This window comes from Falco cherrug, chromosome 2 (genome assembly GCF_023634085.1).
Source record: "Falco cherrug isolate bFalChe1 chromosome 2, bFalChe1.pri, whole genome shotgun sequence".
NCBI lineage: Eukaryota > Metazoa > Chordata > Aves > Falconiformes > Falconidae > Falco > Falco cherrug.
In genome coordinates this window covers 74,801,090-75,022,165 of record NC_073698.1, presented here as the reverse complement: position 1 = coordinate 75,022,165, position 221,076 = coordinate 74,801,090, and the positions used below count along the sequence as shown (strand labels likewise).

At 42.0% G+C, this 221,076-nt stretch overlaps 6 protein-coding genes and 1 long non-coding RNA gene across 12 annotated transcripts; 3 read left to right on the top strand and 4 right to left on the bottom strand.

Annotated features, from left to right (window-relative positions):
- Positions 1–2,272: 2,272 nt before the first annotated feature.
- Positions 2,273–42,881, bottom strand: EVA1C (eva-1 homolog C). 4 transcript variants are annotated; one of them, XM_055702486.1, is made up of 8 exons: positions 42,418–42,879; positions 27,263–27,459; positions 23,722–23,845; positions 20,523–20,675; positions 9,956–10,099; positions 4,964–5,035; positions 4,096–4,185; positions 2,273–2,805 (listed from the first exon to the last, which is right to left on the bottom strand). In XM_055702486.1, exons 1-8 carry the CDS (start codon positions 42,542–42,544, stop codon positions 2,414–2,416), a joined length of 1,299 nt encoding a protein of 432 aa, XP_055558461.1. In that variant the 5' UTR covers positions 42,545–42,879; the 3' UTR covers positions 2,273–2,413. The 4 variants fall into 4 exon arrangements, with proteins under 4 accessions (XP_055558461.1, XP_027660188.1, XP_027660185.1 ...); XM_027804387.2 differs by lacking the exon at positions 42,418–42,879 and adding an exon at positions 37,767–39,017; XM_027804384.2 differs by lacking the exon at positions 42,418–42,879 and adding an exon at positions 30,704–37,079.
- Positions 42,882–53,227: 10,346 nt separating this feature from the next.
- URB1 (URB1 ribosome biogenesis homolog) lies at positions 53,228–106,797 on the top strand. The gene is made up of 39 exons (XM_055703310.1): positions 53,228–53,391; positions 53,723–53,862; positions 55,233–55,384; positions 57,449–57,581; positions 60,020–60,116; positions 61,563–61,648; positions 63,374–63,499; positions 64,277–64,407; positions 65,547–65,742; positions 66,932–67,069; positions 67,451–67,624; positions 68,196–68,343; positions 70,879–71,001; positions 73,143–73,255; positions 74,447–74,566; positions 77,911–78,027; positions 78,694–78,832; positions 79,653–79,823; positions 81,041–81,237; positions 81,803–82,027; positions 82,553–82,732; positions 83,784–84,636; positions 85,845–86,046; positions 86,255–86,432; positions 87,603–87,661; positions 88,409–88,602; positions 90,301–90,411; positions 90,503–90,566; positions 92,342–92,513; positions 93,088–93,190; positions 97,531–97,691; positions 98,056–98,167; positions 99,144–99,250; positions 99,759–99,902; positions 100,664–100,773; positions 101,946–102,122; positions 103,010–103,251; positions 104,789–105,391; positions 106,018–106,797. Exons 1-39 carry the CDS (start codon positions 53,265–53,267, stop codon positions 106,221–106,223), a joined length of 6,831 nt encoding a protein of 2,276 aa, XP_055559285.1. The 5' UTR covers positions 53,228–53,264; the 3' UTR covers positions 106,224–106,797.
- A 3,009-nt stretch (positions 106,798–109,806) lies between these two features.
- On the bottom strand, positions 109,807–126,786 carry LOC129735461 (uncharacterized). The gene is made up of 2 exons (XR_008731139.1): positions 126,698–126,786; positions 109,807–111,286 (listed from the first exon to the last, which is right to left on the bottom strand). It is a non-coding gene; the product is annotated as an uncharacterized LOC129735461 (long non-coding RNA).
- An 18-nt stretch (positions 126,787–126,804) lies between these two features.
- Positions 126,805–132,187, top strand: MIS18A (MIS18 kinetochore protein A). Its single transcript, XM_055702746.1, has 6 exons — positions 126,805–127,201; positions 127,298–128,148; positions 128,230–128,296; positions 128,594–128,716; positions 130,600–130,693; positions 131,407–132,187. The coding sequence occupies exons 1-6, from the start codon at positions 127,053–127,055 to the stop codon at positions 131,482–131,484; spliced, it is 1,362 nt and encodes a 453-aa protein (XP_055558721.1). The 5' UTR covers positions 126,805–127,052; the 3' UTR covers positions 131,485–132,187.
- A 22,924-nt stretch (positions 132,188–155,111) lies between these two features.
- Positions 155,112–168,747, top strand: LOC102056268 (arylsulfatase D; the record flags this gene model as incomplete). The annotated part of the gene is given in 9 exon segments (XM_055702745.1): positions 155,112–155,277; positions 155,950–156,090; positions 157,495–157,620; positions 160,352–160,430; positions 160,432–160,500; positions 161,563–161,666; positions 168,321–168,439; positions 168,441–168,504; positions 168,507–168,747. Coding segments are annotated over 9 exon segments (1,107 nt in total), but the record flags the coding sequence as incomplete, so codon positions are not given.
- Positions 168,748–172,952: 4,205 nt separating this feature from the next.
- GYG2 (glycogenin 2) lies at positions 172,953–194,818 on the bottom strand. 3 transcript variants are annotated; one of them, XM_055703120.1, is made up of 9 exons: positions 194,483–194,818; positions 188,701–188,842; positions 186,808–186,982; positions 185,380–185,542; positions 184,688–184,814; positions 183,560–183,782; positions 181,247–181,387; positions 179,459–179,569; positions 172,953–177,541 (listed from the first exon to the last, which is right to left on the bottom strand). In XM_055703120.1, exons 1-9 carry the CDS (start codon positions 194,487–194,489, stop codon positions 177,380–177,382), a joined length of 1,251 nt encoding a protein of 416 aa, XP_055559095.1. In that variant the 5' UTR covers positions 194,490–194,818; the 3' UTR covers positions 172,953–177,379. The 3 variants fall into 3 exon arrangements, with proteins under 3 accessions (XP_055559095.1, XP_055559096.1, XP_055559097.1); XM_055703122.1 differs by having other exon boundaries at positions 177,416–177,541; positions 179,459–179,583; XM_055703121.1 differs by lacking the exon at positions 179,459–179,569 and having other exon boundaries at positions 172,954–177,541; positions 194,483–194,815.
- Positions 194,819–198,109: 3,291 nt separating this feature from the next.
- XG (Xg glycoprotein (Xg blood group)) lies at positions 198,110–210,417 on the bottom strand. Its single transcript, XM_055702744.1, has 9 exons — positions 210,354–210,417; positions 208,224–208,265; positions 207,786–207,842; positions 203,971–204,006; positions 202,135–202,200; positions 201,169–201,225; positions 200,473–200,511; positions 200,068–200,187; positions 198,110–198,870 (listed from the first exon to the last, which is right to left on the bottom strand). Exons 1-9 carry the CDS (start codon positions 210,415–210,417, stop codon positions 198,854–198,856), a joined length of 498 nt encoding a protein of 165 aa, XP_055558719.1. The 3' UTR covers positions 198,110–198,853.
- Positions 210,418–221,076: the final 10,659 nt, after the last annotated feature.

Genomic DNA, 221,076 nt, shown 5'->3' with positions numbered 1-221,076 from the left:
CTGTAGGTGGTGAGCAGGGGTTTGGACCAGATGTCCTCAACCTTTCTGTGATACTGTGGCCACCCCTAGGACATGCTACTTTTACTTAAGCTTGAGCAAAGTGTAAGTCTGGTGGAAAGACTCACTCCCAGGTTTTGTTACGGTGTCAGCTTCAGGACTAAAACGCCGTGGAGGCTCACAGGTTGAGGAAAGCAAACACAAGAGATTTTAGTGAGGATAAACTGCCAGACAGGTAACTTCCAAAAATAGATCAGCTGGAGATCAGCTGAATTGTGGACCCCAGGCTCTTCAGAGGGAGTTTCACGGGGGTTAGTGTTTTGGGGAGGCAGCTGGATCAGGGCCCTGTGCGGGGGAAGGGGCAGCCCCCCGCCCCGAGCCCCTGCCCTCAGCCCTGCTCTCTGTGTGTTGGAGCCCAGCCCACTCTGCAATTGACGCACGGCCTCTTCTGAGGGTCACCAACAGGAAGAGAATCCGTTTTCGTACTGGTACGGGCTGTCAGCAGGGGGAATTGTTGGGATGTAGATCAATCCCCCTTTCTTTCTGTCCGGGAAATGGGTGGCACCTGCCCCCGTGAGTCAGGAGGAAGGAGCCGGCCCCTGACCAGAGCTGTCCCACACCTACCCGCAGGGCCAGCAGAAGGAAAACCTGCCTTCCTCCAGCCTCAGGACAAAGGCACGGGGTTTTTCCAGACCAAAACCTATCCATCAATATCGTGCAGTGGCACAGGTTATGATGACTTTCTAATGGAAAAAGGAAGAGTCGAGTCCCCGTGGGTGTGCAGCCAGGCTCCTGGGCTGTGCCAAGTGTTTCATGCAGTTTCCCCATGCCATGGGTGACCTCAGGTCTTCGGCCATCTCCTCAGCCCCTCTTCCTTCCGCTGATCGGATGCTAACTGCTGCTAAGATTTTTCCAGTTGAGCACGGGATTGCACTTTCGTCATTTGAGCAAGCCCCCTTCCTCCCTTTAAAGTTTTCCCATGCTTAATTTGACTGTAACTGTAGGAAATGACAAGTCATGTCACTTTTTTTCTTTCCAAGTGTTTCATACTACATCACGATACCTAGGCACGCAGCGTCTGAGCGGGAAAGCACAACGAACTCATGAAGAGTATTACCAATAGGAAGTGACATTTTTCCTGCCTTTGTTCAGTGAATTCCCTACGGACCACAGCTAAAGTATCGGAGACATTTATTTAAAGACAGGAAGGTTGCTTTTTCAGCTTAGATACATTTCTCATTTAATTTTCTGTGCAACAGAAACCAAATCAGACTAGTCTGAATAATTTTCAAGTGAAGATTGTAAGCTTCCAAAAAAATCCCGAGAATATAACCTTCTATCAAGTTCTGGCTCTATCAGAGAAATTAACACAGCACTTCACTTACTTAGGAAGTTTTCTTAGTATGTGTCAACTTCAGGAGTCTTTTATGAAAACAGCCATTTTCAAGCTTGTGCTTCACAGATTTGCCAGCTAGCAGCAGAGTTACATCTTGGGCAGGTATCTTCTGATGGTTGAATGGTGACCTTTTCCTTAACAACAGGGCTGAAAGTCTTGAATGCAGACTGATTTTTGCCCTTATGTCCATTCCTCAGCAGCGCATTTCCTCCTAGGGCTAGCCTTACCTGGTGGCTACGTGCTTTCAAAAAGAAGGGGTATACTTGGAGAGGTATTGGGAAATCTCCCTACACCAAGGGTGCCTGACTTCAGGTGCTGCTGTGTTAGAATCAAGAAGAATGCTACAAAGGAGACTAATTCTCAAGCCAGGAAAATTTTCACTGAAATACCAGGCACTTCTTCGCAGATTGGTTTCCAGACCTCTCAGCCCAAAAGAGACCCTTCTTTCATGTCTCTCTTCTAAGTGCATCAACTGGACTCAAGCGAGCAGAACTTAACTCCCTTGTAATCAGGATTGCTGTTACCAGAGGAACAGGATTTATTAGGGAAAGGCTGGGTTAAGGCAACAGCAGAAAAGCTTCAAGCCCTGTGTTTAATTATGCTTCGTCCTGCTCATGCTATTAATAATACTTGTATTTCTCATCAATAGAGCATGTTCTTATGTAACTTATGAGCTGCAACTAACTGGTCACAAGTGTCATATCCTAATGCAGAAGGTATTTCTCCGTGTTATGCTGCTTAAATATTTTTCTCCTTTTTAAATATTCCTTAACCTGCCGATCCCAAATTACAGTGAAAAGTAATCCATAACATATCATAACTTAAAAACTATGAAGGTCTGTAGAAGTGTTTTTTCACAGAACAATTTCTAGACAGTCAAGGGTTTTAAACTCTCCTTTTATTGTATAGATTTCTTCTTACTTTACAAATAATTATATGCACTGATACAAATGTTCCTTCACAGAAGGTACATTTCTTTTTTTTTAAAAAAGGGCTAGGGTGTCATCCAAAATAAGCCGTTTATTGTTCATTAATATAAAATGTATTCATATTTCTAGGAGGTGTCATATCCAAACCACTGTTCATCCAAATTTCTTGCATGATCTGCTCCCTGCGCTCTATCCTTTCAGCCAGTTCCGCAGCTTCTGTTGAATTATAACCTGAGTAAGAAGGTCTGTAAAGTCCCACTATCTCATCCCTGATGTCCGAATCAGAGGAATCCTCCTCCTCCTCCTCCTCATTTTCACTGTTCTCGTACACTCCATCACTTTCTTGCACTAACTGATCCTTCTTTTTGTGCAATTTCTGGAAGTCACTTGAGCACGACACACGGATCACCAAAGCACACAGTGTGAAGATTAACCCCACACAAACGCTGGACACAAACAGGAGAGCAGCTCTTTCAAGGTGATCTGAAATCAGAAAGCCAGTACTTAAACACTTCACAAACTGCCAAAACCTAGGTACAAAAAAAGTCCACTTCCATTTTGAAGTGCCCTGCATTGTGGAGCCATAATGGTGGGGTGAGCTTCGGGAGACTGGGGGTGAGGAGAGGCTTTTTCTGTCACTCACCAAAACCACCTTGCACTTGCAGTCTGAACACTGCCATCTCTGCCTCTTCAAATTACAGTGCAAAAACCCCAGCCTCTTAATAGCATCTCGTTATTAGCATCTTACTAGCATTCTCAACCAGATGCCAGAGGCATACCCCTGGGTTTTTATTTTCCAGCCACCCTGCCAAAACAGGCCTTACCCTTATGAAGAGGGGGCATGGGAAGAGCAACTCTGGGCTCCACAGAGCCATGGCAGCATCTCCGGGTCAGGCTGGGCAGGGAGCATTTTTCTTCCTTGACACAGTCCAAGATCACTTCTCAGTATAGCAACAAGTGAGACAGATGTGGAAACAGCCTTTCTCAATGGGCTGTAAAATCCAGCCCTGGCTGTTTGAGGTGCTGCTAGGAGGTCTCAAGGGTGGTGGGGTCAGGGGGTTTGGGGAGAGCTGCTGGGGGCAGCCAGGTACTGCTGGCAAGGACAGACTGTCTCGCTGTGCCAGCAGGCTGTGGCCACCCTTCGTGCTCCTTGCAAAGGCTGTGAGATGATGCTCAACAGCTGGGTGGTTCTTGGCATTTTCTAGAAAAGCAGCAATCTTAGCTCCAGAATTGCTTCTCAGCACCAGCATTTGCTCACTTCCAAAATTCATGACTTCTTCTGTGCTGTTAAGAGATCTGGTATCACAGATTAATTTGCCTGAACAAAGTCTGCCTTAGTGCTGCTAAGTCACAAGACTTGCCACGTCCCACACCAGAGATGGCTGGCTTTGGGCTGCTTGTTTGTTTTGCTGCTCCTCGATGATCCTTGTATGTATGCAAACCAACATTTCCAAAAACGGATGTCTCTAGCGCTGCTCCTAGATCAGGACCAGGTTTTCAAAAACACTGAGCAACCAACAGTCCCCATTGAAAATATTCATTAACAAATATCTTAGCTGCAGTCACTAAACGAGTTTGGATCCTTCAAGATGGAAAATATTCTATAAATAGCAATTATGCTGCGATTGCCCCATCCACAGGACTGCAATTTTGTTGTAATAATATCGTTACTATAAACAGGGGATTACCAGTTGTGACCTTCTGAGGTGATCTTCCCTTTTCCCAAAATGCCATGATCTAATGAACCAAACAATCTCAGCCTCATTTTCCTACCTCTAATGTATGCAAATGTAGCCAAGGAGTTGCTAACAATAATTCCATCTTTCTTTGGAAGTCTTGATTCCTTTGGATCAAGGTCGACACCTGTGACACGAGAAGGTAAAGCAAATTCAATCATATCATAGATGATGAAGCTACTAAACTGATATTTACCCAATAACTTTTAAACTAACAAGGCCACCTGAAACAGAGGCAGGCCAGCACTGTGTCATAGGAGCCTTGCAGAACATTAGCCCAAAAGACGGTTGACATATAAAATAAATATTGAAATAAAGTATAAATAACGAAGTATTGAAAATACGGAATATCTAGAAAATGGAAAATTAATTTAAAATAATCTATTCTTTTAATCAATGAAACCCATTGTCTACTCCCATTGAGGTTTCTGAAACAGTTTTACTTCGTTAAACTTCACAGCTCTCAAAAGGACTCCCCAGCCCAGTCACTGCAGTACACTCCCGTTATTGATCACAGCAAATATGCACTAGCCACATCATTAATTTTGTTGCCTTTAAGAAGAGCACGTGTTGGTGTAACTCCTGACAGTTAGACTCCGCCCTGAAACAACCGCAATTTCACTTTTACTTTTCCGACAGTTCAAAGTTAATAGACAACATGCTGGTTACGGGCAGGTCCGGGCAGGCCACTTGTTTCGTAGCGTTGCTGTGACAGCAGGACAGTGCTTGCACCAGTCCTGTCCTGCTCCCAGCCCATCACGCTGCCCTCTGGGGGGAAGGGCAGCTGTTTCAGCACGGTTTCCGTTACCTCATCCCACCTCCCTCAGACCGAGCTCTGCAGTGGGAAAACGTCCTATTTCAATCAAAAGACAGCAGCAAACTGTATGGTTTTTGATGGCACGTACCATCATTCTGTTTGACGGAAGACTTGCTATCAGTGACCACGGGGTTGACAGCCGTGAGGATAAATTTAGGAACTGAAAAGATGAAAGAAAATATACTGTTAGTTTTAGGAACCAGACCCTCGGTTAGTCACCAATCCCACTGCTAACTCTGAGTTTATTAACTGGGTTTCTGACGGTGGCATCAAAGGGATCGGAGGGGGTGGCTGTGTCCAGAGTCAGCGCGGGCAGGCGCCAGCCCTGCCAGAGTGCAAGCCCAGCCCCGACACTGCAGCCAGCCTGAGCCTCCTCGGCGGCCCGGAGATGCTCCATCGCGCCCAAAGGCCGGGAACGACTGCAGAGGTGGTGCATGGTGCTTATCCTCGCTGTACCAGCCCCGGCCGGGGCTGCGGCCGCTGCCTGCTGTGTCGCCTTGACTTTTAGGAACTGAGTTATACTCTAACCCTGATGGCTGGCAAATGCCTCAGGAGAGGCTGTGCCCGGTTATATGCCCTCCTCCTGCCACCACCACCCACAGACCTGGCGCACCGCGAAGCACAGCACCAGGATGCTGTGGCATAGGACAGTGGCAAAGAGCACGCTGCTCACAGGGTAGCACTGGGAGGGAGGAAAAGGAGGTGGGAAAGGAAAGAAAGTAACTGGGAAGAAGACCGAAAGCGATTTGTTTATTCCTATTCAACACCACTTATTCTGAGTCTCTGTAGCAACTTGAAGGACTACATATCTACGTTTTTCATTAAAGTTTATTAGTGTCCAGAGGAGAGCAACCAAGATGGTGAAAGGTCTCAAGGTCAAGACTTACGAGGAGTGACTGAGGTCATCCGGTTTGTTCAACTTGGAAAAGAAAAGGCTGAGGGGTGACCTCATCACAGCCTCCAACTTCCTCAAGGAGGGCAGCAGAAGGGAAGGTGCTGATCTCCTCTCTCTGGTGACCAACAACAGGACGCGAGGAAATGCAATGAAGCTGCATCAGGGGAAGTTCAGCTTGGACCTTAGGGAAAGGTTCTCCACTGAGAGGGTGGTCGGTCACTGGAATGGGCTCCCCAGGGAAGTAGTCATGGCATGAAGCTTGTCAAGAGTTCAAGGAGCATCTGGACAATGCTCTTAGTCACATGGTGTAATTTTAAGTAGTCCTGCAAAGAGCAGGGAGTTGACTCAAGATCCTTATGGATTTTTTCCAATTTGAGATATTCTATGATTCTGTGAAGGTGGGGTGAGCAGGGAAGGGAGATAAGGGCAACTGTGGCAGGAAGAGCAAGCCTGAGGGATGGGACACACAGGCAGAGACCCAGTGATTTTCACCTAAAGAACAGTGAAACACCAAAGGAGACAGGCAATACTGCAATTTCTTGCTAGGGACTAGTAAGGGCAGCTCTGGACCTGTGACTGGAGTCACACACCAGCCTGTACGGAGCTCCAGGAACATCAGTGCAGCTGCAAACAGTATGGGGACCTGCCCCTTGTTTTCCGACCCCTTGTTTTCCACCCCACAAGGGGTGTGCCAACCAGTGGATAGGAGACAATATTGGCCTATACATACAGGATTAACTGGGCTACAGTCAGATGCTAAACTGCATCTAGATACTGGGTTTGGATGAGTGTAATTCACTGTAAGTCTCGGAGAAACATTTAAAGTCTTGCGTGATATCCTCTGCAAAGCCTCTGAGATAAATGGTCACCAAGAAGGAAGGTGCACAGACTAGGAAGAGATGCACTGGGTGGGAGTGGGTTGCATCCTTCACATTTCATTAATTTTTTTCCCTTGATAAATTTTCCCACCCTTCTTAAAATAATTAAAAGAGCTAAAAGCAGATGCATCATGCAGACATTGAGAGTTCACATATTCTGTGTTAGATGAATGAGCCCTTCAGATACCCAGATCTTGGCACCTGTTCCCTGTACTATGTGAAGGCAGATTGACTGATTTTCAGACTGATGTGAAGCAGGGAAAAAAAGGAAGAAATTTCAAGTATGAAGCTCACCTCTATCCCACACAGAAACATATGCCAATAAATAGTGCTCAGGAAAGTTAAACGGAACAGAGGAGAATGAGGTTTGCAGCTTAGCATAGTTTTCATCTGAAAAATAATTAATAATAACACTTCTTTCTGAGCAGAACTTTTCTTTATGTGTGGGCTCAAAGTCATAGCTGTTTCCTTTCCTGATGAAGGAATTTTTTGGGGACTTTTAACTTCTGTTTGCAATAGAAGGCCAAGAGAGATAGGGGACAATGAGCTCATTTCTATTTTGGCTTGCACCTCATTGTAATTCTTAACAGTTTGCCAGCAGCAAAATATTTTTGCTGGTGCATGAGGCAGACAGTGAGCAGGTTGGTTTGTTCTCAGGCTGCACTCTGAATTTGCAGGCCTGGCTGGTATGAACAATGTGCATGTGTTATGAACAACATCCTGGGAGGACGCACTGTCCCTTGCACCTTTGCATGACCTGAAGCTCCTGTCACATGGCCTGGTGCCCAGGTCAGGGTTCCTTCACTTGTGCTGATGTTGCTCCTGCTCCCCTCTCAGGGGGGACTTCCCAGAGCTTTGCTTGCTACAGGACTGAATCCTTTCCCCATGGCTTCCCATAGGGTTTGAACAGCTGTTTAACATGCTATTCAAATACCTGTTGTAGGAGGATGCTTAATTCAAAATGTCATGGACAAAAAAAAAGCTCCTGACTGCTTGCATCATTAGTTTTCATTATGACTCCATTTCAAACACAAGGACTTTAGCCAGGATAGCCTGCATCAGGTCGATGAACAGCATAACTGGTACTAGCATGAGCATTTTTTATCAAGATAGTCACATCTATACCACAACTTGTGCCAGCACTGCTTTGTCAAGTAGGGTGGGAGTCAGTCACCTACCACAAGTTGCCCAAGGCAGCCCACAGACAGCCTCTGAATGGCATCCAGGGAGTGCAGATACAATGAAGGGGATCAGGAGCTGTGTTTCCTGAGAGAGGTTCCTGAAGTCCAGCCTCCGTGACAGCCAGGAGGTGTCACCTTGTGCAGACACGAGATGATGCGGAGCAGGTAATCGGGGGCACTGAGACCACAAGAAACCAGCACCCCCAGGCTCCTGCTTAAGTTTTTTACTAGCAGGAATCAACTGCAAAAATAAAAATGCAGCCAGACACACTAGCCCTAAATGGTTGCTGACCACTGAGGTGGGGACTATGATTTTTTTCACATTCCTGACCACGATGCAAATACTTTCAAGTATGGCACAGTCCTCAGAGAAAGTGGTCTGCTCTGTCATGCTCCTGTCATTTCAGGGGGAGGTCTGTTTACCTATCTTGGGAAGCATCAGGTTAGCAGGGATCTTCTAGTGAGGGGAAAGAATGTAAAATATTGTTTTGGAATATGCTCAAATTCTTCCCATGTTCACTAGATGATTGTAAAATAATTGGACCTGCAAATCATTGGCTAATGCTTCAGATTGCACAGCTTGGTGGGATCTGGCAGAAGAAAACAGTCTTCAAAATGTGCCAGCAGCACACAAGAACACTATTTATTACCCACGTGTTTTTGCAAAATGACTTCAGTAAGTAACACAATGCAAAACCTCACTGTAAACAAACTTATGCTGGTTTTCTAGTACATAGATGCGCAATAAAGTACAATCTGTTGTAATTATCCTTACTCTAATTAAAGAGAATTCCATTAACTCATTCATGAAGTTACTACAGCATGAAGGCAACTCCACAATAATATAACATAGTGCAAAGGCAGAGCTCCAGCTCTCTTCAACAACATAAAGCTGAATTACTGCAATGCCTCCCACCTGACAACTAACTCACGGGAACACTGGAAAAGAAAATCTCTCATGCCAGCAAGGAAGCAGCCGGGGCTCATTTTCCTCTGATCTTCAGGTACACGGTGATCTGGTAATCAATCCTACACTGCTGTTCGCAAAAGCACGTCTCAGATAACCTGTGCCCTTTGACCACTACTCACTAGAGATGCAGCGAAAGGACTCTGTGGTATGTCCCCATGGAGCTACTGCTGTGACTCCCTGCAGAGCAGAAAGAGCCAGAAAGGAGCAGGGCTGGCAGCTTTCCAAGCAGTGCACAGTAAGCAGAGCGGTAACTTGGTGAAAAAGCTTTTACGCATCCTCTGGTTGAAGCAGAGACGTGTGAGAGACGATCACCCCTGACCCTCATACTTCCACCCCACAGCTAGTCAGCAGCAGCAAGCAGAGCATGAGGAAATCTGTTCAAGGCTTAAGAAATGCACAGCCATTCCTAAAAATGTGCAATACCACAATAAGGCACTACGCTGAAGTCCTGCAACCACTTTTCTCTCACCTTCATTGATATTCCACTTTACTGCCCCGTGACCTTTGCTTTTGAGAAAAAGAATTGTAGGGAATTCTGCTTTCCCCTGATGTAAATGTATTAGTCTATGGTAAAGAATATGGAAAACTCTTCCCTCTTGTCTGAGGAACGGGCTGAAGTAGGCTTCAGTCCTGCAAAGGATGTATAACCACAGACCTTTACTTTTAGTGAGACTTTGCCCATGAGGAAGGAAATCCTTCTGTAAGGCCGAAGGCTGTAGGTATGCTCATGTGAATCAGATTTCAGGACTGGGCTTGTACACAGTGCTTCAATTATGCTGGACTGCTTTACCTGCACTGATGGCAGGCAATGCCAGGTTATTTTTCCTAGCTCTGCTGCAGGTGAATTCTGTAGAACAGATTCCTATTATGACAGTATTTCTCAAAATACTAAACCACATACTTGAAATTGTATTGTCAATTGCATTTTATAGAAAAAAACCAACCTTAATGCCTGAGTTAACATTAGGTGCAGCTCTGCCCATGGGATTGTTCACATATTCTGGTTGTTCTTGTATTCCTATGTTAAAAGGACGGGGAGATTTAGGAAGCCTCTGTGTTCATGCATGTGTGTATCTCCCCATGTGTGCACCATTTGGCATTGTTTTTCTGTACAAGCAGAATGAGGTCTTTAAAGCGATCGTGCATTTGGTCTTACCACATGCATAGCTGACGTTAAGGTATTTTGTCACTCCAGGTAGGCACGGACTTCCAAAATCCTGGCTAGTGACAATGATCTTGCATCTCTGTTTCCCATAACACCTTTTTGATAAAACTTCTAGCGCCGTGTAAGACAAACAGTCTGAAAGAAAAATACAATAAATAAACAACACCGGTGTTATCAGAAATGATAGCTGCTATATGCATGACTAGAGATACAAATTTGCTATTGATTTCAATTATATTTGCCTAAGCAGGATTTCAGAATTAAATATCGAGACTTGTCAATGCAAGGAAGTCAGCTGCAATGAAAATATGAACTTGCAGCAAGCTACCTCGTGCTCTTTCAGGTGCACACTAAGGTTGCAGTTAAAATTCATGTCAAGCTCTGAACAGGTGCCCAGTATAAGACCTCTATGTTCCCTTCAGGATCACTTGGAAAAAAAAAAAGCACGTCCAAATAGCTGTCCATTTATTCCATCTCAAGATGAGTGTGCAAATGAAGGGAGATTCAGTGCTGTTTGCAGGTCCCTGGGCTATCGAGATGGATGATTTGACTGGATGCCTAATTTCAGTTCAAGCCAGGTGAGAGCAATTTGTGTGTGATGCAATAGCTAGGGCTACAGTGAAGTTTGGTGTAGCTTTTGATTTCTTATGCCTGTCACTGGTAGGAGCCATTCTGCCGTGGCAAAGAGGTCAAAATGGGCTCAATATTTAATCAGGAAAACATCTGGCTGCTTCCCATACCAAATTTCAGGCTGCTCTAGTAAGGCCGCCGCTGCAAGTCAAGTTTGCATGCTTAAAGCAACCTCAACAGCATCTACGTTGCACTGTCCTTCACGCCCTAATTACATGAAGCAACCCACATCATTTTCAGAGCAGCCTAACCCACCCCCGACTTTATGCAGGTGAAGAGAGTCCACATTGCTGAACCTCTCTCTCCCTGTGGACTGAGCAGAACAAGAAGAATGCACCACGTGTGAAAACTTGCCTTGCTAATATCTACACTTTGATTTGGGATTTCTTTGTTCAAGACATAGGCCTTCTACCACACTTACTAAAACAATAAAACTTGATTAGCATGATTTTACTCTGAAGCTGAAATTACTTGAGCGGGAAAGTGTACGTGTCAAACTTTCAAAGATCTGCTTTAAAAAAAGGAAGAATAGATGTGATTAAATTCCCAGTATCCACATGTGCTAAACTCCAAACCACAAAGCAAAAGCACCCCTTAGTTTTGGTTTCTAAACAGAAACTATGCAGAAATGACAAGTCTGGAGTAATACTTTTCTAAAGCTGTCTGCTTCCAGTCAGCGTTACCTCATGCATTTTAGGACCTTCTGTGTATGATTGGTATTTCTTACTCTAGTCTCCCAAGGCAGGGACACTCCAGAGCTCTAAAAACATACCTCTCTAGGCATTAAAACAGTCCTCCTTCCTGTAATAAAGACATCTGGTCACCTTCCAACTGCTGAGGCTCATTTGTGCCCCTTAAGCGGAAGGAGAAACAGTGCTTGCGAAGACTCCAAAGGTTCCCCAAATCGGTCTTGTTTGAAAAGAAAGAGGAGGCTTGAGACTGGAGTTCTTGACAAGGAAGACTGCCATTTAGTATATGAAAATGGAGCAGATCTGTGATTTTTAGAGTTAAACCCCTGACAGAAGCACTACATAAGTCATATACTTGAGTGAAGCTCATCGGGAGGTATTGGGCTGACCTGTTTGCCAAAGGGCTTGCAGGTTACCTTTGGACATGGATTTTTGGGAGAGCAACTCTTCCTCTGTGTTTTCAGAGACCTAAAGTCCTCATGCCTGTGTGTCTTGGGAGACTGCTGGGCAGGCAGAGAAGGCTGACCTAAAACATTGGGTAGTTCTGATTAAGTAATTCAGATGTTTCCCTCCCTGGTGATTTCAGATGAGTAAAGATATATTTGGGTGGACATTTTAGTCAGCCAAGTAGCTTATTTTGGCAAGTACAAAAAACCCTGAAGAATCATCAGGACGAATTACCAGATGATTCATAAATGAATGGACTGGGAGCACAACAACGATATAGCAACTGAATTATGTTTCTACAAAATTTCAGCTGTTGTGCTGATGTTTTCTACAAATTCAGTGATATGGTGAGTACATGTTTCATTTTGCCTTTGGTAAATGTTTGTTCATGTTTCTGTAGAAGTTAATAGTTCTTTATCATCTATATTCATGTTGGATTTGGCTCCTCTACCTGAGGAATCAGTCGTCATATGCCTACAGGCTCTTGGCAGGCGAGTTTTTGGAGAACTTCCCAAAGCTTGCCTGGTGTCACAGGTGAGTAAATGCAAACCAAGGCTGGCTTGCTTCTGCAGGACACCACAGATGTTAACTGGAAAGGCCTATAACAAAACCCCCCTATTTAACAGCTTCCTGTGGTCTAACAACATTTTGGCTTTTAGTGATTCAGTCAAAAAATGTTCAGTTTTTTTCTCTCTGGATTATATGTGTCCTTGCTATCTCCCCACTAGCTCTTCCAGCAGCTACAATGCCAGCTGAGCAATGATTTCAGCTTGGAAGAATTCTGTGTATTTTGTACCGAAGGCCACTTTTTCAATGTCTGCAACTTCATCTGTACAATCTCCCACAAGCAGACATTACAGAAGTGTGTCTACACTGAAGTCAGAGGAATCTGTGTGTGCTCAGGGGATGCTGAAGCTAGTTGCATCCAGACTTGCTTGGGGTCTAACAGCAATCCAGCTACAGCAACGCAGAGCTGGCGCTAGGAATAACTTATCCTCCTTCTGGTCCTTATGGTACCTTATTGCAGTACCTGAACAAGGAGAGGATTCAGTCAGTGCCGCGTTTTGAGTAAATGAGTGAATGGTCCCACTGAACGGTCCCAAAGAAATCACCGATCAGGAGATGAACATAAATATGCAATATGCCTTCTTTCTGATTGTCTAAGTAACGTCTGAGCTACACACATGTTCCTGGGGCTTGCTAAATTGGTACCATACGTTTAACATCAACTGCCTTTTGAAAGGCACGTTCCCAGCATGCTAGAAGGCTGGTGGCATCCAGCAGAAAAGGCAGCAATGTGTGACTGGGAAAACACTCATTCTTCATGCCTTTCTCCCAAAGTTGCCTGTTACACACCAAGACTCTCGGTGGATCTTTTGAAACAGACACTTACATGGATGGCATGGAGATACGGGTGTCAAGAAGAGGTTCTTAATGCAGTAATAAACTATCAAATCTGACTGCAACTATTTAACAGTTAGGAGTAGAGAGCCTTGTTTCTGGAGGAAAGGCTTTCAGCTGCCTGATTAGCTTTGTTTAGGAAAGTTTTGGCATGCAAATGATATGCCATAAATCATGCAGGCTTTAATGAGAAGCAATTTGTCTTCTGGTTTCTTAAAGCTTCTCTCAATTCAGACAAGAGGAGCTTTCCCTCCCTTTCTTTCCACCCTGCCACCCAAGACCTGCAGGTGATGGAGCAGCCAGAGCCGTCCTGAGCATCTTGTGCCAAGCTCTGGCAATAGCATCCTGTCACATCCTCTCCAAACGTTACTAATTGCCGTCTTCTCCCACATCACTATGCACAGGGTGAGCCTCAAGAATGTGGTGGGTAAGGGGATGTGTCTCAAATGTAGATCCGCATGACATGAAAAGTAACATGCTGGTGAAGGACCAGGGCACCCAAAAAAAAAACCCCTTCACAATTTGTCACTCCAATACCGGAGCCCAGTTGCTTCTTGCTTTCATCCCAAGCTGCTGGCTTACACTGCTTTACGCTTTCTGGGCTGTGCCTCCCTGCAAAAGAATAAGGAGCTTGCTTTTAAAATCAACTGAAAGCAAAGATTTCACACTACCAAATCGGGATGGCTTGTGCTTTGTGGAGCCCATATTATCAGCTCTGGGGATAAGAACTGACAAGGGGAAACTATGGCATTCTGAGCAAGCTAAGGCTGCAGATTCCTAAACAAAGTTACCATAATAGCATGGTAATTTATGCAAGAGCATGGCACACAGGGTCCAGCCTATGCATCAGAAAAGGGTCATTTGAACCGCTGATTCTAGCAAAAACACACAATATGATCAGCAGGACTTACTGAAAGTGTTGCTGATACCTTTATATTCCGGGTCCAAGTATTGTCAGTAAACAAGGCAGTATGATACACTAAAAATACTACTCACTGCTAGCACAAGCCATTCCTTGGAAGTGAAGACAGCACCCGGGCTTTCTGAAAAGCTGCACCCTCTCTCTCCCTCTGCAGTGCTTGTTGCGATGCCCTTGTAAGCCTGCATGAGATTAGCCCATTGCTTGGTTTTATTTACTAGCGTCTCTTGAGTTCAGAATTCAGTTTGTATGTATTTTGGACAAAAAAAACCCAAACCAAACCAAACCAACCTGGTCTTTCTCTCCTTCTTGCACATGCATATGCACAGAGCAGGGGATTCATCTGCCAGCACAAATACAGAGGGCAAGAGACAAGTGGAACCCCATGCTGGCTGGCAGCAGCAGGAACCAGATTCCCTCTGCTTGAATGCTCATTGCTTTGTTTTGCACCATTTGGGTACACATGTACCTGCATGTACACAAGCAGGACAGGAGTTCTTAGGCTTATTTTTTAGACTTGAGTGCCAACGGTACTTTTCCAAACAGTTCAAAAATCTAAGCTAGAAAAAATTATACACCAGAACCCCCCTGTATTCCTAGGTAAGAAAACATTAATGGATGAAGTGATGTGTGTCTGAGTATGGTTGAAGCAAACTTCAAACATCTGCTCAGCCAAATGTGACTTTGCCTGTTCATCTCAGCAGAAAGTTAACTGGACTCTAAAAACGGTGGCTGCTCGCTTCTTCCCTTCAAACATTTGCTTCTCATCCTGCCACTGCTTTAAACACGTTCTCTTTCTAGGGAGCTTTGTCTTGACAAGATTTGTTGGGGCAGAGGTTGCAATAGCTCTTACTGGCACTTTTTGGGGCCCAAAACACCTGCTAAGCTTCGCAGTTTTCTCAGGCTGACATGGACAAGGAACTTTTCCTATCATATCTGCAACCAGAGGCAGTTGACTCTGAGTTGACACAGAGTTGACTCTGCAGTTTTGCAGTGGAAGCAAAATCCAACAATTTTATCCTTACTTTTGTACCCATAAAATTCAGTTGACTGTTGTCTCCCACACCCAAAGTCGCAAGGCACTAGTGGCAGAAGCTGCAAAGGGAGACATGAACCTACCTCACAAGCTTGAGCCCTGGTCCTGCTACAGAACACTGCCGCTGCATCTGCCCTGCTCAAACCATCCCCCTGCCTTCACAGCCGGAGCACATTTGCTCTTTCATGGTGTCCCTGTATGAGGTCCTATCCTGTGTTAATAAAATAACTGTTCTGCAGCCTCAAGTTTCCTCCATTCAGGAGCCTGCCACTTGCACAACTGCCTACAGGGCCTGTGTTTGACCCAGTTACCTAGTAAATATATGCTAAACAGATGATGCTCAGGAATGGAAGGGCATACCCAGGCCTTCAAACAGTGACACCTGCAGTGTAGAAAGGACTTAATCACCTTCTCTGTACAAGCTCAGAGCTACAAGCTTTCTTCTTCCCACAGCAGAGGATTGGGCTCAAGTGTTCCTGGTATTGACTAAGTGGTCTTTGAAGTGTCTGTGCTTCAATATCCAGCATTTCCTAAATTTTGGCCAACATACATGGTTAGTGTTTTATGGCACCTAGAAGTCTATAGCTAGCACGAACCTAATAACTTGAGTGTGTAAGCATTTCCAGATCTACCTATAGCCACCTGTACCTTTACATCACTTACATCTGCTCTCAAGAGACTTACACACAGGACTGGCTCACACTATGAGTATACTACATCTCTTAGTAAGAGAAAGCAACCAAAAGCTTTTCAGTCACTCTCAGTGAGTAATAGATGTAAGACCTCTGAATTATCCACAATATTGATTAAAAAAAAAAGAAAAGAAAAGAAAAGGAATCACAGTAGCACAAAATGCTGTTACACAACAAAATCATGACGCCTTGTTGGGCTGGAAGGAACCTAAAGGATTTTGGAAATCTATGTGCTTTGCTAACATCCTTTCTTCTTAGCTGAATGCCATTCCACTGGGAGGAGATTAGGACAAAACCCAGCCCCAGGGCATGTCATGCCGGTGCAAACTGTGATGAGAGTGCCTGAATTCTCCACTTCTCTCAGCCTCCCAAAAGTGGGAACAGGTGAAAGAGAGGGCTATGCTGAAAAGGACCCTACCTTCCAGCAATGAAGACATGCAATTCAGGGCTCTGCTGGTCATTAGTGCTCAGGGGAATGCACATCTGGCCAGCCAGTGCATATCCAGGTGAAATTTCTGGGAAGGACATTTTAGTGTTCTAGCTTGCAAGTTGCAGCTAGACGCAACCCACTACCAAGCCTTCTTTCAAGTACTTTCATGTATTAACAAGAGTAATTTACTACCTGAGAAGTGTTTGCTGACCTGAATCTTCCTTGTATTCTCTATGGTAACCTGTTTGGGCAGTAAGTTTTCCTCTTTCCTCACACACATGTTAGTACAAATATAGAGAATATGCCAGAATAGGCAACAACTGAAACAGCAACAAACTGCTACGGTTTCCTGCTTTGGTGCTGGGCACAACAGATTCCTCTAAGCAGAACCATCTGCTACAAAACCGTACCCAAAAAAAGTTTTAGTTTTCTTGGGATGTTTTTGATAATCTTAGTAAAACAGGGAGGTTACCTTCTGTAAATTCTGTACAATCCTAACAGTGCCAGTCATTTGAACAGCTGCAGAAGCAGGACACTGCTTGGAGTTTTTTTTATTTTCCTGCAATGATCCAGAGATCTTATAATGGAAATAATTCCCTGTGCTTCAATTAACTCTGTCACTTATGGTAGGAGCTTACTTTGCAGAAGAAACTTTTCCTGAAGGCAAAATATCCTAAAATGCCTGGAGACAAGATTTTACACACTGTTCCTTGAAGTGGGCAACGGTGACCGCTCATTGGAATGAACAGCCCTCACGACAAGTCAGTGAACAAGAACTGAGACATGTAAAAATACTACATTTCACTTGGAAGCTGAAAGTGATAAAAAGCAGGAAACATGTTTTATAGCTATCTTACATGGAAGTTTCACATTCTTTGACAAATCCTCCCACTCCCCCAAGCTGCAATGAGCAAGATGAGTTGTTCTAAATGCAGCTTTTTGTTTCTGCTCATTTTTAAGAAAAGCAAGAAACATTCTGAAATGAAAGGTGCAAGTCACACATATAATTAGGTATCAGTCTTGGGACTGAAGTAGTGCTGTATAGCTATGGTACACATTAGAGAGCTTCTTGTACTCAGTAGTTCAAATCTTTACCCTGACTCAAATCTTCTCTATCTGAATCAGAACAAGGACTTGAATGTATGTTTCCTCATAACCCATCCTGTGTGGGCTTTTCAGTTAGCTTTGTCTCGTGCTAAAGCCGTTCCATTGCCTAGGATAAGCAAGACTTAACCCGACCAGAGGACAACTCTACTGTAAAGGCTTTATCTAGCAGGCATGACACCATGATGCCACTGCTCTTCTTCCACCTTTGTATGGAAAATGGCACCTAACTTACATTATTAAACTGGCTCAGAAAACTAGTTCCAAGAGGAGGCAGTCATGCTAAATGTTGAGCTGAGCCTCAGGATCCTACAAGTGCTCCAAGGCCACACAGATATCACAAATACCAGAGATGGATTTATATATTCTATTTCCTGTACAGGGAAGAGACTTTATGCTAAGGAAATATTACATCTTCCTGTGTCCCCTTTGAAGCAGAGCTCTGAAAATCTGCCAGCTGATTTCATAAGACTCTTCACAGAAAAGTGATAGTTAGGAATACATCTGTCTCAGTTCAAAGCTGCTGTTTCTCATTAATTGCTTATCAGCTATATTACATGTAACATGATGTCACCAAGCTCCAGAGAAGTATCTAATTAATTCAATACCCAGTACTCCTAGCAGGACCATATGAAGTATAGATAGATGTAAAACTCTTGAGCTCAACAGAGGATTCCTATACTTGTCATTAGGACCTACAGATGACTTCTCTTCTGCACGGTACAAAAAAACACCTCACAGTTTCCCTGTGATGCAGTGAAAGAAACAGAAAGGCTTAAGCACTGCCTTTAGGCTGAGATGCGCAAACATGGGTAGAAACCACAATGGATGTGTGCTGAAGCAGATTTAGCTTTTGGTGCAAACATACACAAGTATGTGTGCTCTCAATTCAGGAATGAAGAGCAGTGGAACTAAGTTTTCCAAATTGTCGCAAATCGTTAAAATCACATTGACATTCAAATTACCATTGCTCCCTGACAGAAAGGTACACAGACATTTAAAAAGTCTAACCATGCACCCACTCACATCTGTGTGTGCCTAAATAACCACATGAATAAGATTTAAGCTTGAGATGCACAGATCTGGAGTCAATTGGATTTGGCTCCTAAATGCTAAGTCTTTTGTGGTAACTGAACGTGTACTCCCAAGCCACATAGATGCTTTTGAAAATTATACTCACTGCAGAGGGTTACTTGTACCAGGCAGGAAGAGGCCAAGCACTTTAATTAAGTAACAGGAAATCTATACAAGGATCTGCCTTCTGTAGATCTACCTTGTGTTTGTCTCAGGTTTTATGCTCTCTCCTATTACCACAGTTTTAGGTTGCTTTATAGAAAACAAAACCCACACCAGACAGGGTGTTGCTCCAGAGGTGCTGGTGTGCAGAGGCCACAGCAGAGAGTTTGATACTGTTGCAAATTCTTTTTCTATTTATACTGGGAAACTTCATCCAGTTGGAAGGGTTTGCAGTATTCTACTATGAACTGTAAGTGCTGACATTAGAGACAAGTGAGTGATCTCCAGGGGTGAATGAAGTGCAAGAAGTATGATGGCAGCTCTTCTCAATCAATTTAGCTATCCCTGCTCTGCCTTGTGTCATACACTACCACCACCCTCATGAAGGGTATATAGCTCTGTCAGAAACCCGTTAAAATGTTTCCTCCTTAGAACAGATAGGCAGAAATATGCTAAATTGTTTCCTCCACAGAACAGATAGGCGCAAGTCTGTGTGAAGGACCACACAAGATAGCCAGTGTGAAACATACACCTGGCAATTTAAAACAGATTCTTGTCTAAGAACAGATTACGATTTTCAGCCAATACATTTTCAATAAAATCTCTATCACTAAATAGAAACATTGGCTTGCAGACAAATGGCTTTTAAGGCTAGTTATTGATCTCTTCCTGATGTTCAGAGATGTTTCTCATAGATTACACTTGCAGCATGTTTCTTAGTAAAGTTCAGCCTTTGCACGGGGCTGGCACATCAGCTCTAGAAGTCCTTCCCTGCGTGGTACCGAGGGACTTCAACAGCACACGTATCTTGTGCTGGCCTTCTCCATGGCCTGAAAATTTACCTTCACACCTTCAGTGTCACCCACTGAACACATTATTCACACAAGCATCAAGCACCCTCACAACCACATACTACTATAATTTTAGCGATTTAGTGATAAAATGTGAGTCGTAAGTCATTAATCATACACCAGCTGAGTCTGTAACAGTGAAGTCAATGACTGGTTATCGATGTAGACCATAAAACTACTTACAATGTTTTGGGTTCTTTTTCCTATTCAAAAAGGAATGATCTGTGCCTGAAAGCATTCACAGTCTGAAAAAAGGAATATCAATCTTATAGAAAAAGTAATATATTGTTTATATATTAATTATATATATATATGTACATGGATGCACCTGTACTAGTAAATCAGCAGTGAGAGGGCATGTTTCTGGCACTGCAGTGCAGTGCTCCACTCATATGTGTGGTCCCTGCACCCATCTGGCATGGGCCAACAGCATCCTCTCAGCAACTCCCCATCACAGCTGAGGAGCTAGCACAGGCCGGGGAGCAGCCACAAGAAGCAATTTGCATGCAGTCATCCTGCTTTGGAGGGTGAGTTTAGTACTGCACACATAGGATGTTCCTGCCTTCTGGACTTGGTGCCCGAGAGAAGTCCCAGGCATATTTAATTTTCTAGTATACTACCTCAGTCTTGGAGTCTGGTCATACAACAGCATGTAAAACAATGGATCCTGACCTATGGACCCTATCCTTACAGCCTGCATTTAAGGCAAGGAAGAGCTCGCAGAAAACAGGGGCAAGAGAAGAAGGTAACAGTAAAACAAAGTGTCATGACACTCGGGTTGCCTAATCCTTGTCAGAAGTTGGAAAAAGAAGAGAGGCACACAGCTGACATTTAGTATACATCGCCTAAGTTCAAGACAGCCAACAGAAATGGTTTTTTATGTTAAGCATACTAAGGACTGATGAACTGTATGAAAGTTTATTACTTTGCTGCATTTCTTACTCTACATTTCTCCCTCATACTGGGCAATTTATTTAAGTTTTAGAAATAAACTTTCCTCTATTTCAAGCACTGGTGCTTTCAAAATGCCATTGCTCTTGCACCTGATGTTTTCTCCCCATTTACTTCCCATCGATCCTGTGCACCTGCTTGGAGAAGGTCTATCAACAGTGTAAAAACATACCAAAGGGAGGGACGCGCTCCACTTCTGTCGAGCAGATGTTCTCCTCATGTGCCCATCTGCCATAGGTGGCAGAGTAGATGATAAGGAACTTGGACTCCTGACAGTGGAGTTTCAGTTCCTGGTTTTCACATGCTGATTTGGTTTTGTATTCAGCTAAAATAAAAACAAATAACAATATGGTAGCATGAGGCAATTTACTCTACTGGACTGTTAACAGCAAATAGCAGCATGATAACAGCTTTTCTGCAAGTCCTGTTGCAAGTGACATGTGGCACTGTTACAACCAGAGACAAAGCAAATAGCAAAGTGGAGTGTTTCCTCCAGCTGAATTGCTTCCATATGACTATCTAAAGCCTCCAGCTCCTTTTTGAAAGGAATCAAAAAGTTAACTTTTGCCAATCTCCTCTCCCACTGGAACAGCCTCCCCCCTTCCTGCCTCATTTCCTGGCTTGCTTTCCACCACTGCTCAGTAGGAGAAGCCTTGTCTTTTCCTTTTGTCTCTCCCAGGACAATGTTGCATTCTACGCCTACTTCAGATGCTCGTCTGAGTGCTGAGAGCCTCTGACCATTCATCAATCATGGGCATGGCTGGCATCACCCAGTGCCACTGCATACACCGAGTGACTGCTGAAGAATGGGAGGCACAAAGGCATGGGGATGGGCTAAGTATCCTGAGCCAGCCAGTGTTCTCAGCTGTATTTGCATGGCTCCACCAAGGTCAGTGGTTTTCCCTGGGTGTGACTATCTAGCATAGACTCATTTGAAAGTCTTGCTGACAAAGCAATGTGAATCAGGAGCCTGAGAAAAATACACCCTCTCCCTTTCTCATCTGGCACAGGCACACTGGCAGCACTCTCAGCACAGAGGTAGGGAAGCCAGTGAGACCATCCTCCAGACAGCATGGCTTATCCCTCCTAGGGAACTGGTTAAAATCTGCCATCTGGCCAAGGAGGTCCCTTGCTGGCCTAAGCAGCTGCTCTGCTTGCACCATTTTACCGCCCAAATCTTCCTGGTCTAGGTATGGTGGCAAATTTTTTTACTGCAGATAAGGCCAGGCAGAAGAGTTTATTCTGCTCCAGATTTTGTCCTTTAAAAATGTAAAAACAGGAAAAGGAGGTTCCTGAGCTGAGCAGGAGAAAAGGGAAACCTTATTGTTATGGAGTGGTATCCCTGTGAGTGGAGTGTGGGTGTTGGTGCTAGGGGAACTGGAGAGAGAAAAACTTATCTATTCAATAAAGAAAACATTATTGTTTCACTTAGAACAGATTTAAAAAAAAGGGTTAATGTTCTTGGTAATAGTCCAGTTTCTTCCATTTGAGCTCCTCAGCAGTCACAAGTTTAAGTTTAAAAGGAGTAATTTTTAAAAAAAACAGTTCACCTGCTGCAGATTGTTACTTCTGCAGAAGCACCTGCCATACAGTACACCCATAAGGATCATGCCAAGAAAACAGAGCCTCTGATCCAAGGGCTGACAACCTAAAGCTGGGCTCTGTGTCTGTACAGCCGTGTTCCATGGTTGCTGGAGGAGCTAAGGAAGTACAGACAACAGAAACAAACCCACAAGTGCTATAAGACAAGGGTAAGAATACAACAGAGACTTCTGCAGAGATACAGCAACAATATTTCTGAATAGATGAAAAACTAAAGGATTCAGGCAATTGCTTAAGTGCCCACTTGAAAGCAAGGAGAGCGTAAAATATACTTGAAGTTATGCTCAAGTGATTTCTTGAGTAAGGATGTTTTCCACAGTCAAGCCTAACAATATTGATATCTTACCTATAAATACAAATTTCCTGTCACATGAGATCATGTAATTTGCACTGAAACTGGACTATTCCTCAATTCTGAAGGCAGCCCTTGCTGTTAAATGCAGTTTTGACCAGCTTTTGTAAAATTCTGATCACAGAGAATATTATATATTCACAGTAGCTCATTTCCAGTGGGAATAACAAGTAGCTTTTGAATGTAACAAACAGGATCCCAATTGACTTTTGATTAGTAAAAAGAAATTTCTACTGACACAAACACAGCTATGATAACAATTCAATCTACTATTAATAATGCAGTAATTTAAATATGTAAAGAAAAATTTTAACTATTAATAAACCAGATAATTTAAAAATCATTAAATTTTTTTAGAATTTAATTTTAAATTTCTGGTATTTTTTTCTCCTGATGATTGGCCCACTAAATCTCCTTGGGAGTTCTTGTGTCAGTGCTTTGCCAAAGGTAACATCTGCCTACTCCATTCCGTATCTCTGCTCTTGACTTCAATACTCTGCATAAATTGGCCTTCCAGCTTGCTTGCCACCCCTGTTCCTATTCCACCAATTATGTCTATCTTAATGGTCTGATTAAAGACAATCCCTTTTGTGCTTTCTCCTTTAGTTGTGGGATGGTATTTCTGAGTTGGCTGCGGAACCTAACCATAAATCATCACTCAACTATTTTCTTTGGGACCCATTTCAGCCACACTGGGGATTAGCTGCCAAAAAAAGCTGAGCCCCCGGGCTACCAGGGCTTGTTCTCATATACAATAGCAACAAGAAAAACAATTAAAAAAACCAATAAATGAAACTTCATGATGATTGACTTAATCTTTCTTACACTTTTCTCACATTTACAAAGCGCATTCTCTTTGAGGCAGGATTTGTCCCTTTACATATCAACATCAATTACCTGCATGGAACACAGGTGACTCTACAATGAGATTCTGTAACAAAGTTAGCCATGCATATGTATCTTCCAGCCACTATTCTATAAATAGCAGGTAGTAACAGAGAATCTTTGAAAGCTTTGGTCCCACCTCCTCGAGCATTTTTGCGTATTTCTTATTATAGTATCTTCTTCATCAGTTGGATCCTTAGCCCAAGCATCTGTTTTTGCTGTTCAGCTCTGTCTTTCTAATATGACATTATCATTGCCATCTCTTTAAAAATATTTTCCAAAACATTTTTCCTTTCTAGTCTGATGTCTGACATCTGACTGCCAAACTACACTGCTCATTAAATTGGCAGCAAGCATATTGAGGTTGCGAACACAATGGAGAGCTAAGGTAAAGTAGAAAAAAACAATTTGCTATTAATGTGAGTCTCAAAACTTCACATGGATTTATGCAAAACCTTGTGCAATTGCATTTTAACCAAAACAAACAACAAAACACAAACAAAACCACATTTGCCTGATGTGGATTACTTACTAGGTTTGCATTTAAAGGAGACAAGGAGGAATTTAGTGGTCCCTGGACACAGATCAGGTCCAAAAACCCGACTATTGACAAGGAGTTGGCAGGATCTCAGGTTTTGGCATTCATCCAGTACTTTCTAGAACAATGGGCAAAAAGGATAGGCTTGAAAACAAGGTATGAAGCTAAACAGCAATGAGAACACTTAGTTGTACTTTGTTCTATACAGGAGAGAAATCATTCCTTCACAACTTTTTGGCTATAAACATGTAAGAAACATTTGTATCATTGGATTTAGGCCACATATCTACTGGACTCTGAGTCACGGCCAAGTTTATGGGAACACATTAATCACAGCGATGCCCATGGCAACTTAGGATGTTACCAATCTGCTGTTGCTTGTCACTCTTCCCTCTGCCCCTAGCAGGTCTGCCAGATTTCACTGTGTGCCACCACAGCCTCTGTGGTGCTTGGGACTCTGCAGAGCCCAGAGCAAGTGGGAACATGCTCAGCCCCCAGTCTCTTCACTGCTGAGCCTGAGGCTCTCGCACATTCCTGATAGCATTTATGGGAGTGCAAGGTCCAGGTGAAGCATGGCAACTCAAAAAGATCTTTTTAACCATTTCATCTTGATCTACTTAAGTTTACCTGATCATGCTCTGTAATATCTTCACTTGAAGTTCTAACTAATGACTTGGTGTGCTGAGTGATACTTAAGCACAACTCTAGCTTTAAACCATATGAAGGACCTTATGTGAGGGGCACTTCTTGCTTGCAGTTACACACATTATCAGATATTTACTTGACTTGCCACTTGAACAAATTTCCGAATTGCTTTGATTGGATAGCAGAGATGTGCCCGTCTATCCTAAGCCTGCTTGTATATTATTTTTTTTAATGCTCTTCTAAGGCTGTATCTACCCCAGGTTTTTTGGCCCAGAAATATACCATGGTTCTTACTGTGCTTTTTCACTACGAGTGGCAACAGAGAAGGACTATAAAAAGGTCAGCAGCATTATATGCACAGGGTCATGCAGGCCCACTCCAAGTCCAGCAAAAGAACCGAGTACTCCTAGTGCTCACATTAGTGTTCCCACTTCATCAGTGGTTTTGGAGCTGTAGTGATAGAAAATAGGAAGACATTGCCCAAGATGAGTCTCAGTCTAGTTTTTAAAATAGTCAGAAGCCAAAGCACCTAAAAAAAACCAGTTTAAATGCAGCAGTGTACTCAGGAAATTCTTATTCACCTTCAAAGCCTGCTTTAGAGAGGGCTTTCTATCCACCATTTTCAGGTAGTCTGTGGTGTTGTGCTCAGGATTATTGATGTTTAAAATCACAGCAGGCTGCGATAAGGAAGGTGTTGTCCCTAGGTCACCCCACTCTTAACAGGAGTAACTGTAAGATACCATTCTCTGATAGTTTTAGGTACTCCCACAAAATCTATGGGAACTTTTGCCTTGCTTCTCACCAGAAGGGGTCTCAGTCATACCAAGAGGCCAAATCACAAATTCACCACTGTGATAGCAGAAGCTGCATTCTTGTTTCCAGACTGAGAGAGTTGGCAGTGGCTGAATCTCTCCTGTCATCCCTGGAAGCCATCCCTCCCAAGCAGAAATGATACACATTGGCAGAGCATTGCAGTGATCCTATAACAATCTTGTCTTTTTGTTCTTGTTGGTAGAAGAGGACTTGCATCCAACACTTTTTGACCGTTAAGTGCACTCTAAAGAGTTTAAAAAGGAAGGAAGAGCATAGCAGACTTAATTTTATCAGTCAATTCATCTCTTACAGAGCTGCAAGTCAAACAAATAGCTCCTCTGTAATTGGGATGGTTCTGGAACAGGCCAATGAAATAGTTATGTCCTTAGTAAGTGGAGATAGCTGTCCCCTATTGAGTCACCTTCTGTTTGCACCTGAGCTGAATCATCTCCTGTGCATCTGTTTGTGTTTTCTCCCACTTACTGCAAATAGCAGTTGCATTTCCTATCAGGTTGCTGTGCAAAAGCATATAACCACAAAAGTAAATAATAATACTCATAATGAGATAGCACTGGGCTGTTAATACCTTGAGACAGATTTAACTTTGCAGTAATCCTTTTAATAAGAGGTCACTGTAAAAAATGCCTGTTATGCTTCCTCCTGGCTGCAGGGTAGCATCATGCCCAATTATGCAGACTGCAGATGCGGTTCCAAAGGGAAGGGGAGGAGGGATGAGATCACTGGTGCTCTTTTCTAAGAAATCAGTTTACAGGATGTATCTCTTCTCCTTGACAGAAACGAAACTCCCTGAGATGCAGAGCATTTTGTGTATCTCATGTTCGTGGCCTTGTCAAAATGCTTTCATGCCTTTGATCAGTGACAGCGCCTGAATGATGATTATATTATCCCATCCGTGTGTTTATTATATTCCAGGGTGAAACTGCCCATGGAGACCTCACAAGGGTACTCACAAGCCCAAAATAGTCATTGGTGTCACTTTGCTGTAGTCAGTAAAATGACATCAAGGATGCATCTGGCCTAGTGGTTTTGGTGGAGAAATGTACTTTCACATGGCCCCCAGGTCATGTCTGGAATGTCTTCAGAAGTTGCAGTACAACATGGGCAAGCCACAGTTATAAAACTGCCTTAATACTGTTTCTGGATAGAGGATATTACTGCTGGACTACTCCGTAAAACTCTTCAATTCACTAGTGGTGGGAACAGACATTCCCTGTTGTCAAGAAGCAATGCGTCGGCTGCAAGCACAAATGCTGCAACCTTCATCAAAGCTTCTAGGGCATTTACAATACCTTCACCAACAGAATGTGTTCAGATTCCACTGACCACTCATTTTTGCAACGATTTACTGAATTTGGCCTAACACTGGGCATTTTCACTATGATGAAACAAGCCGTTGACAGCAGCGTAAGTCAGACCTTCTAAGACTTGTTTAAAAAGTCTTCACAGCAGAAAGTAATAATTCATGAAGTATAAATCATTTAAAGCTATATTTAAGTGGGCTCAGCAAACAAACTGTAGATATTACTGATACAAATCACATATTTGCAGAAACGCAGATATCTGCAGGAGTGCTTAGGATCTGCTGTTTAGCTGTCATGGTGCCTTTTCAGTGAGTGAAGATAGTCATGGAACAAGCCAAATGTCAGCCAGAATGCCATCTTATTCAGTGGATTTGTAACCCAGCTCTTTCCAATGTTTGCATCCTCTCCTGGGAACACAGAAGGCTTGTGTGATGGATTAAGACTGGTCTGCTCAGTCACGACCTGCCCTTGATTAGAAGGGAATTGATTACTGTAGGGAACTTTGAGCCTTGCTTTGGAAACCCCATTCTCATCAAAACAGAAGGCAACCTACAAAGCTTTTACAATCCTATGGCAATACCCTGCTGGCCAAACAAATTGTTTCAGCTGTAATACTTTTGATAGTAAACAGACACAGACAGGATGTAATTTCATTCAATGTTGTGGACACTTGCCATTTTCACACAGCATAGCTCACCACATGGAAACTGTCAAAAACATTCTTGTGCATTAAGAACCTTTACAACGTGCGATACCTGCAAAGAAGTGGGTGCCACACAGTTTACGGGTTCTGCCATCTTGGTTTCAGGCTCCTGAGTACTACACATGTGGTAGTCTTGCCCGTAAAATGCTGACTGAACACTTATAGTTGAATGCCGAGGACAGTGCAGACTCAAATGTTCCCCATCGCAGGCATAGGCAGTATGATTTTGCAGAAGTTTGGTTAGGTAACCTAGAAAATATTCAGCTCTGTTACAACTAGTACAGGAAATGACAAGCTTGTTAGATAATAAGAAAACCACAATCAGTCTCTGGAAAGGGCATTGTAGTCAAGGTTATACGCATGGCCTGCTGCCATACTGCATGGTTCTGTGAATGGGTGAACCTTTATGTGCTAGTAATGCTCAGGTCTGGAAAACAAGAGGTCGCGTGGCAGTGAGTCAGAGCCCTGCTAGCACTCCAGCAGCGGCACTATGTCGGAGATGTCATTTCACAGACAATAAACAGGCTCAGGCCCCCGCCAGTCCTGGTTGCTAACAATCCCAGGGTGTGTTTGTAGGAGTCGGAAAGGCTATTACTCATTTTTGCGGGCCAGATTCTTGCATTCCAGCTGGCTAAGGTACTCCTTACACCTTGTCTTACAGTGATGCTTTGTACTTCAGGGCTCCTTGGCAGTTGTGTTCCACAAAGGTGATAATAAAAGTGATTCCCTCTGCATCACCAAATCAGATGCTAGGATAACAGAGGAAAGGTGGTCCATAAGTGCTGGACACCATGGGTGCAGGACAGAAACTCAGGAGTAAGATGCATAAAAATCTATATTTGCTGAAGAGTTTGGCAGTGCTACAGGGAGAGGTAGGATCTGTATGCAGCTGTCCACCTGTACCATCTGTTTGCATCTTCTAATAAGTAAGTCCATGATCAGCAGAACTAATGACAGCTGGTTTTCTAATTTGTATTTCATCCTGTATTGTCTCTTAAGCCAAGATTTCTGTTATCACCACAAATATTTATAAACTGAATCTCCTACTGCCCTGCTCTCTGTTCTGCAGAATACTTTAATGGAAACATGCAGTCTGCTACCTTGGGCCATTACAAATCACCCATTGTGATGGGAAACTATTAGCACTAATTTAATTCAAAGATTTTCCTCACCTATGCTCACAAAGCTTTGATACCTCTACCACTCTGTCACACTTGACTGAAATTTATCTTTAAGCAGAAAAGATTTGTGGGTGACGGGGAAGAGGAGGCCTTAGGGACAGGACAGATAAAGGATACAAAATACCGTTCCACAAATGAAGCAATATCCTTCCTTATCCCTCATCCACGAACACATGGAAATTAGACCCAAACCCACTTTTTTCCCCATGAGTTTTATGACAACCCGATACACTACAGTCACAGCAAATCTGTAATTCTTCACTACTAGCCAAACTTTTTATTAATGCGCATGCAATAACTATATTTGAAGTTTCCTTTGTTCTTATACATGCATTAAATTCTGTATAATTCTCTCTAAAATAAATTCCCAACTTCTAGAACTTCATACACATTCATGACAAAAAAACCCAAACAAAATTCTCCAAACACAACATATTAAGTAATGAGAAAGCACTACGAGCTTCCACTGATTTGAAAAAAAGATTTGTAGAAGTTTTAAAACAGAGACCATGATTACATATGTATCTTTTTGATTTCAAAAATTATCTATCTTAGGCTCTTTTCCAAATGTATAATTGATCTAATTAAAGACAAAACCTAGTATCTTCTCCTCAGAAGCTTTACTTACTCCAGTGTGGTGACAGCAATATTACTACTGTTAATTATAATAGAAAAAAAAAACCCCACCCAAACCATGTTTTCTTGTTTTGGTGGCTGAATCAGAACTAGAATGACATGGGTTTTGCATCATTAAAACAAAAATCAGTTTTCTCAAAGAAAATATTGAAAAAGAGTTTGCTCGTGCTATTTAATTTTCACACTTTAAGCCTTTTTTGAACGTTTCACCAAAGACAATTTTTAAAAAGGTTTTAAAATAGAAATTTAAGTATTCCAAGTAATTGATATGAAAACGAAATATTTCTACTCCCTGACATCCTTTCCAGCTCCAGCTGTGCAACTGGCTAGGAAAATTCAGCTCCCTCACCAGTTACTATGTCTAGAGAAAGGAGAAGCCTGCTCCACTGTCGGCTGCTGTTTTTCATCTAGAGCCCAAGAGAGGACAGGAGTCAGCTAAGATGCCTTCCAGTGCAGCAAAGGTGTAGGTGAGTTCTTCACCTCATTGAACTCAGTCTGAGGCACTAAAATCAGGACACAGAGAATTTCATGCCCCATATTTGCAGTCTAGATCTCAAGGAAACCAGCCCAGCAAAAATCCCCACGGCTTCTCACAGGTTAAAAAACCCCAACCAAATCCATCTCCTACATTTTCTGTGTAATTGAGACCACAAATAATTGAGCTTTCCTGCCAGAGCCACTCCTCTGTCAGCCTGCTCCTGAAAGGTGCTGAGTATTGCCAGGAAAATGGGCCGAATGCCCGATTGCACCCAAGCTACTTTGCTATGGCCTGATACGGTAAAGGGGCCTCCAGAGACATTTACTGCCGCTGAATTCCTTTGACATCGCCATCATAGCATAAAGGACCACAGTGTAAAAGAGTATTCAGCCCAACATGAGTTGTAGGCACTCAACACCTTGAAAGATTTAGCCCGATATTTGTAATCATTTCAGTTCTTCAGGTTTTAAGTTACCTGGAGCCAAGACTGCTGTATACAAAACAGCCCAGTATTCCCTAAAGAATATCATCTATGTTGTGATTTGGATGAGTTCCCTGGCATCTTAACTGCTACTTTGATCCTACAAATTCCTAATCCAGTATCTAAGCACCTTTCTCCAACAATTACAACTATTCAATCCTTTTAAAAAAATGCCTTTATAAAAAAATTGCTCTGATTCTGTATAAGCAATATGGTTCACTTGTAAAAATGGCATTAGACAGACTGGGACTGGTGAAAACAAGACATTATACTCTTCGGCCTTCTACATGGCATTTAAACTGACTCTGCTGTTACTAAAATCTTTGTGTATTTGCACACAATAAAGGATAAAAATAGTAATGGAAATTGGCTGAAACCTAATGTTCTCTGATAAGAGAAGTGGTGACGTACTAGCATCTAAATTGTTTGTCTCACATGGCAGATCACAGAAACCTGCATTTTTTATTACTATACACACAGACTACATAGACACAGGTGGAGCCGTCAGCCCTTTGCAAAGAGCAGTGCCGACTGGGCAGCTCACATTACACGCAGAGAAAGAATTCCCACTCGAAAAATCATCATTTTCTCTTGCTCTTCCCTGAAAAATTCCAGTTTTTTTCCTCTCCTCATGCCAGCCCTCTTCACGTACCAGGGTGCTGCCTGCCCTGTGTTCAGCAAGGGAATAAAGTTTTCTCAGTAGCTGCTGCCTCTCACCTCAGTCCTCGAGTGGTGCTTGCACAAGAGGCAGCAATTTCCAGTTGATTTCTCTCCTTTCATGGGCAGCATGGCCTTGTAGTCACCCTGGTAGAAAGCTCCATCTTGAGACCACAAGTATCCCTGTATCATTTACCAAACTCTGTACAGAAGCACACTTCCCTCGAGGCAGAAAATTTAGCAAAACGACAATGTAAGGTTAGGGGAAAAATATGTTCTTATCTCTACAATTAATAACAGCCATGATTATCAGGAGAGAGGGCATTGTAACAGTTGAATGGGTCTGTCACTGTTTCTGAGGCATGCTTCCTTTTCTGCATTTCTCTCAAATGGCGCAATTAAATCAGGTCATCCAAAATAGACAGCAGGGTTGTGTCACCACCCAAATCAGGCAGCAAGACTGTGTCACTTTCAGGCACCAGCCCAGCACATCGGCTGGGCTACAGGCACTTCAGGGAACTATTTGTTGTTCAGAATGTCTCAGTTTGTATTTGTTTAATTAATCATTATGTTAGTTGCAAATACTGAGAAAACGTTTTCTTTTTCAAATATCTAATATGGGATCTAGAGGCTGTGCCTGGACTACAACATACCTCTACATTCTGGTCCCCTGCATGCTAGGGAAGTACGCACTAGCTCCTCTCCAGCCAGCACACGAGGAGATTCTCTTCCCCTGGAAAGCAGGGCACAGGGAGGGCTGGAGCACCACCACGGCTCACCCCAGCACGGATGGAGTGAGGTCATGGCTGTGTGTGCACCTGAACTGCAAAACAAGGTGACTTGTGAGTTATGGGATTTCTTACCCTAACCAAACAGAATCTTAAGCAGTCCCTATAAAAATCTTTAGATGAATAATGTTTAAACCTAATGTTGGGGGCTTTCTCTTTGTTTTCTGGGTTACTGGGTGATGGAGGGAGAGGTGGTGTTATCTACAGCAGTCACTTTTTCAAGCATTACTCTGCAATGAATAAGACTTTAGATTTCCTCTTTTTTCAAAAATATTAAATCTCACTCTTCTTTAAAACAATAATAAACTTCATTAAAAAAAGGTCAGCTACTGTGGGAATTGTCAAAATTAGAAAACTTAGCAATACTGCAGTGTCCCAGTAACATCTCTATGCCTCTGTGTGAAAGCCCCACTAGAAGCTTTCCCATTTATCCAAGACACACATTCATAAGCAATGTATGTGGTGCTCTGCATACAAAATCATGTACAAGGCCTTAGAGACTGGCTCAAAAGTTAAGCCTGAATCATACAGCAACAAACAAATCCCATTGATGTGAAGGCCAGAAGGTATCATCCCACCCAACTGTCTGCATAACCCAGACTACTCACTCATTGTAACTTTCTAGTGAGATTCAAAACACCAATGCAGAATCCAAGCGTAATCCTTTCTTCCAGAATTAGCCAAATTAGTCACAGCATCCACTGTGTTGACAAAGAAATTCAACTAAAAAAACATAGTACCATAAAACCACACAAAACACTGAGGCTAAGCAGCTGAGCAAAGCTTTAAGCCTTACTGATCAATTCTTGTTGCAAAGGAGGACTGATAAACTAGAATTACAACGACAGACAAAAAAACCCCAGTGGCCTAAGAGAGCAAAGGTTGTAAATAGATACCTCTGTGTGTGAAACAGATCTCTTAAAAGGTTATAGTTTTTATATGCAACATTGGCTCCTGGCATTACTGCTTTAAATAGCAGCAATAAAGGTAGTAATGAACTTGAAGGTATGAAAATCCAGAAAGAATTTTTTTTTTTCCTCTTAAGAACACTGAAAAACTGGGAACTTAGAAAGTTTCAGTTTGAACAAATATGATTACCAAAAGCTTGGAAGCAGTCAGCCAAGAGTTGTGCTACATCTCCCACATACAGCCCAAGACAGTACAGGGTACTCATATTTGCTGGACTCATTCCTTATGGCAGAGGATGCTAACTCAAGGGCTTAAGGCCCTTTTGCAGTTGTCAGCATTAGAGTAAAAAAAGGAATGTGTATATTCTGTCCAGCCTCACCGCACTGGCATGAACGTCACCATATAGAAGCATCAAAGAGAACTGCACTTCAAGCTATGAGTCTAATGGCTAGCACTTATTAAATGCAGTCTCAGTGTTGACTGATGTAATGTCTTTTTGGTAAGAAAGCAGCTTTGCAATGTAATATTTTTAGAGCCTGAAGCTCAGCAGCACACAGCCTACAAGGATTCTCAGAATTGGGCCTTCATATACAGATTTAGTAATATTAGTTCCTGTGCATCGTTCAATCTAGCTTAATTAGCACAGCAATTTGCTAGCTTATTTTAAAGACATACAAATCCATTTTAGACCAAAATAGATTGAAATAGCACATATATTGTTGTGGGAGTCCCAGAAGGCTAATTCATTCGGTAAATCTACATCAGCTCCCACAGTTTTATGAAGAGTTGTGCCAACAGTCATTAAAAATACACAAGCAAGATTGGCAAGTCTGAAGGAAGAGATCTTATGCGGTGATAACAGAATTGTTGATAAACTAACTCTACTACAAACACCATTAGAAGCATCACTTCAATATTTACTGGTATTTAGGATCCAGCTGCAGTACTTCTCCAGCAATATTTTCTCCATTGGTTTGTGAAGGAAGCATTGAAGAGAAATTAACCCCTGAGTTTCCTCCCCCATCTCCCCTGACATACTCTCCGCTGGTCTTTAGAGGCAGCTACACCACAGACTACACTGCTCAGGGTAACTGCATAATCACTACTCTCAGAGCTGAGCTTGTGCGTGTGGATATGACAGTGCCTATTTAGCTCCGTTCACAGAAGCCTCTCATAATTCTCTTTAGTCTCCTACCTTGGTTGTCTGCACGTTCTTGCTGTGGCAGCTCTTTTTGGAATCAGTAATAGTGACAGAGGGTAAAACATTAACCAGGAAAGACAATGTTTCTGAAATTCACACCACTATGTTTCTTGCCCCATCATTTTATTCTTTTTCATCCCAGTGCCTTGTAAGCATACAGTTTGAGTCACTCTAGCCAGACTTGGTCTTACAGCCTTTTATCAGTAAGAAATACCCTTAGGCAGAAGTAGTTTATTCTATTCAGTGTTCAGGAATGAGCGTAACAGCTTCACTCAGGAGATACACATAAAAATCTGTATTTTCTTAAAATATGCTTTCTTGCATAGTCACTAATTTGACTTAACTACCCTCCATTGCTTGGTTTTTCCAGCGTGCCTTTTTCCACTATTCCCCCAACACTCATACTCTTTACAAGTGACTGCTATCCTCCTAACTTCATCCTTTCACTTGTACTGCTGGAGGTGGCATGAAAAGCTGGTTTGCCATACAAGGAAAATAATTTTTGCATAATCACTGTATGTTTTATATTATCTAAACATTTTTGATGTGGGGTAGATGTTCACTTGGAAAAACTAGCAGTAATCTATTAGTGACCATTAAAAAAAAACCACCTTTCAATTTCTAAAAGAAATAAAGATCCTACAAGTTTCCCAAAACTGAAGCCTGAGCTGACAGGTCAACATAAGAACTGTCACTTCCAACTCAATCTAATTGACTAATGCTAAAAAGTCAACTGGCTGCTGAAGAGACAGCATACTTACACTGGAAGCTAATCAGCCTGCTGCTAATGGAGCAATTTGTTTTCACTGCCTTCACAGATGAAGGATTAAGCCTTCAATAAGAAAATACTTACGTTAAAAGTGAAAATGCTTTTGGGATTGTATGGCAATCAAAGCAGACATCAGTGATGAAGACACCAGTCAGGTTTTCCATGAACTGCTCTATCAACATGGCCGCTTTCCCAAGGAAATTGTCTTTAATTTTTTCCCCTCATCGTCATAGATCCTCATGGATCATAACATGGATCATAACCATCCTACTGACCCTAACTCTCACTGCTAAATCTGAGGGTCAGATTAAGCAAGAGCTTGTCTCCGCTTAAGCCAGAGAATGGACCAATGTAACCAGCAGATAATTCAACATAAAAACACATTCAGACTCCAGTACACAGATTTTACTCAGGGAGCAGCAGCACATGCAAGAAGCCAAGCCATAAGCTCTTTTTAGAAAAACAAGACCAAGATATCATGAAGTAAGTACAGACCTCCTGTAACTTTTTGGTTATGCCAAATGGGCACTGTTTCTCCAGGAACCACATAACCTCTTCATACCCATGCCACTCAGCTCAGAGTGCATGTGGTAGTTATGTGAATTAAATTTTTGCAGAGTGGAAAAATACATGAATCCCACACTTGCAAACCAGATGCCTATTCTCTCTCTCTCGTATCTTCCCACAGCTGTTCTCTGTTTCCTTCAGATCTACAGTTTCATATTACCTTGTGTTGTGTCCTAGGAGTGATGCTTATTTTCGCTGCATCCCAATGGCTTTCTGAGGAAATTGAAGAGATCCTCCGGCACTTTTTTTTTTGTCACTCACTTTCTCTTTTTATTTCCTTCTTCCCTTTTTGTGTCAGGAAGAGGCAAATTATTTCTGATCACCAAAGATTTTGGTCTGTAGTAAACTCCATGCTAGTCAGTTACACTTCTCTCAGCTATTCCATGAAGCCACAGGGATAAACATGTGTCCTGGGACTTAATATGGAACTATTACAGTAGAAAAGGAATATTTTCTCCTTCCTGTCCTAAAATGCTGACAAGAGGTACAACACTGTTAAGGGAGACTGATGGTCTTTTCTGCCCTTGCCAAAAAATCCTCTTTTCATTGGAGGCAGAGTAGCCTCTTCTACTGCCATTAACAAGTAACAAGAGAAAGGCTCAGCGGGTGGCAACTGCTTCTGGAGACAGAATGAGTGAATCATTATGCCTAAGAGACAGCAAAGTTATAATCTTCCCAGAGAACGCAAGCAGGAAAAACATCAGGCACTAGAGGAAAATATTTCTTTGAAAACTTGGATTTATGAACCTGAACATCCATACAAACTTGAGGCAGGGGGGGAGTACTGTTCATTGCCAGCTCTTTGGAAAACGAAATGCAGGTTTAACTTTGTAAACAGAACTCTGACTCAAACTCTGTTTTTTGTATTCCCATCTATATTTTGACACTCAAAAAATCACATAAATTGGAGATCAGACAATTTGCCTACTGAATCCCTAAGTCCATCCTCTGACAGCTCACTGATCTGCAATATTATGATGGCTTATAGCATGGCAAGTCCAAGCAGAAAAGAAAAAAGCCCCACCTTACTCTCATAGCCTGATGATTTTCTTCACAACATTTCACTGTCCTCAGTTCAGTTTTTGCCTGAAGAAAAGTCCAAAATTCCAAAATTGTTCGGAAAAATTAATTCTTGTCTTTCCATCCAAGAATAAATACAATGAAGAAAAATAAACAGATATTTGTGGGTTGAGACCCTCATCCAAAGCCCTGTGCAATCCTTGGGAATCCTTCCAGTGACCATAGGCTTTCAATCAGGTCTTATTATGAGTGATGTTTTAAAATTAATTCTAAATTAAGAGCCAAACATCACTGGTATTTAATTTGTTGCCAGAAGCCACACAATAGACCTTTGAAACAAAACTCTTCAAATGCATAGAAATTCAGATGAAATGACTCACCAGTGCTGAACAAATAAGGCGCAACCACGCCTCCTTCTGCTCTTCAGCTCCCTTTAAGACACTATTTTCTCTGTGTTTGGTAATATATCAAAATATTTCCATTTTAATTGTAGATTATGGTTGGCAGATGACAGAATTCTGATAACTGGTGACCGGTCAGACAGTGCTTTCTCTGTCTGGGGACAATTCCATCAAAATCTGAGTATTTACTTGGAACAGGTCTGTGACCCCTTTCTCTAATAAAGCTGAGACTGTCTGGAAGATCTGTCTTACTAAGAAGGGTATCAGCAGCAGATGGAATAGGAAGGCGGGGGGAGCTAATCCCTGGTATTTATTTTTAATAAAAATAACATATGATGTGTCAGGTGCCAGCAAACTGCACAGTGAGAACAAAGAGAGTTCCTGCCCCAAAGGTGTAAGAATCTCAAAGACAGACTCAAACATGTTCGTGTCTGAGCAGTGGAGCTCGGGAAGTCAGGTTTCCTATAGGTCTGTGTCTCATCCCTGATTTTCACAACATCTGTTGTAGGGGTAGGAGCATCACACTATGCTTTAACTCACTTGAGGAGAGCTTTTGGAACAGCATCCTTTCTTGGGGATGCTAGCTGCTTACGCTTACAAAATGTGTAGGAACTTAATAGGACCAAAGCTTTTACTTCTCTAACAAGGATGATCAGTGGATTTAACAAAAAATATTCAGCAAAATCCAATTCTAAAATGGAATTTCGTAAGCTACACTTCCTCAAGAAGCAAGAACTGCAGACATAGGCCTGAAACAAAACCTTGGATCTCAGCACCATGATCTAAACTAAGATCTCATTTCTGACACACATCTCTTTGTTCCACAGAACAAATCCAGATCCAAACCCACTCCACTTTGAGAAACTTTAAACCAGACTTTGAGGTTTAACTCTCATATTATAGTGGAAAATGTTTCTAAAATAAAATATTTGTCTTTAAACAAAACAATCAAAATTTTAATTTGACTTTTACAAGGCAGTATCAAGAAGATGCATCATTGACAATCACTCCTTTTAGCACCTCTTTAAATATCCTGGTCAAAGGATAAGCTCCACTTGCCACGGTGAGTCAACAGAACCGACTCAAGAAAATTTATACAGGATTTTATCTGACCAACACAAAACCAACAAAAAACCCTCTGCATCATTGTGGTTGGTCACGATTGATCCTGCCACATTATTACAAACAAAGCATTTGCTTGAAGCATTTGTTTGCTTTCCTTTTGCCTGGGGGAATCTGGGATGGGCAAATGCCACAACTTAATGGAAACTTTTAATGCAGAAAGGCCACAGGATCAGATTATATTTCTTGGGTGAACTGGTTTGCTTTTTCATTAGATCCATTTGTTTTCTATTGTTGGGTCAGAAGATCAAGTCTATGGAATTAAAGTAATGCCTAGTTCTGTCTGAACTGTTCTGGAAAAAGAAAGAAAAGCTGACACCAGCAGACAAAGATTAAAATGTTCTACCTAAGCAGTGGCTGCTTTTTCTGTTCACATCCAGAAAGTCATTCTTCAGTCCAGTTATGCAATCGCACAGTTACTTCATTTTTGATCTTCAGTTACAGCCACGTTTCTTGAAAGCTGCCCAGAAAACCTGGCTGGGACCAAGGTAAAGAAAGGGAGATTGACTGATGAAGTGAGCAAAGGAGGCCAGTTCAAGCAGAAAGCCTAAGCTCAAAGTAGCATGTAGAAAAGAAGAGGGAAAAAATAAGAGGCATAAGAAAAGGTAAATGGGTGTTCCTCAGTGCTGCCAGAGAGAAGGAATTTGTTCCCAGACATGTAAGAAGTCAGTTCACTTTTGCACCAGATGGAATAAAAGTGGGAGACAGAACAGGTCTAAGACAGAGACCCAAGGGGAGAGCCGAGCACTTTTCCCACTGCCACCAAAGAGGACAGGGGGATGAGATGAGGGACCAGTGACTCCTGCTATTGGGAAGGTATATGCTCCTGAGCAAATGCCACCATCTCCAGCAAAACCAACTCTCCCTCAGCAGCTCTGGTAGCAGTTTGGCTTTCTATAGCCCCACCAACCTATACAGTATAGGTATGCAAGTTAGGTATTAGTATATAAGTTTGCTGGTTTTGCCAGCTCCTTATTTTGCCTATTTTGGGAACCAGTCCTTGAACATAGAGGAGCTGTGAGGAAATGGCTGTCATGCGGTCTTGATCTATTGAAAAATGTTTCTCTCTTCACTTCTGACAGTCTCCTGGGAGCCCAGATTATTTAGGATTTTGGCTCCCAGGGACTGGAGAAATAGCAAAATTCACAGCAGTCTTCAGTCTGCTGGACTGGGACCTGATCTGAAATGTGAAAGCTGCATGTGATCACAGAAAAACAATGTGAGGACAGAGCTTTGTCAAGTAGGAATGAAACTGTGGACATGAATAAATATTTTAGTGAAAAGGCGGGTTTGATGTGTTTTGAAGACTAGGCATGAGGGGAAGAAAAGTCTCTAGCTGTAGGATCAAACAAATATGCATGAAGATCCAAGGAAAGAACTGTGGATTTACTATCTCTCTCTTCTTCCAAATCTTCAGCTTTCAGTTTCAAATTTGGGCATAAATGCTTGGATTCCACTTTTAAAAATTAATCACACGGAGGACTGCAGATCTCAGAGCAAACCTCCACTTTCAATCACCGGTGCAATTAATGAATATGTTCTTTGATGCCACCAAACTGCTAAAGGACAATAGATTATGCAGATCTTTAAGTATTGTTTATATCAAATTACTTTACCTCCATTATCTCCTGTTATTAAAAGGAGAAACTAATTTTGTTCACTGACACTGAGTCCTCCTCACAGAGTTTGATTTAGAACTGCTTCTGGAGTCTTGTTTCAGAACATTTTTCTCTCCAGAAAATACCAATTTGCATACCAGTTCTTAGAATGTTATTGTACAGTGAAGAAATGTCTCAAAAAAACCCACCAACAACCCAAAACAAAACCCACCAAACAAATATTTTTTGTCATAGTTAAAATTTGGACTGAAACCTATGAGAACAAGAACCTGCAGCTCTATATTCTATAAGGACAAGACCAGTAACAAGATCACAATAGCAACTGACCTGCAATAACCAAATGAAGAGCTGGCCCAGCAATAACCAAAGAAATCTGCAGCCACAGCTGCCAACCTCTCTCTTACAAAAAGGAAGTATAAATGCTGTACTAGTTTCACTGCTTCTGTTCGGTTAAATGATCCATAAAAAATGACTAGGGTTTTTTAAATAGGGAAATAAATACAAGTCAAACATAAAAAAAATAAATAATAACCCTTCACTATCCACATACACTGTTGTCTGCTCTCTCTTCCAATCTATCAAACAGATCCCAAGAGGGGTCATCTTTGTATTGTTACAAGCAAGCAGCTACGTCTTGTGATTAATGAATGGACTCCGGGCAGGTTAGAATTGCTAGCACCATTTAATACATACATAAAGCAAACAGCAAAGATTACACATGCAGTTGCGATCTGACAGCAGTCTGGGAAATTATTATAGCAGCTGTCAGAATGGGCGGCAGGAACAACATGACACAGAGAGTTTGGGCTGCTGAGGTAGAGATCTGATGCTGAAGACACACATCTGATGCTGGAAAGCAGAAAAGGCAATGACCCAAAAAAGTAGATGCCTGAGATTCTGGGTATAAAAGCCTGAAATCTGTGAAAAGGAGAAGTTTTAGCAACTGGCCTTCCAGTTCTCTGTGCACTCCTAAATTCCCAGTGCCAGATCAAATCACACAGAACACGCTCAAGGTTCAGAGCTCTGTTCCTTCTGCTACGACATGGGCTACACGCAGAAATCTATAACCTGCTGCCTGGAAGCTTTACTCTCAGAAGGGCAGGGTTAGACCTGATCCTTTCCAGAAGGGTGAAAGTGCAGGTAGTGGGTAAAGCAGGGGGAGACAGCTCCCCACTCCTTATCCCTCAGGGTAATCCCCCAGGAGCTGCCTGCACCTTGGCAGCTGCAGGGCACTGCCCCTTTAAACGGGGCAGATTTGTTTTCGTGTAAATTCAACTGAGCTTATGAAAAATCAAGTCGCTGTTCCTGCCGAGGAAGGGAGCAAATAAGGAAATTCAGCAATGCTAGAAACTCAGCTTGAAGCTGCTGTCACGGAGCTGCTTGTAATTCTTTTAACAGGTATTAAACTGGCTGGGGATGGCACTGGAGGGTGTCACCTTACGGCTGACAGCTCCTGGCCCACAGCACCTACTTTAGTAGGTAGCTAAAAACTTTTCTGTGTGCTCTGGATACCTTTTTTTAAAAGGCTCCAATAACATTTTTGTCTTTTCTGTCATTCTGGATTAATCTTCATGTTAAAAGTAAAAAGCAAATGTGAGCAGAATTTGTTCAGGCCTGGAAACTTACCAGTTTGGCAAGAACTTTGGAATCTGATTTTGTTTTCTGCATGTTATTTACTGAATTGACATTTTTAATACTGATACCTGTGGTGAGACAGAGATTTTTCCTTCGTCATTCTACTATTCGGAAAGTTCAATGCACAATGAATGCTGAACGCTGCTGGACTTCTGAAATGTATCTGGGATAACCTTATCTAAATAACTTCATTTGAAAAGTGAATGGACTTTTGTGAGAGGAACTTTCCTAGATAAACTAGAGGGATATTTTTTTTAACTCAGTGACTATTTGAAAGAGAAAATTTAAACATTTATTTTTTTTCTTGTTGAGAACTACCATGCGATTCCAAAACTAACATCTACAAGCCAGCAGTTAAGCCAAAAAAACACCAACAAATGAGATAGCAAGGATTTAAAAGCCCTCTACATGTGAAAGGAATCAAACAGGAGAAACACTGTTTATCCAAGTATACCATTCTGATCTTTGTATGTGGTGGTAGCTTGCTTAGAAAAGTTCAGGCTTATGTAGTTGGGCACAATAATAAAATCACAAACGGTATTTTCCTATTGCTGAGACAACAGTTTCTACAGAACCATTACCAGCATTTTGAACTGTATTAACATGACCTATATTAATATGCCTAACAACACGTTTGGACTATTAATTACATGCTAACTTTGTTCCAGTGCACTCAACTGGCTTTTGGAAAGCTCTGCTGTTTATTAAGGGTAAGGTTTGCTTTCTGACCCAAATGTAGTTCCTTAAGCTTGCAACCACCAGGAATATGCTTTGCTTACTGTGAAATATAGAAAGGAAGGACACTGCTCTTCTAAATAACTTTTTTAACTGCAGTGAGATGTCCTGGAGCACGAGAAAAGTTACAAAAGCAGTTTTCTCAAGCAGAAAAGCCAGACTGCTGCTTCGTTCTGATGGAACAAGGATATTCTTCCCGTTTTCTGCGGTCATTTCGGTTTGCGCCGATGCAGCACCCTCGCAGTGGTCGCGCATGTGACTTTTGAGGGACAGCTAGTGCCCCTGCTCGCTGTGGCGCGACCCCCTCAGCCCAGCGCGGCCAGGCGAAGCGCTCTCCCGGAGGGGCGCGCAGCGTTCGCTCGCTACCGGAGCGGAGGACGGCGCACTCAGGGCCCGACTCCAAGTCTCCAGGAGAAAGTGGGAATCTTTCCAGGGCCTTCCACGCACTTTTGGTCAGGCCCTGGCCGATTCACGCACGGCTTTCTCTCCGCGCAGCTGAGAAGCAACCGACAGCTCAAGTCCTCACGCCCGTTCCCCGCCGGACCTCTCTGGAGCCCTTACCCCTCGCCGCCTCCCTCCCCTCCTTCGCACCGGGCCGCAGCCACGGCCCATCTGAATCACGCGCCCCCGCCCCTCTGGGTGCAGGCCCGCGTCCCGGCCCCGGGACACGGCGTGCCCGGAGCTCGCCGGTGACACGCAGCTTCCTGCGCTATTTCGGGCGCGGGCCGCCACCGGGCCGGGGAGCGCAGGAGGCGGCAGCCCCCGCTCGCCCGCGCCCGGGAGCGCCGGCACCTCCCGCCCGCGCCCGGCCGGGGTGCGGGGGCACGGCCGGCTGCCCTCCCGAGGCGCCACGGAGGGCCGGCACCCGGCGCGCCGCCAGACCCCTGCCCGGCGGGCGGGGCGCAGGTGCCCTCCTGCCCCGGCGGCCGCCGCCGAGCCCCCCAGCTGCCGCGCCGCGCACCGCGTCCCGGGTGACCGTTAGTCGCTCCTGGCCCTCCCGCCCCGTACCTGAAAAGTCGGCGAGCGCCGCGACCTCCGCGCCGCACACGAGGATCACGCAGGAGAGGAAGCGGAGGAGCCGCCCGGGCTCTACCTGTCCCCGGCGTGGGTGCCGCCCCGCATCCCCTTCCCTCATGGTGCGGGAGAGGGCAGCTCGGGGCGGGGGGGCAGACCCGCCGCCTCACATGATGGAGCCGGCTCCGGCTGGCGGCACGGCCACCCCCGGCCCGCCGGGCGCCCTCCGCCGCGGGGCAGCGCCGGCTGCCCCGGGACACCGCGGGCGGCGGAGGAGGAGGAGGGCGGCGCGGCCCTGCCCGAGGCCGAGGCCGCAGCGCAGCCGCCCCCCGCCGCGGCGGGAGCGGGTCCCGGGAGGCGCGGAGCCCGCGCGGGCGGCGGGGAAGGGAAGAGGCTTCTCGGCGGCGCCGTGCCTGGCACTGCCCTCAGCGCGCATCGTGCGGGCCGGGCTGACTCAGACCCGGCTGCACCTCGCCCGCCCTCCCCCGGCTCTCTCCACCCCCCTCCGGGCAGTTCGAGGTCCCGGCACCTCCCTCTTGGCGAACAGGCACGGTTTTGACTTCGCACCCCCGAACGGCCTTCACTTATTTTTCCCCCTCGTTCCTGCTTGACGGCGGTTGGAGGGCTGTCACGGACTTAAAACACGCACCCTGGCTCATGTGACAACGCTTCCCAGCTTGTGTTTTTCCCAAGACAGGTGCAAGGTGCTCCCCATCGCTCCCTGTTCCCCACAGCGCAATCTCCCTACTTTTCCTCCTTCAGACCTCTCTGTCCCACATGCCAGACCCTGCCAAGTCAACAGCTCCAGCCCCTTATGTACCGGCTCCCAGGTGTCTGGGGGAAACCCAGCTGACAGCCATGCCTGGAAGGAGCTCTGGATTTCACAGGCAAACAGCTGGGTTAAGAAATGGCTCTGACTCCTTCAAGTTGCAAAAGAAACTTTCCCTTTCTTCGTTTCCTCTCCTCATGCTGTTGCCTGACAACACCTTATCGCAGCCCTTAGCTTTTAAGACTCACGTAGTTCAGCATAGCTGAGTTTGAAGTGGTGTAGGCTTGCTTAAAGCTTTCATTACAAAGTGAGAAAACATCTTGAAGTCACTTGCAGAGAGTTCACGCTGTTCCCTGAAATCTTTTCTAAGCCTGAAAAGTACACCAATGGGAAGTTCAAATTGTTACAACCTGCTAAGCCACCTTCAAATATAATTCAGAGCTCCTTTTAAGGTATGGGGGAACAAAGAGAATAAATCAGGACACACATTTCCTAGCTCCTGTAAGAGCTGCCCTCAGGAAAGAGAGCCTAAAAGCAACACTGGAAACAGGGCATGCAAAGCGTCTTCTGCCCTGGGGCTGTGCTTGGGTACAAAGTGGGTAGCAAGAACATCTTGCTCTTAACATCCTGGCAAGCATGTTCACACTGATTTTTCTCCTGAAAAAAAATCAACCATGGGTGAGTATGATGACGGAATCAAACTAATGTTGTTAATTCTGTTCCTCTCCTCCTGCTCCAACTGAAGTTGGATAGCATCCAGATTTGAATTTCCAAACTTTGGCACTTCTTTCTGGAGGTTACACTGAACTTTGACCAGTTTGAACTTCATGTTTGAATCTGAATCCACTTTCTTTCCTCACTCTCTCCCTCTTCACACACAACAACAACTGGATAACACATACATTATAATCATGCTTGCTTAGTCTTGGACAGATAAGAGCAAACCAGATTTCACATGCACCTGCCTGAGGTCAGGGACATGCCATCGATTTTTACTAAACTTGGATAAATGGGATCAAAGATGCCAAAAGAACAGGATAAAATGGAATAGCTCTGAAGCATCTTCAACTGCAAACGTGGATGGGAAGAGAGAACAGTAGCTCCGCCAGGTGTGCAAAAGCCTTCCTTTTGGCTGCTTCAGATACGGACAGTGTTTGCTTCTGAACTGAACCATTACCCTGTGCCTTCTGGCTGTGGTACCGGAAGGAGACTTGCAGGAGTCTTCTGCCAACTTTTCTCATCACTCCCCTTGATCTTGCCATACCTGGTCATTTAATCGAACATTTTCTGAACTTGCTGTCACAGGTTAGTTCCACCAAAGGCAGAAATTAATCCCAGGGGAATGTTGTAAGTAGCACTGATTTTTACCCTGCCATAAAAGATAGCATTTGGGGGCCATACTCGGATCCTCTAGAAAGGTGTTTAGATGACTACAGTGAACTTACTTGTCTACCCTAACTTCATACCTACCACGTCTACCATAACTACATATCTACCATAACTTCAAGTGAGTGCAGTCAGATGATCTGTGGCATCACAATGCAAGACCCTCATGCCCTTATGCAGTCAATGGAAGTATAATCTCACATTCAGGCCACCTGCTATAGGTCTAACAGGTTCACCTCCTCCTCTCTGAACTGCTCATTGATCCCTGAAATATAAATGTCAATGATGGCAAGTCAGCCTGATGTGCGTGACTCTGAGTAGACAACAAATCTGTGAAAAGTACACAATCAATGCAGAAGAATACATAAAACATCAAAAATCACTGAGAAATACCCTGTACTCATGCTTGAAAGGCTTTGAATCAAGTCTTATAATCGGAAGACCCCATGGGACTGTTTGCCTTATGAGAACTTGTGAATCTTCTCTTTCCAATGAGATAACATTGTTTTGTTCTATTCCTGCGGTGCTGTAAGGAAAAGACCATCCAGTGGTGGAGCCTGGTATGCTTTTGGCACCATGCAGGTATAACCTAAAGGCAAAGACGGTTTTCAAGTGGAATGACTGAACTGGGAGAGGTTCAAAACATTGTAGGTAACCTCCAGGGAGGTGAAGCAGTGAGAGCTGAATAACAACACTAGAGGCAGTTGACTGCTCCTATGTGTAGGAATCTGTGTTTTAGGAAAGCCTTCCTATGGGGGAAAGCAACTTATGGACATTGCTGCCAACAAGAATTGAAGACATGTTTTCAGTAAAATGGCACTGACAAACACCACCTCTCTCCATGGGGGCTACTTCGCTATTCAACGTTAACCTAAAATCTGTAATGTTTTTGGTAATCCCTGCTATTCCCTGCTACGGGTAGTGCTTAAATTGTAAACTTGGAGACAGCAGTGTAAAACACAAAGCTAAGAAGGAAGAAAGTATTACCCTGATGTACAGAATGTGTTTCTTTGCCATAGCCTTGAAAGCAGCTTCTACAAGCTGGCAATGTTCAGTAGTTGGAAGACAAAATAACTAATCCAGACATGTTCAGCATGTAGAATCTCTCAGCCTTGGCCTTTCCTTATAAGCAACATGAGTGAAGTTCATTTTTTCACCAAACAAAAAATGAAAGGCTGTAAGTTAGAATCCAGGCTAGATACCATGTCTGTTTCAAACAGTTTCTCTCTTTGGAACCTGGGGAGAAGAGAAATAATTTCACAATGTCAAAAATGCAGGAACTGTGGTGTTTCATGGAAGCTTTGCAAGAGCAAAGCCAGAATCTGCTTTCCTAATTTCTTTTTTCTCCATATCATTCATTTTCCTCCAAATTTCAGACAAACTGCCAGTATGAAACTCATATCATGGCTTGATGTATGGAAATTCAAATAAAAGTAGTGCTGTCAGTTAGGAAATAAACAATGTGAAATAATAGAAGATAGTTGAGTTAGATGGCCTAATTTTTTCTATTAGTCAAAAAAATCAAAAGATCTATAGCACAGTAACAAAAATAATTGGAAATATATAACCTCAGAAATACTTTTTCACATATATATTAATACATATATACACACACAACCATACATCTCCCCACTACACCTTCTAGCGCTTTTTCTTTCTCTTGTCTTCCCAGTAAATTCATTGGAAGCTGATACATGTAATTTTCATTCTCTTCCCCCAAAATAATAAGTTTACTAATTTTCTCTTTGGCTTTTGGGGTTAAAAACCAAAAAAATCTAAGTACAAAACCCCAGGCTTTTCCCACATTTTTAAATGCTTTATATTCCTCCGTTCTGACACAGATGAAATCTAGAAGACAGTTCAAACAAGTGGGCTGCTATCCTTTCTCTGTTTCTATGGAAATGAGTGTCAGAGCCATTAAAACAAAGCACAGGCTTTACAGTAATCACTATATGGCAATTATTTGAAATAACATAGCAGTTTTTTCCCAATTCAACTCCTATTTCTATGGATACAAGAATTAAGACAGTGGTAGAGAAGCCTTTCTTGTATGTTTTGAATTCTAAATGTGTTTTGGATGCTCTAAGTTCTCACGGGTTGCTACATATTTTAAGTTCCAACAAGATCTTCAAGTGTGCAGTAATTCTGCAAGGACCAAGTTGGGAAACATTCTCACGCATATAAGTAGAAGTCTGAATGAATACAGAGCACAGAACCTCACCCAGCAGGTTTAGAAGGAGGGAAATTATTTGTTATTTTCTGCCTTTTTTTTACTCATTTCAGAGAGAGCAAGGTTAGCTAACAAGTTTTGAGTTTTGTGGTCATAAGCTGCTTTCTGCATAGCCAACTCTTGGCCAAACTCATTATAACATCACAGAGACCCTGATCACTTCACAAAAGAGGAGGGTGTAACACATGAAGTTTGTAAAAGTCTCCTCGTGTTTTATTCCATCCAAATGACATCTGATTCCAGCTACCTCACCACATGTAGCAGGAAGGTCACTACTCACCCTCCTGCATGCTGCCAGTCTTACTGGCACCTCTCCTGTATACAGATTTTCTCTAGCAGTACACCTGGGCACTTGTATAGGCATGAATTAGGAGACATGCCCCATCTTAAAGAGCTTACTGCTGGAAACAAGAGAAAAAAGGATCTTAGGTGGAGAAAGAATAAGCACACCAAGAAAAAGCTTCTGGCTTTGTTGTTCTTGCCCTCTTAAAGCACATAAATCACCCCTGGTCACTTCCTGACACTAATCTGCAAAGACAGACTGGAAAAGACTGTGTGTCTTGCCTCTCAGTTTAAGAAGGACATTAGGACAGAGCTGTTGGGTGGACCACAGTCTTGGAAATCAGCCTGTTTACTTGTGAAAGCGCCTTATTATAGGTTTATGAGCCTGTCTTTTGGCTTGTTGTTGTCACTTTTTCTCCTTTAATATGTATTTAGGTTAAGATTTTCCAAAATGACTAATGATCTTGTGTACTTAAAATTCAAGACAGCAGCTTTTTAAAGCCACAGAATCAATGTCAAAGCACTGAAAAAGCAATGGCTTTTCCAAAAGCCTTGGAAAATGAGGTCTCAAGGTCTCTCGAGTTAGGTGTGCAAAGGCATGCAAAACTGGCAGTGTTTCAGAAAAGAGTAGCCCATATCAATATCTCATCAGTGAGAGTTAAATGGTTTTGAGATCCAAACCTCACACTAATTCAACCTGAGCACCCCAAAATTAGAAGCAAATAACAAATTTTGAAAATAATAGTGCATTGTTTCCAAGTGCTTGCTTTTTCTCTCAGGACCATAAGGGTTCAGCACTAATTTCTGAAGAGATGTTCAGTGACTATATTAAACTACCTCAGGCTTGATGCCGGTTGAAGATTGTTCCATGTGTAGAAGGTGGGAAGGATTTCAGAATGCATAGAAGATACCCTTTTTCCACCTCTGGATATAACTGTCCCATAGTGCCAAAGGTCCTGTTCTGTACATTGAACTAAAGAGTTTATTCAGTTTATTGCAAATAAATACCCACAGCTGCTTTCAGCTTATAGCTCTTCCCAGCCTGCTCACTGACCTTCCTGCTCTTCTGGCCTCTTCCCTTCTGTACTGATCTTTCCATCCATCTTCAGCATCTGGGCAAGCAGCCTGATTCCCGACTCATACCGCGCTCTGGCTCAAACCCCTGGTGCTAATGTATGTTTGTACTGCTGACGCCGCAGGTGAGTTAGGTCCTTTGATATCGATAGGGCTCTAGTGTAATGGTAGGGAAGATAAACTGTCATTAGTCAGGTTTTAAAATGCACTCCTTTAGCTATTCAGAGAAGTGCTGCTCCAGCTGAAATAACTAAGAGACTGGAGAAGGAGGGGTGATTTTGTTTTTTCAACAGCAAGAGCAAAAGTAAGTTGTGGTTTTACTAAATTGCTGTAACTGCTTATGCCAGAGTGGCATTGACATTGCAGGGCGGTTTCACTAGGGTTTATTGCCTCTGCCCAGCCTGCCCACTCAGTTCCTGAGTCTGTACACCATTCTTGACCATCACTGAGACCCCTTGTTTCTGAACTTCTGGAATTCAAGCTCTGCAATGTCTTTATCTCCAAGTGTATGAGCTGGCACTGGGCTGATCTGAGTGAGGACAGTGGGAGTGTGGGGCACAGAGCATTTGGACACGTGATGATGAAGAGCTGATAGTGTTGGGCTGTGTTGGGAGTTTTCCCTTCTTGCAAGGCTGTGTTGAGGAAGTGGTCCTGATGCTTAGCCCATCTCATGGCAGCATCCACCCTCTCTCCCTCTGTGATCCCGTGCCTTCAGGTGTCAAAGGCTGGAAAGAGGAAAGATCTGATAAACAGCTGTATCTCACACAGGAACTTTGAATTTTGGGAAAACTGAAGGAATCTTTTCTGTGAAATAATTCTGTAAACCGTGAAAGAACATTGAGAACAGCAGTTTTAAAGATGTGATTTTTGATGAAGTTCAGTTCCTAGGAATGCTTTCTATAATTAATTTATATATCAAATGAAAAAAACATGATAAGAAACTATTGCATTTCCTACATGCTCTGGACAAATGTTAGTGTGGAGTAGGGAATCACAGAACATGTATGGTCATTAAGTGATGGCCGTACTTAAGCACCACTGACAGCAGTGATGGTGCAGTGGTACTGTAACTGGCAGGGGCTCCAGTAAACCAAACAGCGGTTTTAAAGGTCAAGTCTGGTCTGGGTTTAGCATCGGCTGTTTAGGTATGGCTCTGTCAGCAGCCCTACTTATAGGGATAGTCACTCGTCTGTAGTGTGAGGTTGCAGGCCAGGAGGTCAGGCTGAATTTGGTAGGGCTCACCAGGACATGGTTAGGGAATGATGTAAAATCGTCTCAACTGACTTAAGCTTGAGGGCTGGCATAGAAAGTATTGCTGAGCTATAGCTAAAGGTTAGAGATAGGGGCTGGGTGAGCAGGACAGGAGCGTTTATGGCTGAAATCAGAAGATAGACCTTGATGAAGCTATTGGGTAAGAAGTGGCTTCATTTGCCAGGACAGATTTTGCCTTCAGGATTGCATGAGTGAGGATCCTAGAGTGAGGAATAACGTTCAGGTTTGGGAGGCAAGGGAAAACTAGGCAGGACTGCAGGGCTGGGGGATGTTACCTTGGACACTGTTCAAGCTGGTAAAGGCTTCAGAGGTAGGATTATGACTGATGCAGGAAAAGGTCACTTGGCCTAACTATTTCTGTTTGTATCTGGAACTGTTCATTGAACAAAGGCACGAGCTAAGGTTCATGTGAGGGATGGGGAATTATTTTTTGGACTTGCAAATGCCGAAGGGACAATGTGTATCTTGGATATGATTATATGTTCATCTGGCAAGAATCACAGAAGTATATTTCAATTTACTGAAAACTGGGAAGCTCAGAAATTAATACTTGACTCATTCACTGCTTACATCTGTTAATTGTGTAGGCATAACAGAACAGATGAAATTTGTCTAAGCTTGATGTCTCATTCTTTGATTGGGTCTCCATAATGGAGCTTGCCAAAGCACAGACTTGGGGGAGGAAAACTGTCATAGATACAACAGAGAAAGAAAAGGACAGGCTTCAAAGTACACTACAGCAAGAACATGGAAATAATCTGGCTTGAAGTGAAACTAAGTCTTCCTTACCATCCTCATTAAGGTCTATGACAGCTACTCAGGCAGCAAGAAGAAAGAATTGAATTTAAAGTTGTAATTAAAATAATTTTCAGTAGTATTTTGCAGCAATATTTTTATACTAGATGTTCTATGAGAAATGGTGTGATGACAGTGATCAGGCTTGTAAATCTGACAAACATGACTTTTACCTGGATGGTATCAGTATGGGTGCTTTAAGCCTTTTAAAAGCTGTGTGAAATAATATTTTTTTTTACTTCTACCAGCTCTAGTCTTCCTTTTCATCCTCTCAAAACCAAAACAACTCCCTCTTGAGAATGTGATTTACTTTCCATATTATGTGCCCCACAGTTTCTGGAATTGCAAATATATTTGTGTATCTGCATACCTTCAATTAATTTTCAAGAAAATGGTAAATTTGAAACAAAGGATTCCCCTCATCCAGAACAAACCATCAATAATGTCTTATGAAAGAACTGAACAATCTGTGCCTTTGCATAGATTTTGCTATACTATGGTGAATCTCAAATGAAACTGCCATCAAAACAAACAGAAAAATAGTTGAAATCTACTGAGTTAAAATTTAAGTATTTCTGGAAATATCATGAAATAGCAGAGTTTGGACTATGATGTAACTAGCATTAAGACACTTTCTAGACTTGTTTTTCTGTTACTTTAAAAAAGCCCTCATACCTAGTATCCAGTAATTCATATTTTCACATTGCCTTTTTTTTCCAGTCTCATGTAGTCCTTTTATTTTACCCTTTTATGCCTTTTAACTTCACCTTCTTTTATTTTACTGCACCGTCTGTTCTTAAAATACTACAGCATCTTCCATCAACCTTAAAGCATTTGTCCATTCTGAATCTTAGAATGGCTGTTAATGTTGCCCTCTTCTGGATCATTTTTTTTTTAACAGTATTTTGTGGAAAAAAAACCCCAACCAAAAAAAAAACCCAACCCAAAACCCAGACACCAGCAGTTTTAACAAAAACTTGTGTCAGGAAAAACAGAAAAATATTAATGTTGCTTTTATTTATTACTTGTAAATAGGAAAAAGAATCCATTTTGGATAGATCTCTAACTTGATTTTAATTTTCTTTTACTGACATAATAAAACAATTTCTTTCATCTTCCACTACTGTTTCAACTGTTGGCATTTCATATCTAACAGCTTATAAGAACAAGACTTCTTCCATTCCTCCTTATTGCTGCGCTTCTCCTGGAATAACTCTTGCTGAAAGCAAAACCTCCGGTTTCAATTTAAGCTTAGAGAACGATGCATTTGGCCACCTTGAGTAATGTGTTTCACAGGCTGAGGTGACCAGTACCCTCGTACAGTGTCTCATTATTTGCTTGTAATTGTTAGTATTTATGTAAGATGTTTTAACCAAATAAATTTAAAAATGTAATGGAAAGACAGCCTGTTAATTGGAAAGCAGTTTATTGCTATTGCTTTTGCAGATGACAATCGTTTTACCTTTTCCCTAGTATCTGAAGAAGTTTTCTCCTCCCCTGCCTCCTGGCACCCTGTGCTTTCCCCTGGCACTCCAAAGTTTGTGTCTCCTTGGTTCAGGACTGCATGGGACTGCAATCCTGTGAAACTGTGATGCCAGTGGAGACACAAATCTGCTTGACTTTTCAAGTGGTGATGGATGAGACTGTTGCAGGGTGCTGGAGATCTGCTTTTGAAGTCCCCCTAGTCCAAAAGCTTTTACCCCTCAGCAGTACCAGTCGGGACTGTGTGGCTGCACTTCAAATGAGATGACTGAAGCATCCTGAGAGAGAAATGGGAGGCAATAAAAGGTGTGGCAACTGTTTTTAACTCCTTTTGTCAACTTGGGCACTTACTGCTCTGACAATGAAACACACACCCATGCATCTGAAACAGCGTGGCCAACAAACTAAGGAAGGGATCGTGCCCCTGCACTCAGCACTGGTGAGGCCGCACCTGGAATGGCGTGTTCAGTGTTGGGCCCCTCACTGCAGGAAAGGCATTGAGGTGCTGGAGCGTGTCCAGAGATGGGCAACGGGGCTGGTGGAGGGTCTGGAGCACAAGGCTTATGAGGAGTGGCTGAGGGAACTGGGGGTGTTTAGCCTGGAGACAAGGAGGCTCAGGGGGGACCTTACCGCTCCCTACAGCTGCCTGGCAGGAGGGTGTAGCGAGGCAGGTGTCAGTCTCTTCACCCAGGTAACAAGTGACAGGACAGGAGGAAACGGCCTCAGGTTGCATCAGGGGAGGTTTGGATCAGGTGTTAGGAAGAATATCTTCGCTGAAAGCGTGGTCGGGTGTTGGAAGAGACAGGCCGCTCAGGGAGGCCTTTAAAAAAACACATAGAAGCGGTGCTTAGTGACATGGTTTAGTGGTGGACTTGGCAGTCCTGGGTTAGCGGTTGGACTTCATGACCTGAGAGGCCTTTTCCAACCTAAATGGTGGAACACGCAAAGGGGTAGTTTATGCTTTTATGCAGGTACACGTACGAAGTGGCTTTGCTTTTTGCCCCGGGGAACGAATGCCCCACGGGGGACGGGGGGCGGTTGGCTGACAGGCAACAACCGCACCGCACAGGGCTGTTTCGGGCAAGGAGGCACCAACTGAAATGTGTGACAGGGTCGGGTCCATCCGCAAAGGCGAGCGCCCAAGTGCCCGCGGCTCTCTCACAAAACTACCCCCGTGCCAGCGAGGGGGGGTGTTCGGAGCGGGGCCATTTTCCACCAGAAAGCCCCGAAGGGCAGGCGGGGCAGCGTGCTCACTACGAGCCGCAAGGCAGCTGGGGCAGCGGCGGGAGGAGCGGCAAGGCCGGGCGGTCTCAAGCAGAGAGATCAGCCCGGGACGGGCGGGGGCTGGAGAGGCCGCTGCTGCAGCCGGGCCTCAGCTTCTGAGGGCGGGAGAGCCGCGGCCCCGCGCCGCCCCCTCCGCTCAGGGCCCGGGCGCCCCCGCCCCTCGCTGGCAGCGGGGAGGCGGCCCGTTCCGCTGCCGCTTCCTGCCGGGGCGCGGCGCCGCTACCAAGGCCGCTTCCGGGGCGGCCCTCGCGGGGCGGCGGTAGCACCATGGCGAAGCGCGGCAGCGTGACCGCGGCCGGCCCACCGGCGGCCAAGCGAGCCTGTCTTGAGGAGGAGGAGTTCAACGGCGCCCGCTTCAAGGCGCTGCTGCGGGACCCCGCCACCGCCGGGAAGGGTGAGGGGCCGGGCCGGGCCGGGCGGGGGGCGGCCGGCGTGCCGGCCGGTGCAGCGCTGTGGCCGTGCCCGGCGGTGCGGTGCGGTCCTGAGGTAAAGGCGTGCTCCGCCGGCGCAGAGCGGCTCCGCGGGGACCCCGGAGACTTCTCCTGCCCCCGGAGCGACGTCGTGGGCATGACGGCGGTGATGATGGTGGCGATTGCGGTTACGGTACCGCGGGCACGTGCTGCTCCCGCGGGGCGTGGGCCCGCCGCCGACCGGGGCCCTGGGGGCAGCTCGTGGCCTGTCCCAGGCCGGGCGGTGGGTCCCTGCCTGAAACTCTCTCACCACAGGTCTGGAGACCTTCGTCTCTGTTGCTAAGACGCTGCCGTCACCTGAAATATATGATGTCGTGGAGGGATACCTTAAAATTTCCATGGAGTGTGCTGAAATATTCAAACTTCTGGATGGAGAAAGGAAACCTGAAAATGAAGTAAGTTTGCCGTGGGTGTTGTAGTTTAACACCTGTCACTGTGCATCCCGACTGGGAGAGGAACTGCTGAATAAATGCTTTGCAGCGTGAATAGCTCTGGTGATGTGGTATGGGTTGGTTTGTTGGTGTTTTTCCTCTCCCTGGATGTCACAGTGGCAGAAGCACTGATCCAGTGGGAAATGCCCTTTTCAGTGCAAAGATGGTCCTGGATTAAATGATATGCACAACCAGTAGTCTTGCCAAAACCAAGCTCTTGAGGTTCTCTAAATGTTATCAAAAGACCATCTGTGAAATAAGAGGGTCAACAGAAGCAGTTAAGCAAACAAACAAAAAAACCTAGTCCAGTGAAAGTAATTATTTTTAGATAACTAGACGTCTCCCTCATCAATATTTCTAAGAAGCCACTGGTGGAGTTGACCTCATATTTCTCATCTGAGCTGGGCACAGTTTTTGCTCATCAGAACATGATGAATGAATTAAGGAATTATTTTTTTTCCACTGTGGGGGGAGCATTATTAACTTAAGTCTACTTACAACATAAAATTGGATAGTGTTCTTAACCCCCACTTGTTGGTCCTTGCCTTAAATTATCATTTTTGTCTGTGCGATGACAATCTTTGTTATGTTTGATGACATGCTTGCTTCAAGACCCTTTTACTAAGAGGGGCTAATACATGTCATGAATACAGTTCCAGTGCCATGTGGACTCTGGATTCATCTAGAAGGACTCAATTCAAGAGTGAAGGAGCTCAGATGGTTTTCTCCAGCACGTTTCATTGTGCACTTAATAGCAGTTGTCTCTTAAAGCATTGGTTCATTAGCCCTAGGCCTTGGTCTCCAGCTTGAAAAGGGCCTTTAAGATCCATCAGCCTGTACTGAGATTTGCAGTGCGGTCTGTGTTTGCATCCCCAGAAGCAGCTGTTGTGCATATGTAGATAAATCATGCATATGCATGCAGGTCTCAATTCACAGGTGAGGAGGGACCCTTTTTTACATTCAGTTTATTTGTATAGGATTTTACAGGCCTTCAGTCAGCACGTTGGCTTGGTTTTCTAGCAGAAGTTATCCCTTCCGACTACTGAATTGCATGAGTTAAGCAACTGAAAAGAGGAGTCAGCTGACCTCCTGTGGTTCTCTGGTCTTTCATGTAGTATCTGTATAGGGGCTTCCTTGAAAATTTGCACTTTCAGAACTAATCCAAGAAGCATTAATTTGGGGGTGAATTCAGAAGCTAATTCCACCTTCATATGTTCCTCTTGTGGTGGGGTTACTCTTTTTTTTTTTTTTAACAGTTTACTACTGTTTGCTCAGCTAATCATTCAAACTGGACCTGACACTGACAGATACTAACGTATTTCTGTGTCTTTCAGATGCTGTTAATCTTTCAAGCTCTAGAAGCCATTTTACTGAGGACAGCCAGTGACCTCTCCCATTTTTCTGTTGTGGGAATGAACATAGTAAAAAAGTTGATTAATTCCTACATGAGATTGGTCTATGCTGCTTTGTATTCTGAAAATCACAGGTAAGGCTTCTCCATACTGTTTTGGAGAATCTCTTGTTAGCTGATCGCGAGGGGCTGTATGGCTCTTGCACACGTGTACAAGATGTTGCAATATTCAGGTTGACTTATTGCTAATAATCTACTTTTATTTAATGATGCTGATGACATTTCATAGAATAATTGCACATGAAAGTCTTTGCAAGGTGGAAGCTTTGGTACAAGACACAATCTAATGCTATATAATACTTCCCCGAGGCTGTTGTTTTCGTCAGTTGCGCCTGTCCTAGTGAGAGGTAAAGTGGATGGTACCTTGAGTCCTGTTATTTCAGTGCTGCTTGGTTTGTGAAGTGAAATGTACTACATGGAACAGATAGGAGCAGGCTTTCTCATAGTTCACAAGGCTGAGCAGTCTATCTTGTGATGGCAAGAAGAGCTGCTCTTGAGTCTTTTATTTCCCTGTATTTTTTGTAGTCAGATTTCCATGTTTATAGTAGTTTGCTTTTTTTCTTTTAGAATGGGTTTTCCTCTGATTTTCCCTGTCTCTTCAGTCTAAGGCCATTTAACCTGATTGAAGCACTCATGTGTTACTTAGTCCAGTCTTAAACAACAATTTTTCATGCTCCATGGACAGGGTTTGAGAAGTTCCAAGTGCCAGAGACGTTTTAATACAAACATGGGAGGAAGAAGAAGGGAGAGAAAGAAACAGAGACTGGAAATCACTTGTCTAGAGCCAATGATTTGTCTTTCAGTCTTTGAACAGGCCAGAATTAGAAAAGCGTTTTCTGTTTTCCAGTTCTTGAGCACAACCATGCTTCCTGCACCACTCAGTTTATCTTATTGTAACAAGCATTTTGACTGTACATAGAATCTCAGATATGGGTTGATAGGTATATTTTAAGTAAATTTTGAAACTATGCAAGATCTGCACTACTTAAGCATTTAAAGGTCACTGCTTTTGGAGTAATCCTTCCAGAACCTGCATAGAGAAGGCTTCAGATTTCTGATGATATTCTGATCTGCTTTTTTTGTGCTACCTTTTTGATGTGCAAAGGGATTTTATTGTGGTGGTATGTCCAAATGGGATCTCAGCTTTAATCTACGGCTTTCTTGCAGATTGTTCATGACTGCAACATGATGGACAGATTCCAAACCCCTTAATGGGTAGTGTAGTGGCTGTTCAGGTGATAGAGGTCTGCAGACTTGTACCTAACAGCTCTGTCATGTTCCCATTGAAATAAATGGCAAACTTTTAAGAATTTATGAGTTGTTAATTTTTGGCACTTTCTTCTTTTATCCTACTTTATAAGGTGAATATCCAGCCTCTCATTACAGCTTTATTTTTGGGAAGAATATAAATAGACATTCCCTTTTCCCTTCTTCCCTTTCCCCTTCTTCCCAGTTGCCATCACTGCCTGAAATTATGTTTTCTGTTATTTTAACTTCTCTTCTATTTTCTCAGGCAAATTTTCCCAGTGGTCAGTGAGCAATAATCAAAACTGAGTGTAGATAATGGAATTGAGTTCATGACAAGGCCATGCTTCATACTTCAACTGAAGAAAACCTCTGTCACGTAGCTAAAACACAAAAAATGCAGTCTTCAGCCTATGCTGTGGCATCTGTAACTTCAGCATTGGCTGTAGCTCCTGTGGACCTGATTGTGGCAGCAGACACATAAACATTTGCAGGACTGGGGGCTCTGTCCAAGACACATGCTTGCAGAAATAGACTGTTCACAAAGACAACTAAAGTTCTTTGTGAATAGAGGAATGACCTTTGTGTTTGGCCTAAATCTGTGTTGTGATTGCCATTAAAATGGTTGTTTACATATTCATCTAAAGCTCCCATCAACTGCAGTGAGAGCTTTGCAGGGATGCTTTCCTAATGGTTGTCTTGGTTGCTTGTGTTGGGACTGACTTAGAACTGCTTCATGCCTGAAACTCCTGAGGGCTTGGGTGGGTATTGGAGGTGGAGTGGGGTCATTTCTTTTACAGGAAAAAGGTCTAAATTTTAATATCTTGATTTGACTGGTTGTATAGCTGTCATCTTGGAAATAACCTGCAGGTTTTCCTCTGCATTTCATTTTAGGATGAGCCGACTGTGCCTTACCCTGTTGTCAGCAATGGTGGCTCAGGGGCCAGATTCAGCAAGGGATGTGTTTAGCCATTTCGATTTCAATAATAAATTTCTGCCTGGATTATTGAAAAAAAGATGTAAGAAGGTAAATCAAGTCACTGTGTGCCATGAAATGCTATGCCATGGCTCCCAACAGTTTTCTTCTGCCAAGTATTTAAAACTAAGCTGTTGCTGGTCTGCTGCATTTTTATCTGCGGTAACTTACCTCTTCCCTTCCTGTCCTGTGTCAGGCTGAAATGCTTCTTGATTGTTTCTAATTGGCAGCAGAACTGATCTGTGGGGAGAGAGCTTCCTGTCTACTTATATAAGAAATCTCCAGGGAATGTTTCTGAGTATCTGCAATAATGGGAGGGGTGGTATGCACCCTTGAGGTGGAGCTTGCTTCGTCTTCTATCCCATGCTGCTCTTTCTCATCTTGTCAGGGTGCTGAGCTTCTTAGGATAACCTTGTTTCTACAGTGCATTGTAGAATTACTGCAACACATTGAAGTGCCTTGACTGTTTCTAATAAGCTGTGGTGAAATATAAATGTATAGTTTCTGTGGGCTACCCTTTTAATGTCTGAAATGGAGTGAAAGTGATGGTAAGCTTTTGAAAACTATTCAGTGATATGTTTGAGAAGAGCTCAGTCTTTTTTCCAGTGCAAGGATTGGACTTTGGTCCCACTGAAATAAATGGAAGTTGGAGGTTCTGCAGTTGTTTTAATGGGGAGAAGATTTTGCCCAATACTAGTACAGTCAGAGTAATTGCATTTAAAAATATAACCAAGAGTTTTAAACAATCTTTTGGTGCAAATGCTGAAGGAGGGTTTGTGAGTGAGTAGAAAAACTCAGCTCTCTTTTTCCAAAAAGAACTTTATTTCTTGTTTCCTCTCCATTTGCTAAAAATAATCAGAGTTGACCTGAAGCAGTGTTTTAGAGCAAGAATATTTATAAGTTATTCCAAATACAAGTGTATGTATAGTAAGTCTGATATTTTCAATGCTGATAAATTGTTTCTAGGTTTTAAAGATGACTTGCAGAATGAGTGTGTACATTTGTGTTGGGTTTGTGCCATCTGCGGTAACAAATGAGACTTTATATATAAAGCAAACAAGTAGAAGGCAAAACCCCAAACACTTACCTTTTTCCCTGAAACCTTTTAGAATGTCAGATCTCACGTTTTTTGACCTTTCTGCAGAATTTGTCTTTAGGATTACCTCCACCCCTTAAATTTAAATGCTTGGATGTAGCCTTTGACCACAAACTTGTTAGAGTTTGTGTAGCTACTTGTAGCTAGTAACCTACAAGAAAGAAAGTTTCCAAAAATGGATTAAAGGTCTTGCTCAGCTTTCAGTGAAATGATGATATCACAACTGGCTATCAGAGGTGAATTTTTAATACAAAGATATCAGGCCCAAAGCTTACAGCAAAATCTTTTTTCTTTCTCTTTATTTATTCTTTCAACCCTTCATGAGTTGCTTCTGCCTTATGTTTAGGCTAGTCAGTATCTTCTTTCAGGCATTTTTACACACAATTCAATTTTGCGCAGTATGTTTCAAAAATTATAAATCGGGAGGGACTCTTTATCAGGGAAGGTAGTGATAGGATGAGGGGTAATGGTTTTAAACTGAAAGAGGGCAGATTTAGATTACATATAAGGAAGTAGTTCTTTACTGTGAGGGTGGTGAGGCACTGGCACAGGTTGCCCAGAGAAGCTGTGGATGCCCCATCCCTGGCAGTGTCCAAGGCCAGGCTGGACGGGGCTTTGAGCAACCTGGTCTGGTGGCAGGTGTCCCTGACCATAGTGGAAGGTTGGAACTAGATGATCTGTAAGGTCCGTTCCAACCCAAACCATTCTGTGACTTTTTGTTCATATTCTACGATCCTTCTCCAGGCAAAGTTTTCACTGCTTCCACTGTGCCAGAATTTGTAGTTTTATAACAATTAGCCCCTTTTTAAAGGGCCTTTTTTTAGCTGTTCTAAGTTTACCTGGGTAGCTCCATGCGCAGCTGTGATAGCTGAGAGACGTGTGTAATGTACTGTAGCTCCAAGATGGCAACAAGCTGCAAGATTCCCCAAGGCTGACGTTGCTCTGGAAGCCTATATAGTAAGAAATGGCAGCAGCGCTACTGTCATTACTGTTCTTGAGTATTTTTGTGAATTGTCCTGTGTACCCAGTAGTGCATCCAGAAGTGAGGATGTTGAGTGGTGTGTGTACAGGGTTTGGCAGGGAATTACTGTTAATGTTTTTTTAATTTATTTATAACCTATCTCACATATCGAGAATTGAAAAATATGTGAACTAGGATACCTTCCTTTTTAATGTTAACTAACAGACTGTGATCTGCTTAATGCATGAAGTTTCTTAAATGAATGTACTGTGGATGTATTACATGTAAGTGTGTGTGTGGCTGTGTCCAACATGTTTACATTATTTTTTAATTTACCTGTTTATGGTACTTAAAAGTATAATAAATTGTTGCGGTATTAATTTTGCAGTTGTGTACAATCTGTATGCTACTAGTGCCTCTCATCTTTTTTAGGGGAGAACTGATGTCCGTATGGCCTATATTCAGTTTGCTCTCTCCTTTTTAATTGCTGGTGACAATGCAATCTTGACACAGATGCTGGAACTAAAAGGTACTTCACAGTTGCTTGTGTTTCTTTTTTTAAGGCAGGGTCTTTTATAGATGATAATAAACATGAGGTAATGCAAATTGTAAATCAGTTAAACAGCACTAATAAGATAAAAAGTATTTCTAAGATATATTCTAAGATATTTCTAATCTTACTACCTGACAAGCTTTAAAACTTCTTCAGTATTCTAGTGAGTGCCTCTTCTTGAGAATAATGCTTGTTATTTGCAAACACTGCAAGAATAGAAAGCCATTGGTGACAAGGTAAATGTAATATAACTTTGAGGCCATAGAGTTAATAAGCAGAAAAAAATTCATGACCTCCGGCCTTGCTTGTAGCACAGTAACAGTGGATACGTTGCATTAATTTTTTTTTTTGAAGTTTTAAAGATTGTGTGTCCTTTCTATCCTCATGCAGGGCAATTGTTGTGTATTCCATTAGACTGCTCTTTGTCAGTGATTCAGGAGACCAGTGTAATGTCCTTTGCATCCCTTATGGAGGCATTACATGGGAGTGCAGTCCAAGAGTATTACACCAATATCTCTTAGAGAAGGAGTTCAAACTGGACTGACAAAGAAAAGACTCCAGAAAGTTGAATCCTACATATACGTATTAATACTTGATCCCTTATGTGCTGAAGATAATGTAAAACTTCTCTTGACTTTAGTGATTTGAAATCTACTGCTGATGTTTCTCAAGTTGTGAATTGCAACCCTTGGTAAGGTTTTGAAAGAATTCAGAAGGGATCTAGAAATACTTAAAAAAAAAATAAAAAAGTTGTCATTAGCCCACAGCAATTCATTTCTTCTACGGTGAGGGGAGAGAGAACAGGCCATAATTATTTACTTCTATTGTTTGTGCTACCCTGGGGGCTGTGGATTTCTTTTAATTGCTTGCAGTTGTTACGTTCTTTCAGGACAGGGAGTGGTAGCGCACACCTAGATCCAGTCAGAACAGCTGGCTTTCATTCCCATCTGAGATACTTAAGTTCTCTATAAACTGAAGTTCTCTAACTTTGGGATGCACAGGTGAGCCAAAAGATGATGCATGTAGTTGGAGATGTAACCTCCAAATACTTGAGAATCACTCAGCAGAACAACTGTGAGTCCTTCAATGGAAAGGCTAGGCATTTACTCGGGTTAAATACTGCATAGCACCTTGGGGCCTGAAATGTATTTGAAATTGACAGATACTGTTGCAGTAAGTGTTAATAACCAAGTTGGCAAATCAGCTAGTTACAATAAGAGTAGGTTTGGCAGCATTACTTGCTCAACACTGTAGTTACAGACTTGCCACCCTTCTGAACTCTGATTGCAGCCTTTTGGTTCATTCTTAAATGTAACAGGTAAATAATCTGACATTGAAGAGAAATGGGTATGAATTCCCTGAAGCATTTCAGTATGAAAATAGCTTTCATGTTTTCACTTAACATTTGAAATGTCTTCTTAGATTTCATTCCGGATATTTTTCGCTCTGAAATAAAGGAAGACAAAGTTTCTACCATCAATCTTCTACTTTCCACACTGAGAACTAAGGTACGATATACCCCTGAAACTGCATTGTCTCGTTTTTTATTTTCTTTGTTGCTGGAAACAGTTTTGCAGTAATTTTTCATGAAACATACAACTCCTTAAGATGTTGGTACTGTGCTGCCGCTGCTGCTGAAAGTTTGCCAGTGTGTCCATTACTGATAATATTTGTTGGAGGTTGATAACTTGGCTGTGTTATTGTTTCAGGATCTAAGCTTGTTATACTTTTCCAATGCCCATTTTTAAAGGAAGTCACCAAAATGGTGAGGTCAGCTAGGTTTGAGTAGGTTTGTTAGCTCTGAGCTAGGTAATGACATGCAATCTTCTTTCCAGGAGAAGAAAGATTTTGTGTGATTTTAGTATGGGGACTGTGACATGAAAAGGGGTTCCTAGGAGCTATCTGGTTGCAGTCGAAGGGTGCGTGGTACCATTCCCCAAACAGTCTTGGTGGGGCTCTGTTGAGGCTGCATCCTGTGGTCCTGGTTAGCTGTTCTTTGGACTTGCTTACCGTTGGGATGGCAAGGTTTCTGCTGCAAGAGATAAATTTGGTCAAAGGTATTTCACGGTGGAGGAGAGAAAAAGGAAAGTCTTATAAAACTGTCTTCCCAAGATCAGAGAAGTTTCTGTGAAAAAGAAAGGGTACATTCCACCTATCACAAAGTACTACTGGAGAGGTAAGTCTGCCCCACCTTGAAGTTTTTTTTTTCTGGTTCTTTCATAGCAGACAGAAATAACCTTGTGATACAGAGTGCTGAGACCAAAAATTTGAAAGCGGGAATTGCTGAAAGGTGTGAGAGTTGGTTTACTCTCAACTGCCTTTCCTGTGCTCTGTTGTTTGTTAGCTTCAGAGTGTGGCTGTGCCTCTTTCACTGTGATGCACCGGCTTGTTGCTGCTGTGGGTACAGCAACTAACCCAGAGATTTATTTTATTTCTATAAGAATGTTTAAAAAAATATTTTTAGTTCCAGTATCTATGATTTTTGAACTTCTGTTTTGAATTACTGTAGTGAACTGTATCAATGCTGCACATGCTGTTGTATGATCAACTGAGAGAATGAAGAAAAAATAGTTTCAAATTTAGAGTGTAACTATAAGAGCCTGCCTCACACTCAGGCTGTTCACAACTGACAATCTAAAGCCAAAAATATTTTTTCATTGTTCTGTTGCAATAACCTTAGAAGAAGAAAAAAACCCATTTAAATGTAAAATAAACCTCCTTGAAACTGTTTTCTAAATTAAGCTTTTCCCATTGGCAATCATACGTCATGTATGGATATGTTGTTGATGAAATCTAACACACTGTATGACTCCTTCAGTTTAGCAAGGAAAATGAGAAGTAAAAAACTGCAGACAGGAGAATGCAGTAGAACTGTTGAGAAGTTCCTGCACTGTGTTTTCCTTTTCATTCAAACATCTTTTGTAGCAAGTTCTACTATCTGCCAGCAGGTTTCCATGATCCTAGTCTGTGGCTGTGCTACTCTAAATAGGTTCTGTGCTCTGTAGTTGAACTTGAAAGTCTGTCCTGTCAAGTACGTGCAGTGTGTAGAAGTTGATAGAGTCCTATGGCTTCATCATGGTCCTACGTGTGAAAACAGTGTTAACAGGACAGGCAGCTGTAGTGAGGAGAGTGAGCTGTGTGTGTATGAGAATGGTGTTGCTAATTTGCCATTATTTAGTGATAACTTGCCATAACTAGAATTGCTTGTGGTTTTTTTCTCTTGTTGTTTTCAGGTGATTCAAAATAAAAATATCACCAAAACCCAGAAGGTGCGCTTTTTTACTGCGGAAATGTTGATTCACATTGCGTCACTTTACCGGTGGAATGGGATTACTGATGTCAGCCCTGGGGATTTGAAGGTCTGGTAATTTATTTCTTTGTAACTCCTAGTCCTTGTCCTGCCTTTCCACCCCCTGCGCCGCCCCCCCCCCCCCCCCCCCCCCCCGCCAGCTCTTGCAGCCCACAAGTTTTGAAACAGCTCACAGCTCCTGGTTGTGACTGTAATGGCACTGATGCCTCACCTTTCCTGGAAGTGTTGGAAGTGTTGGCATGTTCAGTGCATTGTCAGCTATCTGCCTTTCTTGCCTGATATTAAAGTTCCATCTTCTGCCAAACTGGCCCAAAAACCACACGCATGCTTGTTTCACATGCTTTATGCTGAAGGCTTCAGTGATTTTTTTTTTTTTTTTTTTTTGTCTTTTGGAACTTCCTTATAGTGAACCTGGCTTGGATGGTTGAAAGTTGGTTATTTCAGATTAAATACTAGATCCTTGACTTCGAAGTCCCAGGGTAGCCCTGCCGTATTTAAATGTTTTATATCACTACTTTTCTTTAGCTTGACTTTTCTCTGTCTTTTACTGTCTGACGACTTAGCAAATGCCCTGAATCAGTAATGCTCTGCAGGTAGTACATTTGTACCTAAATTTTTGAGGTTTGCTTTCCTTGATACCAGAAGTATTGTAATATTTAATATGTCTAATACAGAAATGGAAACTTGTTAATCTGAACAAAAGCCAAGCTGTTTTAGCATTTCTGTAAAAGGAGCTTTTTAAAATCTGGAGTGAAATTGGTGGAAGATTTTCCTTCTGTGATACCAAAAGGCGTACGCCTTTTTTACTCCTTTTTGATTTTTATAGGTGCCTCAAGGTTCTGAAGAGGTGGGAAGGATGATGGTACGGGAACTTGTTCATAATTTCTTAATGGACCTCTGCTGCTCCCTGAAACATGGTATAACTTTCTATGATCCAAGTCTTGGAACTTCTGGCAAGTAAGTCACCAGATGGCTGAGATTGTATGTGAGTTTTGTGCTAGGAACAAGAGACACCTCAGTAGTTATCTTGTCTGCCCTTCCCTTTGCAAGTAACTTTACTGAGTTCTGCTTCCATCTCTTTCTTCTGTGGCATACGGAAGAAATACGTTGGGCTTTTTGTTGTTTTAATTTTTAACTTCCTAAGATCAAACTATTGGATCTCCTTATACCTCAGTGTACTAGAGTAGAGAGCGCTCTGCCTGTTTGTAGGAGCTTAGGTGAAGGTTGTGTTTCTCTGAGCCATATCTGAGTATAAATAAATAGAAAGTCTTTTGTGATTTTGAAGCATAGATACTTATTTTTTTTAATGTGACAATAAAACATCAAAACTGCAATGTTAACCAGATGGTGGTAAAATACCTAGTCTAATTTACATTTTGTAGAACCAGGTGTGGTTTATTCTAGGTTTTAGCAAAATGCTGACGTGGATTCCAGTAGTGCCAGAATTTGGCCTGCAACCCTAATCTGGAAGCATCTGTTTACCCTACTGTTTCTATTTGCTAACTATTTAAAATATATGTGCACTAAGATTATGACTGCTAGAAAAATAATTGAGACCCTTGTAATTCCATGGAGGGATTTTCTTTGGGTGGGTTTGTGCTTCATTACATTAGCTGGGCAAAGAAGATGATAGATTGTAGTAGCAGGTACTGATACTGAGCAGTGCTAGAGCAGGTTGTTTCTTGCTTTGAGCAAAATTTTAACTGGTATTTGTCTGGTATCTGCAGTATTCTTACTTTGTTTAGGGACATAGAGATGAACACTTTAAAAATAAAAAGTGGTGGAAGACCACAGAAAATACTTCCAAGTCTAATATTAAAGTTTTAATTCTACATTTGTACCTTTGTGAAGCTTGGTTTGAATATTTCTGAAACATTGTGGTTTTAATTAAAAGTAATTAAAGTTTGTCATGCAGGAAACATGGCAAATTGATGTTCTTACTTTTCTGAGTATAAACTCAGAAATTATACTAGCAGTGTGAGAGGTCTTGCCTTGAATTTATCCCAGCAACAGTTAGAGGAGTTGCAGAGTTAGCATCACATGTAAAGTATTGAAATAACTATTTCTTTCTGAAAGTGTGTTTTTGTCTTTAATAGAGGAGGAAATGTGGTGCTTCTGCACTTTCTGCTTGGTTTAAAAACTGCAACAGAAGATGAAATGGTTGCTGATCTCATGGTGAATATTCTTAAAGTATGCCCAGATTTATTGAGTAGATACTTTAAGGAGACCCAGTATTCCTTTGTTCCCAGACAGAAGTCTGCCTGGATGGACAATATGAAGTTACTCAAAAAGGTAAGAGTATGAATGATGCACACCACCTCTCCACAGAAATATGCAATTCCAGAACTTTCCTCTCCAAAAATCAAAAGTAGTTTTTGTTAAACAGTAGTGCAGAATTACACAAAATTGGAATAGGAAAGAAGAAATTTCCATATATTCCTATAGAAAATTTGTTACAGTTGTTGGGTACTGTGCAGTACAGAGCCAGGCCAGCCTGTGGTGTGGCCATGTTAGGTATAAACTAACTCTGAATTCATTTATTTATCTGGGGTCTTCTAGTGCCAAAGAACAAAATTTCATTGATTTTTAGAGGAACTAAGCTGAGGATCAGGGAGTAGGTTTTTTTGGTTTTGGTTCAGAAGCAGCTGTTCTGTATCAGAGGAAACTCACATGTCTGAAGATGTATTGTGTTCACAGCTGTAAATGCACGGTGCTTTAGAGTTTATTGAAATCACTGGAAAGCAGACAGGCATAATATTTCATAAATGATGATTTTAAAAACAAACTAGTCCAGCAGTGGGGAAGTTAGGTGACTGAGGTTTAAGTGAGCTAAACAGGAAGGACTTAATGGTTCTGAAATAACACCATCAATTACCGTGGGTATGTTAGGAAAGAAGCAACAGGATGCTGTTAAATGTTGAAGATGGTAAATGGAGGGGGGGAAAATGGCATCCTGTTTTCTGTGGGTGCTGAGGATAATGAGCCATGGCTCAAAGCCACAGCTGCTTTAAAAAGTGTATACATAGACTGAGTTGGATGGTCTTTCTGTAAAAAGCTATACTTAGAGCAGGAGGCTGTATAAACATTTAACTAAATGGAGAAAGAAGGAATTGGTATAAGAAACAGTGGAAAACATCGTGATAATGTTTTTTGAGTGGCAGCAGCATTGAAAGTCAGCTAGAACTTTGTCCTTTCTGAGTGTTCCTTGGCCTCTTTGTTTAGCTTAAAATGGGCAAGTAGGATCTGTAGTCTTGTTTGTTGAAAAGGGGTGGCCTTTAGCAGGGATGCAGGTCGCGTACAGGTGTTCCATTTAGTTGAATAGGAGTCTGGGGCGTGCTCTGTAGCATTGCTGTGTAGAAATTGGTGTTTAGTGCTGTCATTACTTTTGACAAGTCAGAATGTTTCTGTGAAATGCTCCCCAGAAGAAGCTGTTTTCTACTGGACTATATCAATGTTGATTAAATTGTTATTTTTATTTCAGATCTATGAGGCTCAACCAGAGATCTCCAATTCTTTTAAGACTTCAGAGTTTATTCCTCTTCCCAGGTTGCTTTCTATGGTGATGGTAACAACAGTCCCTGCAGTGTGCAATAAAATAATGTTCACCCAAGGACTAAATGTAAGAGTAGTCTATAGTATGTCAGTGGATTTTTCTGTCCCAGTTAATATAGTTTAAGTGTGTCATCATCCAAGAAGTTTTTTAAGTTGGTTGACTGCATACATTTTATATTGTCTGTCCCAGCATAAATCTGGCTTGGGGAAGCACTGGAAAATTAATTAAACCCCATCGATACTGCTTCCAAGAGCCATTCTCAAGCACCAGTTCTGCCAATGCTCACTAGTTGTTTAGGCTGGGAATCTGAAAACCTACAGATTCTTTCCTGCAAGCCAATGTTTAGGAAATAATTTGTTAACAAATTTTAGCATATATTCATAGTACAGATTATGTGCAAAGCGTAAGAGAAAGCACTGAAATGTCATTAATTCGACTTCCTTTTAGTTACCCAGCACAGTAGTGAAGCACAGCATACTGTCACTCGTATCAATGGTTCTGAGAAGAGCCTTGAAGAATATTGAGTACTGTTTGAATGAAGAAACTTGGCAAAAGTCAGAAATCTTTACGCTGTCAATGATGCAGGAATTTGTACAGCTGTACAGAGAAGCCATCAGCAAGGTACAAAATAAAAAAGAAAATTGGGGTCTAACATGAGTTGTTTTGCAGCAGGTAACTACTTCTCTGCACTTTTTTCCCCAGTGGTTGTAGCCTGGGAGCCATGAGATAGTAGTATCTTTGGGCAAGGGGAGGGGAAGACTGTGGATTAAAAGGTGTTAATAACTAGTGTGGTAGTAGACTACTTTTCCTAACACAGCTGGCTGATGGAAATGCAAACAAAATTTTGTTGTGAGACAGATTTGTAACACTGACAGCTATTGAGCTGCAAATGAATTCCAAGAGCAGGCTCGGAAGCAAATTCTCTTCCTGGTTCAAGTAAATTGTCACCAGCAGATTTAGTTATTTCTAACTTAGGAGTTAGAAGTTACTAGACAAGTAGCACTTGAGTCGAAAATGTACCATGTGGATGAAGAACCAAACATAAACTGATTTTTCTGATTGCTTACAAGGTCAGTTACAACCTTTGTGAAGAGCAGCAAGTCCTTGTGTGTGTTGGTTGTGTGAATATTTTTATCACAGTAGCTTTGTGTCACAGAGGGGAGCTACTGCAGTTTACTATTTTTGCTTTTAGCTTTTACCAGACATGAACAATATAGTGGCAGTCTGGCAGTCCCTTCTGAAGCAAGGGAGACAACATGTTGGCCAAGAAGAGAAAAAGGAAAGTGATACCTCCACTACAAAGGCAATGACTGAGACAGCACAAGTCACTGAGCAGCATGGTAGGCAAAGCAAGGGGGACTTGCCCCTTCTTACATGTTTGTGAATGGGTGTTGTGAAATCGTCATTCCACGTAAGGTCATTAACTTCAGCAGGGTCCAGAAGTCACTTGTGCGTTTACTATTCACCTTTGCTTTGTTCCGTTCTTTGGGCAGTTTAATTCTGACCAGTGTCAGAATTGCTTAAGGACACAGGTTGACAAATAGGCTGCCGTTGCTACTAGGAGGTTAAGTAGTTTGGCTTTCTGCTATTACAAAATCACAGAATGGTTGAGGTTGTAAGGGACATCTTATCCAACCCCCCTGCCTAAACCTGGTTGCCCAGGACCATGTCCAGATGGCTTTTGAGTATCTCCAAGGTTGGAGACTCCAGCAACCTCCCTAGGCAGCCTGTGCCAGTGCTCAGTCACCCTCACTGTAAAAGTGTTTCGTGATGTTCAGAGGGAGCCTCCCGTGTGTTTCTTTTTGTTCCCATTGCCTCTGGTCCTGCCACTGGGTACCACTGAAAAGAGCCGGGCTGTGTCCGCTCTCCCTTCAGGCATTTGTATATATTGATGAGATCTGCCTGAGCCTTCTCTTCTCTGGGCTGAACAGCCTTCCCTCATAGGAGAGATGTTCCAGTCCCTTTATCTTTGTGAGTTTTTGTTGGACTCTCTCCAGCTTGTCCATGTCTCTTTTGTACTGGGGAGCCCAGAACTGGGCACAGTGCTCCAGGTGTGGCCTCCCTGGTGCTGAGTAGAGGGGAAGGATCGCCTCCCTTGAACTGCTGGCAGTGCTTTGCCTAATGCAGCCCAGGATACAGGTAGCCTTCTCTGCGGCAAGGGCACATCCATGGCTTATGTTCAACCTTGTGTCTACCAGGACCCCCAGGTCCTTTTCTGCCAAGCTGCTTTCCAGCTGGGTAGCCCCCAGCATGTACTGGTGAATGAGCTTGTTCCTCCTTGGGTGCAGGGCTCTGCAGTTCCTCCTGCTGAAATTAACCCTCCAGTCCTTGATATTCCTATGCTAAGAGATTTATTTTGCAGCCACACAATAGAACAGGCAGGGAAACAGATATGCCTGAAAAATAATTCTTTGAAGGATTTTTGTTTGGCCAAGTTATTTTACAATGAGATCATTTTTTTAGAAGCAGTTATTTACTATGGCTACACAAATGCTTGTGTTGCAGTAGCACAGGAATAGAAACATGCAAGTGCTGGAAGAGGTGGGCGAGGGGATTGCAGTTGAAGGCTTTGGTTTTCCTCTCTCACAAGCAGTGTCCCTCCTGAAGGAATTGCTTTCATAGTTGCACTGCAGGGAACTGAAAGTTTTTGATGGTCTCTGTGGCTTGGCTAGCAGCCTGCAATGTTTTGCTTAGAGACTGAAGATAAATCTGCACCCAGTTTCATGGCCTTCACAGGGCATATGCCACATATGCTTGGAGCAGAGAGTTTTTCAGTGTATGTTCTTCTGTGTATGGTTTTGGGCAGCAAAATAGTTGTCAGTGCTGACACTCCAAGCCTCTTCATTGGTGGAGTGCTTGCTGAAACCAATGGAGAAGCTAACCTCTAAAGTACTGTAGCTATCTAATTTCTCTGCATACTAGGATGATAATACTGTATCACTTACTCTCAGCTCACCTGTTATAGCTTTACTTGCACTATGGCTACTAGAGAATTCTTTTTTTAATGGGAGCTGAGACTCAGGCAAACAAAGACAAAGTTTATGCATGGCATCCATCCAGTTCTTCATAGCTCCCTGAGGGAGACCCGGTTAACAGGAAAAAAGTAGGTGTTAAAAAAATGTTTTGGCTGCCCTCCATTTATTTTGCTTCCTTTTATTAGTGATTGGATAACATGTAGCTTTTATGTGTCCTCATGTTATAAACTGAAGGAATATTTACTTGCTGAGATAGCTTTTCCTAAGAAGTAAACAGCTGCCTTAACTGGTTATGGTGTTTCTCTCATACAGGTATTTGTTGTCTTCCTTTTGCCAAGAGGTCACATTGAGGAAGTAGTATTTTGAAAGAGGGAAGGGAAGGGAAAGAAAGAAACCTTTAACTGAAGGAAGTAATAAATAAATAAATAACTGTACTGTCTCGTGCATTTTCCCAGTCAAACCTACCTGGCACTAGGTGACAATAGTGACCCCAGAAACCAGCATCATGACCGTATCCTTCCTTTTGCTTTTTTCTGTTGTTCAGACTTAAATTGAACAGCAGTGTGACTGATTGGATTCTTATTGTGAATGTTGAAGTGATGAGACTGTCATTTTATATGTGTGAGCACTTTCAAATCAAATTAGAAATTACAACTGTCAATTTAAGCACTGGGTAAGCTGATTCAGTTTTAAAAGTCTTCACGCAGGAATACTGGGGAAGGAGACTGGAGATTCTGTGGTTTTTTCCTGTTCTTGTTAATGAGGAAGATAACTGATCATTTCATAGGCAAGCCTATTGGAAATAGAATTATTAATTGTCATGTTGGGTAATGCAGCTCCTACAGTGTTCTCTCTTGGTATGAAGGAAGGAGAAACTAATCGTGTGAACACTTTGTTTAGGTTCAGATGATGCTGAGACACTGTTTCTGAAAGCTGCACTGCTTCAGGTCATATGCCTTTATCAGAAGGTTGTGCCCCATTTGGTAGCACGGAGCAACTTTGATTTTAGCAAGCTGCTAAAAGGTATGTGATGGGTATTTCTATTACCTTTGTTGTTTTTTCTGGCTGTTTACAAAGTCCACAGCAAAAGGGACTGTCTGCTCTTCTGTGTAGACAGAGCAAGAACTGTTTTCTAAAAGTAACCCATTTTAGTTTCTTCATTGTGTTGGCATTTATTGTTGTTATTTCTGCAGTGTTCTGGCACTCTGCCCTCTTAAATTCCATACACTTAGTTGTTTAAGTAGTAGGTTCTACTACAGTCTTCCTCTTTCTGTGTTATATTCTTGCAAATAATTGGCCTTTATGGGGTTTTAATTCTAATATTTCTGAGCAAGGTGTATGTCCAACTCTTAATGAGATTTGGGTGTTTTATTCTCCTAGACCTATGTCAACAATCCAACATAAGTAAATTATTTCTAAACTTGTATGAGGAATGGTACAGATTTTATTTTTTTACAGGATAGCTCACAGAAAGTTTGGGGTAGGGGAGAAGCAAGTACCAATTCATTGGTCTCCTCTGGAAAATTTTCTAACATTCAAGTATCTTTTCCCGTTTGCTGTGTTTTGAATTATTTTATCATAGTTTGGTGGTGTGTGGGGAGAAGAGTAGTATTCTGTATGGTATCATCTCCTGCAGAAAATCTATATCAGGAAGCACTTTAGCAATATTGTTGTATTTTTGTCTCTGATGTCATCTTCATGGAGGGTATTCCTCTTCATACAGCAGAAGTAAACAAAGACATTCTGTACCTGCTTAACGCAGCAAGGACGATGAGCCACAATTACGGGCTGTGGGCAAGATCCTCCAATATTGTTTGTGGTACAATAAATACAGCCATTTAAAATTGAGACTGGAGGGGACAGCAAAATGTTGTTTGGGCATCACTGCTGTCTTTGGGTCACCAAAGCTTGTAGGCCACCCAACTAGAGCAACTATTTGTGTTTTAGGCAGGTCTGGGATGTGTAAGGATGGGAGTTATGTAAATGCTTTAATTAAAGTCTGTCAGGGAAAAAAGGGGCTTTAAACAAAACCCCCCTCTAAATCAACTGTCTCATGCATGAGGTTTTTCCTCCCTCTGTCAAAGCATATTTAATTGGTTTGTATACTTGGTGACTCACCAAATCACACACCCTGTTTATCCCATTATTTCTTGCATTGGTCTGCTTTCTTCAAAGGGACAAAAGGCAGGACACCTTTTGTGAGTCAGAAATCTCTTTGGTGGTAGGTTTTGTGAATGTATGAAATAACAAAGTTGAACAGGCTGGAAATAAAGTATCATTCTCAAACAAATGTAATGAAGTGAGTCTGGATATTAATTTTGATGAAAGATGATGTGGTAGAAAATGATGGTGTAAATTAGCCATGAAGCTTCATTCTCTCAGATGCCATTCATTCCCCTTGCCCTGATCGAAACACATACTCCAAAGGCAGCATATTTTTCTACCTTGTAGCAATAAGTTGTTTAAACAGCTGGTACAGTTTTATTGTTTGGTCTTGCTGTTGGCTAGACTTTGTAGTGATTTTTAAAATTGTTCTCTCTCTGATTTGGACCACAGAGATGCTACACGGACTATGAAAAGCACACTGACAGCAAAGCTTTATGCAGCTGATTTCTGTATGTAACTTAACTGTAGTTAATGTGTGAGCAGGTCAATTTCTGGAGCACACTGTGAGGGTCTCTGCACAGCTTTGTGACTTGTAAGGTGAATAATTCTGAGGTTATGCCATAGCAGTCATTAGCAGATGATAAAAGTGATGTATGGAGAGACACAAGTTCCATTGGCTGTAGCAAATATTGTAATGTATAAGTGTTAAGATTTGTTACTGACTTAAATTTTGTATTTTGGTCTCCAGTTTAAGCATCCTCTTTACTTCCTGTAGAACACAACTTCTCAGGGTTGCTAAGACTGATAGAAGAGATTTTGTATTCCCATGCACAAGCAATGTGCCAGGGGCAGGTATTAGACTCTCCCTGCTGAGGGCTGGGTTTCAGCCTTAGGTTGGCCAAACATAATCGTAGTCTGTCTGGGAATGTCATGGTACGAAAATGTGTGGATTGCCAGCTTATCTCACAGTGGTGGTTTGAAACCCTAAATGATTAGTGTTCTGAGATCTCAGGAAGATATACCAAAATGAAGTTGATTGCATTGCTTTCAAACCTCAGGTATTGTCACTGAAAAGGGCCTCCGAGAGGAGGTCCCTCCTGTTCTGCAGCACCACATACTGAAAGTGGCTTTGGAACTTCCTGCAAATAAATTTGCCTGGTTCAGAGTACAGGTAAGAGACTTCAAGGCAGAGTTATGTTTCTTTGGCCCGTTGTCCTCAAATCTTTACAGCTGACACTGCCTAGTTTTAAACTAGTCCCAGTCAAGTCATTTTAGGAGATGACCCTCTTGTAAAACCAGTAGGAATTATAGTCTTAGCTTTAGTGAAGGATCCCTTCTGAGCTGAAAAGTTTTTCTGCAAGGACAGAAATTTTTGCATCCCTGACAAGAGCTGGACAGGGTTCCTTCAGCTCTTCTTATCTTTGGAGGGGGCACAAGTGAGAATTTGCTGGTTTCCACTTGTCTGGAACACCTGAGATTTCAGACCAAGGAAATGAGCTGCTGAGGGGAGCCATCCCACCTATTCCCAGGGAAGATTCTGTTATCTGTTAAGTCTGTCCCTCCATATTTACAGGAAACCTTCAGGGCCCCTGCTTGCTCCTTTACTGCAGCCTTGTAAAATAAGAAAGCTGTAGAGTGTCTGTTTTGCATGTCTAGAGAAAGAGAGTCTGCTTTGCGGGGAAGCAGAGAGACCTATGGGCATGTGTGACTGTGACCCTGCCTTGTCAGCTGTTTCCAGCTGGCCATAAAGGAAAAGTGAGGAGAGTTAAGAGCCAGCAAAGGAAAACCTGGAAACAGGCAAAGAAGCTCCAGTATTTTCTTGTGGCTTCTGGTATAGACAGGTTTTAACAGAAAAGATAGAAGCCAGATCTGGCAATATTACAGAGGGTTGCGGTTGTTAGACATCAAATGCAAATCAGGGAGAAAAGCAGGGGAGGTGGCTGAAGGATTGTCATTTGATGTTCAGGTAGTGTGCAGCATCCCTGTGACTTGCATTGTTTTCTTGTTCTTTGGGGATCCATCTTTTAAATTATTACGTTTCTTATTCAGACAGTACTTGTAGGAAATCTGAATTCCTGGGGATAATAGAAGTAGAATGGATGATTGAGGAGGAAGGTGTGTTTTTCTTGGACCCTTGTATGAGTTGGTGTTTCTGTTACTCCTCTCTTCTTCCACTTTCTAAAAAACCCTTGTACTTGTTTTTCCTGGCTCATTGAATGCAAAGTAGTATAAATGGTCTCATTAATTTCAGGCCCTTTTAGGCAGGTCTATAAAATAATATAATTATATTACATACCTACTTGAGTGCAACATAATCCTGTACAGTGTTGCTGTACCAGTAAATATATATATTTTGTTTTAGGATGTCTCTGAGACAGAGAAGGTATCTGGTGAAAAGTCGGTATTCTATTTACTGATGAAAATGTTTGTTACAAGTAACCAATGTCATCTGAAAATTGCAACCAAAAAACTGATCATCAAGGTAAGCACTTGATCTGAAATATCAGGATACTCACTATATCACATTGGTCTGAAATTTCAGGATTGTAAAATTTTTTCTTAAAGCAGATACCATTACCATATAGTTGTGTGGCCAACTGAATCTTCTCTCCTGCTTTTTGTGACTTACCGGAATTTGCTGTCAGATAACTATCAATGAGCTAAATATTCTATGAAGGTAAATGTTGTCAACTGCATTTGCTGCAACAGTTGATGAAATAGTAAGGAAAATGTCAGCCCACCCCTCTAGGCTGAATGAATTCTGATACTGTAATAAATCAATGTAGTTTGTGTTTGCAAAGGTCTGGACGTTGATCAAGTGAGATGATTTTTTTTATGCTCATTTATTTAACCCGTCCTTCATCACCCTAGCCTTCCTAAAACCTTAGCTTGTTTGCTCTGGCCTTGCAAAATAATCCTATTTGTTACAGTCTGATACAAGCAGTACTTCTGTCTTAAAAATGAATTAAAATCCCCTTCTGTGCATTTAAATAAGTTACCTGACTTTTCAGAAGTGCTGATCAACTACAAGTCTCATGAAGGCACCAGTGGCTGTTGTTTTCAGTATCTTTTTAGAACTGGGCATCTTTTAATTATCTAAGTAGGGGTAGCAACCTAAATTAAAAGGAAACCAAACCAAACTGTTCCCACCAGGAGAAAATCCAAAAAGCTGTTCTAAGCCCTGAACAGGGCTCCTGGTGCAGTGTCCCGTAGTAATAGCAGCATATAAGTTTGTATACAGCTTTGTGCACTTAATTTCTGTGTTTAGCTTCAATTGCAGGGTGCAATTGTAACATTCAGTCCACTAAAGCAAAGTTACAGTCATTGAATTAGGTTTTAGTTGCCCTTGATCCCTGCAAGGGATTAAATTCTGGTTAACTTTGTCACATAGTAATGAATATCTCAATCAAAAGCTACCCAGTACAGTTTTTCTAGTGTATTTGGATTCTTTTGCTGAGTGGAGACGTAGGCTGTCTGACTCATTCTTGTTTCCCATTTTAGATTCAGTCCATTTCATTTTCTCTGAAGAGAATACAGGAGCAGTGAGGTTAGGGCAGTTACGTCAGCAGACAGCCTGCTAAGAATAGATGTTAATGAGTGTGTTTTGCTTATTTTTCAACAGTGCCATATAATCAGAAAGCATGTTTTTGGATTTCACATTCTGTTCCTGCCTGTTTTCATGAGAGCTGCAAGTGTATTTCTATTTTGAGACTCTGCCAAAAATAGTTAATTATTTAAAAATTAATCCTTTTTTCTTTTCTTTGTTTTTTTCTTTCTTTAAATGAATTGGCTTGTCAGATTCTTGTAAGCAGGAGTGTTGTTTTTATAGCTGGAGGTGGTGTACACAGAGTAAATGTAGAGCAAATGAGCTGTGATAGTTTCCTTTGTATTTTGTGTGTCTGGAGAAACAAAAGCACAGATTCATTCTGTATAATTACAGTCATTTAACATAGGTGCCAGAGTTAGGAAGCTGGTCAAGCTTTCCTCTTGTTGAGAATGAGAGGCAGTTGGTTCTACCATCGTGTAGTTCAAGTCGCCTGTCATCTGGATTGTCCTTCAGACAGCCGTTCCTCCTTCTCTTCTCCCTCCTCCTTCCTTTCTTTTACAGACAGTGCATAGGGCCACCAGGTTCCTAATTTAAATGCCTCAGATAAGGGCTGGAATTTTGAGAGCATGAAAGTGGGCAAAAATGTCTAAATATGTTAATGCCTGTTACTTGACTATGGTAAAATTGTGTCTGCCTCACTACCCACAGCAGCTGTGAGTATGCCTACGCTTTTCTGTGGATCAGGCTGTGGTTGCGACCTGATGTTCATTTATTTGACTGTTTACCCATCTGCCCAAGTCTTTTAAGCACAAGTAGCCTGATTAAATCTAATTTACAATGATTTTCCTTTATATCAGTAGTTTTCAAAAGCCCCCCTACAGGCTGTTTTTAAGGGTATGGCACTTTTTTTTTTTCTTGCTGTAATGCTATAAAGATGTACAACCCTCTTAGAGCAGTATAGCCTGCTCCCCTGAAATTATAAAAGTAAGATTTACTAAGGTGGGGGGAACAAATCATTGGTGTCCAGGCAACTTTGACCTCAGTAGGATTTGTGCTGGCTGCTGACTGATAACAGGAAGGACTTGACGTGGTTGAACAGAAAGTCCTGTCAGCCTTTACCCTGGCTCTTACCTTTGGCTGTGCCTTAGGGGGACCTTTCTTGCCAGCGTGTGAGTCAGCGTTGTAGTAGCCCCTGTTACAGGGCACAGTTTCGGGCCGCGTTATGGGACAGGGGACACACCAGCTCCATTGAAAGTGTCCAACATACAAGGGTCTTTGCAGGCTGGGACGAGCAAGATGGATTGGCTGGGCTCTGTGCCATATCTGGCTTTCTCTCTGTGTGTCCCTGCACTGTAGGCCTGGAGCAATGAAGTGGCAGAGAGGCTGCTGCAGTGAGCACTGCTGCAGGTAGCACAACAGCCTCTAGGTCTGGTGCATACTGCCCCAGCACGTGCTTGGTTCCTGTGTCACAAGTTCTTGTAGAAGTCTTGTATTCCACATGCATGGGAATGAACATTCACAGTGAGGTCGCCATGTGCTCGCTGCCCAGTGCGGTGAATAGGTGTTTGCAGCATACTTGGAACGAGGTACATATGGGATCCAGCCCATACACGTGGTCAGTGTGAGGGCAAGAACCAAATGAAGTTGTACTGGGCTTGTGCTGCGGACAGCAGGTGAGAGGAGGAGAGGCTCTTTGAAGACAGGAGCAGAAGGAGGTTTCTTGCAACTGGAAAAATCAGCAGGGAGTGAGTAAGGCTACATTTTGCCTCTTACTTTGGCCATTCTTAAGAAGCCCTCCTTTCTCTGCCTCAGGACTGCTTTCCCTTTTCATACAGAGCCTGTGTGTGTCTGGCAGAGCTCGGTGGGTTTCATTCACCACCTGTAACATAGTCATGCCTCATCTCTTACTGCCTTTGCTGAGAGATCAGTAAGCAAACAGCCATGAGGAAGACACTAGGCCTTGGTCCTAGTTATGCTAAGGCCAGTTGATACAGTCTTGGGAGATTTTGTTTTAAAAAATACATTGTTTTACCCTTCGTTATGCAGTTAGAGTGGCACTGGAGAGTAGGAGTAAGGCCTCTTGAACTGGGGGGTGATGAGAAGAGAGTGACTAATAATTCTTTTCATCAACCTGCTTTTTTTTCTTTCGTTCCAAGAAGAAGAAAATATGAAGTTGCTATACAAAAAGATCTGTGCTTTTTATTTGTTTTGTATTTTAGTTGGTTTTGGGTTTTTTACACCTCACCCACCCCCCCACTCCCCTTTGGTTTTCTGGACAGGTTCTACGTGACAGCGGAGTGTTTGAGTACACGTGGAAGGAACTTTCGGTTTGGCTGGAACACTTGGATAATACAAAAGAAGACAAAAAGGAAGCAGTGATTCAGTTTTTGGAAAGGGTAACAACTGTTCAAATTAGCTGGATAAACAATGCCAAGAATAGCATTAATGGAAACTAATTATTTTGTTGCTATTCTTGAGAACCTTGTCAAAGATCAGTGAATGAATTCTGAGAAGAGCAGTGTTTGTAATTCTTTATACAGAACTGACGTTTTTTCTTGTCTTGGGTGGAAGGACAGTGAAATGATTTGTAGGAAAATGCAATCCAGAAAGATAAGTTGTTATTACAGCACTGTTGATAGAAGGGTAGAGTGTTGTGTGTGTGGGGGTAGCTCTCACTCCTCTTTTCTTTATGTGGCAATACCTGCCAAAATTATCAGACCTAAGTAAACTGTAATCTTTTACAAGAAAAAATGACATTTCCTGTTTACTTTTCAGGATGTTAAATGCCCAGTGCTTCATTTTCAATGCAATTTCCTCAGGGACTCTGGGTCTGTGGTAGCACTTTTGGTGCAAAATTGCAGTGGACTTTTCCTATCGGACCCAGTGTCCCATGTACAGCAGTAACCATGGGCAGATTCCTGCAGAAGTATATGGAAGTCGTCCTCGTAAAAAATTTTCCAGCTTCCAGCCACTTCTAGCACGTGGTCTTTCTTAAAAAGATAAGGTTCCCGAAGACATAATAGCCTGTGCACTTACATTTCTCTGTCAACCTTTGTTAACAGATCCTGTTGAAACTGGTGACAAATCCCTATCCATATACAGATAAAGCAGCAGACCTTGTTCAGGAAGCCAGTATGCTCCAAGTTAATATGTTTAAACAAGACTCTGATAATGTCAGCATCCCTGTCTCTCACATTGATGGTATGTGGCAATTCCCTTAACAACAGAGACTTCTAAGGCTTTGTAAATTTTCTAGCTCTATTCTGCAAACTGATAACTGATAGCTACAGAAATCCCACTGAAGTAAGGACCTACAGGATCCAGCCCTCCAGTTGTATTTAGTATCGCAAGTAGAAGTCTGAATTGCAAACTTACCATTTTACCCCCAAAAGTAATTTTGGATGCAGTTTGAATGGTATTTCGCATTTCTCTTCGGGCTCCTGCAGCAGCATTTTCTAACTAAAAAGAAAACTATTACCATTCTTCCTGGGGCTGCTAATATCTCTTTGTCCAGGAGGAATGAGCTGAGGTGCCCAGGGAACTTTCTTGCTCCCAGGCACACAGCTAGAATTTTGCTGCACCTGCTTTCTGGGACCAGTCGCAGCCCTACTGCAGACAAACTCAAGATTCTGCAGATGTGGACACCTTACTGTGTGCTAGCTGTTGTAACAGTCCATGTGTAGGATTTTGCAGTACATAAATGTAAGATAAATGAGGTAGTTTAACACTCAGTACCATATGGATCAGTTGCCTTGAGCTGACTGTATTACAGAGATGTAATGCTAGCACAGAATGCATGGTATCTTCTTTGTATGTTAAAGACTCATGACCAAGATTCGGTTCTCTGGCCATGTAGAGTTGAAAACCTCTTCAAGGACTGCTCAGAATGTTCTTTTAATGGGGAAGTGGCTGCTTCCTTCATACTTCCCCATACATATTTCCTGTCACTGTTATGTCCGTACTTAATATTGTTTTCTAGTTAGTCTGAACCCTCTGCTTACGTTTTTTCTTCGCTTAATAGATGTCCTGGATATGGTGGATGTCCTAATTGAGGGCAGTGATGGCTTAGATGAAGAAATTGGGTTCACTTTAAATGAAGACATGGTTATCCAAACATTTCCATTCAGTGCTGTTGTTCCTGCTGCATTAGAAGCCAGGAATGTACTGTTGCTTCAGACTGAAAATGGAACAGGTACAGACTTTTTTGTTTCTATGTATCGTCTGTGCTAGTGGAGTGGAAATGGGATCATTGTTACCTAGTGAGTTCCTTGGGACATTTTATTATCTTCATTGCAAGCAGAAGGAGGTGCAAATCAATGGTGTTCCCTGCTCAAGAGAGGCATTAAAGCTTATGAGGTGCTTCTGTCCTTTTTTGCTGACCCTGAAGAAGCTTGCTCTTGGTTTCTGGAGTAGGGAAAATAGATGGAAATGCAGGCATTGCACAAACTGCCGTTTGACTCTAGGGAGCTCTTACTGTGGGAAAACAAACTTGTCCAGGTTAGAAAAAGAGAGCTCACCTTTCCCCGATGAGATGCAGGGAAGTGGAGGAGGAGAATGCACAGTATAGAAGGGACTGAGGAGCAGTGCACACAGTGTCCCTGCATGGACAGTCTTGGCATGGAAGCAGTTGCACTTCAGTAACAGAGTGTTTTAAGCACCAAGCACGCAGATCACGAGAGGAAGGTGGTTTCAGTGCCTGTAGCAACTCTTCCACTGAGACCAGTCACTAGGGGAGGGAGGACTGGGCTGCTGAATAGAAAATGCACATGTTTTCCAAAGACAGCTTCAGAGATGAAGCTGCAGGGGTGAATGTTGCAAAGTTCTACTGCCTCCTTGAGGAAAGAACTTGGTGGAGTGAAGAGTCACAGGGGTAGCAGTTGGCCTCAGAGCAGGATTTGCCAACCCCACCATACCTCACTAAGTACTATGTGTATTTGGCTGTTGAGTATCATCTGGGGTGGGACTGAAAGTCCCAGTTCTGAAAGAAAATCCTCCATATTTATACCAGTGCATCTTAACCTGGCTGTGTTTCCCCAGTACAAATGAGTTCTCTTAGGTAGTCCTTGGCTGGAGTCTTTATCCACCAAACTACAGACAAGTTTAGCAGAACAGAGTAAAGGCACTAATTATGTTTGTCTGGAAGGAAACAGGCCAACCTGAGCATGGATCTTGAAGGGGGGTGATTATTTACTTCAACAAGGAGTACTGTATGGAGGATTTTTCCAGATACTTCCGTGGGTCAGGAACATGTGTCTGTCTTATCACAAACACCTTTTAATCCTATTCAGTTCTTTTCTAAAGGATGCTGTATGGCCTGTTGCCTAGGCTTTAAGGAAAGAGGGTGGCCCTCATGGCTGTGCTTATGCAGATTACTTCTGTAAACAGAACTTGGTTTTTTTTCTTTTCTAGGTGCACACATTGTAGAGTATCTTGTTGCTGTTTTCACTGACCTCCTGCACTCTCAGAGAGAACCCCTTGCCCTCTGCTTGATGTTCCAGCTCTATGATAAAGATCTGCAGTCCCTGAAAGTTTCTAAGTACCCTCAGCTCTACCAATTTAATCAGTACTATAAACTCTGGATACCCCAGCAATCTCAGGAACCTGTGGTATGGAATACCAGAACTCACTTGAGCTAGTATTACTGTAAAACCTCACAGTATATAAAGGTTACATTTTCATCAGAAAATGCTTTTACACTAAGCTAATTCTGTACTGCTTCTTGATCACACTGGGACACAGATTTGCTCAAGGGCTTTCCTCTGTTGACACAAGAGGTCTTTGTTGTGGTTGGGAAGTGAAGCCAGGGCTCAAGGGTTGTACACAATCACCCAGATTACAGCTCCTCATCAGGCACAATGTAGCATAATGTGTAATGGGGCCCAAGGAGCCAGTTTACAGTGGTTGGAATTCACCCAGGTGTGGGTTGGGAATGCATGGACCACCTGTGCTAGGTGTTGATGTGTTTTTCTGTTAGCCCAGCAGTGACCTTATGCAGATTCCCCATGGGACACCTTTGAATAGCTCTGTGACAGCAGGACTGTACACATGTGCTCCCAGCACTTCAGTCCCGGTTTCAGCACAGAACTCATTTCAAAACAAAGGTAGCTGAAGAAACTTTTGATTCATATCTATCTTTATTTTTCTCTTATGTTTTTTTCCATTTTTAAATAGTTTAAAAAACACAGAGAGAGATGCAAAGAACCTTTTGTGGCCCTGGACTCTGTATTTACCACTTTGCTAAAGAAAGCCTATGAGAGAGGAGGCAATACCTTACTGGAAGATGATATCCAGACAAAACTGAAAGACTTGGCGTCCCAGCTCCCACCTGAACAGCTTTTGTTAGGAGTAAAGCATGTGTTGCTATACCTGAAATCCACAGTGGAGAACTTTGGCAGTGTAAGAACAATATGATGATATTGTGGGTTGGTTTGGTTTATTTTAATGCAGAAAGTACAAATGATTTGGCTGTTAGAACTGAAGGATCCAGTTCTGCAGCTTTTTCATGTGCTCAGCTCTCACTTGAAGCTATTGAGCACCAGACAAACCTGCACCTAATTCGTACACAAATTTCTGTCCTTCTAACCGCTAAGGAGTCTTGAATTTGCTTTGCATGGGTTACCTTACTGATCTTTGCGTAGTGCAAATAAACTCCAGATTTTAATCCAGCTCCTGGCTCTCCATAAGAAGCCTTTCCAGAGAATGAAATTTACTGTCCTCTGTTACACCAAAAGTCACAGTATACGTGAAAACCTATAAATATTTATTTGGTGCCCTGACACCTTTCTTAGAATCAGATGTCTACAGAGGAGAGTGATTGAAAAGGTTGTAATCTAGGAAGTTCATAATTTTGGTTCCTGTTGGATATCGTTCTGCTCCCATCCTTCTCTTTTCTCAACTTCCAAGGTGTCTGTATTTTCACAGCTTAGTAAAACTTTTGGTCCTCGCCTTGTTGACCTCTGTGTGGACCTCCTGAGCAGCTGCTTGTGCCGGGGAAATCAGATTGAGTTGGATAATCAGCAGAAACGAGAAGAGCATCAGACTGAATCAGGTCTCTTTATGGACGAGGAATCTCTGATTACAGAGGAGTCTTCAAATGACAAGGTACCAAATTCCTTGATACACAGGCCAGAAGCTGACATTGTTAGTAAACTTTGGTTTGATATATTTTCTAGGGAAATAGTCGTAAGTTTTTCTGAACCTTTAATTAAAGCAAATGATCTTAAACATGAACAATTTTTGAGCTCAAATTAAGTTGATACATTTTCACTGATCACCAAAACATGAAACTGGCTAAACGTGACAGAGAACAGGGGATGTAGCCAGGATCAGGCTATGTGAGTGCTGTGACTTGGTAATGGTCATGAGGATTTCTGGGTTTTCAGTTAAGATTAAAGTGTGTCTGTCACATGCTCCCTGTGTGAGGTATAGGACTGAATAGGATTTTACTGCTTTGTAGAAGTATTACTGTAGCTTTTGCCACATCCTCAGAAGGGCAGGGAGTGAACACGATATCATGCATTGTGTGTTTCATGGAGTTGTAATCGAATGGAAACAGGTTGATGCAGAGAGATGCTGGTGAGGTCTAAAGGAGGACTTAGGAACTTTGAGCATGTGGTCCAGCAGTCACAAAACTACTGTCTGGAGATTTGACCAAGCTGTATCATCGACAGTCTCACCCCTGATCTGGAATACCATCAGGAGAGGTCCTGACATAGATCTCTGACCTTTGCAAAAGAAATTCTATTCCCTAAGCCTTGTATAAAGCCTGGTTGTGAAAATCATGTACTTGAAGGAGGGACTTTTTTCCCCTCCTTTCATCTGTTCTGTGGACTTGTGGAGATTAGAATGGTATTCTATTGACAACCCCACAATACACAGTTTTCCCTGTAAATGTGCTTAGATGTGGAGAACGTTCAGTGGAGGCATGCCTTCCACATCATAAATGTTGGCAGAATGGTATTTATGTGCTTGCAATTTGTTAATATTTTTATCCTCTGACCAGTTAGTAGACAATTTCTGTTCAGTAATTGTAATTAACAAGCTCCAGGAAACAGGCAGGTGAATGATTTTTAGACACCACCCCCCCACGCCCCCCTAAAGCCCCCAGCTGTAATTGTCTGTTCAGTGATACTGTTACAACCATTCGTTACAGACACTAGAAGATACACTCATGTTGATTTTTAGACATCCTACGCTGGAGAGTTGGTTCCTGGCTTTAGAACAACGTTCTCTTCCTCGGTCCAATTTAAACCCTGTCACTGTGAAGCTCCTGTCGGCTCACCTCAATTCTGGTGTGCTCCAGCTGTTGAAAACGGGTGCCCCGATGTTGCAGAGCATGGATCGCAAACATGTGTTATCAAAGTATTTTGAAGCTATTACAAAAAGTGTCTTGAAAGAGCTACAGGCTGCAGGGAAAGACAGAAGCCATGTCTCTTCCAAGAAGTCTCGCCAGCTGGAGGCTCTGGAGGAGTTGCACACATACATGGCTGCAGCTCAGCTGAAAGAGATCACTTTAACCATGCTGCAACTTCCTGAAACAAGCTTGACTACTCAGAAATCTGAAAAATCCCCTAAAAAAGGGAAACAATTAAGCTTCTATGGACAGATTTTGGTGCAGCTCCTCACAGAGAGCTACCAAATGCAGCCCCAACGAGAACTGCTGCTATCCACAGAGCACATTAAAGCTTTGGGGATATTGATGTCAGCATCAGCCAGCAAAGAGTTGGAGAAGGTTTTCCTTCAGGCTCTCCAAAGTGAGCCAGTCCTTGCACATGCAGTCAGCGTAGAGGTGCACGTTCACTGCCTTAACCAGAGGTCAGAAACCTCCCTTGCCATTGTGGGCATGCTGATAAAACATTGTAGGACTCACCTGCTGCAGTTCGAGCTGTGGTGTCTGAGCAGTGTCACCGGAAAGTACCTCAGAAAAAACATGGAGAGCTTTCTTCCACTCATTAATGTGTATTTGCAATGCAGAGACCACTATGATTTCACCCGACCTTCTTCAGGTAAAGTTACAACTAATCCCTCTTTGTGATTTGGGAGGCCAAATTTCCAGCATAGGCTCTGCTGGCCTTAAAGTCTTGGATACTCTGCACAATGAGTAAAGGTGATAAAATTTACCTAATAGCTAAGGATTCTCTTATAAGAACCTGTGCAGCATGAAAGGTAAGGAACTGTAGTGAAGGTTGACTGTTGGACTGAAGCAAAGTACTCTTACAGTTGTTGCTCAGTTTTTTCTTTTGAAGCCCTTATTTAATACTTAGTGCATGTGAAAAATCTGTCTTTATGCTTATCTTGGTTTACTACAGGAGGTTAAAACTTTTTCTTGGGCATAGATGGATTATCTGTGTGAGTGGAATGTGATAGCCATATGGTTTTGCAGAATTTAAGCTTTCACTTTAATGAGTGTAAGAGTCCAGAACTTTCTTCTAAAATAAATCTCCAAATATAGCTTCCTACAGTAATGCCTTCCTAAGCTGGCAGTCCAAAACTTTCCAAATCAATGGTGGCATTAAATTGACAAGGCTGTTAAATTTTCTACAAGTTAGGATTCAGCTAAACAGAACACGATCTCTTTGATTTCATTTCTCTTACTGCCTATAAATGTAAATAGCAACAGAAACAGCCTGACTGTAGCTGTTGGTGGAGAATGCTAGCTTTGTCTAGGAGAAGTTCAAGTAGTGAAAAGACCTTGTTGGCACACAGGAGAGGATGGTTAAAGAACTAAAGCTTTTCTCTGGCACCTAATGCACACCAGTGGTTTTGTGCTTGAACAGAAGGGGGAAACTGCTGTCTGGCTGACTTGATTTATAAGGTATCTGCGTTAGCTGTCTGTTTATGTGAGAGAACATTTCCTTTGAGCCCAGGGTCAGTGAACTGGTGAAGTTTCATCCTTCCTGAGATACAAGGACAAGGTTTCTTATCAGGAAGTACCTCTTTTGAAGGTCTGCATTGTTTGCCCTTGTCTAGTCATTTCAGCTGTGTAGCAAGCAATTGTCTGGTACATATGTTAAATACTTCCTAATGGCACTATGGAACAATACAGAGTGCGCTTCTTTATAGCAGATTAGCAGCTACTGCAGTATAATTTCCTAGAAACTAAGTAATCTGGGCCTTGATTAGGAAAGTGATTTGGGATTTTTGTAATTATAAGTCTGTTGTTGCTTAACACACTTCGATGGTGGAACCTATGTCCCCTGCTGTCTCCCAACAGTTGTCTCGGGGGTTAAACCTGTCTTGAGGAAAGCTCTGTGGAAGGAGCTTTGCAGTGTATTTCACGACACAGAATCCTTGCACGAGACCACTGTGAAACTGCAAGTTCTTTCAAAGTTGTTGCCATCTTCAGAAAGCAAAGGGCTGCAAAACCTTATTGATCAGCTTCCTGCTGCTCTTGAGAAAGCAGAAAGTAATGAGAGGTAGGCAAATCCTGTTGCCTTGTTTCGGAATTTGGTTTGTCTTATAAAGCGTTGTCATAGTATAGGCATGAATACAAATGTTGTGAACAACAACAACATCCTCTTCTCCAAGAATCTGTAATTTATGCTTTGGCAGCGAGACATCTTTAACGTATACAAAAAGCATGTTACAACGTTAATGAATAAATAAATAAATGTCTTGCTGCAGTTGGACAGTGGCAGATGCCATATCTAGAGTGCTTGAAAACTCCGAAGAGCTGCATTTCTGGAGGAGACGCCTGTTATCAGCCTGCATGAAGGGGTTAATTGTCATGTACAGCAGCAGTAAAGATGAAAGCAAGGGAGAAGCAGAGAGGTCCATGCTGCTGAGGCTAGAAGAATTACTGGTGAGACTTTTTTTTATCTGCATTGCCAGAATATGACTGTGTGTGTATATGTGTTATTATGCTCTTGTGTCTTGGGTAAACATAGATTGGACTTTATTTTCTATTTTTAATTTAATCTATTTTTATAGATTATGGCTTCTATGGGCTTTCAGTAGCTTTTGTGGAGTTAATCCTTTATAAGAAGCAATTTTGAGTTCTTTTTGATGGCTTTCTGCTAACAGGCTCCTTTTGAAAATGACAGTTTGAGGTGTTCAGGAGTTAAAAACCAAAGGTTGCCAATGGATGTTCTTATTAAAAAAAAAAAAAAAAAGTGATAGAGACACTTCTGACAAGACCCACGTGTCATACCGTCTGAAGTTTGTGGCAGAAATCTGGCTGATAATAGGTAGAAATCCAGACTGTGATCATAAAGAACACTACTTGATTATTCCCTCTGTACTAGTTCAGTAAGGTAGGCAGATCCATGTAAGCTATAAAAATGAAGGTCTCTGCAGGCAACAAATGCCTTTGACGGCTTCCTGGCTTCTGGTGAGACTCCCTCTTAGGACATGACTGTGCAGGACAAGAGTCTTGCAGGACCTGAGGGGCCACCTCATAGTGTTCATCCTGATGGTGTTCACAGGCCTGATGAGGTTAGCAGCTACCACTATTGGGACTGCCAGCACATGCAGCTGTCAGTCTTCTTAAAATTGATTGTTGTTTTTTGTGGTTTATAGCATTTCAGGGAAGATCACTTTTTGTCAAGAACATGTACACCCAGCCATCCATGTTTGCCACAAAGGCTGATTAGCTTAAGCACATATGGTAGGTACACAAAACCCTAGTACCTGAGTCTATTGCTTTGACTTGCCAGCTTTTTATTCCTTTCACACTTTGGGAGTGTGAAGTTTCAAGGTTCTGGCTTTTTTGGTACCTACAGAGCAGCTTACTTTTTAATTGCGTACAGCCCGTATACTCCCTTGCTGCCAGGACCAACAAAACAAGACTTGCAGTTTCATTTGAATCAGGAGGTAGGATTCTTGTATCCAAGACCTTTCTTTCCTGTTATCTCACCTGAGTGCTTGGCGTGCATGTTGTTAGTGTGTCTGTTGAACAAAAATTGCTGGTCTTGATCTGCAGAAGCTCTCTGTGCTAAATGTAAATACCTGTTTTTGCTTACTGTGTGCACAGTGCTTTGTTGAAGAAGTGGACCCAGATGAGTGGTACAACCTTGTGAAGACAGGACTCAAGTAAGTAATTTTGAGATGCACCAAAGGTGCCGTAGGAGGTGCAGTTCTGTTCACTTGGCTTTGTCCTGTGTTACATACTATCTCCCTTGAATCCAGTCAGATTTGACAATGCTCCTTGTTTCTCAGGATGCACTTCCCGTCATACTCGTGGCTTCATTGGAGCCTGAACCAGCACAACTGCAGGCATTGGATTTTGTGCTTTAGTTAGCATAACTAACATAGCTAACTGGATAGCTAGACTATCTTCTTTTCAACTGGCATAAAGAAGCTTTATGCTCATATAACTTGTTTTTATTTAAGGTATTTCTTAAATACAGTTCATATGAAAACAGAATCAGATCTTTCACCTTTAAATGTAAATCATTTAAATAAAAGAAATAAAAATAGGTTAGGGTAGTCTTAGCTTCTGTGGAGGTAGAAGTGTTAATCTGAAGTGTTAATCTGTTCTGCCTGACGTGTTAGTAGGCAAAATTCCAGTACTTTATTAAGATCAGTGCAGCCACAAGTGTGACTGTGTGTTGATTCTCTTTTATTGTTTATAATTGGATGTCAGTATAGCTTAAAAAGAATTAAATGAGAACGGCTCAGGGAAAAAGGTGCATGTATTTTCTTTTTTTGTTTTTGTTTTGATTTTTTTATGTTTGCTTTCTTTGCAAAGTTCTCATTTCTTAAACAGTTTTTTTTTTCCAAGAAGTTTTCCTTGGGTTTGGTTGGGATTTGATTCTTCTGTGATCCTTGCTTCTAAAGGTACCGCTACAGAGATGAAGCATTTTTGAAAGTCCTGAACATTGCTATTCAGTTATTATACAAGAAAGAATCCACACTTAGTCAGAGCTTAGTCAAGCTCTCCAAACTTCATATGATGGTCACACAGCACTCTCTATTTTTGTCAGCCATACTGAGGTCAAGAGAAGAAGATGGCACAAACACACAGACAAGAGGTATTTTTTTAATCATCTTTCCTTTAACTCTATTTAGTAATTTTGTCTTTCTCACGTTATATTCTGTCCATCCAGTAACCTATCCACCTACATATACTTGCAGAGCTATTGAATGGTTCTGGAATATTAGCGTTTAGTTTTAAATTCTACCTCTGCTTGAATCCAAATGTTGCATTAATTTTATTACTACTGGTTTTAAACATGTTTCTAAAACTACTGAAGAGATGGGTTTGGGTTTTTTTGGTTGGTTGGTTTTAGTTTTGTGAACCCTGTTGAAATCTTGAATTGGTTCTTTTGGTTTCTGTGAGGATGTTAGCATAAGATCACAGAAGTGCATATAGTTCCTGTTAGAAATGTGTGTGACCTTTAAACCTGTTTTAAAATAGGTTGATACAGAAGATTTTAAGTTGATTTTGCAAGCTGTATCAAAAAAGTTAATTTTAATGATGTGTATTTGGTATCGTAACCTTTCAAGAGAAATATCCTTTCATGAGCAATATAAATTGGGTGCTTGTTCACATGTACGATTGGCTTTGTTTCTTCATCTCTGCCAACTGATCTTGAAGTAATCATTTAATCTACATACACTCAACTTTGCCCACTGTATGGGGTTTTCAGATTCTGTGACTGGACAAGCTGTATAAAAAGGGGAGGAAATTCTCAGAGCAGTATGTTGATAACCAGTTTTGTGTATATCGGTAAGCAACATGTAAACAAACTTTAAAGTTTTAAATCATCTAAAAAGAGCAAAAAGCCCTTGTGAAGTCACAAATTTAGTGAAATTAAAACTAAGTAATAGATTTTACTGCCTGTTGTACATGTTTTACCTTTTGAATGTGTTTCTGTAGGGCAGCAAGATGGATTCTTTGAGGCTAATGTCAGTAATTCAGAAGCTTGGTGTTGAGTGCATTCATTCAGGCTGTTGTCATTATGATCTGTTTTGTTTTGACATTATGTATTCCTGTAGATACTAGGGGGAAAGGCCCATGCCTTTTCAGGTACAGGGAGTAAAGAAAACTGGATTCAAGTCTTGAATCTGCCACAGATGCCCTGTTTGCCTTTGAGTAACCTGATCACTTGATCTGTTTCTTAGCTAGTTACAAAACAAAGGTGGGTAATTTTTGTATGCCCCAGGGCAGAGTTCCTGTAGCTTGCTAACTAATTGGATTCTGCAGCGATGACCCCTGTTTCAATGCACAATGTAGAAGCGTTTTGACAAGTTACTGCGGCTGGGGTAAGAACATAAAAGTTCATGCTCTAACTTCTTGAGTAGCTTGGGGAGGTTGCTGAGATGTCTGCCTTTAGTCTGTGCAACTCCTGAGCTAACTTAAGATGCCTTCCTGGGAGAGGAGGGAGCTATGGTATGGTGGGATAGGGTATAGCACTTCTTTTTAACCAGAGAGCAAACATGTACACATGGAAAGTTTCACAATGACATCTGTGTCCAGCTTGGAAATACTTTTTTAACATTGTTAAAAAAAAAATTCTTCCACTTGAATTAAATGCATCGTAGTCATCCTTCAGTTAAGTCAGGGGAATGGGTTTTGGTATTTATAGAGGTAGATCTTGATCTAAAATACAGTACAGTACTGTGTGTGCATCTATTTAGAGAGGGCAGTATATGTGTGTGTGTGCGTATTTATATATGCACTATCTAACAGACAGAACAACAAAGCTAAAGCTGTGTGTTTATTTCAGAGGCCTTGGTGGATATACTGCTGACAGTTGTGAAGCTCAGCCCTTCTCTCTGTGAGAGCAGCCACCTTGCTGTGTTGCTGGGTGCCTACGGGGCTACACTGAGTGCTGTAGGTAAGTGTGTTATCCTGGAAAAGGTACTTCCTTCTAGATCTGGTTTTTGTCTTCATAGGTGACTGACTTTGGGGTTCATCTTGTTTTTTAGATCAGAAGATACTGCTACTACTTCGGTTATATGAGAAAAATAATCAAAGTCTTATAAATTCCAGGTAAGCTGACTACTTTCCTTTGTTCAATTAACTACACACAAATAAGCAGTCTCACAATTGGCATTTTTCCAGGGACTTATTTAACTGAGATAAGCAGCGAGCAAGGTCAAACCTAGAGGTGAATGCTGCTTTTGGAAACATTTTTTCTATGTATTTCCTATTCTTAACATAATTCTTGTGTGTTGCCCAAACTTTTGGTTGTCTGTAGGTTAGATGAGGGACTGTCTTATTTCAGTAATTGCTCATTCTCCACGGTAAGAGCCCACTATAGGGATTTCATCACAGATGAAGGCCAAAGCTAGTGTAGGAATTCTTCCCTTTCCTTGTTCCCTTGGGATACAGGATTTGGCACTCAGCACAGTCTTTGCCCTTTTCAATAATCTTGCCCCTGTGTGCATGATATTTGGCTCTGGTGTTTTGCTGGAGAGGAGAGAAATATGCCAGTGGAGGAGTGATATGTAATCTCTTGCATTAACACGTGTATTGTTAGTTTTGGGGTACTAACATGGTATCAATGCCGTCCTTGTCTTTCACCAGTCTGGACTGTAGCTCTTCTTACAGCGCAACCTTGCAATTCATCTACATGCTTCCTAAGAGAGAACCATGTATTGTTTAAAATAACCAGTTCCTTTTCAGGCCCTGTGCCCAAGCAGTCCACAGGAAAGTCTGTTGCTAACAGTTATTACATACACTGATGTTTTTGGTCTGCCTTGCTGAAATGCACCTTTCTGTCTTTGAGGTATGGGCATAAATATTAACAGCAGTGCAAGAGTACTGGCTCAGGCAGCTGGAGCAGGACTGGACTCTGAATTAAGACCCTCCCTTAGCTTTGTCTGAGAATATAGATAATCCTTGCAGCCTATAAAGGGGGACAGGAAAGTTTTTGTTAGTAGGGAATCAAAGAGGCTTCCAGAAGCCAGGGCTCTGGCCCTTGCCACATCCTGCATAAGTCTTCACTGAAGTGTTTGCAAATGGGAGGGTGTTAATGTGAGGAGGAGACTGATTTCAGAGGTAGTTAGATCCAAAAAATTTTGTAGCCTTTTTAAAGGAGAAACAATTTTATACTGTACCCTGAAGTGAATTGGTAGCCAAACACTTGGTTAGGTTTGATCCCAGCACTGAAGAGTTTGAGTGAATTTAGAGAACGTTCAGGAGTGCTGTATGTATAACCCAGCAGAGACCAACTTGTGTTACAAATGGGATCCTCCAGGGTCTGGATTATAAGAAGCCTAACATCGCCCCTCTAGCTGCTTCATTGACAGTGAGGCATGCTGCCGGCAGGACCCACATAAAAAATGACAGTATCATTAGCACTTCAAGCACAGGCAAAGTAAGGAGGGGTCCAAGGAGCAACTCAGAGGAGGAGAGTGAGGATTTGTTTTACTGAACCACTGTGATGCTGGTTTGAAATACCAATTGCTTTTGAGACAACCTTGTATGACTAGGTCTTCATCACTGTCTCTTCATGCAGCTGCTGTCTTACTTACCTGCATTTATAGCTTAAATAAAAAAGCATTTTTTCTGAGAAGATAAGTTCTGACTTGGATTAACAGAGTAGGAAATAGTTAATGATACACCATCAGACTGAATTTGAAAAGCTTTTGGATGGATGAAAAAGGTGTTGCCAGGGAAACAAATTCTAGTTTCAAGTTCCCACAGGATAAGAAGTACAAGTGAAGGGAAAGTTTAAATACTAATTTATATCCTCTGTAATTGCTTTTCACTCAGTGCTAGCAGTCTGTTGACTAATGCCTTTACTTTTAACAATGTTTAAGAATCCTCCTATGGGGTCCAGCAGCTGTGGAGCATCACAAGACTTGCAAGAGTCTAGGGAAGTCACTATGGCAGCAGCCAAGCATGGAAGAGATTCTGTGCCTGCTAGACCGAGAAAAGATGATGAAGACAATTCTGTCTTTCCCTCAGCATCGCCGTCTTCTGTCATCACAGGTGCTTTGGTTCACACTGCTGAATTACCCTTCTCTTGATGTAGGAAAAGAGCCTTTCACTTTAGTAATTAATTTCTTGCATTCATGTAATACACTGCAAATTGTTTACATCAGGAGAGTAATTTAAGCTCATATGAGGGCTGGAATTAATTATTTAGGAGCACTTTTCAAATTAATTGCAGTATATGGACCACATCTTGTTGGCAGGTGTGATTGTACAGCAGTGCTGAGATTGCCATGTGTAAGTGAGACCAGAATTTGACTTTTAAACAGTTGTTAAATTTGACTGTGCAAGGATCCACTGACAGTGAGCTCTTCCGTCTTTCATACAGTTTGATAATGTGCTTCTATACCAGTTAGTGCTAGTCAGAAAAAATAGTTTTGGAACCATGATAGTGAAAGCCAGATTTAAACACAAGCATGTCTCACGCTGTGTTGCATTACATTTTTGCAAGAGTTATTGTTGACTGCCCTCTCCCAGCCCTTTATAATGCCATGAATTCGTTGGGGAAGTTTGAAACCAAGCTGGAAAGTTGTGTTGTTCCTTACAAATGCTGGTTTGAATTTGGTTTCAGGAGGTACAGGAGTCACTATATAGAGATGAAAGTGTCAAGAGTCTTGATGACTTCTATGATCCTTGTTTCCTACTTCAGCTCTTCAGTGAACTGACTAGACCAGGTAAAGTGAATGTTCTTCTTTGATATTTAGTGTCATTTTACTGTGCTGCAGGAGCTGTCTGGCTCCTTGTGTAGCTCTGTTATTCTTCATCTAAAAGCTAGTACCACAAAGACATTTGTGCCTTGCTTTGGAGAGAAGAAAGATACATCACTTAACTACCTACTGCATTGCACTGTAATTTTCAGAATGACTTAAAAAGTAACAAGGTATAATTGGCATTAAACTTTTGGGTTTTTTTTGAAAGCACTTTTCCAAGTAATGCAATATAACTAGTGAGATTGGGCTACTTCAGAAGCAGAGTGACGTGGCAGCAGATGGGCATTCCTGCCAAGCTGCTCTTGTTCAGATGACTAGGTGCTCCCTCACATCTCTGTTAAATGTGGTGGGTTAACCTATGTAGAGGGACCGATCTACCTAAGATGAGGAGGGGTTTTTAAACTGGAACTGGAAACAAAAGTAGACAAAGATTTATGTTCTCTGATCTAGCATTCTGTATATCACAAAATCCAGCACAATGTAATAAGAAAATTAAGAGGGATCAGCAGGGAATATTCCGTACTGGAAAGTTGTATTTTTTTTTCTGGTGAATGTGTAGAGCTGTATACTGCATCAGCTGTGGTGTCATAGCATTTTGATGAGCAAAACAGGCATGGGAGAGATGGTACCTTCTGCTGCTACGTGCAGTGCCCCACCTGCAGCTGATAGGACTGCTCTGATCTGGGGCTGCTTTGGGGCTGAGTTTTTGGGAGCTGTAATCGGCTCCTTCCTTTCAGCTGTGTTCTCAGTGGGAACTGGGCAGAGGTAGGGTAGGTTGGAGAATGTGCCCTGCAATGTTGTGGAGTTCTCTGGGCATAAAGCAGAAACCACCGTTTCTGGTTGGATCACCCTGGATCATCAGCCAGAATGAAGTTGTTTCCTGACCAGAGTGAATCTCCACAGGGGTGCTGCTTTCTGTGAGGGGCACTGTGACTGCGTTGACTGGAGAGCTGGCCTGTTGCAGGCTGTGGTTGTAGTACAGGGAAGCTTCAGCCAACTCATTTTCCATCAGATGGAGATGCGTGGAGTTTGTCATGAACAGGCCTGTGCGCAGAATTGTTGGAAAGTTTGGTGAGATCAACACGGTGCTTGAAAACTAGTTGCGTAGCCTCACTTCTCTTGTTTGACGTGACCCTGATTCGCATATGCATATCTCTGCTGTACTTCACAGGTACACTATTTAGAGAACGCTTAAAGATCAAAGTGAGACAAGTATCATAAGGAATTTCCTAACCAGCTCCCTCCCTATGTTGATTGGTTATGGTTAATCACTATGTAATTATAGATGGATTTGGCTTTCCATAACAATAATATCAGAAGCAATTGGCAAGCTGGTAACTGTCTTTCAGTGAGATCATACTTACAATTCTTCTTTGTTCACCTGTGCACTTGCAGTACAGTACCTGTTTTGTGTGTTCTTAGCCTATACTTATTCATAGTTGTAAACTGCTCTGTATAATTTTGACAACAGTAAAAAGAACTGTGTTTTTGTCTCCTGAGGGAAAAAAGGTACCAGAACTATTTGGCATTTTGCAGTAGGAGGGATCTTAGACAATCCAGTTAATGCTTGATCTTTGAGGTTGGTATAGACGAAGAGCATGGACAGTCAGTGTCTTTTGAACCTGGGTGTAATAGTTGGAAAAAGTGCTGCTGTCATGTACCTGTCATCACCCTTAGCCTGGAGGCCATCACCTTAACTGGTGGGAGGGATTTGGTGGCTGCAGGTCGGCCTTAGCAGTGCTAGAGTCAGCCAGGGATGATGACCACTTGTGTGGGAGCAGTGGGGCTGAGGGAGCTCTTGCACATCGTGTTCTTGCAGAGCTGTGGAGGCAGTGGCTATCCTGACATAGGCAGACTTTAAAACTGGAGAGGGGAAAAATAGTTCCCTTAACTGCGCCACACTAAGAGTCTGTGTCCTAACATTTTTAAAGGGCCCAAGTGATTTATGAGTTCAAGTCCCATGGTGCTTCTAAACCATGTCAGCTGCTTTTGGAATACCCAATTCCTCTTTATTTATTTGCTCTTTGTACTGGCTGCACAGTGCCCTGTGCACAGATGTTATGTAACTGCTAAATTTATAAACACAGACTTACTGCACAGTGTTTAATGCTCACTGAGTAAAGAATCTGGAGTTGGGCAGATAGTGAGTTCTGTCTAACTTTAGCTCTGATAAGCATCTTGTGAAAAGCTTTTCCATCATGGTTCTCAAGGTACTTTAAACAAACCGTATGTCAGACATAGAATTAACTTTTTTTTTTTTTAATAATAGCTTGTTATTTTACGTTAGTTGATGAACACACTCTTCAAGGTCAGCTGGATGGAAAATATTTCCACTGCATGTTTTCAGTGAAAGAAAGTTTTCCAAATAAATCTTTCTGTGACCAGCATGAACTTTACTGCTGAAGTGACGACCTTGGATTTCATTATGTGGTACCACCCCATAAATTTATTCACTTTGTCTGTCTAGTTGGTGTACATTAGTGGTTCTCAAGAACTGAAGTCTGAAGGAGAGCTGTGTGGTGGCTTGCTGTGAAAGGGCATACAACGTATATTTGATTCTGTACTGAAGAGGGGATGTTGTACAGGTCAGGGCTATGTGTGAGATGTCCTTAAGCAATGAGGAAGCCTCTGCAGACAGACAAATTTTGGATTATCTTTGCATGTTCACTTAGGATTCAATAGAAAGCATCCATTTCCCAGTGCTTACCTTGCATCTTGCCTGAGGAGTGGGAGGTGTGGAGTTGCTTTGCCACAGGCAGAAGGTAGCAGAAGGCATAGATTAGGTGTCTTACTGGGCTCTGTTTCTCTTTCTCCTGCCCTGTTGTTGCTACTCCTCTCACCATTTTTACTTTGGTAGTCAGGAGGTGGCTTTGCTCAGTGTCTAGAGGTAGAGTGGGGGGTAGAGCTGTATCTGTGTGAGCTCTGGTAATGTGAGAGAGATCCCATGCTAACAAATTGAGGGATCTTTTTCCTCACTAGGAGAATGACTGAGGTGTTTTGCATTACGCCTGTTAAACATGATGTGCTTTGGTGAGGAGTGGTGTAGGGAAGTGTACAGTAATTGTTATTATTGAAATAACTTGTAAAACCACTTGCTGAAAAGATCTGTTATTGCAATTCAGTGATGCCTTTGCATTGGTCACGTAGCAGTGGGCTGGCTGGGGGGCAGTGCTGGGAGGTAGAGACCTTGCCACTGCCTGGCCCATAACTAGCAGAGCTGGCTATGAAACTGCCAGGCATGAAACAGAAGCAGAACTTCTGGCAGTTGAGGAGAAGATGAGAGAAACAGCCCTGCTGCTGGTGTGGGGACATAAATTATCTGTGTTTTTTACATAAATATATATATATATATATATTAGTTGTGTGTGGGTGTTGGTGGGGGAGGAAATCGGTAGGCCAAGTATACGTACGTGTCAGTAAGACTACAGCCTCTTCTTAAATAAGAATATGTCTCTTAGAAACGTCCTCTTGACTTTCAGTGTGAGTTACAAGAAAATATGTGAATATTGTTGCTAAATGGAGGACTGCAGTACATTTGCAGTTTAGCTGATAAAATACAACTGAGGTGCCATTGTATTCCATTACTGGTAAATGGAACAGAAATAGCACAGGAGATATTCTGGAGTTTTTACATCAAGCCATTTCTAGCCATCAGTGGGTAGAAATGGCACAAGCTTTTCAAAACACACAGACTTTAAATGAGAAACTCCATAAATTCTAATGGTAAAACACTATGGAAAATAAATGTTGGATTCAAGGGTGTGTTTTCTGTTTGGCTGGTTACTGTTCGTTGCTGGATTTTGTTTGTCCCAGAAGAACGTAGGGGTATAATTTAGTACTTTGCTTGGAACGTGCCTTACCAGCGGAATCACTCATGCCTGTGCAGTAACAGCTGGTGTGGCTAATGGCTTATTTATGTATTATTCTCCCGTACGCTTTTTTACGGAAGCTCTTTCTTTAGTGCAGATTGGCTTTTTGTTGGCTATGCTATCTTTCTTTCAGACACAGCCTTATCAATTGCCCAGAAAATGTTTTGAGGAGAATTTTCCCTCATGTTCTTCTTTGTACTTAATTTTTCTGAAACAGGTAAAAGAATTCCTGTTCAGAATGGTTTGTGGGATACCTTTGTTAGCTGAAGGAGCCTTCAGCTTGCGCTGTAATAATAGTTCGTAGGGGTAGATCTAGAAATTGGTGTTTATGAATAGAAGTTTTATTAAGGATTACAGTGCTGTTTTATTCTCTGTGACATGTCAGTATAATGCTCTGGGTGTTCTTCTTTCATTTTTTAACCTCTTCCCATACAGAGTGTGTAGTGGCATGTCACAAGTTTGTTGAAGTCAATGCCCTGGGCCTAACAGTAGCTGCCCTTAGCAGCTATGATTCCAACATGAGAGCAGTGGCGTATTTTGTCCTGGCTTCCTTTCGTTCTCATCTGGAAGGAGCTCGCTTTCGAGAGAAGAGTCAGGTAAGACTGAGCTCAATTTATAGTTTTGTCAGGTTAGACATTTTAGGTCATGGACACTTCAGGGAGAGTCCATCTACATACACACGGTGAAAGAGCTAAAAGAAACTTTTTATCCTCTGTTCCATTGTTTCTCCTCTATCGCTTTGTGTTTCCTTCTTTTGTAATCAATGGGCAGAAAAAGGCGGGAAAATGTGTTTTAGAAATTCTTGGGAATTCTGTTTGTAGGAATGGAAATCCTGATGGGATTGGTATTTGATTTATGGCTATGAAATATCCTAAAAGCTTATTTATGCATTCATGCTCTCCTGTTGTATATGTTTGGGTTACGGTTCAAGATTTTCTCCCCTGGGTTCTTGTGCTACAGTTGCTGTATCTCTTGGATACTGTGCAAAATGGAATCAGGCAGCCGAACCTCAGATTTACCTTCTCTTTGACCCTCTACATCGCTCGTGTGGCACAGCAGATTCTGAAGCCAGGTACTGTAACCTACTGTGCATGTTGTACTCCTGGGGTGAGTCACTGTGCATGGAGTAATGTCCTTGACCGATACTGAAAGATGAGATAGCTGTGACACTGGCAGGAGCCATGAAGTATGACTCTCCTGTGTTCCAAAAAAAAACTTTCAGTACTTGTGTAGACTGCTGTACTGGAGAAGTGGGAAGTGCCATTTTGATCGGTGTATAAAACCAGCCTGATTCATCAGGGATGAAGCCACTGCCTCCTCGTAGTTTTGGGTTGGAAGCGGACAGAGGACTAGATGAGTATGTGGGTCCTGTTCAGCAGATCAGAGTAGGTTGGCCCAAGTGTCTTTGTGTCCTTAGATGTTGAGTGAACGTAAGTCACTGTTGCAAAAGAAGATCATAGCACTGGGGAGTAGTTCAGTTTGGAAGGGACCTTGTGAGGTCTCTAACTAAACCCTCTGCCTGTGGCAGGGCCAGCTATAGAACGGGCCGCTTTGTGCAGGCCTTTATCCTAGAAAACCTTCAGACCTCTAGACTAATCCTAGAAAGCCTCCGAGGATGGAGACTGTATAGTCCCTCTGGGCAACTTGTTCTACTGCTCATTCAGGACATGTCTGGTCTGTAGGTTAAAAATTATGATTGCCTAATGTGAAATGCTGGTCTTGAAATGCAGAGAGATTTGCTTATCACTTTGCCATCGATTTCTGTTTTGTCAATGAAGTAACACTGGATTTGCTGAAATCAGTGCCATGTTGAATGTTTATCTTCTCACCTGCTTTGTGTGCAGTCTGAAAGAGATTTTCAGTTTGGGGAAGAGAAGAGGAGGGATGGCCAACAATATAATCAGCCTTAGAGCAGAAGGCGTTCTTGCTGTAATTAATGTACTGTTCTGACAGCTGAAACACTGGAAAATACAGGTTCCATTTATTTTTCTATGTGGTTGTGTATTGGGAATGTTGTCCTCCGTGATAACCATTGTTTCTTTTCACAGAGGAGCACATGTACATAAAGGTAAACAGATTCCTTCTGTCACACCAGTATTTGGACCTGAGGAAAGTACCAGGGTTTTTCCAGCTTTTCTACAGTTTTGATTTTGAGGTAATGAAAGAATTACACCTTTAGATATCCACTAATTCTTCAGAAAATAATAGAAAAAAGCCATTAAAATGCAATGAAATCTTATTCTAGAGGCATCTTTTTTGTTGTTTTATAATGGAATTAGAAGTCTTATTTCTGGGTTTCTTTTGTTGGTTTCTTAGTGGTAAGACATAATGAAATCATTAATTGTACTGTGTGTGCTCTGTAAGCACAAGCAGTATGTTCTGCCCTAGCTAGCTTACATTCATATTTGAGTTTAGATAATTAATGTTGAGTTTGACTGAGATATTTTAGAAACAAAGTTCCATTATCAGTGCATATTTGGGCTACAGAGTAACTGTTCCTGATGGATGTTATTGATTAAATTTGATAGGGATGAAAGTTGAGAAGTCCAGAAAAAGCTGTTAAACACTGTGCTGGCACTTCCAGGGAACCAGTTTTTTTGTGTTCTTACGAGCAGGCATTATTTCGAAGTGTCTGATGGTGGCATTTTTCTTATGGCTTCTAGTACAAAACAGAACGTGAGTGGATTCTCCGATTTCTTGGAGAAGGGCTGCGTGATAAACATTGCTATGAGCTTTATGACTACCAGAGGATTTTCCAGGTCATTCTTTCCTTTTTCAACAGTCCTTTGTGTGATGAGAGCTCCCAGGTAAGAATTAAAAAAACAAAAAACAAAAAAGACCCAAACATACAAAAGTTTGCATGGTTTGGAGATCTTAAACAAATGCAAAACAGAAAGGAGCAGTTAACTCTTCCCTTGTCCTCTTCAAGATCTGTTCCTTGTTGATCCTTGTGTATGTGTGGAGGGGGAAATAATCGCTTATGTCTAAACTGGAGTCACATCCTTGTCCACTGAAATTGGAACTGGTTCCTGCCATCATGGAACCTCACTCAGTTGCATCAACTGGTGGTCTGGCTCTAGTCATATTTCTACTGCTTCGTGGGAAATACTGCACATACGGCAGTTTTGCTCATAAGGTCAGAGCCTTTGCCTTTTTAGGTCTCCTTATTCCCTACCCAGCATGTTACCTGTACAGTGCTTTAGCAGGAAGAGGACTCACATGCCAGAAGCCCTCGTGTTCATAAGCATCCACCCTGAGAAATCCAGTCTGTTAAAAGTATCTCGGTTAGGTACCAAAATCTTGGACAAAAAAGAGAAAATTGTCTTGCTACCTTAAGACTTCTTTTTAAGATTAGCATCTGTGTGTATGAAGCCTTGAAATGAGAATGTTTTTTCTTCCCTGGGGTTGCTAAGAACATGCGGTGTTTGGTAATACTTTTTAACTTCAAGTTGATCAGATTCCAGCTACCAGTCAGATTGCTAATTATGCCCTTCTGAAAGGTTGGTAATAATTAGATCCTGACTATATTCTAATTTTGTAAAAGGACAAATTATATTTTCTGTTTCAGAGTCGTATTCTGGAGATATTACAAAATGCTGCCCGTGTCACCAGAGCTGCCTACGAGCTGATTCAAGATCACAGTCTCCTAACCTGGATACTGCACATCTTGGAGAAAAGGTAACTAGGGGAACACCCGTGAAATGGGAACAATTTTACTGTCCACAATAGAACAGTTATGCAACTGAGTATGAAAACAAGGGTGACAGATATGGAGATGGCCTGTCAGTGGTTGTGACATTTGGCACCTAGGATCATACTGGCAGAACCTGATGAACTCCAAAGCATTCCCTTGTTTTTCTAAAAATAAAATCAAGATGCTTTGAGGTTGTAGTAGGAGGGATGATGGGGGGTGGGGGCTTCATGCTTTTGATAACACTTCCTTGAAAAACTTAGAAAACAAAATGGCATCTTATTTTAGCATATGTGACTCTTTAATTTCAAATACTCACAATTCATAACTTGTCATAGGGCCTCCTGCACAGTAATTGGCACAATAATGAATTTGAGTGGTCTATAACATTTCTCCCCTAGCCTCTCCCTCACTTATGTGCACACATACACACACACGTGTGCATGCATGCACACACACAGAATCTCTTGCATAGATTCCCCTGGCAGGTTCAAGCAAGGTTTCAAGATCATCTACAGTGCGATTGGCCTGAACAGGTTCTCAGTACTGCTCCCCTGTCGTACACCTCTCTTTTGTACAGTTTGGTACACTTGGAAGTGAAAAAGCCTGGATTTGGCCTCTGGCACCCTGTCCTTATTTTGTGATTGTGCTTTTGAGAAGTATTGTTCTTTCATCCTGTGTACAAAAATGAGATTGCTCCCTCCTCCTCCTCCTCCTGTCCTTAGAATAACAAAGTAAATATGGCTCCTGATATTGTGCTGTAAGCATTGCTGTTATTATGTAAAGTCTTAGGAACATGAGGAACCAAGCTGTCTGAACAGAACTGCTCTAAAGAAATGGTGGCAATGGTTGCAATCTAATGGGATGCTTGGCAGAGCTGTGTAACGAAAGGTGCAAGTCAGACATTACTAGTCTCATGCAGGGGCCGCGATACACTGCTGTGTTTCCCTGGCTGCAGCATGGCAAGAGGAGGGCAGTCATCAGGGGCTTCAGAGGGGTGAGCTTTCATGCCCTGATGGGGTTCTGGCTGAGAGGCACCTATTGCCATTCATGGCTCCAAAAGCACACTAGAATATGGTCCCCTCTAGGTGATGGAGTGGTTCCTGGTTAGGCTCTGCCTTCTGAATGAGTGTTTGCTTCTTTTTTGTTTGTTTTTCAGGTTTCTGGAAAACAAGCTGTTAAATAAAATTATTTCCTTACTTCATACCCTGTGGCTAACAAATTTAGGAGGCAAGAGAGAAAGCAAGAATCAATCCCAGCAGAACAGGAAGTTTCTTCCTATTCAGCTTGTAAATGAATTTCTGTACGTTTTGATCACATTAATCAAACACATTCGGTAAGTTTTTTTTTTTCTTTTTTTAATCAGTCTGCATCTCATTGTCTGTCCAGTTTGAAATTTATTAAGGCTAGAAGAATTTCTTGATCTCTGGTAGTTTAATGCTTTTTTTTCCCCTTCAGTCTGAATGTTTAGTAGCAAATTTTGATGAGATTTCTTTGACTGGAAGGTTTAGCTGTTTAAGTATGTGGGGAATGAAATAACAGCTGATGCAGTTACTATCAAGTTCTACATCCTTAATGACTGGCTATTTTTAAGCTGCTATGTCTTTCATACTGTCTGAAGGTTTAGACTTTCTGTGTCTGCACCACACGTGCAAATTGTAGGAGGAGAAGCTGTGCAAAGTTCTACATGACAGCATTAAGAAGCGCTCAGTCTCTTCTCTCCAGGTCTAGAGCACTTAATCTGCGTAAGCACAGCAGTTGCAGCAGGGATATAGTAGAGAGCAAATGGGTAATCAGTTCTGTTTGGGTTCATAATAGCACCTGCAGCTTTTTGTGCAGACAAGTGTTGCCACAGTCTGGAGAAGCTATGTTTATTTTTATTTCCTCAAAATTTTGAAAATTCATGTAAGATAAAGAAGCATAGGTAAAGTTGCAGACCTTTGGCCTTTTCCTCGTGTGGCATCTGCCTTTCCTACTTATGGGCAGCAGGGCAAAGACTATGTTTTATGGTCTCTTCTGCCAAACACTAATGGAGCAAAGCACTGGGGATTCAGTGGGAATTGAACTAATTATTACTGGCATCCTGAGAAACAAAAGTATATGTCTAGAGAAGTGCAGGAGAAAACTATAGGAAGAGACTGTAAGGAGAAAAAACCTGTGCTAATTTTATTTTATTAATTAGCATGCAGAAAAATTCATGGCACTTTTGTTTTCTTTTCACAGGACTAATTTAGATCTAGCCAAACTGACTGAGTTTTTCAGTACATTCAATTCTGTGCTGGAATATCGTGCTATAGTTGTTGAGGCCTTCAAAGAAATGAGCCGGTTCACTGTGAATGACAGTGTTCTGTCAAACAAAGAGATCCTGCTGCTGCTGCATAAGTGGAGTGTCATCGAAAAAGACCTGCAACTGCAAGAGGATGTGCAGACTCTTGCTCAGAAATACCAAATCAAAGAATTGCTTAGTAAGTACTAAAATATTTTGAAAAGTAATGTTGTTAAGGCTGTTACAAGCTAAACACTAATAACTTTTGTTGGGCAATCTGATGTAGCGTGGGGGAAGAGGACTGTAAATGGAAAGCCATTTTTCAGGTCTTTGTTGTAGTGATTTCTAACTTTAACACAATCCTGGAAGCTTTGGAGGAACAGTTTTAAAAAGGGAAAGAGCTTTAAAATTAAGCTTAATTGCAGATCTAGTGTCAGGCCTCAAAAAATTGTATTCTTCTATGTGTGGATGGGGGATCTGAAAGTGAAATAAGAGTAAAAACCGTCAGTAAAGCAAGTGAAAATGAAATCGTTGATTTTTCTTATTGTCATCAGTGTTGAAAGAAAGCAAAAGTACATTTGGACTTGTATGACTTCTTTTGTTATCTCTGTGAATAAAATGTGCAAGGAACTTTGTAGTGGGAGGTGTTAAACAGCACTGGTTTCCCGCAAATACAACTGCTCTTGGTGTCCATAAACACTTCTATAGGTTTCTTTAAGTATTCTGTATCAGTTAAACTAATTATTAAATTCTTACTGTGTTTCAGGGATACTATGAGAGCTTCAGTTTTTCTGAAGTTTTTCATACCCTTTTAGTGTCTTTCGGAGGATTTTTAGAGCTACTATAGCGATGTCTGTAACTTACTGTATATGTGGTTTTTAAAAGTTACTCCAAGCCTCAGAAGCTTATAAAGCAGTTAGAAAAATGGATCCTTATCTGAAATTTTGTTTCTAAGGTAACAAGTCAGGAGTTGACCCCGTCCCCCACAGCGCCCGGGAAAAATGCTTAAATGCATTTAGTTCATTTTAAGCTGCAAAGTGCAACATAATTGACATTTCTGATAATTTTCTCAATGACTCCTCAGAAGCAGTTTGCCATAAAATGTTCTGTGTGGTATGGCGGTGGCAAAGTGGTATTGCTGTTGGGGAGCTTTGCTGCTCCCCATGACACGGGCAGCATCTAACGGAAGCCAGCTGGGCGTTACAAAGTTTGGCTCCCTGTGTCTTCCCTTGGGGTGCAAAAACTTGACGTGTCCTCGGTTGACAGCACCTCAGGAGGCAGACACATGGCCAGGATGTGGCTGTGCTGGAGGAAGGCCAACTGCACTGCTTTACCCTGCACTGTTCAAAAGCAACGTAGCTGTGCCGATACCTCCTTCCGTAGGCAGGTATGTTCCGTGCCTTCGCTAGCCCTGAGAGCAGCGGCTTGAGTGAGGCGGTGTAAATAATGTAGCCTTACGGGCAAAAGTGTGTCCTGCGCACCTCTGAAATGCTGCCTTGGCTTGGCCGGGCTGTGGGCCAGGCAACCCGGTTCAGAAAAGTTTCAGCCTGTGAGTCACTGGGAGCTGCCTGTAGCCCTTTTGCTCTGACATGCGTAGGCTCAATTAGGCTGCCAAATGAGGCTAGCACTTATCTTTTTAGCAACTGAAGCAACACAAGATACTGTCTTTCTTGCATAGTTTTGTACCAAGAAAATCCTTTGGAGTATCTGACGTTTGTTTTGGTGGCGTTTTACAGAAAATATTAAAGAAAAAAACAAATCTCAAGCCTCATCTCATGCATATCATCACATTCGGAAAAAGAATGAGATAGAAAGAGAAGATGACACTGCAGCAGACCTGAAAGTCTCTGAGCTGGAGAAATGCAGAGGTCATCTGAATTCCATATTTGCCCACTGGCAGCCTGTTTTCTCAACGCCACCTACCAAACGTGGAGGGGAGCCCCTCACGTCTGCTGATGTTGCGGATGAAACAATTGGTCTTACCTGCGCGTCCACTTACATAGTGACTAAATGGCTCGTAAAATCCATGGTTACGCACAGCCTTAATCTACAAAATGTTTCATTAACTCTGCGGTGGCTACGGAATTGCATCTTGCCACACCCAGCGGCAGTGCAGGAGATGCTCAGGGATGAGACACTGAGAAACGACATCTTCAAGTTTTACACCCAGGTCTGTGAGGCCAGCAGTGGGATGGCTGGACTTTTTGAAGAGCTCTGTTTGTTCAGTTTGATCATGCTTCACCTAATGGATGCTCAGGGCCTGACCAACAACAGCTTTCATGAACTTGTGAAAACGTTGTGCCTGTCAGCGATGACGGAAGAGGATGTGAACAAGAAAGGTAACTCGCCTTTTCCTTTTTGCTCACGTGACAAGGCAGTAATTTTAGAAAGTAGGTAATTCCATGGGGGTTTCTTAATTCATCAGTTTGAAGTTTGCCCGTGCCCACCGGTGCTCATAACTACACAAGGTAAAAGCTGTGTCTCCAGTGGTATGGGTACAAGGGTTAGTAGCATAGAACAAGGTCACACTGTAGGGGTTTCTAATCATACAACAGTCATACTCCCTCACAGAAAACTTTTTTTTTTCCTAGGACTAACATGGAGTTCAATGAAGTATAAAAGATAAAATACCAAGGGGAAAAATAGTCTGCAACAAACGAGTCCGTATGGGTATGGGTTCTGATCCATACGCTGTTCAATGTTATCATTTGATAGCAAAAGCTACAGGTCAGATTTCAAACTGAAAACGGTCAGAAGGTTGTTCTAACAAAAAACTGTTTTCTTTCCTTAGTGTGAGGAGGATCATTGGCTTTGTATGGGCAAAACCCCACAAATTTTCCATCTTGGAAAAGTTAGGAAACCATTTAAAAACATAGGTCTGGCACTAAAATGGTTTGGTTTTGTATTATTATGTGGAAATAGAAGACTATCTGTCCTGATTTTTCTCTTATTTTTTCTTCCACAGCTGTTTGTGTATTCCTGACTTCTGTTTACATTGGGGACATGTGGCTTGGAGCACAGCAGCCAGATATGTTAATAACCCATGTCAAATTGATCTGCGGTAGTACAGATGAGAAATTAAACAATGATGACTTGGAAACTTACAAACAAGGAGAAGAAACTATTATGCGTCTTTGCAAAACCCTTTACATGGCTACATTGAGGCAGTAATTCAGTGAACTGACACTAAATCTTCATTGTTATATGCTCTGCCATCATTGCTGCAAGCCATGAAACCCTCCTGAACTGTTCTCCATACAAATCTAACTTGTTTTGTCACAAAGATCAATATTTTATTACTGTATACAAACTCAGAGTGGGGAAATTTTATTCATCATCCCTCAGTGGAACACAGGCTATAATTTCCCTTTCCTTGAACAGTATGGGTTACTGAATGTTATTTTATATCAATTTTTATTACAGATGTTTTTAACTTTATGAAGAATCAAAATGGACTGATTAGTGCATTGCCTATGGACTGTATTTCAGTTCCCATGTAGTTAAAAATCCATCCTCTCTCCGATATAAGATGGGGAAAAAAGGCTGCACAACTTCACCACAATGTGGTATAAGTGCAAAGAAAGAACAGTCAGAGGTTTAGCCTCAATGACTTACTGTTTCCTGAAGAACACAGTTTCTTTCATAATACAATACTGAAACCAGTATCAATAAAAACTGAATGCTGGAATCATGATAGTCTGGGATTCTTTTTCGTTTTAAATTAATTAAAAGCATTTATCTCAGAGCTGGTCTGTTTTTATTCTCATTTCTGTTTTGGTTTGGGGTCTTTTTGTTGTTTTTTTTTTTAATTAAAAAAGGCCCTGACCATCACCACTGCTGGAACTTGCAACAAAGACCCATCTTCTTCTCCACTCTTAAAAGATGAGAGATAGAACTAAACCCCAAATGACTTGCTACTTATTGATTATACATGTTTTTGTTGGAAGTTCTCTGTGAAATCTGATAAATACTTCTTGAGTGTGGCCTTAAGGGCAGCTTAACATACCATTCCAGGTATGCAAACATACAGAGCCTGAACTTGAACCTTTGATAGGTAAAACTGGATTTGTTAAATTGACTCATGAATCTGTGCTGTGCCTAAGTACTTGGTACAAATTCTGTACAGTGGAAAAATCAGAAATGCACACTTTTTATGATGTTTATGTAGTTTGTGGTTTTTTTGTAAATAAATAAAAAAAAACATTAGATGCAAATAATGAGTGCTTCTACATATAAATATTTTTGTCCTGAAGAAGCCATAATATCAATATCAAGACTTCATTTAAAAATAACAAATATTTCTTGAAAAATCTGCAAGCCCATTAGAGGTTAAATTTTGTCACATAAAATCCCTAGGGTCTGACATCAGGAAGTCTTTATGATGAACAGAACTTATTTTACTTAATTAAAAAACCCCCACAAATCAACAGGCAAAATCAAACCAAAGGAGTCCCAAAACAAAAACTGTCTTCCCGTCTCATCTAACTTGAAAATAAGACTCATGACACATAGAGGAGTTTTTCAGCTGTCTTGAGGGACTGCGCACATCTAACAGTGGTTTATAGTATGATTTGCTTGAGAGAATTAAAGAAAGGAGGTGAGACCATTCAACCAACCTGACAGTAATGCAGAAATATATCTTAACTGGCAATAAATTAATTTAAATTTCCCCCCAAATGAGTCTGTTTTGCCCGTGATGGTAACTGATAAGCAAGCTCCCGCTCTTAAGCCTGACCCATGAACTTTTTCATCTTGTTTTCCCCCCTGTCCTGCTGAGGGGTAGTGAGAAAGCAGCTGGGTAGGCAGCTGGCAGCCAGCCACGGCGGACCCAGCACACCATGTAATGGGCTGTATGTGGCCCCTTCTGATCTCTTAATAAAGTAACAAAATCCAAATGCTAAATGCCACAACTTGGTTGCTACAAACTGTCCGACAAGTTGCAAGCCCAGAATGGTTTTGGGTGTGGGCTTGCATGCCTTGCGAGAGCCTTTCACATGCCCTTTGGCCCGTGTTTGCTTAAAAAAATAAGTTGTGTTTATACAATTTATTTATATCATGCAACTGGTACATGCAGGAGCAGAATTCATGTGTTGGAGCCTAACCAGTTGGAAGAGCGACTCTTGAGTGAGATCTGATTCTAGAAACGGGTACAGCAGATGCAAACAAGCATGCTAAATTACTTTATGCTTTTTCTGTGCTGTTTGCACACCGTGGTATTTTGCTCTGTGGCTGGAAATGGTGATTTCTGAATGCAGTTTTGTCACTGCTAAAATAAGAAAGGTAACTTTCAAGGCTGTAGTGGGCTTTAGCTAATGAGATGCACAGTGCCATGGAGGTGGAAAGTAGGAAACGGTGACAGCGACTAGGGCCAGTCATGCATGTCGGTAGGCTTTCCTTGCAGCAGTGCATCTAAATCCTGAGCAATGGCGCACAAATCCGCCCTAAGGGTTCATGCTAAAATGATGATTTTTCTGATGGCCTTAAGTATTCAGAAAGGCCCAGCAGTGAGTACTTTCTCCTCAGCTTGTAACATTTTGTTAGTGTCTCCAATACTATGCTATATTATTGCCAATATACTCCAGGTTGGGAGGAGAGGATTGTTCATACACACTCACTTTTCCTTTTTTTAAATGGTAGTTTGGGAAACAGAAGGAGAAAATGAATGCAAATGAGCTCACAATTTACTAGTCTGTCATGTAAAGGATACGTAGCTCCTGTGTGCTTATCAGTGAAGACAACGTAGCTGTGCATGTGGGAACTTAAAAATAAGGCTTCATCTCTCGCTGCCTCTGAGCATCAATATATTCTAGTAACGTGGCAATGGAAGGATTATTAGGAAGTCCTGGAAATAATGGTCGAGTATCTTTAAAAGCCGTAGATGGTTAGCAGTTGAATGATTTGTATATGTGAATTACTGCCAACATATTCAAAATGCATTTTAATAAATTCTATAGATAAAGTCATTATTTTAAGAAATTAGACTTGATTAAAATAAATTGTGAAGAGCGTTTGGAAATGGAAAACTTGCTCCATATATAGGCCTATGTTTTAAAACGAGGAGTTCTACTATTTAACGCATTACTCGCTCTGATGCTGTTGTGATGAGACAATGCAGATGAAGCTCCAGAGCGCTCTGCAGCAGGCCCAGCAGTCTGGGCTGCCCTCACAGAAATCGTTGCCAGGACAGGCCTTTTAAGCCATTTACTTAAAATTCACAAAACCTCAGTGAAGTCAACAGCCCAGAAAACATACTGAACGTACTGCTTCCTGTTGTCCCTGGTGTATAGACCGTGTACAGCTTGAGTTGCAGGTGGGGCTCCTCAGGATTTGAAATGGATCTCAGCAAGAGGCTGCTGGTGCCGGTGCCCAGACAAGGACATCTGAGATGTTGGCAGGAGAGGACTTCACACAGCGTGAACAGCGGGGCAGAACTATGTGGCTTTCATGGAGGCAGCGGTTTGGGGTAACATTTTTATAGAAGTCAACTACATCTTTGAACCAGCAGCATGAACTGATCTGGGTCGCCCTGTTGGTTGGTGGATGCAGCCCTTCAACCACCTGTGAATGCTGCAGAGCGTAGAGGGAAGGCCTCTGTTAAGGGAGGAGTGGGAGGGAAGGGGAAATGAAGTGCTCACTGTGGAGAGCAAAGCACTGGAAGGGCCTTGAGCTGGGCATGTATGGAAATGCCACAGAAGGAAATGCCTTTCTGTCTCCCCCGCTCCCCCTCTCCCAAGTTAGGTGCTATAAGATAGGCTTGCATTTTGCATATTATTTATTACTGTATATGTATTTCATGCTATATACATTCCATTTCCAGGTAATCTGGGGGTGGGGGGTGGGGGGAAGGCTTTTCAGTGGTTATGTACTTTGAGTCATGTTCCAGTGCAACTAATGAAGTTGTTACAAATGGGAGTATTCACATCTTCCAGAAATCCCCTTGGAATCCATGCATAGAGAAGAGGATCCTGAACAACAGGGCGATACAAGGCTGTCGTGAGCTGGGGAGGAGGGCGCTGGAGCAGGCTGCGCCGGCAGCACAGAGCTGGTGCGGGAGAGATGTTCTAGCTCAGGGCAGGCGGATGTTGCAGGAGGGATCAAAGTGCAGTTGCTGCATCCATGAGAAGGAAAATAGGTCTAGATGTTGGGTCCTCTTCAGGCTGTCTTTGGTGATACTGTGTGATTGCAGCAGGAGAGCTGGTGCCAACGGGGGAGCCGGTTCATGTCTCCTGCGGGAGCTACCCGAGCTCTAGCAAAAGGTAAAGGTATCTAAGGGGAGGGGAAGGCTGTTGTGGCCACCTGAGTTGCCTGGTGGAAATGGCTGGTTCTCTGATATGTCTCTGTCCATGTTGCACCTTCAGTTCCTGCAGCCTTTCCTCATTTTCTCCATCTGCCCGTGACTCAGTCTGACTCAACAGACTTTACACCTTGACAGGTTTCCAAACCCAACACTAGTAGTAGTCAGTTTGCTCAGAAAGCAAACTGCAGAAGTGTTTATCTCGGAGATCAAAAAATTTGAAGATTCAAACCAATCCCAACGCAATACAAACACATGCCTGGTGGTCTGGTCTGTCTCTTCTGTTAAAGGCTTTTTTAATGCAGCCCAACCCACCCACTTTCTGGTAACATCACAGCCCACGTTCCCTATACCAGCGTAAGGCTGCGCTGGCAGCACTTCACCATAGGAGCTCTTCCTGCCTGCTTGGGAACGTGGAATCTCTTCAGCTTCTCCTCAAGTTTCAAATGAGTTTTGTGTTGCCCTCAGCCCAGCAACTAGCTATATGCAGCCTTACATCTATTCCAGCTCTTGCTGCCTTCCTCAGCCCAACTCTGCAGTCCTGGTTTTGTGCTTCCTGGAGCTCTTAAGGGTTCCTCACCCTCTCATGGACCTTCGCCTGGTTCTGCCTGGGTTTGGTGGAGCTCCACAGGTGAGGAGAGGTGGAGAGAGCAGAGGCCCACAGAAGGGGGAAGGAGTGCAAGTGGCCCTTCTGACTCTGGTCCAGCTGAGCTAAACCCATCCCCTCCACCTCACCAAAAAGCTGCTGTGGCCTTCACGGAGGACTGTAGCTTCTGTTAAAATATTTGTCAGCCCCAGCTGAAAGCAGGCAACTCGTGCAGAAATGTGACGTCATATTTGTGGTTTTGCCAGCATTTTCCTTTCATATAAAAGACGGTAAACACACTTCTCTTTGCAGATGCGTTTCAAGATTGTTCAATATTAACCGGGTTTTTTTGATCTACCATTTCAAAATGGAAGCAAAAAGTAATTGGTTATTGATAGTGAAATTGTATTTCTGGGCAGTAGGTAAAGCTAACGACTTCAGTAAGACACTCATTTGAGATAATTAGTGATGTCATTAGCCTTTAAAGGCTGTTCTAGGTAAAACAGTGTTTTTAATAAATTTTAAGTAACCTAACTATTTTTTCAATAGAAAAGTAAATAAAAAGCATATTCTATCCTTGAGGGAACTGCTGAGCTTTAAGTTAGTGAAGCAAGTTATAACCCTTCTAAAAGCAAAGTTCTATTGTTGACATTGTGCATGACATTGTTGCTCATTTTTCAGAGGATGACCGAGTGGAGATGTCGCCAAGTTGCAGCTGATGAGTGTGATCTGAGGACAGAGCCAGAAACAGATGACTTGTGGCTCTCACGAAATATAAAGAATATTGGTTATGCTGCCTGTTCAGTAAGATCAACGGGGTGCTGCTTGCTTCCACAGCAAGACAACCCAGTGAAAAGTGATGCAGCAGAGACACCCCTGAGGATACCAGGACTTGGTGTGCATTCAGGTCAGCAAGGCAGAACTCTTTACACGACTTGGGGCGTAACTGGCATAAACTTTCTGCTGGAGGAGTAAACCTGCTGTCAGCCAAATGGCTCTTGCTGAGAACTACTCAACCGGCAGCACACCTTTCGCACCACGTAACTGGGAGAGGAGTCTGAGGCTGAATCCTTGCTTTAAAAAGAGAGAGAAATTTTACAGTCATCATGATCTAAAATGTTGATCTAAAATACTGATCAGGCAACTCCAGCCATGTTGCTCAAATACGGCCCTCAGGACTTCCTCTTAAGCATCCAGGATTTTACAGGTTTGTCCTTTGTTGAAAGACATTTTTTCTTCTCCTGAACTCATTCAGGTTTGCGGTGCCAGTGTTTAATAGGCAGTCACAGCACTGAGCTTTTTTCTCTGCAGTCAGCAGAACTGTACTGCTGGATTTGTTTAACCTGTTCCAGTTTTAATTCAGGCTCAGATCCTTCCATGAATGCCAGTTTCATCTGAAAGGGAGGTAGGTGTTTGAGAAGCAACCACATCTGAATACGGGCTACTGAGAGCATCGCAGCGAGGCTGTTCACCAGTGGAACTGCTTTCTTCTATCTGGTTCCCTACTATCACTTGTCTGTAATGTGTGGAGAGAACAAAAATGTAGTTATCAGGGACATCTGTCTGGAAGACAGATAGCAGCAGTTTCATAAGGAAGTACATTATCAACATTTAAAAAAATATGGAAGACGGTTCTTCTAAGACAAAAGACATTGAACCCAGCACGAGAGAGACTTGTGGACTTCAGCCCTCTTTATCCACCTTGAGAATCACATCCTTACCTGGAAATGGAGCATGACCGACAGCAAAAGTGCAAGCTGTGCCTGATACGTGGTGACTCCCCCTTTCCCCAGCAAGATGGGACCTTCAGTCCAGCCCTGAAGCTTGGTTCTTTAGCTGGATTTTTCAAGAGGGAACTAGAAACTTTGCTATGACCTGCTGTGTACTGAGGGTGAAGGGAACTGCCAAGGGTGTGCCTGGGGAAGAGAAGAGGGATAAAAGCTTTATGTGACTGTGAACGGGTGTCACTGGGGGCAAGAACAAGAGGGACGTATGATATTCGGGATTCTCTGACACTGGGGTTGGGAAAAGGCAAGACAGCTCTAAGGGCTAGTGGGGATCTGAGCAAGAAAATGGGACAGACCTAAAAAGGGCTGGGTAGGACTAGGGTAGAAATTTCTAGTGTACAAATGATAATGATACAAAGACGTATGGTTCTGCCACAAAAACTAGTTAGTGGTGGGGTGGAGGGGGCGATGATATGAGGGCAGCAGAGTGTACCCTCCTCTCCTGAGCCTCCTTCTCCCTGAGCCTCCTTCCCAGCAGCTTCCCAAACTTCACCCTTAAAAAATGAAAAGCAGATGAGTCCTGGCTTAGAAGCAGAAAGTTCCATCCAATATGGCTGAATGCAAGATCCCAAGTACAACTGTGTCCTTAGGGCTTCAAAGGTGGGGAGGAAAATTTTACTGGGAAGAAAAATGTAACCCAAAAGTGAGAACGAAAATGGAAAAAATTTGAACAGTCTTATTAATGTCTGGGAGCCATGGCTTCAGAGATGAGAAAGAAAACATCATTGACTAAAAGCTAGTGTTTCAGTGGCTAGATAAATGTAACGACCAAAATCTAAAAACTAAGGTAAGGTAAATGGGATGGAAAAGAAAATAAATATTTTTAATAATTCTTTGGAAAAAGGGAAATATAAACTTCAGAACTTCAAATTTTTATTGATTAATTGCTAATGAAAGCTTAAAATATCTGTGCCTGACAAGACTAACACAACAGGGGTTTTGCTTAAAAACCAAAACAAAACCCTGAAACCTCAGCAACAGGCCCGGCACAGGCAGGCAGATTTGGGGTTTTCTTTGCCATGATGCAGGCATAGTCAAGACAATGTCTCCTTTCACAGTTTGACAGAAGTAGACAAAAGTACTCATCAAAACAGGATGTTTTCTTTCTAGTCCATTAAGTATGTAACTATCGTCAGCTAGCTATCCATATTTCAAAATCAGCTGGAGAACTTGCATCCCAGAGCCGCAGAGACTGTCTGAGGAGAACTGTGGCTGGCTCCTGTTAATTGTTAACCATCCCTGGCACAGCAGGGAAGTTTGAGGAGGCTGGAAGAGCCCTAGTGTCCCAGCACTCTGAGAGCAAACCTGGTCAAGCCAGGTCACTGTAAGGCAGTGCAACTGACCTCAGCCCCAGGCAACACCATGGAATTAAAGCTAAGATAAGATACAACCGGAAAAGTATTTCAAAGGACAAAAAACCAAATTCCAGACAGTGTGGTTTTATAGAACGGCAGGTACTGTGATAAGTGCCTGATGGCATTTTTTGAGGGGAACACAATTTGGAGGATAAAGGTAGCTGCCTATATGTAGCTGTTTAAACCGCAGCAAGGCGTTTGACTTAGTATTCCACACTGCCTTCTTTAAAAAGAACTATACACAAGCCCCATTAACCAGGTGTTACGTGAAAAAGGCTTCTCAAAGAATAACTGGAGATTCACCTCTGACTGTGGCTTTTTCTAGCAGGGCTCCGTAAGCACCCGATCCTATTCAGCACCTTCATCAGTGGAAGTAAACGTAAAGTCGCTCTGAATGAAGGACACAGAAGATGCAGATACAGTGATACAAGGAGGAGCAAACAGTCATCTAGCGCAGACCGGGCAGCTAGCTAACATGGACCTATTCAAGCAACATTAATATATTACATTTAAAGCCTCAACTGCGGAAGTAATATTTTTCATTGAGAACTGCGGATTTTTCATAAACTGTTCTCCCTACAGACGGTGAATCTTGGCACACAGAAAAGCTTGAGATATTCAGAAAAAAAAGTAGAGAAGTTTTGTATTCATGGGTTTCTGCGGACAGACATGATCTTTGAAAGCCTGGAGTAGGTGACACTACGGTTCCAAAATTTCTTGTATTTATCACATTGTCTATCCACAGTGATCACTTTTTGGCATTCTTCATTAATGAACAAATATTAATATTTTTTAATGCAAATACATGTTTAAACCCCAATTTTATTGAAGAAGTTTATTGGTTAAGCCACAATGTAATGCCAAGGCATTGTGAGTTAACTAGGCAAAGAAATGAGAAATACTGACCAGAAATGAGAAATATAATAAATATAAGAACTTGTTTTCCTCTGCAGAGGTATTGGCACCTGGGCAGAGACTTCGGGAGCCTGCATCCCTGCCCTCAGTGGGCAGCACTCTCAAATCTCGTCCAATGCACAAGTTGTCTGTGGTTTGGTTTACATCCCTTGAGAGTGAGCTGACATCCATCTACCTGGACTAGGCATTCTGCACCCTCTGAGGAAATAAAGTTGAATTTGATAATATGGTTGCTCATAGGACACTATTTGAATGTATGGCTCAAGAATTATTTCACTCTTTTGACTGTCACTTGTAAATGTCTGTCTGGTCGCTATTAGATGGAAGCCTTTTTGTGTCATTTAAAACCATTTAACAGTTTGAAAACAAAAAGGCCCATCATTTCAGTTTGTAGGAGAAAGAGCAAGAACTAGGAAGAACTTCAGAAAGCAACAGAGAGCACCTTAATGCTAACACAGCCCCCCTGGATGGATGTTTGCCTGGCGGCATCAGACTTGGAGAACATCTGAGCAGCAGCCACAACAGGGCATGTTCTGACCTCACATCCAGCAAATGGTGTCCTCTCAACTGCAGAGTCTCAGTGCATGGGATTTCTGGAGGGACACTGGCTACTGGTAAGCAACCTCTATTCCTGGCTTTGATTTCACACAAGCGTTTACACAGTGGCTGGTGCTAAAGAAAACCCCAGCCCATTAGTTGTCACTTGGAGATGTGGTATCTCTGAACAACGCCAGCACCATCCTGCCAAGTGTGATACCAATCCCAGGCTTCTCCCCAGTGGCATGATACCTGCTAAAAGGTACAAAGCATGTTTCTTTAGATGACAGGAGTGAGAACACCTTCCTGTGAAGACAATTTGAGTTCTGCTGACCGAAGTCTTGTAACAGGCTTTGACAGCTCATGGTGAACCATTTTTACAGCCTCTGCTCCTGTGGGTCTGACAGCTGCTCACATCAAAGGGAGCTGGTTCTGTCAACACAAAAAGAGAACGTTCTCGTAATGATGGAGGTGTCAAAGACAGGTTTATCCCTTAAAACCAGAGGCTCAAGAATAGCAAGATTTATTACCTGCTGTTTGAGATTAAATTCAGAAACTGCATCGGGGAGAAAACCTGCTGTTTGAGATTAAATTCAGAAACTGCACTGGGGAGAAATTGGGATGGATCCCCAGGCACACGGTATATGGGAAGCCAGCTGTAAAGTCTTAGCTGTCTCAGCTTCTTCTGACACAAGGAAAGATGCTGTAATCTATGCAGACAAGTCATGTAGATCTCAAATACTGGTCTTGTGAGAGTACCAACCATGAGATTTAAGTACCCCTGAGAAACCAGGCTCTTTCTGAGCATTTAGCGAGTCTTGGCTAGGAAGTTCCAAGATACCGGAGTGTCAGAATACATGGTTATCTCTAGTGAGACACGGTAGGTAGAGGTCACAGTTGAGTATCTTTTAAACGACTTTATAGACAGACAAATTACTTTGATTCCAGGAAAGAGTCTACCGTGGTAGGGAAGAGAGGGCTGAACAAAGTAGAGAAGAGAAGCACCTGCCATGAGAAAGCAGAAAACAGGGTCATGGTCTGCTTAGCCAGATCATGAGGATCTTCTTACTATAGCATTGAAAAGGCCTTCCTCTCCCCAAAGACAAGGTAGCATGCCCAAGTAAAGCTATGATGTGTCTTAGTGTCATCTGGAGAAATATGGTGCCTTGAGGGTCAGAATCGCTGCCTTTGTGTACAGGAATTGGTACTTTTCTGTTATTGCAATATATGGTGGTTATATTATTCACTAATGATTATTACAGTCTTGAACATAAGCTAAAAAAAAAAAAAAGCCTTCTGAAAATTATCTGCCCTCACGTGAGAACTAGGATATTGCTATAGATTTTTTTTCTGTCCTAGGGACTAAAACCCCTGAGCTGTCAAATATCCAAATGAGTTCCCCAGTTCCAGGAATGAAGCAGCTGTTGCAATTGATCTGGACAGAGCAAAAAATTGAAAGAGCACATGGACATTGTACAGCCTGTCCACCAAATCAGTGGTCATCCGTCTGTCCGTGAAGGAAACTCACCTGCAAATAGAGAAGAAGGCTGGCTGTAGAACAAGTGTTTTGAAGCCAGCTCCTACATGTCCGGCAAACTGTATCCTCAGGCTATGTTACCATGCGCCCCAGAAATGTTGGGTAGAAGTTGGTGGTAGTCAGGGGAAAAAATGGACACTGGATTGAGTTTCTCATTGTAAGAAATCTGTCTGAAGCCAGCAAAGCTCATGCTGCCAAGGAGTCCAGAGTCCCTTGATTGAGCCTCTCTGAGGCTACTATGACAGCAAGAAATGTGGACAAGGGATAAGACATGCAGATCTTCCAAGTCTCTGGGTACCCAATTATTTTTTTTCTCTACATTACACTGTTTGATAGGAAAGCAAAGATTTTGGATGTCCACAGTGGTCTGAGTCACGGCTGTCAGGAATGCAGAGCCTCCACCGAAACGCATGGGAAACCCGTGTGTCCTCTTGAGGCGTCCAGGGAGAAACTTTCCCTGCCCCCCTTTCACTGCATGAAGTTTAAGCCTTGGCCGGGAACTGTCCCCATCCACTAATGCTCATTTTTCTGTATCATTTTGGATGGTAAAAAACACAATTGAAGCAAATGTTAATACTGGCTCTTGATTACAGCAGTGTGGTAATCAACCGCCTTGGCATGCTGTTGGGTTTGAAGTAATTGGTCCCATGGCCCAGACCTTTTTTTCTTATTTCTGTAGGCATAGCGTAATGGTGACAAAAGGAACTGGGACATGGATTCCTTGCTGCAGCTCTCTTGCAAGCATCAGCCCTCCCCCATCTCCCAGACTCACTCATCTGACTTGGCACCAAATTACTTTGTATTGCAGAGAAGACTGTGGTGCAATCAGATCATGGATTCAGGTTCAAGACATCTCAGTGTCTAAGGATTATGCTGTGGCATAAGTAATCTAGTTGTTGCATATGCCTTTCAGAAGACATTTTGACACTGACTTCTTTTCTGCGTGCATATGCAAGTGGAGATCAGCAGACAGTACTGTAGTGGGTGGCACACCCTTGCCAAAATAGTAAGACCTTGGTTTACACAGCAGTGGAAGAGATATAATTCCTGCCTGTTATGCAAGGCCAAAATGTAACCTTCAGGGACCCCACAGAGGTCCAGCTGACAATAAAGACAGCTGACATGGCAACGGGGGTTTGCTCGACAGCCAACTGAAGCAAGAAGGTGCACCCCTCTGAACTGCTAGACTTGAAAGCACATTCCTTTCACCAGGCGGTTGAGCAAGCTGGAAGAGTACACGTTGCCCTATATGCCCCTGGACTTGACAGATGGATGAGCACAGAACCAGTGAAGGTAAAAGTTCTCCAGCCTTGACCAGTGACGTGTATGTACGTTTGTAGGGTGAATGTATCAGAATTAATCATGGGAAAAGAGACAGGAGATTTCAATACAGAAATTAGATGATCGTGGTGCCAAGGGTAATGGATGGATGATGTAACAAAGGCGACGACAGGGGAGGATGGTGGAGGTTAACAGGAAGAACTTCTTTCGGACACCCCACTTTGTTTTATTCCTGGAGCTGGGGGAAGTGTAATTGCAGCAGGCGTTAAAAATCAAATGGAACGCAATCAAAAAGGGCAAGTTTTGCAGGGGGGGTCGGGGGGTAAGTAGCCTCTCCAGTTCTAAAATTGTTTTCTTACAGTATGTTTCAAGCCTAGAAAAATGGTAAGACAGGGTGAAAAGCAAATCTCATTCAATACTGCTTTCCATTAATGATTCCTAGGCTCTCCGCAAAACATTCCTAGACTTGCCTTGATCACAACAGCTCTTTTGATGAGCAAAACTGAACACATTAGGGATAAATATGGATATTTTAAATTCAAGTATTTCATTCAGTAACATGATGCAAAAGTGAAAAATTAAAAAAAATAATACTTTTGTTTAAGCCTTCCAAACACGCTGAGATCTTAATGTATATAGACATCTCTTGCCATCTTTTTAGGAACAGTAAACTAATGGGAACATGCCTCTCTGTTACCCTGTAATTTTATGTATTTTATGTTCATTTCCATGTGTTTCTTGTATTGCTCACTTGCCTCTTGCTTTGTGGTTTATTTGGGTGCGTTGCCTTTTTTATTGTTGTCACCTTTTGTGAGCATGCCAGAGACCTTAGGGTGCCAATAAATCAGAATATTAGTGCTTCTTTTTACTGCCATATTATACTTGATTCCCTCTGCTTGTTTGTGACCTAATCTTGAACCTCTGCCTAATCTGCTGAGCTGAATTTTCTGCATCCTGGTCAGATTAGGAGGAGCAGTGGGCAAATGCATCCTTGTTTGCATAGAACGTGTTTGCCAGAAAAACTAGCAGCAAACAAAGTAAACCAAATGTAGAAAGCTGCAAACGCAAACCTGTCCTTAAACAAAGTTCAAAATCACAGGCAGCGTTGGAATTACATTCCCATTCAATGTGTGGGGGCTGCACGTCAGCGGGCGCTGCATCTCCACCAGGCACATCCACTACAGCTACCTTCGCAGGACAAGGTCTACAATCTTTTCAGAGACCAGGGACGTGCCTGTCAACAATGCGGTGTTTATGCAGCCTCTCTTTTCAGTCATGGAGGTTTCAGACGGCAACACTCTACTAGCGTAGGTTAGCTGTTCCGTCAGTCTGCCACTGGAGGATATTTCCCTGTTTTGTCAAGCTCAGCTGTAAAAACAGTCTAGATGACACGAACATGGGGCTCTGGGATCTCTTCCTGTAGAGCCAGCTATGCTGCGTGCAGCCTGAGCCCAAAGAAGCTATTGCGATTTACTAGGCTACTCACTAGCTCAGACCCAACTTATCACCCTAAAGTCGAATAATACTCTGCTGAAATTTAAATCAAGGTACTCAAGTGAGAGTGACAGAATCACACCTGTAAAGTTTGATCACTAATGAAAAGGCCCGAGGCTAATTCCAGGAAATTCTACTCCAACAGAAAGCCCAGTTTGACCATGTTGTCTCACTCCTAAGCTGACTAGTACTGTGAATGCTACACACCCATGGCGGACAGGTGTTTCAAGTAATTTCACAACCACACTTCCAAGTGATTAATACTCTCTCCAAGTGTATGTGTAGTTTTACTGTGGGCTTACTGTGCTGAAGGACACAAGTTCAGATATGGGCCATCTTTGAGAAGGAAAGTACTGTCATACTCCTGCCAGGATTTGCAAAACAAAAACAAAGGAAAATTTGCCCACATCTTCAGCCAATTAAAAATCAGTAATTTCATTGAGTTAATTTAACCTACAAGAACTTAAAAGTGTCTTGGGACTGAGTGATACGCCTATTTCAGGCAAGAAAGCAGCTTGCCTAACCTTCTGCATAACATACCAGAGAATAACAGACCATAAGCTCTTCACAGTAATTTTTAGATGAATACAAATGCATGTTTTTCAGATGTTCAGTCATCAAGTCAAAAAAAGAATTAATCACAACCCATTTAATATTCTACTCTAAATTGTTCCAGTAAATCATTACCCTCACATAAAATATGTGGTACATATGACTTTGTGTAACATCATCAGCTTCCAGCCATTTCATTTTAGTACGGTGCTTTACTATTTGATGGTTACGGGGCTCTTGAATTGGACACAAGCATTCTAAAAGATGCAGGCAGTTCACAAGGAGCATCTTTGAGCCACTGCTCCTTGAGAAACGAATTGATTTGATTTCTCTCACTGTAGGATGTGTTCCTGGAACTCAAATCAGTTTTTCCTGATTCTTCCCAGTTTCTTTAAAACACAAGTACAACATTCCTGAGATGATTTATGCAGTGGCGTGCATACTACTGTCTTCCTGATCTCACTAATAGATTTTCTCTTAATTTGATCAGGGCTTACAGAATTGCTTTGGGAGCTTGTGTTCATCTGCTTTACCACCATGCTTCCTACTCCCTTCTGAAGGTGTGGTTTACAGGAGGTACTTTCCCATTCTGTGTGTAAAACACCCTTACTTCCATAGTATGCAACCTGGATAGCTGGCACGAGTAAAACGCATGCTTGTTTGCCAGCATAGGAAGCGGTTCAGACTGCTCTGCCTATCCTTGTGGTCTACTGTTCCCTCCGTATTTCTGTCACCCGCAAACCTCATCAGTTATGGATTTATTTTTATCCAGGTGATTAATACAAACAGTGAGTGAATAGCTGCGGGCTGAGACACTCAAACCAAATAGTGACATAAAAAGTGTCATCTCTGTATGCAATTATAAATGTTGTATGTAATTTCTGGATCACCTGAAGCAGTGAATGAATGTTTCGCGCAGATTATTTTATCACTGATCTATACTTACTTTATCTCTGGTTGTACTTACTTTACTGGAGTTGATCCAGAGCGAGACATATACAGTAAAATAAGGAAAAGAAACGTCACAAACGCAGCAAGACCAACCCAAAAGGCTATGACAATAGAATCTGTGGACACAACACAGTAATTCTGTCACTGGTACCGTAGCAAATATAAAACACAGCAATATAATTTATGATCTCTAAGAAAGGTGTGTCATTTAATTAATTCAATGAAACGTTTTAGAGAGTGGAATCTGAGTGCCAGTTCTTCAATAGTCTTCAGAGCCTCCTAGCAGTTTATTCTAACAGTGAATGGCCAGGGCTGGGGGAGAGGATCAAAAAAAAAAATCTAGTTAAGTGTGATTGTGACTAGTAGTGTGCATATACTGAAAAGGTAATACTGAGCACTCAGGATGGTTTTCACAGTTCCATCTCTTTGCAGAGGACACAGATCCTTTTACAAAATCACAGTGCAGTAAGCAGTGTGGTACTCAAGAATGAGCTGTTACTGCTTAGTGTACAGCCAAATCCTGCTCTTAAGTGAAAAAGTACAACAGCCCATGATCTTTAAGATGATCCTTTTAGGAAGGGAATTCTAGCCTTGAAAACATTTTTTACCAAGAGAAATACCAAGGAAAGCTTGTTGAGAAGTGCCTGTGACCCTTACAGCACATCAGTCCAGCGGAAGAGAATGTGAACCTTCCCCTGTTCAGCTGCAATGCTTCTGTAATCATCATAAAATAGTTCAAAATGAAGCCTACTTTATCAGGACCAAGTTGTTTGTTTAAGGAACACGTAAGTGGATTCCTAGCACTGAAATACGGGTTCACAACTGGTTTAAACCAACCTAAGACACTGCCACTGCTGTTATCCTTGATTCAGAGGAAAACTTCTTTTAATTAATAGGAGAAATAAAAGATGAACTGATCCCTGATCTGGGTGGCCAATGCTAATGGGAGCATGAGGTGGTTGGGGGAGAGAAGGGAGCTGGCTCTTTGATGACTGAAGGCTGCAGTGCTGTGCCAATTACTGCACAGTTACAGGCTCGCTGCTAGATGCCATGAATCTGCTCCTGCCACAGTGGCACATTTGATCACTGTTTCAAAAATGTTCCTTCCTGGGACCAGTGTGGGGGTCATGAATGTCCAAGTTAAAGCCTTGAAAATGTTGGGTGTTCTGCAGGGCACAAGTCAAGAAACGCCCTGAATTCATAACCAGTTACTCACTTAGACTGAGGAGAAAAAGAAGGGTCATTGACTTCAGAGACAAATATTGACCAAGATAAAATAAATCTTCCATCTGAAAGGACAGAAAACATTGTGTTCTTTGAAACGGGTCCAATACGTTTGATTAGGTGTTTCTTTGTGAAAAAGTTCAGAACGTGTTGTCATCAGAGCCACAAAAACATTAGGGGGAATTATCCCAGCTCCTTTTAAACCTAAAACTAGAGCTGACCCAGCCGGAGTCTTACCAGAAAGCGGAGTTTTGTCAGGGCTACTGGGAAATAAGTATGTAGAGTGTCAGCTTATTTTATTCTTCCTATGTTAAAAAGGCTTTACTGAGCTTTAATTCAGAGGATGGTAAATTAGCACGTGAGGGCCAATATTCTGACCTGCTCTTCCCAAACTTATTATGGGAAAAAGCAGTGGGGTGCTACTTGTCTACCCCAACTCCTCAAGGCAGAATTAGGGGGCTTCTCTTAAAACAAACAAGCTCACAGTCAAGGGATATTTTCAAAAGCTTAAAGTTTTGAAGTGTTCAAAGCCATCGGGACAGAAATGAAGACTTTGTTTTTATAGAATTCCCTATCAGAACTATTTTGGTTTCATCTTTTAAAAGCAGTTTTAATATGATTAATGGAATTCACTGAAGCTAATCAAATATACTCCAGGTCTCAGGAGGAGTCTGAACTCTTGAGGGCTAAATGGAAACTTCCTGTTTTTAAAGTTCTGCAATTAGGATTTTTATTTTAAACCGGGATAACGTTTTACCAATCTATAAAAGGCTTTTCTATTGCTACATTTTACAGTTACCTTTTGTGTGTGTGTGTGTGTCTATATTTTTTTAAATAGCGTATTAGTTCATGTGTCAATTAAGCTTTTTATTATTTTTATATGAAACAGAGAGAGCTGCACAACACTATTAACAGAAGGCAAGACCATGACTTTACAGCTGGATTTAGACTCATTTTTATGCAACAAACGCACTCTCACAATGCTTCAGGGACAAGCCACACAACAGAGGAAAGAAAGTGCAGAGATTCAGGTCTCTGTTTTACATTAAATAAAAAAACCCAAAACCAAACCAGACAAAACAATTAGGGAGCTATAATCCCATCCCAGGGGTTATGATGACCGTATGATTCATTTGGGCTGGTTCAGCAATGCACCTAAACAAATGCTCAGGTCCCACTGCAGTCAACCAGCAGAGGCCCTCTGGAACATCAATACAGCAGTTATTGTCATCCTGGAAATGTCCTACATTTATCACACCTCATCTTCAGCACAAAGTGCAAGGTCTTGCTGAACTTACTTCGTCTACATACTTCCAAGCACATGAAAACAGTAATCCCAACAGTGGCTTCTGAAGGTATCAAAACGTAAATATTATGCAAACAGGAAAACCTACAAAGTGTATTCATTGCTTGATGTTGCCTTTATTCAAAACAAGGAAAAAACTAACCATGGAATTATTTCCTTTGATGTTTTCTTTGTAACTTGTAACTCACTGTTCTCTCACTGGTATTTGGAGAAGGAACAATAAAAGTATGAAGATGATGCAGTCCTCATTCCTCCTAGACTGCTGACATGGAAAAATGTCTACTTTTATAGAAAGCAAAAAAACCCACCATCAAACAAACCAAAACCAAACCAAAGAAAAACAGTTTCACTTCCCTGGCTGTCAGAAAACAAACCAACATTTTTAGTTTAGAAATTGGTGCAGCCAATGTGGGCTTTTCAAAAGACACAAATCATGGAGCAGAACTCCATCGTGACATGCTACCTAGAAATATCATACATAACAGCTGCCCCGGGGAACTGCCTTAACATTAACCTGCTGAGGGGAAAAAAAAAGTACATCCCAAACCCTACACTTGCATCTTTCTTCTTTGCCTGGGAGCTGAGCAGCTAAAATACAGAAGCTTGTTTTCCTGCAGCTTTGTTTCCCAAAGCTGAGCCCAAAGGTGATTTCCTTTGGTGTCCCCAGTGGTGCATGATCTCACCCTGCAGCCTTTTTGTCGCTAAAGGTCTTCATTCACCATGTTTTTCCTCTATTATCTAGCCACCAGCTGTAGGAACTTGCAGATATTTCATATCTTTGAGGCCTCCGCTCCATTGTAACTAGATCAAGTTGGAGTTATTGTAGGAGCAGATAAGATACATAAACACAAAGTATGATTGCATAAATCATCTCATTAGAATATAAAAGACCTGAAAGGTGGCAGGCTTTTCTACTTCTTTAGAGGGAAACAATAAATAAATAAATACAAAAATCAGTAAGAAATCGGCTTACTCTGCTTTTTAATGGAAGTAAGGCTTATGAGATCACTCATAAGCACTCACACATGTGTGTGGTAGTTTCCTCCATGAAACTATCAACAAATTTCAATTAAGTTTAACAGAGAGTGAGCACCTTCTCTCAGAAACACAATTTCTACTTTTTTTTTAAAAAAAGTTTCAAGAAAACAGGCAGCTAGGTAACGAGAAATATCCTATGCATTGCCATGGAGGGAAATGCTCTTAACACAAACTCCACCTCTATCATGTATCAGGCAACCCAAATGTTAGAAAGGTGTTATTAATGAGAAAAAAATGGAAAGGTTAGATTCCTGATTTTATTTTTTTGCTAAGCCAGCCACGTCAGGGACTTACAGGTAGCTTAACTCTGCAGTTTGGGGTTTCCCTAGTAGAACTGGGGGGGTAATAATCTGCCCTAACTTTAAAATTAGAGAAGCTGTTGCTGCTCATAATCTGCCTGATTCCAGAAGCCCCAAATGTTGCTCTACAGTATTATGGAACAAGATTTTATATATAGAAGGATGTGGATATTTACATCACCTTCTCCAAGATATGGTGCTCTAAGTTTGGAGGCAATAAACGCTGGGCTCATCAGTGGACAGAAAAGCTTTTCTAGAAGCAATGCAGAATAAATGTTTCTGCTGCCTTTTCTTATTCTTGCTCTCATAAGGAAAGTGAAGGACATGAAGCTCCTAGCACTGTCCAGTTCAGTCTTCACTATTAGACGGTTTTGTGCACTATTAGAGAGACACAGAAGTATTCTGAAAGACTATCACATTTTTCTTACAGACTAGATCACTACAATGACCTTGAGGAAAGCAATTTTATTCTCTGAAACCACATCTGAACAGTTGTAGCTGTCTTCAGTAAACAAAATAGCAACCAGTAAAGCCCATGTCTTTGTCAAATGATGACACAACCATAGGTAGAGACTTGGCAGAAATCGAGGGAAAATGCTGCCTAATAGCCTAAGCGACTCAAACATGCCCACTCTCCCTTGTTCTTTGTCAGTCCATCCAACTAACTATACTCAGTTAAGCTAATCCCTCATGACAGTTTGTCATTTTATCTTATCAAGATTAACCAATGCAGTTACAGTAGGAAAAAAAAAATATTTGCCACTTTAAGTAACCATAAAAAGACATTGTTATCTCATTGTGCAAAACCAGTGTGAAATGAAATTAACTGTCGCAGGGTGAATTTGGTGAATGCTATTTCATCTTATATACTTCAAAACCAAACTTCTACACCCAGCAGAATCAGCTTCCACGGCAATAAAATATTATGACAATAATATATATTATTACTTTATCTTACAGTTCAGTAGCAGTAAACCAAAGGAGGAAACATAACAGAGTATGTTCTCAGCTTGCTGTTTCTGTCAGAAACATACACTTCTTCTTATACCAAGGTTTTGAATGCTTATCAGTTGTAATGTCAGCATTACCTCCCAGGATGAAACCACAACAGCCTTATGAAAATCTCTGCTTGTTCAGTCAACTTTTCTGATGGTAGCATACAGGTAACATAACACCCCAAACTACAAATTTCCAAGTCATTAGGTTTCCACTTAGCAAACGGTTAAAAAATAATCTGTCCTTCTAAATAAGAGTATAGTATCAGCAGTCTTATAGTTTCAAATACTGTAAGATAAAGCAAAAGGCTTCAGTATTAGTAATAGCTGCTGTTAGAGCACAGTCAGTTTGGAAGGCAGACACCCATCCATACAAACCATGCACATATAACCCAGCACGGTCTCTACTGAAAGGAAAATAAAGAATAAGTCAGTGAGACAAGCTATGCAACATTCTTCCTGTAGCAGATTAGCACCTACTACATAATACTTACATTTATTAACCTTCAACTTGCTTCCATCTACTGGAATTGGATCTATATAATCCCAATAATATTCATATGACCAAAAATACTCAGAGGAGTTTGTTCCGTTAGCCATTTCAGTAGTGCATTTTAAACCAGCTCAGAACTCCAACCAAATACTTTTTTTCATTGTACTTCAGCGCCCTCAGAAAGAGATTGCATAACTGATGCCTATGTAAATCACCCTGGGGTCCCCCAGCTCAAGGACTGCCTTGGTACTAAAAAACATCTAGCAGCGATGAATATTAATGTCTGACAGATACGAACAGCAGCCCTCCAAAATGGGCAGTCACGTTATTCCTCAGTATATTTTAAACTGAGACGGATGTCAAGTAAGCTAAGAATGGGGTGGACAAGCGCCAGCTGGGTCACAAACCCTTCCCTCTCAGAAACTCGCAGCAACGCAGCGCTCCCTGGAGCTACTGGAAACAGCCGGGCTGACAGACATTTCCGAGTTTCTCTTGATGTAAAGCTGTAGGTAAAGGCCCGATAAAGGCTTCATAAATAAAGGATGTATGGGAATAACCATGTATTTTGCTTTACTACTTTTTTATTCCCTCCACCCCGAAGGCAACGGACGGCACTGAACGGCAGGCTCCTAACCAAGACAAAGGCAGGCCGGGGCAAGCATCTGGCCCGCAGCAGCCTCGCACCTACTCGAAGGCACGTAGGTGCCTCGTCGAGGTTCGCCCAGCTGGGGAGGTTCGCCCAGCTGACGTGCCTCACGCTAGATGTGGCACGGACCCTCAGCCTGCTTGTGGCTGCACCTCTACAGCCCCCGGGGCATGTCGCTGCTGGTGAGCCCGCGGTTGCTCACTCTGGCGCCGGCCCCGGCCTCCCGGAGGAGAGGCTGGCCTCCCGGGGCGGGGAGCGGGGAGCACGGCGCCGGGGGCGCGGGGAGCCAGGTGCGCAAGCGCCGCGCTCGGCCCGCCCCGCCAGGCCGCTTACCAGCGGCTCTCAAAACGCGCTTCGCCGTCAGTCCCGCGCCTCCCCCCGCCCCGACGTGCGCCACGGACGCCAGCCCGCCGCTGAGGGCCGCCCCGCCGCGGCCGTTAAGCGTGAGGGGCGGGGCCCGGCCGTGCCGGTCCCCTGGGCGGGGCGGGAGCTGGACGGCGCGCGGCGCGGCCGGATGTGCGTCACCGCCGCTTCCGGTGCGGGCGGTTTGAAGGCGGTGATGGGCGAGTCCTGCCAGTTGCAGGACCCCGTGGTGCAGCTGGAGTCCTCCCTGCCACCGCTGGAGGCGAGCGGCCGGCAGGGGCCGATGGAGGAGGAGGAGGGGGAGGAGAAGCGGCGGCGGCGGCGGGAGGAGGACGCGGACCCGCTGCCTATGGTGTTCTTCTGCGCCGGCTGCAAGCGGCCGGTGGGCGACTCGCTGAGCTGGGTGACGAGCGACGAGGAGTTGGGCTGCATCCTCCTGCGCAGTGAGTCCTGCCGCCCCCGGCCCGGCCTGGCCCGGCCCGGCCGCCGTTGGTCACCCGTCTCCCTCTCTCCCCTCTGCGCAGGTGCGACCGCCAGCGTGTCGGTGGACCGTGAACGGAAGATCTCCAAGCGGCCCGGCGAGTGCGGATGGTGAGGCCCGGCCTCAGCGCCCCCTGTCGGCCCCGGGGGGCGGGGGTGCCCCGTTCCCCCGGGCGGGGCAAGGGAGCTGCGTCGGGAGCGCTCGGTTTCGGGTGGTCCGTACGGAGTGCTTATGTGTTAGTTCCCGCTGAGGTCAGCCGGCCTGAGGAGCCGCTGGGAAAGGTGGCGCTCGTAATTACACTGCGTAAAGCAGGAATGAACGCTCTAAAAAAAAATCACAATGAACGGTCATGAGCAGGTGTTTCTTCTGCTTTTCTCCTGAATAAATGTTATGTATCTTACTTGCAGCACATTAGAAACACTATTCTGCTCTGGCTGCTCAATGATGCTTGGCAACATCTACAGGTGCACCCCAAAGCATCTCGACTACAAGAGGGATTTGTTCTCTTTCAATGTTAACGCAATTGAAAGGTAAAAGCATAGTTGTTATCGGTAAGCCTGCCAACCAAACTTCATCCATCGGGCGTCGTACTGAGGGATGTCCCGGCTAGGGGCTTGTCTAGAGGGTAGCTGTTTCTGGCACTGTATTCCACAGCAGATTTCTGTGTTACTGCGGTTAGCATCATAGTGCTGAAGTGTGAGGAACACCATCTGTGTAATGTTAGATAAATAGAAAAAATAAAACAGCAGGGCTGCCTTGTATGCAATTTCATGCTTAACACCCAAGAAAATAACACTAGGTGCACAACACAGGAGGGTTCCTTCTTGCTTCATCAGAAGAAACTGCATATACAGTCCGCTTTAGACAACATAAAATGAGCCTGCAGCCATAGGTAGTACCATATAGGCCTGGCTGTAAGCTATGAGAGGTAAACATTATCAGCAGAGAACATGGGCAGAGGGGTTTAAGCAGAACTTGGGGTGAGGCCAGACCTGTACTGATTAAGCTTGCTTTTGCCTTGCTAAGGTAGGTAAAAGCAAGTCTTCAAACTGAGTATGTGCTCGAGGCTCTCACCTAACAGTTTTTGACTGTTAGGACAGTTATTGTACTGGTTTTAATTGGTTTATAGCACTTAAAAGTGGTATTAAAATATTCAATAACTATATCCTAAATATATATATATATGAAACTCCACACTAGAGTGCTTTTATCCAAGCGTTAATCTAGTAAACAGTGATAGGTTACTTTTATTTCTGTCTGGGTTAGTTTTAATGTTTCTGCTTTTTGTGACATTCCAGATTCTTCTGCATCTATGTGGATGTTTGCTTTCCTGCTTGGGACAGTTGTGTTTTTTCTCTTTCCATAGCTATGATACTTTTTCTCCATGGCAATAAAACTCTCTGAAACACTAACATGGCCAAAGAATGAATTTTTCTTGGGCAGCAGCAGTGATGGCTGCTTCTCCCAGCTAATGTTACACTATTCTTGATGGCTGTATGTTGTGGTTTAACCCCAGCTGGTAATTAAGTACCGTGCAGCCACTTGCTCGCTCCCCCCTCACCCAGAGGGATGGGAAGGAGAATCAGAAAGGAATGCAAAACTCAGGGGTTGAAATAAGAACAGCTTAATAGTTGAAAATAATTATTATTGTTCTTTCATTTTTATTTTATAACACTTATAATGAAAAAGAGGGAGAGGGGGGATGAATGAAATCCAAAGGGAAGGGAGGAAAGAAAACTAGTGATGTGCAGTACAGCTGGTCACCACCTGCTGACTGATGCCCAGCCAGCCCCCGAGCAGTGATGAGCAGACTCCGGCCAACCCTCCCTCCCAGTTTATATACCAAGCATGACATCCCATGGTATGGAATACCTCTTTGGCTAGTTCAGGTCAGCTGCCCTTGCTGTGTCCCCTCCCAATTTATTGTGCCTCTCCAGCCCTCTCCCTGGCAAGGCCTGAGAAGCTAAGAAGTCCTTGACTTAGTATAAACATTGCCTGGCAACAAATAAAACTATCAGTGTGCTATCAGTGTTGTTCTCACACCAAAGCTAAAACACAGCACTGCACTACTTATAAAGAAGAAAATTAACTCTATCCCAGCTGAAACCAGGACTCTGTAATTTTTCACTGAATCCTGTAGCACCAGAATTCATGACTGGTTCTTGGAGTTATAGTTTTCATAAAGTGGTGGTGTCTTAGTAGTTCTGTGCTTAAAACTCTTCGTTCCACCATACAGTTTGTTTACAAAATTACCAGTTGTAAATGCGCTCTTTTGTTGTTGCTGGAATCATGCTTCTACTTTGCTGGTGTATTAATTGTGATCTCATAATCCTTGAGAACAATGGATGAGTACTACACTTGGTTGTTTTGCCTTCAGAGTGAAACATGCATGATCTAAACTGTAGTGTATCAGTTACATTCTAGGATCCTCAGAAAAGCAAGCTTGTACTGATGAGGAACCGTTAACTCTTGAAAGTCAAGCTGTCATGGAAGAAGTGCTACAAAAGGTAAGACTTAACCTTACATCGTTCTTTGCTTAAGTCACCTCTGCGAAATCTTAATGTCCTTAAATAGTTTCTTCAAAACAGCTTACTGCATCCAGATCAAATTTTTGGGTTTTAACATATGCTCTAATACTTCATGCTATTAATATCTTGTGTTATGCAAGTTTTTCAGTAACTTTTCCTTCAGTTTTGATGGTAGTGAGCATTTTCTGTTTGTCAAGGACAGCATTAGTTTCCTATTCTGTCAGTAGCTAGAAATGTCATGTCTAGTTCTGATTCACTTCTCCAGATTTTCACTTAACTTTGATTTAGTCATGTTTCTTCTGTCTTTCATGTAAAGTGATTTAATGCTTTTGCTGTAACTTTGTATTGAAATATTACATAATAAATACAGTTGATGTTTTGCTCTACTGAATACTTCTGCAGGTAGGGAGAGTTGGGAGCAAGTAGCGTAATGAAGTCACCTCTGAAAGCTGATGGTTATCTAGCAAAAGCTGAATGTGGATCTGACACCAAGGTTGGAAGCAATTACAGATTTGAGAATGTGTAGAGAGTTAATGTTAGAGTTGAGTGAACTTTCAAATTATGAAATCAGCAGGAATAGAATCAAATAGGATTGGTGATGCAAGATCAAATTCAAGCAGTTACTGACATCTACACTTGTTCTTTATATTATCAAGTTCTGTTTATAACTGAGTATCTTTCCCTCTTTACAGGCAGACACTGTATTAAAGGCTCTGGAGGCGAGGCTGAGTACTGTTGAATTTCGGGTGGCTGCTCTTCACAGAGTCTGAAAGAAATGGCATACAGGCAGTTTAACTGCAGGAGAATGATGTGTGTAAAAATTGCTTCCACAGATTCCAGCGGATTACAAGTACATTGCAAAAGTTTTGCAAAGAACTGAAAGATGCTGGTGGCTCATGTTTCAGTAGAACAATGATGAGTCCTTGCCTATAGCAAGGACTTCCTCTCTTTTCTGTTAAAAGGATACTCCAAAAAGAATTAAATTTTTTTTTCCAGTTTCTGTAACTTTTAGTTTATATGTAAACATGTATTTAAATTTTATCTCTGAAAGCATAGCATTTATCTCCTGACTTCCATGCTATTCGATATCTATTGAACTGAGTGTGCAGCTCCTTCCTGAACCAATTTTAAAAAGTAGTCCCTGCAATTCTGAAAGATCAACAAGAAAAATGATACTTCCACAGCCTTTGCTTGACCTGTGGTCAGAGATGAGAGTGGCACAGTAACTGTTTGGGGTAGTCTGGGTTGGTGGTTGTGGTTTTGTTTTTTTCCTCCCAAGCTCAAGACTAAAATGTAGTGTAAAAGAAAGCTTTAGAAGTGTTAGATAAAATGGCTTTCCATGCAGTACTGAAGGTGTTTTACACCTTCAATGGGAGGAAAACAAACAAAGCTGGTAGTAGCATACCTTTAAGCAAAGCTTGGTGTATATTTGAGCAATGAATTAAAAATGCTAATTAAGAGCACTTGTCAGTATTCTATTGTCTTAACGCTTGAAAAAAATTACTTGAAACACTCCCACTGTGTAAGAAACCCTGTCAATTAGTTAAATACACAGAAGATCAAAGGCGCATGCTTTTGATTTTAATTTTTTTTAAAAAATTAAATTTAAATCTTGACCTAAACGATTTGTTAATAAGTAATTGCCAGGCTGATATGAGTTTCATTCATTTGCTTGCTAATGTTACAGCAGAGTAACACAGGCTCCCAAACCTCCCCACAGCACCCGTGTCCTCAGCACCTGTGGTCCCTCCATGCTTCCCTGGGGAGGCCAAAGGAGGGCATATCTCCATAAGAGATTTCACTGCTACTTAGCACTTACAGTTAGGATTTTCCTTTCCAGCTCATTCTTCTCATTCGGGACTTTGGTTTTCCACTGTGTAGTGCTACGGGGGTTTTGCCTTTCTTCATCTACCCGCTCCTTAAGGTGAATTTGCAGGCTAGCTGGTGACTGCCAGTGGCTCTGCTTTGTTACCTTGAGGTAGGAAGTGTAGGTTTGCTGAATAAATACTGTTTAGACTCAAACCCGTTAAGACAGAGCCACAAAGGAGTCCGTAGGACTTGCATCTGTTACTTTCCTGGGAGTTCCTTGGGGATGATGTGCTATTACTAGTACGATGCTTTCTATGAAAAAAAAGAAACAACTGAGCAAGATGGATTTTTCTAATCTAGAAAGTAGATTGGGGCTCACGTTTGTCTTTTGTTTCTGATATATGAGATATTAAAGAAGTAATAAAATGTAGCAAGCATTCATTTAATCCATATTGAGGAGCAAATTTCCATTATTTGACAGAAACTAACACCACTAGCCTATCTTTACAAAGGTAAAGTTGAAAACATGAGGACTTGCCTTGTAGTTTTCAGTGGCACTGTGATACTCTAGAAAAGGAGCCCACAGCCTAAATTTTGAATGACAAACTGCAGCTGTTCACCACTAGCTAATTAACATTGCTGGCAAATCTCAAACTTCCTAAAAGAATCTAAACATCTACCCACTGAATATGTATTTAAAAATATTCTGGGACAGAGTGACTTCATGCAGTGACTTCTGCATGAGTAGCAATAGACCCTTCGTTGTTCACACTTCAATTGTTTTCTGCATATTTTTTTTCAAACCACCAATTTCTGCATCCTCTTTTAAGCTGTGGGCAGCACACATGCAGAGAAGAATGCTGGATTTAAGCCGAACCCCTGAAAACCTATGGTTCTCTGTTTTCTCTGCTGTCTTTCAATGGCTGTTCTTCAATCCTTGCATAAGCAAAGCTCTGCATTATATCAGGCCAGTGAGGCTTTTCTGAAAGCAGCTGATGAGAAAGGAGGGTTAAGCTTAGAAAGCTTCGTATTTGAGCAGGAATTAACAAGGCTTGGAAACAGTTTGCAGACACACAAGGTCTTCCTGGTTGCTGATATCAGAAGCATAAAGCTTCTCCTCCCCAACACCAATAAATACAGGGGGCTGGGTTGGCTGAGCTGTGAAAGTCCCCATTCATAATGCTGCTGTTAGATTTCAGGCTGCTTATTTTATCTAGCCCGGTGTCTTGTTAACCCCCTTGCTGGAGTACTAACCCAGCCCCTGAGGCACGGTGAAAGCTGGGTAGCTGGAGCCAGGACTCAGGATCACAATTTGCAAATCGCTTTTCTTATCTGGATGGATTTTTGACTGCAGTGCTAATTAGTCCCAAAGGCTTTATTCAGCAGAAATAAGACATACTGAATAACTCACCAAAAAGATGGTGGGACCAGGTTCCCTTCAGGGCACTTTTCCTTGGCAAAACATAGGCCAGTCAGGTTTAAACTGCTGGTTGTCCTTATTAGCTGTCCTGAGTCTTAAAAAAAAATCTGACTGTCCAGCTAGTCAGCTCAGCTGAGTGTCAGTGCTACCTGAAGTGCAGCAACTAGAACGAATGGCCTGGAGCAAGGAGGGAGGAAGATGATGATAGAGGAGGGCTGGGATGTGCTCCCTTAGGTTGGAGGGGAACTGCTGAGGTTGCTCATGCTAAGCTGCGTAGCTCTGCTCAGGGATTGCCGTAACATACTCCCAGATCAGGATGGTTCAATTTCTAAAAAATGGGAAGATACAAAAGGGGAATATTTTTTGCCAGACAAAAGCTAACAGCCCTGAGAGGTATCAGAGGAACCTAGTCCTTCTGTTTTATCCTTAAACAAACCCACTAAAGTTAACCCCAATGGCAGGAGAATGAGGCTAATCTTGACTAGACTGTCTCAAAGTAATGCTAAAGCACCTCAGGTAGCTTTGATGTGCCTTTGGCTAGCCCATATGGCCTGATTATGTTGAAGTATACAGCACATCTTTTAGCAATGAGGAAAACCTCTGGTTAGATCCAGCTGTCTCCTTTCCATGTGCCTTGAAAACGATGCTGTTGTGTCCCATGACTGCTACGCCTTCTGACAGACACAAAGCTAATATTTTCAGTGCAGTTCAAACAACATTTTTTTTCATTCAATTAATAAAATAAATCTAATAAACCCAATTTATGTCCTCCAGGAGAAAACAAACCCCTATTTATTGCCCAAGTATGAGGACTGTTTCCCAAATGTTAAATAAAACCTAAAGGGATTATCACATAGCCTTTGCCGAGAATTATAGACCACGTATTAAAGAAAGGCAAAAATAGCCATCCCAGAGAAAGGGGGAACAAAATAGGAGTGAAAGCTGAATAATTTCCTGGGTTTGTAACAAGCAAGGTAGTGATCTGAAGTCTGCAGCATTTCCATGTATGAGATGTCCCTGGGAAGTCAGCAGGACAAAGTTTTTGAGTAAAGACTTGCCCATTTGGAGAAAACAACTGGAATAGCAAGTGTCACATCAGGTTTCCCACACAGGCTATCCTGGAATAACTGCTTTGGGAGGGGACTCTTAATGAACAGAAATGTTTTTTTTTCCAGAATAGTGACTTCTCTCTGGTAAGGCACTAAATCTTTTACAACAGTATCTGTTCCTCCATCGCCATTTTTGTTATTTTTCCCTGCACAGCCAGGCCCAACCTTTGCCATGTGAGCCCTGTGCTAACTAGGACTGGACCTGCTACTCTGGCCTCAAGTGTTTTTTTCCACATGGTACAGACAAAGGGAAGTTTTCTACCATTATTTTTGGGATTCCTTTTATAAGGATGGAGGCTTTTCTTCAATTTTTTGGTCCATGAATGTTCAATAGTCCTTCCTGAGCTAATTTTTCTTTTCTTTTTTTCTAATTATTTCCAGACATTGATTGGAGATACACCTTTCCTTTCATTCTTGCAATTATTACACGTGCAAACAGCTTTGGCTCTGTTTACATCTGATGTCTGCGCAGTACCATTTTTGCAGACAAGAGCTGAAGCTCCTCTGTTCCTGCAGTGAGCTCCACAAGGTGAGGACTCTGCCCTAGCTATCCCCCCAGAGCCCTGTGGAGTATCTCCAGCCTGCAAAGGCTTTTGAAGGAAAGGCTTGGGCACATCAGGCAGCCTCCTGCCTCTTTGGGGTCCAGCAGAGGAGTTATGGGCTTCCTCATCAGGAGGTTCAGGACTGGTTTTCAGTACCAGTCAAACTAAGGCTTGAAATGGCGTGTGGACCAAGATCCTCAGCCAAAAGCTTTTAACAATCAAATATAGTATCATTTCAGTGCCAATAAATGTGGCTACATGTGAATGGATGTAAATATGAGTCAGAAAAACTGTCCAGATAGTTGTTATCATTAGCTTCTGCTATCAGTAGAAGGTTCTCTAAGCATTCAGGTGTAATGCAAAGTCCTTGGGAAATAATAATTTGAGCAAACCAGTAAGGCAACAAAAATCATACCAGATACTTGGATTGTATGTCTGGGTATGTATTCAGTAAATCTGCTACATATATGTACTAGTTTAGGGGTTTTTTTTCCATGTGGAGTAAATAAATTTATAGGAAATTAATAAGTATTTTGCAGACAAGTTCACCAGAAGGTGGTGGGTAAAGGCCATTTGCAATCTTAGCTAAAATTGAACCAGAAAAATATTATGAACAGAACGGTCATTGAAAGTCTGCACATTTGACAAACCTCTCTGCAGCAGGATTTGCTTTGTTTTCAGTTCATGTCCAGGGGCTGAAAATCAGACACAAATGCCAAAGGTTCACCTAGTTCTTCAGTCTGCTTCTTTGGTTTGTTTTGATTTTCAAATGCTAAAAAAAAAAAGAAAAAAACCCAACTAAAAAGTGGGAATTGTTGTCAGAAAATGCTCTATGAGAATACACAACCCTTTTCAGTCATGTATTTTTCTTTCAGACATCTGAAGGTTTTCTTCCTCGTTGGATGTCATTAGCATATAATTAAAGTGCCAGATCTGTGGTATTTTCCTGTATGCTTAATGTGGTGAGTTCTTGAGGTTTCTTGGGAGTTTTTTTATTTCAAACAGTTAACTAGTCATTTCTTTCCTCCTATTTACATGCCTTGCAAGAAGCAGGATGTACTAACATTCTCTTGTGGTTCACCATAACAAAAATGCCATTTCTCTTTGGAGACAAACCTCAACAGGCCCCTGCAGCAGTACTTCATTTATGGCTTTCTGGGGGAAACCTCTCTGTGTGTCCTCCATACCCAGCACAGCAGCAGAGGAAGCTGCTGTCTGCTGGTAAAAGCCTTCCTGCTCTTCTCTTCTACCACACATCTCTCCTTCCTGTCACACTGTATCATAATAAATTTGAATAATCAAGCTCTTCCTCAAAGCAAATGCTGTACTTTCTCCCAAAATCCATGACCTGACCCTAAGGACTAGAGTGGTATGTGACCCCTTTCCAGGAATTTAAGCTAAAAGCTTACCCATCTGCAGTGGTATCTCCATGGGAATGACACTGGCTTTGCAAGGGCACTGGTAAGTTTTCACAGGTTTCTGTTAGAGACCTAGCAGGACTGTGTCGATGTCCTGGCCCTTCTCTAAGTGCCTCTGTGCCCAGGGCATGTCAGCAAAAGAGCCCTGAAGGCCTCCTTAAAGGCTCCTCGCTCACAGGATGCCTGGGGGGAGCAGGAGATGCTGAGGAGCAATCCAGTTGGAAAAGCAATCAAGGCTGCCTTCCCTAGCAAAGGACCTCAGGGCCTGAGCCCCAACCCTCCTCAGCTGCAGACAAAGAGGAGAGAAAACAGGCTCTGTGATTCCCAGATAGCTTTTCATGGGTTAGGAGGAAACATCTCACAGGTTTTGTTTTTCCTTTCAGGCTGTAGGTGTCCTGCGCTTCTGAAATCTTTATGTTGGAGTGGCTGGTCTGCACCTCCACTCAGCACTGCACAGGGGGCTTCTCTCTGGGAAGAACCGTGGGAAGGAAGAAGCAGAAAACATTACTGATTTTTTAAAGAGAGACAACTTTCCCTGGGAACAGATCTCAAGTGCCTCTTGAGATCACAGACTTCAAGCTACCCAGCAGTTGAAGCTTTTCTTCTCTTTCCCTTCCAGGATGCTCTTTGAGGTCTGTGTTCATCCCTTCCCCTTTATCTAAAGCCTGAGGCATTGCAAACAAGATCAGCATTGACAGATGATGTCCTTCTGGCTGGGAATCTGGGGGAGCAGCAAGGACACAGGATGGAATTAGCTGTGTCTGAAGAAGGAGCAATTTGCATTTGTTGAATTCTTGCTGAATTACTTGTGAATGGTACTGCCTGTGGGTGCCTTGACCCTGTTTTGGGGAAGGCTTTTCCGAGTTGGAGAGAAGGTCTTCATCTTGTTGTTGGGCACTTATCTCTCAGCATATCAACTTAATTAATGGTCTCACCCCTTTGGTCAAATTCTACTCTATGGATCTCTGGCAAACCTGTCTGCTTCAGGGTTTGAAGTCCTTCTCACATAAACTCTGTCCTTTAGCCTTGACCCTTACGGAGTTAGAGAAACCCTTTTGGCTCCTGGAAGGGGAACAGGAGGGGAGCAGCAAACGCTGAAAAGGATAGACCCCTATGAAAATCGTGATGTTGTTATTTAGAGGCACAAACACTGGCTTATAAAACTCATGCTGTACACCTAAGTTTTACAACATTGGCTTCTCCATACGTAAAACATGCCAAATCCTATATGACATATGAAGACATATGACATTTTCAGTGGCAACATAGCTGCTGGGAGAGGCTTAATCATTTCACACAACTTCTTGCAGGTGACAGGATGACGACGTGTCCAGCAGGGGAGGATTTGCCTGTCCATTGCCAGTTACCTCCTCTGGAACAGAATGTTTCATGACCAAACACAACGCCTGAGGAAGGTGAGCCAGCATAGCAAGGAGTGCTCACCTCACTGGCATCTGGCAGGTGATATGAGCAGGGCATGACTGTATGTTTTGCTTTTTTCTGAAGAAAATGAGCGAGCAATCCAGAAAGGGAAACACAGAAGTCAAGGATACATTTTTGCAGGTGATCCATTGCCTTCCTCATGAATGACATGGAAATAGATGGTAATTTCTAAGATGAGAAACTATTATAAAAGATTATCTTCCTTGAAATATCTCTAGAAGTAAGAATGTTTCAGTTCAAACAATTCCAGGAGCAAACAGCAACACAGTTTTCCTGTGTACATGTAGACAGTGCCAGTAATGGTTATATTATTTCTGTTTTCAGACACAGAATTGTAGACTGCCATCTTGAACAGGCAAGGAGAAAGCTAGTCAAAGCATAGGCTTGAAGATATTAAAATCTAGCAGGCTGCCGTTGCCCCTGCAGAACACATTTCTTCTTCCCACCAGAGCACCTCAGAGCTTGCAAAGAGGGAATGGCGATTTCCCAGCTAAGGGCAACTGTCACCCTTTGTTGGGTGACTTGTCAGCATCGGTCCCAAGGTAGATTAGAAAGCAGAGCTGTGCAATGTAGTAACCATACACATAGGCTTAGCTTAGACATCACTTGCTGCCCAGAAACACCCCTTTTGTCAACATAGTCCCTGAACCAAAGGCAACTGACATGACAGCCAGTGCTCCCTCCTAGCTTTGCACCAGTTGTAAACTCTCTTGTCTGGCCAATATCCATTTGTTACTTCAGCATTTCACTTGGTTGAATTGCTGAGATCTGTCCTGATGCCTCTAGTAGCATCAACACACCTGGTTGTGGGGAGTGGTGTCTGGTCCTGACACAACAGCAAACACTCTAGCAGTATCACCCCATTGCTACACAAGCATCTGGCTTTTGACCTTAGTTACATGTACGGACACGTAAACCATCTTGCCATGTTGGAACTTTTTACATTGTGTGATGAGAATAGCAGCTCATGATCCAGGAGATGGGCTGAAGGTGAGGGAACAAGGGGCCCCTTTTAAAAAAATTAAATCATAAATACTTTAAAAAAGCAGTAAAAGGGAGAATCTGCAGAGAAAGCAGCAACAGGGAGGGAGAATTTTGATCCCTCTCTGAGGGCTAGTGCTGGAGTTCAGCACGCTCTGCTCCAGAGCCTGGTTTCCCTAGCCGGGGAGATGCTGAAGTTAAAAGGCATTTGCTGGTTATGCAGCAATGTGCTTTGCAGTGTCTCTACCAGCTGTGTTGCAGCTGTGCCTCCCAAGGGCAAGGGGTGCTGTGACCCACCCAGGACCTCTTCTGGAGCAGGCATAGAAAGACCCACGCTTGCACTCCTCTAGCATCACTGCATAGTCACCTTTACAAGTAGCCACCTGCTCAAGTTACCATATTTAGCCACAGCCAAGACTCAGGCACCCAGATCTGTTCCAGAAACTTGGTTTCGGCTTTTCTGTCCTCGTAACTTCAAGTGTCCAGCTGACAACTTCTGTGCTGCAGGCATATTGTCTGTATGCTTGGCATCCCTCATTAGTTCAGAGAAATAGTGTGTGATGCTCATGGTTCAGCATTTTCTTGTGGTAGCAACCCAAAAATTGACATCCAAGTATCAGCCTTGCAATTGGTAAAATTATAGTAGAATAGAACTGCCTTTCAGATCCATCAATTCAAAATTATTATGGGTTCATTTAGGAAATCATTCAGTGGAGCACTGGGGATTGACTGGAGCAGTCATACTGGCTTGAACTTGATCTTTCAGTCAGACAACAAAGAGCTTGTGTTGAAGTGACTAGTCATTGTGCTCGTCACAAAAAATGGTTTCTTCCTTACAAGTGCATACATATTTGTCTGTGTAGAGGTCAATGGAAGGTTTAAAACAACTGCCTACTTGCAAGCTTGAGAGCATATTCATAAGGAAAATGGTACACATAAAATAACCAAACTATCCCCAAAGAGATACTGGCTATTCCAGATGAAATGACTACAGTAACCCTAGCATTGCAAATATCCTTCTCAACGAAACTACATTCTAAGTCTTACAAAACTGAAGGGGAGGAAGAAGATTTAGAGCATTTGTGTGTGAAGGTGCAAAATGCCAGTTTTTAACCAGCCCTAATTTAAGCTAGTGTAGTTGTAAAGAAAATCTTAAAATGTGGCTCAGAGAAACCCACTAAAAAATCTGTCAGCGAGGTCTGTCTGAATCAGCAAACAGCCCTATGATGAGTCTGAGTCCTGGGCCTAAATCTTGCATTTCATTTTATTTGGTAGTAAGCTCTGGAACCTAACAATGAAAATGCAAATATTGACACTTTTCACTATTTACCTACTTCTCATTTTAGTGGAAACATCCACTGTATAGTCTTATTTCAGATACAGTCTTATGCTTCCACAGTCAAAAAAAAATCTGTCTTTCTTCCCCTGCTAGGCTTAAACATTCAGCTCCCCTCTGTGTGGCTGTTTTCCATACACTATCCAGCAGCATGCTGAATACAAAACACGATAAGGGAACATTCAGTTAATGCAATTAAGTAAGACACGGAATCATGGTTCACGCTAATCATTTCCCTAGTCCAACAAAAGCCTGCACCATTTTTAATTTATCTGGAGATGCCACCGAGTTTCCAGTCCGCTGCACCAGAGCCATCCAAAAGGTAGGTCAAGCTTGCCAAGTTCACTTCTGCATGAAACAAGCTATATTTTCCCCAGGGGGTGGGTGCACACATCCTCATGCTGCCTGTCCCACCGCTAGGGTACGGCCAGTCTCCTGTGGCAAATTTCTGCTGGGCAGTGGTTGCTTCACTCTGGTGCAGGGATGAAGGATGGCTCCTTGATGCCTCAAGTGAGAAAATGAGTGGAAAGTTACATCCCAGTGGTGCACCCGTTGGGTTTTGGTTGCAGCACACCCGTGAAGGTGGCCAGCTGGCTCCAAAACCAAGGCTGGTAGTACTGTGCATTGGAGGGGGTGCCAGGTGACACACTGGCAGTGACTGCAGTGCTCCCGGTTTGGCACTGGGCATAAGTGCCGTGTCCGTGGTGGGAAAGGGGAAGGGCCATGACAAGCAGTCCTCCCACAGGCTTGAGCAGTGTATGGTCTATGAAAACAACCCTGAGAAGAAAGACTTGGGGGTGTTGGTGGATGAGAAGCTCAATGTGATCTGGCGATGTGTGTATTCTGGCACTGATGGCATGACCAGTAGGTTGAGGGAGGTAATTCTCCCTCTCTACTCCGCTCTGATGAAACTTAATGTCCAGAACTGGACATAAGCTGCGTTAACTGTGCAACGGTCAAGTGCAATGTCAACGACCTTTATATACTATGTGTACAGTCAAGGGCAGCAGAGTGGACACAGTCCAATGATCTAGGGCTTGTACGGCATGCTCTCAAGCTAACAAACTGAAATCCTAAACTTGGCCCTTTGTTGTTTTTTTAGTTGGTAGGTTATATTAATTGTAAAGAGGAAGTCTTTTCTAGTTCTAAGCAGCGAGGGTAATTACTATTTTTGGTCATCGCAGATGCTTAAACTGGATAGAAAACAGGATGTTTGAGCTATGGTGTTTTCTTTTTTTAAAGTTGGCTTTGACCCCAAACCAGATCAAATTCAGAACATTAGCAGTTTTCCACAATCTGTGGAATTTTAAGGAAGTTTTATTTCAAAACAGTCCCAAACAAAGTCTGCCCAGCAGCTCACAGTCATATGAGATGAAATTAAAAAATTCAGACATCGGGGGTTTTCAGAGAGCTCAGGAGAATCCCGGCTCAGCTGGACCCCCAGAGGTGTGGCTGCCTGCAGCTGTGGTCCAGGCAGTACTGAAGTTGTTAGGATCTTCCTGTTAGCTGTTGTGGATTTCCAGGCTGCAAGTCTATGAGGAGACCAGCTCCAGGGCAATGTGCCATGAATCTCACCCAGGTTCTTCCCTGTGTCTTGTGCCGTGGGCTGAAAAATAACCTCATTGAAGCTGCTTGTTTCAGACAATATGTTCCTTATTCAGTGAGTCAGCAACATTAAACTCCTTCCATTTCGAGCTTGTGCTGTTGAGCTGGAAAGCTCTGTGCATCTGCACAGGCTGGGAGAGGCTGATGTATCAGACAGCTCTGAAGATGGTGCAGAAGGGAAAAACGATGAAAATGAAGAGGGTAGGAGTTCAGTAAAAGTCCCAAGTCAAACAAGCAACTAATCTGACAGAATACATGTCGCAGTTGACTTGCTGCACTTGTCCATGTAGTCTGATGTGATATTGGAAGAAATCCTGAGATTTCTCGTCTGCTAGCACTGTTTTGGTCTATTCATCACCTTCAACTTTTAGTCTAGAGTGCTCAGGTTTGCCAAAAGAGAAACTGTCTCCTTTGCTGGCAAAAGCAGGACTCCGTGCAGCCTTGTAGATGCTGTAGCACTTCTGAGGGAGCATGCTCAAGGGCTTCTGCTTCTAGACATTCTAGCTGACGAGTAAATAGGGGTGAACCACACTGGGAGCAGTTTCCAAGAAAGAATTGCTATTAATTAGCAATGTATTTTTCATATGATGTGCAGTGACTGTAGAGAACCTTCAGAAAGTCTGAGAGTCCTTAGGTTTACTCTGGAAATGGATCAGGGCTGTAATGGTAGCTAGGTTCATAACTGAAGGCAAGTTTTTATTTTTAAACTCATTGCAAATTCTTTTAAAAGTTTCTGGAAAAAGAATAACACCATCTATTGGATCATCCAGAGCAGGTGAATAAATGAATGATGAGCCTTCACAGCCTTCTTTGCATCATTTCTCAGCATTGGAGCATTGATTATAACATCCTTCATTGATGGTCTTGACTGGCTAGAGGTTACAAATGCATTCTTAAGAGTTGCTTTTCATTAAATAGCATGCCTTGTAGCAGATATCCATTTATAGAGCATCACAAAGGGTAGAAAATGCTGTGGGTTATTACCTGAATACCTGGTCCCTGAATACCCTTCATTTATAGGACATCTGAATCATTTTTTCAGTGGCAAGAGCAATGGTGAGGCTAGCATGAACATCAGAAGCAAAACACACAGTGTAAAATTGGAAGCTGACTGCTTCTTTGCAAAAAAAAAGTTTTCCCAGAATTTTGTTGACATCACAATATCTTATACATGCGTACATATCTGTCAACATCTATATGGAAGTGTGTGCATATATGCCTCTACTACAGCAATCCTATGCCTAATAAATCACTATGGCTCTATTAAATCCCAATTAGTAATGTGCTTAAAATAAAATACGAATATGTATATTTGTAATGATGTGTGGCATTTTATATAACACTCAAGAATGTCCAGGGAGCAGCAAAATTTTAATTAACGTTTTTCATTGCTTTTCCTAAGGAGTCAATTCAAAGTCCCACTGAAAGACAGGAGGGAGACATTAAAAAAAATGCCACACAGTGACAAATGTTTACATGTATTTTATAACTTACTCTGTAAAGGACATCTGTGGCTCATCTAGTGTAAAAAGCCAAGACTATCTGGTATGAGGCATTTTCTATGTATGTTTCTGTAATGATCATGCCGTGAGCAGTGTGAAAAACCTTCAGTGTCCTGAATTTCTCTTAGCATTGGTCACATAATATATCAGCACTTTATGAAGAAGTGTTTTAGAGCAGAGAAAGCCACCCCAGACAGCATCAGCAAGGCATGTCCTGTTGAAGCCACCAGTGCTGGGCTAGAAACCCAGCGTGCCAGAGCAACGCCATCTGGAAAGCTAAGGCCACACTCCAGGCAGAGGTGCAACAACTGCCTAGAAAGATGGATCCAGACAAGTTTTGATGTAGCAAGGGTGGGAGCTGGTAATAGTGTGGCCGTGACACCATGGAGCATGACATGACTTGGACATCTGGGCAATTGCCCAGTGCTATAGGCAGGATTTGCAATTATGCTGTTTCTACACTCTTGTGGAACCTGGTGTTGTTGGTTCAAAGCAGACTACAAAACCATGGACATAACAGAAATATGTTTGACCTCTGGGCTGATGCATTTCAAAGTGTGTCTCTCTGCAGCTATAAACAACGTTGACTGAGGTCCTCACAAGTTTTACTGCATTTGAACCATCTTTGGATACAAGAAAGTCTCATGCCTGGTTTACAAAGAGGTACCCAAAGGAAAAAGGATTCAGGTAGCTTCCCAGTGTCCCAGAGGATGTCCCTGAGTGCACAGGCTAATGCCTTCACCATGGTGCCAGCCTTTTGCCCCTCCTATGAGCTTACCAAGTCAGAGCAGTCAGAGCGAAGGTGGGAGACAGTGGACAGTTGCATGTGGAAAAGGAGATTTTCTAAGCGTAAAGGAATTACTGAGCTGGTCCTAGAGGCTGGAATAATGGCGCTGTAGGCCATGTTTGGGGTTCTTTCTGCAGAGTAGGACAACTTCCCTGTCACTCCTGCTTGAAAATATGTGATGAAGATGTTATCTCCAGACCCCTTGGCACCTTCTCCCCCACCCAGTACTCAGAATCTGGGAGCTCTCCTGGTCCCACGTGGCTGGGGAAGCCCTGTGGGACTGACATGGGAGAGAGGACGCAACAAAAGACGAACAACCGGACTGTTTTGGCATGCCTTTTCCTTGTATGTTGAAGCAGATCCAGACTGCCTCTGAGCCAGGCTCCCCAGGAGAGTCATCAGCCTGCTCAGAATGGGCTAGCGTAGCACAGGAATCATTTGTTTGCTGTCCTCCCAGTGCAATGACTACTGCGCGCTATCAGGAAACCACGCACTAGGTGATGTAAATGCTTTCCTGTGTGGGATCTGTTTCTTCGCAGCCTGTCTCCTCTTGGGCTGGACAGTGTTGAGACGGGTCAGATTCCACTGAGCTGGGCTGGTTTTGCAACTTCTCAGCCCTAATGGAAATGCATATAATAGATAACCTGGCAGACATCTTCATCTAATTTGCCCTGATGGAAAAAAGATAGTATTTTTCACTCTGCTGCATTCACTTGAAGGCTTTTTAAAATGTAAACATAGATTTTGCCTAACTAAATGTAAGTGCCCTAATTAGAGCCTGTTTCTGAATAAGTTTGGAATTGCTAGTCATTCTAGGCTTACCCATAAAATATCACTGTGTTGAAATACTTTGCTTGATTCACTTCATTTAAGATCTCAAAAGAAACTTCATGCAAAAAAATGCTGTGAAATCAGTAGTAAGAAGTTCATTCTTGATGCTAATTATTCTCCATGGTTATATTTAAGCATTATTAGATATGATTAAGTGCATGAATCCTCATGTCTCTGAGGTAAAATCATAGAATCATTTAGGTTGCAAAAGACCTTTAAGATCATGCAGGCCAATCGTTAATACTGCCAAGTCCACCACTAAACCGTGTCCCTAAGTGCCACATCTACGCTCTCTGTCTTTTAAACACCTCCAGTGGTGGTGACTCCACCACTTCCCCAGGCAGCCTGTTCCAATGTTTGACATTCTTTGATGAAGAAATTTTTCCTAAGATCCAGTCCAGTCTAAACCTCCCCTGGGGCAACTTGAGGCCATTTCCTTTTGTCCTGTTGCTTGTTACTTGGGAGAAGAGACCAACACCCAACTTGTTACAACCTCCTTTCAGGTAGTTGTAGAGAGCAATAAGGTCTCCCTTACAGGCGTTTTGCTGGCATGCTCTGGGTGCATCTCCCTCACATGATGTTGGTGGGGTTATGCAGAGAAATGGGAATTTGCTTATGGAACTCTGTTGTCCTCCTCTGCTGGTGGTGAAGACAGGGGTGAGACCTCTTTCAGTCTTCATGGTGCTGTAGTCAATTATTCTAGGAGAGCTAGGCTCCCATACAAATGTAACTATGTAAAAACATCACTGTATTATGAAATAAATAGCATGTGTTAAAAACATGGAACAGAAAATCTTGGTTCCAAGAGATCCAGACACCCTGGGAGACTCTCTGGCTCAATGAACTCTGAAATTTAGGGTCCAAGTGTAACTGGCAAAAATCATCTATTGGAAGAGGTTTGTGTTTGCCTCTGAACTGCCATCTGTTGATTCATTTTGCTGCAGGTGGAAAAGGCATGAGAGACTGGGAAGGAGGGATCTGTGTGCCATGAGTATTATTGCAGGCACAGTTACCAATGAATCTCCAAGTCCTATGGATATTTATCCCATAGTTGTTCATCTGGCTGGAGGAATATTGCCACAGTACAGACAGGTACGGAGACATTTTCCACAGGAGAGATTGATAAGAGAGCTAACTACTAAAAATTTACTATGTTTCTTATCCTCCTTGGAGATCTCCAAAATATTCCTTAGCCTCAAGCCTAGTCTGGTATTTTGAACTAGTGAGCCCCCAGGCGTGTGTGTGGCCAGAGCAGTTGTTCCTGCCAAAGTCCAGGTGCTAGTTTCAAATCCATTTTCAGCCTCTCTGAGGAAAGAATTGATGGCTGAGGTTCTTTTGGCACCAGCTTGAGTTCTGGACACTTACAAATACCTCCTAAAGTCATTAAACCCAGCCTTGTTCAACATGTTTCTTTAAGCTCCTTTGAAAATTGAAAAATGCAAACAGTTATGAGATCAGTATTGATTTCCTGAATCAATTGCTTTTTTTCTGCTAGACCAAGTTCTAAACATTGTTTACATATTGCTAAATAGAATTAGTTGTCCTAGCTATTAATAACTAGGGATTTAAATATTGGCTTGGCAGTCTGCCAGCTGCTCTAAATCTATGACCAAATTATTCTGTATGCTGTCTCAAGCACTGCTGCAGCCAATGCGAAGACAGTGATGAGTATGCAGTTGGCTGTCAGGTTTGTCCCTGCCTGCATATGCTTCTCCCTATTACCTTAGGGCAATTGATGGACAAAACTTGGGGCCTTTACTGCAAGGAAGAGCTCAGAGGTGAGAGCATGGGTTCCTGTTTCACTGTTGTGGGTCCTACTTGTACGCAGTGTGGTGACACCAAAAGGGCAGTAAGTATTTGTTCCATTGTAACAGCAAAACATGAGCTTTCTCCTCTTGATTTCCATCTTGCTAATCGACAAATTTCTTGCATAATGGGTGTTTATCAGCACTGATCTCTGAGGTTATTGAAATTGTTGTGGATAGCATACCAGTGACTGGCTAGCTGGAGGTGTCTTACAGCAAAGAAATACTTGTAAGTAACAAAGGGAACGCATTATAGAAAGTGGGATGGGAACACAGGCTGTCATTGACTACACTGGAAATTTAACTCGATTTCCTTCATATTTCTGGTGTTTTTCATCTTCAAAGTCAGTACTCCACACAGAGAATCTGCTTTGTGATGAGGAGGGTGCCATGGTGTGTAAGGTCTTCTTAGTAAATAGTGGTACTGCTATCACTTGAAGGCCCTTTCCATTTTCCTCAGTCTTGTAGTTGTGCCATAAGATTTCTTTCCTGCCAGGTGGAGCCATCTGGAAGGCTCCTTATGTGACCCCAGTCTTACATCCACCTGCAGCTGGAGCTTGTTGTGGAAAAAGAGTTTGCCCCTGTTTTGGGGAAGGTGTGACCCATCATGAACTTCTGTTGCTGTTTGATCTCTCACGAGACCCTTCTGAAGCCAAACCTCTGTCAGCTGACACTGAGCCCCGCTTTGACACTATAATAAAGAAGATTGAAAGAGCCACAGAAGAACATCGCAGGGCACTGGCTCCAGACCCAGAGCAGCTCTCCATGTACAACATGGTGTGGAAGCTGTGGCTGCAGCCATGCTGTGGGACATTCACTTTTTGTTGGTAAGGAAGGTGACAGCATACAAATTTTGTGAGATAGATGTCTACTAACATGTCCTGTGACACTGGGTCCTCTGCTGACAAAGCTTTCAGTAACTGGTTGTATCCTTTCTCTTGCTGGGAAGAGAAGTGGATAAAAACAAAGGAAAGGAATGTCTGTCAGAGCTTTTCCCCTGCATTATTCACCACTAACCAAAGGTTTAAGGATATCCTGTCCGGTACGGTAAAGGGCTTGAATACAGACTGGTTTTACAGATTTGTGTGTAAGAGAGAACTGTAGAGGTATATGCCTAATATTTGCCTAATTGATGCCTACTCAAGGAAGATAATTGGAGAACTCTGCAGAGAGCCTAGTGTATGATGCTGAGCAGGCAGCAATAGGAAATACTAAACTTACATAGAACCCTAGATGTTTGCAATTGTGCCCCTATAGCCCCCAAATTATGGTTGTACTCTATCTAAATGTAGTAGTTTGAGTCATTATTGTTTCCTGTCCTGCCCTGTTATCTCTGAAGAAATATTGTTGGGATGCTGAGCAACACCTGAGACAGAGCAAATTTGATCGAGGAGGGATTGTCCTCGAGTTGTGAATAGATTTTTTTAACAGATCTGCAGCTTTAGCTGGGTAACAGTAACATATTTCACAGTCAGTACAAAATGTTGATGTGCAGTATACCTCTGCTAAAGTTACAAATAAGAGAGAAGCATTTTGCTCTTCAGAAACAGGTTCTGGTGAATGCAAATTGGCAAAAGCAATTTTATTGCACATAAGATGCCAATAAAAATGTTTTGGATTGATAGTTTACACTGTTTCAATGTCAGTTCTAGAAAAATAAGGTTCATTTGAGAGTTATATTGGAATTAATGCCCCAAAATGTTTAGTAGCAGTATTTAGGTTTACAAACTACAGCTTGTAAAAAGGGATCTTGCCAATACTAGTTTAAGAAAAAAAACCACCCACAAACCAAAACCAAACAAAAAAAACCCAAAACCCTGTGGTGGTGTGACCCCAGCCAGACTTTCTGAAGAGACTTTGCACTGAGTTTGTAGTGAAATTGCAGAGATTTTGGAGCTTTGAATCTGTTAATGTCTGTATTTTTGCAGGAGTAGATGACGTCAGAGTTTATTATAAGCATGTTGCTAGAACTCTAGAGAAATCGGTGTTTGAATTTAGTAAATGGAAAGATTTTGTTGTTGTTGTTTTGGTTCCTCCCTTGACCCCCCTGAATACCCCTGCAAACATTTTACTTGCTCAGATGGTTTACTTAACACTTTTCTTCCTATCTTTTAATGTTTTTTCCTAAGTGTGATGTAGAAACAATTTCACAAATTTTTGTTTGTGTCACTTCAATATCTATGTTCTTCAGTACTGTAAGTCCACTCAGAAAACTTGTCAAACATAGAAGGAGCTGTACAAGTGCCAGTGTTTGCTTTTAGTACTTGGGTATGTGCAAAAAGCCAGATGAAAAGCAGCTTAAAGCACACAATAACTCAAAAAGCAAGTTTTTGCGGGCAGAGAATTTGCCTGTATGCACCAGTGAGTAAACAGCAGTTTCCTGTACTCAGGCTCAGTGAAAAACTGGTAAGCTGAAGAGGAGGAAATACCACAGGGCTCATAATGCAGAGATAAAAGTAATCTCTTTTCTGCTTCACTGTTACAAAGCTCTTTTTCTAAAAAAAAAAAAAAAAAAACAAAAAAAAAACATGGCTTAAAGCTTAGTTTTTTTGAAGACAATAAGTAATCTCAGCTGTTACCTCTGAATTGGGTCACTAACGTAGTGGTGAGGAACAGGATGCAAGGTCTGCGGTAGCAGAATGCCTCCTCTGCTTCTAGGTAGAGTTTTGTTATTGGGGAAAAAATAAGAAGGTGTGGGGTTTTTTGGGGGTTGGGGTTTGGTCTGTTTTTTTAAGGTATGCCAGCAGCAGCGTGGGCACATCTTCGGTAGTGATCACATGGTAAGATGTAAACAGTCTAGAAGGGCTGAAAGAAAAGTTTAGTCATAATTTGGATCAAAGGCAGGTGAAAATTAATACTTTTTGGCAATTTTCAAAGATCAACCTTTCCCAAAACATAGTATAATTCAAGAAATGCAGTTATTTTCAAAGAAAATCTTTGTACCAGCATCATCACAAGCTGTTAAAGTTATAAAAAGTAAGTATGATAGTCAAAAGGTATTCATAAAAGTAGCCCAATTTGACAACTTATGACTATATTAAGTTATTTTTGTAAGTGCAAGGAGGTCAACAAATAAAAAAGCTGCCTCCAGTGCTGGTTATTCCTGCCACTGTATTATATTAATCTGATAGTTTAAGCTGCTTCATCTTTCCACACCGACTCCTACTGAGTTCTCTAGAACGAAGTGTTAAATTCCGTGTTCACTGTATTTGCGTAACTCAGAGGACTGAAGTGTCAGAAAATGAATGGATGAGAGCTCCTCCACGTAATTGTTCAAGACCTTTTGAAGGGTAAAACATATTATAACAGAGTTAAGTTCTGAAAGATGGTGGTAGTGGGTAGATATACTGAACTTTCAGTTCTTTGGGGTGGGGGAAGAAAGTGCAATTAATATCTTCAGCATAGGTAGGTCTACCTTTCCTGAAAATGCAGCAAAGAAAAGACATGACAGAGGAAAAGACATCATGACAGAAGAAAAGGGGGAGGCCAAGCTAATTCTGTTATCCTGTCTGGAAGACTGGAAAAGCAGGGTGGGGGACACAAAACCCCAGGGCTATTATTATTTATGCCATCTCTTTTTGAGGCACTGAAATAGAGCAGTGACAGTCTTTAGAGAAATCTGCACAGAATTAACTGAATAAGGAATTTAGAAAGGGCAGTAGCTATGTTGTGCTGGTATTCCAAGAATAAGGACTTTGTACTCAGCCTGGAATTCATGTAAAACCTGCATAGCAGTGGCAGTTCCAGTTTGCTGGTGGTTCCAGTTTGCTGGCTGTTGCTGGCAGAGATCCCAGGTGGTGTTTGTGCTAGAGAAGAGGAAAAGGAGCAAGTCCCACCCTGCTTCCTCCCACATGTGTCTTAAAGGATCAGGAGTGCTCAGCACACCAAGGAGCAAGATGGGTTTCAGAGCCAGAATAATAATTGAGACAAGAGTTTGTTTTCCACATTGTTAGAAGGAGTTGGCCTTTTTCATTAGTCTTGATCATTTATTGTGGCTTACTGGCTTACAGAGGGAATTGCTACCTGAAGTTTTCTTGGATTTCTATAAGAAACTCTGCTAAGTTTTAGAGGCCAGTGTTGGAATTATGAATTAAGGTGGGTTGTTTTTTTCTTATTTAATATCTAAGGGAATTGGGCAAGCCCTTGGGACCAGTAATGGGTTTATCACATCCTAGCAATGTCAGTGAGAGCTCTGCTTTCAGAAAGATTCAGTGCCTAACAGAAAACTATAAATATGCATATTTAAATTGATTTTTTTAAAAAAAAAAACAAACACCAAGTTTCATACTTCTAGTCCTTCGGTAAGGGTAATAGTCCTAAAAGGGCTTGCAGTAAATTAGGAAGCACTAATTTTAATCATGCCACAGCCAATGGTATTAAGATCCAACTAGCTTTTAATATTTAATAGCACTGCACCTCCCTGGTTCAAAATTCACACCTTTCCTGAGCGGCTGTACAAAGTCTCTGTCTAAATACCAATGTGCCTGCTGTGACCAGCTGGCTGTGCTGCACGAACCTGTGGGGAGAAAGTGGAAAGCAGCAGAGCTGTTGTACCCGCTTGGAAAGCTTACAAACACCCACAGGAAACCGAGGGTTTTGTTACGTGTCCTGGATCTGTCTGGTTCCTTTGCTCTGCTACAGCTCACAAAGGATGTGATGATCCTCAGCTACTCAGTGCAGGCTGAGAACATCTTTATTGCAATAGTTTTGGCTTAGTGATGTACCCTTTAAACACAAAAGATGCTGCCATTATAGATAAGAACCAGAGCCATTCCTAGTTCTTCCCTCTCGCGTGTTAATGCCCTCATGCGTTTGCCTGACTGTCACCTCTGCTCTGTCCTATGGGGCCATAGTTCGTTGGGGCTCCGGGCGACCTACTGCCAGGCTGTGACTCTGAGGCACTGCTACCGTATAAATAAAAGATTTGAGATCCTACTAGTTAGTCCTTCCTTTCATATTAATACAGCCTGTTTTTCAAAGCGTGGGATTAGGCTACTGGCATTTGCATTCACAGGAGGGTCTAGCTTCAAACCACCAGTGCGTTGGGTCAGAGGGATCTTGCTGCTTCCCCGTTGATCTCTGACTCGGCCACCACTCAGGGAGGATGATCCCTCAGTGCTGCCTTTCAGGATCTTGCTAACAGAGAGGGGAAGCATCATCAACCCTGTGGTAAATTCCATAACTAATAGAGATGAAGCTATTTTTATTATTATTATTTATTTCCCATATTGGGTCAGCCATAGCCAAACAAGTACTTAGATGTCACTTGGAAAAATCATCAATGGACCCCAGACTCTGACTCTTCTTATACTATTTTCCTGGTCAGGATAACAGCATCTGCAATTTTTTTATCCTATGGCTCATCCTTTGAAATACATAGGCCAGGATTATACTCTGCTCTGGCCACTTTATTATTCTGCAGACATTCAAGGTAACTGTAACACTCTTATGTACCAAAAAGGCAGAACTCTCAGAAAATGCTATATTTTCCCACTGGAGAACATGCTGATTTTGGAGGAGAAAAACCCACAAGTTTTTGATTAGTCAAGGTGGAACTTTTCAGTTCTCAGTGTTTAGAAGTGATTTTATGTTTACAGATGTGCTTTTAGTTGTTGTAGAAATTAAATATTCTTATTAGCCTCAATCTGTTCCTTAATAGAGCTAACAAATTATTCTTTAATTGTGCTGGTTTGAAATGGAGAGAAGTGTGGAAAAGTAGGGATTTTGCATGGGTGGGATATTTCAGATTTTTATCTCTTCTCACAGTGTCATCTCTAATTTACTTCAGTGTACACCGCAAAGATGAGTTTATGCCAGTCCCTGATGGAGCTGGTTTACCATGTACTTCTTTATGACTATTTGCACAATTGTAGTGCAACATTTTCTGTAGATCCCTTAGTCTGTGGCCATTCCCAAGGAAAAGGAGTGCATTTCCCAAGCCGTTCTTTGTCCAGAGCAATTGGGTGTGCTCTCTATTTCAGCAAGCATAGGAAATTTCTTCCACTCATGAAATTTGCTTTGCTAGACAAAAATAAATATTTAAAAGTTGAAAGGTTATTTCTAGGTTTTTGAAGTCCAGGTTGATTTCATAGAGTTGGTGGGCAGAAAAACTGGCTTGTTAAATTTATAAATGTCATTAAGTTTTGAAGACCTTTAAGGAACTTATCATCGTATTATGTTTCTGGACAGTTTTCAGTAACGTTCAGATAGAAACACCTCCTTGAACGTACTAGATGGCATACAAACCTAAAAATTTACAGTCCTTTCCCTAAGAATGACACTGCAAGTATTATTTTTGGGGATGGCTTTTCTTTGAGGCATTTTTTATGGTTTCTAAGATCACAGTAAGGGTTAGATTCTTTTTCCTTGACCTTAAAGATAATTCGAGGTTAAGTAACCGAGATACTAGCTTTACTTATCGTTCGTCACCTCACCTATAAAATGGTGAAAACCTTTCAGGGAACACCAACAGTTCTGTGCAGGTATTGAGTAACTGGCGTCTTTAATACTTGTCTAAAGCCATGGGCATTTACCTTTCTTTCCAAAGGCTCACAACCCCCACTGGAGTTATTGGCAGCTGGGAACAGGCCAGATCTTGCAGAACTGTATGTTGTGCTATCTGACCTTACCTGTCCTCAGAAGTGCCCCTCTGCCTTGCAATATCGGTTCAACAGGGCTCTGCAAGCGCGTGCTCAGGCAGGTAGGGACCCTCTCTGCCATCAAGCGCTGGTAGGTGAGCTGGCCTCTGCTGCAGCCAGCCACAGGCAGGGCAGTGTGAGTGTGATAATACAGGGCAGTTAATGGCCAGCCACACAGGCAAGATCGGCAGACCCACTGGGCACTGATGTTTCTTGGTTTGTTTCCTTTTTCACCAGAATTTATGTGGCCAACTGTGTACCTGTTTCGTACAAGGGCACGAAGCTTGCCAAGGGAAAGCAATGGTAAGAAAAGATGTTTGCTGAGGGTCTTTCCTGGCTTTTACATTTTGTGCTTAAGAAAAAGTAAGCAAATCTCTCTCTCACACCACCACCACCACCCCCTGAAACACACTGAGAATCTAAGAGCAGCTACTAGAGGTTTAGATCTATTGGTATTTCAAGGCTTTTTACCCTAGTTTTATAGGATGTGGAGGTTTAGGAGTATACGTAATACATAGTATGGTACTTTTACTATGCATTTATCACATTGCAGTATCTGTCAATGAACTAGCAGTCAGTAGGTTTGTTCTAGCATATGTATTTTACTTTAGGTGAACATCTGTAAGCTGCCTTTTGCACCCACCTTGAGCAACTAAGATATGAGCGGAGATATTCTTAGGATCTTCTAGGAAGATAGCCATTTTTAAGCCCTTTGCTGCAACCTTGGTTTTGCAGATGGTCCCATGCCTGAAGGTGCGCTTTCCAGATGATGTTGTGTAGCACTGGACGCGGTGGATGCAACAGGCAAGCCATTGCCATCATGAGCAGTGTGCCTCCACATCAATCGCCTCCATGCTTCTGTCCCACTTGTTCCAGGAGCCTTAACGGGAGTGTCCCGCACTCCTGGATAAGGCGTGCCTCAGGAGACTTGCAAGCATCCAGCCACTCATTCTACGGGAAACATCTGCTAAGATCAGTGCAAATCTCAATAAAGAAATGCTCACACAAAATTCCCGTGCGCACAGAAGTGTTGCTGGTTTTGGAAAACTCAAGAACTTCTGTAACTACTCAGGAGCTCCACCTGCTGGCAGCATTTGGTAGCTGTTTGCCTCTGTACCGAGTCCTCATTGAAGAATAAAGTCTATTGTAAAGCTTACAAATGTTTTTGTAATTTTACCTTTTTACTTCTAATTTCAGGAGCTGCCTAAGAATTTTTCTAATTTTATGCTTGTTTCCAAGAACCCGTGTATCAAATCCTTCAAAACCCAATTTTTTACTGACACTGGCTGATGATCTTGGTACTAGAGATGTGGGGTGATATAGCAATGATACAATAAGTAAGAACGTATTCTAAAAAATAAATTATCCCTTCCGGGTGAATTTCAGTGAGAAAACTGATGACACTTCGTACTAGAAAATTAATTATTAATGGTTTAGTTTATCTAGATACTATTCTTTTCAAACCACATACAAAATAAATGTTCTCCGGTAATTTCTACTGGACTAATAATTATGCAGACATGCTTGAACAACTTTCTTGGACTTCTATCCTTCAGCACAGTCAGAACTTTGCAAACTCTTGTAGGCTTGTTGTGAAATGACAGCTCAGTCTATGTGATATATTTATCTCTAGTGTAGTTATCAATCTGCATATAGATTGATTGATAGAATGATTGTACATATATTCTGTGTTTACTCTAACCTATTATAGTCTTGGAAATTATTTTGTACTGCATCTATTAAAGGAATGTCTTCACTACGCTACATGAGCTTTTGATATGGGATATATCTGAAATACTTTTTTTCTTTCTTTAGTTACTAATAAAAACAAATGTATCCATGGAAAAATTAATTTCTAAGGAGTCCAGGTATCTCAAGAAATATGTAACACAGAGCTTTGCTAGTTGAGCTGCAGAAAAACAGAGAGTTTTGTAAATTTGATGGTGTCCTTGTCAAACCTAGGAGGAGTGGGATACTATAAACTTCTGTGTCATACATTTTTATCAGAGGTGGGATTTTTATTTTTAGGACCCCAAACACTGATGGCCTGGAAAAGGACGGAGTGAGACTTACCCAGCACATTACTGCAGCTGCTGTCTGTACTCCAAGCAGAACAGCTTTCCTGACTAGCAGATACCTTTTCAGATCAGGTTGGACCTCTCTCCAATGGTTCACTGCAGTTTGTCTAGCCATTGTTGCTTTTAAAAATCCCCTTAAATAAACCATTTTAAAGACTAATTATTCTAAGGATTTGGGGTCTCACCGAGGGGGGCAAAAATAAAGATGACTAGATTTAGTGATTGATTTCTTTGGGAAAATCCCCAGATAAAGCACAGCAATGTGGCTAAACACAGAAATGAATGAAAATCCAAACAGCAAAAAGCACCCAAAGGTAGAAACAGGAAGAAGAAAATTGTGCAAACACTGTATGTTTAGTGGTATTAAGATTATAGTGTAATATTACACTTTGTAAAGCCTTGGCAAACGTTTCCATAGAGAAATGTGTCAGACTGTGGAAGAGTTTTCAGCAATGATGTTTTAAAACAGATTTACTTCAGCCATGTAAATTCATGACAGAAAACTTCAGCCACAGCATATGACAGTAATAATCAGTGTAGCTCCTCTGACGTGATTCTGGCTTGCTAAAGGAGAAATGTAATCATGTACATTTCAAACTGTGTACCCCTGACTCTGTAAGCATTTTGTTCTATATAAAACTTGTTTCCCCCTTTTCTTTTTTTAACAATATATTTTGATAGAACTTTAGTTGTAAGAGATTACTTAATGTCCTAACAGAGGCATCTTGGTATCATTTTGCCAAGGTGTAACCCCAGCTGGTAACTAAGCCCCACACAGCTGCTTGCTCACTCCCTCCTCACCCAGAGGGATGGGGAGGAGAATTTGAAAGAAATGTAAAATTCCAGGGTTGAGATAAGAAAAATTTAACAGGTAAAGCAAAAGCCATGCATGCAAGCAAAGCAAAGCATTTGCTCATGCAAATATACTCAATATAATGCAAATATACCCCAAATATACTCAGCATGATGTCATATGGTGTGGAATATCCCTTTGGCTATTTCGGGTCACCTGTCCTGGCTGTGTCCCCTCCCAGTTTCCTATGCCCCTCCAGCCCCCTCACCAGCAGGGCCCAAGGAACTGAAAACTCCTTAACTTAGCACAAATATTACCCAGCAATAGCCAAAACCATCAGAGTGCTATCAACATTGTTCTCACACCAAATCCAAAACACAGCACTGCACACCAGCTACTGAGAAGAAAATTAACTCTATCCCAGCTGAAACCAGGACATGTTTGTAGAAACCACAGCATAGCTGAGGCATCTGCATTGGACAGCAGATATTGACATGGGACTTGGAGAAGACGTCATTCTGGGGGTCAATCAGAATATCCCAGTGCATACTAAATGGTTTATAAAGACTCACTAAGCTTAGGCAACTGCGTCCCATTCATTAGAAAGAACAATCTGAGAAGACTGAAAATCTGAAATCTGGCTGGCTTTATTTTAAAGACATCTTTAGAGACATCATCTCTAGGCATGACATCCAGCACTCAATATCAAGTTCTCTTTTGGAACCAGTGTTCTGGTGGGATCCCACTAAATCAAACTACTTTTGCAAGAATACCGCACCAGCAAGGTTATTCTACAGCACTTTGCATTTGTTGCTTGTTATTCAAATGAGGCTGCTTCTGTAGATACTTTTCTTTGCCAAAATGTCTAGAAATCAGTTAAACCAGTTTCTCATATGTATAACTTTCAAACATTAAAACTTCTAGTATGAATGTCGCTAATTAAATATTTTCCAATAGCTCTCTTGATGTATGGTAATGTTGCAAATTCAGTAGAAAATGTGGGAAAGTAGTTCAGCCATAACCCAAAGCACTACTTGAAAATCTTGTAGTATTATAGGATCATAGACTATCTCAAGTTGGAAGGGATCCATAGGGATCATTGAGTCCAACTCCCTGCTCCTCACAGGACTACATAAAACTAAACCACATGACTAAGAGCATCGTGCAGACACTTCTTGAACTGACAGACTTGGTGCCATGACCACTTCCCTGGGGAGCCCATTCCAGTGACCGACCACCCTCTCAGCGAAGAGCCTTTTCCTAATGTCCAATCTGAACTTCCCCTGATGCAGATCCAGAACACACGGTTTGGCATCTCACTTGAAACATCCTTCTGTTTTTCACAGTAGATGATTATCTGTGTCAACACTGGCAGATATCATGATGACTACTTTCTTGATACAGTTTTCCAGTTTCTCATCTATCGTATAGATGTTTCATCTAGACTCCCTTTCTATGACCGGCTTGCAACATAGTGTCAAAAACTTTATGGAAATGAAGATCTGTGGTCTCTCTTGCATGTGATTACTCCAGAATGCTAAGCCTGAAAAATCCACTGTGACAGCTTGGGCAGTTTGGCACTTACTGTATAATGAAGCCTGAAAACTGCCCCCATGACTTATTTCTCTACAGAAGAAGATTTGGATGCCTTGACCTTGCTCAGTATCAAAATGCACATCATGTTACTCGATGAGCCCCACAAGCAATGCTTGATACAGCTGAGATCTCATCCAGGAACAGTCCTAAATGCTAACTTTGCCTTCCATTCTGCATATGAAATTTCCATACCAGTAACAAATGCAAAAAGTCCAATGGGCTGATTTGAATAGCTCAGAACGTAACCTACCAAATTCACTTCTACTAGCTTAACACAACCATATTAGTAACAGAAGAGTCCATAGAGGAAAGGTGAATGTCATTAGACAGTCTCCAGTATGAAAGGACAATAATGAAATCATGCAAGCTTAGGGAGGAGATAAGAGGACATATAATATCAGTTTAGATATTAATAACAGAAAGGCATTCCCATTTATGTCTACATACAGCAGAACAGGGGATATCCCAGTGAAGCTAACTAGGAAGATTAAAAAAATTAGTTTATTTCAGAAATATCTGTAGAAATCACTGCTGCTATTGCTAACAGGCTATTAAAAACAAGAAGATAAGTAAGCCACACACAAATAATAAGGACAGCCACTAGTGAATAACAAAGCATGAGATACCGTTATCTTACATAGCACAAAGATTATTGCACAAGTAGCTGGACTTGCCCTGCTTATAATCCATCCTGCCACCTTGTCAGCTTTTAAAACCAAGCTCTGAGAACCTTGCCTCTAAGCTGTAACTATGAGCACACCTCCTTCATAGCAAAGTCTGGCATTACTTAGCAAAGCCAGAGGCTAGTATAAACTACCATTCAACTGCTGAATTATTAGCTGAGCTAATAAGATAGCTTGAAGGTTTTTTTGCCAATTTTCCTACAACACTTTCCAGCAATGACTTGTCATTTCTGCCCTTCATAGGAGGAATAACAGAGCAAAGGTCATACAGGTACCTGAGAATCAACATTTTGCAATTTTTCTTTTCTAAGTGAACCCTCAACTTGGAGTTCTAGCTTTAAACAAATGGTTTCATTCATATCCTCATCCTTGATATCTATAATTCATATCTGTAATTAGTTAATGGTTCTCACTTTGAAACACTATTCAAAACAATGAATATTTTGACTTGTAAGAGAGCCAGTGCATGGAGGAGACCAGAGGAAGGCAAGAGAAACCCAGTTAAGAAAGACTCTTTGGATTACCTTAACACAACTTCAACAGAAATGTGGGTGGAAAGTCTTCCTCTCTGCTGCATATTCAGAGCACTACCCTGTTCACTGCTTGAGTTCTGCACTCTTCCATTTGGGACCACCCCAGAGCATCCCTGGGACTCTCAACTCCTGGAGGGCAATCAAACGTTATTCTAATCCCTGTCACTGCTCTCCAGGACTGCAAATAATTTTGTCATGTTCCTGGTGGTTCTGATTGTTAACTGTTTGACAGCCAAGCTTGCCCTGTGTTAATCTCCCTTCCTCAGGCACCAAGCAGGGCTGCAACCTCTATTCCATTGACACGAGGTCAGATTTTGCTTCTTATTAGTGAAGACTTTTTTTCTTGGGCACGGTTTTAGGGAGTGTGGAGATTGTTCTCAAACATGACATTCAATTAAAAGCATGGGCCAGAATGTCTTCTCAGGCATTAGAGGGTGGGATTGTTCCTTTTCTGCCAAAAATACTGCTTAGTAGTGGGTTGCTGTATGTGCCACCCAAGAAAGCAGTCTAAAATAAAGAGATTAATACTTATTTTTGAAGAATGGAATTTGTACTGTAGTCATTCTATTGTTCTCCAGGATCTGCTGTTATTTGAATAACAGATTTGATAATAGATTAAAGTTATTTGAATATTCTAAAAGTTAAAACCCCTGTTATTATATATGTATAATAAATATCTAGTATCTTTTATTCTTTTTTGGTACTTCCCCACCTCCCTTCTCTAACAGGTGGAAAAGGAATGGGAGGCTGGGAAGGAGGGATCCATGTCCCAGGAACGGGAGTGTTGCCTGCAGGGACAGTTATCAATTATGACAAGCCTTGTGGACATTTTCCCAACTGTAGTTCACCTGCCTGGAGGGGCAGTGCCTCAGGACAGGTACAAAGGTGGCATCATAAACCATACTTACTCCCCTTTTTTTATTTAGATAGAAGCTGACTGTATATGTCATGCATCCAAACAGCCACAAGTTAAATTCTGCTTGTTTCTAAACCAGGCAATTCCCTAGCTTTCTTTCTGTGTAGCTTCCCCATCTTGTCTGCTTATATGGGAAAGGCAAAGGAAAACCATATGTTTTATCAAAGGTTGTTTAGCTAACTCAGTTTTCTAATCACTGAAAGGCAACCTGGTTGATTTGGGACACTGGGATGATGGAACACCACCCCCCCACCACCCCCCCTAGAAAAAAAAATCTCAAAAAAAACTAAAACCAAAGTTGCCCCGTTTCATTTTGCTTTTTATCAAAAATTCACAGATGCTCACAAAGCTGGTTGATCCTGTTAGAGTACCAGGACAGGCCCTTTCCAAGTCTAGGAAGCTCATGAATAGGGAAGGTGGAACAAATGGCACATGGTCTGCATTTGGCTGGCAGTGTGGGAGAAGTAGCATCCTCCACAGTAAAGGATTTGTAGCATTGAGTTAGACTCCTCTAAAGAACAGGAGAAAGTGTGGGTGGCTAAGCCATTTGAGCAAGAAGCATAAAAGGACTGGTGGTGTGTAACTAAACCAACTGTTAGTCAATTCAGTAAGTGGCTTTTTACCTTCCCCCCCCCCCCCCCATTTTATTACAAAGCCTCAAGCTCACAGAGCTATCAGTGACTTCAGTGACTTTCATTTCAGGCAGAAAAATTAAAAGCTGTGAACCATGTCTTCACTATGGTTATCGCTTACTTCCAGGAAGATTACAGTAATGGTGAATTATCTCCCCAGGCAGGATGTGTGAACTAGCTGTAGTTGCAAAAACTGCTAGTAACTGCTAATCACTTGTCTCCACCCATCCACCCAATTAAAAATCTCCAGGCTTATTAGCTAAACAGTAGCTGGGTTTAGAAATGATACTTGAAATTGTAATGCTGCATACATAAAGAGTGAGTACTGCTTATACTCCAGCTGCAGACTGAAATTCTTAAGCAGCCTGGTGGCTCCTGTCCTCTCCATCAGGGTAACTGATGGGCGCACCTTACTGCCTTTGCGCTCTGGGCATGAGTTCATGTTTCACTGCTGCAGTGTACTTCTGTGTGCAGTGCAGTGGCACCAAAAGGACAGTGAGTATAAACATCCCGCTCCTGCAGATCAGACATGATGTAATGACCTCTAGCTTGCAATAGGTTATCACACAAAAACATATGTACAGGTATTTGGAGTAAGTTTATTGCCTCAAACTCTCAGTTCTTCTGCAAGGTGCAGAATGGCTGCATTGTTGGTTGTCCTGCCTTGCCCAAGATGGAAGGGGTTTGCTTCCTGCATAGCCTAGCTTCAACAATAACACTGTTGTTGCAGCCTTTCTATCGCTTTTGCTGCAAAAGCATTTGGGATCAGATTTAGTGTAAGATTGAAGAAGAAGGAACTACACACATAAGGTCTTTATCTTAAGTGGTAGTTTGTTTGTTTTCAGTAGCTCTATCCTGTTTGTTAGATTTTTTCAGCTGTGGCATTAGACAAGCTGTGACGCTTTCCTGAGCTTTCAACAACCACCCAATCTTTGTTGATGTCGCCCTCCATTATTACAGCATAAAAGAGAACGGGCCGGTGACTGGTAGCTGTGTCCTTATTCCCACTGAAAACAGAGGATGGCATTTGCGTGACCTGGATGCCAGGTGCCCAGATCTGAGCTTGTTGTTTTATAGCCACTGAGGAGATGCAGATGTTTACAGGGTGTTATTCACCTCCTTCTGATTAGCACATCTGGGCTAGATCAGTCAGGCCTGTTTCTCCACTGACTGAAAAGCTGAGACTGACCACATCAGATATAAAAATCATCCTTACATTAATTTAAAGTTAGTTGAGATGACTTGCACCTTCTGTGACTATATGATGTGATAGTAAGTGATGACATGACGGTAAGCTGATGAATTCATGGGGATACTGTACTCAGGTTTTTTCCTTCTGCACAGCTGGAGAAATGCAGAAGCTGATGGAGTAGGCTATGACTACTCATCTTCCCATCTTTTAGAAACTTGAATCAGCCCCTTTAATTTTTGTTTTGCTTTTCCTATCTGTGAAGTGAGAGAAGAATTACAGAGTTCTTGTGCGACTGCAAATAGGTAGCAGTTACAAATGCTAGGGCATTCCACCATCAGCAGCTGTTCACATTCAGCTGGTCCACTGACAAAGAGCTGGCTGTTCAAAGACTACTTTGAGCACTGACCACGGGGTGAGACAACCATAGGAAGCCCAGCAAGAAATCCTTCTGATGTCAGAATGTCCACTGGGTGATATTTCTTGTGCCCATTTACATTTCTTTTATGATGCTTTCTGATACGATGATAGTATCAAGCCAAGAATCTACTTGCTCAGTGAACACTCAAAGACTACAAAACTTACTTGTTACTGCCAGTTTCACCCTGAGGTTAGTGCCCTCACCATCACACCACATTTGACACAAGCATGGCTCCCAGGTGGGATGTCACTGCTCTTGGCCAACAGGAAACATGGAAGAAAGGGATAAGGACTAAATGTGAGTATGTGGTGCCAGGTGCCATGGTGGAATTTTATTTTTAGGTTCTTGATTCCCAAAGACAAATCTGGGTACTTCATCCAAGGAAAAATATTTAAGCTATACAAGCCATGTAGTATTTGAGGAGCTATGCCTTCAGGGTGACATCCAGAGCAACCTGCACACCGCTTAAGGAGCTATATGGTAGAAAATGCTAAGTACAAGGGTGAATCATAAATGCAATTCTTCCATGGAGTGGAGCACCTTCAAGTCTTCCAGGGAAGGTTGGTCATTTCTTTTTTTCTCTTGGGAATCCTCATTCTTTATTTTCTCTGCAGAGAATAAATGCTAAACCCATTTTTGTCTAAGAATTAGGAACGGGGTTGTTAATTTAAAGAAGAAAAAAAAAAAGAAAAAGAAATAAAGAAAAGGGAAAGAGTGCTGCGACTTCGGCTTTTCTGCTTTGTAGCCGAGAGGTAAGGCCTTGACAGCCCTTTCAGGGCTGCTGCCGTGGGGCAGAACTGCTGCGGGGCTGCTGCTCGGCGCAGCTGCAGGCAGGGGCCTGGTCTGGGCAGCTCCCTCTGCCTTGGTGCTTCCCGCTGGGCTGGACGTTTGGATGACATGATAACCAACATGGCTATGAAACGGGGTGACACCAGTGAGAGAACCACCCTTAAAATGCTCGAGGCTAAAATTTTGGCTGTCCTAACTACTTACTTATCTAAGCAGACCAGGACTCGATTCCTCCTTCTGTGTGTTTGGCCACAATTAAAATATATCATCGCTACATGACACGTGCAAATGACCACTCTGCATCTTTCCTGCGGAAATTGGGTCTCTGCAGCAATTATAAATCAAGATTAGTTGAACCAACTCCATAACCTAAGGCTTTAAGCCATCAGTCTCTCCTTCTGTCGCAGTCACGGTCACTTTTTTTGTTAGGCACCTTGATGGGATTACATTACACAAAAAAAACATGGGAGGAGGGACTGGTGCGCCCCTTCTCTGGTAAGCACGAGGAGCAGGCCAGCGGTGGAGGGAAATGCCCGGCAGGGGAGAGCTGCAGCGCGGTGCTGCCCCCCCAGTGCGCCCCGCTGCCCCCGGCCCCGCGCCGCGGCGGGCAGGCACTAGGGCCCGGGGCCGCGGGCACAGCCGCCGGGCCGTGCGCCCCGCAGCCGGCAGCGCGGGAAGCGGAGGCGCCGCCAGGGGGCAGCGCAGCACCGCCAACGGCCGCAACGGCACAACGGCCACAACGGCCGCCGGGGGGCGCCTGTCAGACGTCAGTGAGTGCTTTAGACGAGGAGGTTATAACAACGTAAAATAAAATAAACCCTCCCTGGCTCTCGGGCACAGTCAGCCGCTCCGCTTTTCATTTTCACATCTCGAGGCGCCCTGTAGGAAAAGCAGCCCACACCCGCGGGACCTGTGGGCACTCAGCGGGGAGCTGTGGGGCAGCACCGGGGCCCCACCGGGCACCCCCCACAATGGGCACCCCCTGCCATGGGCAAACCCCCCGCCATGGGCACCCCCCGCCATGGGCAGCAGCTGCATCTCGAGGCGCTGTGCCCACCGGTGCCCACCTGCGCTCCGGGCCCGAGGCCCGACCCACCGCACAGCGGCAGAGCCGGGCAGCCCTGCGCCCCGAGGAGGGCTGCGCCGTTCCGCAGGGAGCACACAACAGCCTGTGCTCGGCAGAAACTTGAGAGTCGCTGCCTTGAATAGTGCTCCCCAAGTACCCAATACTCAGCTCAGCAGGGAGTTAGAGACTGACAGTGAAGAGTCCAGCTCTTACAGCTGCCACTGGAGCAGCGAGAGATCAGTTCACCTGATGCGGACTGGTGCCAAGCTGGCCCCACACCAGAACTGCCAGTAGCTCCAGGCTCGGTCACGTCTAACCCTGCACCCACTTACCCATCTGCTCTACATAAAGCAGAACAGCAGTCAGAAACTCAAGTCTCCTATGCCTCCAAATCCATCTCTATTCTTAGAGATCTCTCTTCATTTCTTTGTAATTTGTATTTTTTTCCGGACAGAGAAAGTTTCTGGGCAGAGAAAGCTATGTTTTAACTGCAGTGGCTCCTGGAGAGAATTCCTGCTAGAAGTCATGCTGCACTTCCCTAGCAAAGCTAAATACATCCTCCATCAAGGGATGCGTTTGAAGAATTGCTTTTCAGTCTAAAGAACTGCTGTTCTCCTCACCTAGCTTCCACCTCTTGCTCTCCCAGGCTATGTAAGGTGTGTCTACATTACAATTTTAGTTCAGATCAGAAGCATGCTTGTGAAGCAAATCCCTCTTGAGCGTACCCACTCGTGCTTTGGGTTGCATTGTGGAATGGGCTTGGAGATCAGGACTTTAGTTTAGATGAAACTAAACTGTAAGGTAGGCTCCAGGATCATACCTAATATGCTCTAATCACTAAAAGATGTAGAGACAGGACCAGACAAGAGTCAGCTCCCACTAAAACACCCCCACACAAACACAGCATGGATGTAAAGCCATCGATAAGTGTTCTGCTCCACAGATCAGTTTCTAACAGCCCACACTACCTGTAACATACACACAACATGCAGATGCAAGCTATATTTTGTGGTATTTTGTGTTCTATGAAGCCACACACAGAGCTTCATCTCCTGTACATGCCTTTCCCATCGAACCACAACTGTTCATGGCAAGGAGGTTGAAAACAATGTGACTTTCTGCATATGAAAGAGTGGCTAATCAAATATTACCATGTAGCTCAGCCTTCAGGCAAGCCAGAAATTCCGATTCTTTACTTCAACTGCCAATAATTCTGACTCGGCTGACAGACTTTTAAAAGTCTGGTTTAGCTCATTTACAAGTATATCATGCTCGTTTTACATATTTATTGTCTGTTTACTTCTATCTATTGGACAGGCTAGATATGAAGCCATTGTGCCTTGATGTCACCCAGGCAGGGCCCATCAATTAAGCTCTTCACAGAAGCCAGAAGAATCCTTTGTCTGTATGTTAAAGAGTCCTTTCCTCTACCACAGCACAATAAGGCTTATTAGTGACAGTCCATTTCTTTCTGCTCGTTAAACTGATTGATTGTTACCAGATGGGTTTGAGAGATGTTTGGATTGAAGAAGCAGGTTTCCTTTCCCTTGGACACATTACTTTAACATGTTGCCTTAAAATTCACACACATCCTTCAAATTCTGTCATAGCTACTTGTAGCAAATTGTGTATGCCTCCTTGCCTCTTGGAGATAGATGAGTGAAACCCCTGCTGCTTTCATCAGCTCTGATTTCTACCACCGTTTTTTTCTTTTATCCTTCTGTAACCCAGCTGTCTACTCAGATCACCAACACAGGTTAATTACAATCAGCCCCCCTGTATCCTTCAGAATGGACTAACAAGGACCTGGCTCTCTTCTACTCTGCAACCTAGTAATTATTTGCAGCTGTGAAAAGTGAATGTTAAAAGTTTGCAGAATCAGAACAATTCTCCTCAGACACTCTACACTTATTACTTCAAATCACTGTACAGTGTATAAGTTGTAAGAAATTCAGCTCAACTATTTATGGAAAACAATGACTAGTTAGTTTCATTTTTCTGAACATTGATCACAAATTTGTATGCATAGCTAGGTAAGTCTACCTGTCCATCTAATTTTTTGTCTGTTAAATGGTTATTTTAGCACTATCACAATAGCGCTCTGACTAGAGCCAGCTAATCAGAAAAATGCATATGGCCCACAGTGCTTAACTCATTCTAACAAGTATCTATGCTACCTGAGCAACAGACGCAAGACCCAAATCCCATGCTTGGGGAACCCTCATATAACAGAGGATGCTTGCATTTTTGTCATGAGACAAATGCTTATCTAGTCACAAGACAGGGAAAAGTAGGAGGTCACAGAGCACATCCCAGCCAACACCGAAGCACACACCCAAAGAGACCTAAGGAATACCTGTCCTTAGTAAGCCATCAGGAAGCGAACCCATTTCCTTTAAGAAATCCACCTTCTGCATCCTTTCTCTCTTAATTTCAGAAAGGGAGATATCTAAAATCTGTAACATTTCTAAATGTATTATGCCAAAACTTTTCAGAACCATTAAGACATCATCCCTTCAAGAAGTGCAGAAGCTTAGCTTAGCAGGATGTGGAAACCATGGGGTGGAAATAAATAGATACATAGCCAGCCAGGCCACCAGCCAGAAGCTGCAAATTTTAAGCTAAAATATTACCTCAGCTTTCATATCTGTTATTTATTCCCCCTCACCTTTTAAGAGGTTTAAAAATTTTATTTATTAATAAAATACATTCTAGCAGTAGTGATAAGACAGAGACAGAAGAATAAAGCTGCAGGGTCCAGTCATGATGAACAGCTCTGGGGACAAGGAAGGAAAGTTCAGCTGATTCCATTGAACCAAAAAGAAAATGCCATGTAGAGACAATGCAGTTGTCAGCTATTTGTGTTCAATGCATTACAGAAATGGCTCCACATGTTGAATATTCCCTTTCTTCTCCCTTTTTCAGACATAATATCTAACTGCTGCCTTCTTCCTGGGCACATCCATGCCTTCAAGCTCAGCTTAGTGCTTTCTAAATGCAGGGCAAGGAATAGGGTAAAAAAGATGGAGGAGGAAGGAAAAAATCTCCTATTGAACTGCTTTCAGAACTGCTAGTATTTTGTCATTTCTTCATTAGAAGTTACAGACCCGCATTTATGCCATGGTCAGTACAAGAGCTTGACAAAGTACAAGCTCTAAAGCTGCAAACTAGTTGCCTCCATCACATTATCTTAAAAACTAGACTCCAGATTTTACTGTTTTCATGGCTGAAATTACCACCCTATTTGAAAGTGTGCTGGAACATGAACATGGAAATGAACTGTGGTCAGTTTCTGCCCAGGTGCTCTTCTTTATAGAGACGTACAGAGCCAACAGAACTACCTACCAGCACTTCCATTTTCCCCACTAAGAGGCATGTAGAATTTTAAAAGGACACAAGAAAGTGGCAGAGACTCCCTCTGCACCAGAAATATTAGACTCTAACCATCCACACCGTGTATATGGCCCTGCATGTACCCAGGGCCAAGGTGCACCCATGAACCACGAAAAGCATTCTGAAACCCTGCCAGCTCCCAAAAGACCCTTTCCCTGTATGTGACAACCAGGACATAAGCTTGCCCTAGGAATGACAAAGCAGATCACTTAAAATGTGAACCAACCTTTCAGGGACATCCCCTGACCCCTAATGCCATTAAGCTGTTCCAATGTGCTGCTTCTGTGACAGGTGGGACTGTATGGAAGGCTCATTATGCCAGTCCAGTATTCCAACCAGAACCCTCCGAGGCCTGTTTTGAAAGAGGAATTTGCCCATGTTTCAGGGATGGTGTAACCCATCATGACCCTCTCGCTGCTGTTTGATCTCTTACAAGATCCTTCTGACGTGAATCCTCTATCAGCTGACACTGAGCCCTTGACACTGTAACGAGAATAGGAAAAGCTACAGAAGATCATTGCAAGACCCTGACTCCAGTCGCACAACAGCTGTCTCCTTACAACAATATATGGAAGCCATGGCTACAGCCGTGCTGTGGCACATTCCTGTTCTGTTGGTGTGATGAAGAAAACCACCAAGCAGATGACGTACTCTTAATACCAAAAATCACAGTACAGTTAGCTTTTAAAAAGCTGATAGTATTCACATTTACATGACTACAGTCATAGAGAGATATGGGTCAAATTACACTGGAATAACTGAAAGGGACATTGTTGATGCTTTTTCTTCAACCTTTTCTCTTACCCACAGAAATACAATAAGCCTGTAGTTTAAAAAAAAATAATATATATATATATATAGGCTCCAAAGATATTCTGCCTATAGGTCACTTGTATAATTTATCCCTCAAGTGCCTAACTCTGGATCAAATACTCAAATAAATAAAATGTATTTCCTTGCTGATTTTCAACTCAAGTAGATTACAAATGATAGAAAGCAAACTTTAACTGCAGCTGTTTATACAGGTGATATACATGTTAAGGCAACAAGACTGAGCCGAAGAGGGGATCTCTACTCAGGCCTTATCTTCTTAATGAAAAAAACTGTCCTGTGTTTAAAAGCACAATTGCACATTTAATTTGGAAACATACTGAAACATTCTGGCCTCAAAGAAATAAATACCTACTAATTTATAGCAATTTTTTGCCTCACTTGTACATTCATTTATCTATTATTTAAGAATTCCCAGGAAAAAACTGAACTGACAAGTATGTTTTAAAAATCAGGTAGCTAAAGTTATCATCTCAAGTTCAGCAGCAAAGTATGGAGCTATTCTGAAATGCTAAACCACAGTGATTCCTATTGGCATACATTTTCCATGTTGTTAAGTGATCTCCGAGAGCACTGAAAATCATCACCCAGCTGCCTTGGCAAGATAGGTCCTAAATTTCATGATCTGCGAGACCAATTCATCAGCTGCATGTCCCACTTGAGTGGCAATGCTCCTGATTTCAGAAGAGTGCTATTATGCTACATTAAAAAAAAAAAAAAAAAAGTGCTTTGTTTTGTGAGACAGCACTTTGTTTTCAGTAGGTGTTAAAAAATTCACTGCACACACTAATCACTTCAGCGTACAGGTCATCTTGTCCAAGCCAAAGAAGTGTCAGCACTCTGTACTGTCATTAGGGAAAGGGAGGGAATTAAAATATCTAATCCTCTCTTGCTGCCCTCAGGTTAAATAAATCAGTCTCTCTATATATAATCCTAACCATGCTCTTGCAGGGTTTTCATGTCAAATCTGATTTTTAAGCACAGGCTTCTGCATTTTCTGCTTCAAAAAAAGTAGATTGTGTGTCAGAGACTTTGATTTGAACTTCTAAGCCTTCCTGAACACTGTGTATTCACTCTACCACACAGATAAAGGTCAGCAAGATTTTAAAAGAAGGGATGGTAAGAGCAGCACGGTAGGTGCTTCAGGCAACTTGTTTCCTTAAAACTAGTTGCCTCGCAGAACCCCACCGGCGCAGCTCCGTTCAGTACCAAGGTTGTAAGGTTGTCTGTGTGTCATTTTTTTCCTTTTAGAAATGGGAGGAGATAAGGCGGCCCACAGCAGCTGGTAATCCCAGAGCAGTGCGTGGTGTGCTCAGATCTTGAGCTGCAACAGCAGGTCCCAGCCCTTTCACCAGCCTCAGGACAAAAGAGTGTGTACGCCTGGACTGTGCACCTTTTGCAGTGTTTTCACGCAAGCTCCTGACTTACACGCCCTATGTGGTATGTCACCGGCGTGGCAAGTAGCTCTTATTTTGCTCTAAACAGCACAGGTTGTGACCATGATGCAGCATCAAACCCAAGTCTCCAAACAGCTGACCAGGCATTTCTTCAGGTTATTTCTTGTTTTACCTTTTCTTTAAAAGGTCACCAAGCAAGTTACGTGGAAATTATTCCACATAAGTCAAAGGGCTAATCTGACAATGAACTGATAGGACACATCAATGTCAGACTTGACAGAAGTATCTAAAAATACTTTTGTTCTCTACTGCTTGATAGCATTTAAATCCACATCAGCACTGCTGAGAACTTGTCAGAAGATTTGACATTTTTCTGTGGCTGACAGGGATTGAAGCCAGAGCAGCTGTATTTCACTGGATTCATGCAGAAAGGAAAGAGCATAAAAGACTGTGCGTTTTAAAGCCAGCCTGGCTGATTCAGAGGTGGGGGAGAAACCTCATTGCTCAGTGGGGAGCAAAGCCAAAAGCTGTCCTCTAGAGTGCAGCCAGTCAGTTCAGGAACAGCTTCGTTGTCAGTTAAGCATGAAGACAAGCCTTTTTCAGCTCACCTCACTGCCCTCCCCACTCACCCACCCCAGTCATACACAAGAACATGGCCAGTCCCAGACCAGGCCACGACTAGAGCGTGTACCAGGGGATGGGAAAGTGTTCAAGCACCCACACAGCATTTAAGCATGGGTCCAAGCTCCCGCTGAGAGGTTAGGAAGCCTGGTACATCAGCAAAACCCCTGAACTCCCATCTCCAAGTGCACATAAATCTGCTGAGTTGCCATATAGAGTCAGATGTGAACATACATGCTGCCTTCCTGACACCCAAACACAGATAATTTCACCTTGGCCAGCATCTGTGGAAAGCCAGAGGGGCTTTTGGGCAGAGGGGGAGGAAACGGGCCTGGCAGCACAGAGTTAATGGCTTTTGTCAAGTAACTGCTAGAGACCTCAAACAGGTGTGGGGAAAGGGGCTCTCCCCATACAGGGAGAGGAAGAGGGCAGACAGCCCGCACAGCACAGGGGTGATCTGCAGGGGACAGGAGAACAAAGTAATGAGCAATCGCTGAACAGGATATGCAATGTGACTTCAAAAAAACATGTGGGATAGGAGGGAAGACTATTTTAGGTCCTAAATTCCTTTAACTTTCTAAAGCTACATGTATCTTAAAAGATGCAGTTTGAGGAGACAGTGCTAAGCAGGGAAAGGAGGTAAATTATTTTACCTGTTTCCTGCAGACTGTAGCCATGAAGTAGTTGCAGAGCTCTGTCTGTTGTTTGTCTCTCTAACCAGAACATGCAAGCTCTGCACAGGGTATTGTTCTGATCTCCTGGGAAATGTATATTCCCCATGAAGCAGGTGAACTCAGCATCACACTTAAAAGAGTTGTCCTGGCACACACTTCCATATCAAATGCATTAATAGGTAAAAATGCTGTTACAAAAACCGTTTGCATTTGAATAATACTAACAAACAAATTCTCAACTCATTTACATAGGTTTGCTTGAAAAATCATCTATAATGATCTTTTGCAAAATATACGAATGAAAGCTAAATTACATGCTTTGTCCCTTCTTTGCTCATGGTCTCTCCCTTCAAAGAAGGGAGCAAGCACCATATAAAATGGCCTCTTGGGAAAACATGACACAACTGGCAAATCTCCAAGCCAGTGTTAACCACAGGAGAATGTGCCTACACATGGTTAAACATAGACACCACAGAGAGGGAAGCATTACTTTGTCACAAATGAAGTTTGTTTTTACTGAAAGAGCTGTGGCTGGACTGTATAAATGTTTGACATTTATACAGCTGACTTGCATCTCAATGGATTGATCATTATTAAATGACATTCAGAATTGTTGCATTGGAGCGACTCAATAAAGTAATTGCCAAGTCTCACTGCTGTGAAACAATAAGCTTCTGAGACCTCACTTCACCATGTTTAAGTATCGGACACATTGCTTTGCTCCCTACTGGGACCCAAGGGAACGCCAGCATATGGATCACAAGATCCCATCATTTGAGGATACAAAGTAATTGTGTAGCAGATAAACTGAGAAAAGCAATTTGAGCTAAATTCATTCAGCCTGAAATTCCGAGGAGACTGAGTATATTTGAGAAGCATTTACATAAATGACCAAAAAGAAGGAGTAAATATCAAAAAAGTTTTGCTCATGACCAGACTGGAGGTCAAAATACACACACGCATATATATTCTGTTGAACCGAATAAAATATTGGAAGATTTTTGTAGAATGTTTTGATTGTAATGTTTTATCTAAACAACACGGTAAAAAACAAATTTATGAAAAACCTAGTTTTGTCTTTGCATCAACATACTACTGCATTACTAAGATTTTTTGAAAGCAAGAAAATAATAATAAAAAAAGCACCCCCATTTCTCCGAGATAAATAGTGAAAATAGTGATACTACACGTTCCAAACAACCCTGGCTCCTGTTCAGCCATTTGTCTAAAAGCTTTAAGTTAAAGGTTTGGAAACACAAAGAACTGGGGGTATTGGGGGGTGGGGGTGCAGGAAGTCTTTAAACTAACAAAACAGGTACTCACCCCTCACATGCAATCAGTTCTGTTCCAAGTATTTAATACTATAAGAAGGCTTTGAAAATCTTACTTCTCTGAAATAAAACAAATCACCTGTTCCTGATATTACACATCTAAAGGAAAACCACCTATAATTATGATCCAGAAACCTGTACAGTACCATAAAGGGAACAAACACTTTTCCAAGGCAATTAACATTATGCCATCCTGAAGTGAGAAAAACATTAAAATAATCACAAGTCGAAGGCTGGCTCTCCTAACATTTTTTTATTTTTTTTTTCTCTCCAGTTTGTTAAAGTTGAAAGGGTTCCGACAACAGTCAAAGTAAAATTCAGGAAAAATACTTGCAGCTGTATTTTTCTCCTTTACTCACAGTATATCATTGTCAGCCTTCTAACAATTAGTTTTTATAATGTTTAAAGTCAATTTTATAGCACTGTATTTTTAACTACCTTTGCTATAATAATGGCAGTGGTAAACGCAGACTACTTCAATGACTAATATAAATGAACATGTATTTTTGCAGGCTAAGAATTGACTGCTACGCATTTAAACTCACTTACAAGGGTGATTTAAAAAAAAAAATAAACCCACAGAAATAAAACCCCAAAATGACGACGAGAAAACTGGGGGAAAACCCCCAATCAAATACTTAAAACATTTTCCCCATAGACTGACCTAAATACCTTTACACAAAGGTAAAGATATTAGAGATGTGAATTAAAAAAAACAGGCCCATCTCATGTTATTTTCAAAGTCATAGGAATCGGAACAGTTTGGATTAACAAATGAAGAGAATCAGATCCATGAAGGAACAAACAGGCATGCTGCAGAGTTGTTTCTGGTGAACAAGTAGACATTTTCAGGAGCATGTAAATGTATGAAGCCACCTGCCACTAACCCAGCCTCCCATTTGTGGACAGAAAAATCAACGTTTAAAAAAAAATAAATATGCATTTTTTCAAATGTCAGCCTTACAAAACAACTGATGTGAGCTGACTGAACTAGAGAGACAAAGAAAACTTATTCCCCAAAAACAACCCAGTTGGAAAGGTCCTCACAAGACACCAGGCAGTAAGTAAAGTGATATTTCAAGAACAACCACCTCCTTTTCCTGTAGGCTAGGAAATTATCCCACATGTCTAAAATTTTCAAGAATTTTCCTTGTGGCACACCCACACTATCTCCTGTTTATACATGAAGAGCACCAATAAAATAGTTGTATGGCAAATGAAATTAGCCTCTAAGTCTAGCTGTGAATAACTCTAAGGACATCACAGAAGAATCAGCATGTTTTGTTTTTAAACACAATCTGTCCTCTTTAAATACGGAGTCTGCCACACAGCGGTAGGTCAGTCTGGCCTTTCAAAATCTTTACAGCTGCTGGTCAGGTCACTAGGGCTTAAAAACAATACTGACAAAACTCTCAGTTACACACACACACACACACAGAGACCAGCTGGTAAAAGATCTGCAGTTCTCCCTCTACATTTCATTGAGGCTGTTATTCCACAGTGCCTTCCAAATTGCCAAAGCAACAATGTCTTGCACCAAAAAGCCTACGCTTCTTAACTTTCTTTACCCTAAGGGTAAAAGCTATATCACAATTAGTGGAAGAAATTCCAAGTTAAGCTTGCTAAGTTTTTTTTCCCAAGTCATGTTCTGACTTAGCAAACCTCAACCCTGTGGATCACGGCAACATGCAGCCTGCAACACCCCCCAGACCTGCTTGTGGCCCCAAGATTTCAGGAGGATGTCCTTAAGAGCAAAAAATACTGCCCAAAGTACAGCACTTGCAAATTCTGAATTTGCTTACAAGATTCTCCCTTCTCCCACCCTGGTGACAACAGTACTGTGCTAGAATCCACTGCGGCACCACATTACTTCTAACTAGTTCAACATTTTTTGTGTGAAGACAGTACACAAACTCAGGCAGGGATTTCAACCACAGCTATGTTTTTCCATGAAATGTAATAAAACAACTACTGCTATGCTAATTCAAGAGATACTAAAGCTTATAATTATGTATGTCTGTAGAAATAATTATAACACACACCTTTAATTCTGCTCAGCAGCTAGTGCTAATGTCTCAAAAGCAATTTAACAAAATTAAAAAAAATATTAAAGTCACTAGCAAGTCACAAATAATACTTGCTGGCACAACATAAACAACCTGTAACCCTGCATCATCTGAGAAACACATGACTTCGTATATGCTTTCCATTTCTATTTTATTTCCATGACATTAATGTACTACAGTTCTTCGCAAAACATTGTATAATCCACACACAGTACCATTTTACATATTAACACTTCCAAATGTATTCCATGACAACTCCTTTTACTACAGTCATATGCCTATTTTAAAACTTTTCAGTTACTGATTTCACATCAGTAACGTTTCTCCCATAATCTCATTAATGTGCCCAGTAAGATCTAACAGTTACTGTAAAAAGTACAGTTGCATGAAGCATGAGTTCACATTGTTGATTACGGTTTTATATAGTCTTCAAAACCCGTTTGAATTATATTAGCAATAACGCTTATGAAACGGAACATTCTCAGAGGTGCACAAGTTCACCAAGAAATGGGGATAATCAGCAGATCAAGTGCTATGTAAGTAAGAGTACCCTGCAGCTACTGCAATCTCCACATAGTGCTGCACTGCACCACACACAACCGGCAGAACGCACCTACCCACGTTAACACACAAAGGTTACCTACCCAAGGGAGACAGGGTATCAAGGGTCCCTTTATGATTAATGGAGACCTTGAGAAGAATCATCTTCTGGACATCTCTCACTTTGACTTCAGAGACCCTAAACATCTAACTTGAACTAGAAGCTTGAATTCAGCAGACCCACCAAAGAGATTCCCACTTTAAGAGTGCTTAGAATAAATGAGAAATAAAGAACTAGATAAAATCAGAAATACCCCACAAAAGCAAATCCACTATTGTGAATATTAGAAAGTAATTCTAAAATACTCAAAGATAATTTTTCTTCCTTTCAGGGACCTTTAGACTCATTCATTCCTTTCCTAATTTGTGCAAGTTACGCCCCCCTGCCCCCAATCTTTTTGGATGGAGGAAAAAGAAACAAAAATTCCTTCCCTCCTACCTGCCTTTTTCTCTGCTAGCATCTATGGCAATCCCTCTGATGCATAACATTACATCATTGCTTTTTAAACAGAATTCCCAAGTTATTTCATTAGGTATATCTGTACCAAAACTGGTGACATATTAAGACTGAAACATGTTTTAAGTCCTGCATCAGCACTGCAGATTTCTTATTCTAATATTGTGTGGTGTCATGAATAACTGTGTCAAATCTGTTATCGTATTAGCATGCCTGTCGAGCTCTTCGTTCAAGTGTTTCTTTATCCTTGTTTGCTAAGACAAACTTGCTGACATTGGTTAAATTTAAATACCCAAATTCGCAAAGCAATCCCCCATAAGTATCCTTAATATAATGGGAGTCTCACTAGTAGATTTTTCTGGAACTATACTCACAGATTTATTAGTTCCCACACAGAGCTATTGTTTAAAAGATCTCCAAAGGGCCTGTTTACTAAAACAAGTGCCAACTGTGTTTTCAGTTGCACTTAAGTAGGCTGCAATATGGGGCAACAAAGCTAAACAAGAAGAATGTGTTTGTCAACTGCAATTGGAAGTACTGTAAACAAACTGATATAAAGCACCAGAAGGTTTATACCATAGTCTCAGCATTTTTTCCTCTGACTAGCAACTCTGAATATGCAAGTGAAGCTAACAATTTCTAAAAAACCCAACAGTATCCTATAGCAACAATATACAAAAAGGTTAACATACATTATCAGTCTGTCTTAACGAGTTTTACACCATTTTTCATCATGCTGGCGATGAAGCTGAGCAGCTTCCTATAAATATGGAGAACATCCACTAGTGATCTCAGATGAAGTCTGAATTTCCTCTAATCCTAAGAATACTTAAATTACAAAGTTTTGTTGCAGATTCCTATGAGGCCAGGATTTCATCTCCTCACTTTTTTCTCATATTGAAGTCTACGCTACAGTTGCCCTTAAAAGTGTTAATTTGGTTTCAAGAACAAGGTTTTCATTTAAATAGCTTCATAGCATCTTCCAAAAGTACTTCCGAAATAATCCCCACTTGGGAAATAATCTCAATTTCCAACATGTTTCACATTCATGACTGTTTCTGCAGAATGCTGTGGGAAGGAGCAGCGAACACTGATAAAAATGTGAGTTCAAACTCAGAGGCTATCATTCATTATACTTCAGAAGGCACTATGGGAGAATAATGAAGATGAAACACACATAACAATAAAGATGAGGCACTCTGAACAGTAAAAAACAGGAGTCCATATTTGTTAATCCTCCCCCAAAATATATGAGGATCTATATCTACCCCTTTAACTTTGGTGTCAAATAAACTATGGAAATAGCCAAGTATTCAAGGGTTGCATTTACAGAAGAAACACAGATCATGGTGGCCATTACAGTATGCTCCATCTTAATGTAAAAATGCATCCAATTTCTTTTTGATATGTTCAAAAGCATCTTTGCCCATATAGTCCATGCGCCCTTCCTCCCATTTTCTCCGTTCATCTTCTGGGATTGGTTCTTCTGGTCTGAAGTGAATAGACAGCTCTGAAACAGAATGTGCGACATTATTCTGTGGGAAGAAGCAGAACAGTGGGAAAACAGTCATTTGGTTGTTCTCATTTCGGTGCTGTGAAGTTAAACATCAAATGTCAAACTTCTGCTTTGTGCAGTCCCAGTTAAAATAATAAAACAAACAGTATTCAAACATTCATTCTTGTTTTGATTATGTGCTCTCATTTTCCCATGCTTTTACTACTTGCCATGACACCTTTGAACATTACCAAACATTTATTTTACTTGTCTTAACTCAGACCTTGGCATACTCAGCAACACCACAATAAGAATATTACAAATATGGCCTGTTTAGGGTGGAAAATCTCCTACAATAAAGTATAACATTGCATCTGTGCAAATTTTGCCTTCAGCAGGCTTTTATGTGAATGTAAGTTCCTAGAATTTTTTGTCATTTGTTTTACCTATCTCCAGCAAAATCAGTATTATTTATCAGATGTGAGACACATTATCCATATAAACTAATTCAAAAGATTGACACTATTCATTATACCAATAACTAGTTCATTTTGAATGATGGTCCAAAATTGTGAATCCTGGTTCAAGATCAAGCTATCATAAGTGCACAAATGCAAGATACATTATTAGTGATAATTTCAACTACATAGCAGAAAAACTGTGCCCATGATTGACCAATGTCAGTAAAACCAGAACATCCCAATTATAGCCAGTAATAAAGATGAAATATAGCAAGGACTAGTCAAGGCAGCTACTGAAAACTGCTTTCAGTACTAGTCCAAAAGGCTCCAAGGCAAACAACCCATCTCACGTTATACACAAAACAAATCAACCAGAATGGCTGGTGAAGCCCTCAAATCTAACATAAAAATGTTTCAGGATAGAAGTTAATGGGCAGGAATCTGTGGCTTAAGCTGCCGAAATGTCCTGGAATATCCATTACATCTGCCCATTTGGTCAAGGTAAAGCACAGGACTTGCACAAGATCTGCACCTAGGCAAGTATAAGGTATTTCACACAGTCAACGTGACATTTACAGGTTTAGGCAACTGCATCCTTCCATATGTATCCCCTGGGTCCCACTCTGTATGTAACTTTAAACATAAGTAAATGCTCTGAAGAGCATGAGCATGTTTGTGCCCTGAAAATGCAAATATGCAACAATATTTGGTATTTAATTTTCAGGCTTTGTATACACATAGCTGCAGTAATCCATGAAGATTCCTTCCTTTACCATTGGCAAGCCTTATCAATGGCTTCAGATGCCATTAACAAGACAGGAATCACCATGTTTTTAAAAATGAAGAATTTTAGCTAGGGCCCAGACACCCCTGGCTGCACAGGAGCTGCAGTTTCACCTACACTTTTGTTTCACAGTCTTAAGAGTATTTCACCATAGTGCTTCACAAGCATACAAAAGGACGCACTAGGAAAATGGCTCTGTTGTGTACCTTACAAGATACAAGTCCTTGACACCCTGTCACCCGCATCAACACCAAGAATGGCACTGCTGTCACATTACCCACAGATAAATGCAGTGCAAAACCACAAAGGAAAGCCTAGTAGCTTAGGCTCCATGCCCGACTCACTGTACATTTATTTTCCACTTCCTTGGAAACATTATTTCAGCAGGTAAAAAAACCCCCACAAACAAAACAAAAACAACAACAACAAAAAGAACAGCTTTGCTTGTATTAGTACTGGGAGAGCTAAAATTAACACCATGCATTTACTACTTGGGGGCTGGCAGAGGAAAATATACATTTAGAAGTTTTTAAAAGAAAAGTAGAAAGAGATCATATCCTAGCATTGAAAGCAGTTAAGGAATTACATAGCTAAAACATTAAAAAATTTATTTGCACACTGCATCATGATTAGTTGATATTTCCCAAAATGATTTTGGCAGCAAAGACTTGCATGCAATTATCAGACGTACAATGCAGAAAGCTACATGTACCAGTTCTGATGTTTCCGGAAACGCAGGATGAAATAAAAGCTGTTCTGAAGGTCTGTCAAGCTCACCGAGATGGACGTTAGAACCAGTTTGTTCAACTTCACGTACAGGTTGCTAAAATACAGCCACTGAGGTTTTATTAGGAGAATATTTTTCATAGGTTCCTTATCAAGTGAATTCATACAATACAAAGTGATTTTAGTCTTGGGGATGGAAGTGGATGGAAGGAAAAGGAACGGAACATATTATCACCAAGGACAAAATTCATCTCACCCAGCTTTAGCTATCAAAATGGCATTGAATCTAAGCTCCTGCTATAATCAATCTAGGATAAGTACCTCCAGAGGGTAGCTCATCTCATTCTAAAATAGGTTCAGAGTGGCCGTCATTCTTCAGTGACTACAGAAACAACCTGGAAAGCTAGCTGACAGTAGATGCCTACCACTCATGAGGCCAAACTGCAACAACAAGCTCATTTTAAGATAATAGCTTGCTCTGTAACTCATGAGCTTTTTATATTCATAGAAAAGAACAAAACAATGTATTCCAAAACAGAGTAAGATACATTGCCCCAAAAATATTGCCACAAATATTTGCCTTTGCCAAATAAACCCCCATAAATTAGGAGACAGACCCCATTCTGAAGTCTCTTCCACCAAAACAATCCTACAAGATTACTGAAGCTAAGCAACAAGAAGTGGAATATGGCGTTCCTAAGTAAGATGAGAATCAGGCTATTAATTTCTAATTGTTATGATCTTCTGATAAAATAATCCTGGTAATCAAAAAAAATAAAAGAAATTTAAGTTTGAATGGCACTACTTTAAGTGAATATTATGGGTTTTTTTACCCTAAGCAAACATCTTGAAAATGTATCCCTACTTAGTTTGAGCATTTCCAATGGAGTCACGTGCATGAGGCACACAAGATAACACATCCTTTGCAAATAAATTATTCTTAAGTTATAGAGCTGGAAGTTTTGCAGTTTTACTTCATCCCCTCCGTGTTCAGGGTGGAAAAGAAAGGAAGGAAACTACAGTTTTACTTTATGGAGTAACTACCATCTAAAGGGATGAAACACTGAACATAGTAAAAATTGTCTTCGTCTTACTAAAGAGTAGTCCACAAGTTACAATAGTAAATGACATTAGAACATTAATTTTATTTTCTCCCAGTTGTAACTTGCTAAGTATGGTTTATCATACAACACATAAAGACTTACACCTGTGTATATATATATATAAAAAAATAGCAGAAACACTGTGATATTATGTCCAACTTCATTCATTCATAAAATAAGGGGAGTCAGTGCAACAAAACACTCAAACACAAGAGTGACAAAAGAACAAGGACCCCTGCAATATTCATCAGTGAATCCTTGTAAGACACTCCTTGTTTCCCAAATCACAGAAAATTGAGGAACAGTTTTCTCAGTCAACACTTCTGGGAAAAGTTTTAAAATATATTAATCCACAAGAATATTAATATTAAAAATATTACTTTGGTAACACTTTATTTTAATATTATATTTCCAGTACCTAACAATTTTCAGTAAGTAACCTCTTCATAGAATTTAATGCAAGCTCTTTAAAACCTCCAGACACATCATGCATGTGTGACTAAAGACTAAAGAATATAAATACTCTATTTCTGATGCTAGCAAGAAAATTCAATAGCTACAGCTAAACTGAAGAAGATGCAATCTCCCAATCAGAGGTATATTTAATAAAATCTCATTTTAGTATCTCATTTTACTTTGTTACTGCATACAGTAATATACAATATACTTACAGCTTTGAAAGCAAGTTCTTCAGGTGAACACACTGTGGGATATTTTTCATACGTCTGCTCTGGAAGCACAGGCATTTGCAGCGAATTGGCCACATAAGGACTGACCTTTTTCAGTGTAATTTCAACTCCATTGAAAGTGTGCTAACAAAAACAAAAACATCTCACCACTGAAATACAATTTTGCAGGAAAGTCTTACCTTACAACAGTTTCACTTCCTTACAGGGATTTCAGCATTAAAGGACTAAGTTAATAAAGTCAAAAAAGTCTGTGGTCCCAGATTTAGAGCACATTGATTTACATTTTTGCACGCACGACTATGCCAGCAGCAGCAGCAGGTAAATCAAACAGGTATTTCCACTGTAATGTACCATAGCTGAAATATTTCTTTACTGCACAATTTCTTAAAAATTAAAGCATGTTAAAGTACGAGATCAAAAACTACCCATTCCTTCTTCTGCTTTCCAATTTGTCATGAGGTTAACAAACCAAATTACTCTCTGGGGCTTTGATGGTAATTGTTCAACTGATCTTACAGGACTATGCAATTAGTTCAGTGATACCAATAGTCTAATATTAAATTTACATATGTGTAAGTGTGATTTAAATTGTCTTTTCTGGATACAAAATTAAAAACCTTACTTCTACGCATTACTTTATGCTGCTGGTCTCCAAGAATCATCTGTTTATCAGCAGATTTTTTTATTCTATTCATAGAAACTATACATTACTGCACTTCTGAAGAAAAAAAACCATAAAGAGCTCAATAAATGCTTGATGACATAAGAGTACTGGATATAACACCTTAAATGTAATTAACTCTGCTTTTGCAAATCTGATTTGTTATGACCCTCATAAAACAAGTTATAATGCAGTTCTGAAAAGGTAAATTTTACTATAGTTCAAGGGCTAGTTTGATGGTCTACATCAACTTAGCTTCAAAAAGTCAAAAGTCTGTTTGTTTCAAAGCCGGACTATCAACTTTGGCTAATTTGTATCATATTTTGTGTTTAATTTTCAGAATTTATATTTCAGAACCTATACACATACGTTCCCATACAAAGGCTTCATCAATCAATAAGATGGCTGGAGGAAATCTTTGGAAAGCCAATAGTACTGAAAATTCTTCCTAAACTGCTAGTTTAGATGCTTCTAGAAGCAATCACTGCTACTACCAATCAACAGATACTATGTTTTCCCATGTGTACTGGGTTTGCATGGCATGGTTTTGGTGGGGGGGTACTACAGGGGTGGCTTCTGTGAGAAGCTGCTAGAAGCTTCCTCTATGCCTGACAGAGCCTGTGCCAGCTGGCTCCAAGACAGACCCACCACTGGCCAAGGCTGAGCCCATCAGTGATGGTGGTAGCACCTCTGGGATGGCGTATTTAACAAGGGGTTGGGTGGGGATCTGTGCAACAGCAACTGCAGCCAGAGAGAGGAGTGAGAATATGTGAGCGAAGCAGCCCTGCAGCCCCCCAGGCCAGTGCAGGAGGAGTTCCAGGTACCAGGGCAGAGATTCCTCTGCAGCCCACGGTGAAGCCCATGGTGAGGCAGCCCATGGAGGTTACTGGTGGAGCAGATCTCCACCTGCTGCCTGTGGAGGACCCCATGCTGGAGCAGAGGGATGCATCCGAAGGAGGCTGTGACCTCATGGGAAGCCCACAGTGGAGCAGGCTCCAGGTAGGACCTGTGGGCCCATGGAGACAGGAGCACACGCTAGAGCAGGTTTGCTGGCAGGACTTGTGGGGGACCCATGCTGGAGCAGTTTGCGGGAATGACTCACATTAGAGAAGTTTGTGGAGAACTGTCTCCCACAGGAAGGACCCCTTGCTGGAGCACAGGGAAAGTGTGAGAAGCCCTCCCCCTGAGGAGGAAGGAGCAGCAGAGACAATGTGTGAAGAACTAACCACAACCCATTCCCTGTTCCCCTGTGCCTCTTGCAGGGAGGAGGTAGGGACAAATCAGGAGTGAAGTTAAGCTTGAGATGGGAGGGGTGGGGGGAAGGTCTGTTAAGATTTGCTTTTATTTCTTTTATTTTTTATTGATTGGTAATAAATTTAATTTCCCCAAGTCAAGCCTATTTTGCCCGCAACAGTAATTGCTGAGTGATCTCCCTGTCCTTATCTCAACCCACAAGCCTTTCATTATGCTTTCTTTACCCTGTCCAGTTGAGGAGGGGAAGTGACAGAGCAGCTTTGGTGGACACCTGGCATTCAGCCAGGGTCAACCCACCACACCATGTTATTCCTTCCTCTAGCAAACATGATTTTCAGAATTTTTGTTGTGATTCCAGCATATTCCCGCTAACTACTTACCTTGCAGTCCTCAGATCCTGATTCTTCCATCTTTTGAAGTTCTTCTAACAAAGGCAATATACTAGCACTGTATATATTCCACCAGCAGGCAAGAAATGACAGTTGATGAAAAGATCCAGAGGTGGTGCTGTCCTGCATCACTCTTTTTGTTTCAAGGTTGTATTTGTAGTTCCAGGGCTTTGTCGCTCCCAAGAAGTGAACAACTTTGGCATCTCTACCAAAACTGTAGAGATTAAACATACAAGTCTATGGATTAAATAGTTTGGGGTTTTTTAGCCTGTATAAACCACTAAAGAAACATGCCTACTTTCACTGGTGAGATGATTTTGACACTTTGCAACAGCAAATTCAATATGAGAATATATATTCATATTTTTTTCTGTCTTATTAGTTTAGGGTATCTCATTTAGCATACAGAAAACAAAAGGCTGCATTGCCATTTGCTTCCAGCTGCTGATTCTAGTAGAAAAGTTCATGAAGGAAACAGACAGGCTCATGGAGTACCATTTCCAGTCCTCCTGCACACTCTGTTCACACACAAATAAATACCACTTGAAACACGGAATCAACAAAATCGGTTATTACTGATCCCATATTAAAAATTACTCATAAATACATCATCCTAAGTTCACCTTTCTGTAAGTGTTTCGTGCAACTGGAACAGTAATTTATGACACCCTAAATCCAACTTGCCTTCTGACAGAAAAGTTTCTCTAACTGCATTGTCTGAAGTCATATTTACTAGCACAAATTTTCTTTCATGGAAGAAACTAAGAAATGGTTTACAAAATTTAAAACGAACAACCAACTGTTTCCCACAGAACTGACTGGAAAAGAAGAGAACAATTTTCAAAGTAAAGCTGTCAGAACCTAATACAGAAGTAATCTACATCTTTTCAAACATGAGAAAAGCTTCTCTGAAACAACATAGTATAGACGACTCTGGGACTCTCTCTGTGTTCAGATGTAAGGCATTCATATTGCATTTAAGCTTCTACCACATGATTTTTACATATAAAAATGACTACTGTCATTTATAATCAACAAATACATCATTATTATTTTCTCTTATAATAGAATGTTTGTAACAAACTACCAAGGTTTACAGTCCGTCAGTGTTATACTTACTGATTGAAAGCAGGAATGTAGGTGTATACAGCACTGCTGCTCAAGTTATAGAGGAAAGGTAAGTGTTTGCCAATATCGGCTGTTGCCCAGTTGCTGAAGAAACTATTCAACAAGCCTTGATCACCTCCTAAAGAACATATTAAACAGAATTACCATAATTATGCATACACTCAAATGTATGTCAAAATGTAACATCCAAGGATGGAAGTGAGACTGGTGAGTTCATGGGACTGTAACTTGGACTTGACAATACGGCCATGTGAGCAGGTACAAGTGAGTAATACCTGATCCACTCCGATGCAAGTTCAGTGTAAATGGAGTCCTATTGTAATGTATGAAGAAAGGAGTAGGAAAGGGTTTTGGTGTCCCTCAGAGCAGAAGACTGAAGATCAGCTGTATTTTTCTCTCCTAAACCAGACAGCAAAATTAAAACCTACTGAGCAAGACTCAGACACAATGTCCCTTCATTGCCCTCTTCTGGGAAGTATAGTCCACAATAAGTCAATGGGTCTTAAGTACAGTGTAAGAGGCAAAGGTCTGCACCTTACATTTCTGTGGGGACACAATTACATAAAGCCCAAAGAACTCCTGCCTTCCTCTAATCTGCCTGATGGCATAGAAGTTATGGAAAAACAGCTTACTGACAGGGAATCTAATGTTTTGCCTTTCACCCCTTATGCCTTGCCCCTTACCATCAAAGCTGCCATGTTCAGCAGCAAACCGCAGCAGTAGGTTGTAAGTTTTCAAAGAAGGTCGGAACACAAATACACCACTATTAAAGCAGTCAGGCCAACCAGAATCAGGAGCTGCTGAAAACTCTTCTCGATCAAACAATTCATCGACGTTGCAAAGCACCTTAGAGACAGCAGGAAAGAAGAAAAATTGTTAGAGGAAAAGTTTTTCTAGAACGTGAATTGCTAAACCAGTACCAATATGGTAAGCTGCTAGTTTGGCCATAGCTTGCAGAGCATAAAAGCAGTGGCAATGCAAAATATGCTAGAGGTCAGAACCTGTATAATAAGGCAACATTAATTGTGGTTCCCCATAATTTCTCTGATAAAAGTACAAAGCCTGTGAAATTATTTCATGAACCTCAGAGACCCTCCAGAAGGTCCCTTTAAATATTACAACATATCATTAAAACACACAATTTCCTTCTTGTTTAGCTCATCGTTCCCATAGTCCATTATTCTCAGTAACTGCAACAGAGCTGAATGAAAGCTGGGAATCCAAATAATTTGAGTTAGCAACAGACTGATTAAAGGGGTAGCAGAAAAACTGTCTTGTTACTAGTTTTCCAACTGAGTCAACCTCAGAAGTTTGATTTGTTCCACTACATTGTGAAGCTTAAAAACCAAAGCCAAGTAATCAGGTTAAGGCCCAGATCACTTTTAAAGTTGGTGGAAAGCAAGCTGTGCAGTCGCTGAAAGTCTGGACCCCACCCACAACTGAGCCACTAAAAAAAGCAGGAGAAGAAAACTTCTTTTAGGAGAAAGATTTTGTCATTGAATTTAAATAAAAAACAAGTAGTTGCCTTCCTCATCTAATGTAAAGCAGGAATTCATAAGCCTCACTGCCTCACCCCCTGAGAACAACAACTTAATTTGGTTTCTAATTAAAATACAACCCTATTAAATTAAAATGCATCCCAGTGTTCCAAAGTGAGCCATGTATGTGCAGGAGAAAGCTGACATCATTGTTCTTGCAAAAATTATGGCCATTTTTATCTCTATACCTCTAAAAAATGTAAAGAAAAAGGTAATTACTTTTTCTGCACGCCCCCCCCCCCCCCTTTTAAAACTGGCTTGCCTTCCTGACCAGAATAAGTCCAAACAAAAATATATGAGATTTATTTTAAACATCTGTCAGAAGCCCATACACAGAGTGAGTTTATGCTCTCTTTTGAGGATGGTCCTGAGTGTAGTCTCAAAACAGGATTTATTTCTATTCAGCCTGCAAAACTGTAAGCATTGCCAAAACATGCCAGCTGGAGCTCCTGTGACCACCAGCAAATCTGGTCAATTCATAAGCCAGCAGGCTGCTTGACAAGGAAGTATCCAACACTCAAAGTAGATCTTTAAGACAGACATAAATGTTTCCATGGCTCCTGCTCTACTCACCAAAGTGTCTGCATCCATGAAGACACATTTGCTATAATGAGTAAGTGTCCAACAGTGAAGCTTAGTGAAGGTTACACCCAGTTCTGGCCTCTGCATCAGAGCCAAACGGACTGAGTCAGCACTGTCAAGTGCATCTACTTTGATTACTTCATCAAATACGCTGCGAAGGACAGACCTACCAGAGCATGCAGTGGAGAGAAAGAAGGGAATGCAGAGAGGTTCATCAGAGTTCAATTCTGGCATGAAAACAGTGACACACAGCACCACATTTATTACAACAACAACAAAGGCTAGATTGATCGGTTAGAATGAGAAGTCAGAAGCAACAAGTCCTTGTAAATCACCTGCTGAAGTGACAACTATCAATCAGGACATAAACCATCACCTCTTCTGCTACGGGGCCAGCACAACTCAGAAATGACAGGTGCTGTATTGGAGGAGAAATCAATCCTTCCTTTAGTTACTTAATCTCCTATAGAAACAACAGCAGAAATTAAAGCGGCTTTCAACCTGCATAATTGATTCTAAAGAAGACACCATACTGTGTTCCCTGCGCATTGCACAGGATGCGGCACACACTGCCAGCGCACTCATCTGCACCTGTTATGCCCAAGTAAACCCAGCTTCAAAACTGCACCTTTTAAAACAGGCAATATATACTTCCTCATTACTACAAATCACCTCAAAAGAGACTTTTAGGAAGAAAACTTTTTTCTGTGCTTATCTTTCATGGGAATTTACAGGTCATACCAAAGTTAGTAATTTTCCTTCCAGAAACAAGAAAAAAAGTCTCTTAAACACAGCTTATTTATTTACCTTACACTATTAGCCACAAAGTCCTGGATGTCATACAAACAACAGGAGAAGAAAAGACTGTGCTAGTTATCTAGATTTCAGAGTCATTAGCTTTTGCCTGACTGATCTTCAAGGGACAGGAGTTAACTAGTAATGAACTAAGAGCAGGTACAGGTTTTCAGAAGCATAGTTCAGTGATGCACTTTTTTTAAATGCTATCCCTGATTAAAAATTAAAAAGGTTTTTCCCTACGCTGAATGGGGATGAAAAAACTGACGAACTCAGTATCCACTCAGATGTCAAATGTATATAGTGTTCCCTCAGGAAAGAGTGTTCTGACAAAATACATACTTTAAAAAGCCTGTAATAACACATTTCTACACATCTAATCACAGAAAAAATGGGAAAATATGTTTCTTGAGCCAGATGCATTGCAAATACTTTCACATGAGATACAGAAATCAGGAGCTTGCACATGTCCTAGGCTAAAGCAGAACTAAGAGTTTAAGTAGCTATGGCATGTCAGGTTCCTTTTAACACGGAACACAGTCCTCCAAATAACAGGGCTTGAATTCAACAGGTCTAATGAGATTTCTGTACATGCAATTCTGTAGTGCCTGTAAAATCACAGCCCAAATTAGAAAATTATTAAAAAAAAGCAGCAAAATAATTTCTCATCATGATAGCCGTGCACCAATATTTTAAGATCAGTCACCTGAAACTGAGCCCCTAAGGTTTTTAGAGTTCTGATGTCACAAGTGGTTATGTATCTTACCTCCTTCTAAAAGAGAAAAACTTGCAGAAAAAACCCAGTAGTGCCTTTATTTTAGCTCAAAAGCAAGACACTAAAACTTTCAGTTTATATTCCCAATTATGGACTTAAGACAACTTCCAGCCACAAGCTCTACTTCTGCAATGAATTCTCATGAGCCTTACAATCTTATCATAGATGTTATTTGGGACTCATCTCAGAAATCATTAGCCAAGGGGAAACTTCCAGACATAATGCTGTGAAATCCACAGGAATCCTATTAAAATCTTTCATGCTGTTGTTTATTTTTCCATAATATCAACCTCTAAAAATACATTAATACTTACCTCATCCCACTGGAAACCTCTGGAGTAATTAGTACTGCCAGTTTTCTAGATGTTGTATGGTTCCTCAATGACTGTCCGAGAACCAAAGCGCCTTGACAGTACACATCATCAGTAGCAAGGGTCACAAAGGCTTGGTCTGTTACTGTGAGAAAAATTCAGAAGAGTCACTTTACAGCTTTAACATAAGCTCTTTTGGCAGGTTCCTTCCTACAGGCTGCAGCTTATAACAACCTGCAGCTCCTGTGATAAGCTCTTTTCTCTCCCGAACTCCCCCAGAAGACACAATTGAATAGAAAATCCAGTGAATGTGACTGCAGAATGTATGCTTCTGAATTTATTTTTTGTTTGCCTGATTTACATAATAACAAGTTTTTGGACTAGCCTTAAACTAATAATTGCCTGAAACTTATTGCCCAAAAATAATGTCATCCAAAAAGCTGATCTGTAATATTTAGATTAATTCACATAGTATAATACAACCAATAAAGAAAATGTTCCTGTTTATACAGTGCCAAAAGCTAAGGAAAAAACCAAGATGTTAAGTACTAGCCAGAAACATCCTTCTTTCCATAACCTCCTGACTCCAACCAACAGGCATCATTGTTTGCTCTGTCCTTTTTATACTGGAGTAACCGGTTCTGGCTGAACAAATGCAGAGAAATTGCTACTGACATTGGTACACCTCCCAGAAGCTAAGGATCCCTACCTCAAGTAACTCCAGGAAAATCAGGAATCTCATTGTCAAGAAACACATGGGGGAAAAAAGTTACAATAAAAAAATAAAGCAAGCTACTCTCCTGCACAACAGGAGACATAATGTATTGTGTAGAGATACCAGTCCTGTGGCAGTATCACCAGGGACTGCTTCTTCAGCTCTGCCCTCTGACAGAACCACTGTTATTGGGGGTCTCCTGGAGAGAGCCAGAACCTATGATTCAGCAAGGTGAACAGCCTCCTTGGAGCAGGAGGAAGACCTCAGTGTTTTAGGCTGCAAAATTAAGCAGAACAAGGTGAGTGGGTCACACAGCAGAGGGGAATTCCACTGAGGTCTCCAGAGTGTCAGTAAATACTTGTGTTGAAATACTTGTTTAAAGCCACTGTCATCTTAAGCGACAAGCAATTATGTTAAATAAATTAAAACAAGCAAACAACAGCAACAACATAAACACCCTGTCATACAGTTCCCAGGCTCCGTGCGAGACTCTAGGAAAGAATCTCACACGACTAGTTGCAGAGAACCCAACAAATGACCTCACGGCTGCCTCTGCCAGAGGCTGCCAAAATGAATGAGTTCAAACCTCTAACCTAACATCAAGGTATGCAATGAAGTATGGTTGGTGCTGGTGACAAGCTCTCAGGTACTGAGTATCATTTTTCGTGTCCTCCAAACCCAGAGCAAAGCACAGATTCACTGGTGCACTGTCTTCTTCCCCCTTTTTTTCCCCACTCATCTCCACACAGTCCCGAATTCTCATCCAGCAATTCAAATCAGCGTTTGCTGATGTTGCAACAGATCCCTGCACCTCAGAAGAATGCCAGTAGTGCTAAACTTGACCAAAACCCCCTGAATCATCCATCCAAGCTTAAAATAGCTTGCAGATCCTTCAGCTAAGCAAACTCCAATAACATTTTTTTAATCACAATTTCCAGACAAAGCAAATGAAAAAAGGAGCTTTCAAATCTCCTGTTATAACAACAGCTCTAGCAAGTTATGGGTGTTCCAGAAAACAATAAGGAGTTGCTTACATGGAGTGGTTTAAAAGGACAGCTGTGCAAGTAAACAGCTCTTACTGCAATTTTCCAGAAGGTTGAACGAATAAATATAAGCATACATAAAAAACAATAATAAAAATAAAAAACCACTGAAGGCTACTTTAGCAATAAAACTATTCTGGAAAGACACAAAGAGTCAGGAAAGAAAAGCACTTTTGTGTCAGGCAACATCTTTAGCCAAACAAAGGTAATAAAACAACTACTGAGAGGAATGTGGGAGGTACGTTAATACAAGAAGCACACTGTGAAATGAGTGGGAGTTTAAATCTTAAAATACTGTTTTAAATAACAACCACAAAGCTGAACACATAATCTTACTGCTTCTGCAAATTCTTTTAGCTACAGAAGCTGAATCTTTACTTAAGTAATACACATAAAAATACACAAGCTGCCCATCAAATAGTTCAGCAAGCTGGTATGGCAAATTATCACATGCTACACATGCTTTCATGCCCTGTACCTCTGCGGCAAAAGTTGTGGTCACAACCACAAGGAAGCCAACTACGGAACAAATACAGCTTCTAAGAAACTCTTGCCCATGGCTCACACAAAAAATAAACCAATTGCTTGTTTTGAGAATCAGATGTGGGATACATATTATGGCCTTCTTAATAGAGTGAATCATTACAGAGATAATGAAATAGATAATCAAACTATCCATGCAACCGAAACCAAGACCGAAACCATGCAACATTAAAATATTCCTGGTGCAAAGACAGAGGCACATCCTAGCTATTTTAAAATTGTAGAGGGGCATCACTAATCCATTCAGGATCCATAGGGGGGTTAAACCCAAAGGATTTTACCATTACTTGTTCTTTCATCTAACCTGTGTTTTCAAGGAAGAGGTGTTTCTTGACTTGCCTTGTTTATAATCTTCCTTGGAACACTGTCCCTATAAGTAAATATTTTATTTTTATAACTGAATACTAAGGATCAGATTTTCATTTCACCTTGTGAAAGTAAACCATTTACCTGAAAATTCCCATTTAACTGAAATCAAGGACAATGTTGCGTTAAAACCAACGTACACAGGATTTCACTCACTGACTTCAAGCTGCAACCAAAGATTTGATCTTTTAAGTTTGAAAGCCAAAGTTGTAGCTATTTAAAATTCATTGCAACTGGATTTTTCTTTTTTTTTCTTTCTTTTTTTTTTTCTTAAGTGTCAAGTACATCATTACACATAACTTTCAAGTCTTTGTGGTGAATGATAATAGGATTTTTCATGGAAAACACCCAGTGTGAACAGTATTAAGTTTTCAAGCAAATTGTTTTCAAGCTGTGGAACCTATGGCTAATTCTCAGTGAATTATGAGAAAAGTGTATGATTAAGAATCACATTAAAACCATGTGGTATGAATTTATAAATCTGCTCTTTTCTCTTGGCTGGATTACCACACAGCACCTGAAGATGCAAATTTAAAAATCATTACCATCAGCAGTGGCTCCTCAGTTTTAATACCTAATGATAGTTTCTTAGAACACACCAAGGATTTTCAAGCAAGTAACTGCCAAGTTATTTTAGAGCCTGCTCTACAGCTACAGACAGCAACAAAGAAAAGACAAAAGTGAATTGCTACAGTCAGGCTGATTTTATGTGAAACTTGTTACTTTTTTAGCCAAGATCACCAACTTCTTATGCTAATTACTCATAGCAGTAGTACCTGTGACACTGCCAGAGGCAAAATTCTTTAACAGGCCTGAAAACTGGTCAGAGGGCAGCTAAAGGCCTTACTTAGAATCCGCACCAGCAAGTGGACAGGGTGGTGCTGCACACTTTGATGTTCAAAGAAAGAGAGGGAATGAACAAACACCAGGTACCCACTGGGAATTAGGAGTGCCTTATATTAACAAGCACTGAATGAACCACGTGCCTACTAGCTTTAAGGCAAGTTTAAGTAATAATCCACTAGAGACAGCTTTTAAAACATACTTTGGTCTTTCTTCTAATAGACAGAGAAAGGATAAACATGCTCTAGGTGCAGCTCCTAGAGTAACAACTCAAATTTGCCAGGTTGCCCGCTCCAAATTGCAACAGGAGACCAGAGACTCATAGGCTACAAATTTCCTACAAGCATACTCTAAATAACGTATTGCTATCTTATGCATAAAACCAAGAGTAGATAAATGAATAGCTATAAGCCTCCAACAGACTGGTTAGGTCTCCAGTATGTACTGCCATTCATACTAACCAACGCCGTATGACTGCTTGCTTAAATTCCTCCCTAGTACCATCTGTTGCTCTTCTGTCACCTCCCCCTTTCTACTTCAGACACAATCTGTAGGATGGGCAGGCTGCAGTCTGGACCTGTGCCCGCTGAGCCCAAAGCGCCTTTCTGAAATCCCGTGCGACAATGACATTATCCCAGCCTCAGCTCACAGCAATTTCAAACAACAATTTTGTTGCTCCCCCTCTCACATGTAGGTCTCTACGAATCCTCCCCCAGAAGCATGTCTCAGTGTTAGACTACTGTAAAAATAAAGTGACAGGCCTCATTACTCTGACCTAGCACAACCATATCAGAAGCACCTGGAACAGAAAGCTCTGCTCCAGCTGACACCCACAACCTTAAAAGCAGTCAAGAAGCATCTTGTTCTAAGTAGGTAAAATGAATAATGATGTCAGACAATAAGCTATGTCAGACCACCATCAGCAATTTTTATGTAAGTTTTCAGCAAAGAGGCAGTTCTTGCCCTGGTAAACAAATGACACCTGGCAATTTTAATTCCCATGCCTCTTCAGGCTGGCTCCAACAGTAGAAATACTTACATTACTGATGAAGGCGGCACAACCGACACTTTACACAGACCTTTTTAAGACAGAATATAAATTGACATTTGATGGGCATGCAGTATTTCTCTTGGTCTAGTCTAATGGAGTTCTGCCTAATCCAAAACCAGATTCTCTCTTATCCTTTATTATAACAATACCAAATCTTAGTAGACGGGATTACAACTGTTACCTTGGAAGGCTACAGAAAGAGGACTTGTTTCTCATTCAGTGTAGCTTTCACTGTGTATCTTTCAGTTACAAACAGTTACATTCTGTTTCAAGACCCTACAATTTTATTATTGAACAGCTAGTAAGTGATCCTTACAAAAAATCAAATGCAGTAATATTTTAATACACAAATAAGCATAATACATAGCACCCAAAACTAGTCTCCAAATAGTAATATACCAGTTTGAAAAAAAACATAGTAATAATTGTTTCAGCAATCCAGAGACAGCACAGATGACTTCATATGTATGGGTAGGTGTTTCAGTATTTCACCTTCTTAAAAAAAAAACAAAACCAAAACACAACCAAAAACCCCCCCAAAAACAAACCCAAACCAATCAACCAACCAACACCGCAGTCCTCTGACCCTTTAATTTGCAGGTCCCCTTTTCTGCATCTTCCCCCAGTGCTGAGGTGCCACATAGGTGAATTCAAACTGGGGATCCTCCCGGCCAAATGCCCAAGGAAGATGTGTTCGTGACATCTTCCAAATGGCTCAAGAAACCCCACCTGGGGGCGGGGGGCTGCTGCTCAACTTCTTCCTCAGTTTTGAGCGTCAGGAAACGGAACGGTACCCGCACCCACCCTGTGCGGTCAGCCCTCGCTGAGGGGCTCCTCTGGGCGTTAAGGATAACTGAGTAGCAGCGGTACCGATGCTATGTAAGGAGGGATGCAGGACAGCTTCCCTGCCTGCCTCAGCCCGAGGGAGCCCTGCCCGCCCCGCCGGGAAAGCGCAGGGAGGCCCGGGCAGGCCAGCCCGTACCTACGGGCAGAACGCACCGATGAGTTCAGCTCTTTCATTGCACCGGCCAGGCAGTTTAAACCCTCATCCGAGACGGCTGCTGACAGCACAGCACTCCGCTGGTAACGAAGCCGCGGAGACCCTCGCCCGCACGGGGCTGGGAGGCGGGAGAGGCCCCGGGGGCAGCGGCCCGGCCCGGCCCGGCCGCCACGCGCGACGGCGGCCCCCGCGGCAGAGCCCGGCGGCCGGGCCGCGGTACTCACCGGACATCCTGCGGCGGCGGCGGGGGCAGGCAGGTGCACGGCCCGCCGCCCCGGCCCGCGGCGCCCACCTCTGCCGCCGCCTCACCTGCTCGCTGCCGGCCCGCTAAATCGCGGAATAGGATTAGCCTCCTTCCTGCTGAAGGCTGCGGGAGGTGAATTACACTCGCAGGGACTCCTGCGCAGCAGCGGAGAAACGGCATTAGCCGCAGGGACCGCTTGGGGTGGTTGGCACGACCCCCCCCCACTCTCCCCTCCGCGTTCCCGGCGCTGACTTTAGTTCAAGGGGGGGCAGCCTCCTCTCGCCCCCCGCCCCGCCGTGCCCCCCGCAGCGCCCCGCTCCCCCGGCAGCGCAGCGCCGACGCTCGGCCCCGCCACCCGCCTGCTTGCTCCCGGCCCGCCGGCGCCTCCTGTCGGCTCGCCGCGGCACTCCCGCCCCCCGGGCCGCCCCGCGGCAGCGCCCACCCCGCCCGCTCGGCGCTGGCGGGCCCTGAGCGCCTCCCGTGGTGGCGGGGGCTGGAGGGGGGCGTCGCCTCGTTCTCTCCCGTCCCGTCGTGTCCCGTCCCGTCCCTTGCGCGCTGCTCTCGGTGAGCTTCAGCGGGGCCTCCGGAGATCCTCCCTCAGGCGTCCCCTCTCGGGCCGTCCGCCCGGCAGGCTGCTCGAGCGCTGCCCGGGGGCGCTGGGGAAGGAGAGGGGCCCCCTCGCCCAGCCGCTGCCGTTTCCGGGCTCCCGGCGCGCGGTGGTTCGGGCGGCGCTGGAGGGAGGAGCGGTCCCTGCGGGAGGGACGGAGGGGCGCCCGGCCCGCCGGCGGCGCGGGGGGTCACGGCGTCGGGCTGACAAACGGGGGGGCGTGGGGGCCGCGCCCCGCCGCCCGCGCGCCTCCCGCACCCCGCGCGCCTCCCGCACCCGCGCGCCTCCGCCGCGACGGCCTCACCGCCGGGCGCGCGCTGCGCTGCAGGAGCGGAGAGGGATAAAGATAAGCCGGGGGAGGCTGCCGTGCGGCCCTTTGAGGAAAAAAACATCAACGCCTTTGATGGTGAGGACGGCAGAGTGTGGAAAAACCATCTTGAAGCATGAGTACGGTGCCTCCAGGGCGGCCTCGGTTACCCCGAAACTTGGGATTGACCGTGGGTTAGGGGGGTCCACCCCTTACCTCCTCCGGAGCCCTCGTAACCGCTGCAGACACACGCAGTCTGATACTTGTGATCCAGATAAATCAATGTTTTCAGAGAGCCTATGCTACTTGGAGGGCTAAATGTGTTTCCACAGCCGCATGTGTCGGTGCACAGGCGCTCACCAGCGTGGTTTTGCCACTGCCTTGGAAGCGACTGTACACGGCATTCAGCCGCGCAGTGTCTCTGTGGGGCACGCCTGGGCTGACCTCGCTCGGCCGAGGCATTTTTGCATCAGGCTGCCCTGTGAACCTCAGGAATTACTTAGCAAAGGACAACAATTTAAGGCAGTGTGCCACCAAACAGAATGCACATACCACTCAACTATTTCAGCCTTTATTTCCAACAACTTGCAAGTGATCGGTGTTGCCACTCCAAGCTGCAGCATTTGTCCTCTCACACACTGGGAAAAGCCTAGAGCTCTGCTGGAGAAGAGGATGCCTTTGTTCTGGCAGTGGCGAGGTATTTAAGGAGGGAAGGACATAAACGCACAGGAAATCAAACTTTACTTGTCCCGCAGAAACAAAATTCTCGGGACATGTGTTAGTCATCTGCTTATATAGACAGATCAACTGAACAATATGCTTATGAGTAGGAAGATCCCTGTTGCAGATAATTTCACACTAGCAGATCTATTTCAGTTGGGGGACTCTATAATCAACAAAAGCATTTGGTTGGTAATAAAAGTGACATCTACATTTAATAATTTTCTGTTTTACTTGTGTGCCAGCAACTTTTTTAGGGTATAGAATAGATTTCAAATGTCAGAGCCAATAATACAAGCTAGATTTCTGATGGTCTAACATCCAGTTTATTTTCCTTCATTCCTGTCCAGATTTAAATACCTTAGAGCTTCCCTACATAATCCCTCAGTTATCTGAAATAATAATAAAAAATATTCTTAGAGTAATTAAAAAAATATTATTGTCATTATCCTAGTTAAAAGGGAAATTAATACTGAAAAGTGTGCCTGCACTCATATGTTGATGTAATTAGACCAAAGACCTTCAGAAGGTTAAACACTTGGGTGGGTAGGGTTTAGTAGTTCAGGTTAATGGATTTTGTTCAAATTCACCATAAAAACATCTGCTTTTTGGCTAGTAATTTTAACACAAGAAATATTTTTGAAAATACCATGAACAAATATAAATAAATTGTAGTAATATTTCAAAAGCAAAAATGTTAATAATGCACATAGATCCTTCTCTGGACAATGCTCCTGAAAAAAAATAATTCTTAAGCTGTTTTCTTTTTTTCCCCTGAAGTCTTTAATTTGAAGCATTTCTTTCTCTTCCCTAGTGGGACATAGATGAATTTGTATATAAAAGTTGTCAGTCAGCATATGTCCCAGAAAGTAACAAACAAAACAAACAAAACTCAGATCACCTTAGATAAAACACAGCATGAGTTTATTGAAACTTGTCAAGAGAAAGAAACAAAATACATATTTTCATTGTAAAACAAAAAAATGAAGTGGTAACTACAAAACACTTAACATTTCATTAGTTGAAACTTTATGTCTACCTGGCAAAATATATCTCAATCTGTTTTAACTGTTAACATGGCAAATTAGTATTTTCTAAGAAGTATCAAATGTCCTTGAAAACTATTTTAAAAATATGTTCTCATTCATAAGTTGCAAGTGATAACCACAAAGGTGCTTGTTCATTTGTGTGTTATCAAGATGTTAAGATATTTCCATATTTAAATTGTTGTACGTTGTCATTGCTTATTTTCAGGATCAAAATAAAGATTGTGGTAATCTCCTCAGCAACCATTGTATATCCATTTAAAGCATAATTTAGATAGAATAGTGTTTTATTTTATGAAAAGAGTACTTGTTCAGATTCCGTCTTTCTCTCAACAATTTAATAAACACAAAGTCATGTTTGCCTCCATCTACATGGAATTTCAGTAAGGAAAAGCATGCTTCACATATAAGATGAAGATAAAACACAGATTTCCTCTATGCTTTAAAGAGTTAGCTAAAATGTCTGTGTTGCAGGATTATGTCAGTAAACTACTAGTTCTGCCAGCTTTTGGCTGCATTTCATTAGTTTGCTAATATTTTGGTTCAGTTAGCTATATGAAGACACAGACTGGAGAAGTGTTAGGTTTTGTTGATAGATCTGTCTACATAAGGACATTTGTTTGTATGGCAAGGTTGATCAGGAACAAGGGAAAAAAGTGAAACAGCCTTGCTAGCAAAACTATCAACCATACCTCCATATATGTATGAAGTTTAAAAGTTGGTGTCACATAGATTTTATAGAACAAAGTGTCATGGACTCATTCTAAAACATTCAGAAAACTTTGTACCTATTTCCCCTTTACAGAAATTATGAATGATACATTTCTTAAAAAAAAAAAAAAAAAAAAAAGCCTGCCAGATTATTGCCTTTAAAGGCTTCTAAAGCAGGGCCTAAGTTCAAGAAGAGGAGCAAAATTTATGTGAAATTCCAGTTCCTGAGAAAAGCCAAACACATTTCAGTAATAAATAAATAAATAAATAAACCAGCATGTGTTCCTCTAATTTTTATTTTTTTTTAAACAGTGGTTTGTCAATGTACGTATTCTTTTCATGCTATATTTTCAAATTAAGAATTGATTTTCCATCTATAGCTCCTTTCACTTTGCTAGAATTCAGACATAAATACAAAGCAAAGGCATTAAAACTTTTAATCCTTTATACAACTTCAAATTTTCCTTAACCATTATAAACAATACAGAAATATACTTAAGAAACCCAATACGTATGAATGGAAACAGCGATTTCTTTACTCCTATTTTATCAGAAGTATTAAGTATTTTGGCTAATTTTGAAAGCAGGAAAAAAATTGTGCAGTGACACAAATGCTCACAAACCAAAATTTTTCAAATTTTAGCTTATATTAAACTTGATTTTTTTGTTGCTTAAAATAACTTCTGAATCAAAATGTGTTTCTAGCCTTTATGAATGCAGGTTGGATAGTTCAATAAAATCCCTTGACCTTTTAAGCACATCTTCAATGACATAAAGCTCAAGGTGCAAGGGTGACATCAGGTAAAAGAGAGCAGAATTTCAGTGTCTCAACATAACGTTCTTTAGAGGGAGATTTTCTTTTGTCAGAATGATAAAATAGAACAAAATTGTTGGGTCTGTGGGCTGAATGTCACCAACAAAAGGAGTCTGTCATCAGAGGGCCACTCTTCTTTCAGTGGTTTATACTGTATCCCCACCTGAAAAATGAAGATCGAACATTCAGTATTTTCACCACAGATGCCCTTTGCCAGCTTTCCTGGTTTTTTTTTGCTCCAGTCCTTTTGAGGCAGCAGATGGGAACCTCTCACCCCCAGAGACATACAGACAGAATTCCCTGTTTGTCTCACTCTCCATTTCCAAAGGGCTATAGGATCCCTGACCTGATGCTTTGGCTACACTCCAGCCATAGAAACAGAGAAAAGTAAGTGACTGTCAGGACCCTGAGGGCACACACAGCCTTGGCAGCCCTGACCAGCCTCCCCTAGAGCATCCTGGGCTGTGCTCTGGCTGCATCTCTCCAGTGTCGCTCTGCCCAAGCCTTCCCCCGGCGTCCGGGCAGCAACAGCTGCCCTGGAGCCCACCATGGCACCCCCAGACTGAGGCTCTCTGCAGTGCCAGGGGATCCCAGATGTCTCAGAAATGCCTGTGAAGATTCTCCACACTCCTGTGTTTCGCTCGTGTCTTAGTCGTTATTCCCATTATGGAACAAATAATGCAAATTAAAGTTTTAAATTGACCTCTATGGCAGCAAAGAGCCAGGGCCAGGCTGTTCCCGAAGAGCCGAGAGCCAAGGGCAGCCGCATGGGAGCCTGAGCTGTTGCCTCCCCAGTGGTGGGAAGGTGATGGCAAATGGGCCCCATGGATGGGCCAGCCATCACCAAATGAAGGCAAGCCAACTAGCCCAGCCCACGGGTAAGCCAGGAAACAGCCATCCCTCCAGGCTCACAGCCGGGGCAGGCGTGTGGGGATGCATGTGGGAATGTGGCGCAGGCTGGGGCAGGAGGCCCACCTAGGCCAGAACTGAAATGGCGGCCCTGGCCAGAGGGTACTTGGGGTGCCCCAGGCGAGGCTGACCTGGGCCATGCAGGCTGGTTTCCAGGCACAGAGCCACAACAGTCAGTCACCTCTGTGGTGGCAGAGTCCTCATGTTGTGTAATTTCCTTCGTAAAGTGACATACATCCATCTTCTGGGCATGTTATGTCTTCCTATACTTGTCCTTGATGAAGAATATTAATTACCACTACCTCTTACAGACCAGTGAGGTTGTTCAGGATGAGATTTTCAAATGCCCTCATCCCTGACCTATTTCTTCCCTGACTGAAATTGTTTGTAAAATTCCCATCTACTTCAGCACTAAATCAGCTTGGAAAGTGGGAAATTGATTTGGTCTTACCTTGTGGTTTGAAACAAAGTCTCTTGTTCTTGTAAGCAGAGTAGGCCGCTATCGATCCCACAACTAATATTACAAAGGCAGAAATTATAGGAGATGTAACTCCAGCTATTAATCCTGAATCTGTGAAAAAAGAGAGAGGTTTTCTTTAGGGACACCAAAAGGGTTTGACTTAAGCATATTCTCTAATAAGGGGTGCTTTTGCCAAACTGTGAGAATTGTTTGGTGAAACACTGGAAATTCATTAAAAAGAATTAAGCAGAAGACTAGAAATTATTACATTACAGCTAGTGTGAAAATGGTGTCTTAAAGCCTCATTTAGTATATGTACTACTTTTATAAGGCTAACATTTTCTTACTATTCTATGATGATCAGAAACTAATTACAAAATAGTTTGTTTACTATACCCGTGTTTCCGCCATGATTGAAATGATGCTCCTCTTCTCCTGGAATAGAGAGTGAACTTTAATCAAGAAGTGTTTTTCATCTTGTTTTGAGAACAAAGTCTTTTACTCAGCAAAGTGTGACAGAGGGTGAAAGGGGGTGGCTTGGCAGGACTGTGATGGAGGAGCTCCCCTCCCAGTCCCCACTGACAGCTGTGCTGGCCCAAGGAATAACCATCCATCCTCTCAACGACTTGTTTTTGGAGAAGAATATTATCTTCTAAAAAAAGGATAATGCTTAGCAGTCTACATCAAGCTGATATCACAGGGAATGGGAGGCCAGTATAATCTGGCTGTTCTCTATTGCCAGACAAACAGATGATTTATCAATAATTCAAGTCAAGATCATAGGCCCAGTGCATCTACTTTCAGATCTCAGCAGAAGCCCCTTGCTTTGGGACTGTCCTAACGGAATTCAAAGCAATAAATCCTGCAGGGTTCGGGCATATGCCAGAATGCTACAAAGTGGTTGGGAATATGTTTCACATTTGAGCTTCAGGCTCAAAGCCATGGTTTGTGGAGAAGGATATGTAATCTAAATAAAAATAGCAGAGTCTTGTCCTATACCTTCAGTGACAAACATTACTGCTAAAGCAAAACCAGCCAGCTCCAAGTTACAAATATTAGGAAGAAGCTGCAAGGAGAACTGGCAAATACTACCTGTTATGTGTGGTGGTAAAGGCTTCCCATCGAGGAGATCTGAGTCGTCAAAACCTCCTGCAAGATAAATATTAGGATTTATGTGGCAAAATTATCTGAACAATGGTAACCCCTTCAGCTCCCTTGTCCAGTTTTTTGTAATGTTCTAGGGAAGGGTGAGAGACCTTTGAAATCCCAGCTTCGATGTTGTGGACGGGTCAGGTGTCTTGCACTGAGCAGTCACCTATTCAAATTCAGCTGGAAGCTGGAGTACTAAAACTGTTGGAGTCTACCTGTTCTGCATCTGTATTGGCACCTGTGGGATGTGTGGGCTTGGGCTTTCAGTAGCACAAATCCTTATATAATATGAACACCTCAAACCCCAGCAGTTCCTAGAGCAGGAAGCCAGTGGGTCCATTCCGGGAAAGACTCCAGAAGGACTTGCCCACAGCTTACCCCTACAATCACACCAGAAGTAAATATGGGATACGTGGTGGCAGCTGGGATAGATGTGCCATTTGCAATTTATTTCAGTGGGTGTCTGGGACCACATCCAAAAGCAGTACAGGCTTACATCTATGTCCCCTGTCCCACCTGTTATACACCCCAGGGCCATCTCAGATGCACATCTCAGTATGGATTTGAACACAGGCTTATCCATGCCCTGTGGTTAGATGTCACGTTTGAACCTTAGCATGATTCAGTGTATACATACCCAGAATGAAAAGGCAAACAAGAGGAGTGTTAGTCTCATGCCATTTAGAAGTCAACATCCCACACTGTGGGCAGACAGAAAATCTTTATGGTACCAACACTAAAACTCAGAAAATCTTTCCAGATGCTGGGTCAGGAACAGTGATTACAAAAGGGAGATGGCGGGAAGGGATGATAAAAGCTATTAATAAAGAAATAAGAGAGTGAACTATTCAAAATATCTGCTCTGAACAGCTCATAGTGCTAGATATTCACAAGACAAAATATTCTTACCAGAATTACTATAGCTTCCCGGTCGTGGTGGAAGAGGTGGGTATAAAGGTTTCCTTGAGATATCACCTATTGATAATTAATATTGTTAGGTGGTTGAACAGGCAAAACTGAGAGCTGTACGTAAAGAGTATGATAACCTGAGATTTTATACCTATCTCTAATTTGTCCTCCGGTGAATTAAAAAAAGGATTGTGTGTGAGAGAAGAATTCACAAAAATGTTGAGAGGAAATATTCAATGTGTTTCTGGCAACTACTAACATTGTTTAATGCTGACAGCTGGGAAGCGCAGTGTGTTACTCTGGGTGTCAGTGGGGCAGTTATGCAGAGCCATCAGAGAAGCTGGTGTTCTGGGCTGGACAGGTGGCAACAGGTTATTTCTGTGCCATCAGCAGGTATTAATAAGATCTGCAGATTAGTTTCGTCTGACAGAGGCTGAATTTATCTAATGCATGATGAATTTTCTGCTCTTGAACAGTGCAAAATGAACTCAGACTTCAGCTTTTTTGTTTAGGACTTTGTGCTGGTATTTGACCATAATTTTTGCCAAAGTATTAGAAATAGATGCATTGGATAGAGCCAGAGCTCTGATGACTAATAGTAGTTTCCAAACTACCCATACAGTGCTGGGAGTAGCAAGAGCTGACTCAGGTCCAAACCTGCCAAAGCTAACGTCCAGGGCTGTTGCTCTGTCTGTATGGAGTAGGCCCGCTCTTGCTGTCCTTTCTTCAACCAATTCAGTCACAAATTTAACTCATTAAAAACTTGCAGGAATGGAACAATTAGTACAGGCAGGAAGAAATGGCAATATAAACATGGGAATTCTAAACAAAATTAGATAGTTTACAAAGTGTGAACTAACATGTCATTCAAACATAGGGGAACTGGAAATGTGGAAAGCCCTAGAAATAGGAAAGAATGATATAAAGGTGTGATTCTCTATGACTGAAACACAGGTAAACCACACCACTGAGACTGGAGTCACATTTCAGAGGTTCTATACAATGGGCTGAGAAGTATTTTTTCTTTTGTGTACCCTTGATTCAAGTGGATTTCTATGCTTTGATTCAATACTACTTGCATTTTAAATAATTTCAGTGTATAAGAACCATTCTAGAATACTTCACATCCTTGGTATGCCTCTAAACACACTAAACAATATGTGGTGCAAAAATTCCCAAAGTCAAGGATTTTATACATCTACACAGCTCAGCACAGTACTGTGCATACTTCCTAGGTCAAGTCTGGATATTATAGAAATACGTGGAAGTTACATCATGTTACAACAGCTTGGCTGCTTCAAGCTCAATCTGTATTACGTCCATCAGTGCTCATCCCTGAAACCTTCCTGCTTTCTTGATTTGTGATCAGTAGAGCTACAACAAGCTCACACCTCTCTCTACCCGCTGCTACCTCTGATTCCTAATCTTAGGCAGACTTATTTTTGGTAGCTGAAGAAACTACTGCCATCACCTGTTGTTTTCAGCCTTCTGCCAGAGGCCACCACCCTGAACCATGGCGACTGAATGGGCAGTGCATCCTCTGCCCAGCCAAGCCTGTGGTAGCATGGCCTGGTAATGTAAACCACAGTTGACTTCAGCTTGCACAGGCAGGCCAGCCTGCAAGTCCTGTAGCTGGGAACCAGACACAGCCCATCCTGCTGTCCCCACTCTGCACGATGGCCTCTGGCAAAAGGGCTGCATGTACAGGGCTTGTAATGACTCCCATTACCAAAGTTCCTCCTGCAGTCTTGAAATCTCTTTTCAAAGATTAGGTAGACTTCAGAAAAAGGCTACTGAAAAACCCCATTATATTTGAGAAAAGAAGAGAGTACTCACCCCCACCAAGAGCATCTCCTAAATGCAGATCATTGTCTGAAAATGCAAAGGAGGAAGATTAGAGAAGTGAGTTACACACAATTACTGAGGGATGATAGAAAATGTAAAACTGAATGTTTGACAAGCAACTTTTTCAGGTCAGTCCCACACATTCAAATAAGGTATTACACTTTTCTTGAAAACTCTTATAGAATGTAATATTTGCCCACAGAATAACTGACATATCATTATATGATATTTTCTACTCTGAATACAAAAGATTTTTTCCTGCTTTAAATAAGCCCAGAATAAATCTCACAGTGCAATCAAGATCAATACCTTTTCAATATAACTGTAAGTACATAAATAAAATTATCTATGTTAAAATATATCTATTTTTACAATATACTTATTTGTTAAAATTTATGCCTATGGTTAAAACTGGTATATGCATGTTTGGCATAAGTGTAATTTGTTGAACTATAAAAACTGAATACCTATTTCAAGAACAAATGCTGGGAAGTAAGAAACCTACTTGTGCAGAGAGACTGAATCAACTAATTTATGTAAGGGTCATCATGACATAAAAATTTTTGTTTCAAGCAATCATATGCGCCTGTCTGAGGTCGGGTGACAGTCTGCTTTGCTTTGGCTGAGCTATAAAGGTTTTAAAATATACTTTAATGTCTGCATGTGCATGTTACACAGTGAATCAACAAACTACAACCATTCCGCCAGCACTGTACATGTGTCTTGCTGTACCTGGTATGGAATTTTCCATTCAATAATTTGTCCATGAGCTGCAGACGCATAAACAAGAGGAACTCCATTTCTAGCATGCAGGTGTAGGTATGAGTATGTGAGTGGTATTTTAGGGTGTGTATGGAACGATGGTGAGTTCTGAAAGGTCGCTGAGTAATAGGCAGAAATACATTAGATGGATGTCTTAACTCCAAGAATCCCTTTCTTGCTCCTTATAAATGTGGAGTGCTAGAATGAATCAGAAGAAAAGGGACAGCAAATTCTACCTAAATTTTGATATCTATGCTTATTGCCACAGAAATTAGACAGATGCTCCATTACATATATGTTCTTTTCATTATAATTGTTTCAGAATTCCCAAACCCTAGGAAAATCCATCCAAATGCACCACCATACAGAACTCTGCCTTCTCATGTTCTTCATATCTAGAGGGACTGGGAAGCTGCTTTTGTACAAAATCTAGTCTTATTTGTATAACAACTCAGAAATCTTTTGATGTAACCAGGAAATATGGTATGAAAATAATCAAATTCATATTGCATGACTTGGCTTGTTCATGTCAGGTGTTGGTCCTGTTGGTGTCTGGCCAGCAGAAAGTTGCATTTCAAAAATACCTTTACCTGTCAAACACTAACACTGTAAGAAGGAATAAATTGCAAACCGGATTCAATTAATTATCAAGATGAAGAATCCAGGTAAAATGCAAGGTTCCACTCTGGAGGGCTCATGCAGAGATTTGTTGCAGAAATACTAAGGTTGGTATGAATGAAATACAAATGGAAATGCATGTGTCTGTAGGGACCAGAAAAAACAGCAGAGCAAAGGGTTAAAAGAACAGACAATAAAGCTCACCGTCCCCAGCAGTAAAGTTGAGGAATGCGTTCTTACCACCCGGCCTACACTCTGATAAGATGACAGCACAGATGACTTGTCAGCAGAGGAAAAGCAGAAGGGCGCTCTAAAGGAAAAGGTTGCAGCCTACCATCTATTCCACTACTTTTCCTGTTTGCCCACCCAGAAAATAGACTGTAGGCATAGTCTGTGTACCCCAAAAAAGCAAAAGCAGATAGTTTCTGGCAGCAACCTGACCAGAGAAGCTGAAGTAAGCAAGATTATGAGGCAAAGGACCTCTCCATAATAGCTGATGACTCCTAAAGGGCCGAAAAGGTCTGTACATAAACTAGCTTGTCATTTCTGATCAAGAAGAACCACAGAGACAGGATAAGGACTCGGTAGCTGGCATACCTTGTCCTGTGTTGCACATGATGCTCACCAGACCACCTAAGCACACACATCTTGGTGCTCCTGAGTATGTGCGTTTGAGCAGATGGCTGAATTACATCAATGGCAGGATGAATGTGAATGGGTAAAATCAACTTATTTAGAGATTTTGTAAATAAACATCACCTTCCATTAAATTTTGTGTTGAATTTTGTTAAACCAGATAGGAGGTGCCTACAGGAGAGCTTCAACTCCAGCAGAGGTGTGTGGGAAGGGATGCCCAGAGGACATGACCTGTGTAGTAGTTGACCTCAGCTGAACCAAAATCATCATCTCAGCCAACCTCATTTCTCAATGATGCTGGCTGCATAAGACATAGAGAAAACCCTGAGGTTAAGATGAAACATTAGGCACACGCTAGGACATACTCTTGTATCATCTTTCTGTACTTTCCAAATCTGGTAAATGATTTTGAATACTGCTTTTTTTAAATCAGTTTTAATTGCCTTTAAACTCCTGGGAATCCTCTGCAGTGCTGAAAGAAATTCCAAAATGGTTTGGAAAACATAGAGTTCTTAATTCTCAAAAATTAATGAAGTTGATTCAGGTAGGGCAGATAATCATCTGACAGTCATATATCTAACAGTTTTAGGAGTCTCTAAAAATCAAATTCCTTTCATCTGACTGAGGCAGCTTCGCTGTAGATATTGGCATCCCTAGGTTACCCTTAAAACATGACGCGAGAATAGAGTTTTTTAGGGCATAATTCAAGTAACCTACTTGAAATATCTATATTAGGATGAGAACAAATACACATTTAGAGTCATATGAACCATCTCCCTAGACATGCTGATTTATCTCCACTGACTTTAAAAGAATTCAGGACAGTTAGCTAAATGAGGGCAGTGGCTTAGCAGTACTTTACAACAGACACTTCTAATCTAGACCAAACACAGATTTGCTTTGCAAAATGAAGTGGGAAGGAAGAATGCAACCATTAACAGGATTTAGCAGATACCACATTCATGAAATGCTGCCCCTGTTTGTTCAAAGAGTGGGCCAGGGAATCATATGTAACTGCTTTCATGTACCTAAAGATTTATTGCGATGTTTATCCAGAAAAAGACTGAATGTTGTGTGTGCTAATGTTATCCAGCATTTCCTGATCCAAGCATTTTGTTGATGGCCAGAAATTTCTTTCAGTGTAGATTAGTTGAAAAATCTCTATGTTATTATAAAATGTTCCATCATAAATGCATGTGTGGTTTTGTTGTTGGTTGTATTTCGGGTTTTTTTCAGAAATGACCAGTGTTCGTTGGAAATCATCATTTGTCATCCTCAGGACTACAGCTAAAACCTTTTGGTTCTTTGCTGTTCAGAGCCTTTTTTTACTTTCTGACACAATCAGTACTAGATAGTATTAAATAAATATATGGGGAAAAGAAAGAATACCCAAATTCCTTGTGGTTCTTTTCCAAGTCTGTTATCAATCATCACGAATATTTATGTTAAAAGAAAAGATAATGGGGGAAAAAAAAGTAAAGAAACAGTTACCCATTTTTAGCAACAGTTACACATTGCTATACTCCCCAGGGAGTTCAGTACAGGCTAGAAAAGCGTGAAGATCTTCAGGAAATAAAATGCCATCACTGGCCAGTCATGCTCAAAAGCCTTACTGAAAGTGGTAAAGACATGTAACTGTTAATTGTCCAAAGAACACTTTACATACAGAAGACAACTAGTATTCACACAAATGATCTCATCTATGGTACATTAGCGAGTATGATCAAGAATCCCATGGGAGACAGTTTCTACATGTCTAAAGTCAGTTACGACCTGTTTTCATTACTCACTCAGTACAGGCCTTGTCGGTCTTCTGATCACTGTAGGCTTCCTGGTAATTATGTCATCTGTGGGAACCAACGGCACACCAATAAACAATAACAGCTTAAATGTTTTCAACTTAACAGAAGAAGATATCTGCAAATCTAAAGAGCTGCATTCAGTAAGTCTTTATGTATCAACAGCAGAAGCTAAAAATGAAGTGATATATTTTCAAAGCCTTTTTTTTTTGTTTGTTTGTTTTTAGAAAAGTTTTAAGTTTATGACAGAAACACTGAAATCTAGCATTTCCAAGTTCTGTATATCTTTAAATTAAGTGATAGCCACTTCCTATGCTAGTCCTCGAGGAAAAGGATTTAAGATGTATTATTGTGTCTAATTCTAAATATTTCTATAATAATAAATAATTCTAAATGCCATGGTAAACTAAGGATAGGAGATTTACTTACCTGGGTGATCAAGAGCATCAGCTAAATCAAAATCATGTTGACCTAGAAGGAAGGTGACAGAAGGAAAGATACTAAATCAGTGGGCAGGTTTCCATGACCTCTAGGTCTGAGGGCTCTGGACAAAGCCAGAACACCAGTAAGAGGCAAAAGTAAAATCCATCCAAACAGGAGCAGGCACAGAGCAAGCTGTCAGCTGTTATCCCTGTGTCATGCAGTCCTGAATGACCATGCAAGATAGGCTCACTTAATTCAAAGAGGCTATTCATTCAAGTAGCGCAAAGCAATACCTGTGCTTTCATGTTATCCATAGCCAGCCGCTATGCAAATATGCCTTTGAAGACCACAGGTTGCCTGTTATAGGACACAGGGCTATTGCTGGGAGACGGCTGAAGGTAGCCTTCAGCACAGTACTTGCAAAAGAGAATTGTTAGGTGAGAATTTTCAATATCTTTTTTTATTGTTCTACTAGCTCAGCTTCAGAGAGCAGTTTTACTGACAAATCTGCCTTGTGATCAGTTGTAACATGAAACAACCTTGGTTTTTTTAATTCTTCCTGTACATGTGCCAACGGTAAAATATATAAAGATGTGTTTACCTAATTTAGTTTCCGCTGTACCTTAAAAAATCTGAAAAGGGAGAAAAGAACCCTTTCTGTTCTGTGTTAGGTGACAATGATGTCATTAAATGCCACGGCAGGGCTATTAGTATCCCGACCTTTGAAGTTAGCAGGTAAATAAAACTGGAAAATTTTTAAAATGTATAAATTGAAGCATACAACTTTGAACTGAGCACACAGTTATTCATGTGAGTTTTACTTTCCACTTTCTACAATCTGCCACTTCCTGTTTAATACACAGCCTTCATGAAACAGCTCTTTGCAAAGTACGTATCCATTAGTTTTCATCCAGACTGAAACTTCACCGCACTTGTGTTTGCACACCAAATACAAGATCAGCCTGCAGAAGCCCACAAAAAGTCATGAAGTGCCATGGCTCCCCTAAGCAGAAATGTTTTACTATGCTCTGTCGAGTAACCCTCTTGATCTGCATCTGTTTATTATCCCATCTAAAATGTTTAATACCTAACTTTTTGATGAAGTGTTTTTCTTGGTATGTCTTGTACACCTCACAATAAGAAAGGTGTCATTGTTTAAGTGGGGAAACTGAGGAATAGACAGAGGCCATCTGAGGTTCTCCAGTGTGACAGTGCTTTGGGTTCAGCTCAGCCCTCTCATCTTGGCAGGTGCTGTCTGTCTTCATGGCATTCTCCACATTAATCACTGCTCCTGAATAATAGCTCTCGCCTGTTGAAGAGCTCCGGGAAAGATTAATTATCAGTGATGAAACACTGTGTGAACCTCAAATAACAATCAGTGCAGGAGCATTAAGTAGAAATGTTTTGATCCCTGTGAGGATTTTCACATAAGTCTGTGAACTTAGTTACAGCTGATGTCTGACAGAAAAGATAAACCAAGGCTGGAATGCAGAATAGTGAATGGCTTCTAAAGCAAAACTGTCCCTATATAAAATTATGACAAAGCTGTGTTTGGAAAGGCAAAGCAGATAACAGCATTAAGACTTCCCTGGTAATGTTATTAGAGTAGCATTTTATCTTATCATTGATCTATCACCTTTTGATCATATCAACTGATCTTGGAGTGTCATCTCGTCTGACCACCTCTCCTTCCCCTGCCCTGGCCGCTCAGCCAACCTTGCCAAGCCCAGTAACGTTTGGACTGGGTCCTTAGGTGGATAATATTCTAAGACCCTGACAGGTTCTTTCTTTTATATGAATTCATTAAATACATAAATTTAACTCATGGCTTCCTCAGCAGATATTCCTTGCCAGAGCTCTGAGGGCACCACCAGCCCTTGCTGGGCCTGAGCCCCAGCCTGTGGGGGCCCACAGCCGTGCTCCTGCCCAGACATGGGGCCATTTGATCCTGATGCAGACCCCTACCCGCAGGCTGACAGCCTGGCATTGCCTCCAATGGTCAAATTGTGTTTTTCTGAAGCATTTCTTTGGTGCCAGCAATATGAGCAACTTAAATTCGACTGTCCTTTGATTTTATTCTCTGGATAAATCTTCATTCTTGATCATAATCCTGAGTGCTGAGGGAGGCTGTCTGACCTGAACCCTGCTGCTGCAGGATACCACCAGCAGGCCTCAAACCATTTCTTGTCGAGTGAGTCATCAGGAATAATTCTGTAACACCAAGAGCTGTTGGCCAAACCAGCCCCTTTGTTACAGGTCCCAACACGCAGGAACTAATGAGACAAAATCAGCTGCCGAGGTCCTAATGCTGTAAAGAGAATGTGACAAAATTGTCTTGTGAAGGAAGACTCTGGAAAGGTTCCAGGTACAACGTTTCTTTGAAGTTAGGAAAAAGAGAAAAATAGAAGGAGGAATCTAATCAAAAGAGATTATGGAATTCAAGCAAGATGATGCAGATGTTTCCAATTGCATGAGACCCAAAGCAAAACAGCAGACTGAAACAGTTACTGACATCTGCCCTTCTGGACAATACCAACGTTTCCCTCTCCTGTGGTACACCTACTCGGTTATCCAAAAGGTGGGAAAAGACAAAAGGTGTTTGGAGACTGCATGGGAGAAATAGAAGACAACTACAGAAATTTTAAGGACAGAAAAAAGCAGCCTGAAAATCTCCTGCAGAAATTAGTTAAATTGATTTCTGTTTTAGTTATTTCTGATGATAAACCAAGTAGTGAAAAGAAACAGACACCAACACAGAATGACTGATTGGGAGCAAGACAGGAACTCTTTGGCTGTGTAAATATAAACCTTGACAGATGGGAAAATTGTATGTGAACATCTGTGCGGCGTGGTAAATGATATTCCAATAAACCAAAAGATTGCTTGGACTTCCATCCCTACTTCCTCCGATAATAACATCAAATGACCGCAAGGAGTAAGATTTTGTGGAGCAGAATTTTAAATGCTCATTACCATTTCTGAGACTGCACCTAGACATTTAAAGAATCTAATTTGGGAGGATAACAGATGGATAACTAGCTGAACAGCCGATTTCATCGGCAAAATGGCGGGTCTAAAACCAAAAACACGTTAGAGACTCAGAGAATATTTAGCTCAATAGGAACTGCAGTTACTTCAAAGAACTCTGAAGATAAATGACAATGGAAATAAATTAGTCAAGGTTCTTCACAGAACAAACAGACTGAAAGAAATTAATTTTCCACATACAAAAATGGCCTTTTTTTTGGACAAGCTTCCATAATAGAAACAGCTGGAAATATATTGATGAAAATGAGAAAGAAATTCTAGTAGGGAGAATACAGCTTTGTTCCTTTGGGGCTTTTTGTTTGGTTGGGATTTGTGTGTGTGTGTGTGTGTGGTTTTTTGTTTGTTTGGGTTTTGATTTTTTTAACTTGGATAAAGTTATGAAGAGATTTAGCTATGCAGGAGGTATTACCTCAGAGTTATCTCTGTTATTACTGCTTTGGGCTAGTACACTATTTCTTGGCATCACTTCTAGCCTTTCATCTGGGAGCATCCCTGTTTTTGAAAAGACATAAAATTATTGTAATAGTGGTTTTTGTTGGGTAGTCCACAATAATTCATAACAGAATTTGAGAAAATGCTTATAAACTCCTGCCTTACACCACAGAACAGTCCTTATCTGCAAATGAGAAAATGCTAAGCTAAGCAAGCAAGCCTTCCACACGGATATATGGTTTGCATCGCAAAAGGACCTGTTTTAATAATGTTTATATTAGCTGCTCAAACACAATGAACGAGAGTAACAGCAGGACTTTTGCTGGCACTGCCACACTTATTTGGGATGTAATTCCCTCATCCCCACCCAACACATGTAGCTGTGCCAGTAAAAATCTAAAGTGTAGACCTGGCCTACATAGCTAACGGTAGACTTCTCTGTAGCAGCGAGACAGGGGAGAATAAACTCTGTAAAGCCAAGCATCAAAACATGGCAGCTTAAATTTCAAAGTTACCAGATTTATTTTTACAAGCATGATTCTCCTGGGTAGGACATTTGCTTGCACTAAAGCCCATGCTTTCTTTGAGCCTTTTTAATATCAAGTGTGGAAGGCTGGTGATACAAAATCCTTGTTAGTCCACTTGCTCTACTGTGGAGACTGTTATGGTTGCTGTTTGCCACAGAGATACTAAGCCTTTTTTTAAGATTTTAAGAAACTTTACTAAGTTTTCTTGAATATAAGACACATCCCTCTGAAGCACCACTGAGCTGAGGTCATCTTACCCGATCAAGGCAGTTGCCTGCGAAGTCGTATCCTCAGGCACATGGACACTTAATGTTCACAAACTTTTGCCCATGTTAGTTTTCAGAAAATGTGACCCAGATAATGAGTCACTAAAATGCAGACAGCAGCATCTTTTCCCTATGGTTTAATTTGTGACCTAAACATTAAATGAATCCAGCACCCTTTAACTGTGTAGCTGATTGATCACAAGGGTCTGAGATCCCACAGATTTTAAGGAAGGTTTACAAGGGTGAGGCTGGATCTGCAAGTGGATGTTACCTCATTGTCATTACAACTGTAGTCAGAAGTTTTCTGACAAAAGGCTTCCGTGGCATGACTTTGCAATTTTTGATCTCCATAAGTAGGCTCAGCCCTGCACTGGATACATATGAACACAGCTTGTGGCCATTAAGATGATGCACATGTAAAAAAGACAGCATGAATATGGCTAAATAGGAGCCAGGTTATGTGACAAATGAAAATAATTTCTCAGACACTTAACATGCATAGTCTAGTATTAAAAATGCAGCTAAGATCCATGAGAAAATGTGTTTATATGTGTACATACATGTGTTGTGGGCATAAATCTTAAATGTATGCATGCATGTATGTATTAGATAAATCCTTTTGGCATTAATATGATTAATTTAAATGGGCTTTGAGTTACATTGCTAGTAGTCATGTGATTGGGATGAGATTACCTGTGTTACAAATAAATTAGAAGCAACTAACTTAGAAATGTGAGCTAAATAGAAAGGGAAAATAAGTTGATTTTTCATTATTTAAAAACAAGAACAAAAAATATTTCTTCATTGTAATTAAATAAAAATTGTTTTGTGAATACAATGAGCTTAAAACATCATGAAGCCAGCAGAGACTGAGGAAGAAGTGGGTGACTCACAAATTACAACAATATTTTTCTGAAAAGGAACAGTATGTTACTAAAATAGCTCATGAGACCCAATTTATGTTCTTTTTAGCTGAAATGGTAAGTTATTCTTTGCACATATAATTTCTGATTATTATACAATCATGAGATATTTCAGCTGTAATGAGAAAATGGGATGTATTCTCCCAGGTATGTGACTCAGAACATACCCTTTCACTGGTCCAACTTTATTCAGGAAGCAATTATGTTTGTTTAAAGGAAATTACTCATGTAGGAAAAGTTATGGGAGAACGTTAAAGGTTTACACCACAGAGTGAAAACTTTGGACAAAATCTCAATGAGCAGATACTATTTCTTTGATGTAATACCCTTATGATCCATATTTCCTGATGAGGTTACCATAGCTTTTTTTTCCATCATGGCCCTTTCATTCCATAAACAATGATTGTTGTTACAAGCTCTTGATGCTGGGGTGGAAAAATTAGTATGCGTTAAAATCTGTAATTAAGATCTAAGTTTCAATCTATAGACCACAGCATGTGGACCTGATTATTGGCTTCATGTTTTTTCCTAGGCCACTTCTGTTTATAGTTTGAATTAAAGGGAAATGAAAAGGTCTCTCACTTATTCATACAAGAACATATTTAAATAATTACCAGCAAATAAGAGGCACTAATAAAGCAAGAGTGGCAGTACTGCTTTAGGTCTGTGCAGCATGGTCTCATCAAACATGAAAGAAATTCTTCGAGTTCTACAGTGTTTGCTTTGCTGTGGACAAACAACAGCTGTTCAAAGGTAGCTGCCATTATTTATGATGTGATATGCCCTGCATAAATAAAATAAAACATATATCATTTTCTATATTTTATTTCAGAGAGTGCAGAAGAAGCTGGTGTGTGCTGTAAAATTACAGGCAGAGCAAAAGAGTTGAGACCTCCCAGGAAGCAGCACCATACGTCTGCACATCTTCCTTCCATCACTACTACATTTTCAGCTTTGTGTCACAAGAAAGCAGAGCTTAGGTCATTGCATGGGCTGTTCCATCAAAGCTTCTCTCTGTCCCTGTGTGGTTCGTAAATCTGCCAGCCCTTTTCAACTCTTTGGTCTGAGAGTGTCAGGCTTCATGACAGTCACATTACATGAGAACTGTACAGATAGGCTCAAACAAGAGACCTATATGAGTGTTCCTACTGAAACCCTATAGTGTGGCACAAGCAACAGCTGTGTTGGGGTCTGAAGTACCGGCTGGCTAATCCACACCTTCCCCAGCTGGCAGTTTAGAGACAACAGCAGGAACTGAAGATAATGCGGGGGAGGTCAGGGAGATGCCAGGCTTTGCTATTTCTGATGCTTGTGTCTTTTAATGTTCCTCCTCCAACCTTCATCCCAAGTTCAGTGGTAAAATAAGTGCAGAATACTTTTAGCTCTTCAATATCAGTAGCACAGATCTCAGTAGTACTATTCTGTAATTTAACATCAAGTTAAATTTGTTTCAGAAATTCTCTTATGTTCTATAAACTAATCCTGTGACCCCTGGACCCACAGTAGCCCACCGGCATAATTACTGTATTGCTTCCAAGAGGGTTAGTAATACTGCCAAGTTGAAGTGAATGATCAGGGCATTCCATACACATTCTTCGTGCGTTTAAGATGTAAGACAGCAAAGAAGGAAGGCTTGCATCTTCTCTCTTTCATGCAACTAAGAACATGTTTTCTACAGAAGAATAATGCTAGAAAGAGTTGCTGGATGTCAGTAAGCAGGTCTGTTCAGCAACAAAGTCTCCATGGAGTCTCAGGACTCATCTCATTTGGACTAAATGAGAAAAAGAATCAGGCTCTCTTCGCAGAGCTGAAGAAGCCTCTGGATGAGCCACTAGAATGCAGAGAGAAGCCTCTCTGAATGACACTGGGCAGAGGGTGGTGGAGCATCAGTTGGTATCTGAACTTCAAAAGCAGGGGGCTCAGAAGAGGATCTGGTGGCTTAGCCTTCAGAGGGAACAGAAATCAAGAGTCTCGGCATGCAGAATGCTCTGCAAATCTGGGTTGGATTTCTGAACAAAGAGCCAGCCTTCTTTTTGTTACCATTATGCTCAGGAAACAAAATGATCTGTACAATCTTTGTGAATAGAAATGTGTGGCTCATATCTCGATTTCTGCTCCTTGCAGATGGTAACCTGCAAGACAGAGTTGCCGTTTTGATACAATATAGATTGTGATCTGGGAGGCTTTGTTGCTGCTAACTTAGGGGTTTTCCCAATGTGGAGTGTATGCTCCTGGTTCCTCCATCACTAATGTTATAAGACCTGGGGTATAAGGAAGGACTTTGCTTTATTTTGTCTGCTAATCTTAGTGCCTACTCTGGGCTTTGTTTTAATTTAATCTGGAACATTGTTGCCCTTTGAAAATATATTGCTGTGATTTAGTATCTTAAATAAATTCCTCAGGAACTAAAAAATGCATTGATGACAGGCAAAGCTTGTAAGTGGGACTGTTATATTTCTGTAATCTGTTCAAGCCCTTTCTTTCAACTGGGATGGCCTATTTGTCTTCATGAGATGTACTACAGATCAGATTTTTGATAGTGTTTTCCCATAACATTCATAGATATCAGCCTCCCTGTGGAAACAAAGGCAGACTTTGATCAAAACAATCTGAACCCCTCTGCTCCTAACCACGAGGCAAAATGCCACAGATTTTTATTGATTTTTTAATAATGAGAGAATTATGACATTTATTTGTTTATTTATTACCCTCAGTAGGATGGAAAGGGATTGACAGTCACTGATACAAATGAGTGAAAAACACATACTACAAACAGGCAGTCTGGGCACCGCTACCAGATTTGCAATATGGCAGCAATGTCTCGAAAGTGAGCGGGAGAAGCTGAGGAACCTCACCGGCTGTTAGCTCTTCCCAAGCTCTGACATTGCAACAGTTCTGCTGTTGTTAGCATTTCAACCAGTTCAGCTATGTATTTATCAAACTGCAATCATTTTTTTGCACTGACATGACTATAGATGATAGCAGCTCTGGTATTGGGAATGAAATAGTTTGGGCACCCAGCAACAAGAGAATTCATGTTCTGATATATCCCTGCTGATACTGTGGGTGCTTCGGCACGTACACAGGGACCTCACAGAGTGACAGTGGGGACTGGAGCTTGACATAACAGTGTAAGAAAAACAGGACTGTGTTTTTCATCTCTCCCATTATGTCTTTTAACTCCAGTAACTACATTATTCATAAAACTTAGTAACACAGAGTCTCAAATCCAAAAGGTCTGTAATTTTCTCCCCATGAAGTGCCTAGCTAATTAACTGAGAATACAATTAATTTTGAGTCAACATTTTTGTAAGCCTTAGCTGGGCAATGGTACATGGTTTACTGGCTAGCGATAAATGCTGTTCCCTTGACCTGCGTAGCACACAATACCTGATGGAGTAAGCTTAATGCGTCTTAAACATGATCAACCTTTGCATGGTCTTTGTTACTACTAAACGTGATTTATCAGTTGACCCTAAAGACCATGGATATATAGACTAGATCTATATTGAGAAGCTGATGAGCATTTCTGAGCTGTCAGGGCAGAGTGAGAGTCTCAGCTGCTTTCCAGCTCCTTATAGGAGAAGAGCCCTCAGGTTGCACTGCTTCCCCGCTGCCAGGACACCCACAGCTATACGGCCCAAATGAGACCTACAATATGTCTCAGACAGGTGCATGATCTCAGTTACTGGGGGACTAGGACCTACATCGTGTCTTACCACACCCTGAGCGGGCAATGTAGACACAGCCAAGGCTGAATTACCACAGGTCAGCTGAGCTGCAGTAACTGACGTGGCTGTTAGCGTGAACTTCAGTGGAAGATGTTCCTGTGAAGTTTCTTTCATTTGAGTTGGGGTAAAAGCCACTCAGACAATTAGTTGTTGCAGCTCAACTTATATGGGAGACCTCATTTAACCTGCCTAAGCTTGGAAATAACAAAAGCCAAAGAGTATAGATAGAAGTATGGAAGACTGCAGTGAGCGTGTAAGTTTCTGAACTGTATCAGGTCCCGCTTTCCTCATGCAATGTGGTCCTTGGTTATACCATGTCTCTGTTGAGATGTACCCATCAAGGCAGTCCAGCCAACTAAACGAAGACAGCCAGACACAAATGAAATGGTAGATGGTAAGAGAAGTGATGTGATCTGGCCTGGCTGTGGTGGCACGGTCGTTTCTGGAAGTTATCACAAATGGTTACGGTTTAGATAAGAATTAAGAACGCATATAAAAATGTTAATTATGCCATAGACATTCCTATCTTAATGACTTAGACCACCCTTTCACCAGCATGGTCAAGCTTTTCTCATATCGTGCCTTGGTTAGGGCTCAGAAGTGGTTCTGTAAATGTCCCCTGAAATAAGGTAAATACTTTGATGATAAAATTCAGTGGCTGTTGCCATAGACTTAAAATAATTCATTTTGCTTTTGAAAATGGATTGAATAGTTGCCACAGCTGTAAGACTGTGCCCAAAGCCCACAGCAGCTTTCAGCAATGACTCCTTCCCCAAAGCAGGGCCTTGGACTGGCTCTGAATTACCACATGTATAAAGCAAGAATGGTTGAGCTGACTATCCTTGTAATTAAAGTGATAGAGTATATGGAAATTGGCCTGCCCATGCTCAGATTGTTTGAACAGAAATATTCAACATCAGAGAGTCTTCCAGAACAAGAAAGTCTGCATGCCAGTGATGAGAGACAATGTGAATCATCACTGTTCACAACATAACTACAGGGCAGGCCAGCACAGCCTTACCGCTCTGCTGTTTCTGTGCCACGTTACGTGCTGAAGACCTCTAAATAATTCCTCATTTGTTAAAACAGAACCGTGGCACTAGTTTAAGGCCTGTTTTGTTCACTGCCCATCACTGCAAGATCTCCTAGGGACTACATTTAAATCAAAGGTGGTGGGAGAATGAGCAGCAGCAGCTATTTTGGAACTAGTGGTTAATGATTGATTTCTTCCTGCAGTCAAACACTGCGCTACAAGTTTTTGAAGTAATGCTAATATACAAAAAAGAAAAGATTACTATTACACTACATGGCAGATGCACACAAAGATGATCCTATTTGGTTTGACATCAAAAAAAGTTTTACAGAATGTTTTGCTGAGGGAAAATTGTATTTGAATACAGAAAAATAAGTCAATGTGAAAGGACTAAGTTTTCCCAACTGCTATTCATTTGTCAAAAAATATTCTCAAATTGTATTCAATTCTTCATTAATCCTGTGTGAAAAAATAAAGTATGCTTGTGTGTGGACTTTATATATTCAGGAATATTTTGGATAAGGTTAATAAATAATTAATTTATAATTATTAAACCATGAGCACCAATATGAAAGTATAAGCATATTTAAACTGAATCAGAATTTGTTTTTACAATATAACTAATAAGTTTCAGAATATTAATAACCAAAAAAAGCTCTAAAACCATGAAGTTAGTATTTGGCTAAGGATCTCTTTGGAAACTTTAAGTTCCCATGGAAGCTTTCATTTAACAGCTTCCATTTAAAAAGTTTATACTTCAGTCCAAGCTTGTGAATAATTTTAGGGGAGCAACACTAAAGACAAAATTAGAAATTACAACAAACAAACTCTAACTATCATGTCTATCATAAGAGATCATCCAAAAGATATATATCTCTTTAGAAACTGCAAAAGTATTTCTCTAAACACTCTTGAATGCTTCTCATGAAACAGTAGCAACAAAAATAATGCCAGCAAGCATTTCTAAATAAACAAGCCCTAGAAATAAGCCAAGGCAAAGGTCACTTACCTCTTACATGGACTAGAAGAAAGCCGAAGCACAAAAGTAGGATGCTTCTGAATTTCCCCATGATCTTCCGTGCAGTGCCTTGATTGCTGTGGTTGTTTCTTAACAATTGACGATGGTAGATGTTTCAACTGCAGCGCCAAGGTTTGAGGGAGACGCTTGGAATCAGCAGCTCTGTCCAAAGAGTTCTCTCACCATCACACACAAGCACCGTGGAAGAGAGAAGAGTCTCTAGAAACCTCTTCTAGTACAAGACAAGTAACAAAAGCAAACAACTCCACTACAGCCAAGCTGTGAGCAGCACCATAGGTGCCACCCACCCTCTAAGAAATCTATTTATCGCCCAGGCAGGGAGTGTGGAGAGCTGGGGAGCCAGTGGGAGCACCCAATGAGGAGGGAGCCAGCAGGCTCTGAATCCACCTCCTTCCCGGAGGGAAAGCGAACCTGTTTGACATCCTCGCCTTCAAAGCAGGGTGTGGTGCTATGGGAGCTCAAGTAGCCTGTGAGGAGACCAGCCTTCTCTGATGCATACTTGAAAAAAAAATCTCTCAGGTAGACTCTGTCCTCAGAGTGCTGTTGCCCTGCTCAGTTTTTGGCTGAGCAATAACTGCTGTAAAGGCAACCCCGTCAGAGTCCTAACCGCTAACTGGAACTGCTGCGTTAGGGAAGCAGAGGCCAAGAATCAGAGACTTGGGAATTGTCTACAGAGAGATGACAAAAAAAAATAAATAATTGTAAACTCAAAATGTGATATTGGACTACTGAACTGAAGCATGCTCAGCTCCCCGGCGGATGCTTATCATCACAAGGTAAACGTTGTCATGATTTTTTTCATTGATCTAGATATATTTTAAAATATAAATATCCATGCATATCCTACATGGAGAGAGATCTCAGATAGTGACATGCATGAGAACACAAAGCTTTGGAAAATGAACAAAAATCATGTGTGCATCCATCCATGAACTTACTCTAAAATCACTGATGTGATTTAAATCCAGTTTTGTCATAGACTCTCTCCAGCAAACCTGTGTGCCAGCACACTTGTCTTTTGAACTGGACCGCCACCATCACACTGGCACCCGGCACTAGCAAGGAGAGTGGCGTGCGCCCTCCCTTTTGCTGGGGGGTAAGCTGCAGGGGGGTTGTCAGCGCTGGTTTGACTAGGGCAGCAAATATGCTCAAGACTCTGCTACCATGAATGGCCAGTCTGTAGGGTCCTGGTGTCGCTGGGTGAATCAGTTGGATGTGGGGCACAGGCTGGCCCCAATTGCATTTCTGTCGAGTTACCTAGAACATACAATACAGCGTGTGCACTGAATACGTGCTGTTATGCCAACTACAAAAAACTGACGCAACATAAACTGGACTGATAGAACCTGGTGATATTGGATCTTCAAGATACCTGATGTTCAAGTAGATTAGCTACACACACCCCATGCCAATGTGAACATGGTTTATAAAGGCCTGGCTTATGGTATCACATAGCTTAACTGTTTTTAAGGTGGTAATAGGAGTTCTAAAGCTTAATTCATGTATCATCACTCTCCTTGTCAGGGACAATTGCTCAGTCTCAGAAGAGTCAAGGACATTTAGGTTTAAGAGATGACTTTGTCAGCCACTTAGAAAAAAAATTACACTACAATACAAGCAATTCTGTAAGTCCACTGTTTATTTTTTTCCAGCATAACAGAAGCAGGCACACACGTGCTAATCTTCATATCAGTGATGAATTTGCCTGAAGGGAACAGGAATGTTAACAAGGCTATGTACTGGTCCTAGGCAAGTCTGAACAAATGTTCAGTAGCTTTACTTCAAAACAGCTGTAAATGGAGTCTTCACAAAATGCATTATCTCACCTGTCTGCTGATACTAGGTCAGTTGGGATATTGA

What these genes read in the sequence shown, in the direction of transcription:
- EVA1C (XM_055702486.1), bottom strand. Translation starts at nt 42,544, where the DNA reads ATGAGGGAAGGGGATGCGGGGCGGCACCCACGCCGGGGACAGGTAGAG. An exon ending in GGCGCTCGCCGACTTTTCAG is followed by an intron (nt 27,460 to 42,417) that starts GTACGGGGCGGG and finishes AATATTTTCTAG; the next exon opens with GTTACCTAACCAAACTTCTG. An exon ending in CTCCTTTAAATGCAAACCTA is followed by an intron (nt 20,676 to 23,721) that starts GTAAGTAATCCA and finishes TTTTTATTTTAG; the next exon opens with CTGAATACAAAACCAAATCA.
- URB1 (XM_055703310.1), top strand. Translation starts at nt 53,265, where the DNA reads ATGGCGAAGCGCGGCAGCGTGACCGCGGCCGGCCCACCGGCGGCCAAG. An exon ending in TTTTAGCAAGCTGCTAAAAG is followed by an intron (nt 71,002 to 73,142) that starts GTATGTGATGGG and finishes TTCAAACCTCAG; the next exon opens with GTATTGTCACTGAAAAGGGC. An exon ending in GCCGTCTTCTGTCATCACAG is followed by an intron (nt 92,514 to 93,087) that starts GTGCTTTGGTTC and finishes ATTTGGTTTCAG; the next exon opens with GAGGTACAGGAGTCACTATA.
- MIS18A (XM_055702746.1), top strand. Translation starts at nt 127,053, where the DNA reads ATGTCAAGTAAGCTAAGAATGGGGTGGACAAGCGCCAGCTGGGTCACA. An exon ending in GGGCTGCATCCTCCTGCGCA is followed by an intron (nt 128,149 to 128,229) that starts GTGAGTCCTGCC and finishes CCCTCTGCGCAG; the next exon opens with GTGCGACCGCCAGCGTGTCG. An exon ending in TGGAAGAAGTGCTACAAAAG is followed by an intron (nt 130,694 to 131,406) that starts GTAAGACTTAAC and finishes CCCTCTTTACAG; the next exon opens with GCAGACACTGTATTAAAGGC.
- GYG2 (XM_055703120.1), bottom strand. An exon ending in TGAACATGGCAGCTTTGATG is followed by an intron (nt 184,815 to 185,379) that starts GTAAGGGGCAAG and finishes TATGTTCTTTAG; the next exon opens with GAGGTGATCAAGGCTTGTTG. An exon ending in TACATTCCTGCTTTCAATCA is followed by an intron (nt 183,783 to 184,687) that starts GTAAGTATAACA and finishes TAATCTCTACAG; the next exon opens with TTTTGGTAGAGATGCCAAAG.
- XG (XM_055702744.1), bottom strand. Translation starts at nt 210,417, where the DNA reads ATGACTCACTCGACAAGAAATGGTTTGAGGCCTGCTGGTGGTATCCTG. An exon ending in TTTACCACCACACATAACAG is followed by an intron (nt 200,512 to 201,168) that starts GTAGTATTTGCC and finishes TCTCTATTCCAG; the next exon opens with GAGAAGAGGAGCATCATTTC. An exon ending in CAATCATGGCGGAAACACGG is followed by an intron (nt 200,188 to 200,472) that starts GTATAGTAAACA and finishes CTTTTTTCACAG; the next exon opens with ATTCAGGATTAATAGCTGGA.